General features: G+C 38.5%; 3 protein-coding genes across 7 annotated transcripts; 1 reads left to right on the plus strand and 2 right to left on the minus strand.

Annotated features, from left to right (window-relative positions):
• Nucleotides 1-59,104: 59,104 nt before the first annotated feature.
• On the minus strand, nt 59,105-219,110 carry snx29 (sorting nexin 29). 3 transcript variants are annotated; one of them, XM_066664497.1, is made up of 21 exons: nt 218,696-219,110; nt 217,643-217,722; nt 217,475-217,527; nt 216,909-217,033; nt 208,003-208,183; nt 202,196-202,266; nt 195,809-196,063; nt 194,598-194,955; nt 192,915-193,039; nt 192,632-192,728; nt 192,471-192,553; nt 178,414-178,477; nt 177,619-177,747; nt 168,362-168,447; nt 129,432-129,538; nt 121,501-121,617; nt 118,605-118,660; nt 117,221-117,302; nt 102,103-102,243; nt 71,307-71,446; nt 59,105-61,704 (listed from the first exon to the last, which is right to left on the minus strand). In XM_066664497.1, the coding sequence occupies exons 1-21, from the start codon at nt 218,700-218,702 to the stop codon at nt 61,578-61,580; spliced, it is 2,484 nt and encodes an 827-aa protein (XP_066520594.1). In that variant the 5' UTR covers nt 218,703-219,110; the 3' UTR covers nt 59,105-61,577. The 3 variants fall into 3 exon arrangements, with proteins under 3 accessions (XP_066520594.1, XP_066520595.1, XP_066520596.1); XM_066664498.1 differs by lacking the exons at nt 59,105-61,704; nt 71,307-71,446; nt 102,103-102,243 and adding exons at nt 114,403-114,543; nt 116,443-116,482; XM_066664499.1 differs by lacking the exons at nt 59,105-61,704; nt 71,307-71,446; nt 102,103-102,243 and adding an exon at nt 114,403-114,543.
• Nucleotides 219,111-219,789: 679 nt separating this feature from the next.
• Nucleotides 219,790-229,239, minus strand: LOC136691747 (tumor necrosis factor receptor superfamily member 17). 2 transcript variants are annotated; one of them, XM_066664506.1, is made up of 8 exons: nt 229,225-229,239; nt 228,510-228,583; nt 227,420-227,525; nt 224,719-224,878; nt 222,925-222,998; nt 220,974-221,093; nt 220,573-220,716; nt 219,790-220,121 (listed from the first exon to the last, which is right to left on the minus strand). In XM_066664506.1, the coding sequence occupies exons 5-8, from the start codon at nt 222,932-222,934 to the stop codon at nt 219,862-219,864; spliced, it is 534 nt and encodes a 177-aa protein (XP_066520603.1). In that variant the 5' UTR covers nt 222,935-222,998; nt 224,719-224,878; nt 227,420-227,525; nt 228,510-228,583; nt 229,225-229,239; the 3' UTR covers nt 219,790-219,861. The 2 variants fall into 2 exon arrangements, with proteins under 2 accessions (XP_066520603.1, XP_066520604.1); XM_066664507.1 differs by lacking the exons at nt 227,420-227,525; nt 228,510-228,583; nt 229,225-229,239 and adding an exon at nt 225,749-225,854.
• A 24,724-nt stretch (nt 229,240-253,963) lies between these two features.
• On the plus strand, nt 253,964-262,250 carry maff (v-maf avian musculoaponeurotic fibrosarcoma oncogene homolog F). Of its 2 annotated transcripts, none has more exons than XR_010801972.1 (3): nt 253,964-254,118; nt 255,612-255,666; nt 256,707-256,921. XR_010801972.1 is itself a non-coding variant. In XM_066666331.1 (3 exons), exons 2-3 carry the CDS (start codon nt 255,631-255,633, stop codon nt 259,254-259,256), a joined length of 480 nt encoding a protein of 159 aa, XP_066522428.1. In that variant the 5' UTR covers nt 253,964-254,118; nt 255,612-255,630; the 3' UTR covers nt 259,257-262,250. The 2 variants fall into 2 exon arrangements, 1 of the variants encoding a protein (XP_066522428.1); XM_066666331.1 differs by lacking the exon at nt 256,707-256,921 and adding an exon at nt 258,813-262,250.
• Nucleotides 262,251-270,806: the final 8,556 nt, after the last annotated feature.

The following is a 270,806-nucleotide window of genomic DNA, read 5'->3' on the forward strand; positions in this document are numbered from 1 at the left end:
CCAGATACACAACATTGGCTGCAAGAGTGCTTTCAAAACAAATGAGAGGTCCTATGATAGGATCAATGGTTATTTATTAAATGGGTGGCAAATCAGTGGTGATTGCCCATTGTGGACTTGCTTGTGACAGACTCAAATGATCGCTAAGGACACTTTGATAATAGGAAAAGGCACTGCCTCCACCCAAAAGGCTTTATAAATGAAAAGTATGTCTGAACTTGAGAACATAAGGTCCAGATATTGGTAATAGAGATGCCTGTGGCCTTGGAAGGGCAAGTCCCCATTTATCAGAAAGGGCCACAGCTCTCCTGATAGGAGTTATCTTTCCAGCCAGAGAACTATATCCTACAGGATAGATATCCTACAGGATGGCCATTAGCCACTGATCACCTTGTTCTCAAAGACCACACCATTCACTGTTTACTCAAACTCACAACTCAAATGACACAAACTACAGAAAATGTTATATAGAAATTGTTTTGTTTTTGTCAACACTTGTAGTCCTTATTTAGACATTATAATTAAACAAATATAAGTATGGATCCCTGACCCATTAATCTGCATCATATTTGTAAACAGATTTTGTAAACATACTCCCTAACTTAGTGCACACCACAGGTAACAAAATTAATACAGACAGAATACATGTATTTCCTTCACCCTACCTCTAGGATGAGAAGTTGGGGCAGCATGTAGGCCTGATTTACAGGTCTTTTCTGAAGTAGGGAATGGGTAGAAGGGACTGAATGGAGAAAGAATCACTTAGGGTCTATAAAAGTGAAAAAGTTACTCATTATACAACCAGTACATTAAAACAAATTTAAAGCAATATTGTAGTGGAGTATGGATCAAATCAAATGAAGAAATAAAGACATGGAAAGTTCTGAATAAGAACTCTCCACTTTAACAAGGATTTTTGTGTTTGGAACAGAACCCACATTCCACTGAACTGCGTGTGTGCAAAGACGCTGCACTTCCCCCCCAGACACACACACACACACACCAACTTACATGAAAGAACTCACCAGAATGCCTGTCCATGACCCCCTCATCTCCGCCATGAATGAAAGATAACAAGCCAGTTATTATGCTTTTAGGCAGAGGGGAGATCAAACAAAGTGGGGAACAACTGTGGGTGATAATTCAGCTTTATGGCTGTTGGGCCTAAACGGCGAAGCGTTATCTCGTGTGGGAATCGGCAGATGGTAACACTGACTGAACTCGGGTTGACCTCCCGGTAACCATCCGCACAGGACGAACAGCATGGACCAACAGCGACCCCAAGTGGACATCTGCACGTCTCGCCTGAGGTCGCCTAGATACATAACGGAAATAATCAAATTCTAATAAATATGTGTATGCGATATGTATGAATGTCACTCTTTGTTGTCCTCAGATGAACGTCTACCAACCAATGAAGTGATGTGTATTACTGTTTCAATCATGAAAGATAGTTTCTGTCTCTAATTAAGGAAACAAATTAATATCTCCTAACATAATATTGTAGTGGGATGTAATCATATAGTACCCAATATATATATACGTAGATGTTTGATATTAATAATCCAAGACACGCATTATGCTATACCACAAGTATGTATAGGTAATTTTTATGTTATTCAATTTTGTGTATACGTGTATCTTTTCTCTCTCTCTCTGAAACGTGAAACAAGTCACGTGAGCCTCAGACCCAGGATCCAATCAAAGGAAGGATACCTCCCTGTTGGGCGTGACCGCTGCACCTCTGAAAAGAGTGTGCCCGGACCACGCCACTCACTTCTGCTTCGACTCCTTTTTTCTTTCTCTTTGTTTTTACGCTCTCTCCCTTACGCTCTCTCTCTAATTTTCAACCTCTCCAAGCGAGACGTTTTTCTCTGCCTTACGCCGAAACAAAGACTCTAAAAGGACCTCACTCAGCTTCCCAGGAGACGTCTTGCGCTAGCTAGAGTGTGAAAGAAAATTTACCAGTAACGTCGAGTAATTCCGAATAATCCTTTGTTCTTTTTATTGTGTTTATGTTTTATCGCCCAACCTAAGTTTAATCTCACGATTGATCAAAGCAGGTGAAACTTATTCACCTTAGCCAGAATAAGATATCACCCCTTTAGATTAGTTGATAGCGGATACATTAGCGTTATAAGCCGACTTCTGAGGGCACCGCTTCTGGAGACTCGAGTGATGAGCTAACGACTCTGAGACGCCACCCCACTCAGGGGAAAGACCAGCCAGGCCTGCAGTCCTCCGCGAAGGGGAACCCCCGACTGACGTCACCACGTCTAAGACCAAGAGTGTCTGACTCAACCTGGAAGGAATCCCCTTTCCAGTGAGCCTACCTTCAACGACGCAGGGAGGACAAGAAGCAAAAACCCGGAGCACGGAGGTTAAAACAGCGGGACCCGATGGCTCGGTGAAAACGGCAAAAAGAGTAAGCAAGCAAACTTCACTCACTTTCCAGGAGCTGGTGCCTAATTAAGTCTCTTGATAAATTTAAACATTAATTAAAACCTCAGTTAGCAACACATTAGTCACAAGTCCTAGCGCCTAGCTTATCTTTAAATTCGAATCGGCTTCACCTGCGTTGATGCCATGTGATCTTGAGATTATGCTATGTTAAGTAAATATTCTTTTTGTTAATAAATATTTCCATAATTTGAAATCACAGTGTGTGGAGTCTGTTCATTAAAAGTCTGAAGATCCTGAAGAACTACGTAGCTAGGCCATTATTCATTCTCAAACTACTTGTTAACGTTTTACTTACTTAAGCCAATTATAAAATTGTAATTATTATCATTAGTCAAATATCAGTAATCATAAGAGTTTGAATAAGGTCAACGCTACAAACACAATATATAAATATATATAATATATATATTTCTATATTTCACGGTGTATACACAACATATACTACATATACCTGTATTATTTTTGGCGCCCAACGTGGGGCCAGGAAAAAGTCTTTTAATGAACAAACTGTAAACACTGATAAATAATCTCAGCTTGGGTTTATGAAATGCTTTCCGCTGTTTATGCTGCTGAATAACGATTGAGATTCAAAGCTTGATGTGGGCAAATACCGTTGAAAAAAATAAGCGCGCTAGGCGATTGGGAGGTTATTAAAAGAAACAGCTGAAAATACGGCTTGTGTAAAGAGCGGTCTGCTCTCATCAGCTCTTCCTGTTAGACTGAACGCGAATTCAGGAAAGGAACGACCCCTTTGAAGGGGCGGAGCTGAAACTAAGGAGGGAAAATCAAAACGCCCCCAAAACAGAGGAAGACTAATTCCCTCTTGTGGTTAAAGTGCGTAATTGCAGGGAAATCACTTCATAACTAGCGTCTATTGATGCGTGTCCTCTCGTGCTCCTCCTTGTGGTCAATTGTGGTGCTACCCTTGACGTTTGATTCCTGTACACCCTCTAGTGGTTGGGAGGTTGTCCGCCGAGGCAACCTTAAGTGTTTAGCAGCCCTCTGGTGCTTAAAAGCTGTCATTACGGATGAAATTCTTTTAAAGTACCTTAGTGTAAAATCTCTGTTCCCTTTTAAATTTTAATTTTGATAAAGTACCTGAGCGTTTAAAATCTTTATCCCATTTTAGATTTTAATTTGATAACGCCCTCTAGTGTTAAAACTTCCGGCTACAGTGGAAATTCCCATTTGTATTACATTGTGTCTGCTCGTACCGTGCTTATTAGAATTTTCACCAGCGCCGACTGGTGTTCATTGCTGCTATTGCATTATAAACTTGCAAACCAAGTCTGGTATTACAATTTAAGTTCAACTTTAATACTGAAGCTTGCTGCTGCCATTCAGATTTACCTTCAGTACCATCTAGTGGAGAAACTTGCTATCGCAATTGAAATTGTTGACTAGTTCGCACTAACAAGACCTGGTATTACAGCTCTGGTGGCTGTCTCTAAACTCTGCACATCTGAATAATTACGATTAAAGACTTGGAAGCATAGTAAGCTGATACAGCTATAGCAGACAGTGTACAGTAATTAGAGATTGACACTTTAACTTGATACCAGATCACAAACGCAGTTAACCCTCTGAGGTCGGCTATAAAATTGAAATTCCACATAAACACGTATATAACTCTGCGAGATTTTATCCTAAAAAAAAAATACAACATACCTCGGAAACCTTGAAGGGTCTACTTTCCAACTATATATAGGATGAAACGATATATATATTTATATTCTTGTGAGAGAAGCGTAAACAACAACCGGCACATTTTTGAGGCACAAGCTTTTTTGTTCCGCCCATAGACGCGTTCTGCCATTCATATGTTGACACTATGGTAATTCGGCAGCTGCTAGTGGAGGATCATTGGCTGATAATTTGCATGAAAACGCCCATTCGCTTGTTCCAAACACAGAGCACATGTCGCGGAATTATTTTCGTGGAGCTTCGTCATGTCACACTCACGGAAGCTGCGGAGGAGAGCTTTGTTCTGGAAAATGAAGAGAATTTCAGCTAATCTGACGAAAGTGGGAAGGACAGTGACGAAGAAAGATTTATTTTGAGATGCGGATTGATCCGAAGGAGGATTTTTGTGATAGGTAAGTGAAATATTTCCTTTCAAATGAAACAAACCCACGCTTCGTGCTTACTGTGTACACTCCGCGAATTCCGGGTAAATTAAAATAAAGAATAAATTAAATAAGTATTACTTTGTATATGAAAGCATAAATGAATGTAAAAAAAACCTGCTGTTGTGTAAACGGGATATTCAAGTGTAGCCTGTTGCTAATCTGAGTGTGCATGCTGAGAGTGCTAAATGGCTGTATATGTTTAGCCTAGTGTGGTAATGTAATGTGTAAATGGCCTGTGTGAATGTGAAAGTGTCATCCTATGTAGCTTGTTATGCTATGTACTGCTATACATAGGTCATATGTAAGTACTGTATTTGAAATACAAGTAATTATTAGTTGTAGTGACTGTTGGCATGTATAGATAATCTTTGTAACTGCTCAGAAGCTCACATTTCTTATTATTTTTCTTTCAGAAATGTGGAAAATACTCCACTTCCAAGCAAAGACAACGACGTCAACCAAGTCTGCAACCACCAACGTGTAAACACATGGTCCTTCCACATCTGCTCTGTAAGTTTAGCATTTTGCATTACACAACTCAGCACAAAACTTTGAAGTGGTACAGAAAACTGTTTCTTCACTTCTTGGACATTGCTGCTACCAACATAAGTCAACAACTTATGCAACAGGACAGCCTGACCCACAAGGCCTTGTTGAATAGCTGTGTGGTATGCAAAATCCCCATGGAAGTGTGAACAGTGTGATGTCTACCTTTGCATGCATCCAGACAGAAGCTGTTTTAGAGACTGGCATCTTTTGTTGAACTGACTCAAATATATATACACACACAAGGATATACAGTATGACTATCTTTAGTATATTATCACTATCTTTACATGTGAACACATTTTCCATTTATTTTAATTCATGCCAGTTATTTATTTTTTTTTATTATTGCTTGTTTAGTTCTCTTTTTTTGCAATAAACTGTGATAAACTCTGCCTCTGGTCTCTTCTCTTTTGACAGCTGTGGCAGTGACAGCTAATGGGCCATTCATTAGGCAGTGGGGTGGGGACCTCGAACCTTGGTTTTCGCACCTATCTTCATACATATGCAATGTAGGAGCCAGTGACTGAGAAAAACAGAGTGTCACCTCACATTTGTTATGTCCTAAGTATAAAATTACATACAATTTATGAAAAGTAGAATCAGCAGTGTGTTGCCAAGACCTGTGTTCACAAAGTTTTGACCTCAAAGGTCCCGGTGAGAAATGTTTAGAATGTGTTTTTTCACAGTATATCAGCACTTCTGAAAATAGGTTTTTGGAAAGTCTAAGTTTAGAGTAAATTTAATCAAAAGAAAAAATAATTTCAGATGCGTACAATTTGTAAAACAATCAAGGCATGTCAGACTACACCAGAGTGTCAGAAAACCCCTCAGACTCCAGGGGGTTAAAAGAGAAAGTATTTTAATTTCGTTATTCTTAATAATTCTTCAATTTGGAAAATTCTTTCACTTTCATAATTCTTTAATCGGAAATTTTATTTAGTTTAATAAATTTTACTTTAAAATTTTTTTTTAATTCTTTAATCCGAATTTTTTTGGACAATTCTTTAATTCAAAAATTTTTTTTCATTAGTTTTAATAATTTTAATTATTGAAAAATAATTTTTTTTTTTGCTCACTTGCGTATAGCAACTTTCACTCCACACTCTACTACTAACAGACTTCCTTTAGAGATTCACAAGTGAACTCCAACATCATACAGACTAGCACGGACTCTTAGAGCACTCGGTACAGGTGAATTTAACTCGGTTTAGTTTAAAAAGGATTAACGGAATTAATCCTAACTAAATAGAAGTAAGTTACACCTCGCAGTTAGACACAGCTGACATGGCAGAAGGGACTTCTCCCTCGGAAGTATATGTAGAAGGCTTGTGGGATGAGGCATTCTCTGTTCTGACCAGTATCACCAGTGATGTGATGCCTGGATTCGCAGAAACTGTGGAGAAGACCTCCCTGGTCGGTTGTGACCACATGGTGGCCAAGTGGATAGAGAACCATTTAACCCACATGGTCAAAGGCAAGTCCCTAACTGAGGCATTAGGTCAAATAGCCATCCTCGCTTTAGTACAGCTCAGGGCCAGCGAACGTGAACTTGATGTATCACGGCGACAGCGGGCAAAGGTGGAGACAGAGTTAAGTCAACTTCAAAGTGAAATGGCTGAAGAGAACACACTGCCCCAGGTCACTCCTGACGTGCCACCTAGTGCCGCTACAGAAAGACAAGGCCAGCAGGAAGATAGTGAGGATCAGGAACCAGACTCAGGGACCGTAACCTTTGAGGCTTTTGCAGCACCTCCTCTGGTATCAACAGGTATTTCACCTCCCCCTGTGTCTCCTGTCAGCTGTCCCTTACAACGCCCTGCTAGGCCCAGAGCACTGCAACCCAGTGCCTGGCCCCCTCAACCTTTACCCTCTCCCGGTCCCTCATACAAGGACCTAGATAAAATCGTGCGCAATATAACCCGCTTTGATCCCAAACCTGATGGCTCTAATGATATCTTTTCTTACCTGAAAGATATTGATTTATACCTCCAAAGGTTCCCCCGGGATCACAATAGATGACAGAATATATGTGATTAAACTGACCTCCAACCGAGACGTCAGTAACTTCATTGAACATCAGCGAGACTATGTGAAAGTGCGATATGATGTGCTGTGCCAAGCATTGGAGGAAGAATTCTCCAATTACCTGTTACAGACAGGACTGGCCGCTGCTTTGAACGTAAAACAGCAACGCCAGGAATCCCCTCAGCAATATTATAACCGACTCAGACAGGTGTATTTCGGACCTAGAAATGACTCCGGAATGGAGGAAGAGTTAAATTTTAAATCACTATTTATCCAAAACCTCCATCCCCACACCAGTCATCAGCTGGGAGTCTCAGCTTGCCCTCGCACTCTGTCTAGCAGACAGCTGCGTGATTTAGCACTCAGAGGTTTCCTAAAATCCCAACAAATTCCCAACAGATGGTCCGAAACACCCCAAGTCTTTAATGTCGACTCCAGCTCCCCACATTTAGAGTTGGAGGGTGCCACCCAGGCCGATCCACCAAGATCCGCCCTGGACCCTTCCCCCACTCCGTGGGCCAGTGAGGGCCCGAAACCTCCTCCGCCCTCACATCAATACAAGTGCTACCCTCCTCCCAGGCAAGACAGAAATTGCGACGATTTCTGGAACCCTCGGGACAGGGCAGGGTATGGTCGTGACTATTACCCTGCAGAAAACCGCGGTGCGGGCCGCGGAAAACCAGCACATCCCCATAAGGATGTGACCAGTTCAGAACCAGCTTTCTGATTCTAATAGAGAAAAGAAAGAGAAATACTGGTATCAAAATAAAGAAAATCACACCAAAGACAAGCTTAAAGGCAAGGAATTCAGCTCTAAGGAGTTAGAGGACATCCGCCGAATGCTTGCAATGATTTGTAAAGAGAAAAAGAAAAAACCTGACGTTCTTTCTATCACCTCTGTGCGGTCTAACCCAGAGTCATCCTCTAACACCCCAGAAATGTTAGAGAGTTATGTAGGAGAAGTGACAAGCGAAGCTCCGTCTTCTAGCGCATCGTGCAATCTCCTCGTGACCCAAGCAAACGCTGAAGACCAAATGAAACAGGGGGGTGACTCACAAACACCCGCCAGTGCTGTCTTGGTTGTTCAGTTAGACGGTAAAGGTTTAACACCAAACGACCCTTCAGTCATTGAAGGCGACACACCCGTCCAACAATTCATGGGACACTTAACTGAGAAAGGGGTTGCACGCAAATTCTATTTGTCCACCATTGTGGAGAGAAGGCTAGTACATGAGGCCCTGCTGGACACTGCATCAGATGTCACCCTCATGTCTTCCACCTTGTTCCACCAGTTTCAAGCCATTGCGCGGTGTGAAAATCGCGAGATACAGCTCCAAAACTGTTCTCTTAAAATTCAGCCATATTCACATGCAGGCCTCACGATCCAATCTATGGCACTAATACACTTAGCCATTGGACCAATGACTTTAGTGCATCCAGTTCATGTGTCTCCTCTTGAAACAATTTCCTTCCTCATCGGCAAAGATCTCCTTAATCGCTTCGAACCACTGATCGACTTCAAAAGGTCAAAGATCTGGGCACAAGTGCGTGAGCCTTTGTCCATCTGCACCCCACACCACCGGGAAGTTCAGTGTTGCCGTCTTGAAATCCGGCCTGAATCAATAGGAGATCCACCAAGTCAGATCCCTCACTTTGAGGAAGAGGAAACTGAGCCCATGGCGGCAACACCAGAGACTGCAGTCTCATCCTGGCCCCCTAATGCCATGTTAGAACAGCAGAACACATTCCTGTGCACTTTCACTAAGCCGTCCACAACAGACACTCCAGGCCTTCCCATCGTGAATGGTCTCACAATGCAGGACCATCAGGTGGACAATGTAGTTCTGGCTCTGTGGACTGACAAGTCTGCCATAAGCCAAACCCTCTTTGACACCCTACGCCTCACTCAACCAAATATTCCTTTGGTGAGCAGTCCTTGTCGCTTTCCTCTCGACCCGACATCAAAAGTAATGTCACCCACTGATGGAATCTGTGCTCTAACCATTCAGTGGAACAAAAGGGTACTCACCCATTATTTCTTGGTCGTCCCTAACTTACCGCATGACGCTTACATTGGAAGTGACTTTTTGGTGCGCCTTGATGTCCACGTAGACACCCGCAATAGTGTGCTGTGGTCCTTGACTGATGTTTCAACGGAAACCTGGTCCTCAGATCCCAGCAACCTAGGCTCAAGACAAACTATTCCCGAGGTATGTCAGGTCACTAACCAAGGTTCACTTGTGGTACCTGCGAACACCGCAAATGTACCCATCCGCTTGGTCATGCGACTTGGCCAACACTTAAGCCACGCGCATGCACTTTTCCAACCGTCACCTCAGTTCTTTGAACTAGGCCTCACCCTCGAAGCCACACCTTTGGTGGAAACACGAGCAAGATCCACTTATCTGTTCGTACGAAACGAAACCACTCAACCCTTGACAATTCCTCATTCATCCCCTTTGGGTTGGTTGGTCAGTACGAAATTCCATGACTTCGAGTTGCGAATCCCGATTATAGGACCAATGCCTGAATCCCTGCTTCTTGAACATCCAGAATCAAAGGTGTTCTATACTCATCCGACACGAGCTGTTGCTCTCTTCTCAGCTCTGGACATGGGTAAAGACGCCATTTGCAGAATAGATCTTGCTGACGATGATCAAATGACGATCATGGTTCTTTCCTTATATTCATCCCCGGAATCCTCCTGGGAACCATCTCTTCTTCCCGAAGCGGGAGAAGACACTTCGAATTCACGCAATTCGAAACAACCATCTGACTCTGAATTTCGTATCCAAGTCGAACAAGTTCTAAAGGAGGCTGATGCCCTCCAAAGTGAAGAAGAACGTGAGAAACTCTGTGAAGTGCTTCTTAAATACCAAAAATCTTTTGCCAAAGATTCAACGGACTGTGGTCTCACTGACATTCATTCAGTGCGCATTCCCACTCGTCCAGGAGCACCACCCACATTTGTCTGCCAATACAAAATTCCATTGGCATCCTATGAACCGGTACAAGAAATCATTGATGACTTGCTGGAAAAGGGCTTAATTTGACCCTGCAACAGCACGTACTCGGCACCATTATGGCCCGTCATAAAACCCAATGGTAAATGGCGCTTGACCATCGACTATCGGAAACTAAATCAACAGGTTCCCTTTTCTCGGTGGCCGATGACACAATTAGAGCAAGAACTCCCCTCGGTCCGAAACGCTAAATACTTTTCCACCATTGATATAGCCTCTGGCTTCTGGACCATCCCGGTGCAAGCAGAAGACCAACACCAGCTAGCTTTCACCTTTGCAAACCGACAGTACACATTCACTCCCCTTTGGATATGCCAACTCGCCAGCGGCAGGAATTCTCATCACAATTCAGTCTGCGGTCCAGAAAAGCGTAAAAACGTTGGTGATCTGCACAGACTCCAACTACGCGCGCGTAAGCTTCACATGCCACTTAAAACTGTGGAAAACCAACAACTACACCACGTCAAACAAAAAGCCAGTCAAACACAAAGAGCTTTTTGCGGCGTGTGAACACTTGGCAGACACACATGACCTGCAGATCTACTGGAAGAAAGCGAAGGGTCACTCCAGAGTCCCGGGAGATGACAAAGAATTCAATGACCAAGCAGATAACTTAGCCAAACAAGGGGCCCGCGAAGGCACATCATGGACATTCGATCTCTCCCTTTATCCAAACCTGCCCGACATCGAAGTCCTAGCTATTACACGGTCTCGAACTGTAACGAAGGCATCGCCTGACAATGCTAAAACTACCATTGTCTCTATTAACCCTGCTTTTTCTGACGCTGACTTAGTTACTCTCCAAGCTCGAGACCCATCTATTTCTAAAATGCTTAGCCATGTCGCTGACCCATCTACATGTCCCATCTCAGCCCAAGATCTTGACACCATACCAGGCCTTAAAGACCTATACGGCGCCAGAGCGTCCCTCCAAGTCGTCAAAGGCTTGCTTGTTCATGCCACTGACTCGCACACTTCACCTACGTTCGTGGTTAGGAGAAAGGAGAGCAAGGTGTAAAGCTGAGTAATTAATAGGGTACATTGGGGAAACTGTAAGGTTTAATCATGGGAACTAAAGGGAAAATTGTTATTGAAGAAAAAGGAGAAACATTTTGAAATCTCCATATGATGGCTTTTATTGGAAAAAGAGGTGTCTAAGTGACAAGTGTGTAAGGCCTAAAATTCACTTTTGAAAAAGAGAGAAATGGCAGGACTTTGATTTGTGACGTACTGATAAAAGCCACGTTGATTTGATTTAAATAGAAACTAATAGTTATTGGGCAAATTAGAAAATATGATGTATAGTGCTGTGCAGGGGTTTGGAGCTCCTGAGAATGGGTGAATTTTTTTTTATGGGTGTGGTGCTTGTTATGATCTAAAATAAAAGGGAATAGAGGATTAATTTAACATAGTGGGTGAGAGTGAATCGGTGGAGCAGTAATTTGGTTGTGTTCTCTTTGAATGCAATAGTTTGATGAAAATGAGATACATTGAATGGGGTAATTGTTTTAGGCCAGTGGAACTGAGGAATGGCCTTATATGGAGAGAGCTGCTACAAGATGGAAATTAGAATGGAATTAATAAAGTGTGTTGGAATGGTGTTGTTTCATTTGGATGTTGAGCTTTAATGTTGCTCATTTGGGTTTAAGGAATTAACAATTGTTGCTCAGAAAAAGGGGTTCAATTTTATAGTCTATGATGTTGAGATCTCTGTGAAGTACTGTTACTTTATATGAGAAAAATAATAATTTTTAGCTGCCAACTGATAAATGAAAAATACTGCCAATGTGTGAATATTGGATAACTCTGAGTGTTTGACATTGGTGCTTTCTGGGGTTTAAACTTACCACTGCGATGTTTATATGTGAAGATTACAACATAGTACATTAATCTTATCTTAATATATACATCTTAGGAACCAAGATGCAGGGTTGGAAATTTACTATCATGTGATCATAGAATAGTATGTGAAATGTTTATGCTAAACTGGTTAAGCCGGACCAGATGTTAAAGGAAGCTGCATTGAGGATGAACTTATTGCCATCAATCACTTTAGACCCTTTTTAGGGGGGGTTGAGATTAAGGTCATTTAGGCTTCAAGTCAATGAAAAGATTTGTTGGAGGTGTTTACAATATTGAATGAAGGGTAAAAATGTTATGAATGAACTAAATATTGGTAAATAAAATACAAATAAGCTTATTGAATGTTTAATTACTAAGAAGTAAGCTGAATGTATTAAATTTCTATTTGTCATTTTAATCCTGTGGGGGGTGTGTGTGTGTGTGTGTGTGTGTGTGTGAGAGAGAGTTCTCTCATCTGTGAGGAGACGTGAGACGGGTCGAAGTTGCCCAGAGCAGAGCAGACTGCACAAAGGCCAGTCATTTTATCCACAAACTTCTTTCACAAACACCTGCATTGATACATTTAGATTAAATCATAAATAGGTCTCATTATTAAAAAGTAAAAATTGGAAATGCATTGATTTGTTTATCTATTTGCATTTAATTCATTATTGGTGCTATATTACATGACATAGACTTCTTCAAAGAAAGCTTGGCAACAGGTTGTTCATTTTTAAGATAATAATTTGATTATAAAGAATTAACAACAAGGTTTATGAAGAAAAATTATTATTTGTAAAGGGGTTTTTGATTTAAGCTTTGTTATAAGTGTAATGGGGTTTCAAATATTTAGTGGTAATCATATTTAGAAGTGCTTGTTGAGCCTTATATAAGTTTGTATATTCTTTAATTACAAGATAGTTATTGAATGTTTAATAAATCTAGTTTTATGGTGCACTTAGTAGTTATATCACTCAGTAAAGGGGATTTAGTGGTGTGAATTGTATTGCATATTACGGTTTGATTTCTCTGAAGTTGGCAAATTCAATTGGGGATTAATTTTTATTGATTTTGGTAATATAGTGGCATATAAACAGAGGAAAAAAAGGGAGAGAAATAATTAAGTGTAAGTTGGGAACATATTTAGTCATTATTATGCCAAAAATGGGCACTAGTGTTTCAAAAGGGGTTACTCCTGTTGATATAGTTAAGAAAAATAATCCTTTAATAAAAGGCATTGCAAGAATATCAGAAAAATTTTATAAGCGATGGCCTGACATAGACCAACCATGGCCGGTAGAGGGGACACTTAACCCAGATGTAATTAAAACAATAGAGGTACTTGTATCAACATATAAAGCAGGACAGAAGAAAGGGCATCATGGAGAAAAGCGAAAGGAAAAAAGAGAAATAGAGCTTGGCATTCTCCAGTTATTTGAACAAGAGTGTCAGAAACTGATGAAGGCGGTGAAGGACAATCGGGTTTGAGGGAGTAAAACAGCTGATTCCTCTCACAGAACCAATTGAGCTCTGCTATAAACATCTGAAGACTACAATACCCATACTGGTATCAGAACATACACCTATTGCACTTTTGGGAAGAGATGCTTTGTGCAGACTGAACTGTACAATAATGTAGTGGATGTTGCATATACACCGTGATATAAATATATTTTTATATATATTTATATATTGTGTTTGTAGCGTTGACCTTATTCAAACTCTTATGATTACTGATATTTGACTAATGATAGTAATTAAAGTTTATAATTGGCTTAAGCAATTAAAACGTTAATAATTAGTTTGAGAATGAATGATAGCCAAGCTAAGTGAGATCTTCAGGATCTTCAGACCTTTAATGAACAGACTCCACACACTGTGATTTCAAATAATGAAGGTATTTATTAACAAAAGGAAGAAGGATATTTACTTAACATAGCATAATCTTGAAATCTCACGGCATCAACGCAGGGGAAGCCGATTCGACTTTAAAGATAAGCTAAGCACTAGGACTTATGACTAATTTATTGCTAACTGAGGTTTTACTTAGTGTTATACATTTATCAAGGGACTTAATTAGGCACCAGCTTCTGGAGAGTGATTGAATTTTTGGCTTGCTTAGTCTTTTGCCATTTTCACCGAGCCGTCGGGTCCCACGGTTTTGACCTCTGTGCTCCGGGTTTTGCCTCTCGTCCTCTCAGCGTCGTTAAAGGTAGGCTCGTTGAAAGGGGATCCCTTCCAGGGTGAGTCAGACACTCTTGGCCTTAGGCGGGGCGACGTTGGCCGGGAGTTCCCTTTCACGGAGGACCGCGGGCCTGGCTGGTCTTTCCCCTGAGAAAGGGGAGGCGTCTTCAGAGTAGTTACCTCGTCGCTCGATTCTCCAGAAGTAGTGCCCTCAGAAGTCGGCTTATAACGCTAATATATCCGCTATCAACTAATCTAAAGGGGTGATATCTTATTCTGGCCACGAATAAGTTTCACCTGCTTTGATCACTCGTGAGATTAAACTTAGATTGAGTGATAAAACATAAACACAATAAAAAGGAAAGAAGGTATTCAAATCACTCGACGTATTCATAAATTTCTTTCACACTAGCTAACTCAAGACGTCTCCTGGGAGCTTAGTGAGGTCCTTCAAAAGTCTTTGTTCGTCGGCGTGGAGAAGAGCAAACGTCTCGCTTGGAGAGGTTGGAACTTAAAGAAATAGCTTAAAATAGAGCGTGTGGTAGCACGTGAAGTAAGCAGAAGTAAGCGAGAGTAAGGCGGAAGTTAAGAGAGAGTTCAGAGAGAGAGAAATGAGTCAGGCATTCTCTTTTCAAAGGTAGCGCGGTCACGCCTTATTGGGAGGTGTCCTTCCTTTGATTGGATCCGGGGTCCGAGGCTCACGTGACTGGCTTCCCGAGAGAGGAAAGGGGGAAGGCAGGAATCAGAGAGATCCAAAAAGAATAAGAGAAAATTTGTGTATACCGAAATTTCCTATACATGTTAGTGACATATCACAATGAGTGTCCTGGATTATTAATATCAAACATCTACATAAAATTTTATTTTGGGTACGTCGTGTTTACGTCCCATTTATAATATTATGTTAGAAGATATTAATTCGTTTTCTTAGTTAGAGACAGAAATTCTTTCATGATTGAAAACAGTAGTACACATCACTTCATTGGTTGATAGATGTTCATCTGGAGACACAAAGAGTGACATTCATACATATCGCGTACACATATTTATCAGAATTTGATTAATTTTCGTTATTGTTTAGGTGACCTCGGGCAAGGCGTGGTTTCGCCAATGTCCACTTGATCCATGCTGTTCGTCCTTTGTGGATGAGTTTCCAGGAGTTCAGTGCAAGGTCAATTCTGGGGCCATCTGTTTAGTTGGTCAGGAGATAACATTCCGCCTTTTAGGCGCCACTCGTCATAAAAACGGGATTGTAACTCATAGTTATCCCACTTTGTTTGTTCTTCTTTTTCTTAAAAGCATCATAAAAAGGGTTTGTTATCTGGGCCGTAACCAGGCGTCCTTTGATGCAGGCTTTAAGTGAGTTCGTGTGTGTGTGTTAAAACGGGTCTGCGCACACACATACAATCCTGTGGAATGTTGGATTCTGTTGCAAAACGAAAATCCTTGTTAGGGTGGAGAGTTTTTATGAAGAACTCTTATTCAGTCCATACTCCACTACAATAAAATGCACACCAGACGGCTGCCTGATGGAAGTGCCGAGTGAAATGATTGATCAACTGATGATGAAAACAGAGACTGAAGCTTCTTCAGTATTTTGGATTGGAAATCTTAGTGAAGAATTCTTGGAACCAGCCAAGATGTGGGAGAAGTTTATTGTAGCAAACATGCCTGATGCAAAGACTCCAGAGTATCCATTTCATTGTACACTGAAATACTTTAAGGATGCTGAACAATCAAATGCAGAACAATGGCTGAGTCATCAACCAAAGCAAGTTGAATTACGTTCATGTTGCATAATTTTGGGACCACAAGAAGCTGCTATGAAGATAGACAAAAATGATTACTTGCATAAAGAGTTTGAGATGGGAAAAAGTGTACCACATGTGACTTTACTGGTGTCTGAAGATTGTGAGCAGAAACAAATAGGTGAAATGATGGCAGAAGCAGAAGAAGTTGTCTTTAAACCGCTTAAAGAGAATCTTTCCATCTGGAGGAGTGAAGATCAGCGATTTATTAAGATTATGATTACTGCTCAAGGACAAGGACAGCCACAAGTCGTCAGGATGACACATGAATCGCTTTACAAATGAGAAGATGGATTCAAACTCTTTGAAAGAGGAAATGCTGCGATATGTTCCAAAATGTTTATGGTCACAACACAGCACTGACATTGGAATTGTGAAGTCAGCTCAACCAGTGAAAGTTGAACTCCGACCAGGAACAAAACCTCCGTGGAAGCCTCAGTATCCTTTGAATGAAGAAGCAATAAAAGTGATCGAACCACAAATTGAAGGTCTTGTGAAGGCAGATGTTCTGAAGATAACACAGAATCCGCAGAATAATACACCTTTGTTGCCTGTGAAGAAGCCAGATAACTCGTTTAGTACATGATTTGAGAGCAGTAAATGAAGTAGTAGCAGACTTCCCAGTGGAAGTGCCAGATCCACATGTTTTTTTAGCCCAAATTCCTACGGATGCAAAGTATTTTACAGTATTAGATTTATGTGGTGCATTTTTTAGTGTTCCACTAAGTGTAGAAAGTCAGGGTTTATTTGGGTTTACGTACAAGGGACAATTCTATGAGTATAAGAGATTACCACAGGGATATAAACATAGTCCTCACATTTTCAATAAAGTATTGAAAGATGCTTTAGTTGGGGTAGATCAGAAGTTAAAAAGTACTGTCATTCAATACATGGATGATATTCTTCTTAGTGCACCAGGTGAGGAAATAGGTTATAACCTAAGTGTAAAGATGCACAAACGGTTGCCAAGTTTTTGTGTAGAGAAGTCATAAGCAGGTGGGGACTTCCAGATCAAATATCCTCAGATAATGGGAAAGAGTTTGTGGATAAAACGGTGAAATTAATTTAGCAAAAATTGGGAATTAAACAGCGTCTGGGAGCTGTGTACCATCCGCAAAGTCAAGGGATTTGTGAAAAAATGACAGGCAGACGAATGCCAACGCCATGTTTGCGGACAAGTGGGAAAGGTCCAAGTTTAGCTCTTTTAGAAGATGACATGAGAGCATATGTTTCATACTTAGCTAATTTACATAAAAGAATATCCACATACGTTTCAGAAAAGCAAAGAAAAGAGGAGGAGCAGGAGAGGCTGGATGAGCAAAGGAAGAATACAGTGCAGCCTGGAGACAAGGTGTTTGTAAAGGAATTTAGAAGAAAATGGTATAACGAACGCAGAGAAGGACCTTTTGAAGTTGTTCGCAGTACTGAAACGGCAGTTCAAGTTAAGGGGTCTCCAACGTGGTATCATTTATCTCACTGTGTTAAAGCACCAAGTGAAGAGGAGCCTTTCTCAAAGGGAGGAGAGGTTGCAGGTTCAGGAGAACCAAAAGAACATGGAGGAGAACAGGTTGAAAATAACATGCAAGAAACAAACCAGAGTAGATCTCCTGAAGAGGAGATTGTCCTTGGCTTGGATGATGCTGATGACTCTGTGTATATTTCTGACGATGCCAGACATGACACAGCAGATTGTAAACTAGACAAAACGTTTGGAGAAATTGAATTTCAATATGTCCCAGAAACACCAGGTCCCATTCCAGAAAGCAGTAATTCCATTTCAAAACAGTTCAGAGACTTGGATCAAGAAAAGAGTCCAAGACCAGTTCGGAAAAAGGTTAGACCTAAACGGTATGAGAACTAAAGAGAATGAAACTTTAAAGAATTTTACTTTTTCAGTGTCAAAAGTTAGTGAGGGGGTAAATGGAACACATCTAAATACACTAGTGCCTTTGATAATTTCAACAACGTCATCACCTTTCAAGACTGTGGTTAAAGCTAAATTAGGTAAAGCAGTTCATCTTCCCTGTAAATGTGGAAGATTTAATACAGGGAGTAATAGTCCTCCTGAGTGGAAAAATAGTTGTGGTGAAAAAGTGGTGTTAACAGGACCTGAAGTTGATCATTTGCCTCATGACCAGAGAAAGTATCTTTTGTTTAATGCCTTTAGGTGGTTCAAAGTTAGAGATGATTGTTCAATTCTTTTACATAATGTTACATGGGAAGATCAAGGGGAATACACTTGTACTTATTTGGAGCCAGAGCTTAAGTTGTGCCATTTCAAAATGTGTGGAGAGAAGGGTACATAACTCGTAAAGTGATAGTGATGATAAAGGACCAGAGACCTATTGAAGTTTTTACATCTACTAAAAGAATTCAGGACCAAACCACTATGGCAATGACTTTGAAGGTTACTAAAGAACAAATTAAGCCAATTACTTTAGCTCCAGAAATAAGTAAAGGAAATAATTTAACTAATCAAATTACTACTTTAGATATGCCATTAAAGGAGATGAATAGCACTACGCTGCCAATGATAACTTCTGTTTTGGGTACATCTGAATCTATCACAACTGTTGAAAAGGGAAAAATAACAAGATCACATAATGTTGTAAAAGTAACCCAGACTCCAGAAGTAATGTCCTTTCCATTGCAAAAGGAAATAAACATAACACAGGGTCCAGAGTTAAATATGGAGCATGAAGTGAATATTAGTCAAGTGACTTTTGAAGCTAGAAACCCAATGGAAGACATGGATTCAAATGGTTTAGTAACCACTCAGAAAATCACTTCAGAGAATCAGAATCAGAAATACTTTATTGATCCCAGGGGGAAATTGCAATTATTACAGTAGCAGCCAGTTGTAAAAGAATAAACACTCTAATAAAAAATTTAACACAAAAGGAAATTTACAATATGTACACATCTATAATAATAAATATGGATATACTGTATACTGTAAGAGTATTGCACATTTGAGCTGTTACACTCATAATTAAAAAATTTGTTCTATTGTTATTACTGTACATGTGAAAGGTGTCGTGCTTTAAGTGTGGAGTTATAAAGTCTGGTAGCCACTGGTAGGAATGACCTCCTGTGGCGCTCTGTAGTGCATTTTGGCGGAATGAATCTTGCACTGAACGTGCTCCTGTGTCTCATTACCATGTGATAAAGAGGGTGGGAGCCATTATCCATAATAGTCTGCAGTTTAGACAGCATCCTCCTCTCAGACACTGCCGTCAGCGAGTCCAGCTCTACACCCACAACCTCACTGGCTCTACGGATCAATTTATTAAGTCTGTTGGCATCTGCCACCCTCAACCCGCTGCCCCAACATGCAACAGCATATAGGATGGCACTGGCCACAACTGACTCATAAAAATTCCTCAGCATAGTTCTGCAGATGTTGAAGGACCTCAGACGCCTCAGAAAATAGAGACGACTTTGGCCCTTCTTGTAAAGGGCGTCAGTGTTTTTAGCCCAGTCCAGTTTATTGTCAATGTGTACGCCCAGATATTTATAGTCCTCCACAATGTCCACACTGACCCCCCTGATGGACACAGGGGTCACCAGCGTTTTGTCCCTCCTCAGGTCCACCACCAGCTCCTTTGTCTTTGTCATGTTGAGCTGCAGATGGTTCAGCTCACACTACGCAACAAAGTCTTTCACCGTCTCCCTGTACTCATCCTCATCACCCCTGCTGATACATCCAACAAGTGCAGAGTCATCAGAAAACTTCTGGAGGTGGCAAGTCTCTGTGCAGTAGTTGAAATCAGTGGTGTAGAGGGTGAAGAGGAAGGGAGAGAGGACAGTTCCCTGCGGGGCTCCAGAATTGCTGACCACTCTGTCTGACACACAGTGCTGCAGACGTACATACTGTGGTCTGCCAGTCAGGTAGTCAACAATCCAGGACACGAAGGGGGCGTCTACCTGCATCGCGTTCATCTTGTCACCCAGAAGAGCAGGCTGAATGGTGTTAAACGCACTGGAGAAGTCAAAAAACATGACCCTCACAGTGCCGCCTGGCTTATCCAGGTGAGCATACGCTCGGTTCAGCAGGTAGATGATGGCATCCTCAACCCCCAGACGAGGCTGGTAGGCGAACTGGAGGGGGTCTAGAAGTGGCTGGACCATGGGCCGGAGGTGATCCAGGACAAGTCTCTCCATGGTTTTCATGATGTGGGACGTCAGTGCCACCGGCCTGGAACAATGCAGGACGTCTTCCACATCACCGGGACCCTCTGGAGACTCAGGCTCATGTTGAAGACATGTTGCAGGACTCCACAAAGTTGGATGGCACAGGCTTTAAGCACCCTGGGGGGAACACCATCAGGGCCTGCAGCCTTGTTCGTGTGGAGTCTCTGTAGCTGTCTTCTCACCTGGTCAGTTGTGAGATTCACTATAGAGGTCCCTGGTGGGGGAGGAGAGGAGGTGTGACGTGGACTATCACAGGAGGGGGGAGGCCATCAGGAAGGGGAGGGAGGGGGAGTGGAGTGGGCTATTGAGGCCCTACAGCAGAGGATTCAGGGCTCACAGTGTCAAATCTGTTAAAAAACAAATTTAACTCATTGGCCCTGTCCACACTGCCCTCTACTCCCCTGTTGTTGCTGGACCTTAAGCCAGAGATGGTCCTCATACCACTCCAGACCTCCCTCATGTTGTTCTGCTGGAGTTTCCACTCCAGCTTCCTCCTGTATCTTTCCTTAGCCTCCCTGATGGTTCTCTTCAGTTCCCTCTGAATCGTTCAGAGGGCAGAGAGAGTTTTTTGATTTTGACTGGACATCTGAAGAAATGACTGACCATTACCATGCATTACAGAAAAGAGAAGCAAAATGGAAAGCATATGGATTTGATTCTTCAGTGTTACAAATCACAGACCCATGGGCATCTAGAAATTTATGGTTTCAGCAAATAACCCATTCCGTAAGAATGAGTATGATGTCGACTGGTCCATGTGTGGTGAAAGTTCCATCACCAAGCACATGGCCATCAATTTTAGAGACAGTACCAGAACCACTGCATGCTATGTGTCAATCTTATGCTTTATCGTAATCGTAATATCGTAATATATCAGCAAAACTCTGAAGAAGATAGAATAATGGCTTTATCAGTGCATTTGTTTAGACCTAGATTAAATTGTACTTGGTTGATGAAGTTGCCGTATGTGAATTTCTTTAATCAGCATGAAAATATACTAACAGCACTGCCTGATGCTATGGAAGTAAAATCTGTGGAGACTAAAGACTGTTTTTGTTCCAATGATACTCACAATGGACAGGGGATGTTTATGGGAATATCTGATTGTGCTCATTATAAGATGAATTTTAAAGAGCCTAAACCTAAGGATGTTTTGTTTAAAGTGAATTTCATACACCAGATAGCAAACAGAGTAGAACATTAATGGTGCAGTATGACATTTTGCCTGTAAATGTGACTATAGGAAATTTTAAAGATATTTGGTGGGTTTGTGGAGATAAAGCATACATATTTCTACCATATGGGTGGACAGGCTGTTGTTATATGGCAACATTAAAGCTTCCTTATGAGGTTTATACTCTCCAAAAAGTTGAAGCAACTGATGAAGGGAATTCTGAAGGTAATTCTGTGAGAAGAAAGAAAAGGGAAATGGCTCAGTTTCATAACTTGGAAGCATATCATTGGAGAATCAGTATAGGAGAAAAATGGGGTATAGGATTATTCCCATGGTATGGTGTGACATTTTTAGCAGATCATATAGATAATATTACGTACACTTTACAAGGGTTTGCTAATGAAACAATAAGACGGTTTCAATTTTTGTCAAATACACAAAAAAGTCACAGATTAACATTGTTGAAACATGACATGGCTCTGGATTACATTTTAGCTAAGCAAGGAGGTTTATGTGTAGCTTTGAATCTAACAGGGGATGCCTGTTATACTTTGATTCCGGATAATTCGGATAATATGACTAGTGTTATAGAAGCATTGAAGCATATAAGGGAGGCGTTTGGTCCATCAAAAGGAGCTGGATGGTCTGTGAATGCTTGGTTATTGGAGAAATTAGGACCATTAGGAGCAATGTTGGCTCAAGTTTTTGGAGCAGCTCTTTTAGCAGTGTGTATAATGTTTTGTTTTTGTACACTGTTGTTAACTTGTGCAAAAGCTATGATTTTGAAATGGGTTGGAGTTGTAATGCCTGGAGATCAAGTACAGATGCCATTATTAAGTAGAACCGACTCAGACAAACATGAGGAGGAAATGTTGGAAAACAACCTGGTAGAAAGATATCCATTTTGAATATCCACTATTATATATTTTTCCATTCACTTATGACATTATCTTTTATTTTGTTAGGTTTATTATTTAGTAATCAATTATAAAGATTGTAGGATGAAGTATACACTGTAGCTTATAAAACGTATTAATCCATTAGTATTACTATTATTAAAGTTTTATTTGATGTTTATTTGCATCTGTCATTTTTGCAAAAGATACTGGCTGTTGTTTCTTTCTTCCAGAAAGAAAAAGGGGGAAGATCACTGTAAGGGAGGATGGTTGTTCAAGATTCCTGAAATGCTACAGGGATCCAAAACCTCAAAAAGGGACAATAAAACAGAAGGACTTTGAAAAGAATGGTGAAGACTTGCTGAAGCTCAATATGTCATCAACATCACATCAGAAGACAAAATTGCTGAAAATACAATATTATGTCATATGTTCCTAATGAATTGTTTATTATTAGTAATCCTTGATATTGATAATCCATTATATGAGTGATATTAAAAATTGTAACAACTGTGTATTATGAAGATTTATAGATTGATGAAATGTAATCTGTGTAAGTGTATTGAAATCTGATTTGAGTTTTTTTTTTTTTGTTTTATCGATGTTAGGGCCAAGGGGTGTGTCAGGTAGGGACAGGTCCACCGGAAGGTCCAATGAGTCGACCAGCCTGAATTTGGACATTGGTTTGATTTTATTTTCTGAGATTTTATATACATTTACTTATGTCAACTCCCTACACATATAGAATAAATTTAATTGGACTGGAGTACAGTTTTGTGATCGCCTGGGCAGAGGGATCGTTGAGGGAATTTTTCCTGTCTAAAATGTTTGAAGGATTTTCAAGAAAGATGGCTGCCAGGCAGGTTTTTTCGCCCTCACACTCCATGAAATTTTGTTAGATCATAATGCAGGTGATGTTAAAATTGTGTGTAGGAAGGTATCACTTATTTGTTATGACATTAACATGTATGGGCTGCTTAAAATTTTACGAGACTTTAACAGTCTCGAAGGGAGGAAATTATGAGGTATATTTAATCATAAGACAGTATTAAGGAATGTTCAGTGTGTTTTTTATGTTCAGCCATATGCTCTATGTCTGTGCTAAACAGAGAGAAATGTTTAGGATGAGCTGTCAGTGAGAGCAGGAAACTATCAATTTTACACCCTCCCTTAAGAACATGCAAATGTAAACTATCCTCTATGTTTGCCTTATTTGGAAAGGTGGGAGAAGCATATAGACGAGGGGTCCGAGCCAGGAAAGGGGAGAGATGATCTGAGCTCGGAATGGAACACTATCTCTCACGGGATCCTTAAGAACCCGTAAGACACTGTTTTGGTAAATAAAGTGTATTTTAAAGTGTAAAAAAAATGTATTTACACTTTTAACCGTGTCTGCGGAGATTTTTTCCATCACCTGTCTTCACAACACAGCAAAGGTTAACAACAGGGAAAAGACCAGCCAGGCCTGCAGTCCTCCGCGAAGGGGAACCCCCGACTGACGTCACCACGTCTAAGACCAAGAGTGTCTGACTCAACCTGGAAGGAATCCCCTTTCCAGTGAGCCTACCTTCAACGACGCGGGGAGGACAAGAAGCAAAAACCCGGAGCACGGAGGTTAAAACAGCGGGACCCGATGGCTCGGTGAAAACGGCAAAAAGAGTAAGCAAGCAAACTTCACTCACTTTCCAGGAGCTGGTGCCTAATTAAGTCTCTTGATAAATTTATACATTAATTAAAACCTCAGTTAGCAACACATTAGTCACAAGTCCTAGCGCCTAGCTTATCTTTAAATTCGAATCGGCTTCACCTGCGCTGATGCCGTGAGATCTTGAGATTATGCTATGTTAAGTAAATATTCTTTTTGTTAATAAATATTTCCATAATTTGAAATCACAGTGTGTGGAGTCTGTTCATTAAAAGTCTGAAGATCCTGAAGAACTCACGTAGCTAGGCCATTATTCATTCTCAAACTACTTGTTAACGTTTTAATTACTTAAGCCAATTATAAAATTTTTATTATTATCATTAGTCAAATATCAGTAATCATAAGTGTTTGAATAAGGTCAACGCTACAAACACAATATATATTATATATATTTATATATTTCACGGTGTATACACAACATACACTACAATATGAATTATTCTTTAGTTGGTGGATGACATTGGGGATCTGAGGAGCTATTCACTGCACTGGCAGCAGATGCTCTAAAGCCAGTGGGTGTGGGTGTGAGGGCCTCTGTGTTGAGGCAACGGGACAGACAGATGAGTTCCCAGACTTCCAGAGGACAGCACAGCCCTGGGGAGAAATGGTTCTTTATATAACACTAAACACTTGAAGAACCTTTTGCATGATTAAAAATTGATCAGATTGATGGAGAATGTGCTATAGATTATTCTATATAGCAACTTTTAGAAAAGGGTTCTATACGGCACAAAAATATTCTTCTATTATTATTACGATTTCAACCTTGTAACAAAAATTGGCAGAAAAATGAAAATAACTAGAAACTTGATTGTTCTCCCACCCTAGACATACAAGTCCTAATTTGAACACTTGGTGTCCCAATACCAATCTGTTTCTTTGTCTCTAACACACACACAAATAAGGCAGGACACTGTCTTTCTCCCCCTCCACCTCCCCTCCCTTCTCTCTCTCTGACATGCACATACACACAAACAGGGTAGGACACAAGGACACAGTCTCTCTCCCCCTCCTTCTCTCTCTCTCTCTCTCTCTCTCTCTCACACACACACACACACACACCCACACACAGCTTTGACTCTGAGAGAATCTCAATTCAATGCATTCCTATGGGAGTGTACACACTCTGAACAAATGCTTGTAGCCTGGATAATATTTCCAAAAATGCTTAACCAAACACTCCATTACAACAAGAACTCTCTGACAATCAATTTGGTGCAAATATTATGCAGACTGAGCAAGAATTGGCTATGTTGTCACAAGTTAAACAAAGTAGAAAATTTTCAACAGCCCACTCAGAAAATATACTGAAATCTATGGCAGCCAAGACAATGCAGTTGGTTCTCAAACTTTTTCTATCATTCTCCACCACAGACAAAAGGGAATTTCTGCTCCCCCCACCTGTCCCATATCGCTCCCAAAATATGGTAATAAAATACACATGCAAGTTTACAATTTTCTAATTTATTTAAGTAACATCAACTTCTATCTCTAAATAAGTAGCTTAATATTATAACACCAGATACATTAACATCATTGTTCAAAAATACAGAAAATTGGCCTAATTAAACGGTGCTTCATTTTCTCACTTTTCAATCTGTGCAAAAAATAAGGCAAAGGCAGGTGCAAGGATGTAGGAATGAGTTTGATAGTGGAACATCATTTGATTTACATTAACGTTAGGTATTAACATTAAATTATTCTGGAGTCCTAACTAATGCTCATTTTTATGTTTAAGGGCAATTAGTGAATCCATTTTGAGTGGGTGCTTTTTACTGAATAAGCTTTATAGGCAAAACAGAAAGGCATTAATAAAGAAATGCTCATTTCTTTAGATTCCTTGTGCCCCACCTGCAATTCCTACAGGCCCCACTAATGGGGTGTGCCGCACACTTTGAGAAAAGCTCTCCTAGTGGCAAACAAATGCTCATTACATACATTGGCCTATGCATTCATACTTTTGCAGTGGCACAAACCTACCTCACTGGTTTCATTCTTTGTCTGTAACTGCTTATCCAGTTCAGGGTCCGGAGCCTACCCAGAATAACTGGGCACAAGTCAGGATCACACCCTGGAGGGGGCGCCAGTCCTTCACAGGGCAACACATTCACTCACACCTATGGACATAGTTGAGTCGCCAATCCACCTACCAGCGTGTGTTTTTGGACTGTGGGAGGAAACTGGAGCACCCAGAAGAAACCCACACAGACACAGGGAGAACACACTAAACTCCTCACAGATAGTCACCTGGGGCAGGACTTGAACGTACAGTCTCCAGGTCCCTGAAGTTGTGTGACTGCGACACAACCAGCTGCACCACTGTGGTTTCAGTAACACTTGATATGTTAGCCAAGCAATTCATGCATTTTAAATAATTAATCTATGCATTAAATCACAAACCCCCATGTTTGATTCACCTGTCTAAAATTATAGATGAAATATTCTAAGCTATTTCTTTATTTCATTAAAGGGGATGTCCACAACTGTGGGGAAATGCTGCTCTCTCTGGTTTATTTATGCTCAGAAGCTCTGCATCTTTTTAGCATTGCATATTAGAGGGGAAAATAACAAATGTTGTTTGTACATGCCAGAAGTTTAAGTTGTGTGTAAGCTTTATTCACTGTTTCAATTATGACAGAAACTCGTTTGTAACTCCTTGTTTAGTTTTGTAGCACTTCCAGTAATGCAGTTAGCTGTCTCTTGAATTTGGAGACATTCTACCTTAAGTAATGAGAAACAGCAAAAATAAGTAAATATTTCCCACCTATGGAGGAGGAATACAACAATATTCTTATCTCAGTTTGTGCTTTTAAAAGTCTGGAATTATTTATGTTGTCTAAAAACTCCAGAAACCTTTGCTTTGCCATGAGCAGAAAGAGAGAAAGCCTAGAAAATCAGACTGAGACATCTGTATATCCTCTAGTGATGTTTTAAACACAGAAATGCACAAATGGTACAATGTAAAAATGTATTCCATATTAATAAAATGATTTAGGATCAACAAAATACTAAAAGGCATTGCAGTGTTACAGAACTCTGTGGAAATATTTGGAATCACATTCACATCTCAGCAGCTTTGTCACCCAGTCAGCCATCTGTTAAAATTGGCCAGTAGCCGAAACAAGAGCACAGCCGTTATGGTCAGGTTGGTTTAGTCACTCTCACAACAAGAAACATCTACCTGACACTGTACACCTTCCTCCAAATTGTCATTTGCACCTCGCTTTCCTTATACCTGCTTTTGTATGTTACTAAAGCTTGTATTTTGTAACTTAACAAAAGATATTAGCCTCTTAAACATAAGGTGAGCATTTTTTTTCACAATTGCACAAACACAGCCTTCCCCATTAGCATGTATGCTAAGACCCTCTTGTTCCCTGATGCTAATTCGATGTTAGTGGTTACTGTAATTACAGGTACTTAGACACTCAGCTGTACACGAAATGATTACATGTGGAAGTGGCTGAGTGCTGATTGATGATTGCTTGTTGTGCTTGTGAGTGATGTGCAAAATATAAGGCATCTTCCTGAAAGAGCAGAGAGAGCAGGCTCACTGGAATAATTTTGAACAACAGAGAATCTGCAGTAAAACAAACAAACAAACAGCTAGAATCACAGAAAAAAAACTGTTAGAATTAAACGTATGCAACAACCAACACGAATGCTCTTCGCCAGGACAGTTCTCCAGTCCCATAGTGCTCGAGATTGTTTCCCCCATTCAAACCACTTAGTAATAAACCTCAAATCCATAGATATTAGAATATCCTCTCCAGCTTCTCTCATAGCTCTAGAAGGTTTTCTTTCACTGAAACTATTAGAGGTTCTTCCCAATTCATAACATTCTAAATTGTTTTCCACACTGCACTTTAATATTCTTTAATCTCCCATGAACATAATTTCCTATTGATCTGCACAAGGGCCCCATCACCCAGTATTGCAATAAATTTTAGGGTCCCTATAAGTCACAAGTCTTTTAGAATTGTTCTAACCTCACACTTCCCATGCAGGTTTGCCCCCATTTAAACTAATCTAGATTGGACTCTGCATTTTACCCTTTGCAATATGTTATTGAAACTATATATAATTATGTAATATTCCCATACATATAATAATAATAATAATAATAATAATAATACTTTTTTATTTGAAAGCGCCTTTCAAGAGACCCAAGGACACTGTACAATAGATAATAAAAAGAAAAAATAAAATGTAAATAAAAGGTAAATGCACATACATACATACATAACCATAAAGACATACACATAATATCATCAATATGCTAGTTTAAAAAGATGAGTTTTGAGTCTGGTTTTAAAAACATCTACAGATGAACAAGCTCGCAGTTCATCAGGAAGACTATTCCACAGCTTTGGACCCGCAACACAAAATGTTCTATTTCCAATGGTGCTTAGTTTAAAATGTGGGACCTCAAGCAAATTGAGGCTTGAGGACCGAAGAGTATGCACTGGAGAGTATGCTTGAAGTAAACTACTTAGGTAAGAAGGGGCAAAGTCATGCAAGGATTTAAACACCAACACAAGCAATTTGTACTGTATACGGAACTTCACTGGAAGCCAATAAAGACGACTTAGGACTGGAGTAATATGTTCCCATGATCTTGTATGGGTCAGCACCCTAGCAGCAGAATTCTGCACATACTGCAACCTGCTCAAAGCCCGAGCAGGGAGGCCACACAACAGAGCACTGCAGTAGTCGAGTCTGGAAGTTACAAATGCATGGACTATGGTCTCAGCAGCAGTGAAAGAGAGAAAAGGGTGAATCCTAGAAATATTTTTAAGATGGTAGAAGGCTGTCCTACATGTGTTGTTAACATGTGATTCAAATGATAATGTAGAATCAAAAATTACTCCGAGATTTCTCACTGGTTTTGAGGTAGAGACAACAAAACCAGGGATACAATCAGTAGTGTCACCAAGCCTCCTGACTGTTGCAGAAGAAGCAGTAATGATGGCTTCAGATTTTTTATTATTTAGGCTCAGGAAGTTCTCCATCATCCAAGCCCTCACACATCAGTTAAGCAATTCACCAAGGCACTAGGTGGCAAGCTGTGAGAAGGTATATCTGGACATCATCAGCAAAACAGTGAAACTGCAGCCCATTGTGTCTAATGATGTCACCAAGAGGAAGGATGTACAAAATAAAAAGCAGGGGCCCAAGAACAGAGCCCTGGGGGACACCATGTTACAAGGAGCATGTGTCTGATCAAAAACTTCACAATACAATTGATACAATTGAAACCAAGCTAATGCAGTACCAGTTATGCCAAACGTTTTTGAGCCGAGTTAGTAAAAGGCTATGGCACACTGTATCAAATGCTGCAGTAAGGTCCAATAGGACAAGAAGACTCAGCAGTCCTTGGTCAGCTGACATCAGCAAATCATTGACAACCCTAACAAGAGCAGTTTCTGTGCTGTGATTCCTCCTAAATCATGACTGGAAGACCTCAAACAGATCACATGATTGAATGTGCTCTGTTAACTGAGCAGCTACTGTTCGCTCCAACAGTTTAGCAAGGAAAGGGAGATTAGAGATGGGCCTATAATTTGTGAGGTTCTCAGGATCTAAGCCAGGCTTCTTGAGAACTGGAGTAATAGCTGCAAGTTTCAAAGAAGCTGGGACCATTCCTGAACTAAGTGAAGCATTGATAACCTTGGTAATACTGTTACCTTGGTAATACTGTTAACCTTGGTAACACTGTTATGTATATATTACACTGTTCTAAAATGCTTTCTCCATTCTCATTGTTCTCAGTATGTATTCCAGAATGTTCTCCACCATTAGCAACATATGAAGTCTTCTAGTAATAATGTGACATATGAAGCAAGGTGCCTGTGTTGAGCTAAAATGGTAATGCCAGATAAAGCTTCGGTTTGAGGCTTGTATCGTCATCGAAATCATGTGACTGATGACAAACAAGGCCTCTGATTGTCGCTACCACATAAAGAGGGTTCAATATGGAGGTATATTTGGTGAAAAACCCCTGAGCACCTGTGACAGTGAAATTTGTAGCTGTAGGAAATAGTCGCACGTGTATCAATAAATTTGAAGTCACAGAGAAAATCTTTTCAGGAGTTGCAAAACTGTAGATTTTTTCTTCTCCCACAATTACAACTTAACAGTTACACCTTTAGAATTTCTTCATTGCAGGTGCACAATTCCAATTCTACACACAAGTAAAAAAAAATATCACACGCTCACAGTTTTGCTACCGTTGCAACAGTGAATATGGTGCAAAACACATTCACACTCTTGTATATAACATGCACAAATGTTGCACATTCGCAAACCAATTTGTCATTTTGTGCAATGTGCATGGACATCATCAGATCTGTTTTAGGGGGGCTGCAGCTGTCCTATATTTTGACACTAAAATATACAGACTCCAGACCCCAGACTCTTCCAATGCTGATGAAGTCATTCAGATACCCAATGAATACAAGCACCTGAAAGAGGTCTTTAACAAAAACAATGCTATACAATTACAAAATTACAGACTCTGACTGTCTTATTGATTTAACTGAAGGAGGTTTGCTTTAATTGCCTGAAGCCAGGCTTTATTTTCTTACTCAAACTGAGGAACACACAGACTATATTACAAAGGCCCTTGAAAAAGGCTTCTCCTTCACCAATGCTTCTCCTTCACCATTAGCCTGTGGATTTTTTTTATTTCAATTTATTTGTGTGGTAAAAAAAAAAACAAACAAACAAAGATAGCTGTTTTCAGTACAGTTTACTGGGTTTGTATATGCTATCTATACAAAAAATGATCTTTCTCTTGCTTTTTGTTTCAGTAGCTTTATAACAGCTAAAGAGTTAAATCAAATCAAAATCAAATGTTTATTTTTATCTACTTCCAAAGAACTAGGTAAAACTAGCATTTAACCTTTTGATTAATCATGATTAATCACAGAATGTCACTGTGATTCATGCTATTTTTTATTACACATAATACATTATTATTATTGACATCACTAATTATAATACATCAAAACAATTTAATGGTATATCATACCTCCTAAATATTCCTATCTGCCTGCTCATAAATGTGGAGGCATGACAAATCATAAAATGATTAATAGTGACATCTACATGTCAGCATTAACAATGCAGTAGTGAAGCCTGCGAAACCACATAAAACCTGATTTATAAGAAAAGAAACTACAAAACAAACGGTTGTCCGCCCATGACGCGGTACTGAGGGTCCATGTTCTACAATGCCTCAGCATGCCAAACAACTGGCAAAAATGTTTTCACTGGCCAAAAGAATGCCATTAGTAATGATAAAGCCTGCTTGACACTTCTGGAGGGGTTAATGCTGGTGAATTGCCTGCATTAATTTGAAGGGGTGACAAAGTGGCACAGCAGGTAGCACAGCAGGTAGTGTCGCAGTCACACAGCTCCAGGGAGGGGGTCTGGAGGGGTCTGTTAGGCGTTGGTGTGTTCTCCCCGTGTCCACGTGGAATTCCTCTGGGTGCTCCAGTTCCCTCTCACAGTCCAAAACTACATTGGTGTGGATTGGCGACTAAAACAGTGTCCCTAGGTGTGAGTGAATGTTTGAGAGTGTATCGCACTGTGAAGGACTGGTGCATCCTCCAGGGTATGTTCCCACCTTGTGTCCAGTGATTCTGGGTAGGCTAAGGACCCATCTGGGTCTATACCCTGAACAGGATAAGCAGTTACAGACAATGAATGAATTAATGTTTCTGCTTTGGTTCTGTCACATCAGTTTATATTTCTAGCCCTGTACTCCTCATGTAATCTTTGGCCATGCCATATGTGACTTTAGCTCAGTTACTCATTTATTTATTTATTGTCTTATTCACCCCCTGTTCCTCTCTATGTTTGTTCTATATTTCTTGTTGTTTTCATAGCAATGTGTGCGATTGTAGGGAACTGCAGATCTCTCTGATTTGTTTACGCTCAGTTTTGCAGTTTAAGGTGAATGGTATGTCTGAGGAGAAAAAGAACTGTTGTATGTATGTATGTGCTTAAAGTTTAAATTGTCTGTACATTTTTATTCACTATTTGTATTACCTGTTTGCATATTCTTTACTGTGATGGTCTGTGTTTACTTTGCTGCAGTTAGTGTCTCCTGAATTTCCAAAATAAATAATCTGAAACAGCAAAAATAAGAATAAAACAATATCTTCATTCCTTTGGAGGGCTCTGTCAGCCATTTCTCTGCCTTGAGCCATTTTGTCATAGTCCTGTGTTAATTCCTAGACTTTTCTCTGCCTCTGTGTTTAGCTCTTTTTTCTTCTTCTTTTTTTTCTGTCCATGGTTAGTTTCTTCATTTTCTTCATGTCTTATTCCCTTAGTGAGTTTCTTGGTCTGTTTCCATGTTAGTTCACTTATGGTTTAGATGACCCATTCTTTATTTTCCTCCTCATTCCCAATCCAGTAGGGGCTGGGGATATTCCTGTCTTAGTGGGGTCTGTTTGTATGCATCTTTTGTTTAGTTATTTCCTTGTTCATTTCTGTTGTTTCTATTATATAAATACATATTCGTAGCCACCTCCACCTTTCCCTGCACCACTCATTACAATTTATAATAATGGCCATCCTTAAAGGCATCTTTCTTAGCTGCTGCTGCCAGGTTGGACCAAATTTAAAATACACTGGTAAAATTCTCATTCAGTCAGATAAGAAAACTGATATGTTATGTAAGTTATTCATATGAAATGGCCTACATAATTTGTTTAATGTTGTGGCACTGTTGAGTTTCTGCTGAGCTGCACTAGTGAAATGTATTTAATTTAAACCAAGGTATACATTTAAGTTGCTGAACGCACTAACTATAATTGGTGTAATTAAAATTTTGAGTATGAGTTTGAGTTTTGATCAATTGTGCACGACTCTTTCTCGCTTAGCTTGAAAAAAATTGAAAATTGAAAATAAAGCTTGTTGCATAAGGACATATACAAAAAAGCATGTTTGCAGGTGGAACATGGACTGATCAACTGACACGTGTTTGTTTTCATCTGCAATGAATAAATGATTGAATTTGGCAAGACTGACCCTATCTGTCTGTCTGCAAGCCACTGAGGACTTGCCTATTATGAGGAAGACAGAGGGGAGCAGTGCTGGGTTATTGTTCAGTTGGAGAATTCCTGGGTAAATTGCATGGTGCAAACAGTTTCTGGACAGAGTTTCATACATAAGACCCCCTATGCCTCCCTGCTAGCACATTATTACTGTTAGAGAACAATGGAGAACCAAAGAGAATAGAATAACTCCAGACCAGAGAATGAGGAAAAAATCAGTGCAGTTACTACACTACACTAGTGGTTGCTATATGTAGACTGGGTATATCTCTTCCTGCATATTTTATTCTGTCCCTTTCCATATGTGTAGGTTCATGGGTGATTCAGTATAATACAAATTGCTATATTTTAACTGAATTTTTTTATTTCTTAAGAATCTAGCCCTTAAAACAACAGCTCATTAAACATCTAATTTAGTTGTATATTAAATACAACTAGTGCATTTTTGACTATAAATTATGTTTTGACATAGGCAATTCAATGTAACCAAATCTGGTATAAAGAGTTTTTTAAAGAGAAAGAAACTCACTAGCCACCATTACACTCTAAACCCACCACTTAATCCCTGCTTTTATAGCAGTATGCAGGAAATCTTTTATGTGAAACTAGACTACTTTTCCTTGCCTCATGCATCCAATATATACTGATTAAAGGTGTAGTTCTTGATTGTAATGAAAAAACACTTTTTTATGAAATTCAGAATATGCTGCCGCACCATTCACTAGCTCTGAATTGTGTTTGTGTGCTCAAAACCAGTGTAATGTGTTTACGAACCCCAGTTTCTGTAAATAAATGAAAAAACCAAATTGTCTGTGTCCGGAATGCTAGATTTTCTCTCTCCCTCTCAGCTCATGACAGAGGCATCTGGAGTTGTTTTATACAACAGATAGAAAATCAAATTTTAAAAGGCATAAACCCAAATGAGGATTGCTAACCTAAAGTGCTACAAAACTAAACAGGTCGAGTTACAAATGAGTTTCTGTGGTAAATCAAACAGTGAATTAAAACTTGCAGATAAGTTACACTTAGGCCATGTACAAACAACAGTTTTTCCCTCAAAAATAAAATTCCACCTTAAAACATGTGGAGCTAATAGCATTTCCCCACATTCATAAACGCTCCCTTTAAGGCTATGCTGTATTTTAGAAATATGCAAGCTGCACAATTTGGTAAAATGTGTAAACCTTACATGAATTACTGTGATTTAGCATTCCTCTTATGAACTCCCCTTGCCTATTTTGTGATTTTTATCACAAAAATGAATTAATTCTGATTTCAAATTTTTAGCTGCTTAAACCTTTGCAGTTTCCACAATGATCAAGTATTTAGCTGTTTATTGTAGTCAAGTGAGATCAAAAATGTGTGAAAGGGCCATATATATGCAGTTGCAAATAAGTGTTTTGTACTTTAGATTTAGTAATGAAGGTAAAAATAAAAATCACAGCTGGGAATTAAGGTTAGGAGGGTTTTTTTTCCGAGGTGGGGAATGAACATTATAAATCAGCTTACAATGTATTATTTGCCAATGATAATAATGCATTTATTTTTATCAATCTTATATTTGAATTTGAGACTTCAGTCTTGATGTTAATGAAGTCTTGTCAGGCAGAGCTGCACATTAAGTGTCATAATTCCCATGGGAAACAGCAGTGAAAGACCATCTCATAAAGAAGAGTGTGAGAGCTGTGCTGCTTGTGGTATTAGGCCCAGCCTCATGGCTGAGTGACTCCACTTTCAGTGGCTGAGCTCTACCAGGTCACTGGTTCTGCTCCATTTGGCAGATTTGAGAGGGTTGACATTCCTCAGTGGCAGCTGCCCCACACATACGCACTACAATTAACAAAGACCACATGTGGAACTTTTCAGCAGTTACAGACAAATGCATTATAATGAGTGGATGGCCATGGTTTCATTAAAAGACATACACACCAGAGGCGATTGCTCTAAGACTGCAAGGGAAACTCAGCTTCCCCTAAAATGTCAAAAAATAAGTGATCAAATATATAATGTTGTGTGTACATGTCATTGAATAAATATGCACTACATCGCGCTCAACTTTTGTTCAGAATCAGCTTCTTATCACTGGTAAAGACGCGGCTTTCCTCTCAATCCGCAGCCTCACAGTGCTTTAAACAGTGTAGACGCTGAGCGTCCACAGAGTTCAATAGCGAAGCAGCGAAGTGCAGCGAAATGAGACGAGTCATTGAATAAATGCTGGGCTTTGTCCCGCCCATCGGACGCTCAGCGTCTCTGGGGGTCTTTGGGGCAGTGGGCTGACCTCGGCTGGCCCGGACGCTCAGCTTCTGCATGATGATTGTATGATCTGTCTGAGGCTGAACCCCTTTTTGATTGACAGCGAAATGAGCGAATCAGCGATCCTTTGGTGTAAAGATCCGTGGTAGCATTACATTACATGCATTCTGAGTTGAACCTGACACTTTCTTAAACCTCTTAGCGGCATTTTCTTTGTTAAAAACGACTAGCGACAAATCGAGCTTCTATTTCTGGGGTTATTTTTTGTAGCTGCTTGTGTTTGGAGACTGACTTCTATCACTCTTTCTGACTTCTATCGCAGTTTCTGTGCAGCGGGTGCTGCTGAGCCCCTCCAACGTCACAAAGCACTCACAGGCGGACACACTTCACATGGGCCAAGGCCGTTTAAGCAGCCTAGCTCTGCAGGCCATTGAGAGGACACTAGTCAAGTCCCTGGAAAAGACGCCTTGTTGGTACGACAGGGTCATAGATCATTTTCTTGAAAAGGAACGGAGGGTAGAATTTACGTATAAATAAATCGACACATTTTATGATGTAGGCCGAAATTGAGCTTCCCCTCCTTGAAAGACCATCATCCGCCACTGATACACACACATACTAACACACACATAAAACAAACAAACTGCTATTGTAGTCAGAAACCAATCAGGCAAAAAAGGAAGTAATTTGTTCTTAGTTACTTGATCTGAGATTCAGAACTAAAAATGCATTTCAGTGTAGAAGATGCATCACCCTGCTCATAAAATCAGAAGGTGAAGAAGCTGAAAAGGCTGATAGTGGCCCATTCCATAATGGATATGGAAGCGAAAACAGTTTAGAAGCTGGTCGGGATGCAGATAACATCATGCTGAGTGACTGATAGTAGATCTCCATATTGCCACACTACAGCTGAAAACAAAAGATCTGTGTAAACATTTAATGGGAAAACCACAGATAGACCATGTATGTACAATACCAAAAGTTGGGACACTGAGCAAAATGTAAATGAAAACAACGCAATGATTTGCAAATCATTTAAACCCTATATTTGTTTGAAAATAGTACAAAGACAACATTGTAAATGTTGAAACTGATGAAGGTTTTTTGAAAAATATTCACTAATTTTAAATTTGATGCCAGTAACATATTCCAAAAAAGTCAGGACCGAGGCATATTTACCACTGTGTTACATCATCATTTCTTTTAACAACACTCTGTGTTGTTTGGGAATTGAAGAGACCAGTCACTAGTTTCGAAAGCGAAAGATTTTCCTATTCTTGTCTGTTATAGGATTTCAGCTGCTCAGCTCATGGTCTCCATTATGGTGTTTTTTCATTTCAAAATACACCTGTTTTCAGTGTGTGACAGATTTGGACTAGTTTAGATCCTGGATCTTTTACAAATTAATCATGCTGTTGTGATCCATGCAGTAAGTGGACTGGCCTTGTCTTACTATAAAAAGAAAGGCTTTTCCTGAAAAAGGCATGGAGTAAATGCAATAAAAAATGGTCTTCCCTGAAAAAGACATAGATTAAATGCACTAACACAAGAATCTCAAACAAAAATCTCCCAATGTGTGATAAGTTTAAAAAATTAAATGTGATTAAAATGTGATTGATCTGTGATTAAAAATAAATATTAATAAATGTTTTATTTGAGAGAAAAAGGAAATATTTATGATTATTCATTTTTTAAAAAATGTTGCTGCAACCTATGAATTTATCCATGTAATCAGAGTGCTTACAACTCTTCCAGATATAATTCAATGATAAACTGCGTTATTTGACACCAGAAGTGGCATAAAAAATATGATCAAGATCCAGTAGGTTGAAAATTTGCTTTGCAAGTACTTTGAGTGAAGTACTGAGAAAACAAGAGTAAATCAGTGATCAATTCTGGTGCCTATGTGTCATAAAGGGGATATATGATCCGAGAAATTATATTTATGCAAATGATCTACCATGTAACAATACAAATTACTTATTCATTCATTGCCTGTACTCATTCATTGCCTGAACTTATTCAGTTCCGGGTCACAGTGGAACCGAAGCCTACACGGAATCACTGAGTGCAAGACAGGCAGACACACCCTGGAGCGGGTGCCAGTCCTTCACAGGGCAACACATACACTCACAAATTCACTTACACTTATGGACACTTTTAAGTCGCCAGTCCACCTACCAGTGTGTGCTTTTGGACCGTGGGAGGAAACCCACATTGACATGGGGAGAACACACCAAACTCCTCAGAGACAGTCACCCATTAAATACCTATAGCATGTTGATATCATACAAATATGTCTAATATCAGTCCACCAGCTTTTGTCAGGCATAAGAATGAGTTAAAATATACAAAAAGGCCTATAACTTTACAGAAATGTGTCATTATGTATTATATTTACAATATATAAGGAATCGCTATATAACTATACAATAAAAAAATATAAAACTATACAATAAGATGGTACCCTTTCATGAAAAAAACCCATAATTTTCCCAGGAATAACTTCGCATCTGTCTTTGTTTATTGCATATTTAATAAAAATCACACTTTGCTTTTTATTTGTGATTTAGTAGAATATATTCAATATTAAAACCATAAAATTTTACATGGACAAAATGATGTGACTTTTTTTATTCTGGTGCACAACCTTTAAAAGCAATTGCTAATAATAATCAATCTCTGTAGCTCTGAATGAGACTTCTACACCTGTCAACAGGTAGTCTGACCCACATTTCCAATATGAACTAGGACCCATAATTCTTTAAAGCTGCTTTGTGACAACACCCTTTGTGAAAAACGTTCTATAAATACAACGTAACTGAATTTTAGAAAGCAACAGTGACCCTGAAATGCATTAAGAAGAAAAGGAAATTTATGAATGTAGAAAGCACAGTGGAAAGGTGGGTCTGTGCTGTATATATACACCACTGACATCCTTGTATAGGGATAAAAATACCTTAACAAAGTTTACTGTTTCAGATTTTCTGTGTTTGAATGTTTGCATCTTTTACTTAGAAGAACTCCATAGAGGCTGGTACAGTAGATTAAAATATTTAATGGCATATATGGTCAAGGGCATACATTTGTTCTTGACATTGGTGGGGTCCTATTAATCTAATTAAACATGAACACTTTGGTGAGAAATGTGTTCAAATGTATCCAGTTTGTATAACCTCTATATAAAAATAATTGACTTATAGAATGAGATGCTCTGGGGCAACTGCATGTATCAGCACTGGCCAGAAAAACAGTGGGAATGTGTTTCTAAACACCATCTAATGCTTTTGGGGTGAGCTGGAGTAGTACTTGGGATCCAGAACTAGTCATCGAAAATCAGTATCTTAACTCACTTAGGTTTATGTGGGAGAATGCTGGTATATGACTGCATCAATATTCCGACATCTTGTTTAAACTTTCTCAGAAGAATAAAAGCTGTTACTGTAGCAAAAGACGATAAAACCCCCCATTCATATTTTTGATTTCAGAAATTTTGCATTAGCAGATTTTCGGCATACAGTGTAGCTGACGTAAATGGTTGCAATCCATGAAGTCAGAAATAAATCTCATGTTTATGTGCATTTAATATTGAATTATTATTTATGCATTGGTAATGTGTAAAAGTGCATCACTGCACTCATGGCCCCTTCTGCAGTAGAAATTAGAACACGTGAGGAGTAGTCAGCACAGCATATTACACTGAGCTAACTTAATATAATCCATCAGCCTTTCTCATAGTGCATGTCCCCTGTTGTGCTAAGTTGTTTATTCATGGTGAAATATAGACACTGCTCTTGTCCTGAATTAACCCCTGCAGATACACTGTTGCTGTCTTATCACTAAAATAATAAAATTAACCCTCATGAAAGTGAAGATGTAACATGTCTATGGCATATTCACTGGTCCATATGGAGCAGATGCATTGGTGAAAGTGAGTTAAACACACACACACAAACACACAGACACACAAACACAGAGAGAGAGAGAGAGAGAGAGAGACACACAGACAAACACAAACGAACCCTAAAGACATATGGGAATCATATGCACATTTAAACACTGCACGCTTCAAAACACAAATCAAACACAAATTTGCACCCTCTTTACTTACATACACTTGAGTTTTTAATCACTTTTCACTTATTTGCATTATAAGTGTCTGTTTAAGCATACTATAAGTGTCTGTTTCAGCATATTATTTTTCATTTCCTTGGTGAATCTTTTGTTATTCCTGAATCAAACATAATAAGAAAAAAATATACTCTGAGAGATGCATTGACCAAAAATCAATTATTAAACTCTACAGATCAACTTTGCCATTGTTCACAAGCTATTCAGCAAGTGAGAAATGTACAAATCATTGCTCTGGCCCTTCTGGTCAAAAATAAAGCAATAGCTCTCTTATTTCATATGAGCAGACCTTTGTGAACATTATTAACTAACGATCTAATAATGTTTTCACATATGAAAAGCAGTGAAGACTGCTACTTAACCAAAAGCACTGCTTATCAAATGTGCCAGTTTTATGCCATAATGAACACACTGTACTCAGAAATTGAAATAAAGTGGGGAAAGATTGTCATTTACAGTAAAAAAAAAAAGCATTGTTCTAAGCAAAAAGCCTATTACTATAAGTAATAAATAATAACAAACATTAATTAGCCTACAATTACCATATTGATCTCACTGTTTTTTCAGGACAAACAATTATTTATTAACAGTTATACAGATAATAAAGGTAAGGGTATTTATTTTACAGATCACTTTTCTTCAAAAAAAAAAAAAAAAAACTATTTCTGAACCAGCATAAGATAGAGCAGGAATAAAAGAATTGACTGATAAGCAGCACAAAATGCAGGGCTAAAAGAAAATGCCTTTTAAAACCAGAAGCCCTTAGAAACATTTACATTCTAGCTGGATTTAAATCTTATGTGGAAAAAAAATGAGTGAAAAAAATTGTTACCATGGTGATGTGCAGCAGAACTGAATTACACGGTGGACAGGGATGGGCCTAAATGTATGCACAGAATGGCTTCCCAAGCTCATGGTGCATTATCGGAAAAGTCTGTTTTATAAGGCAAGAGTTCAGAAATTGATTGAAGGTTTCCAAGAAAGTGCACCAGCTGAAGTCAACTTATCAGATGATCATGAAACAGAGAATTTACTGAACTTCACTGACACAGAACTTCCTGCCAAATCTGTTAATTACACCAACACTCATCACAAAGCCACTGTAAGGGGTCAAGCAGCTGCCTGTGCTATATTCCATGAGGACATGGCCCTGTAGAGAGGATTACATGAGGATAAAGGTACTGCTCGAATCCCTCTCATGGAGCTTCTTGCTTCATATAGCAGGGGCTTATGCAACTACATAGGCTTGAGTCTGTGATCTGACTGCTATATTAATGGATACAGCCATGCTCAATCTGATTACACTGCAACAACACTAACAGTACTAGCAGCAGTACTATCATATAAAAGCTGTAGAGGTCTTGTAATCTCTCAGAATCTCGTCAGAACCTGACAGGTGATGCAAAACTATAAAAACACTGCCCACACCCACCAATAGTCACATCTGCAAATTCTGAAAGGACATATGACAGTCATGTCATCCAATGAAAGATTAACCCATGGTGGCTAGCTACTTCAAAACTGGCAATTCTAATTATTATATATTTCAAATGTTTTCAGTTATTTTTCAGAAGAAAAACAAAAGGCAGCTTCCCTACCTTACTTAAAGTTTAAATCTCTCAATTGTTTGGCCCTGCAATATCTTAGTGAACTTCTTAAATCTTCAATTCATCTCATTTTTCTGGTTTACAGTGAGTTACAATCTCACAGATTGCTGGTTTACAGTCTGACACTCACATTAGAAAAAACAATGGAAGATTTAGAGCCCTTTCTTGTAGAGATCCCCTACTGTGGAATAACCTTGCTGTTACTGTTTAGGACTCATAAACACACAGGTAAGCATTAGGTTAACCATCCATACAGTGTACTGTTTCTTTTTTTATTGGTGTTGTAGCTGGTATAGACAGAACATTTGTGAATTAACCCTGTCTTATACAAACTTCATTATAAGATTTTATTATTCTTATGTAGACTGCTTTAATTACTTGCTGGTAACCACCCACCAGACGCTCTTATAGTATAAATTATTTAGACATTTTTCCTCTTCTTTCTCATTTTATCTTATCCTATACTAATCAGTGCTGAGTGCTGATGCATTTACTGTTCCTGCTGTTCTTTCCCAGTGCTGCCCTGACCTAGCCACTTGCACTGATTACTTGCATGGGACTCTGCACAAATGGACCTTACTCCATTTAACACACACCCCACCAACCATGTGGAATTATTTGCCTTATAAGTCCAGAAATAAAAAATAATGAAGTGAAGGCATCACTGAAGACATCACTGGGTTCTGCAGTATTGTAGTGATGTCTCTTAAAACATTCTGCATATAATTTATGTACAGTGGCAAATAGAATGTGTTTGCTATACTTATTTCTAGCGATTCCTTGAGCATAATTCAGTTTACTTCAAGGTCAAGGTTTCTAGTGGGTAGTGAAGAGTGGATGTTTGACATCCCGCTTTAGTACCATTAGGATGTAAAATTAAATAAATGTGTCACATGCACATTTTATTCCGGGTGGGCTCCGAACACACCGTGATCATGAATTGGATAAGCAGTTACAGACAATGAATGAATTAACATGTATAATTTTGACCTTCTTGATTTTTTGGTAGCAAATACACCCTCTATGGCCCTTTGTGGACACCTGAACATTCAAAATTACTTCCTAATAAGCTCAGGTCATAGCTTATACATAGCTTATGTATGGATTGCAACAGTTCTCCTTTGTTGCAGTAACCCTTCTATTTCTCTGAAAAGGCTTTTCCCTAAATTTTCCCTAGAAATCATGTTTAATTTGATGGCATTCAGCCACAAGAGCATAAGTGACGTTAAGAACCATTGACGGATAATTCGTTTTGAAGAGGGATGATCTGATCTCAAAGATATGTATCGAGGCTGATCATAGCATTATTTTAATTTAATTTTATTTACTGATCTGTATCTGCTTTATTGAGCTTGCTCTCAACTACGTACCTCCGTTTCCTCTTGGTGGCAAACTCCCTCCTCCTGTATCATGCTTTGTAAATGTTGTTGTGATCTGACTCTGCTGCCGTAGCAAGCACACTTCTTTCTGGTTTTCCCTCACAAAAGCACATTTGAGTCAGATTCAGAGCTGGAGCATGAAGGGACGTGTCGCCAACCGTCCTATATTTGGAAATTAAATGCCATGTTGTGTTTTGGACCCATACAGGATGTGCTTTATTTCGTGAGGTGAGACTGTTAAGATAATGATTTGTTTGAGACACACTACAGGGCAGATATTCCACGACTCCTAAACATGCGCCCATTTTTAAATCCAGTCAGCAGCCCTCATTTAGTGCTGCTGCCAATGGAGTAACAGTCCCACCTACAGGGGGTTGTTTTGCAGCTGTGCTGAGAAAATCAGGTCAAACCAAATCAAATTTCAAATCAAATTTATTTGTATAGTGCTTTCTACAATTGATGCTTTCACAAAACAGCTTCACAGAATTCCAGTAAGACAAAGTTTTGACATGAAATGTAAAAATGTAAAGAATGTAAATATGTAAAAAAAATCCAGGTGAGGTGACAGTGGCAAGGAAAAACTTTCTCAGCTGAGGAAGAAACATTGGGAGAAACCAAGGTTCACAAGGGGTGACCTATCTTCCTCTGGTCAATCTACTGGTAATAATATTTAGGAGTCCATGAAAACTTCACTGTAGGGTCGGGCAGCTCCAAGGCACTTGGTGGTGGCTGCAGCATGGAGGAGGAGCTCGACAGTTACCCATCAATGTCAAGCTGGACAGGTGGGTGTTCGTTTACTTGGAAAAAGGTAAAGGGATGGAATTGGAATGGAGTTTTAATCTGTTTGGCGTTTGTAAAGCCGAAGCATTTCTAATTTTGGCGATGTTGCGACGATGTAAAAAAGCTGTCCTGTTGCCACCTTTCAACCCAAAAGCAGGAACTTTTTACTGTTTAAAAGGAAGAAGTTACGCAACATCCAGGCTTTCAAGTGTTTCACACAGCCCTCTATTTTCTTTAATCTGTGTTTGTCATCAGGCTTGGCTGAAATATACAATTGCATGTCTTCTGTGTAACAGTGAAAGTAAGTGTCATGGTTTCTTATAACTGTAGTGGTAACATGTATAATGTAACGGTCCTAAAATAGAGCCTTGCGGAATTCCAAATCTTACTTTTAGAATAATTTGAAGAAAAATTTATTTTTACGAATTGATAACATTCAGTTAAATAAGATTCAAACCGTAATAGGACTGTCGCTGGATTTTCCAACCATGTTTTCTGATATTTCTAGGAGAATATTGTGGTCTAATCGTATCAAAAGCTGAGCTATCGTATCAAAAGCTGAGCTGAAGCACCAATAGATCCCTGTGGCCTTGATCAGAGGAAGATCATTTGTTATCTTGACTAGGGCTGTCACAGTGCTATGATGTGGCCTGAATCCAGATTGGAATTTTTAATATATTTGATGTAGATATGAACTAAGTTGTTAGGCCGCAGCTTTTCATAAGATCTTGGAAATAAATGGCAGATTAGAAATAGGTCTGTAATTAGACAATGTGCAAGCATCAAGATTTGGTTTCTTGATTATAGTTTTAATAACTGCTAGTTTAAAATCTTTGGGTACATGGCCCAGGCTTGAGGATGAGTTTACTATGGTTAAAAGAGGATTGATAAATTGCTCTTAGTACTTCTTTGAGTAATTTTGTGGAAACTGCATCAAGTGTGCAAGTTGTACAGATTGCGGAGGTGATAATCTTCTCTAGTTCTAACTGTGGGAGTGGGTAAAAGGTTTCAAGTCTTTCTTTTACAATTACGTTATGTTATATATCATTCACATCGGGTGGCATCCAGGTCAGACTTAATACTGTGGGTTGAGCCTAATATTCTCTGGTTTACTATTAAAGAAGTCCATAAAGACTTTACTGGTGAGAGTTGCCAGAATTAGTTGTTCAGGACTAATTTGTTGTTCAGTCTGATTTGTTGTAGTTCTGGAAAACACACTAGACTGTAGGATTATTTTTATTATTGGAGATCAGTGAGGCCAGATATGCTGAGCAAGCTTTAGTGAGGGCATTTCTCTATAAGGCTGTCCTTCCAGGCAGAGCTGAACACTTCAGCTTGGTAGATTGCCATTTCCACTCTAGTTTCCGTGCTGTTTGTTTTAAGGTATGGGTTTTGAGGTATTCTCTAAGTAGTCAGTTAGTACATCTAGCTCCATTGGGTGTGATGGAGTGGGAACTGGAGTTGATAGTTCTGGGAGGTTTTCTATAAATTGTAGGGTGGTAGTTGGTTTATTCTGCTTTGTAGAATAATCAGTGCTGAAAAAATATAACTTATTTTGGCATAGTGTCTTGAAGAAAATACATTTCATTTCTCCTTCAATGCAACTGTGATAACAATAAAGCTGACTGACTTTTAGAATCAAAGTAATTATTTATACATAAAAATAACATTAAATGATTATATATAATGGTGCTTTTCCACTGCATGGAACTTACATGAGTTTATATGCTCCTTGGGCCAATGGCGGACGGAAATTTCCAGTGAAAGCCGAATGCGCAACAAGTAAAACTGATCTGTGAGAACTGTGAGAATATTACCACCATTGTTGTTGTGGTTATCAAAGCTAGCAATTCCCTGTTAGAGACAGGGTTTTGCGACGCCACCTGCTCCATTTCGCGGGGGAGCCCTGCCAGTGGAAAAGCAACAAGCTTTAGGCGTGTCGAGCCAAGCTGTGACAAGTTGAGTCATGTAGAGCTTTACCCATGCAGTGGAAAAGCATCATAAGATTAAAAATAATATGAAATTATGTATGAAAAAAAAGTAAAAAAAAAAAAAAATAAGCAGTAGATGTTTTTGTTAATGTGAGATATTCAGCGTCAAGCAGATACACTGGGCTGATTTTAATAACTGTAATGTACTTTAAGGATGCACTTGTGTAGCAGTACTATGTAGGAAAATCTAAGTTTCAGATCGGGACTCGGTATCAGCAGATACTCAGTATTAAAAGACTTGGATTGGGATTGGAGGCAAAAAAAAAAACTCATCAGGACATCTCTAGTTCTGGATTAAAAAGCCATTTGAGCACATACCTAAAGTAATTACTCTAATCCACATACTGCTCTACAGCCTTGTTCTGGGGATTTTATACCACTCTAACCAACCCGTGGCATAGATCCTGGTGGTTTAGGTTCAAGCAGCTGTACAGCACCTCATTTCACTGTGCCATGTACCATGAAATATCTTAAACTAGTTGAACAATGTGGGTATGTGACAAAACTAACACTTTGAACGATATTTCAGGTACTTTAGATGTCCTCAGGACACTTCAGACTGCAGCAGGTACATGAAATATATTTTGACACTATCAGACTTGAATTTTGTAATCAGTGCTTCTCCATGTGGGCTTTGGGACTCAATAGATCAGTCCTGCACCCTCATGAGAGTCTAGTGGAAGTCAAATGATCGTGGGCAACTGTGGTAATTCAAACAGGGAAAAAACAGGACAAGTTCAAATTCAGCCACATAAAAAACAGCAGTTATTTTTCTCTTCAGACATACAATTCCACCTTAAAAGATGCTGCAGTCCTGGGCGTAAACAAACCAGAGATAATTGCAGTTTCCCCACAATTAGAGATGTTCCCTTAACTGACAATTGATTCAGTTCAAAGTATGAAGCAAGGCCAGACAAAAAAATGTTTCATTTCAGGCCTAACTATCAAGTGTGTTTTCAATTACCTCTGTCCCACATCCCACTGAAATGTTGTATTGTATTCACTCAAGGGCTGGACAGATGTGCTGTCAGACTGGACTTCTTTAAGACACTTGAGTGACAGATGTCATGCCCATTTGTCCAGCTCACTGCAGCGCTTGATCTTAGGATGATTGGAAAGGACAGATCAGCTATCACAGAAGTTCCCTCACCTATAGCCTCTTCTCTGCCACCTGTGATGAATGTTTTCCATAATGAATATACATTGTATAAACATGAAAATGCCACATCAATGCAGGCTTGAGGTAAGTTGCCAGAAAGTTCTTTTGAAAGAACTTTAGAAAGTTCAGTAAGATCCTTTCAATTTCTTCTACAGAATTCTTCTGTGCTCTCCTCATAAATTGTCACACAAACCTGTTACATTTCACACCCATTTACCATGGTATTTTCCCTGCTCACACACACACCCCAAGTGATTCCTCTCACCTTCCTGCACTCCAATTACTTTCTGTCTTATGCTGTATATGTGCTTTTCTTTCTTAACCTCTTCAGTGTTACTGCATATTTGTCCCCGCTTCCACTTTGCAGAGAAACAAAATGTTCTGCTGGTATTATGAAGAAATGTCTGAAAATGCAAAATTTTAATATAACTAACTAAGGGGTTGTTTGGCACAAAAGAGCAAGATCTGAGCAACAGAATTTCTCCCTCCCTCCCTTGTTATTACTTGTGTGTCTGCGGAATCTTAAAATTTGATTTCATAGAATGCAAGCAACACTACCTACCCCTACTACTATAATGTTATTCTCAAATATTTTTGGAAAATTTAATTTTAGCATGAACAACCCAATGCTGAATAGTTTTCTCCACACCATGACCTTCAGTAACCACTGACAATGTGTTACATAAATTATTTTAGACAGTATATATCTACAAATCTGTAGACACCCCTTATAACTAGGTGCTGTGAAGACATTCATATTGCCCAAATATGAGACGAAAGCATTATGTTCTTAAACAGCTGTATGTGAAAATGTGTAATCATTAAGAGTCCGTAGTTATAAAATTTGTCTAGGAACATTTGGACATGTATGTGTACATTAGAGTATTGGACTTACACTATGTAATTACAAAATCCTTAAAAACATTGGGTAGTTCACATGGTCAGTGCAATAATTCATCATTGTGTTCTTGCCACTACATTTGGGATTCTCACAAACCACAGGGACAATGCCCACTCTTGGTAGCACTGACACCACCTCCAGCCATCCCTGAAGCTTTTCAAGTGTTGGACCTGGCCCAAACCTGCTTAGCTTCAGAACATAGCCTATGCATGTTCTGCTGTTACTGGCGGCAGAACATCTATGGTGTAAATATACCTCACTATGCCTGCTCTGTGAGTTAACTTTGAGTTGGATACCCTCCTAATGCATGTGCGTTTCAACAAAGAAATTCTCTTTTACTCACTCACTTAATAAATCAATCAATATTTTAGTAAAAGTTATGCCTGTGTTTGAAACTCTGGGTTAATGCTGATTTCTCTATGGGACAAATAAATAGGGTTTATGAAAGACTGCCTATATTTTACCCTGTGGTGTATTCCCAGAAAAGATGGCAAAATATTAGTTAGTACAAAACTGAGAAATGTTTTGTGTTTTGAAAAATATATGCCCATTTACAAAAATTTGACCACTTCCCAGAAGGGTTGAGATAGGGTAATAAAAGACTAATGAATTTGTGCAATGCTAAAAAAGAAAAAAGGTTAACTGGCAACAGGTTCATAACATAATTGAGTTTTAAAAGAACATGACAGAGAAGCTGAGAGAATTAAAGATGGGGAGGGGCAAATGCTGTGAAACAATGAAGAGGCAAAAAATGCAACAATTCTAGAATAAGAATTTTTAAAATTTAAAATAGTAAAGAACCTTGGGATTTCTTCATCTACACTACATAATATCAATAATAAATTCAGAGAATCCAGAGAAATCCCTATATGATATGGACAAGGCCCAAAACCCAAATTGGCTGGCTGTAATCTTCAGGCTGTAACTGTGGTGTTATCTTTGAGATTACAATCGTCTTTACGTTTAGTTAGACTTTAAATAATAATGGTTTCAATTCCAGGGTGGGTATTTTGTTTTCCTCTTTACAACATTTATATTGTGAAAGCTAATTAACCTTTTCTTCTGGAGAAGAGAATGTAACATACCTTTAGGGAACACTGGTTGACTCAGAAACCACTTCTGTAGCTTTAAAAGTACAATTGCACTTTCTGTATCTTTAGTGAACAACAATGTACTGTACAGTACCTTCTGACAATATAATTAAAAACTGACATATTTCTGTAGTGGAAATCATTGCAAGGCTTCAGAATCTCTTCTGAAAACCCATATCTTTGAACACAGTTCATTGCTGCAAGTTAAAATCTATCATGCAACATAGCTATGTATGTCAACAAGGATCCATGGGCCATATTGGACTCTAATGATCTTTCAGAGAATGCTACAAGTACACACTGACATATCAGCCTCTGTAAAGTGATCTGACTTTTTGTTAGATCACTACTGTGTGTCTGCACTAGACATCAAGGGCAAGTGGGTTTGTTTCAAGGGAAGATTTATGAATGGCAACACATTATGACAGCTACACTTTTCATGGGTAAAATGTGCATTACACCATGAGGAGCGTCTGACACTGTTGATGATATGCCGAATAGTTTTAACTCAGAAATCATCAGTGTAATGCTTGAGATTGCAGCAATTAAAATGGAAAGGTATGTCCTGCTATGTCAAAAGAAGGCACCATGGAGAAATGCTCCTACTGCTCAAATCCAAAAGAGAGAATGTTGCAAGTCTGAATGCAGATGGCATAAACCAATTCTCAGATTCACAAGGAAATCTTTATAGAAAGGCTGTGATTATAATTTAATAATATGCAAAATTTCTCTAACATCATCTACAACAGCATTAATAACCACAAATAACTCTTTGCTATGGTTGACAAATTTACAAACTCACCTACACAACTGGCCTCTAAACTGGTACCAACTGAGAGATGAGTCAACATCTTTTTATAACACTAAATTCCACTCAAGCACTTAGCACATCCACATCCACCAAAGAGCTTGTATCCATCTACATCACCTTGTAAAGACATCTTGGTTAAAATGTCCCAATTTAGTATTGTTAACAATGCAATTTTAATTGAACGCAAATCATCCATCTGTAATCAGGACACATTTCCACAACAACTTTTTAAAGAATGTTTTTCCTTCAATAGCACCAGACATACATCAGATTGTAAACACCTCATTCATGCTGAGTGTTTTTCCAAACACATTAAAAACTTAAGTCAGTAAGGTAAGTAAGTAAGGTAAGTAATTACACCCCAATTTAAATTTTACTCTTGGTAAAAATCATTGAGAATACTCTAAGCAAATTACAAGCTTTTTTTTTTTTTAACAAGTGTTTAGACATATATCAGAGATGGCTCTAATTAGCACTAGATGGATAGCAATGTGTGTTTTCAACTGTAATTCAGTTAGAAGCAAGAATATTTACTTCATACCCCCTTTACAGGAACAGGAGTGGGTGTGTTTGCCGCCATCACAGGAACAGGAGTGCCAGATGCTGCCTTTACAGGGACAGGAGCAGCTGAGTTAACCGCCATCACAGGAATGGCGGATGCCACATTCACAGAAACAGGAGTGGCTGGGTTCACGCCATCACAGGAATAGGAGCAGTGGATGCCGCCTTAACAGAAACAGGAGCGGCTGGGTTCGCCCCATGACAGGAGCAGGAGCGGCGGATGCTGCCTTCAAAGAGAAAGTAGCGGCTGGGTCCGCACTATCACAGAAACAGAAGCGGCGGATGCTGCCTTCACAGGGACAGGAGCAGCAGGATTTGCCGCCATCAGAGGAATGGCGGATGCCGCCTTCACAGAGATAGGAGCGGCTGGGTTCACAGCCATCACAGGAATGGTGGATGCCGCCTTTACAGAAACAGGAGCGGCTGGGTTCGCACCATCACAGGAACAAGAGCGGCAGATGCCGCCTTCACAGGGACAAGAGCGGCTGGGTTCGCCGCCATTACAGGAACAGGAGTGGCGGATGCTGCCTTCACAGGGACAGGAGCGGCTGGGTTCGCCGCCATCACAGGAATGGCAGATGTCGCCTTCACAGAATCAGGAGCTGCTGGGTTTGCCGCCATCACGGGAATGGCGGATGCCGCCTTCACTGAAACAGGAGCGGCTAGGCTCGCCGCCATCTCAGGAATGGTGGATGTGCCTGTGAAGGCAGCATCCGCCACTCCTGTTCCTGTAATGGCGGCGAACCCAGCCGCTCTTGTCCCTGTGAAGGCGGCATCCGCCGCCCCTGTTCCTGTGAATGGCGGCGAACCCAGCCGCTCCTTTTTCTGTGAAGGCGGCATCCGCCATTCCTGTGATGGAGGCAAACCCGGCAGCTCCTGTCCCTGTGAAGGCAGCGTCCGCCGCTCCTGTTTCTGTGAAGGCTGCGTTCGCCGCCATTACAGGAATGATGGATGCCGCCTTCACAGAAACAGGAGCTGCTGGGTTCGCACCATCAGGAGCGGTGGATGCTGCCTTCACAGGGACAAGAGTGGCTGGGTTCGCCGCCTTTACAGGAACAGGAGTGGCGGATGCCGCCTTCACAGGGACAGGAGCGGCTGGGTTCGCCGCCATCACAGGAATGGCGGATGCCACCTTCACAGAAACAGGAGTGGCTGGGTTCGCCGCCATCATAGAAACAGGAGCGGCGGATTCCGCCTTCACAGGCTGGGTTCGTCTGGGTTCGTCACCATCACAGGAATGGCGGATGCTGCCTTCACAGAAACAGGAGCGGCTGGGTTCGCCGCCATCACAGGAATGGCGGATGCTGCCTTCACAAGAAAGAGGAGCGACTAGGCTCGCCGCCATCACAGGAATGGTGGATGCCGCCTTCACAGAAACAGGAGCGACTGGGTTCTCACCATCACAGAAACAGGAGCGGCGGATTCTGCTTTCACAGGGACAGGAGCGACTGGGTACGCACCATCACAGGAATGGCAGATGCCGTCTTCACAGAAACAGGAGCGGCTGGGTTCGCACCATCACAGGAACAGGAGCGGCGGATGCTGCCTTCACAGGGACAGGAGTGGCTGGGTTCACTGCCATCACAGGAATGGCGGATGCCGCCTTCACAGAAACAGGAGCGGCGGGGTTCGCACCACCACAGGAACAGGAGTGGCAGATGCCGCCTTCAAAGGGACAGGAGCGGCTGGGTTCGTCACCATCACAGGAATGGTGCATGCCACCTTCACAGAAACAGGAGCTGCTGGGTTTGCCGCCATCACAGGAATGGCGGATACCGCCTTCACAGGAACAGGAGCAGCGGATTCCACCTCCACAGGGACAAGAGCGGCTGGGTTCGCCGCCATCACAGGAATGGCGGATGCCGCCTTCACAGAAACAGGAGCGGCGGGGTTCGCACCACCACAGGAACAGGAGTGGCGGATGCCGCCTTCAAAGGGACAGGAGCGGCTGGGTTCGTCACCATCACAGGAATGGTGCATGCCACCTTCACAGAAACAGGAGCTGCTGGGTTTGCCGCCATCACAGGAATGGCGGATACCGCCTTCACAGGAACAGGAGCAGCGGATTCCACCTCCACAGGGACAAGAGCGGCTGGGTTCGCCGCCATCACAGGAATGGCGGATGCCGCCTTCACAGAAACAGGAGCGGCTGGGTTTGCACCACCACAGGAACAGGAGCAGCGGATGCCGCCTTCACAGGGACAGGAGCGGCTGGGTTCGTCACTATCACAGGAATGGTGGATGCCACCTTCACAGAAACAGGAGCTGCTGGGTTTGCCGCTATCACAGGAATGGCAGATGCCGCCTTCACGGAAACAGGAGCAGCTGGGTTCGCACCATCACAAGAACAGGAGCAGCGAATGCTGCCTTCACAGGGACAGGAGCTGCTGGGTTTGCTGCCATCACAGGAATGGCGGATGCCGCCTTCACAGAAACAGGAGCGGCTGGGTTCTCACCATCACAGGAACAGGAGCGGCGGATTCTGCCTTCACAGGCACAAGAGCAGCTGGGTTCGCCGCCATCACAGGAATGGTGGATGCCGCCTTCACAGAAACAGGAGCGGCTAGGCTCCCCTCCATCACAGGAATGGTGGATGCCGCCTTCACAGAAACAGGAGCGGCTGGGTCCACACCATCACAGGAACAGGAGCGGCGGAAGCTGTCTTCACAGGGACAAGAGCGGCTGGGTTTGTACCACCACAGGAACAGGAGCGGCGAATGCTGCCTTCACAGGGACAGGAGTGGCTGGGTTCGCTGCCATCACAGGAATGGCGGATGCAGCCTTCACAGGAACAGGAGCGGCTAGGCTCGCTGCCATCACAGGAATGGTGGATGCCGCCTTCACAGAAACAGGAGCGGCTGGGTTCTCACCATCACAGGAACAGGAGCGGCGGATGCTGCCTTCACAGGGACAGGAGCGACTGGGTTCGCCACCATCACAGGAATGGCGGATGCCTCCTTCACAGAAACAGGAGCGGCTGTATTCGCCGCCTTCACAGAAATAGGAGCGGCTACGCTCCCCACCATCACAGGAATGGTGGATGCCGCCTTCACAGAAACAGGAGCGGCTGGGTCTGCACCATCACAGGAACAGGAGCGGCGGAAGCTGTCTTCACAGGGACAGGAGCTGCTGGGTTTGCCGCCATCACAGGAATGGCGGATGCCGCCTTCACGGGGACAAGAGCGGCTGGGTTCGCCGCCATCACAGGAATGGCGGATGCCGCCTTCACAGGTACAAGAGCGGCTGGGTTTGCCGCCATCACAGGAATGGCGGATGCCGCCTTCACAGAAACAGGAGCGGCTGGGTTCGCACCACCACAGGAACAGGAGCAGTGGATGCCGCCTTCACAGGGACAGGAACGGCTGGGTTCGTCACATCACAGGAATGGTGGATGCCACCTTCACAGAAACAGGAGCTGCTTGGTTTGCCGCTATCACAGGAATGGCGGATGCTGCCTTCAAAGAAACAGGAGCGGCTGGGTTTGCACCACCACAGGAACAGGAGCGGCGAATGCTGCCTTCACAGGGACAGGAGTGGCTGGGTTCGCTGCCATCACAGGAATGGCGGATGCCGCCTTCACAGGAACAGGAGCGGCTGTATTCGCCGCCTTCACAGAAACAGGAGCGGCTAGGCTCCCCACCATCACAGGAATGGTGGATGCCGCCTTCACAGAAACAGGAGCGGCTGGGTCCGCACCATCACAGGAACAGGAGCGGCGGAAGCTGTCTTCACAGGGACAGGAGCTGCTGAGTTTGCCGCCATCACAGGAATGGCGGATGCCGCCTTCACAGGGACGAGAGCGGCTGGGTTCGCCGCCATCACAGGAATGGCGGATGCCGCCTTCACAGGAACAGGAGCGGCTGTATTCGCCGCCTTCACAGAAACAGGAGCGGCTAGGCTCCCCACCATCACAGGAATGCTGGATGCCGCCTTCACAGAAACAGGAGCGGCTGGGTCCGCACCATCACAGGAACAGGAGCGGCGGAAGCTGTCTTCACAGGGACAGGAGCTGCTGAGTTTGCCGCCATCACAGGAATGGCGGATGGCGCCTTCACAGGGACGAGAGCGGCTGGGTTCGCCGCCATCACAGGAATGGCGGATGCCGCCTTCACAGAAACAGGAGCGGTTGGGTTCGCACCACCACAGGAACAGGAGCAGCGGATGCCGCCTTCACAGAAACAGGAGCGGCTGGGTTCTCACCATCACAGGAACAGGAGCGGCGGATGCTGCCTTCACAGGGACAGGAGCGACTGGGTTCGCCGCCATCACAGGAATGGCGGATGCCTCCTTCACAGAAACAGGAGCGGCTGTATTCACCGCCTTCACAGAAACAGGAGCGGCTAGGCTCCCCACCATCACAGGAATGGTGGATGCCGCCTTCACAGAAACAGGAGCGGCTGGGTCTGCACCATCACAGGAACAGGAGCGGCGGAAGCTGTCTTCACAGGGACAGGAGCTGCTGGGTTTGCCGCCTTCACGGGGACAAGAGCGGCTGGGTTCGCCGCCATCACAGGAATGGCGGATGCCGCCTTCACAGGGACAAGAGCGGCTGGGTTCGCCACCATCACAGGAATGGCGGATGCCGCCTTCACAGAAACAGGAGCGGCTGGGTTCGCACCACCACAGGAACAGGAGCAGTGGATGCCGCCTTCACAGGGACAGGAGCGGCTGGGTTCGTCACTATCACAGGAATGGTGGATGCCACCTTCACAGAAACAGGAGCTGCTTGGTTTGCCGCTATCACAGGGATGGCGGATGCTGCCTTCACAGAAACAGGAGCGGCTGGGTTTGCACCACCACAGGAACAGGAGCGGCGAATGCTGCCTTCACAGGGACAGGAGTGGCTGGGTTCGCTGCCATCACAGGAATGGCGGATGCCGCCTTCACAGGAACAGGAGCGGCTAGGCTCGCTGCCATCACAGGAATGGTGGATGTCGCCTTCACAGAAACAGGAGCGGCTGGGTTCTCACCATCACAGGAACAGGAGCGGCGGATGCTGCCTTCACAGGGACAGGAGCGGCTGGGTTCGCCGCCATCACAGGAATGGCAGATGCCGCCTTCACGGAAACAGGAGCGGCTGGGTTCGCACCATCACAAGAACAGGAGCAGCGAATGCTGCCTTCACAGGGACAGGAGCTGCTGGGTTTGCTGCCATCACAGGAATGGCGGATGCCGCCTTCACAGAAACAGGAGCGGCTGGGTTCTCACCATCACAGGAACAGGAGCGGCAGAAGCTGTCTTCACAGGGACAGGAGCTGCTGGGTTTGCCGCTATCACAGGAATGGTGGATGCTGCCTTCACAGAAACAGGAGCGGCTGGGTTTGCACCACCACAGGAACAGGAGCGGCGAATGCGGCCTTCACAGGGACAGGAGTGGCTGGGTTCGCTGCCATCACAGGAATGGCGGATGCCGCCTTCACAGGAACAGGAGCGGCTAGGCTCGCTGCCATCACAGCAATGGTGGATGCCGCCTTCACAGAAACAGGAGCGGCTGGATTCTCACCATCACAGGAACAGGAGCGGCGGATGCTGCTTTCACAGGGACAGGAGCGACTGGGTTCGCCGCCATCACAGGAATGGCGGATGCCTCCTTCACAGAAACAGGAGCGGCTGTATTCGCCGCCTTCACAGAAACAGGAGCGGCTAGGCTCCCCACCATCACAGGAATGGTGGATGCCGCCTTCACAGAAACAGGAGCGGCTGGGTTCGTCACTATCACAGGAATGGTGGATGCCACCTTCACAGAAACAGGAGCTGCTGGGTTTGCCGCTATCACAGGAATGGCGGATGCTGCCTTCACAGAAACAGGAGCGGCTGGGTTCGCACCACCACAGGAACAGGAGCAGCTGATGCCGCCTTCACAGGGACAGGAGCGGCTGGGTTTGTCACTATCACAGGAATGGTGGATGCCGCCTTCACAGGGACAGGAGTGGCTGGGTTTGTCACTATCACAGGAATGGTGGATGCCACCTTCACAGAAACAGGACCGGCTGAGTTCGCCGCCATCACAGAAACAGGAGCGGCTAGGCTCCCCACCATCACAGGAATGGTGGATGCCGCCTTCACAGAAACAGGAGCGGCTGGGTTCGTCACTATCACAGGAATGGTGGATGCCACCTTCACAGAAACAGGAGCTGCTGGGTTTGCCGCTATCACAGGAATGGCGGATGCTGCCTTCACAGAAACAGGAGCGGCTGGGTTCGCACCACCACAGGAACAGGAGCAGCTGATGCCGCCTTCACAGGGACAGGAGCGGCTGGGTTTGTCACTATCACAGGAATGGTGGAAGCCGCCTTCACAGGGACAGGAGTGGCTGGGTTTGTCACTATCACAGGAATGGTGGATGCCACCTTCACAGAAACAGGACCGGCTGAGTTCGCCGCCATCACAGAAACAGGAGCGGCTAGGCTCCCCACCATCACAGGAATGGTGGATGCCGCCTTCATAGAAACAGGAGCGGCTGGGTTCGTCACTATCACAGGAATGGTGGATGCCACCTTCACAGAAACAGGAGCTGCTGGGTTTGCCGCTATCACAGGAATGGCGGATGCTGCCTTCACAGAAACAGGAGCGGCTGGGTTCGCACCACCACAGGAACAGGAGCAGCTGATGCCGCCTTCACAGGGACAGGAGCGGCTAGGCTCCCCAACATCACAGGAATGGTGGATGCTGCCTTCACAGAAACAGGAGCGGCTGGATCCGCCGCCATCACAGAAATGGTGGATGCCACCTTCACAGAAACAGGAGCGGCTGGGTCCGCACCATCACAGGAACAGGAGCGGCGGAAGCTGTCTTCACAGGGACAGGAGCTGCTGGGTTTGCCGCCATCACAGGAATGGCGGATTCCGCCTTCACAGGGACAAGAGCGGCTGGGTTCGCCGCCATTACAGGAACAGGAGCATCCGATGCTGTCTACACAGGGACAGGAGCGGCTGGGTTCGCCGCCATCACAGGAATGGCGGATGCCGCCTTCACAGAAACAGGAGCGGCTGGGTTCGCACCACCACAGGAACAGGAGCGGCGGATACCATCTTCACAGGGATAGGAGTGGCTGGGTTCGCCGCCATCACAGGAATGGTGGATGCCACCTTCACAGAAACAGGAGCTGCTGGGTTCGCGCCACCACAGGAACAGGAGAGGCTGATGCCCCCTTCACAGGGACAGGAGCGGCTGGGTTCGTCACCATCACAGGAATGGCGGAAGTGAGATGATCAGATAACAGATAGCACCTCAAAGTCACCCAAAAGGGTTGTAAAACTAACACTACAGGTCACTCCAGGCCCTGTTTATGGCACAAAGTCTCCTGGGGACAAGAAACTAATTCAGTTTTAAGCCCCCAAAATCAGACACTCTATAAATGTTTAACTTCTTCACTCTGTGAAATGGCTTTTAAAACTAAAGAATCAAACATTCCTTAATTAACTTAAAAGTTTCTCACATGGTGTAAAATTTTGTTCTAATTGGACAATCAAAAATTGAATTTAATCATAAATCACTAGCATCTTCACATAGCAGCTATCTAGATATTATGTAATTTGGTTAAGAATTATGTAAAGCATGTTTGTCTGAAGAATATTACTTTGTGATAGCATATAAATTTGCAGCTTAATTAATCTCTCTCAAATGTAATCAACTTGCTGTAGGCTATCCTGAAACAACTATGCTCATGTGAGGGACTCGTATAATAAGATTGTGTAATCAATACTGTTTGATTATAATTGCAAAAGCATGATTCAGAAATCTTGGATTTAACAGGAAGATTACAGGGGTCATTCTATTAAAGCCTTTGTCTTGTCAAATGCTGTAAAATTATATGCAATGTCACTATTTAAAGGAAGTTCTAGTCTGTAAGAACATCCAATCAGCATCATAAAGCAAGAAACTTAACTTCTTCAATTCCTGAGGATGAATCAGGCCTTCAAGGCCAAGTTTTAAACCATTGGTGCTGAAACAGTTCAGTGAGAATCATTTTCGGTGAGTTTTTTTCAGTCAGTAAAGGAGTCTGTCTTAGGAGTCAAAGGAGTTAGTCATGAAGAAAAAAGTCCATTCAAGTCAGTTATAGCTCTTGGAATATAGAGAAAGAGAGATGAAATATGGGGGTGGTAAAGGAGTGAAAGGGAGAAATGAACATTCACTCAAGAGGAACTACTTACTGTTGGGAAGCTCAGCTAAGAGAGCTACAAAAGTGTTTTTTTTTTTCTATTAGCAAAATTAGAAAGCTACAGTTTAATCCAGACCTCTGAACCCTGAAAGCCCCGTGGCTCACCCAAGGAAGCAGATCCTCTGATGGAGAAGGCCACATGCAACCTCAGAATTGTCCCCTGCTAAGGCTGTGTCTTTGAGCAAAACCCAGGGAACCAAGAGGACTGGTGGACAGCCGCTGCTGCAATGCAACAAGCCCACATCTATGAGAAGCTCCCAAAAGCCTGGCATTTTTGAAGTCCCCCGCTCACATCGTCTCCACTCATCTCCAGGTCATGGTTCATTTTGTTTCATGTCTGAGAGGTTAATGCCAAATGTTTTGCTGGGATAAACTATAGCCCTTTTAGAATTTAGAGTAGTTATCATAGATAAATTCCTTCATATCTTCATGTATCGCTGTAGTCCATTTTATTATATGAACATGTAATCAATATTCCTTATATTACATATTACATTAAATAAACAAGTTGTGTAATAAGAAGACGTTGACTAAATTATTTTGGAATTGTAATCTGATACTAGTTATAAATTGCACATCTCAAGATATAACCTTTTAGAACATTTATAAGTGGTGGGTACCCTTTAAGTAATCTGATTACATCTGGAGTGTTTCTGATCAAACTTCTTTTTTCCGGTTTCAAACTCACTATCATAAATTAAACCCTCTGAAAATTCTCTCACCTCCTACTTAATTACAAGTATTTATCAGTAACCATGATTTTATGTTTAGATGCAAAACATTACATGAAGTTACTCATATAATTTCTTATTTGTTCACTTTTTCTCATATACATTTAGGGACTGCTCAAATAAGTGGTGCCTATTACGACACACATTAATGGCATTTGATGTCCTTATTAAAATTGCTGTGTGGACAATACCTGGCATTTTAATTTATGTGCAATTTTGGAAACAAAACCTGCTGCTCTTTACATTTAATCACAATTCATGATGAATGGACACCTAGACTATTCAAATTCCATTCCAAGTTAAGAATGTTTTTTCCTTCTCCTCTAAAGAAACCATTTTACACATGATTTACTTAAAAATGCTGGTTAAAAGAGAACATGCAAATAGTTGCCTCAAGTACATTTAAACTATTCTAATAAACAAAGTTGGCATTTTAATTAGACAGAAATGACATCATATACTTCCAGTTCAAGGTTTTCAGATTTGACACAGTATAGCAAGGCTTTATTTATTCATGTATTCATTTTGCTTTTCACTGCTTTAAGGCTAGCGGTCATGCCACTGCAACAGCTGTAGTCTGATAAAAACTGAGTACAGAATCTTTAGGTCTCTTTACTTCTGGTGAAAAGGCTGTAAAGCTGTATACATACAGTATAAATATGGACACAAAGCTTGTATAGTGGTAATGCCATTATAGACAACGCATTTCAATATTGTATTTGTTTAAATATGATTTCTTTCATCTTGAAGTACATAGAATTAACAGTCGATAAGCATGGTTGCCATTTGTTAAGATAAGAAAAAACTGCATTCATTCACAGGTTCAACATTGGGCTCCACGTTAAAAACAGTGAAACATGATTTGTCCATTCATTCAATGGAAATTCGTCCACTAATACTATTCTAGCCAATCTCCACTCTGCAGTGTATGAAGGGTTTTTTGTGACAATATTACATAATTAAATGAACAAAGAAATAATTCATTAAAAGGAGAATTAATTAATTAAATATTTCATTACATAACTACTTTTTGAAATAGAAGCTTAAATAATTTTATGTGATTAATTTAATCATGCTTTAATTAGCATTTTAAATTGTTTTTAATTGTATTATTATGAATACTTAAATATGTATATGTTTATTTAATGTACTTTGCAGACTTGCACCATGAAATAATTAAATCTATCAACATGATCTATCATCCGTGGGCAGACCTAACTTCAGATCAATTGGTTAGATTACGCAGTAAAGGCAAGACAGAGTGATCACATTCTGTTGTCCGACAGATAGCTAGCTGTTGGCTAATGCTAGGAATTTTTCTACCTAGCAAGCGCTAACTACAGGCTGTCTGTTGGGTGCTGGAGTGGAACCTGATGGAGTGGAAGATAACAGAGCAGTATGGGTGTTCCTTAATGACTCTTCAATTAAATGTGCAGCCTCCCTTAAGAGTTCGGGGCAGCTTCAACTTGAACTCTTACTTTCGACATTTTGCCCTCTTAAAACTATCATTAGTAGGCGGAAATACGAACGTACGTGATCAATCTGTCTTGCCTTATTGCGCAATCTAGCCAATCAATCACACTGGATCAGAGTTAGGCCCGCCCAATGACGGATGATGGATGAGGTTGACAGATTTAATTATTTCATGGTGCAAGGCACATTAAATAAACATATCAATTTAAATAATTGCATTATTTAAGTAATAACATTTTAAGTAATAAAAAAATTTATTTATCATGGACTACTAACTATCATCACCAGTAGATTGACCAGAGGAGGATGGGTCACCCCTTGTGAGCCTTGGTTCCTCCCAAGGTTTCTTCCTCAGCTGGGGGAGTTTTTCCTTGCCACTGTCGCCCCTGGCTTGCTCACTTGAGGGTTTTACATTTGTTTTTACATTTCATGTCAAATCTTTGTCTTACTGGAATTCTGTGAAGCTGCTTTGTGACAACATCAGTTGTGAAAAGCGCTATATAAATAAATTTGATTTGATTTGATTTGATTTAAAACGCACATTTAAATCACAAATAAAATACATTAAAATATTTAAGCTTTTATTTAAATTTGTAATTGTTTAATGAAATGTTTAATTAATAAATTATCTTTTTAATTAATTATTTATTTATTTAATTATATACATTTGTCACAAAAAACCCTACATAGCAGTGTGCACTTGGTTTTGTTTAGTCATCAAAAACAGTGGTGGATCCTGGAAATTATCACATGGAGCTTCCAGACAAATCGCGTCATGTAGGCAAGAGCTTACAAACTCCAAAATACTTTATGTGGAGATCCTTGAGCAGCATTTCAATTATTATTTTTAAACCTCTGCCAAATATTCAGCTACAATTTATGTACTATTTTTCTAATACATCATAAATATTGAGCAACAATTAAGCAGTGTAAAAAAATGATTGTTTTGCTCAGTTATTAATCATTCACTGAAAAGTAACTGTAATCCATCATTATTCCTGTGTACAGTAACCTTTAAAAAAACAAAACAATTAACAAAAAAAGTGGTCCCCTTTAACTTGGTCAAGCTGAAAACAGGACCTTGTGCAATTTATTTCGAGAGGATGCCATAAGTATGAATGAAGCATCATCAAAGTTTTATGTTTTTATATTACAACCTGCTGTCTCTTGAAAACATCATGTTATAAAATATGAGGCACCATAGTAACAGAAACTCCACCACAAAATAATGAGAAAAAGTATGCAAAACTACCCCATCTCTTCTGGAACCCTGCTTCTGGATCCATCGAATTTCCGTTAGTGGCTCTGTGTACATCCATAAAAGAAAAGTTGGCTGACTTCGCTTAATTCAGGCTTGATGATCAGTTCTGAGGGTCGAAACCATGGTACTGCTCCTTCTTTGACCTTAAAAATTCCCTCTGACATGGAATCGACAGAATCTATAGATATCACTGAAAATAATTTGACATTAGAAGTACTGGAAATGGAAGGTTATAGGTCACCGCTCTGCGGCTCAGGATTGCGGGGCTCTCGGCCAGAGCTGTGACCCAGTCGGGAGAATCGAGAGGCTTTGGATTGGGCTGATTTGCTCCCATCCTCACAGGCAGCAGGACTGTCCCTGTCAAGACATAAAAGGAGATTATACTATAAAAGTTTTTTAAGGTTGACACTCTGGTCAATCACAAGAACAAGCAGTGATGTTAATACTAGACAGGTTAAAACTCTATTCACAAGAGGGCTCAAAACATGCTCAGAGACCACAATCCAGTTTGACATTTAAGAGGTTTTATCAGGACAGTTTCATTTGACAATGACTTTTGAAGATACTTTTTTATTCATACTGAATTCACCTTCTTTAAAATTCCATTGTGCCCAGTCATTATTGCACATAAACATATTGTACAATCTTCAGAGAAAAGCACTTTCAAATAGAATAGGAAATTTCAGGAGCTGCACATAAAGTAAGGGCTCAGTGGAACTGTAGTCTCTAGAGTGATGAAGCACCTAGACTACAACGGTAAAGGCTGGTCCTTCAGCAGATGTGAACAAACAAACAAACAAAATATCCCTAAATTCAGATTTTCACAATAAAGTGTTTTGCATCATTGAAATGAAAATGTTTAAGTAGCAGAAATGAGCAGAATAAAATATTAAAACAATAGAGAGAGAATGTGCCACTGCCTTGCTCTCTGGCTACCATAACAACCACAATAATCAGAACCAGGGCTATCGACCACCTGAGATAAGCATGGTTCCGTGGCTTCTTGTTTTTTTCCTTCCTTTTGTGTGTGTGTGTGTGTGTGTGTGTGTGTGTTGGAGGAGAAATGCCAAGGGCAAAGCAAAGACATCAGAAACTTAAATTTTTTTCTAGTCTGAATCAAAATGAGCTCATGCTGTACTAAAACAGCATCTCTACTGAATTGGGAGGCAACAGAAGTAGGCTTTTCTGAATGTATGGATCCACAGATGAGAAAATTTGTCTATATATACTGTTTCCATTAATGTCTACACAGCATTTCAGTAAAGGGCTACCAGCATTTATTTTCTTTCTATAGCCTTCTTTTCTACCTTCTAGCCTGCTTGTTCTAGGCACACCCTGCTGCCTCCTTCATTAGATCCGCTCAATGGACGACGGCATATTCACCACCCTTCACCCAGCACTCACCCACCTGGACAATAAAGACACATGTTTGTTTGCTGTTCATAGACTTTAGTTCAGCATCCAAACACAATCATTCCTCAGCACCTGATCGGAAAGCTGAAACTACTGGGCCTGAATCACATCATTAAGTTTGCAGATTACACAACTGTGGTGGTGTCCTCAGCGAGAACAGGTCAGCATACAAAGAGGAAGTTCAATGATTAACGTTTTTTTAAGAACCAACAACCTGTCTCTGAACATAGACAAGACCAAAGAGATGGTTGTTGACTTCAAAAGGACAAGGCGTTATGACTCCCCAATACACATCAATGGCTCCGCTGTGGAGATTGTCAAGAGCACCAAGTACCTTGGACTTCACCTGGAAGAGGATCTCACCTGGTCTCTCAACACCAACACCATAGCCAAGAAAGCCCAACAGCGTCTCTAATTTCCGCAAAGTCTGAGGAAGGCACATCTCCCACCTCCCATCCATATTCTACAGAGGAACCATTGAGAGCATCCTGAGCTTCTGCATTACTGCCTGGTTTGGGAATTGCACTATATTTGACCGCAAGTCCCTGCAGCAGGTAGTGAGGACAGCTGAGATATCATCGGTGTCTCTCTCCCCACCATTTCAGACATTTACACTACATGCTGCATCTGCAAAGCAACCTGTTTTGTGGATGACCATACACACCCCTCACACACATTCTTCACCTTCCTACCATCTGGAAAAGGGTACCAAATAATCCGGTTTATTTATACAAAATGGACAAAAAAACTCTGCTAAATACAATGTTTACACTTATACCAGACATAACTGCACGTTACTACTCCTACCAGTGGGCTAACTGCACTGTTCCCTCCCTTTATTTATTATTGTTTATTGTTCATTTTATTGTAAATTGTCTTGCATATATATTGTATTGTCTAACGTGTTTATTGTAAATCGTCTTGCGTCATCAGACATGCTACTGCACATGTGCACTTGTATTGTGCTTTTTTTTTTCTATGTAGCACCTTGGTCCTGGAGGAACATGGATTCATTTCACTGTGTACTGTACACCACTGTATCTTGGTTGAAATAACAATACAAACACTTTCTCACAGCAGTGAAAAGAAGTGGCTCACACAGATAATAGCTGTACTGACATAGACCAAGCTGTGATGGCAGAGGCAATAAAAACATCAATAAAAAAATTCTCATTGCAACGTTGTGAAACAAAGACACAAAATCTGACATAGAGAGATGTATGAATGTTCTCTCCTCACTAACATGCTCCCCTACAGTCAGATCAACAATTTTGTCAGTTTGACAAAAAGAGGAAGGTAATTGAGATCCATAAAAAGTCTAATTTGAAACGTTTTGCAAATCAAAGATTTTAGGAGAGTGTTAGGAAGAATGAGATATTGAGAGCAAGAGAGAGAGAGAGGAGATAAAGCACAGAATACAGAAAGTGTGGGCAAGACAAAGAAAGGAAGAGAGAAGTGAATGAGACTGTTAGAGAAAGAGTGAAAAAGAATGGATTAATATTTAGAGAAAACATAAAAACAGGTGTCACTCTCGCACAGCTCCAGGGTTCTGGGGTTGTGGGTTTCAGTCCTGCTCTGAGTGACTGTAAGGAGTTTAGTGTGTTCTCCCGGTGTCTGCGGGGCTTTCCTCTAGGTGCTCCAGTTTCCTCCCACAGTCCAAAAACAGGTGAGTAGGCTACTCAAAAGTATCCCTAGGGGTGAGTGTGAGAGTAAATGTGTGAGTGTCTCCCTGCAAAGGGCTGGGGACCCCCCAGGGTGTGTTCTTGCCTTGTGCCCAATGATAACGTGTAGCCTCCGGACCCACCGCGGCCCTGAACTGGATAAGTGTTTATTGAGTGAATAAAAAAAAAACAGGTAGTTAAGACTAACAGAAAGGAAGAGAGAATAACTTTTCAAATAATATGAGATTTTAAGAGTAATTGAAGGCATTATGCAAGAAACAAACTAATAGAAGACACATGGGAATGGTGAGAAAAAACATGGAGAAAGAAAATAGAAAAATAGATATAGACAATAGACAAAAAATAGGAAGAAATAATGAGCTGTATAGGGAGAGACTGAGTACAATAGCAAAGATTTATAGAGACAGAGAAATTGAGAAACTTTCAATCAAGACCGAACTGCAGGAAGAATTTAGCTGCAGGTTAATGTGGGTCTGCCACAATTACGCTATTCAATCAATGTTTACATGCCTTCTCTCTCACACAAACACAGTGTCCACAGAGAAAGTCAGCCTGAGCTGCAGTCTAAACAGTAACACCTAACTGAGCCATGCCATATCCATCAGAAACAGCAGTATTTTCTGCCTTTAACACGCATGGGCTTATGAAGCCTGTTCACACAGGCTTGCAGGCAGGTACGCACATGGATACAGGCACAGATAGGCAGACTGGTTACACCCTCAACATGTCAACAACCACAAAATACAGAATGTTGGCTTTGACAAGCCAGCTTAAAAATCTTCAGGCAGATAATCTAATTTCAACACAGACATCTGTGTTAACACTAGGTGACATGCAGTACTACCAGACTGTCTGACAGATAAGAAGATATTAACACAGCCATGAGATGATGTTTGGACTTCATGTGGAAACCCTGGAGATGGGCTCCAAAAAAACGGCGCCGAGGATGGCAGCCACGGTGACGAGCTCCTCCGTGTTATGTTTGTTTTTGTTAATTAATGTTGTCTATTGTACCTCAAACTTGGTCAGCTGGAACAGAGAACAGTTACTAACCGCCAGGGACAACATTTCTCCTGATTTTATGCCGGAATTTATTCAAGAACCTTCAGAGTGTGTGGAAATCTTTACAACGGCCGCGCTGACGCTGCTCGGCCTCGCAAGGAGACGCTGGAGGGCCAGACGAAGGGGCAGATGCGCGGGTGTGCTCGTGCGTCTCAGGCGGCGCGGGCCTCGCACACCTCTACCATCATTATTCCTCTCCAACCTCCGATCTCTCAGCAACAAAACTGAGGAACTACTCCTGCTCCAACGGACCAACAAGGACTTCTCCTCTGCTTCTGCCCTCTGCTTCACGGAGACCTGGCTGAACGAGCTGATCCCGGACAGTGCGCTGGACGTACCAGGCTTCCAGCTACTGAGAGCGGACAGAGACGTGGAACGTAGCGGGAAGAGTAGGGGAGGAGGAATCTGCTTCTACATCAACGAGCGCTGGTGTAGAGACACTACAGTATTGTTAACATCATGCTCTCCTCATCTGGAGTCTCTCGTCATTAACTGTCGGCCGTTTTACTCTCACAGAGAATTCAGTTCCTTCATTCTGGCCGGCGTGTACATTAGGCCGAGCGCGTGCACCAGCGACGCGCAGAGACAACTGGCCGAACAGATAATGGAACTAGAGAGAGATCATCCAGACTCGCTGCTGATCATTCTGGGGGACTTTAACAGCGCTAACCTCACGAAGGAGATGCCCAAATACAGGCAACATATCGCGTGCGCTACACGTGAAGGCAACACACTAGACAAATTCTACACAAGCATCAAGAATGCCTATCGCGCTGTTGCGCACGCCGCTCTCGGGCTCTCCGATCACAGCCTCGTTCACCTCATTCCCACGTACCGGCAGAAACTCAAAACCAACAAGCCGGCCATTACAACAGTGAAGTGGTGGACCAGTGGAGACATAGAGAAACTGCAGGGCTGCTTCGAATCCACAAACTGGGCTGTGTTTGAGGAGTCGACAGACGGACTGGACGAATACACAGACGCTGTGACGTCATGTATAAGCTTCTGTGAAGACAGCTGTATTTCAACTGGAACACGTGTTAAACACAGTAACAGCAAATCCTGGTTTTCTATAGAACTGAAACAGCTTAGGCGAGAGAAGGAGGCCGCATTCAGGAGTGGAGACAGAGCTGTCTACAAAAAAGCCAAGTACAGATTGGAGAAAGGGGTTAAAGCAGCGAAAAGAAAGTTCTCAGAGCAGCTGAATAACCACATCACAGCTAACGACCCATCGTCAGCCTGGAACAGTCTTCAGCTTCTCACTGGCTACAAGGTGAGAAATACCCCCCTCCAAATGAACGACCGTCAGCTCACCAACGACCTGAATGAGTTCTTCTGCAGATTTCAAACAATAGACAATCAGCAGACTCTCTCACCCCATCATCAACCCCCCTCCTCCCCCACACTGGCTCTCACACCTCCACCCCCAGCTTGTCTCACCATCAGCCTGCAGGACGTCCACAGACTCTTCAGCAGACAGAAGGTGAAGAAAGCCCCGGGACCTGATTCAGTCTCTCCATCCATCCTAAAACACTGCTGTGACCAACTAGCACCAGTCTTCACCAGCATCTTCAACAGATCACTGGAGCTCCGCTGTGTTCCAGTCTGCTTCAAGACCTCCACCATCATTCCAGTCCCCAAGAAATCCACCATCACTGGATTTAATGTCGCCCTGACATCTGTGGTCATGAAGGTCTTTGAACGCCTGGTCTTAGCCCACCTAAAGACCATTACAGACCCCCTGCTGGACCCCCTGCAGTTTGCATACAGAGCAAACAGATCTGTTGATGATGTGGTCAACCTAACTCTCCACTTCATCCTTCAGCATCTGGACAGCCCTGGAACCTACGCTCGGGTTCTGTTTGTTGACTTTAGCTCGGCTTTCAACACCGTTGTGCCGCAGCTACTTCAAAGCAAACTGTCCCAGCTGTCAGTGCCGGACTCCATGTGTCAGTGGATTGCAAACTTCCTCACAGACAGAAGACAGTATGTGCGACTTGGGAAACACACCTCAGACCTTCGAACATTCAGCACTGGAGTTCCACAAGGGTGTGTTCTTTCACCCCTTCTCTTCAGCCTTTACACCAACGACTGTGTCTCCAAGGAACCAGCTGTAAAGCTCCAGAAGTTTGCAGATGATTCCACTCTGGTGGGCCTCATAGCCAATAGTGATGAGTCTGCTTACAGAAAGGAGGTTGGTCAGCTGGTGTCCTGGTGCAGTGACAACCACTTGCTGCTGAACACAGACAAGACTGTAGAGATGGTGGTGGATTTCCGACGCAACCCACCCCCTGTATCCCCCCTCTACATCAATGGCACCGCAGGTTCCACTGTAGAGTCACTCAAGTTCCTGGGCACCACCATATCCAGGGACCTGAAGTGGGAGAGGAACACCGTCTCCATCACCAAGAAAGCTCAGCAGAGAATGTTCTTCTTGAGACAGCTCAAGAAATTTGACCTGCCACAGACCCTGATGATCCAGTTCTACACAGCGATCATCGAGTCCATCATCACTTCATCCATAAGCACCTGGTTTGGTTCCTCTACCTCACAAGAAAGAGCCAGGCTCCAGCGCATCATCAGATCAGCAGAGAAGATCATTGGATGTAACCTGCCAACGCTTCAGGAGATCCACACCAGCAGGGTGAGGAAACGCGCTCGCAAAATTACGCTTGACCCCTCACATCTTGGACATCACCTCTTCCAGACTCTCCCTTCTGGTAGAAGACTAAGGACCATCAAAACCAGCACAACACGACATGCTTCTTTCCCAGAGCTGTAGCTCTCCTCAACCACAGTGAACACCTCTGAGTCTTCAAACCACTGAACTAAACCGACTGGACTTAACTGCACTGAACAGGACACTTTACTCACTTGCACTATGCTATTTTGCACAGCTGTACAGAAGTTCTATTTCTGTAACTTCTACAATATATAATATAACCTACTTTAGGAATAATTGGAAACATTTATATTCATACTCATATCTGTACAGTATAGATTTTATATTTTATGTTGTCTAATTTATGTCTTAACGCTCTTTTTTTTCTAGTACTTAACTGTATTCTTTAGTCTATTTATTGTTTATTGTACCTCTTTTAGAGTTCTGTTTGTTAACAGTCTGTGTACGTGTTACATGTCATACATGTGTTGCTGTCACCAAGACAAAGTCCTAGTATGTTTAACATACCTGGCGAAATAAAGAGATTCTGATTCTGATTCTGAGACAGCATAAATACACTTAATTTCACACTTCAAACTAAGCTCTTTTAGAGTACCTTACAATCCAGTCAGCAGGGCACAACCAGTATACTATTTCACCAGCAACATGTAGGGGTATGTTTTACGGTTATTTTGGAGTGTCCCCCCACCCCCCATTATTAAAATAATTTTAATAATTTAAAATTATTAAAAAATAATTTGTAATTATTATTCTACTGTTTATTTCAGAAATTTGCCCATTTATAAGTGACAGTTTTGGCAGTACTTACTAACAACAAGCAACAGCTTGTCATATACCAAAAAGCAAATTTCCCACACTGCAAAACATGTTGGTGGGTGGATTGGCCATTCAAGATGTCCTTAGATGTATAAGTGAATGTATGAGTGCGTGCTGACTTTGATGGACTGTTGCCCCATCCAGATTCTGTTCCTGCCTTGTGCTCAGTAATTCTAAGTATGCTGTGGAACCATCTCAACCTTGAACAGGATGAAGTAGTTTCAGAAAATGAATGAATGAATGTTTTAAGATATATCATATATAAAGTGATTTCAAATCACTTTACCTGTTTTATTACATTCAGGCCCTACTACACATGCTATTAAATCAGCTCACCACAGCTGGGCCATGATCTAAATCCCCCTCTCCACCTGCTCCAGCAGTTTCTGTAGAGCCATGCTAGTGACAGTCAGGGGGAGATGTCAGGATTCCACACACTCTCTCACACACATTTTCAAATGAAGCAATTTTCTCAGTGGTGCTTATACACTTGATCTAGAACCTGTGCATGCCAGGCTGTTGTCCACTCTTCCTCTGCCAAGAACACAGTTTGTTTATAACAAGTTATCAAAGCAGGATTATTTAGCACTAGTGTGAGAGCAGCAGCATATGAAAGCCCTTTAGCCCCAGTCAAAATAAATCACAGTGAAAACACAACAGGTGACAGAATCCTGCAATTTCAAAGCTTCTGTCTAGCTTTTACACTAGATAGAGCCAAGGAGATGGGACAATAGTGCTGCAGTGTGCTTAACATTTTACAGGTCAAATGCAATATGCACAAAGGTACTTACAATGTACTTCAAAAATTGAATTAAATTTAATATGTTGAGGATATGATTAATTGCACTTTTAGTATGAAAGCAGTTTTGTAACTATGAAATGGCTTCAATAAAAAGTAAACAAAGCCATTTCCAAGGAATTTACAATCAAAAACCATATTGTATGAAACCATAAAGTGTGTCTTAGAAACTATTCCAATATACATTTCCAATACCACCATTAAACAATAATATGCACTCACTGAGCTGCTTAATTGGAACACTATACTAATAATAAATGTAGCTTAAGGTGTTATGATGTTTGGAAATCTGAAATGCTTTTCTGCTCACCAGTTTTACAGAGTGTTTATCTACGTGGGTGGACGTTGTCTGTTGACTGTATCATCAACTAGGCAGTTCTGTCTGCTGACAACTGTTCAACTAGTGTTGACATAAAATATCTAATCGTGGAACTAGAAAGTGCATGGACAATTGCGCAAATATAAATGTACAATCAGTGTAGAAACCAGTAAATAATTTTAATATTATGGCTAGTACCAAAGTGTCTATGTACACATATAAGTTGTTTTAATTATAATTACAGTTTTGTAAGGCAGGCCTGATAAGTGGCTTTGACAGACCTTGATGTTTATTCAGTTTAATCATTTCAGGATGCATTATGTTGACCAAACTGATTCAGCAATGTTCACCAAGCAACTACAAAAGGTGACAATTAAAGGGGATGTCAATACATTCTGAATAAAGTAGGAACACCAGAGAACACCAAACCCATGTCTATTCCATGCTACGCCTAACCAAAAGCCCATGATTTTTGATCAATTTTGATGATTGGCTACTCAAAAGTGTCTGAGAGTGTGTGACTGAATGTGTTAGTGTGTGTCGCCATGCGAAGGACTGGCGACCCCTCCAGGGTGTGTTGCTGTTAGAAAAGCAGTTAGTAACAATGAATGAATGAGTGAATTAATTATAATTTTGATACTGCATATATTACAATCTTAATACTGCTCCTCTCATTCAAAAACTCCCATATTTTCAGTGTCTTCACCACAACCATCTTCACCTACGCCACACCCCATCTGGATCCAGCTAAGTCACATCTGCTTTTACACAAATTATATAAACCCAAAAAGCCATTAAATTAGATTTTACTGTGCAAAACCATGCCAAGAATTCCCTTTGAATTAATTCAGATAGTTCAGACATAGCGAAGGAGTTTTTTTTTCATTAATCTGCTGTTTGTAATTGGAGCACACTTACAGGCAGTGAACTGGCAGTAATTCAGTTATATACTTTATGTGAATGGAGGACAAATCGGATTTATAGAAAAGCTAAGTTTAGCTCTAAAAACAGCATGGAGAATTAACCAGAGCAATTAAGTGAAAATGACATATCCTGCTTGTAAGATATATACACAGAAAAACTACAAGCACAAAAAATCTTTATTAGAAAAAAAAAAAAAAAAAGAAACAAATCTATCCAACACTGAAGAAATATGTGTATATGAATGTATATGTGTGAACTTACTGGCAGAATGGCAGCAGCTGCAGTAGCCTCTCCTTGGTGGGTCGAGCAGTGAACTCGGGCAGTGTCTGGATGAGCTTGTTCATCACCATGCGCAGGTAACTCTGCAGCTGCTTCCTTCTCTCTTCTACAAACTTGGCATCCTGTGAATCCACATAAGAACATTTCTGTGAATTAATATATTATATATATATATATATATATATATATATATATAATTTTTTTTTTAGAATAATGTCTTTTTGACATTTCACAATTCAAATATCAACACAGAAATAATGTAATCTACTGACGGATTTAAATGGCTAAAACATTGACTTAATTATTGAATATAGAATTACACAAATTAAAAGAATAATGATGTTTATTGTGAAAATACTTTAATAATGATGAAATTGTGAAGCTGTTCTTTCTGAGACAGTTGGCCTGTGTGCTCTATTAGGCTTGAGAAAGCTTATCAGTGACACAAAAGAAGCCCACTCTAATTCAGCAGAATTTTGGTAAACATCACACATACACTTTTTATGTGAACAAAGGCTTTTAAAAAACTGAGACTTATTATGAAGGCACCTGCCAGATCCAAGGCAGAGGCCTGAGACAATGATAGCTTTTAAACATTTATTATCAGTTTGCCTAATTAGCAGTCAGGGCAAATGTGAGAAAGGACCAGCTTAATGTCTGAGACCTGAAGCCTGAGATTGGTATTTGGTAAAACTTGGCTGGAAAATAACAGAACCATCCTTAATGATATAACAAATAATGACTATTTAGCAACCTAAAAAAACATTGTTTCGAAATAATAATTAAGGGGTATGATGTATTTGGGAGGACAATGAAAAGCCAGGTGTTATTTAAGAGATTGTCAAAGGCTATGAGGATGTGAAGAATAGAAACCTAATGGGAAGAAAATGGAGTATGGGAAAGAGTAAAATGGCCTTGAGCATAGATAAGAAACTTTTCTAAAAACACACACAAACCTTCTTTTGAACCTAATAGTGTCCAGTAAACAATGTCTGAAAAGCTAACCGGAAGTGGAAGCCCTTATATTTACATGGGGAATAAGGTGCCTTTTGGTTGTAATAGAATCCAGCTTGGCCTATGGATGAAAAGGTGGGGTGACATTCTTTTTGATATTATTAATTTGTTTAAAACCAATTGAATGCAAAATTTCCATTTTATTTTTGACATGTTAACATTGACAGTGCTAATATATATATATATATGTGTGTGTGTGTGTGTGTGTGTGTAAGAGGAAGCATGGCAGGCAACAGCAATGTTGCAAGGAAAAGAAGGCCAGTGGCTTCGTAATTGCCTTGTATTGGTAGTAATAAAGCTGTTAGGGTTGTGTGTGATGGGTAAAAAATTGAAGAGTGAACACAGGCTAAAAATATTGGTACATAGGATAAAGTTCATGTTTGGAAAATGCTAGTGGACATAGTTTAATAAAAAATTACATGTCCCACAGTTTATCGCTTTAAGTACGCTGAGGCAGATAACAATTCCATTTGCGTGCACAGTAGATAAAGTTTTTGAAAGGAAGAAGTTTAAGCATGCAGACTTGGTGGCTGAAGCGATAGAATGTAGGTGGCAGCTGCATATAAAACAGACATACAAGTTATAGATAGGCTGAAAAGTAAGGGTAGTTGTAAAGCAGTTATCAAAAGCAACTGAAAGAGCTACTCATAGTGGTTTTCCACCAACAGGGAACAGGTTCCTGAACCTAATTTTGAACTCTGCGGTGAGTTTCTACCAACATAAATTGATTCACAAACCAAAAAATGTATTCCAAGCTGGAAGCAAAAGATTTTTCATTTTAGCATGAACCATGATGGGGTTAACAAAATACAAAAAGGGCCCAGAGCCTCAAATAAAGGTTTATTGCTTAGTGCAGAAAGACAGGGTAATTTTCAAATAGAAAAAAAAAAAATTAATATAACAATGTGTATATAAATAATACGAAATAAAACAGGTCCATGCTCTGCTTGTGTGTGTTTCTGGGGATTTGTTTAGTAACATTGGCTACTTTTCTCTGCTGTTTACAAGCTGCAAAGGACCGCTAATGACTCAGCATAATTTACACATGTAACATATCTCCCTCTGATCTGACTCCTCTGACTAAACAAACACTCTGTCTATTTATCTACGGCTCTGGAGCTGTACGCTAGAGCAACACTGGAACCAAGCGACCCCTGCAACGCCACCCAACTAATGAGTTATTATTGGTTCCCATCTAAACTGGCAGAAACGTTGGCCAGTTTGCTGAATTAGCACTAAGGTTCCAAGAATCAGGAATGGAACCTTCCTGAGTTCTTTTGGTGGAAAATTGCTATAATTGCTATCTTTGGTTGTGGATTAAGGGAGCACATACTAGTGTTGAGAAACGCACACATGCACACAAACACACACACACACAGAGATAACATGGAAGTATCTACAGTAATGTGCAACAGTCAGATATGATCAAAACCATCTTAATTTTAAAAAAAGTATGAATTTTTCAGTATCAGGATAAAATACATAATTTACACACATGATACAAATTATTTAGTATTCAGTGTGTCAATCCTTCCCAAACCTCCAATGTTCTGTTCTGGAAGATGGTTGCATAAAATGTGTAATAAGCAGGCCTTTACAAATTCCTGGCCAAATAAAACCTCTGGCAAGCTAGCCTTGGCCTTGAGTCAGAACACATTAAATTATAAATGCCCCTGACAGCTAATGTTCCACTGTGAGTTTGACAGCAGTCAAACCTACCCCGGTTCTTTTATTTATTTATTTATTTGACAACCATGTTTAAAACTTGTGCTTTGTAAGGCTCTGTAAATTATCGTCCTATTCCTCACCAAGACATGACTAACACATCGCACCAGTGATGTTTCAGCAATAGTGTGTGGCTAACCCATAAATTTCTCCTAGCGATCTAGCTTTAACAGTCATGATAAAGCATAAAAGTTTATTATGACATGGGATATGACGGGGTGGTCAGGGCTGTCAGATCAGTTTCCTCATGGCAGTTGTGCTTGCCACCACTCATTTAGCACTCATTCACAGCCACCACACAGTAAATACATCAGCTTAATACACACAAAAAAAAAATCCAGACAGACTCTCATTAAAAGCAATACTACTACAGTTTTAAAGGTATGTCTTTCTCAGTCATAAGAAACATGGGGACCACTGCAAAGGTTTTTTTGTTATTTTATTTATTTATTATTATTTTATTTGTTTGCATTTCAGCATAATTACATTATATATTAGATATGCAGTTACAGACAATGACTAAAGGGATATATATATATATATATATATATATATATATATATATATATATATATATATGTCAGAATACACCTCTGCAAGTTCGCTAGCGCAGTCCTTCAGCACACGACCAGGTATGTTGTCAGGTCCAGGAGCTTTCCGAGCGTTGATCCTGCTGAATACACTCCTAACCTTGTCTGAGGACAGTGTGAGCACCTGGTCTCCAGGAGGGGGGTGGACTTATGTGCCGGGGGTGTGGTTTAGTGCCTCAAACCGAGCAAAGAACACATTCAGGTCGTTCAGCAGAGAGGAGGTGCTGTCACAAATCTGTGGCGGGGGTTTGTAATCTGTAATGGACTGAATTCCCTGCCACAGGCTCCGAGTGTCTCTGCTGTCGCTAAAGCGTTGGGCTATCCTCTTGGAGTGCTGCCTTTTTGCCTTTCTGATGCCACGGGACATGTTGGGCCTAGCTGTCTTCAGGCCTGCCTGGTCTCCAGCTTTGAAGGCAGCATTTCTAACCTTAAGCAGCATTTGGACCTCACCTGTCAGCCATGGCTTCTGATTGGCACAAATGGTGATGGTCTTGAGGACAGTTACATCATCAACGCACTGTAAGCAGAGACAGTTTCTGTGTACTCCTGAATATCTATGGAGTTGTTGTAAGTAGCAGCCACTTTAAACACATTCCAGTCTGTGGTGCTAAAACAGTCCTGAAGTGCCTCTGATGAGCCATCCGGCCACACCCATACCTGCTTTAGAACTGGTTTGATGACTTTAACCAGTGGTCTGAAAGCTGGCATTAACATAATAGTGAGGTGATCAGAGGCACCAAGGTGGGGGAGGGGCAGGGCTTTGTAAGCTCCTCTCCGTGTGGTGAAGACCTGGTCCAGAGAGTTGTTGCCCCGTTTTGGAAAGTCTATGTGTTTATAAAGTCCAGAAAACACAGCCCTAGGATGTGTGATTGACAGCACAGCTGAGAAATCCCTCGGTAGAACGGTCGGCACTTAATAACCATCAGTTCCACTACCGGTGAGCAGTATTTGCAGACCACAACAGTGTTACGACACCAAGCATCGCTAATGTAAACACAGAGCCCACCGGCACGTGTTTTACCTTCAGTGAGAACACGGTCCACCCGGTAGCAAGTTAGCCGCTCGAGCTGAACGGCGTGGTCCTCAAATATCTCAAAAACTTTTCCAGGTCCAAAAATGATTGAATCATACCGTAGTGACAAGGAGAGTCTGGCACTCATTGAAATGATTTTTTTTTTCTTTTTCAATTTTCTTCCGAACATTTCACCATAACTTCCTTATACTTTCACCTACAGACTTCATTTAAATTTTAAATGGTAGAGAAATGTCCCCTTTCTCAAACCTGTAAGTTTCAGACCGTTTGATAATACCGTTCTTGAGTTATGAATTTTTGTTCCACACTTGGGAGGGTTTTCCTCCCATAGAGCTCAATGTATTTTAAGAGCGGCTCGGCACGCAGATTTTCAAAACTTTGCCTGTTTATAACTCGTAATTACACCATCAATTCTCGCTCAAAGTGCAAAAATTTTTACACCATCTCGAGCACCAGACTCTCCTTGTCGCTACGGTATGTTTCGTTCATTTTTGGACCTGGAAAAGTTTTGGAGATATTTGAGGTTTTTTTTTGAGGGTGCCCCACCGGTTGAAATTCATTGAATCGTGAGTCTGTCAGTTGTATTCTGTGAGCGTGCGTGTGAGAGAGGGGGGGGGGGGGAGGGGGAGTGGCAGAGGCGAGGCAGACACTGAGGGGCAGAGGTGTGAGGGCCACAGAAATACACAGGCAGTCTCTAACACTTTAAAGGTCATTTTTAAGGGGGATGTCTTAATTATCCAGGGTTTCTTAAGGTGGAATTTTTAAAGAATACCTCATTCACAATATACTGGCTGTCTATTCAACATTTTAAGACGCGGATCGGGGGACGGGGGTTTAGGCGGCGCAACATCTCGCATTTCCTCCTGGAAATGCAGACCTCTAGTTATATTTTAACACAAAGTAATATTGAGACCAAACAATGTTTTACATCATTTTTAACTGAATGGCACACACTGGAATAGTTTGAATAATATCTGGAATAGTTGCTGGTGATTCATTATTAAAATGTCATTATGTTGCGCCTGTTGTTTTAATATTGCGGATATTGTTATCGGATTTAGTTTTTTTTTTTTTTTTTATTCCACGTTTCCTTGTCCGCTTAACTAGTCCCGCAGTTTTTGAGCTATCGACTCCGTTCCACCTGGAAATCGTGCGTTCTATAGCGAGGATGTGGGCTTGTATACAGCTTTCCGATACCCACACTCGTTCGTCTGCTACACTCGTTTTTCGCTCCGTTTTTTCCGAGTCATTTCTATGGAATTAATTTTCAAAGTGCTCTAACGCGGTCATTTTTCAAGCTACGGACACGGGATTTCAGACGGTCAGACCCAGGCGTACCGGGTCCCATCATGTCCGTTTTCGGACCTCTTGCACTCATCCTTCTTTTTCTATCCCTCTTTCAAAATCCCTCCATTCTTTTCAGTGGGAGGCTCTTAGAGTGGGGTGATGTACGTTCTCTGCCCGAAAACCATTTTTTCACTTTTCAGCCGAACAATTTGCCATAACTACCTCATACTTTCACCTAGAAATGTCATTTAAATTTTATATTGGTAGAAAAACTTGTCCTTTTCTAGCATCTGTAAATTTGAACATTATTGAAAATACCGTTTTTGAGTGATGAATTTTTGTTCGGCACTAGGGACGGTTTCAGCTCCCATAGAGTTCAATGTATTTTTAGAGCGGCTCAGAGTGCGGTTTCTAGATTTTTCTCCTGTTTTTAACTCGTCATAACATGCTCAATTCTCACTTAATCTGCAGATTTATACCATATCGATCCCCATACTCCAGATGTGGGGAAATCTTTCCGAGTTATAAGCATTTGTTCGGAGGGTGGGTACGCTTCTTTTTCAATTTTCTGCCGAACATTTCACCATAACTTCCTTATACTTTCACCTACAGACTTCACTTAAGTTTTAAATGGTACAGATATTACCCCTTTCTCAAACTTGTAAGTTTCAGACCGTTTGAGAATACTGTTCTTGAGTTATGAATTTTTGTTCGACACTTGGGAGGGTTTTACTCCCATAGAGCTCAATGTATTTTAAGAGTGGCTCGGCACGCAGATTTTCAAAACTTTGCCCGTTTTTAACTCGTCATTCCACCATCAAATCTCGCTCAAAGTGCAAAAATTTTTACACCATCTCGAGCACCAGACTCTCCTTGTCGCTACGGTATGTTTCGTTCATTTTTGGACCTGGAAAAGTTTTTGAGATATTTGAGGATTTTTGGAGGGTCCCACCCCCGTCGAAATTCATTGAATCATGAGTCTGTCAGTTGTGTTCTGTGAGCGTGCATGTGAGAGAGAGGGGGGGAGGGGGAGGGGCAGAGGCAGAGACTGAGGGGAGAGGTGTGAAGGACAGACATACATAAGCACTCTCACTTTAAAGGTCATTTTTAAGGGGGACGTCTTAATTATCCGGGGTTTTTTAAGGTGGAATTTTTTAGAATACCTCATTCACAATATACTGGCTGTCTTTTCAATATTTTAAGCTTTATTTCAAGTGGTCATTTTTAAAGGTGGACGTCTCAATACAACTGTGGGTTTCTTAAGGTGGTATTTAAAATGTATTGGCCACCTTTTTTGGCTTTTAAGACTCTTTTGGCCTGCGATGTTGACATCTCACTACAATTCTGGGTTTCTTAAGGTGGAATTGTTTTTAAAGGTGGAATTCAAAATGTTTCGTTTTCCATTCACGGCCTACAGAGCTCCATAGAGTCCAATGCAAACTGCTGTGGAAGAGTGCTCTCTTAACATCCCACTACCAACAGCTAAGCAGTCAACACCTTCACCATAGCGTCACCTAGTGACCCACGTGGGTTTTCCGTACAGACGACCTCACTTTAAGTGGGTAATACGCGGATCGGGGGACAGGGGTTTCAGCGGCGCAACATCTTGCGTTTCCTCCTGGAAATGCAGACCTCTAGTCTTTATATTGCATCTTAATTCATCTCTCTCTAATGTAATCAACTTGTTTTAGGTGTGAAATAACTACACTTATGTGAGAAACTCGTGTTGGAAGATTGTATAAGCAACATTGTTTGGTAATATTTGCAAAAGCGTGATTCAGATATGTGAAGATTTTGGATTCATTATGCTGTTCCTTTGTCTTGTCAAATGTCATACATTATATGTGATGTCACTACTTCAGGGAGGTTCTACTCTGAAAAGACCTCTGAAAACCTCCAATTACATTCCAAACCAAGGAGATTCTCCAACCCTCAGTCCCTTAGCACCAATCAAGCCTCCAAGGAGTTGGTCACCACTCCCAGTTTAAACCGCTGGAACTCAAGCATTTTTAGAATACTCGGGTTAACAGAACAAAAAAAGAGTTGAATAAGAATTGCAGACCCGTTCGGTTCAGTTACTCAGAGAATCTAGAACAGAGAAGAATATGTAGTTCAATAGAGAGTGTAGTGTTTACTGGTTCAGTCTAGAAGAGAAGAGAACAGAATTAATAGAAACACAAAAAGAGAAGTTTTCTACTGGGAAAATTGGATTTCCATTTTGGAAGGTCAGCACAGCAGAAATGAATTGAGAGAGGAGAATTAGGGAATTGCACCAGGGTGAATCTGCTTTAAATATGTTTAGAGCCATTGCCTCAAGGCAATAGAAATTCCAGGTGAAGCTTTATTTCTATGTTTATATTAGAACACTCTATGTTTCCCAAAAGCATAGTTGTTAACTAAGATAGCAGCTTACATAGTTTGAACGAGGCAGTTGCGATGCAAGTGTTTCTCATAACATTGGTAACTTGCATAGTCTGAACCATCATTAAACGACAAAGGTGTTTCTCAAACCCGTAGTTCCACCGAACGTTCACAAACACTGTCGTTGATCTGTGTAGTTGGAACTACAGCTTCAGACCTGTGGTTAGAAGCTTAGTACCTGGTGACTTGGTCCACTCTACTCCCAGCTCATGTCATCCAGGGATTACACGTACTCTTCATCTATTCAAGAACAAATTCTGGTGGCCAACCCTAGATAAAGATGTCTATGAATTTGTTCATTCTTGTACTGTATGTGCTCAAAGTAAATCAAGTAGGAAACTTCCTGCGGGTTTATTAGAACCTTTGCCAATCCCACACAGACCATGGTCCCATATAAGTTTAGATTTTATTACTGATCTCCCATTATCTCAAGGTTTCACAACCATTCTAGTAATCATTGATATATTTTCTAAATCTTGCAGGTTAATACCCATGAAAAAAATTACCTACTGCGATGGAAACAGCTGAGGTCATTTTTCAACAGGTTTTTCGACTGTATGATATTCCGGAAGATATTGTTTCTGATCGAGGTCCTCAGTTTACCTCTCATGTTTGGAAAGCGTTTTGCAGTCAATTAAATGTTAATGTAAGTCTTACATCAGGGTATCATCCACAGGCTAATGGACAAGTAGAAAGGCTTAATCAAGAAATAGGGAGATTTTTAAGGTCTTATTGTTGGAGATCGCAGAATGACTGTTCACGTTTTTTACCTTGGGCAGAATATGCCCAGAATTCTCTCACCAGCACCTCGACTGGGATCACTCCTTTTCAGTGTGTATTGGGGTACCAACCACAAATGTTCCCTTGGTCGAGAGAACCCTCATCTGTGCCTGCAGTGGATGAATGGATGAGAAGGAGCGAGCAAACATGGGAAGAGGCACATGTACGTTTGCAAAGAGCCATTCGTAGACAGGTAATTCAGGCTAATAAAAGACGTAGAGAGATTACTCCCTTTCACCCGGGACAAAAGGTATGGTTGTCTACCAGAAATATACGTTTGAAGTTGCCCAGAAAAAACTCAATCCTAGATTTATTGGTCCATTTAGAGTGTTGAAGCAGGTTACTCCTGTTTCTTATAAGCTAGAGCTACCAGCTTCTTATCGTATATCTCCAACATTTCATGTCTCTTTGCTCAAGCCTATGGGTCTCTCTTCCCAGGTGGAAAACAATGCTGGGATCCCTCCCCCTCCTTTAGATGTGGATGGCTCCCCAGCATATATGGTCAACGAGCTTCTGGACTCCAGGCGTCGCAGTGGCCGCTTGTTTTATCTGGTAGACTGGGAGGGGTACGGCCCAGAGGAACGCTCTTGGGTTCCTGCTGGAGATATCTTGGACCCTTCTCTTATTGAGGACTTTCACAGAGATCATCCAGATCGTCCCGCTCCCAGACTCAGGGGTAGACCCAGACTCAGGGGTAGGCCCAGGCTCAGGGATACTAGGGCTTCGGGAGCTGCCCGTCAGAGGGGGAGTTATGTCACATCAGCAATTTTTTGCAGTTTCTCCGCCAAACCACCAGAGGTCACAAGCAGTTTCTCCGCCAAACCACCAGAGGTCACACTCACCTGAGTTCTAACCTAGATTGCTCACCTGTCTCTAATTAGCCAAATCTTTTGTAGAGCATTTAAGCTCACAGTTTTGTTCCACAGGTTGCGAAGTATTGTTAGAAATATATTGGCAATTCTGAGCATTAGTGTTTGTATTAGCTTTTCATGGTTTCTTGACTCTTGGTTTTGGACTTGGTTTATCCCTTTGATCTGTTTACCCTTTGGATTATGGTTGTGTTTTCTCGGACGGTCTTCATGGTTTTTTGACTCCTCTTCTACTTGGATTTTGTCTCTTGAATAAACCTGCAACTGACTCCTCAACATTTTGTAAGACTGAACTTTATGACAATATTACAATATTAAACACTTTGCCCTGTGTTTATTATACACAGTAGTCTGCTTCTTTAGGACTCCTATATCTGTCTTGCACTCTAAGAATAGTTTTTAATGTTTCTGTTAAACTTGAAATTATCTAATGTGATTTTTATTTATAAAGAATTATATTGATTCTAAAATTCAGTCAGATTTATTGCCATCACAGATGTGTTGAGGGAGACTGAAATCTAAAAGCAGAGCTGTAAGTTCCAAGTGTTTCATCACAGACCATTGCTTTCAGCGCCGCTGAAAAACCGACTCCTGTAGGAGGGACTGTGACTTCATGTTTTGCAGCACTAAATGATGGAAAGCAAACTCTGGCTTCTGATTGGCTTAATAAAGTCATGTAAAACAGTAAGGAACCCTCATTTCCCATCACATTTTTAAATATATGGACATATTAGCTTCATTTGAACAGTATTGAGAGATGGAGCTTATGTAACTAAACAAATAAAACTGAAGAAATTACTTAAAAACGCAAGTTGTAAAATTTAATGAACAAAATTGTACATTACTTGTCAGGAGTTAGAACATCCGTACATTTATTACTCTTTAAAATGTCCATATTTAGAATCAGATGCACCACATCAGCTGCAAATGATTAGACCATTATTAAAGAGGACATCAGAGGAGGCTGTCTTATTTAAACCTCAAACATTTGTTTGATTTGCCCTTGTTTGCTGAACTGAGATTTATCATCATGCCGAGATCTAAAGAGATCTCTGAGTCCTTCAGAAAGAAGGTTATAGATGTATATGAGTCTGGGAATGGATGTAAAAAGCACTCAAAACATTTGAAAATCATTTTCTGGAGAGTAAAATGGCTGATGTGTAAGTGGAGAACATTTAAACCACCTGCCAGCATGGCCAGCTTAGGCCATCCTAACAAGTTCAGTCCAAGAGCAGACCGCAAGATGCATAAAGAAGTCTCCAACAATCCTAAAATGTCATCACGGGACCTACAAGTGGTTCTTGCCACAGTTGATGTCAAGGTTCATGCATCTACCATTAGGAAACGACTGCACAAGGAGGAAACCCTTGCTGTCAAAAAGACATCAGGGCAAGACTAAGGTTTGCCAGAACCGCCAACCGTGAAGCAGGGAGGTGGAAATGTCATGGTTTGGGGCTGCTTTGCTTCAGCAGGGCCTGGCAAGCTCTCCATCATAGAATATACTATGAATTCTTCGCTGTATGAGAGGGTGCTTGAGGAAAATGTGAGACTATCTTTCCAAAAACTGAAGCTGAAGTGGACCTGGACCATGCAACATGACCATGACCCAAAACATTCCAGTAAATTCACAAGTAATGGCTCAAAAGAAAAAAATGGAGAGTTCTGGAATGGCCAAATCAGAGCCTGGATCTTAATCCTACGTGGATGCTGTGGGGTGATCTGTGCATTCAGTAAACCCCTGAAATATCACACAGCTCATATAAATCTTTATGGAGGAATGGGAAAAACCACCTCCCTGTTGATATCAGAGACTGGTACATGTTTACAGAAAACATCTAATTAAGGTTATTTCAGCCAAAGGGGGAAATAACAGCTATTAGGGCATAGGATGTCCTAACTTTTTCCTCACAGGAAATGTAAATTTTTGTTTGTTATATAACTTATGTTTATAAATAATTACTTCCGTTTTATTTGTTTAGTTATATAAGCTTCATCTCTCAGTACTGTTTAAGTGAAGCTCAAATGTTTATATATTTAAAAAAAGCATGGGGTGTCCAAACTTTTTCACATGACTATATATATATATATATATATATATATATATATATATATATACATACACACACACACACAGTGAAACCTTGATTTACGAATGAATCAACTTATGAGTTTTCCGAGGTAGGAGCCTTCGCTCTCTCAATTTTTTGCTTTAAGATGTGAGCCTAGGTCTGAGTTACAAGCGAGCAAGCTTATGTCTCCCTCCACTAGGCAGCCAAGTGAGCATTCACTTCAATTGGTTGTCTTGCTGTGCAAGCATCTCTGTCGTATCACTGTTTTTGTAGCATTGTAGCATTAAGTGTGCAGCGAGTAAGTTAAGCAATAGAGCGTAAAAAAACTCCCTCAACCTCCTCCACCTCCGCCAGCATCTTTGTCTGATGTTCAAGGTAAATACACTTAATAGAACCAGTTTCATTTTTCATATTTTTTTATTATGTATTATTCGTTTTTATACATTATTTGTTATTTATAAATTACATTTTTCTTATTTAAAAACATGTAGCAAAATAAAGACTTGTGGTTTTTTTTTTTGGGGGGTGGGGGGGGGGGCAGAGCTGGAACAGATTAATAAAATTTCAACATTTCATTATATTTTTTACTATTTCACTATGTTTTCAAAATTTGCAGATGTTGTCTGAAGAGGATTCTATTTTTGCCTAGAAAATCAGCAAAACATGCCATTCCATCGCCTTTTGCATAAAACTGTAACAGTAATAGTTTATGCCAATGACTCTGGTACAGGAGTATCATTCATTCATTATCTGTAACTGCTTATCCAGTTCAGGGTTGCGGGGGGTCCAGAGCCTACCTGGAATCATTGGGCGCAAGGCAGAAATACACCCTGGAGGGGGCGCCAGTCCTTCACAGGGCAACACAGACACACACACACATTCACTCACACACTCACACCTACGGACACTTTTGAGTTGACAATCCACATACCAACGTGTGTTTTTGGACTTTGGGAGGAAACCGGAGCACCCGGAGGAAACCCACGTGGACACGGGGAGAACACACCAAACTCCTCACAGACAGTCACCTGGAGTGGGAATCGAACCCACAACCTCCAGGTCCCTGGAGCTGTGTGACTGCGACACTACCTGCTGCCATTCCTATCTTGGTTGGGAAATTTACTTGTGGTCTCCAGCAAGTGATGCTGTGGTGTAATCAATAATGGTAAAACCAATAACGGTATATTTTTACTGTTTAGTTGTTAGGAATAAAATAGTGTTTGAACTGTACATGTGTGAGATCAATAACTGGCCTTAAATAAATGACTTGTTGAGGTTCTGATCATACATTTCACACATCATCTTTGCTCACTTTGTGCGTGAGGTAGGTTGATGCTGTCCTCTTTAACTTTATTGTAGAAGCTCATATGGCAACTAGGATAAAAATATGATGCATGTGAAACATAAACAAAATTTTGCCCAGTGCTATTTAATACATATACAAAAGCTATCTGTTGTCAATTCTCTACTTTAAATTGAATGCAATCCATAAATAAGAGAAGGTGTTAGTCATGTAATAACTGAGCCTAGTATAACTGAGTTCAGTATGCCTGAAATAATGAAATAAAGAAGCCAAAGGAATCTGGATCAAGCTACTGGTTGCTGAATAAGGAAGCACTGAGTGGCTAATCAGGGCTTTTATCGGTTGCATTCATGTTCATACGTAAAACGTAATATCCAAAACCTCAGGTCATTCTAAGGCTTCAGGCAGAACAGTTTGTTTCACTGAACAGGCCAGCTAAAAATTCAGTAAAGAGCTTAGTTCAGTAATTAAAGCGTCAGTTAAGGTTAGCTCAGAGAGTTAAAGCTTTTATTTGCATATTGATGTAGGACATCTAATAAGGCTTATTAATTAATAATAACGAACACAAAGCAATTTCAATGGTCAAGGAGAAGGTAAGCCAAAAATGCTCAATATATTTAACAGTTTGCCGTTTTCTTTTATCCATATTTTTCCATATATCCATATATTTATGTGATTCAAAAACCATTCCAGTATCTTATTAATGAATCAATCACTGACTAATTGACAAATCTAACAAAAGCAGCCATACATATTTGTATCATAGAGCCCTTAGTCTAAAGCACCACTAAACCCAGTCAAGTCTGAAAAGCTTGCGTAACTCTGGCAAAGCACCTTAAAGCCAACCATTAAAATATCACATGTAGCATGCGCATGTTTTCCAGCACTGTTTTCATGTTGGAAGGCAGAGGAAAAAACACTTTACACATTACGCATGTGGCATATGAATAGAATATACAACAGTCATAATTTATTCACTTTGACTCAGGAAGCAAGTCTGGGAAACAGAGGAATAATGAGCAAAAGCTACGTCCACCTGGGGGCATCATCTTTTATGCAACAACAATACTGTCCTCAATTAAATCTGCATAAAAAGCCCAGAGAGATATGACACCCCATTCTGCTATTTCCTTTCATATCCTTATACCTTTTATTTTTAGGGTCATACTGTTAATTTTGCATGAAGAAGCCAGTGAGCCACATAATGGAACCACAATGACCATTGCAATGTGGACCATAAAGGAAGTCTTAAAGTTCCTGGACATAAACAAGGAGAGGAAAAGACGTGACAGGGAGAAATAAATAGGCCACCTAATGCACTTGGTTTTGTGTAAGACCTTTAAATAATTCACAGAATAAAAAAGTCACAGGACAGGAGAGGTACTGCTGTTCTATTGTGTTATCTGCAGTTCCTGCAAAGGGGAATGGTGATGTATTGAACTGGTAAAACCAGTGTTTTTTTGGTGACAAAAACTAGGAGGAAACATATACATTGATGACCTATTTATCACAATAAAACCTAGAAACGAACTAAATAAAAATAATCATTAGAAAATGAAAATTATAACTAAATGATTTGCACTTTCCGTTAATCAATAAAAACAATGATTTAAAAACTGAAAACAAGTAATAAATGATAAATGGGTTCTCCTTTCATACATGGCAAAAAGAAGACACTGCAGCATCAGCAAGTAAGTTCCATGAATGTGGAGAAGAAAGATGATTTTCTTTGTATTTTAATTCGATTTTTTATTCTTAAAAATTAAGATTCTGTCCCACTTTATATTCAGTGGCTCTAATAACTGTGTAGTTACTCATGAACAACATATGCAACAACATTGAAACCTCTGATGAATTAGTACCTGTTACAGATGGATTACAGTAGTACAGCTTAGGTGTATCAATTTCAGCCTTTTGTAATTACACAACTGGATTTTCATAGTTGTAACAGCATATTCTTGTGTAATTACACACATGTAATAACTAATAACTAAAAATAATGGTAGGTATGTATTAACTTACATTAAGACATTAAACTGGATTTGCCATAGTTTCTAATATTTAGCTAATATTTAGGTTATTGTTCAGACATTGTAACAAGTTTCGGCTTTAAACCATTCTCTAATGTGATAGTACAGTGGATGTCCATTATTTCACAATGTATGGAGACATCACAAGAGCAAACTCAGTCTTCATTTGCTCATTCACAGAGAACTTGTTAAAAACAGGATTAATCTTGGCTTGGATTTAGAAAGTTGGTGAGAGTTGTTTCATTCTTCCTGAATATGTAAGATATTTTATTTTTTTCATCTACTAAAACAGGCTGTCATTTCTGTGGATTTGTAACCTGAAACATAATGTACATACTTTAGGAGAGTACAGTTGAATTAAATGTGTAGCAAATTAGCTGTTTAGCCAGATAACCCTGTTTTTGCCATAGGTACTCATGATCCTCAGACAATTTCAAGTGTTACACACAATGTAACTTTGTAAACACAACCACTTAAATATGATAATTTATCTTGAAAGTATGGTTTTAATTCATGTTTTAATGTTCTTTACAATCCAAATTCTCTACAATGATACTTGTTGATGAAAGCAAACAAGCTCAACAACTACAGTCTAACTGACCATCTGTCTACTTATATAGCTAGCATTTTATTTTTTAATCTGTGAACACAACCCTTTTTCCATTTAGCTGCACCTTAACGAAAGCCTTGATTTAAAATGTTTGTTGGACCTAATTGCTCTCCGTATTGTGACAGTATTTCAACATAATTTAAGAAAAAATACGCTCAGAAACACAATACAATTTTACAAAGCAATGTATTAAAAGTTAAAAATCCTTTAAACTTCAACAAGAAAAAAAAAAACTATTTTCTGTAGCCACTGACAATATGTAATTGCAAATGGTTTTAATGTTTTAAAATCTAAATACAAATAATTATTACAAATATCTTCCAAAATATTGGCTGAATTTATTTATTTAATTTCATATTTACACATATATAGCACCTTTCTACACACCCAAGGAAGCTTTACAATGAACACTGCACATAACATACCACACTTATTCAACACACACACACATGGAGTGTGTATAGTAAAAGCAGTAGCAAAATGCACACAGCGTACTCTCAATTAGGAACCATACTCATATGAGCACATCAGGCACTAGAAGGTTCACCCATGACAGCATTCCAATCCATATATAGACATACAGACATGCACTCACACCAGTGTTTAAGAGTAGTCAATTCACCTAACTTCCATGATAAACCCCAAGACACCATGCCGCCCAATCGGAAACATCTCCCTCCACACTATGTAGTTCACAATGCACTCTTTGTCAGATAATAATGCACATAGTGCACTCTATGTCAGATAATAAAAAATTATTGTAATCTGCTATAAATTTCATGCCTCCCTAACATTAAGTACACTGTCTGATTATAGTATTATTAGGTTTATAATCTGTGAACTGCACCAAGGAGCTGGGGCCCTATTTGGGACATGTATTCACAAAGCTCTCTATGAATATTTCTTCCTCTCTGACTACTGACTATCAGATTAATTTGCCCTGAAAAGAGACATCATAACATCATAAAAAGTAATTTAAAAGTAATCTTCCACAGGCTGGAAATTCCACAGAGATATTTCTAATGCCCAATTTAAAATTTTGACAAAAAAAAAAAAGACTTAGTTATCCCTCTTTGATGTCATCATTCTCTGCATGGCTGGCCGGGCTTGACTGTAGTTGGGGCAGATTTGAAAGAGCACACCCAGGAACGTTTAGCATGTTTAGCTGGGCCCAGGTCTTGACAAATCAGCTGCTGAGGAGCTGTCAGGACAGCTGTGTGCAGAGAGTCCTGACATGCCCCATGCAGACTTGGGCAGATATGGGTGGGTTGGTGAAAGCATGGATTGAGGTGAGAGGATTTACAAGAAGACCATAAGGAGCATGTCACAAATTTCATCACAGAAACCCAATTTGTCTGCATCCGAAACATTATCTTATTCCTTATATGGTACACTATTTTGAAGATCTGCCATCTAAGGGTATTGGAAGAGTATTCAGATTTCAGAGCACCCAAACAATCCAACAATGCACCACACTAAGAAGTGTATTGAACTAGTAAGTGTAAGAACTTCTATATAACCTAGTGGATAGTGAATACCTATTACACAGTGCTGTTTGTGTTAAAATCCAGCATGAGCTACTGTCCAAAGCTCTTGAACTTAGTTCCATATAATATTGCACTAAATAGTATGTAATAGTGAGGAAAAGTTAACAGGAAGCCATTTCACCATCCTTTCCTCAGGAATTGACTACAGCAGGATGTTTCTTTTTTTTCTCTCTTTTTTTTTGCCAGGGAACACCTTCACCATGATAACTCTAAAATGGGTCATGTGTACACTGAAAAACCTAATTTAATTAGATTTTTGCAACCTACTAGTACAATTACTGCTCTGTAATTCATACATTCATCCAAAACATATCAAAACAATAATTAAAAAATCACAACTGTCAATGTGAGGGTGCAACACACTTCTTTTTAAAGGTGAAACAAGTACACCCCATACTTCCTGGAATATACAGAATGTATAAAATGACACATAACGTATAGAATGGCAATGAGTATATGAAAAAGAGTCATAGAGCACTTTCATATTAATAAAACAACTACCAAATTTAATTTATCAATAATAGACTAGCAATAGACAAAGCAGCATAAGTTCTTGATATGCTCTAGAACTCAAGTTTGGGTTTGCAGCATCTTTTGTAGAGTTACCAAAAAAAAAAAAACATACACACACACACATATATATATATATATATATATATATATATATATATATATATATATATATATATATATATATATATATATATATATGTGTGTGTGTGTATGTTTTTTTTTTTGGTTTTTTATATATATATATATATATACACAGTCAAGCCCGAAATTACTCATAACCCTGGCAAATTTGGACTTAAATTTACTTTTTTTCAACCAGCAATTTTATTTTTGACCAGAAATGACACGGGCATCTCCCAGGAGACAATATGATGATGTACAAGAGACATCATTGTGGAAAAAATATTTTTGAACAAAATCACATTTGAACAAAAATGGCATGTCAAAATTATTCATACCCCTTTCAAACTGTCACAGTCTATGGGAAAATCCAAAGTTCTATACCATTCCAAATAGTCCAAGCTGTTTTAAAGCATCCTAATTACCCTGATTCATTGGGAACAGCTATTTTAATCAACTCAATAGGTGAAAAACAGCAGCTCTCTGCAGTTGGTTTGTGGACAGTCATGGCTAAGACAAAGGAGCTCACTAAGGACCAGCGGCTGTGCATTATGGCCACTCACAAGTCAGAAAAGGGCTGTAAGGCCATATCAAAATGTTTTCAAGTTCAAGTGGCTACAGTGCAAAGTATTATTAAAAAATACAAGAAGTTCAGCACTGTGGAAAATCTCAGAAGATGTGGTTGGAAACCAAAAGTGACACCTGTGCTGGCCAGGAGGATAGTGAGAGAGGTGAAGAAAAATCCAAGGATCACCACCAAGGCCATCCTGGTGAATCTGGGCTCTGCTGGTGGCAAACAGTGGCAACGGACTGAAGGCAAACAGTCCAACGGACACTGCACACTGCTGGGTTCCACGGACCAAGCTCCCAAGGAGGACAGCACTTCTCCAGAAAAGGCACACAAAAGCCCGCTTGACCTTTGCAAATGCTCATCTGGACAAAGAAGAAGACTTCTGGTCTTCTGTTTTATGGTCAAATGAAACAAAAATTGAATTGTTTGGCCACAATGATGTGTCCTTCATTTGGCGTAAAAAAGGAGAAGCCTTCAACCCTAAGAACACCATCCCCACTGTCAAACATGGTGGTGGGAACCTAATGTTTTGGGGGTGTTTTTCAGCCAATGGACCAGGGAACTTGATCGCATTAAATGGCACCATGAAAAAAGAGCAATACATCAAGATTCTCAACAACAGCATCAGGCAGTCTGCAGAGAAACTTGGCCTTGGGAACCAGTGGACATTTCAGCATGACAACGACCCAAAACACACAGCAAAAGTGGAAGGGAAGCGTTTGGAAGCGTTTGATTGCTGTAATAGCCAATAAAGGCTTTTCTATTAATTATTGAGAAGGGTATGAATAATTTTGGACATGCCATTATTGTTCAAATGTAAATAAAAGGTGAGAAATATTTTTTTCCACAATTGTACATCATCGTATTATCTCCTGGGAGATCTGTTTCTTCCATTTTTCCCATTGACACAGCTCCCTCACCTCTGCAAGCACATGCGTTAATGCTAAACACTGATCTCTGAATCTCTGAACACATTAGCTCCCCTGAAAACAAAAAGAGTGACCTTCCTTACTCCCTCTCCTTGGTACATTGCTGATCTCCGTACAATGAAGCAGGCTGGCTGTCAGCTAGAACAGCTTTATAAAAAGTCTACTTTTTAACTTTCTGTTCATGCAGATGCTTAGAAGCAGGACTTGTTTGCCTATAGGGATGCCCTTCATGATGCTAAGACAACCTACCTCTCCAGTCTCAACAATAATCAGCATAGGTTAAACCAGCGGTACCTCTTTTCAACAGTTACAAAGCTTCTTAAATCCCCTGACAACACCCTTGTCACTTCTCCAGCACTCTGCAACACTTTCTTACATTCCTTTAAAACAAAGATAGCAAATATTCACAGATCTCTGCTCCTTCTGAACCACAATCCTCCTAAATTGTCCATTCCTCCCTTTCCAGCCTACCTTCCCCCTCCTTAGCTGCTTTTAAAAGTGTCGACTCTTCTTTCATTGTTAACATTAATATGTCTTCCAAGGCCATGACCTGTGCTCTTAATCCCCTCCCTACAATATTAAATAAAGCCCGTCTACCTACACTGCTCCCCCACCTCACACTTCTTATCAATTAATCACTCTTCCTTGGACAGGTACCATCAGTTTATAAAATTGCTAATCTCACACCCATACTTAAGAACCAGGTCTTGAACCCTCAGACCTCACTAATATTCTCCCCTTTATGTCATCCGAACAGAACATTCTTGAAAGAATTGTGGCCAGCCTAGGGAGCCTCATCACATGGGCAAGGATCATGGATGTCGTTAGGCCACCCCACCCCCTCCATTTTCAACAGCAGTTTTCTCTTTAATTTTCAACAACAGTTTTCTCTCTCACCATATTAACAATGTTTTGAAACTTGGGGTCACTACGACCCGGGGGAGATGCTGCTGTTACTCCTTTGACACTGTTCACTAATATTCTGTATTGCTTTCTTGACAGAATATGCACATGGTGTATGCAAGAAGAAAGTGTAGTGAGTTTCCTGATGGTGTGTTATTTAAAGACAAAATCAAGAAAAAAAACATTAATTGAATGTCCAATACAATATTTAACCAAATTGAAAACCACTGATGCAGTAATGAAAATAACATGCTACCAGAGGAAATCTAATTACTGATAAATGTATTGTTGAATGACTGAATTGATGTATATGTTCTTTCCTTAAGTTATGACTATATTTTACAGATACCTATGTATAATGAATTAATAGTTGTTCAAAACCATAGTTCGTTTGTTTTTCTACCTGTAGATGGATATTCAAAATAATTTTGTAAATGCAGCAGCTCCTCCAAAACCAGTCAGGTGAATTTATTTTTTACAGTTTAAAGAAAACATTCTAATTAGTTTTAATTGGCTCTTGATTTTAAAAATGTATTATGTGATCTGTAATATATCCATTTATGAAAAAAAAAAATTAATTGAGAAGCTATTTCTGCTGTCACATTCAGACATTCAGGTTATTAAACAGAACTACAAACATGGAACAAATAACATTGATTGTACCAGTTTATATTTTTAGTTTCTGAGCCTATTTGGGACCTGCAACTGTAAGTAACATTGTGGTTTTGCTTAATCTGTACCTCATCAAGGAAATCTGCTGCTATGAGGCAATTACTCTTAGACCCCATGGTTAAAGCTTAGCCCCACTAATCATTAGTCTCTAGTGACAAACCGGGCAAGGATGACGTTCATACCTAGTGGAAAAGTTTCACTTTCACTCACCATCCTATCCATCTTAGATCAGCCGGTGAAGCATGCATTTTGAAAATATGCATAATCCAAAACAGGCTCATAGCAGTCACTGATGCTGTAATAAAGCATAGTTATTTGTTCACCTGCCCACTGGCATAGGAACTAAGGGGAATGAGGGGATGTGTCTCCCACAAATTGGGAAACAGCTGCATTTGCTTGGTCATGTCCCAAACTGCATACTGCTGCACTGAATAGTATGAAATATATATACCACGCTTAGCACTTCTTTCTTTTTATAAATGCAGTATTTTACATTATCTACATAGGAATCAGCTCATAGCCATCTAATATTTTGGGTATGGGGTGGGCTTTCAACAAACATGTCCCCCTCAATATCAAACTCACTCCTACGCCCTGCCTTTGCTCATTTTTGCACAGATTGAAAATTGAGAAACTGAAGCACAATAAGCACAGTAATTAGAAGACCAATTTTTGAACATTGATGTTAATGTTGTATTTGGTGTTATAATGTTAAGCTATTGATTTAGAGATAGGAGATGATGTTACTTCAATAAATTAGAAAATAGTAAACTTGCATGTGTATTTTATTTTACCATTTTTTGGGATGATATGGGACAGGTCGGGTGCAGAAATTCCAATTCTTCTGAGATGGGGAATGACAGAAGACGTTTGAGAACCACTGCTATAGAGTTCATGGTGGCACGCAAGTGTCATCAACTGGTACTGAAATCAGAACAGGCAAAAAAGTGTAGAGCAGACAAGGCAGATGCAGAGTCCTGACTGAGGCAAAAGGCTATAGTGGGGAATTTGGCTGTTGGTTGGGTGGGCCTAGGCTACCACCCCAGGATCCCTGTGGAAAAATCTCAGGGGTAGGAGAGATGCCATCTTATGCAGGAGAAGGTATGGTCAGGCATTGAAGAGATAAGACTGAGCAGAATGGTGGGTCTGAGACAGCAGGGAGCTTGAACAAACTGGAGCTCTGCAGTGCATCTTATAGGCTGAATACTTCTACATACCCTCTGCACTGGAAAGAGATCACTAGAACACATCCTCAGCAGTTGCCCAAGAGCACTCAGCGAAGGTCACTGACAAGTAGCCTCAGTGATAGGTACTGCCAAGAAATACTACAGGCCAAGCAAGCCTATGTCATTTGTGCCTGTATTCCTATATATGCACCTGCATACATCCAGTACCAACAATTCGGTCTTCCCTGCACTAATCCGGAGGTGTTGTTTCTCCAAAATACCAATATAATGTCAATGATATTATTACATATATGCAGATCATCCATGCACTGATGCATGCCCATCTTTTTGCATCCTTAGCATCCGAAAAATGCATTTTTTTAAGGTGTCCCTGCTTTCACTGCCAACTGGCTGGCACTTAATTGAGAAGGAGGTATATACAGCCTGCTGTATAAAATTAAATGACTAGTAATTCCAGCTAACTTCAAATATGGCAGAACAAAAAGGCAGTCATTGGTGAAGACTGCTGCTGTAATTACTTTAGCTTGGCAGATGTGAAGGGCAATGGAGCTTTCAGAAGCAGATCATATGTGACAGCTGTGCATTGCACACATTCCAGAGTCCAATTGCAGCTCCGTTTGCATTTACTCACCATTATATGACATCATAACTGACACTGAGTAGTCAGGCCTAACAATCATCCTGACAGACAGATCACTGACTACTGGTTAAGACACAATTACAATACAGTCTGATTGGAGCTGTTTATAATCCTGAAGAAACACAAACCAATTTATATTAACCATCTCTCATTTGACTAAGTACTGTTTCTTCAGCACCATTCATGCAAAAAATTAAAAGTAAATACATAATTAAAGGTTAATAACAATCCCATTTCCTAAAATGTTCCTAGAACATTTAAATCACAGTTAAAATCACTGACTGACTGCAATTTTGAAATTGATGCTTTGAATCTATTCAAAAAATGTGAAGAGTGAATATTTTACTGAATATTGAAATCTAAAAAATTTCCAAACATTTCGGTCCCACTTAATATTGTGTCTCTAATAACTGTGTAGTTACACATGAACAACATATGCAACAACAATGTAACTACTGATGAATTAGTACCTGTTAGAGATGGATTACAGTAGTAATACATATGTGTATCAACTTCAGCTTTGCCTTTTGTAACACACAAGGTTTGTTCATAGTTGTAACACCATATTTTCTCTCGTGAAATTACACTCATGTAACAACATATGTGTAATTATGTTGCGCCTGCTGCTTTAAGCAGCAGCGCGCATTATGTTGCGCCTGCTGCTTTAAGCAGCAGCGCACAATATATTGTTATCCGATTTTGTTTTTTTTTTATTATTCCATGTTTCCTTGTCCGCTTAACTAGTCCCGCAGTTTTCGAGCTATTGACTCCGTTCCACCTGGAAATCGTGTGTCCTATAGCGACGATGTGGGCTTGTATACAGCTTTCCGATACCCACACTCGTTCGTCTGCTACATTCGTTTTTCGCTCCGTTTTTCCCCAGTCATTTCTATGGAATTAATTTTCAAAGTGCTCTAACTCAGTCATTTTTCAAGCTACAGACACGGGATTTCAGACGGTCAGACCCGGGCGTACCGGGTCCCATCACGTTCGTTTTTGGACCTCTTGCACTCATCCTTCTCTTTCTATCCCTCTTTCAAAATCCCTCCATTCATTTCAATGGGAGGCTCTTAGAGTGGGGTGATGTCATACACTATGTTCTCGGACCGAAAACCATTTTTTCACTTTTCAGCCGAACAATTCGTCATAACTTCCTCATACTTTCACCTAGAAACGTCATTTAAATTTTATATTGGTAGAAAAACTTGGCCTTTCTAGCATCTGTAAATTTGAACATTATTGAAAATACCGTTTTTGAGTTATGAATTTTTGTTCGGCACTAGGGACGGCTCCCATAGAGTTCAATGTATTTTTAGAGCGGCTCAGAGTGCGGTTTCTAAATTTTTCTCCTGTTTTTAACTCGTCATAACATGCTCAATTGTTACTTAATCTGCAGATTTTTTATACCATATCGATCCCCAGACTCTACTTGTCACAATGGTATATACGGTTAAGTGATGTGGGGAAATCTTTCCGAGCTATAAGCATTTGTTCGGAGGGTGGGTACGCTTCTTTTTCAATTTTCTGCCGAACATTTCACCATAACTTCCTTATACTTTCACCTACAGACTTCACTTAAATTTTAAATGGTACAGATATTACCCCTTTCTCAAACTTGTAAGTGTCAGACCGTTTGAGAATACCGTTCTTGAGTTATGAATTTTTGTTCGACACTTGGGAGGGTTTTACTCCCATAGAGCTCAATGTATTTTAAGAGTGGCTCGGCACACAGATTTTCAAAACTTTGCCTGTTTTTAACTCGTCATTACACCATCAATTCTCGCTCAAAGTGCAAAAATTTTTACACCATCTCGAGCACCAGACTCTCCTTGTCGTTACGGTATGTTTCGTTCATTTTTGGACCTGGAAAAGTTTTTGAGATATTTTAGGTTTTTTGGAGCCCCCCTCGGTTGAAATTCATTGAATCATGAGTCTGTCAGTTGGGGCAGAGGCGGAAGGGAGAGGTGTGAAGGACAGACATACATAAGCACTCTCACTTTAAAGGTCATTTTAAGGGGGACGTCTTAATTATCCAGGGTTTTTTAAGGTGGAATTTTTTTTAGAATACCTCATTCACAATATACAACATTTTAAGCTTGATTTCAAGTGGTCATTTTTAAAGGTGGACGTCTCAATACAACTGTGGGTTTCTTAAGGTGGAATTTTTCTTAAGGTGGTATTTAAAATGTATTGGTTATCTTTTTTTGCTTTTAAGACTCTTTTGGCCTGCGATGTGGACATCTCACTACAATTCTGGGTTTCTTAAGGTGGAATTGTTTTTAAAGGTGGAATTCAAAATGTTTTGTTTTCCATTCACGGCCTACGGAGCTCCATAGAGTCCAATGCAAACTGCTGTGGAAGAGTGCTCTCTTAACATCCCACTACCAACAGCTAAGCAGTCAACACCTTCACCATAGCGTCGCCTAGTGACCCACGCGGGTTTTCCGTACAGACGACCTCACTTTAAGCGGGAAATACGCGGATCGGGGGACGGGGGTTTCATCCTGGAAATGCAAACTTCTAGTTATATTAGTAATCAGACTGGAACAAGATTTTTTTTGTTCCAGAAGCCTTTTCTGGCACATATGTATTAACTTACATTAAGACAATAAACTGGATTTGTCATAGATTCTAAACTTTAGCTAATATTTGTAATTGTTGAGACATTGTGACCAATTTCAGCTTTAAACCAACCATGTGAGAGTACAGCGGATGTCCATAATTTCACAATGTAACAGTTATGAAAATATTTAAATGTATTGCATTATTATTTCCCCTAAGCAATGTCTATAATTACCACTCAATTAATACACAGTACCTACATAACTACACAGGAAATGTCCATTTATTTTAAAGTGTAACTTTTACATAACTACTCTGGGATAATTCATTATTAAAGACAAATTAAAATGAAACAACTATTTATCTCATTGTAACATATATGCTATTACTACAGAACTGCATATACTAAGAGCTATTTAGTAAATGTATTCTAATAACGACAGTAAAATTTTAAACAAATTCATAATTTTATCAGCTGAAGCTAGTTACAATGTCTCAACAATAACAAAAATAATTGCTAAATGGCAAATGCTCATTCCAGTCTGATTACTAATGTAATTACACCTGTTATTAACGCCCTCCTGACAGGTCTTCCGGCCTGTGCTGTGAGACCGCTACAGATGATCCAGAATGCTGCAGCACGCCTGGTTTCAGCCAGCCTAAAAGAGCACATGTCACACCCCTATTAGTTGACCTGCATTGGCTACCCTTAGCTGCTCGCATCAAATTTAAATCACTAATGATAGCCTTCAGAGTATTCACTGGATCTGCTCCCATCTACCTCAATAGACTCCTAAAACCATGTGTTAGCGCCCGCCCTCTCCGTTCCTCAAAGGAGCGCCAACTAACACGGCCAACCTCCCATACAGGTCAGTCGAGGCTATTCTCATCTCTGGTACCACGCCGGTGGAACGAGTTTCCAAGCACTATCAGACCAACAGAAACCCTCTCCACATTCAAGAAATCCTTGAAAACCCAGCTCTTCAGAGAGTATCTCTTGCACTGAAAGTCTTTCTTTAATGCACTTATTACTTCCTGGCATATTGCACTCAGTGTAAGGTATTTTGTATAAATTGTGCTGTAGTTTGAATGTTAGATCCTCTTTTGTAAGTCGCTTTGGATAAAAGTGTCTGCCAAATGCATAAATGTAAATATAAATGTAAATGTTATTACATGAGTGCAATTGCATGAGAGATAATATGCTATTACAACTATGAAGATCCACTTGTATAATCACAAAAGGCAAAACTGATACACACATGTAATTACATAAGCTTTATTAATGTAATCTGTTACAAGTACTTATTAATCAGTAGTTACATTGTTGTTGCATATGTTGTTCATGTGTAACTACACTGTTATTAGAGACACAAATTGGGACCCATTTGTTTCAAATTTGTTCAAGTTCAAAAAAAAAATTTTAGGGGTCATGTCAGACAACGAGTGAAAGTTGCTGAATAGTGAGCTCATCCCCGTTTAATATTTTATACAACAAGGAATATTGATGTTCAGTTTGATTGGTCAGCTCTAAGGAGTATAAAAATGTAAAAATATCTTGAGCCAGTGGTTTGTGGATACATAAAACCACTTCTAACTTCCCACAGACCTAAAGCTATAGGAGAAAAAAATGTTGGTGACATGTCCTGTGTGACAGGCGGGCCACAGCTACACAGCCTATGGCAGGATACTGGGAATATGCATACAGGGCTAACAAAAATTTCTAACAACCTGGAGGGTGTATCAGACATGCATTACACTACTGTGTGAGTGGCTGTAAAATTTTTTACTATATTTATAAGGATTGATGAGGTTGAGATGAGTTTAATTTCTCAACTCTTTTGATAAAAAGCACATGCATCTGAGTTCCTGAAGGCAAAGAAGATGTGGTGAAGGAGGAACTGATGCCATTACTTGATGTGCACATGGGCACACAGGACTGTGGAGAAGTGTGGTATGGGGAAATCCATGGCTTCAACCATTTATCAATCACAGCATCCTTTAAAAGGTTGCAAAATTTCACCCCAGTTTTAAATGAATAAGTATTCCATGTATATGTCTAACAGTCAAAACCCATCCACACAGGTTCTAACAGACCTTTTATTTTTTGTTTTGTTTTGTTTTGCTTTGGGATTTATAAATAAAATTGTAACAAGAGCAGATCCACTGGATTCTTTTACTGAATAATTACTCAGAAAATAAAATGAGTTTTTAAATCCATCCATCAATAGTGTGCAACAGATGAAATATACAGACTATATCTCTCAACAATATTTAGATGCTGTGAGATAAGCTCAGAATACTTCATTCTTTAAATATTCTTTATTCTTGTAAGTTCTCAATTTAATCTCACAGCTATTGTAACTACATCTTCATTATACATTTAATAAATACTTCTTATTTTTAGGTCCACAACATCACACAAGCAGGGCTGTAGACTCTATACCTTTTTCTTAATGATTCGATGTACAGTTTATGACATTTGTAAATGCTTTCCCATATATAATGGCTGGCTGAATATCTGACATATTCAATATTAAGTGCTAAATGAAGTGTTACATCCCTCACACTGTTACACACACAGACTCACAAATACAGAACCTTGGATTCACCTTTCCTACACTGTAAAATCTGACACTGAATGTATTTTTAAAAAATCAAGTTGAATTTACTTACTTTCATACATCTAGTTAACATTAATTAATATAAATATGTAGATTGTTCTATCTCTGATTATAGCATTAGTACTACACTGTTAACCCTAATTGTCACGCACTTGTCCTGTCATACCTGTTTTCCCCACCATGTACTCTCTCTGCACATGGCTCTGTCTGTTGTTGTTTATGTCTCCGCCCATGTCCCGCCTCCTTGTCCATATTCCTCATTATATGTTTCAGGTGTGTCTCATTTGTAAATAGTATTCAAGTTCCCTTGTGTCATTTCCTGGTATCGTCATTCATTTTGTTTCCAAGCTATGTCGTGTTGTTTCTTTCCTACTCCGAGTCAAGTTGTTGTCTTTCCCAGTCAAGTCGTTTCGTTTTGTTTCCAAAGTCATGTCGTGTTGTTTCTTTCCTACTCCGAGTCAAGTCATTGTGTTTCCAAAGTCATGTCGATTTGTGTCATTCTCATTTCTAGTCATGTCATTTCGTTTCTCTCCCCAAGCCATGTCATTTCTTTCCTCTAAATATCGTTGTTTAGGCTCCAGTGTTTCCATGTCTTGTTCCTTAGTTCGGTCTGTCTAGTTGTTGCTGTAGTTGCCTGTCTTTGTTTTTTGTTATATCTTTTGTTTAATTAAAATCACCGTGTTTTAGCAAGTGCATCCGCCTCCGTCAGTCCACCCCGCGATCCTGACACTAATAATTTAAGTTTACTCTAATTATTTGAGGTAATTCGTTTCCTCAAATGGATTAAGTTTTGAAGGGTTTTTTTTTTTTGAGTAATCTGAAATAATAACTGCTTCATAACTGTTTCAGCTTAACTACACTTGTTGAAAGTACACATGAATCATTCCAACATAGGTATTTAAGTTTAAAAAAAAAGTATTGGTAGTACATTTTTAAATTTAATTATTTGTGACGACTGGTGTCAAGAAGAACATCCAGCGTCATTGCTGCCTTTAACACTCTTTATTAAAACTCTCTGAAAAAACATCAGAGAATAAGAACACCAAGTACACATGATTATTCAAAGAGTAAGGACATTTTTAGGGTCACAATTGCTTCAACACTGTTTTAATCCCTGTGTTTAATCTGCGTAGTCAGAGTGAGTGGAATCTACCAGTGCTAAGCTGCAAATCATACTCGCAGGTTTTGCAGAAACACTTATTTTGAATCAGGGGATAAGGGAGGAAGGCTCCTTTCCAAATATATAAAACAAAATAATGACTTATCCCAGCAGTTAGATATTTTCTGGGTGATACAGTCCTTGCAAATGTAGGGATCAACAACATTTTAAAAAGATTTTATAAAGATCTTTATAGTTCAGCATTTAATAAAAAGATAGGTGCAACTCATTTAGAGCCATTAGGTCCATGCAAATTGTTGAAGAAGCAAAGAGAATTCTTTATTCAGAATTCTTTATTCTATTGAGGAACTTACTAAATTGATTAGGGCCCTGATGGTGGGCCTGATGTTTACACTGAAAAGACTTTGTTTTAAATCGGTACATCAGAACTAGTTCCTTAATTGTGAGATATGTATACAGAGGAATTACAGACAGTTGTGCAACTTCCAACTATAAGGTAGGCATAGATAAGCCTTGTCCATAAAAAAGGTAAAGACTCTAGTGACTGTAAATGTTAACAATTTCTTCAATTAAGACAGATGTTAAAACATTTTTGCAGGAAGTGACAATAAAACCTTACATGCCACATAATTCTGTGCTAAGTGGCACTGCAATAATCCATCCTGAGTCATAAATTTTCAAGTGCAAAAATACAAGAGCTTCGTGGCAATACTCATGTCCCTGAGAACTCTAGCACTCAGCACACCAGCCAACAAGTTGATGTCCTCTTTTGATTGGCCATCCTTAAGGAAGGAGGCAAGTTGGTGCTGTGTATCCTGGTCCTGGTGAATCAGCTTTACCTTTCATGCTCTAAGAAGCCTGTCTTTAAAGGGCTGAGCTGGGGCAACCAGGCCTGCTTGGCACCAACTCAAAATCAAAGGCAGGGGAGAGGAAACAGAGCCATGGGCCAATTACCATCCTCCAGCTCAAGTGAGCCACAAAATGAGAATGGAAATGAAAAGTAAGGAGGGGGACAAGAGGGACCAGTCTCATTAGCCTGTGCAGACCTGCTCTTCTGATGACTCCAACAGGCAATGAAATAGAGGGATGCGCTACACCTGCCAAATCAATCTAGCCCCCTTTTTACACTATGCACAGCAGTTGACAGTGCAGAGACATCATTCAGTGCTGAAGAGGCTAGGTTATGAATAAAAAGAATGCTCTAGAAAAACTACACCAAACAGGATTACAGTATTACTGATGCGAAGCACATTTCAGGGTATTTTTGGAAGTGTCTATTAGAATATTCAGAGTGTGCTATAGGTCATCTTTGTTCTATACATGCAACTTGTCAGTAAAAAAATCTTATCAAATTACACACTTTTGAGGAGAGAACATATACAAGATATTTCTGTATTGCTCCCACATTTTAGCTATGTCTCATTTTGTAACACAGCTGAGGTGTGTTTAGGGCTGTATCAGAATAAAAACATGGATTGGCCCAAAATCCCCAAGGACTGAAATCCCTCCACTAGTGAAGCGAATAACCACCAATTGAATTCAGTCCTATGAATATTCAGTGAAATTCCACCCAAGTCCAGAAATCCTATGAGATTACAGGAGTGCAAACCCAGCAGGTGTCTGGAGAGTGATGTTTTAGTAATGGGAAGCAGGTGCTCTTACCTTGTTTCCAATGGCTTTTTTGGGAGGGAAGTTGAAGTTGTCAACCTGGGAGTACTGGGCACGTAGGTGATTATGCAGTGCTCTAAACTCAGCATAGCGCCGATATACATTCCACTCATTGTCTAAGATCCTGATGTATACCTGAAATATAAAACAATCAATGAATATTTAATAGATCATCTCCTATTTGGGTGAACAATCCCTGTTTGCTAGAATCTCAGTTCATGCTTTTCAGTCTTTGGAGGTCTCTATTTGCCCCTCCCCCCCTAAACATATTAGAACGTGTTCAAGCACAGATTTGAGAGTGAAGGCTGGCAAATGGTGAGGAAACATCCTCAGAATTGTATACAAACAATTTTTATTTACAATCTTGAACAATGACTTTAAACCAACTACCTAATATTGTGTAGTCCTCCTGTGCTGACAAAACAGCTTAGACCGGGGGTAATTAATTAAAATTCATTACAGTCCAGGTAAAGAACATTTTCTCAAACCAAGGTCTGGAACATAATGTATAACTTGCATTATGATCGGTGCCATATGCTGTACACTGAAATAGGCTTATAGTTAAAGCAAAATGTATGTATAGCTAACATCTGAATGTCAGATGAAATTACACTTTCAATTTCATTTCAAAAAGTTCTTTATACTTATAAATACTTACAGAAAATACTCTAAATAAAATGTTCTTTTAACATGTCAAGTAAAATGTACAAATAAAACAATAATAAAAAAAATGCATATGTCAATAAAGTCCCTATAGATTTGTCTTGTATTTGCAGTTGACTTTACTGCTTTTCCATTACCAGCAAGCTGTTTGGTTCTTTATGCTGAAGGACCGGACTTTATCCGTAAACAGAATCCATATTCAGCGTTATGTGAATTTCAACCAGCAAACGTTCCCTTCTCATTAAAGTTTCTGGATGTACCTCACACAACACAGTCATCCAGAAATTGCCTCAAAAGAGCTTTTATCATGTCCCTTGGGCTATTTTACTGGCCCCAGAACTGTTGTGTTTGGAGCCCTGCCCTTTGTGTATCACTCATTTGAGTCACAGCGCTCTTCATAATGCAGCCCCATATAATGAAAAGCATCATATGTGATATGCAGAATCTAGAAGCGTTACACTACTTAAAACAAACACACTGTTCAAAATTAAACAGCTCTTAATAGTTTATCAGTTACAGGTCCAGGTCCAGATAGGACAGCGTCTGGGTCAGGACCCAGACCATGGCCCACCTAAGCATGATCCCTATTCATGACTCTAAAAGATTTCTGAATGTGTCTTCTGGTACCAAGATGTTAACACCAGGTGGTTTAAGTCTTGTAAGTTGCAGTAAGGCCTATTTTTCCTGCGATATTATGCAATCTTATTTTTACAGTCCAAGATAAAACTGTATACACAAAGTTAAAGTGCTTTGATCATTCTTATGGTTTGTTCTTCACTGTCCATGATCACGTGACCTACTAGACCCTAAAGTCCATCCATTAGAGTGTGCGAACATGTCAAAAACAGCTTATTATTTGTCAGGGCCAGACTGAATGTATGGGCGAAACTGTGAGGAAACCCATGCAAAGCCTTGGGAGATTCAGGATGGGTTTCTTTATTATTATTATCCCCCCCCCCACCCCACCCCCGCCCCCAAGCTAGACAAAGCTGCTTTTCTAGATTGAAATGAAATGTAATCAACCCAGATCAGACAAGGCATTCATTAATCAAGAGCTTTCAGATGTTGTTACTATATAACACTATAAATTAAACAGTGTGACAAACACATTGACAAACAGTCTCAATTGGAGGAAAACATAAGACAAAATCATGGTGTATTAAAGCTAGCATAGCCACAGCAAAACTATCCTCATTATCATATATATTTATGGAGACATGATCTAAAGAGCAATCATTGCCTCTCAGCAATTGCAGATTATTTATTTTGATTTTTAGGGTCAGTGCCAGTGGAAATGGAATCTTTAACAAGGATAAAAATCAGTAAAATATATGATAATTTCTAAAGCTACCCACCATAAATCACTGGAACATGTCCAATTAATTATGTCCCCCCCCCCATAAATATTATTTCACAGAGGAGTTATTACTTCCATGGCAATTTTAAAAATTGGCAAGCATAACAAGCAAATCACATATTTAATTAAAAAGTGGCATGCTGTAACCCTTTTCCACAAGTTATCAAATCAAATCAAATTTATTTGTATAGCGCATTTTACAACTGACGTTGTCACAAAGCAGCTTCACAGTTTCAGAACAGAACATTTAAATCAAAGCCCAATGCGAGCAAGCCGAAGGCGACAGTGGCAAGGAAAAACTCCCTCAAGGCTGGAGGAAGAAACCTTGGGAGGAACCAAGACTCACAAAGGGGACCCATCCTCCTCTGATCAAACTATAGATTTAATTTTAAATGATCACCAATGAAGTGTCATTATGCTACATATTAATAATAAGGTGAGCAGCTGGTCTGGTCTGGTCTGGGCCGCAGGAGAATCCAGCAAACAATCTTCCATCAATGGGCCACCATTTTCTCAGAAAACAGTAAAGGGAAGCAGTTAGTTTAGTTGAGTGCAGCAGAGAAAAAGAGCATGTAAATATTTTCATTAGTGTAGTGACAGATCTGACTTTAACAGACTGGGAGGAGGGAAACAAACAAGAGAAATTGTGAGCACATCATCCGGGTTTACCCTGATTCCCCATGTGCATGAGTTCCTGAAACGACAACCTTAAACTAAACAGAGGTTAGTTGCCAAAGGCTAAACTGAACAAGTGTGTTTTGAGCCTAGACTTAAACATAGTGACTGTGTCTGCGTCCCGAACATTAGCTGGAAGATTGTTCCAGAGCTGAGGGGCTTTGTAGGAGAAAGCTTTCCCCCCTGCTGAAGTCTTATGAATTCTGGGTACTAGTAAGAGGCCAGCACCCTGAGATCTGAGTAATCTTGGTGGTTCATAGTGCGTGATGAGGTCTCGCAAGAATTCAGGGGCGAGACCGTGTAGGGATTTATACGTGAGTAAAAGAATTTTGTAATCAATATGGAATTTAACTGGAAGCCAGTGAAGGGCCGATAAGACTGGTCTGATATGATCAAATTTTCTAGTTTTAGTGAGGACCCTGGCTGCAGCATTTTGAATTAACTGGAGTTTACTCAAGTTTCTGCTGGAGCATCCTGATAAAAGTGCATTGCAATAATCTAATCTTGATGTAATAAAAGCTTGAACTAATTTTTCCACATCTGGGAGGGATAAGGAATTTCTTAACTTAATTTCTTAACACAGTTCTGTTGGGTCTTAATTAAAAATCTGTAACATGCTTTGGACAAACAGCACAGCACGATTCTTACCCTGTCTGAACAATACTTTCCAGAAGGGTGGGTTTCAACACCTGTTCCTTTACATGAGAATGAACCAAAGGTTAACACTGCATTTACTTAATTCTCTATTCTCATTTTCACCATTTTTACCCAGTAGTCTCCTATTTTGTTGTGTTGGTTTTACTCTCTATATTGTCTTTGTGCTCATATGAATGCAGGTCCATTTCAGTGAGTGGAGATACTCAGAAGAGGAGGTGGGATCATTTTAAAGTCTCTGCACTTGACCTAAGAAGTGCATAATCAGAAAGGCTTGTTTTATCACATGTTTTCTGACTTTTGCAGACCACTACAGTATAGAGTGAACTGTATACCCAAATTATCATTCACATGTAATACTTTTTTCATTAATATGCCTATATTTCTAATTCTTAAGTTAACGTATAATGTATAATTGTATATAAAGTCTATACTATGCTAAATCCTTTTTAAAGTTTGTAATAACAGAGATGCTGAATTACACTGCTGGTAAATGTAAACACAAGTCATAGATAAAACAGCATAAAAAGACCCATAAATGAGCCATTTATACAGTGCAGCCTAGCTCTGGTGAGAAAGTTCATTTCAGATACTCCCCTAGAGATGTACTCCTTCTTATCTATTGCTACATGGATGCATCCCACCTCTCTGACATACGCGTTTTCAAAACATGGTGAATGCTTCCAAATTTGGCTTGGATCAGATGTGCTCTTTGGATTCCTGTGTGCAGTTATTTGTTGTTTCACCAGACAAAGCAGTATGGCCAGACGTATCCTGCAAAGCTAAGCTTGCAGGTGCACAGATGACAAAGTTGTCAGAATTAGTTACAATGATAACACTATTCCTCATCTCCTCTTAGCTATGGATTCATCCCTGCAGCAGACAGCGACAGAGCCCATGGTGAAGGATGCCTGGTGAGCCACAGGCTAAGTTTCATTACATAGGAGCTGGACTCCTCATGGTAGCCCTGATATGGACATGGTGACAGATATGGCTTTCACAAACTCCCTTGTCTGATGCATGCAACATAACTGTGCCCGAAATTGCTTTTGCACCAGGTCAACTGTTAGGATCAGTGGCCAACAGGTCAGTGTGCCTCTACAACCACACATTTATGTTTCCCAGTGAGCACAACTGCACAGAGATAAGCTGCTTCCCAGAGCAACAGCATGCCTATTCAGAGAATGATCAAGCTCCCCCAGGAGTCAGTAAATCAAAACTAGTAGTTCACATCCCTCAACTTTTGGGACACTTATTTCTATAAGCTTATTGCACAGGCTCATTGCTATTTTCTGAGGTTTGGTTTTCGAAAACAGTGTGTTTTGGTTCAAGGTTCTCCCATTCGGCAAGCCCCTGGCTCTTTTCCAGCTGCATGAAGGCAGCCCAATCTCCATATTTTGGGCATGAAAATCTTTCCTTAGCTGGATGATTGGCTGATAAGTTCCTCTTACACAGGAGCATGCCTTTTCAGATATCAATGCTCTCCAGTGCCATTTTCCAAACGAGTGGTTTTGAAATTTCTCCTACACCTCTTGGACTAGAGCATTTACAATAAGAGTGTATGGGCTGGTATTTGAGCTAAACATATTGAAGTGGATGGCTTGTGCTTGGGGGAACATGGGCGGGTCTTTAGCTTTCTCAAATGACGCCACCTTACAGGGCTCCTTGTAGCCCACAATGCAATTTGCTCTAGGTGTTGGACCCTTAAGTAAGCCTTCCTTTAAGACAATTTCCCTGGTAGCCACTAGCCTCCCTTTAAGACACTTTCCCTGAAGTTGGTTTCACCTAAAATTGCAATCTTGCTGGTTATAGTCTCTGCTAAATGGGTCAGCAAAATCACTAAAGGTACCAACAGTATAAATATATCTTTGGAAGTAGAATGGTAGTTTTAAAGTGCAGTTTTATTCCAATGTCTTTGTCTGCTATTGTTGCTGTGCTGCTGGTGGGCCACTATCTAAGAAAAGGTGACTCAAGCCATTATTTTGGCTTAAAAAGTGGCTGGTTCTGCGCCTACTTATGAGATGGTAGGTCACTCAACAAGGGGTGTCTTAGCCTCATGGGCTGTGCTTTGAGGAATACAGCCCTCTGGCATTTGCTTGGCAGCAACTTGTTCATTCTGTACACTTATATCAGATATTTACAGAATGAATGTGGTCACAACTGTAAAGGGACATCTATTTTGTTAGCCCTGGTCCAGCCTGAACAGGACATTTTAGTCAGATCCACCGACAGAGATCCACCAACAGCAACAGGGCCACTTGTCTCTTGGGTTTAGATTTCCAAGGGTGAAGGACATAGGTAATACCATTTTATATAGGTGCACATGTCACACACATGATGTTGCTGGTATAAAGTCTGCGCTCTGTGCTAGGAAACAATCCAAGGCTAAGCCTCCCACAGGCAATCATCCAGCATTTGTAGAACCATTGGTAAGGAACCATTTTGTTATCTCAACAAAATAAAATAATATAAATAAATTAACCAATTTCTGGTTGCCTTTCTGTCTATTCATATATTAGTTCAGTCCATCCTTGCTTAAGGGAATTCTCCTTTGTATATACTCTATTACAATAAGGTTTGTTGATTGTAAATTATTATTGATTCATTTGAATGTATTTTCTGTTTTTTTTTTATCTTTTTAAAAAATAAACACATTCACCTTTGCCGATAAATAGAATACTTATAAAAAAAACTGATCAGTTCACTTGTTTAAAAAAAAAAAAAAAAAAGGCTAGGCATACACCTTACAATCTTACGATATTTATGCTTAGACAATCACTCAAACATACACACCTATGAACACTTTTGTATGATAAATCCACCTACCAACATGTGTTTTGGTATTGTGAGAGGAAAACCAAGCACTTGGAAGAAACACAAGGAATAAACACCAAGCTCCTTCACAGACAGTGACCTAAGGCAGGGCTTGAAACCATATCCCCAGGAAATTGTAGCAACAAATACCCGTTCAAAGCAAGAATACACATGGGGCAATTTGTACACACAACCCATTAAATTTCAAAAGAACCTTTATTCCCTGCTCAAAACCAAACTGATGAATTGCTTATTAAGATTGCAAACTGATTATAATTATTCACTCTTTTAATCAATCATTCATTCATTGTCTGTAACCATTTATCCAGTTCAGGGTCGTGGTGGGTCAGAAGCCTACCTGGAATCACTGGGTGCAAGGCGAGAACACATCATGGAGGGGGCGCCAGTCCTTCCCAGGGCCCGTATAATCATTTAAAATAACTTTCATGCAAACAACTGCAACTAAATTTTGAATCTATATTTCTCAGACTGAACTTGCACAAGCCTTCTGCATATTGTCTGAGTTGAGCTCTTTATCAGTTAATGGCAAGTCTAATTCATGTAATGAGTCAATCAACATGTAACTCAAGTTACAACTGATCATGAGGAAAAAATCCAAATGCCAGACAAAAGTCCCAGATAAAAAGCCAGAACTGGCCAGCACTTTGCCATTCAGAAACTGTGCATATATTATATAATTTGGTCAGGAGAAAAAAAGGGGGAAGAAAGGCATCTATTTTCCAGCGGTATCCTTCCTATTTAACAATACCACAAACACCTGAAAAAATTATTTGGGGCATTACCATCGCTTTCGTAACAAGCATTTAATTTGGCAAATGTCTTGGAGTAAATAACCCTCTTGTTTGCCTTTTTGTTTTCTATGCCCAATAGGCTTCTTGTCTAATCTGAGCAGAGGATAGGCAGCAGTAATGGATTTAACAAAGGGATACTACACAATTTAATTACACAGAAACTACAGAGCAAAATGAAGGACAGAGACTTGAGGCTGTGGAAATTTATAATTTGACTACCCACCCCCAACCAGCTAATTATAATAAGGATATACACAGGATAAGATGTAAAATCTCCTATACCAATTCATTAGAGCTTCACATAGGGCCCACCCTCTCTCTTCTTACCTGCAACCACAACTTTCTCCTCTAAAAATCTATGGAGATGTAAAATTTGCCATATAAAACAGAAACATCTTTCATAATTTTATAATATATTTCATAATAATGCACTGTGAATATTGTCATGAGAGAGAGAGAGCTGGGAGAAAAAACTTGGAGCAATAAGAAATGTATCTGTCACACCTGCATGCACTGAGTGGAACAAAGTAACTCAGGTTAAAAAGGTAACTCAGGTAATTAACAACTCAGGTTAAAAAAGTGTGTGACAATTTGCCTCTATACAATTTTAAAGAACACAGAGAAATTTTCTTTTTTATTTTTAGTAATGCTACATGTATTTTTTTTTTTTTTTTTACTAATTTGAGAGTTTTGTAAACATATATCAGTTCAAAAAGGATGACTTTCGGGGTGGGCTGGAACGCATTAAATGCTTTTCCATTATTTTAAAAGGGGAAAATTGACTCGAGAAACAAACATTTCCACTTACGAACCGGGTCACGGAATGGATTAAGTTCGTAGGTAGAGGTTCCACTTTATTTACATCAGAATTTATTAAATCAGTAATAAATATATTCATCACCCTAAAATTGTTATCAAAATCAGTTGCTGTGAAGGGGTAGGCAGGGGTGTGGTGAAAGACTTGATTATTAACTTGGACTAACTTTATTTATTTATTTATTTTTCCAGATTAAGGATAACATTCACCAGAGTAGCTATTTGGAAGTGTCAGATGAACCACATTACCAGACAACAAAGGCAGAGCAGCTATTCCTGTGAACACAATTTGTTCTTTTTTTTTTCTCAAGCTATTTATACCGTTTCCTGCTCAGAAACTGGCCTCTCAGTGAGAGGCCCAAACAAGACATCCAGTCAAACACTTTGGTGTGTGTCCACAAAACAAAGTTTACATGTTTCCTGCACTTGAACAAGCCTACCACAGTGACTTTATAGTGTAAAAGGTTGGAAAGCAGTGTTTTCAAATTGCAATAGGCATGAGGTAGAAGATTATTTTAGATGACATTATGTCTGCAATTATGTACACCAAAATACAAAGCAAAAGGTGATTCCCACTTGGCAAGAAATCAACAATAAAGAGCCTAAACACACAATGAATCCTTCACAAGTAATGCTAATAAACAAAAACACCTTTGGGGTATTTTAAGTGGGAAAAAAAGAGCTGAAAAGCATGATCTTTAAAAAAAGGTTGAACATCTATAAATGTTCTCTATATTTCATTAATTTTTTTAAAATCTTACTTAGCTACTTTATTACTCTTTGTCTTTATATCACACTTATTTGCTTTTTCATATTGCCAGTCTTTGTTTTCTGTATTTATTTATTTAATGGTGGATTTTGCTGATGAAATCTATTGCTTCTGAAAACTCTTGCTTCAGCTTCGCATTTTCTTTTAGTTGCTTTTGAGGCATAGGTGAGAAGGTCTTAGTATAAGGCTTTCTCTTTGGCCAGCTGAGTTTGGTTGAGGTTATTTAAACAGTGTAGGAGAAGCTTTACTCTCCTGAGACAGAAACTTTAAACAGTGGAGGAGATGCTTTACTCTCCTGAGACAGAAACTTTAAACAGAGACACCCATCAGTTAATGTTTGAGAATATAAGGTTTAAATGTTCATAAATAGCTGTAGGTTTTTAAGGAGTATTACTTTTCGTGAGCTTTAGCTCTTCACTTTTTTCTGGGTAAAAGAGAAACTGAACTTGAATGTGAAGTAAAAACCCATTCATTTATTGTTAACATACCAATTTGAGATAACTACATTGCAATACTATCTGAGGTTATCAGTGTTGACAAGCTGTGTAATTTAAGAATAAGTTACATCCACAAATAATCTTACTAAGGCATATGTGGCTGAGTGCAAACATACCTTCACAATAATATTTCAACATCTAAAACCAAAAAGAGGAAATACTGTTATTGAAGCAATGTGTAATAAGGTCCCTACTGATACCACTTCTTTTTCAAAACAAATGTAGTCTAAAACCATTTTAGGCCATATCATACACTAAAATATGCAGCAAAAAATACACTGGATTGGAATTGGTTATCAGGTTGTGTAAGAGCCAAAACATAAAGACCATATTTTTTCACTGTATGTAAACAAATAGCTCATAAACGTTTTCATAAGAACTGTATATATCTATCTATTGCTGCTTAACATAGTATTATGTTTTTTATTATTAGTAGTAGTCTGTTTATGTACATGTCTTCAAGCATCATTTGTTTATGTTCAGAAAATAGGTGCACTGTCACTTTAAGAATGCTGGGGCTGGAAAGGCTTGAAGCAGTTCAGTGTGAGTGGTAGGAGGATACTTTTTTTACAGTTTTCTTGCCAGGTTTTGCGTTACGGATTGTGTTGCGTATTATATTTGACACAAACTAACCTTGGTTAAAAGTTTTATTTTTGTTTGTTTTCATCACATATACAGTCTGGAATAAACACCTGTTCTTTGTTCATCCTTACACAGAGTTCTGTGGAAGTTTTTTTCTGAATAACACAGAAACGAGTAAAGAAGTTGCTTCAGGCGCTATAACATTGTTTAGCTCACATAGGTTGCATACCCCAAAAGTGAGCAGAAGGAGAATAAATATGCTTATATTATAAATTATTCATCATCCACCAATTCTCTACATGAAATACAACCATGAAAATGATTAAATTATTGTAAAAACTGTCTGCACAAGACGTAAATCAAAATCACTGAGCAAAATGCAGCAAAAAGTGCAATTTTTCAACATTAATAGTTATTATCGTTCTAAGCATCATGACTCTAATTATCTTCATAATCACCACCACTGTATTGCTCAGCATTTTCCAATAATCTCAAAAAAATAAAAAATAAAAATACGTCTATCTATCAAAATACGTACTTCAGCTTAGCATATAACAAACTACTCATAACTGTCTGTTTTGTCTGTTTTCTTGCATTAAACTGAACAAAACAGTCATGATGTGCTTTTACTGGTCAGTAAATAGAGCAATGATATTGATATAAAAGACATTACTACATTCTCAGTGGTCATCTATGGAGATGACATTAATTATGAAGTTACCCATATTCACACACATTTATAAAAATGCCATAGATGTGACTTAATATATGTGCATATCTAATGACAACTGTACAGAAATCATTAATCGTAAACGTATATAATTATGAAGAGGGTTCATGGGAGAGTCTCATAATTCTCTATTTGCCTCTCTTATGCTCTCTCTTGGCCCAGGCAAAGAAAGACACATTAATAAACACACACTTTCCTGGCTTAACCAAACTAAATAATCAGAAATGGGATATATATACTAAATTCAAATAAAATGACAGAGGCAGAAGAGTCATTAAATGTCATTATTTTAAACAATGCCAGACTTTGCTGAGTTAGAAATATAGGGTTCAGATGGTTTGCTGATGAAAGGGAATAACTTATTTATAAAGACTCAGTGAATTTTGAATGCTAGAGCCACTGTATCTACTGGCCCTTCACAGAGACAAGGCTGTACAAAAACACACATGTCATATCCAGCACAAGAGAACCATATAAAACTCATCAGCAAAGTCTTTCACAAGCTGAACCACAGGTGTTAAATCAAGGTAAACACCCCATGGATTCATTTAAAATGTACAGTTTAATATTTAGCAGCTTATGAACTGAATGTGTCATTCTAAACTGACTTTTTAATGTATTTAAAGATCTCATAGTTGTCCTTGGGCTAGTCAAGGTCTTTATGGGCTTTATCATCTGACCAACTCTGAAATAACACAGTACATATGTAAAAACACACATATAGAATATATTTTAAAAAGGCAGACTGTTATTTTGAATATCAAGAGTTTAAACAATCAGATTACTTTCACACAGCACCACAGCCATAAAGGCCACTGAAAATAGATTCAGTGACAAAGCCTGAACAATTATTTGAAAGATCTTTAAACCATATTTTTAAATAACTCTTTCACCAGTAAATTATTTAAGCATGAGCAAGTAATTTTGTAAGAGCTTTTATATTTTTCCATTATATAAGAAGTAGTGAAATGTTTCATAGTAAAACAAAGCAGCAGTAATAATACTGAAGATCAGTTACACTTTATATATAGTCATGACAAAGCCAGCCAAATCGTGTTTCATTGGGCATAATTATAGAAGGGAAAATGTGTCCTCTGGAAAATGTTTCTGTTTCCACATGAATTTGCTGATAATATTTTTCGGTCAGCCCTCATGTCCCAGTCATGGGGAATTCCAGTAAGTTGTCCCCAAGGACAACACAATGCAGCCTTCTGCCTGGGTCCTTAAAAGAAAATTGACTGAATAAGCACGCTTCTCATGAGCTCTTTGTATTTCTCAAGAAAACTAAAGTCTTAATCCAAATCTGCATTCGTGTTCAGTTTTATTAAATATAAAAATATAGTGGTAAGGCTTAAATCTACTGTTAAAAGTAAGTATCCCTATCTATTTCTATGATTGTTTATTTGTGCCTGGTGTGCAACCTTTACAGTGACATACCTCACTCCAAAATAATAATAGTATTTTTGTTTGAGTGCATGACTGTGCTTACACTTGTCAAAAATGTAACCACCATGATTTTCACCCAGCTGTTTTACTTAGTAGCTTTTTTTTTTTTACTTTGGACCTCTTAACCAGAAAAAAAAGTTATGTATGTCAGGTGCAAGTTTCTCTTCTGGCAGACTTCAGGATGCTCAAAAAACAAAAGATAAAAACATCAATGCAGATAAAAGAAAAAACTTATGCCTTGCAAAAAATTAAATTGGAAGAATGCGGCAAGGAGAAAGAGATAACCCAGCTGTTTCAGACTTTGTATCAGTGGGCAAAAAGTGACATTTGAAAATAAAGATAGAAAGGGTGTAAAGAGCTTTGTACTTGACACAATCAGAGACAGACAGGTTCTACTGCCTAAAGGCATCACTGAATCTTTCCCGGAAACAGGAGTCAAAAAGCGTTTTTTCCAAAAAAATTTAATAGCTATGCTGGACAAAATGATCAAAGGATAAAACAGAGCAACTTAGGTACAGAGATGCAGATATGGAGAGGCTCTAATTTTCAGCAGTAGTGGTAAAATAATGGTAATAGTAGAAAATGTCTTTCTGTCAGTCTGTCATTCTTGCTTTCTTTAACTGTAATAGAGATAGAATAATTCAGTTACAGAGTAAACAAGTTAATTTGGAGTGATTTAACAAGAAGTGGTATATTGTATAGAAACCAAATTATACATGCAAATCAAACCAATGCAGTGGTGGTGATTGGAACACATGTCTACAAGTCAAATGACTAGCAAACTTACAAAGTAATGGAATCATGTCAGTTGTGAAATTGCCAACGTGATATATAGAACTGCACTCCTTAATGAAACAATTAAGTTAGCCTAACTTAAAATGATACAGAAATGTGGGATCATTCAAGCTGACTGAGCCAAAAAAAAACCCTCAAAAATGGATTATCCTACACACTCAGTTAATTTGGGTAAGATCAACTTTTTGGTATATTTTGAGGAAAGATGAATTTATTCAATTAAGTTATACTGACTGAGTGAACATTTTTCATTTTTTTACTCTGCAAGGGGACTCTGTTGAAAAAATGGGTGGGTATAAAACTTTGAAACAGAAAAGTGAACACATACTGATTAAACCTCACATAAATACACTAATACACTTCCTGTTCCACCTTAAATGCTGCCACAATTATACCTACACCAGCCTATTTTACATTTCCGTTCCACTTTAAATAATAAAGCAGTTACAGAGGTCTGGAGGTAAACTGCTGCACCATTTATGGTGAAATGAAGCTGGAAGCTGGAGAATAAAAAAGCCAAGTTGTCTTCTTCTCCCTTTCCATCTTAAAAGCTGTAGTTGTTGTGCTGGTTCATCCACTTTGGTTTGTGTTTCTGTTTGGTTAAATTAAATTCAAGTGCTGCAACATTTTTTCTTATCAGTCAGTTATTTATGTTTCGTTGGCAGCTGTAATGTGTGATGTAAGTCCTATTATTAATATGTAAATATGCCTGGACGCCAATTGGTGGAGACCTTAAAAAGTGTATACTACTTGTAACTTTAAGTAATGCAAACATAGAGTAACTCCCATTCACTTAATTCACTTAACTTAGTTAACTTCTTACAAGTGAGGTGTTTGTCCTCGGTTCAGGGTGTTATGCAAACTTAAATGGTTTAAGGCAATCAGTTTCCACAAAATTTCTACCATTTTAGCAGGTTTAAATGGTTTTACACAAAATGTTTCCAGACAAAATAAGCCACTGACCAAAAATACAAAGCATTATCATCATAAATTTCCAACTAATTGCAGACCCCTATGCATCAAAAAGATCAATTTTAAGTAATTCTGACAGCTCTAGTTCTGAGCAGAGTGGCCCAATGCCAATTTCTTTGGCTCAATACCAATTTCTTAAAGAGGCAAATGTTTTAATTATTACAGATTTTAAAACTGAATCTGCAACACTGCTAAGTTATACATCTGACAAAGCTTTGAAAGAGCCTTGTGGGGTGCAAAATTTTAGCATATTCTCTGAATGTTGTTAATACAAACTAACATGTTTGTCACAGATAGATAGATAGATAGATAGATAGATAGATAGATAGATCTATAAAGCACCTAGATATATCTATACAGCACCTTTTAAAAGGAAGGAACTATTTTTACGTTTTTTTTTAATAATCAAGAAACTATTTTTACGTTTCATTTCACTCCTAGCTGTTGAGAAATGTTGTTAGTCACCTTCTCTGCAGGTATTTCTCTCTTTTCTAACAGCAGTTGACACAAAATTTCACATGTTCTAATCCATTTTTATTTCATATTCATTCCTTATTCATCTATTGCATCAAAATATGTATATTTTTATATAAATATAAATTAATTCCAAACAAAAACAAAAGGTGAAAGGTAAAAAAGGAGCTGTATAACTGTTGCCTGTTCCATAGCCCTAAATCAAGACTTAAATATTCTTTTCTTTCATGTCTTAAAAAGAAAAAAAACATTTAGATAATATTTAAAAAGCATTTTACCTGTTATATTTATTTCTGAGGGCCATTTTATGTTTAATTCCTTAAAAAAGGAAAAATATTTTATAAACAGATTAATATAAGTGAAAAGTGAAAAGAAATTAACAATAAACAATTAACAGCTAAATTGAAATGTGGGATTTTAGTCTCTTTCAAAAGTGCCTACATTATTTAGTGCTCTTAGATTTTAGAATGTTCTGTTTTAATCTGTGCACATGTAAAAAAAAAAAAAAACAACAACAACCATAAAACAACTACTCCTCTCCACATTTCAGCCATGGCCTAAGCAGAGCTTACACAGATCTGCAAATTGCTGAACACACTGACTGAACGTGTGGCATCTAGTAAGCATTATGTGTCAGTAAAAGTTACCTATTGCAAATAATAAGACTGTCAAATGACCAGCTCATGGTGCTAAAATCTAATTAAGCACATTTTGCTTTCTCTTCAGATGGATGCTTCTAATAATATATACTGGACAAAAAAAACTATTTATTTAGGTTCGACAGAATGAATTTATAGATTAGATACACAACATAATGGTGTGTGTGTGTGTGTGTGTGTGTGTGTGCGTATGAGAGAGAGAGAGTAAAGACTTGTGTAACTGGAGCCACTATGTTCTGGAGCATGTTCAGAGGTGTAGATACAATACACCTGACAAAGCAGGTTGATAAAATTGTGATTGTGTGTAGCTGCAGAAGTTTCCTACTGTATAGTGGTTAGGTATGCATGTTGAGAGGAAGGAGTTACAGCATCAAATGCAGTGTAGATGAGATATTACCTGATAGACATGGTAGGCTTTGGCAGCACGTCCTTGCAGGAACACACATGGGATCCATACATTGACCAGAGCACGATGAGCCCTAAAGAAGAAAGCAGAGATCTTTTCATACAAATGTGACCAGAATGAAATAATTTTTTTTACTATGATTTGTACTCAAACTATGAAGCTAATGTGACTAACAGGTTCAGTAAGTCATTCTCATCAATTAGCATTGCATTAGATTAGTATGTCCATATAACAACATACACACTCAGTTAATTTGGGTAAGATCAACTTTTTGGGAAAATGAATTTATACTGACTGAGTGAACATTTTTCTTTTTTTTTTTTCCTCTGCAAGGGGATTCTGTGTTGAAAAAATGGGTGGGTATAAAACTTTGAAACAGAAAAGTGAACACATACTGATTAAACCTCACATAAATACACTAATACACTTCCTGTTCCTTAAATGCTGTCACAATTACACTAACACCAGCCTATTTTACAATTCCGTTCCACTTTAAATAATAAAGCAGTTACAGAGGTCTGGAGGTAAACTGCTGCACCATTTATGGTGAAATGAAGCTGGAAGCTGGAGAATTAAAAAGCCAAGTTGTCTTCTTCTCCCTTTCCATCTTAAAAGCTGTAGTTGTTGTGTTGGTTCATCCACTTTGGTTTATGTTTCTGTTAGTTGTAATTAAATTCAAGTGCTGCAACATGTTTTTTTATCAGTCAGTTATTTATGTTTCATTGCCAGCTGTAATGTGTACTTCATACTTCAGACTTCAGAGGTGATCTCAAATAAAATTATCCTTTGGAAATCCAGTCCTAACAGTCACTTTAATAACTAAAATTCTGTTGATATTTTTTATTAGTTTTATTGATGACAATATATCAGTACTGTGACGCTGTGCAGGAGTTAGTTACTTCCATTGGTTATAGATACATTAATGAGTGTAAAATTATTTGTCAATTTGTAAAGTCAATAAATCAATTATGGCTTGACTTACTGGCTAATATGAAAACATTGTACACTTAATTTTCTTTGCACCATCATTCTAAAGGACATGGGTATTTCTAAATGATTCTGAATGCTGACTGCACCTACATATTTTTCTATCTTAACCATATTCAATGAATAATCGGCTTAACAAAATAATCTCGCTTATGTTGGAAATGTTTAATATTGATGGAAATAGTACTTGTGTTTACAGTGCTTTTACAACAAAAGCCAAAGCTTTGAACTAATCTATTCTTAGACAAAGCATGATGGAATCGCCCTATTGGCTCTGGAGATGATCCAAAAGGAATAAAAAGCACATATATCGCATACCACCCACCTGACATTTAGAAAGAAATGCACTATCAAGAATGTACCCCAGAAGAACATTCAGGGTACTTACGTCTCAAAGTCAGATAGGCTCGGATCATCAGAGGTCTGGCTCAGGTCCCCTGGAACCTTTACAAAACAGTAGAACCTTACAATGTTGCCATTCACAAAGAATATGTCTTGAATTTTTTTTTTTTTTCATTATTTTCATTTCATTATTTTTTTTCACACTGTGTTCTGTATAATCTGTGGGTCTGATTGATATTTTAAAATATTTCTCACAGTAATTACATTGCTAAATTTATAAAGTCTTATAAAAAATGTATAATGTTTGTTTGTTTTAAATAACACTAAAACCTATTAATATCAGCAGAAGGCTTCAGTGCACACAGAAAAATACATTAGTCACATATGTTTTGTCAGGATCACACATTTGTAATAACTTCATATTCTATGTTTCTACATATATTGTATGATGTTTGTATGATGATGTTGTACAATGACAAATACAGGTTTATGTTCACGTTTAAATTTGCCATACATCTGATTACTGTTTTAACATGTCTATTCTAATTAAACTCACCACTTGAACAAGTAAAAGCTTTCAAATTTCACATACTGCTTATCCAAACTATATATATATATATATATATATATATATATATATATATATATATATATATATATATATATGGTTTTTTGCTAGTAAGTGCTAGTATTTCATTGTGTTTTTGAAGGGAGATAAAACACAAATGCATGTTATGCATAACAAAATGGTTAGTGAAAACTAACATTTTTAACATTTCAGATTCAGTTTTTTTATGATATTTGAATTATAACTACTTAATTTGTTGAGTAAATATATTAGGGAAAGAGCGAGCTAACATCAAAAAAAAAAAAAACAAAGCTTGGGCACAAGCTTTAAGAAAATTGCAGCATGCAGCTCACAACTCAGACAATTAAACATCTCTTCAATAAAACAGCTTTTCAGAAAATTACATGCATTAACGATGACAGCACAAAATATATTACATATAATATATTACCTAGGGATTATTCAGAAACCAGGGTACTGGGTGATTTCTCTTATTTCTGTTCTATGCTTTTGTCACATCAATAATCTCTACACTTCAAATCTCTGCTCCTATTCAAGAAACCAAACAACTTATCAACAGAAGACAACAAACTCTCCACTTTTTAAAGTCTTTTTCTTAACATAAACAATCAAGATACAATTTAGAGTTATTTCTCAGTAATTATTATTTTTTTGACCACCAGGTCCGTACTCTGAGTTCCTAAAGGAATTCGCTGATTCTCTTTCAGCATTATTAACACAAATTAAAAAAGTAATATAATATTAATCTTTAAAAACCACAGATCCACTGAGAAAATCATCTGCATCATAACTGAAATGGTTTTACTTTTGTAATTGGTACAGTCACTACTGTAAACACACTCTTGACATAAATCTTACCTCTCCTATCAACAATGATAATAAAGTTATTTTCCCCCACAGAGTATGGTAGAATCAGATCATTACCTACTTCTGTATAACTTCATTCAGTCAGAAAACATATCTATCGCCACAATGTTGTGTCAAGCATCTTGTAACAACATCTTTAAGCTTTCCATTGAAGAATTGTGATTTGTATACTATAGCTAAATAGCTTTGGCTCTATGTCAGATAATTTGGCACTACTAAGCAGTAAAATAATTAGGCTGAATAAAGCCTGCCACGTGATCACACTAATGCCCTGAAAACACTATTGAAAAGTAAGTGTAACTGGAAGCTAACTAAACTAAAAGTTTTCCAGTCCACCGGAAAGTATAGAACTACAACTACAGAAGGGCACATTTAGCTTACTGTATCTTTAAACTTCACATGTGTAAGCTTCACGTGATATTCTCTGAAATGCCTTGCTTTACAATCTCAAAATGCTGAAAGAAGTGTAAAAATGTTCTAACATCTAACATATTTTCAGAAAAGACGACAGCAATTTTCATTCGCTAGAAAATGCCAAAGAAAACAGACCAATGAATCAGAAGATAAAATGCCTTCAGGAAGTGCACTGATGCCTTATCTGTCATTCAGAAAACAGGACTGTTTATACAGTGGAGGAACAATATGCTGCACAATAATAGCTGAAAGTTCATGTATGAATGAAATTACCAGTAGTGGTGATAATTGCACAGGGATGGTGCTTAAAATTAAGTTTTGACTGCAGAATTATGGGTTCCTGTAGCATTGTGCTTCTAGAGTAGTTTGTCTGAAATAAATTGGTACCATAAAAGTGTATCTGATATGAACATTTTAGCTTAAAATTATTACATTTTTTTATTACAGATGTTCTATGTAGTTGTTGCTCAGGATATGATTATATGCAATGTCTGTAAATAGTGGTTTCCAATACAAATGTATGAAATCTTATAATGCATACTGTTAAAGGCCATTTTTTCTAAAACACTCTGAGCCAGAACTTTCCACTTCAGCAGCACTTACTAACAACAAATTTTCAGGGTTTACAGAGGAGACTGATCATAAACAAACAAATTAATGGATGAATAATAAACAAACAAACAAAAAACAAATTGTTATACAACTGAAAATATTTATAAAAAATACCGTCCAGCCCTAAAGCATTCACTATAATCACACAGTATAGCGAAAGCCATATTGTTGCTGTCCAGTGAAACAAATCTCCAAAATGGCAACTTTATAGGAGAAGGAAAACCTTATTAACCTTCAATGTAAGTTGATGTAAAAAGATTTCATTCCAAGTAATTTTAGAGCATTTCTATTGCTCTCTTCATCATTAAATAAGGACAGCTACTGTGTCTTACAATATCAGATTAACAACCGAATACTCAATTTATTAAACAAAAATTTAAGATTTAAACATATATCCATATATTTCAATGACAATACTTATTCCTGGTTTGTGTGAAGGTGGGTGTATACACTAACTCACCGGGCCTCGCAGGTCAATGAGCTCTTGTCTCATCTGGCTTATCAGGTTGTCTTTAGACATGAGTGAGCGATACAGCTTCTCATTAAACTCAATCAGCTCACCATGCATCTCAGCCACCTATAACACAGACAACATGTCAAAACTCACACCTCATGTCCCTTTGATAGAATCTATCAAAAAATGACATTCATTCATTCATTATCTGTAACCGCTTATCCAATTCAGGGTCGCGGTGGGTACAGAGCCTACCTGGAATCATTGGGCGCAAGGCGGGAATACACCCTGGAGGGGGCGCCAGTCCTTCACAGGGCAACACACACACATTCACACCTACGGACACTTTGAGTCGCAAATCCACCTACCAACGCGTGTTTTTGGACTGTGGGAGGAAACCGGAGCACCCGGAGGAAACCAACGCGGACACGGGGAGAACACACCAACTCCTCACAGACAGTCACCCAGAGCGGGAATCGAACCCACAACCTCCAGGTCCCTGGAGCTGTGTGACTGCGACACTACCTGCTGCGCCACCGTTCTATATTTTTATTTAGTTTTATTTATTAAATTGACTTGTTACTGTGAATTTAATATACAGTAATATACAAAAGCCTTGCACCTAAGATTTTTATTATTTAAAATGATTTATCTTATGTGTAGTGCTTGTATAAAATTATGTATATATTTACAATAAATACAAATATATACAGAAGCAAACAAATACAGAAAAAAGCAGCTTTTTTGCGGTAAGTAATAAATTAGTTTACATATATTCTCCTTGATTTTAAAAATCACCATTCAATCATTCATTGTCTGTAACCACTTATCCAGTTCAGGGTTGTGGTAGGTCCAGAGCCTACCCTGAATCACTAGGCACAAGGTTGGAACACACCCTAGAGGGGGTGCCAGTCCTTCACAGGGCGACACATTCACTCACACATATGAGTGAATTTCGCAAATACTGGGGGATTGCATTCCCTCCGTGAAAAAAGTGGGGGAACGCTGTTACTACCTTTTTCCCTTACAGACAACTCTAGCCCATGTTGTATTTTTAATTTTTTTTTTTTAAACACAAACAAACTTTATTAAAGCATAGGTATAAAAACTGTGAAACACTGTACAAATGAAAACTGTAGATTTCAGTTAATAATAAATTCCTTTATTGAGTAGTAATTTTTTTGAGGCCATCTCGCATGCCGCAGTTTAAGAGCCACTGGACTAGAGGATGACCAATACAACCTGTGCAGCAACACATGAGTTAGTGTGTCTGACTTTACATCTACAAGGTGGACCAGTATGGTACGTGTGTTTAATAGTGAGGACTAGCAAGTAATCTGACCATTGCAAACAAACTGTAATTTATTTACAGGGTATGCTTAATCCATCCTTTACTTCCATTATGATACATATATTATTTTATCTGTATGTCTATGTAACTTTCTCTCTTCCGGCTCCAGCTTATGCAGCAGCTGTCTGTCAGTAATTAGGAGAGGGGCACCCAGCACCAACTGGCAGGCAAACCAGCAATTCCACCTTTTCCTGCAACAGTACCCAACCATTATTGTTTTAAAATAACATTATTCTAAAAAGATATTTCCAAAATGGAACAGTCAGACAGACATGTTTTATACTTCTTATAGGGTTTACCGTGGAAGATATTCTTTAGACAGGTTAATTGACCATCTCTCACCTCTGTGTCCTGCAGCGAATACAATATTTGCATGTCATGCTATCACCCTTAAAATAGCCCCCTCTTTTTCAGCCAGTCAAATGCTACCCTGCCTAAACGTCATCTCAAAATGGAACTTTGGGGAGGCACTACTGAAATAATCGGCTCTTCAGATTTTGCTCAAAATTTGCTAGGGACAATGCTTTCAATCCAAAATATTGGTAGGGGCATGGTAGTGAATTTAGAGAGCGAGAGAGAGAGACATTAGACAAGGGAAGGAGGGACGGGGAGACAGAGATGTAGTCAAGAATGGCATGGAGGGAGTGAGAGGAAGATACTTGGAGAGAGAACTCATTTTGCTATCTGACATGCTACTTCCTTCTTGTGAATTTGCCTGGCACAAGTACCTCCAATTTACTATAATGACCGACAGGCTCATGATGTTCATACACATCAAAGCCCCTTACTGGCCTATAGCAGGGACCTAAGAGCACTACTGATCACACAATACTGTTACAATTTCAGACTGCCAAAGTGTTTCAGGGCAGCTCCAATGCTACATAGATTGAACAATTAAGGCAGTTTATTCATGGCAAAAAAAAAAAACTCTATCCATGGTTCACACCTAAAACTAGTGTTAATTTCTAAGACAACTAAGTTTTCAGCATTGAGTAGTCTAGCAATACCAGACTCTGTAGGGAACGTCTGGTGTCTTTTGCCACTTAACCTGGCTAAGAACTGCATACTATGGAGAATAAATTTGATTGACACGCAAAAAGAACCAATCACAAGTCTAATCTTTTAGCATGACATGTAGACGGAGGCAATATAAGAGCCAGTACAATATGATACACAAGTGCACATATATGGATGTAAAGACAATCAGAATGCAACTAGCAGAATTCAGCCAATCAGAATGCAACTGGCAGAATCCTGACAGTGAGGCCAGGTTTGTGCACTATATGTATCAGACTCTCCATCAATGTGTGGGCGGAACATCTGTGGCTTAGACTAAGCCTTAAGTGACATACAATGTATATCTATGCTGGCATATGGCTGGATTACAAACTTACTTTTAAACCTAATAAATTAACTAGATAGTAAGTGTAGCCAGAGGCATGAATTTATTTTGAAATATAGCCAGTCTGCCTATGTATGTCAGGAAAATTGTCATGGAGACAAGTTTACTATCACAATTCTCAAAACCACTAAACCAATCCGTCTCTCCACTCAGCAATTCATTAATGGTGACCTTTACAACACTCTCCATAGTATATCATCACTGTCAAATGAAAAACATTTCCAAATTAGCATATTTACATGAGACAGAAAAACTGGTTCTCATTAACTGTACGACAGGAAACAAACCGGCTTGTTTTAATTTATAAAACACTCTCTGGCATCTTATATCCCACCTATAATCTCTATAAATAACCTTAATTATAAAACTCATTCTAGTGACTGGAAAACCTATCATAGAGTTACAGTACGCCAATGAGCTTTAAGGAATTACAGGTATAGCTTGTTGGCGTCACTCATTATTTTAAACTTCAGACAGCCTGTAAGTTTTATATTAGTTTGTTCGGATCCAACAAATACAGCGTGCTGGACCCTTGTGCTTTTGTTAGGGCTTTTATTTTCCTGATCCGCCTGAATAGGCACTACAGCAGAGGTCAACTGTTTGACTGCCCATCTTGTAAACTGCAAAAGCAAAAGGCACATACCTCTTCCTAAGTTCTCATTTAAGAAACAAAAACTGTTATAAATCACTCAATATCTACTGAAATTTTGTGTTTGACTAAATTATAACGGAAACCAAACCAAAATCATTTATATGCTTCAGGAAAGCAGAGAAATGGCAAAACACATTTTCCAGTTAATACCAACAAGTACATATTTCTGCTTAATTAAAAAAACTGCAAGTTTCCTGGATCTATGCTCACATAGCAAACCTCATTATTTTTTTTTTCATATATTGTCCATCTTGATGGTTCACATTAATAAATGTAAGTCCATGCAAATGCACTGTACCCATGTAGATTTGGGCATGGCCAGTACTTGGTTGGAAGACCAAAGAAAACCTTGGGTGGCAGCTAGAAGATGTGTTTGGGCCTACAGGGAACTGTCCCTGTGGACTATTTGAATCCCAACGCCCTGCAAATAGGGTGTTTGAGGTGATTTCAAAATGTTCTGATAAACTTAAAGGGCTTTGATTGTCTACAAAACTGCCTTATAAGTGAAACTACTCAGTCACTGGATGTGTGAATGTATCCTTGATATATAAACAGATGAAGGCTTCTTTAAACCTCAATGATCACAAAACAGATCATAAAACATGAACCAGTATTTTCAAAAACCATAAAGCAATACTATGAACTGGATGATATATATTACTATAAAAGGGTTATATGATTTACTGTGATAAAACTACATAGGCTCAATTACATTAAAACCTTTTTGGGGGAAAAATACCATATGGCGACACATAACTAATGATGCATTATACAATTATTACATATGTACATATGTACATATTACATATGGGAAAAAAAAAAAACGTTTGAAAAGCACCCAAAAAAAATCAAGACTGAAAGAAAACGTGTGAGAGCAAGAAATAGTATGTATTACATATATGAGACACACAGAAAGAGAGAGAGTGAAAGAAAGAGAAAGAAAAAAAGCAAGTGCATGCGAGAGATACAGAGAGAGAGAGAGTGTTCCCACACAAGGCAGTAAGGCTACAAATGGCTACGCGACCCAATGAAGCAGGTAAAACATGCAAGTGAGCACTCTGGCCTGGACGTAATGCCTGAGAGCATGTGTAGAGATACTGGTGAAGATTTATTCTATTCTGTAAACATGCCAGACTGCCAAGGGACAACACGTCTAGACTTCACCAAATAGATTTAAACCGAGTGCAGTGTACCAGACTGCAATAAATTCTAAGCTTATACACTAAAGCTGCCTGTGACAGAACCTGACAGAACAATGCACAGGAAAAGACAAGACCAGAGCTAGAGCTGAGAAAATAATCTCAGATATGTCATATATAAAATTGCCACTATTTTGAAAACGATCCTAGATCCTATTATATCACTCATATCAGGAAAATATAGATGTTTTATTCTATAACACCATTTCTAAAAAAGTTGGGATGTGGTGCAAAATGTAAATAAAATATAATGCATTGATATGCAAATATCTAAAACCTACAGCTGAAAATAGTTTTAAAAAATTATTTATCTATTTTTTATTTTTTAATATATGACCATTTTAAATAAAGGAAGATTTAAACCAGCTTCAGATTTTTAGATCTGTTTGAGCAAATTTACACCTGTCTGAGTGAGCATAGATATTTAAGTGGTGGCAATCCAGTAGTCAGTTTGTTTGCTTGTTTGTTTGGAATGGGGATGTACACATCTTATTTAGTGTACCTTTTAGTATTTCACTGATTTTGTGATAAGGGACAATATATGATTTATGTCTTAGAATTATTATTATTATTATTATTTTAAATACTATATTATTATGAAGTGGATATTTTTTATAGATGAAGGTCTCAGTTAACAAACCATGTAAGGGAACAGGGTTTTTTTTAAATTAATTTTTTATAAAAAATTGACATTTATATACTTCATAACTTGACTTGTGTCAACTCCGTCAGATACACCAAAAAGCATGCTATTTTAATTAGAACAATGTTATAAGACTGTAAAATCATCAGGCATCTAATAATGGGCTTATATAGCAGGATTACATAATAAAATTAATTATATATTTATTTTGTTCTGATTTCAGACTATTTTGAAAAACTACTGTGAAATGATTCAATTTTGTATATTAATTTTAATGTTAAGCATATGTAAGCAATATACACATCAAATACATCAAACCATGTAGTTCACATGTAGTTTGTGTTTTAAATATATAGACAATAAATTCAACAAATATTAACATTTTTCTTTGAAAAAACAGACAAAAACCTTCGCCTGATGGTGTTGACAACTTCTGACGGTGTTGACAGACAACTGACACTGTTGACAAACAACTAATAGAGATGAAAACAGATTATGTATTTACAAATATTTTACTAACAACTGAGATGAATCAGGTTTTAACATGAAACCCTACAGCGTAACTGTGGGAACTAGGGGTGCTTTAGCACCCATTGTTGGCAATTTCTGTTTTTCTCATAATAAAACAGGGGTTGCTAAATGCTATACATTTAATAAGTTATATACATTTAATAATTAATTTGATACATTGTATCAAAAGGTGGCATAGTACATGGTGATTAGGACTACTACTGGTTACCAAAAGATCTGATCCCTCCTTCGAATACTAATGCATGCTCAATAAGGTGCCTGAACATATTCTCAGTGAAAGTTACCTTGAATACAAGTGTCTGATATATGTATCTACTGCAGGTAAAGGCATATTTGATTCAAAGTCAATGAGGTTCAGGACTAGAACAACCAATAAAAGTTTTTACCATTATTGGGAGATGGATGAGGGATGTTAGCTTATTTACAAATATGGTTGTTATCCACGACATATAACAAGGCTTTGGAAGCAAGTGTCATCTTAAATGTAAACTCTGACATAAAACCTGACGGTGTTGATATCTGATGGAGTTGACAAAATGAATATATTTTTCCATTTTAACCATATCTTATAAACTGAAGCATGTTGTTTTTTCCTAAATTGCTCCCTGCCTCTATAACCTAAACAAAAATCATTTGCCCTAAAATCCTTAAACTTAACCTTAACCGTCTGGAGTTGGTGCTCCTGCCGGAGGAATAAATCTCAACTTGCGCCAAAACACTTACACAACTCAGTGAGTTTTTGTCCTAGAAACATAATAAACATACCACAAGAATTCTTAAATGGTATTCTTTTCAAATATATGGGGTTGAAAGGGGATCTGCCTGGATGTTATAAAAAGATAAGTAACAAGAGGCACTTCTCTCTCTGAGACTCAGACCTTTGATGGCCCACCCATTCATATTCATATCATAATAGCATGCTAATCCAGCCGCATTTATTGGAGGATTATGACGTGTGAAAGAAATGCACATGGCTGTGTTTTCAAAATGAGCTCCAAGATGGCACAGTTATGCTTTTCAGCTGCCAGAGGAGGAACAGCTTCATTTTGTGATGAGTAAGTGAAATATATTTGACTTCTTTTTCTTGGCGCTCGTTAGCTTTGACCCTACACTAGTTCAGTACTATAATTTTAGCAATAGAAAAGGTGAAGCTGATGGTAAATGTTTTGTAAATGTGCAGAGGCACAGAGCTCAGCTTATAGATGAAAAACAGCTTGTAGTGAAGTTTGGGTGCTCTCTGTTGCTTTCAAACAATCATCTGAAGCTCATATAATCATCTGAAACTCATGTATGACTATGTTGCTCCAAAGCACCCTGTGTCTTTGTACACAGTCCTATTTTAGTTATTTAGCAAACAAATCGGGTGGAGGCTAATGGGCCATTACCTTTGACAGTAGGGAGGGGATTTCTTCCCTGTGTTTCACACCTATCTCATGAATAGTCATTGTGTGAGCTACAGGTATAGAGAAGAAAAGTGTCACATCACATTTACTGCAATATAGAAGAAATCTAAATAAAATATCAGATAGCTGAAAACACCAATGTGTAGCCAGCACACATGTCTAAAAAATTCAGAGCTCAAAAGAAAACTTCACAAATGTTCACAATGTTGAATAACATACATCTCTCACATTATTGTTGCTGGGTTTGTGCTGAATATTAGCATGTGTAGCTTTTTGGGAACAAACGTTTTAGGCAGGTAATATTTGTTAAGATGTCAAGGCATGTCAGATTACTTCAGACATGGCTGAAAGGCCTTAGACTACAAGGGGTTAAAGGCTTGCTGTGTTCTCTCAAGAAACATTATTTCCAGGCACGTTTCATATCATCCCCAAATATCTGCATTTAGAATGGTGAAATAGACAAAAGGAGGAGCTCTAACATTGCTTCACAGCATTCCAACTGACCAGGCTTCCTGCAGCTGTGCCAGTAGGCACTTTTAGATAAGCGGTCTTGAAACCAAAGACAATCGATTATTTCAAAATGTCATTAATCTGCCCGTCAACCATTAATCTTTAGTACAAACTTTAATTACATATTTAGTGTCAATAACTAAAAGTCACAGAATGTTCTGACTCAAGATTTTCTTTGGATTTGGTGAGCTTACATGATATTCTAAAACAAAAAAGTTATGAAAGTCCGTGTGAAACAACACTCACCTCAATAAGTTTCCTCTCATAGGTGGCCGCCAGTTCTTCCACATCAGCTATAGACCTGTGCTGTGATGTTGCAGCAGAGCTGTCACAGTTGCTCATCGTAGGTAGGGCTGCAAGACAACAAGCATTGCACACTGTTAGCTAACAATGCTGTACACTTTAGAAAGAACTGATAATGACAGTGACTAATGTGTTTTGGAGAACAGTAAAAAAATGATTATCATCAAAACTGCACTATGAAATGATTTACTGAACAATATTCAACCATTTTTAAAACAGGCAGCACACAGCTTGCTTTAAACATCAGCATGTCTAATGGGAAACAACATGATTATTTTTGTCTTCTGGACATTTTGTATCAACAGACCCCTTTTAAACATTAAAAAAAAATTCATAACTGCAAACACAGTGTAATCAAGTTTTATGGTTTTATACAGAGCTTCTGTGGGAGGTTGAGCTCCCCAGATTACATAAAAACACAATGGATCTTTTCCTCCTGCTGCAAACTTAACCTATGGCAATGCAAATACTTACAGTGAAGAGCCACCTGAAGTCAAAATTGATAGAAACATTTCTGGTGTCTATATCATATTAAAATTAGGCTCTGTAAACTGTCACAATAGGGTAAGATTTCCTTACTTATAATATGGCAGTTTGACATTATAATAGATAAAATTAAATATATAAAACACATCATAACAAATTAAACAACCCATTGGTTTTTCATGTCTTAGAACATGTTACCTTTACTTTACCAGTTTTAAACCTTGCTTCAAGGATTCCCAATAATATTAAAATTCAATACCTGCTTCAGCCATTAAATGTTTCATTATAGGCCTGGGAAACATGTTGATATATTGAAGCACTTAACGTTTAAATAGAAAACACAAAGAAGAAATATGCCATCAAATTACACTCGTCAGACCTCTCTGAAAATGGTCTGAGCTTGGTCTTAATATTGGAATGATGGTGATTTATCATTGGTGAACAAAACCGTGTTTATGTTACCATGGCAAGACACAGTCTTGCGGAGCCGTATTTGTTCGCTATTTACTTTGAAAGGTTGTGATTTTACAGACCTTTTGGGTTTACTTAAGATTTGAAAACTGTAATGAAGTTACAAGCCCATTTATTGATACACAACGTAACGTGAGGCTCAGAAGAGAGGGAGGAGCTATGTTAACCTTGTGAAAAGGTTAGGGTAAAGCTTATGTAGCTTATTCATTTACATAGCTTATTTAGACTTTATAAGACTTTGGGAAGATGTTCTTAATGATATAACCTGCACATTTACACTGTGGACCATTAAGACAAACTTAATAAGAAAGAAAACTCAGGTGCTGCTTATGGCCAGACTGCATCAAGACATCAGGAATCAAACACGTTCTGCTGTGTTAATATTATATTGTATCATTGTACCTTCATATCACTATTAATATCATCATCCTGACTGCTTCTTTTGAGAATATAGCAATGCTTGATAATAGTAAAGTTGCAACAAAAGTACATATAAGATATCTAGTTAGTCAATTAAAAATAGAATTCAGCAACATGAATATTTAAATGTGTCTTTGAGTCACCGTTTTTTTTTGAAGGGCACATTTTTAAAGAGTACTCTCTTTAAACCCTGTAACAAAGTGGATCATTCTGAGTTACAGAGAGAACATCTACTCAAGAAGGTGCTATGTCAATATTAGGCTATGCAGGATGGATGTTAAGATTCAGTGTAATAGAGACATCCTTAAAAGAAAGGTAAGGGATGAGGGCAATGGAGCCGAAAATGTACTCCATTTGATTTCAATAAATGTGTTTTTTGGGGGTACACTGCCAAGTCTTATACAGTTTGTCTGCTATAACTGAAACCAATTTATCCATAATCTACAATGTCTCAAATGGTCGTGTGTGTGTGTGTATGTGAGAGAGAGAGAGAAAGTTGTCTTACTGTATACAAAATTAAGGTGATATCCTCGATATCATTATATAGAAAAAACAACAGACAAAACATACTCTGAGGTTGCCTTTATTTTCGCACAACATGAAAATTCAGCACAACGTTGCTTCACTTTATACGCAAGCTTCCCGACTAACCTCTTCTCTTACTGTTCATTGTCATTGACTCTTTTGCTGTTGTGCCTCCTAGTGACGCTTAGATATATCGCTGCGGTATATCTCAACCATGTACATTCACCTTACTACAATTAAATATGTCGTCAGTTTACAGTAAAGAGACATTCCTCTTCCCTTTTTATTGATTGGGGCATGTAGCAAAACTTGATTTGTTTCTGGGTTTCAGACAACTTTAAAGGAGCACTCAGATAACAAAGGAAGCTATCCTGTTTTAAGAAACATTATTTTTCTCTACATTGCCCAAAGATGTTTGTTAGTGTTTTTGCACCTCATCATTATGTTCAATAATTTGTTTCATTGTCACAGTCAGACCATTTGCGATATACACAGTCAATTATGAGCAGAAACGGTCAACAGGCAATGAAGCATCAAGACTCTGTTTTTCCGAAGTGGTCACCCTTACTACTGTCCAGAAAAGATTTTGAACTGAGAGAAAAATTTGAATTGACGGGGCGAAAAGTGTTTTATTTTCTGATGCATAATGTCTGTCATTCTTTCAAATACAACTCTAGCCATTCAATGCATTTCTGCTTGTGTAACTGAATATGGATACATTAGATGCATTCCATTTACCACTGGTGTATTTCTGACCCCCTGACATCAAATCCTTACAGCAATGTTCCTGTATGTAATGTATTTTGTTCCAAGACGAGTAGGAGCTGTTTTATAGACGTTCAGAAGAAATTATTGATCAGCATGTATCCACAAATTTATGGCCATATAATGTATACAGAACTTTTTCCTAAATATACTGTATGTAAAACTAATCCATACATTATTAATAAATTTATATTTGTATTACATAAAAAGGATTTGGACAGTAATACATTTATTTTAATAATGATAATAAGGGTGAATAGTTATTATTAGGGGTGAATGTAACACTGGATGTAAATACACTTAAATCTTCAGAAAAAAATCAGTATTTAAATGGAAGCCTTACAAAAAGAAAAATGACCATTTTTCAGCTATCCAAATTTTTAACTCATTTTCACTTTTTCCAATAAAAAATAATGTGGATACGGTATATTCAGGACCTGGGGGGTGGTGCAGCACAGTGGCGCAACAGGTAGTATCTTGGGGTTGTGGATTCGAGTCCTGCTCTGTGTGACTGTGAGGAGTTTGGTGTGTTCTTGATAAACCATGTAGATAAACATATTGGATACTCAAGGAAAAAATGTCCATAGGTGTGTACATGTGAATGTGTGTGTGTTTCTCTGCAATGAACTGGCGCCCTGTGATTTCAGGTAGGCTCCTGACCTATGGGAGGTAAATCCTGACAAATTTAAAATTGCAATGAAAACAATAAAATCAAATGCAAATACTGCTTTTCAATTTCTTTGTTCCAAAGGTGTGTGCAAATATCATGAAAAAAAATCACAAAAAAAACAAAACAACTTTGTTTGCAATTTAATTTTTCACTCAAGCATGGGTCAGCACTAACAAAATAAAAATAACAAAAAATTCATTTTCAAAACTATGCTGGTATTCATGGTCAAATCTAAAACAAAAAAGCTAATGAGGAAAAGAAAATTCAAACACCACTTTGGCTTTGCTTTTTTCGTGAACTACATAAGAGTCAAAAAGAAATATGTATTTAGCTTTTCATTTTTAACTTTTCACTGACGAATAGATAATGAAAACGAAAAGTGCCAGCTACTGTCAATTTCTTTTCGGCGAGCCACAAGGGTATGCCTCACCCAACGAGCTGCGAGTGTCTGCCTCACTCAGTAAGCCTAGAAGCACCTCAACCCTGAACTGGATAATCGATTACAGACAATCAATGAATGAATTGTTGTTATCGCAATTGTAAAAAAATAATAATAATAATAATTTGTCCTATTATTGCTATATTTATATAGTACTTTTCATAGGGAGCAGCAGGTAGTGTCGCAGTCACACAGCTCCAGTGGCCTGGAGGCTGTGGGTTCGATTCCCGCTCCGGGTGACTGTCTGTGAGAAGTTGGTGTGTTTTCCCCGTGTCTGCATGGGTTTGCTCCGGGTTCCTCCCACAGTTGCTCTGTGAGGGACTGGCGCCCCCTCCAGTGTGTGTTCCCGCCTTGCGCCCAGTGATTCCAGGTAGGCTCTGGACCCACCACGACCCTGAACTGGATAAGCGGTTACAGATAATGAATGTAATACCAAGTTTCTATTTAAATATTCCAAATATATATGAAAATTCAATAATTCCATTATAATTGCAAATTAGAAGATTTATTGTTGATAATGTAGACAGAGATTTAAATGCTTTATGAGTAACTATTTAAATGAAAATGCATTTCCCAATTTGAATATATCTCCTCAAGTCAAATAATAGTCTTTAACAGTTGACAGGGTAATAAAACCTGCACTACAATGCCCAAAAAAGTCTCATCCAAGAAAAATATCGACAAACTTATAGTGCTGTTTTGTATAAAATTTCTCCAAACCACTGTAATTAAGCAACTGTTATCTTTAATCAATTTAATATATTGCTTCCTTTTGCATTATGCTTCTTTAGTTCCTTTTTTTTGCTATGTTTTTCTTTTATGACAACTGCAGATCATGAAACACTGAATGTCTTGATTCAATTTATACCATTAAAGAACACGTTTATCAACAAACACACACCCAGATAACAATCTGCACTGATAGTGTGCATGTAGAACTTTGTTGAAAATAATTTTTCTTACACTCTCTTCCTCGCATGAACTCTAAGATAATTCAGGATGCAACCACCTTTGTGACTTTGTATAATGTAATTACCATGGGGTGCCTTTTGTTCCAACCATTTGGGCCAAGCTGCAGACAGACTGGATGTCCCCAACACAGCAGGGGTTCTCCATTTCTGTTAACCTGTTAGCTATGGTAATTGATTAGGTGTGGTTAAGGGTGGGAGGATCACTGTGTTATTCTTAAAAGGGTATTGTACAGAGAGAGTTTCAGACTTGTTTAGGAAGAGACCCATGCGCACCCAATAAACTTCATTTTCATCTCTACTTTATGAGTCTCCTCTCCTATTTTCAAGAAACAACTTGCCAGCAGAAAAACAACAACTTCCAGTGACGAAAGTAGGAACAAAAGAACAAATTTTAAAAGACAACAATTTTGGCGTAGTCGGCAGGATCCTGCTGTCCAACGCTGTGAACTCTTGTTGCTGTCAGATTTGGACCAAAAATCCTGCTCTTCTGACGATCTGCTTACGGCTGACCCTGGTGCTGTAAAGAAGCTGAACTGTCACCTCATACAACAAGGGTGAGCGAAAGAAATCTCAGAACACAGCACACACTGCCAGGGTAGGAGAGTTGTCTTGTCTTAAATGTGGTCCTATATATTTGGGGGAAGGACACAGGTATAGTTTTATTCCTGGTCAAATGCCTTAAAATCCGGTAGGACGGCTTTTCCTACTGAGAATCAGGTGTTCCTGGTTTTGGGGAACAGACGGCGTTTCTGTTCTCGGATTAGATTTGTTTCTAACCTTTATCTTAGGAAGGCGCAGAGAGGTTTAGAGATGCCCTCTGGTCTTTACAAAAGCAACGGCGTTTGCTTTGGATTTAGGTGTTTCCTACTTCCACCGTTTCCTAGATCAGAGTTCATGGTGGCGTCCTGGCTCGGGGTTAGATTAGATCTACTCACAACTGTTTGTTTTGTTTTGTTATTGATTGTTTTTTGTTTGTAATTGTGTAGTTTGAAATATTAGCATTTACAATGCAGAAAGTAAGTGGAACTCGGTTTTCCAGATCCGTGACTAGTTCCACAACTAACACAACAGCACAATATACAGACAGGGGTGCATTTGAAGGAGATTTAAAACAGATGCTAGATAGATTTTGTTTAAAAAGAAAAGCTAAACTGTGTAAAAGGTTTAACATCTCAGAAGATTCAGAATGGAGTCAGGAACAGTGTTTCACAGTTCTAGCTAAATGTGTAAAGAAGAAAGATATTGAAGGATGTGTACAGGTTTTCAGGCAGTGGCATTCTTTGTTAATGACAGAACAGTATTCTAAAATTGAACAGTTAAAAGAGGAATGCTCCCATCATAAACGTGCTGCCACCAATGCTCAGAAAACTTGTGAACACAGCCAGCGATCACTTGTTCTTCTTGAAGCAAAAGTTGAATTGCTAGAGAAGGAGAAAGACAGACTGATAAGCAACAACACGAAAGCTACCAACCACCAGCTATATCCATCTTTGGATGCTTTTAAGAGAGAAACAGAACAGTCCAAGGGAGGTGAGGAGAAGATAACAGTTAAACACAAGCCACTTTCTCCGAAATTGATCGTCTCTCTAAAGAATTTAGCCATCCTAAAGTTATGGGGTTGGGTCTTTTTATGACACAAATGTCACGTAAGATCAAACTATACTCTCTACATCCATTAGATGTTTTAGCTTTGTGTTCACAGATATTGATGCCTGATGAGATAGACAAATTAGAGTCATACTATGAGAAACATGTAGATAAGCTTCGATCTATGAAGGCTGTCAAAGAGTGCAATATGGGCATGTTAGTGGTTTTAAAAGAAGCCATGGGTTCTGCTGTTTGTTGGCAAAAGGTAGTGGAGTGTCATCAAAAACAGAGTGAATCTGTGAACCAGTATACGTCACGTTTTGCTGAAGTTTATATGTTGCATGGTGGACATGAGGACTGTACTTCTGTTGAAGAAGTACTTAACTCAAAGTTTCCAGTTGCACAATGGGCTGATGGCTTATCTCAAGACATGAGGAAGATTTTGCCTCTTTTGAAACCAAACTGGCGTACAACAGCAGTAGGGGAGCTGTCTGACAGTTTAGTAGCATATGAAAGGGATTCCAGCGTGAGATTACATATATCTGCTGTTTTGCATAATGCCTCCCAACAATCCAGGAGGACACATAATAAAATGGATGGCATATGTCGCTACTGTGGTAAAGAGGGACACTGGGAAAGAAAATGTAAACTGAAGCATTTAGATTCCCGGAAAACTGCTAACTCAAACAGGGATCAGGACAGTTCAGGGGATGAAACTTTATCACCTGAGCTGGCAGGGCGGCTCCTCAAGCTTATTCAACAAGCCAGCCAAAAGCCCACTTCTCATACTCACAATCAGGTGTCTTTAAACTGATTGTGTCCGCTGTGAGAGCTTATTTGCAACCGGTCACACATGAGAAAGACAATAGATCCTATGTGAAAACTACTGTAAATGATCAAGAATGTGATTCCCCTATAATGATGTCACAAACTCTTACAGTGCGTTGTCCACATGCGATTACTTCTTTTTCATCTCCTGCTCATGAAATCATAGTTTCTGCCCAGAGAAGGGGTAACCGGCTTGCTGCTCCCACAGCTCCAAATATTAGCCTCCAAAAGGCACAAATCACAAATCAATCATCCTTAATGATGACTGCATTGTCTGATAATTGTGATGAGAATGATAGTGATAATCATGAGTGTGTATTGTCATCACACACACCGACTTCAGGCATTTATGAGTGTCCCTTAGAAAATCCTGACATGATTAAGTTTTGTGATGGTTCTCCCCAGGTCCTGAATGGAAGCAAACAGGCTGGGTGGACTATATGTTCACCTGATGCAGTGGTAGAAAAGGGCCATCTTCCCGACCATTTCTCAGCTCAAGCTGCTGAATTAGAAGCCCTTGCTAAGGCTTGCATCTTGGCACCTGGTGTTACTGCAGGTTCTCCCATTGAGAATGCTCCTTTGGTATCTGAACTCATGACAGCTCCTGAGCTCCCAGCTAAGCCTACAATGGCTAAAGTTAAAGCTCACAGTTCCCCCAACCTTATAGAAACTACAGGTAATATTATGGCTGATGCTACAGCTAAAGCACTGGCAAAATTTGACACAATTTCCACTGCTGCTACAACTTGCAATGAAAATGTCCCGCAAAATTTGGGTTTATCCCTATTGCAAGCAGATGCTCATCCAACTCCTGATACACTGCTGAAATACTGCATGGAGCTCACTGACTCTCTTAGCTCCGTACAACAGCGTGAAAAAAAGGATGTGGGCTAAGTCACCAGAGGGGGGACACTATTGTACCAGGACAGTTGGTAATGATTTTAAATAATACAGCTGCTCCTTTAGAGGAAAGATGCAAAGGTCTGTTTCAGGTTTTGCTAATCACAGAACTTATTTCAACGTCAGAAAACATGGACACGTGCTTCACATGCCACCTCCTAATTAGGGAAAATGGGTGAATTAGTTGGAAGAGCTTTGGGAAGATCTGCTGGTATGTAGATCACAGGGGCCAAACCCAAAGTGAAGACTCCCTTTTCCCAAACATAACGAGCGTTTACTAGCGTTTACATAACTAGCGTTTCCACACTTCCAGCTAATATCTTACGACCCAGTGGTTAGGTAGGGACAGAATGGTGGTATCATATACAATGTTAAAGCAAAATACACAAACACATTTTTTTTCTCTCTATCTCTCACTGTGTTTCAAACATACATACAATGGTCAAAAAGGTACTGCCGATGGTGTTTTTGTGTTTTACAGCTGGCAGAAGAGGGCGATGGAAGGAGAAATATCTTTGAGACATTTCATCACTGGAACCAAACTGGAGTACTCCCAGTTCTGACAACCATCTAAGTGCTTGACAGAAACACTGTCAATAAATATCACCAATTTTTTAATGTAGTGTTGGCTCTAATATAGACAACTACATTTGACCACACTATGGTCAAGAGGGGGGAATGTTGAAAATAATTTTTCTTACACTCTCTTCCTCACATGAACTCTAAGATAATTCAGGATGCAACCACCTTTGTGACTATGTATAATGTAATTACCATGGGGTGCCTTTTGTTCCAACCATTTGGGCCAAGCTGCAGACAGACTGGATGTCCCCAACACAGCAGGGGTTCTCCATTTCTGTTAACCTGACAGCTATGGTAATTGATTAGGTGTGGTTAAGGGTGGGAGGATCACTGTGTTATTCTTAAAAGGGTATTGTACAGAGAGAGTTTCAGACTTGTTTAGGAAGAGACCCATGCGCACCCAATAAACTTCATTTTCATCTTTACTTTATGAGTCTCCTCTCCTATTTTCAGGAAACAACTTGCCAGCAGAAAAACAACAACTTCCAGCGACGAAAGCAGGAACAAAAGAACAAATTTTAAAAGACAACAACTTGGACACTAGGGCAGTTTACAGAGATGAAGACAAATTTTATCATGACAGACAGATGCACAACTGCAATCTTGCAATGTGCTACTGAAGAAGCAAGAGAAAATAAACATGCAGCATAGTTAATGAATGTGTTGATGAAAGCAATCTCCTTCCATTTTCTCAATCAAGCACAGGCACTTCCTGTGAGGCTGCTAGAGATAAAGACAGCATATCATTCTGTCAGGGAATGCTCACTCCAAATTACAGGATGCCAACAATTTGACAGTCAGATGTAAAATTGCATTGCAAACAGATTGCACTCCTTGTAAAAGCACAAACAAACAGGTTGCACCCTGCTTTTAAAAGCACTGCATATATCCAGTTCTTTTGAGAAGACTTGAGGAAAATCATAATTAGATGTGACAAGTAATTTATGAAAAGATCCACTCTTAGGCTTCAAAAATATAATCTACTAATATTTAAGATATTGTGTCATAATTTACTTCATAAAACTTGCTAATTATATTATCGTTATAATCTAGCATTAACAATTTAGACTGAAATAAGCAAATGTACCCTCTAACCAATTACTATAGATTGTTTTCTGAACTTGTTTTCAGAAGCAAGGTATCCAGGCAATTTATATAAAAATAAATAAATAAATAAAATTAACAACATTACCATAACATAAAATAAACATATTTTCACACTGAATGCTCTATGCAGTATGCTAAGAATCTAATTCTGATCTTTTATGTTGTTTATATCCATGTAAAATCACAGAGGATAGAAGAGATACACACTGCCTATCTAATACTAAAATGCTGTTTATTTATGTTGTCAGGTATGGAGAATTTAATATGAAATCTGATAGATTCTTATGTATTCACTTCAGTAAATATATACACTCATTCTATTATAGTGAAGTTCAGTAGAGTGACGTCATGGCTGTACCCACCCTATCCAGAAATCTTAGCAATTGTTAAGTTAATCAATTTTTTTTAAATCATTATTGTTAATCTGTAATTGATTCATTAATGTGGCGTGCATTCTGAGGTGCCTTCCTCTCGCCCTTTTTTACTCATGTCTAATATGGAGAGAGAAGGGTAGAGATACACACTGCCTATCTAATACTAAAAGGCTGTTTATTTCTTTTGTCAGAATAAAATCTCAACGGAGGAAAAAAAATACACAATTCAGAGTCTCTATTAATTTGTAACAACCGGTTACATGAGCACAAAAGACTCAAGATAAATTTTCAATAATTTTATTATATAACAGACGCAGAGTGAGAAGAATCACTCATCGCTGAAGATGCTTCATTGCTTGTGTACTCTACAGGCTGAAATTATATATTTGAACTTAGAATATGATTATGGTAATAATGACAACAAATCATTTTAAATTTTGCACAGAGTGAACCACACCAATGATGTAGTTGTTAGCTGCTCTCTCAGCATTAATAGCTAAAAATCAATTTTAAATAGTTAAAATATCAATTTTATAGTGAAAAACATTTGGCTGAAATAGGTTTTTTGTGTTTAGAATACATAATTTGTGTTAAAGTTAAAAGAGCAATCTGTAGGATATTTACTGTATTATATATACTGTAAGCTAAAACACTATTTACTGTAGGATATATACTGTAAGCTAAAACACTACTGCCTCTCACAGCATTGCTAAAGCAGTACAGTGTGGTCCATTTATATGGATACACCTTAATAAAATGGGAATGGTTGGTGATATTAACTTCCTGTTTGTGGCACATTAGTATATGGGAGGGGGGAACTTTTCAAAATGGGTAGTGACCATTTTGAAGTCGGCCATTTTGATCCAACTTTTGTTTTTTCAATGGGAAGAGGGTCATGTGACACATCAAACTTATTGGGAATTTCACAAGAAAACAATGGTGTCATGAGTTAGAAAGAATAAAGTTGAACAGGTAACAGCAAATCATTTCTGAAAATAATATAAAAGTACACACAAAATTACAAACAGCAAATATAAGCATTTCTCTAGTAGGTAGATCTTTCAGTGACATGATGTACACTTGGTCATGTGTTTCAAATGGATAAAATGGGAAATTGTTTCAAAACAAGTTTTGCTAGCTTAAGCTTTGCATAGCTGTTTAAGGTGGAATTCAATAAGTACCTAGAGACTCTTAAAAGCACCCATTAAATGCTTGAATACAAAAATTGTGAATAGGAAGCCTTGTCTAATCTAAATTTTAATGTGGTTTGAACATTATATTCTTGTAAGTGCAGGGAAATTGTGGTGGCTCTTTATATTTTTGCCCTCCATTTAAGTAGGTAAAATTTTAGTGACATTACATACAATTGGTTTGTGTGTTTTAAACGGATAAATTGGAATAACAGTTGCTTCAAAAAAGTTTATAGCGCTAGCTTCAGCTCTTAAGGTGGAACAGAGAATTCAAGAACTGGGCAAATAACACCATTAAGACTCATAAACCGACAAGTAAGTTGGAACGAAATGTTTGACTACGAAAATTGTGGATAAGATCATCTGCCTCCTAAACGTGGAAGCCCTATGGTGGAAAGGAAAATCGAATTGATTGAATAGTAACACCAGCCATACCTAGTCTAAATATTTCAGGTGGATTTAGACAGAAATGACTTGTAAATGCAGGGAAATGATGACCACATGTTCAATTTTGCATAGGTACATGTTTTAGTGAAATGATGGACACTTTTCTGTGTAAATATGTTGATTATGGCACATTCAGGTATTATGGTCCAAGTTCTTAAACTTCTCTTGCTTGTTCATTTAGTTTTCCTCAAACTGGCAACCTGGTCACGCTTCATGCCTGGGGAGGAGGCAAACGACTCTCTAATGTTTTGAAACTGTATTATAGTTCAGATTTTAAACGCTTGGTGTTAGTATTACATATTGCTCCTTTATTTAATAATTTTACCCATAGTTCACTCATTTTAGAGAGCCTAGTGACGTATTAGTGGTTTTATTTAGCAATGTTTAGCATCACTGATGTTGAGTTCAAAAGGTAGATTAAAATGTATATGATTTTATACATTAATATCTCTGTTAAAGACACATTAACATGATACAATTTTACGTGTTAATTCAATTATACATCTATACATATATATTATATCTTACACCCTTTTACCTAATTATTTACTTTGAAATAAGGGAGAATGCCTTAAAAAAGTGGGTGGGGTGGTTATTTAGAGGAACAGCACACACACAAATTACAGAATTTTCCACTGAATATTGATGCGTAGCTCTAAAAACAACTGAAAATCAAAAAGTTGTACCAACAGCTTGTTTTCCCCTCAGAACAGCTAAATGGCAACTTCAGATTCCAGGTATCAGCATCATTCATTATTTTTGGCATTACTTGGATTGGGAAAAAGGGGGTGGGGTAGCTTTAAAACAACTAAAAAACAAAGTAAGTTCCATAAAATAATTCTAATTTATAGAAAATATTTTGAAGGGACATCTTTTATTGTTCTAACACTGCCAAAATAGGCGATTAGATTCCAGTTAAACATGAACTATGAATTGGTGATCTCTACTAAACACTATTCAGTTTTTACCTTAGCCTTTCCCTGCTCAACAATTAGAATGCACATTAGAATTTACAACTTCTGTTATGCTGTATGGCAAATGATGCTGCTTAAAAATACTTCCTTGTTCCATTCTGTACTGGCTTATTGAAACATCAGTACAATTTCAGTGAGAATGGACATCTAAAATGTTAAGATATCTCTATGGAAGTGGATTACCATTTCACTTCCCTATAGCTTTTTGTTATGGGTTTATTTCAGTCTAAAATGTGTGTGTGTTTACAGTATGAAGTATGAAAAGAAAAACAACTCTTCATTATTTTCATCATGATCAAAGCAATTATTTAAGAAATAGTGACCTAAAAATGTATCCACTGGAAACACTGAGGCAATATTGCTCTAGCCTATTAATTTGAAAGAAAAAAATGAAAGAATTACCATCCCCATGAGACAAGAAGACAAAGCCACAAATAATGATCATTTGAAATATCGAAATCTTCTGCCATCATTTCCTGTTCTGAAAAAAATAGCATATCCTGAGACCAATGGCTGGGAAACATGATGCAGATTGGGCAATATGTAACACAAGCATTTCAGTCAAAAATAAGAGGGGGCTTGTTGCCACAATAGAATGCAAACACTACCAGCATCTGTAGGGTGTTTGTGTTCAAAATCTGTAGAAACTGCAGATGCACACAAACACTCACAGAAACTCACTGATTCATGAAAAACGAGCAGAACTAATTTGCAAGTAAATCATTCGAAAGTCACTTTTTTTGTAAATATATGGATTCATCAAAATGACTGTACACACTAAAAAGTCATTCTGGGGGCCTTTAGCCAATACTTAAATATATGCACTGCTTTAAGATTCATTAATTCATTCATCCATTCATTATCTGTAAACGCTTTTCCAATTCAGGGTCGCGGTGGGTCCGGAGCCTACCCGGAATCACTGGGCGCAAGGCAGGAACACACCCTGGAGGAAGCGCCAGTCCTTCACAAGGCAACACACATTTACACCTATGGACACTTGAGTTGCCAATCCACCTACCAATGTGTGTTTTTTGGACCATGGGAGGAAACCGGAGCACTTGGAGGAAACCCACGGGGAGAACGCACCAAACTCCTCAGTCGAACCCACAACCTCCACGTCTCTGTAGTTTTTATTTTCATTTGGTGTTTTATTGAGTTTTGATAACATACATAATATAAGTGTTGTTTCAAAACTATTTTTTGACTAACCCAAACTCAATATATTCCATTAAATAGCAAAAATCATTTTCTGGCAACTCAATTATTTGTATTGGACAACATCATTTTCTCATTCATTTACTTTCTCCCGTCCACTTGACAAGATGAATTTTAATAGAGAAGGCTGCTTCAGTTTGCTCCAGGCACACCTTATTGTAGATAAGGCACAAAAAAGCTAACAGGGTGAGGGTTATAACCATTTTCATGACCCTAATAGGTGGTTTATTTTATTGGTGTGTTTAGGTTTGCCCTTTATCTGTTGTGTTGATAGTCTGTGTTTGGAGGATATAGGCAGAATTTGCCAGCTAGCTTTCCTTAAATCTGTAAGAGACATTTTTACAACCGCTAAGAACACTTATGACCCTCAGCTGCTTTTGTAATTTAATTATTTACTTGCTTTGAGAATTAAGACGCAACAAGTTAAACAGAGGGAGAGGTAAACGGAGGAGTGAGAAGTTAAGTTTCTATAACTGTTTTCATGAGTGTTCTCATGTTCTTGCATCATTGTTTAAATTGTCTCACACTTAATTTACTGAAATGGAGCCTTATAACTGTGACATTTATACAGTATACATAATATTTTTTTTTACTGTTTCAAGTATGTAAAAAACGTGAGATGTGATAACAATACAGAATTAAAGTAAACATACTGTTGAATATCTCTTCATGGTGATTTATAAAGTTCATGCTATATAAAAATGCGTTTTACTATGTCTGTCAAAGTAACTCACTGTACTCAAAACACTTTGTGGGATCAATGTAATTTTACCAAAGTTGACACAACTCAAAAAGACTGTCGCAAAACGTTGCATTGAATTTTTTTTTTTTTTGACCCAATGCTTTATTATTATTATCATTATTATTATTATTTTTTAGAATGATCAAAATATTCATAGGAACAAACAAAATGTACACCTTGAAAACACATAAAAAGGGTGTGTATGGTCTGAAAGATGCTGAAAGTATCACCTGACATGACTTCAAATAAAAGTTATTAAAAATAAAGAAAATGCACAAACCAAATAACTAAATAAGAGATTAATTAATAATCAAACACAATTTCACAAAACAATCCTCTTTCTAATACAGCATGTAATTCAGAGCAACTACCAGTTGCTAAAAGACTATTGTTTGCTAAATTATTTTATTACTCATGTGGTCAGACAGTTACTTAATGTGTATCATTACAATATAAAAGAGTTTACAGTCTGTAACCCTCACCTGTGTAAATGGCTAATGTCGCGCTGCTGCTGGATTTAACAGACAGAGCTTTACAGGTTTATGGTTTATTAGCCGAGTGATTACACGCACGTATTAGTGAGACATTTCAGAACCAGCTTTGAGAAGGGAGTCCAGCAGATTCCATGCTGTTCCCCAACCAGTGCAAGAGCTTTCTGTGCTTAGCTCCTTGGACAATGGAGCATTTAAAACATTAATTTTTAAGCCCTCACTCATTCAAGCATCATCCCAGGAATTAATCTATGTTACACTTGATGTACTGTAGCTAGTATGAGGGTGTGCACAGCCAAATGATACAATCACAATGTCAGAGTCTCGTGCATTTGCTCATCGCCCTGTTGTAGTGCGCGGCCATGCACCTCAGATGTTTATTAACTTGCTTCATAAAAATGAATGCATTTTAAGGAGCTCTTGCAAAGCAGGAACAAATCCACAGGCATTTATCTCTCTACAGAGAGTGTCAAATGGCCCAAAACTCATTGAAGGAGCTCGTATCAAGAATAAACACCTTTTAGCTTCTGTGCAGCTTCCCTCGCCTTTAGCAGAATTGTGCAGGACAAACTGCAGTGAATGTACAGTGCAAATGTCTAAGGCAACTAAAATGATCATTTTTTAAAAATAATGTATCTTCTAAACAAGAGTGGTGCTTTTATAAAATTATATATTATAATAAAAATAAAATAGCATTTTTTTTCTAAACGTGTGTGTTGTGAGCAAATGTGAAGAAAAAAGTTTGTTTCCAGATGTTTGTGAAATCAACAGCTCACTTTCATTAGAATAATGAAGTATTTATATGGATTTGATGAAAGCTTCAAATAAAACTGCACTGCCACAAGATGTTAAACCAATAGATTCCCACACAGAATATAATAATGGTACTTGTTTTTAGGGGTTTTGAGCAAATAAACTCTTACTGATCAGATAAATAGCTTCTAAAATCAAATTTTCTCAGGCCCCTAAAACTTTTGCATAGTACAGGGTACTGTAGTGTACTCAGGGTAGTGTACTCCATCTAATGCCTCACATTATGTTCCCATTAGTGAGCAAAAAATATACATAGAATGAAACTAAAAGGTGCAGATTTGAATGCACTTCAAGTCAATTTCCACTCAGAACCTTTTGCTTTTCTGTAGAGATTTTTAAGGCTTTTCGCTGCAGCGTTTCCTTATACGGTGGCAGGGGCATGCCTAGACTGTGAGGAGACCTGGGGCAATTTTGCTCTATGAAATCTTAACCAAATGTTCGTAAGATCAAACCCAACAAGAGATGAGATCTTATTATGAGGGGCTTTTCTTTAACAGTACAATTCTACTAAAACTGTATAAATTAATATGTTGGTTGCACATGTAAATTTACTATGAGATTACTTTAATATGTGAGTACTTAACTAATACAATCAAAATAGCAAGCTAATATCCATTATTTAAAAAAATATGTACAAGAACAAACAGCATTTTTGCAGCATTTAGTTAAATACATGGTTAAATTACAATTATTTAACTGAAAGTTCCCCTAAAAATCCCGGGTTGTTTTCTACCTGTAGATATTTTTTAAAAAAATGTGTAAAGGCAGCAGCTCCTCCAAAGGCCAGTCGGGGAAGAGTATTTTTACAGTAAAAAAATTATTCTAATTAGTTTTAATTGGCTCTTGATAAAAATACTGATTACTCAAGCAGGAAAGCAGTGAGAGAAAATAAACAGAGGAGACCAACCTTGACTTGAATGAAGAAGCAGGTTTGATTGAGGTTAGTATTTAAAAAAAAAATGTGAAATTGATTATATATGGCCTATTACTCATGCTAGACAAACTGATACATTAAATGTCATTTTTCATTATTCTTTTTCCTTATCTTAGAAACACATTAAGTAGTTGATTTAGCAAGAATGAAAAAGACTTCAGATTTAATCTTTAAAATCATCTTAGTGTCATGCAGAACAAGAGCCAGACAGAGAAAAGGGGCCACATGCAAGCTGTATGACAGAGACAGCAAGGGAAAACAGAGTTGGAAAATCCAGAGGAAGAGAGGGAACAAACACACCCAGTAATAGAGAGGGATCAATTAGCTACTCCTTCCATAAGTTACATAGAAATACAACTATAAACAAATGCACATTGATTGCATTAGTCTGTATTCTCAGTATTTGAGCATATTTGTGACCCACCACTTTGAGTAATATTATGGGATTGCTTATTCTGTGCCTTCTCAAAGAAATTTGCTGCTATGAGGCAATTACACCTAGACCCGACTGGTGAAAGCTTAGCCCCCACTAATAATTAATCTCTAGTGACGGCCCTGCTGTATACATAAAAATATAAATGCTGGTTAGCTACACTCTGCTTTCTAATTATGTTATCAACAGTTAAGTGATAAGAATGTCTACACCTTAAATAAATATACAAATGTGTAGAACAATGATGGGGCTCCCACTATTATCATCAGTGAGAAGCTACTTTGAGTCACTGAGCATCCATGTTGTAGGCACCATAATTTACCGCCATTTTTCAAAAGTCAGTCTAATTGCTATTTTGTTATTGTGTTAACAGCTTTGACAGAAAGACTAGGAATGACTGATTAGGCTCAGCCATGTTGTAGCAAAAGTAAAAGCCGCCCAAATCCATTCATTATTAAAACAAACATTAAAGGTTTTGTTACAGCCCATAGTTTACATATACATGCAATGATTTGATTAAGAATACATCAGTTATTAAAAAGACATGAAGCAAGAAAACATCTGTTCTGGGAAAACCTATTAAACAATAGAAATTCCTTTGGAATGTTCCTATGCGGCATGGCGTAATTTAACATATAACTCAAATTTACAAATAGTGGTGTAGTTTCCTTCTCATATTCAAGAAGCCAAATTGGAAACACCAAACATCATATTCGATTTGCAATTCATGCCCATGTTTTCTTTTACTCAAGCAAAATTTTAAATACATTTCCAATAATTACATGTTTATTTACATTGCTCAAATGACATTAAAAACATTTTTAAAAATTTGATATGATAGCCACTAGGGGTACAAATCAATAAAAAAAAACATATCAGCGAATGTGTAGTGTAGTGAATTGTATCGAAAAGCAGTTAGATTAATTGTATATTCTGCACAGTGTTTAACAAAGTGGGAGGAGCTTTATACATTTTCAGGCGTAATGTAAACAAATAAAGCCCAATTGAAACCAAACATGACAAACATATGTAGGACCTTACCGTGAAAAAGCAAACCCTCCCATAGGTGGACTTCATATCACATGTCCATGTGATGTAAACATCCAGAGACTAGTTTGCATTAAAATCTATGTGTGCTTGCATTTCTAAGAAGAATGTCTATAACATGGCATGCTTATCAAACAGTTAAACTTTGAAAAATAAATTGTTACCAATTATTTTGCTTCACATTCTCTGCCATAAAGAGAGAAAGAGAGAGAGAGTAATTATAATCATACACAAGATGTAAAATATCCTATACCAATCATTAGAGTTTCACATAGGGCCCACCCCACACTCTACCTACTTGCAGCCACATAATTTCTGTTGTTCCGATCCTACAGCTCTACCCTAAGGTTGGCCATTTATGATCTGTTCAGCAACCAGCTACCCTTAACATCTACGGTTAAGCATTGAGCCCACCACATGAGGACCTCCAAGCTAGCTTTACAGTCCTAACTTATCCTTAACCATCAACAATCGTAAATCCACCCTGGCCTCCCTGGTGACTAAGACTGTACCCCACTTGCACAGTTAACGCATGCTCAGTGCCACCAGTTCCATGTGATCTTTACGTGCTACATTACCAACCACAACAAAAGCACCTGTACAGTACATTTCCCCAACTAGTCTACATTCTCCTTATCCACAACCACTGACTAGACATTTCAGCTCTCTCATAACTCCTTCACAACTGCCTTATTTTGCCTGTGATGCTGATGTTGTGCACCGTGCCTCATCTTCCTTATCACGAATAAATCTAAATGCTTTCCAGGAATCACCTGACAGAAGGCCCACTATTCTGCATTGCACCTGGCCAATCACAACCCTTAGCTCTAATGAGCTCTTGGCTACCTGCACTGCCATTAGTGGGTTCCATTTACTTCTTGCTTTTGTGACTGGCGTTGCTGCATTAACCACTGCGTCTTTCGATCCTGACAAATTCCTCAACTAAACTTGAGTGGTAGTTCCAGTTCCTCCCATACCATGCCACACTACTTAAACACTGTGGCACCCCTAGTCACTTCCTTAGAGCCTCGTTTGTAACCCTTTCCATCCTCTCTACTTCTGTGATCAAAATGTCATAAACTGTCAACGGCCATCTAATAAAAGGCATTAAGCCAAACTGCAGACACCACAATTTCAACTTACCTGGCAAACATGATCTATCAATGCTATTAATAGCCTTCAACAATTCAGCCTTTATTCCCACAACTTGGTGGGTATCATTTAGCACTGCACTATCATTTAGCGCTGCCAGATCATGCTGCTATGTTCCAAACATCCTGCAAAGCCAGAAACCCCTGCCTTTTGTACTGATGGATCAATTAATTTGTTTGCTTTCAAATAAGCTGTAAGTCTCTATGCTATCACACTAAAGAAAACCTTTCCCTCCACATTAAGACTTATAGGCTAAAATTGTTCTATACCCACAGCACCTTTCTCCTTAGGGATAAGGATACCGCCTGCTCTTCTCCACTCTTTTGGAGAGAGTGAGAGTGAGAGAGAGAGAGAGCGAGAGAGAGAGAGACCATACAAGTGTAAATACTAAATTTAGTAGAGTGAGCTGAAACAGACATGCGGACACAGGTTGGAGTAGTAACTTTCTTCATATGTTACATGGAGGACCAAACCTGCCAAAATTAAGAATAAATAAATTAACTAATAAATGACTAACTAAAAAATTATTTCCTCCATAATAATAATAACAAATATAAAAATAAACTTTAAAAACCCAGAGAAAATAATACAACTTTACATAAATTAAAATGTCTGTTTTCCTGCATGTGTATTTAATTTACATTCTCTCACTCCTGACAAATACAATTTTTATATATTTATTTTTATTATTTAATTATTTTTTTGTTTTTTGTTATTTATTAATTTTAATATTTACTAATTTACTTCTATAACTATTTATTTTTTGCATCAATTTATTTCCAATTTTTTTTCTTGCTCTTATATGATAATAAGGGGGCTATCCATAAATAATGTCACAGAGTCAAACATTCTTGTTGTTTGATCGATGCCCGATGCTGTAAAACAACTGTACATGTCTTGCTCCATCAGCAGTATTCAGCAGTATAAAAATGACGGCCTTGATATATCAATAACACAACTCGCTGGATAACTGGGCCTGACCATGTGCAGGAGAGACAGCTCTCTCCCCTTGGTTATTCTGCTCCCAGAAATAGAGCTGCGGGAGAAACGTCTTTTTCTATGTAGCTCCTCTTCTCCAGGGATGGAGCTGCAAGAGACACTGCTCTCCCTATGCGAGATGGAGTAGCAGTCAGTTTGCCTGGCAGCTCACACACACAAGAATGAGCTGCAAAAGTGCTGCCAAAGACACATTGGCTTCCTTTAATGTTAAATTAAAACTGTATTCAAACAGTAAACACATGTTTATAAATGTATGACGCGGGACAGAAGGTGCGACTGAACCCATGAAACTGGGCACGACCAGTATAAATATCACTCGTGAATGTGTGATTGAGAGTGAGAGAGACAGAGATGGGTGTTTGTGTTTTCCTGCTGAATTATTTTGTTACTCATGTGGTCAGAGAGTTACTTAATGTGGATTATTGCAGTATATAATTTTTAGGGTCTATAATTTGTGTAAATTGATGTTGCGCTGCTGCTGGATTTAACAGACAGCTGTGCACAGAGAAATTTAACATCTTTGGAGACGATACAGGTTTATGGTTTATTAGCTGGGAGTGGTGACTCTCAGGTTAGTTAACGATCAATCTGGTTTAGAACATAAAAATAATAATAATTAAATATAAATACATTAACAATGGATCAAAGTTATCAGGTTCATTTTTTAAGAAGTATAGTCTTGATTTTTTTTTCCTGGCAGGACCCTCCATAATTAAAACTTTAATGTAGTTAAATGCATATAACTTCAGAAATTGACCATATAGAGGGAAGAAAACCAGTTAAACTTTGATTAGTGGAAGGTTTTACTGTTCTAAACATCAGTATCGGCATTTGTATGATTTTCTTTTATTTAAAAAAATTCAGATTTGTGAAAACTTTCACAAGCAGAAACTTTTCTAAACAGAAAAATACAAACCAATTCTATCAGTCAAACTTTGATTGTAAAAACAGAACATATGGAGTGTGTATTCTTTGAAGTATATATTAACTAAGAACAAAGATGTTTTAAGAGAACAACTTAAATTTATTCTGTAAGTAAAATTCAATTTGTTCAGAGAAATCATTGGAATTTTTTTCCTTGGATTTCTGTCTGTTAGATAAAGGTTCAAGAAAATTTACAGATCACAGAGTATTGTTTATATTTTCTAAAATGTCCCAATTTTTCTGAACATTAACTGGTTTGCTCTGTTGAAATTTGACGAATTTATTTGTACACAGCGGTTGGGAATGAAAAACAAACATCCACCTCTTAAAGCTCCCTCACAAAGAATGTTATTACATAAAATGGGTATGAATACTAGGAGCTGGACCCAAATACTCAGCAATATTCCCCATTTGGGGTATTCAGTTATTATTTTTGAGATTTGAATATTTGTGGGTTTTTTTTTGGTTATTATTAATTTAGGTTCTCGATAAACATAATGATCCACTCCACCCCTATTTAGCTTTGTCAAGTTTAAAGTCTTTGTACAAAGTCCAAAACATTGTAAACTGTTCATTTTGTCAGCTTCATACCTATAATTAGACCAACTCCACAAAGATCTGGTCACTGCTTTAGTTAATGTTATCTTTCATCTCAGCAAGTTCTCACTGTATATGCACTTTTCCCTGATACCCTCAGATACCCTCTTCGCATATGTGCATTTCAACAAGTTTATTAGGGCAGTCACTGAGTTCAGTCAGGCTAAAAGCCTCTTCTAGGACAAGTCACTAGGTGCTCTGGCAATAAAACAGGCACGTGTTCTGAAAAAAAAAAAAAAAGAGAACACCATTGTAATTATGACACAAAATTAGCAAAATGGACCCACAAAATAAAGGCAACATTCACATGATTTAAAGAATATTATACTCAAACACAAAAAAGGTATGCACAAATTGTATATTGTTCCCTCAAAATAAATGTTACTTTTATCCACTGCTCCTTCTGGGTTCTGTACATCCCGTTTGAGCACATTTAATCTATGGTTGGAATTTTTCTCAGAAGAGACAATGCTCACATTAATTATTGATGCCACCAATCTTCTGCGGTAAAAAAAAAATAAAATAAAAAAATGTAATCATGTGTTTGTAGAGCACTCTGCAGCAAACCAAACTGGCCCAGCCTTCCTTCTGAAGTCTTCCACTACTTCATTCATCTTTTCGAAAAACTTATAAGAAAAAGCTTTTCACTTTATATCAAGTGAAATGTGCTCTGTCACTGATAGAGAATTAAAGAAAGACGTGAACAGAGAGAAGAAAGTATCACTGTTTCTGCATTCCATTAACCACTTTAAATTAGACACTTCCTATTTCGGCATTTTGGAAGGGGTCCATATCTTGGCTGGCAGCAGGATTCAGTATCATGACTCTATTATAAGAGGAGCAGCCTGACACTGACTCAAATAGGAGCATTTTCCCCACCATGGACATCTATCAATAGGGTAATTTAGCACATTTCTCTAGAGAAGGCTGACAATAAGTCTACAGAGGCCATCAGCACATCACCTATGACACCCATTAACATTTTCCCTGCTTTACAGACCAGCTAAGCACAGGCTACTGAAGCTCAGAGAATCAAGCTAGCCCTAGGTAATAACATGCAAATAGGCCCAGCCCACATGCCTCAAAATCACATGCCACTATTGGACAGTAAACTTTCTACAGAAAAGTTAAGTTGTGTGAACAGTGACAAAGGAAAAGAAACTTAGTTTCTAAAGGACATAGGTTGGGGTGATCAGGTAGACAAATTCTCTGGTCAAGCTTTAATATATTTCATAGGTAAAAATATATAAGTATGCAGAATTGACACAACACAAAGTGTTCACAAAGTACATTTTACAAATTTCTGACACAAATTAATCAGACATCAGTGCTGCTTTCTGATTATCATTATCATATAGTCTCGGCCAGTCTCTGTGAAATGATGACATATATCATGTGACGATAGAAAAATATCCATTGTTTAACATTATGCTCTATCTACTATTTCAAAACACACAATTTATGCCAGTCTTTTTGTTCTTTGGATAACGCATTAAGGCAGCACACACAAACATGTAGAAGAGTGAACGGAGCGTAGACCGGACTAATCCTGAACAAGCAAGGAATCCAAACCAGCAAACACAAAGCGAAGAGCTCGTACATAAAGAAGGATCTACTTCTCATGGACATGGTTTGGGTATAAAAAAATCCTGACATGGATCAGAAATGAGTACTTTGCAAGCTATGCTGCCAATCAATTCCCATAAAGGACTCAAACACCACTAACCTCTTTACCACATTCACAAAATGTTAAAACGTATGAAGAGAGCCTACGGAAGAAAGCAACAAAGCTACAGTCGAGTGTACAAAACAAACCCCAGACTCAGATATTGAAAGAGACTTATTCCCATAGCACATCATACAACAGAGAATCACGAAGCTGGATTGAAGCAATGCAAGTTTATTTATAGAGCACCTTTGCACACAGTGGCAATTCAAAGTGCTTTACAGAGCAGTACAGAAAAATTACAGTAGAAGAATTAAAAATGTAAAAGATAAAAAAAAAAATTTAAAAAATAAAAAGCTATTTAAATAGAATACATATATAAACAATTTTAAATTATTAAAAAGCTATTTAAATACAAATAAAACAAATTAAAATATAAAAGACAAATATAACAATGCATTAAAATAAAGGGCATTCATTAAAATAGTAATAATAAAAATAAAATAAATAGATCTACATCTATATATATCTCTGATTTATTCTAAGTGCAGCGCTACTCAAAGGCACTAGAGAACAGGAAGGTCTCAGGAAGGTTTAGATTTGAAAAATGTTTATATTCAGGGCAAATCTTCCTACTAGAAAACAGCATTAATTACTGTATTTAAATCTGAGGATTCAACTCTCATTTCAATCTATAGACCAATGTGTATTCTTCCTGTAATATCTAAATTATTAGATTTTTTTTTAGAATCAGTTATATTATTATCTTAAATAAAATCTTAATGATTGTCAAAGTGGATTCCATTGTAATCTATCAAATATGTCTGTATGTTATATTTTTACTGAACAAATATGTACCTCACTTAAGGGAAATATTACTGGAGCTGTTTTCATAAATTTTCATAAGGTCTTTAATAAAGGGAATCGTCAGATTTTGTTGAATAAACTTTGGTCATTTAATCTTTTTTTTTCTATTGCATATCATTTGGGAGTTTCTCAGGGAAGCATTTTAGGCCAATTGCTTTTGTTTTGTATATTAAGGATCTGTATTTGTAAAAACTCAAATTGTCTTCTGTATGTTGATGACACTGATTTTTTTCCTTCTTATCCAAATCTGGATGTTATAAACTCTAAACTCTGTGCTGACTTTCAGTGTTTACATGAGTGGCTAGAAATGAATCACTTAACTATAAATATTTTAGGAGATTTATCTGCATCACAGCCCATTTGTTTTGCACATCAGATATTAACTGTCACAAAGTCTTAAGTATTTAGGAGTTTCTCTTTATTCACATTTTTTGAATCCTATTGGACTCGTCACTGTGTTGTTCTTACACAAACTAATACGATGACTTTCCAGGATTATGTAAACACTCAATCTATTAGATTTTACTTTCAGATTTACAATGATAATTCTTGTTCATCACTGACTAATTTACAACCAAGATCTAATAGTAGTTCTGAACATCTTACAAGATCAGTTTCCAATGTAAATTATCCCAGTTCCAGCCAATAAAAATACTTATGGATTTAGATCTTTTTTTTTTTTACATATACTAATGTTTGAAATAAGATCCCATACCATATTAGAATGCACACTTCTAGTGTACTTTTTAAAAGAGGATATAAAAAATAAATCCCTATAGAAAATTAGTCTTGTAACCACTGATTTTAAACTCACAGTGTAGTTTGTTTGAAATGTTGCCCCTTCTATTGGGAAATTGGAAAAGTGGTGTGATTTATTTATTTTTTTTATTTTTTAAACCGCCATTTTGCAAATTATCCTGTAGTGGCACTGTCCCAATTCTTGCGATAAAACCATAAGTTCTTGTTTGAGGAGTACACGTTTATGAGGTTGCCAAATAATGAGAAAAGGGATGGATACGTGTTCACAGCTCAACACAGTGCTGCTTTAACACAAGAATAACTAAAACTACGATTTATTTATTTTTAGTAAGGTATCTCCACAAGATTCAATCCCCTGCAATCAGCACCTAATCTCTTGTACAGCATGAATGCTACACTGGGGGTCAGGGTAGCAGATGCTATAGTGGGTGCTGCGGATGGTGTGTTCAGGTTTCTGCGAAGGGAGTCATGGTAGAAATGTTTTGTTATATTAGTTTTGTACTGAAAATACAAGGTTTGGTTGTAGCTAGAGTACCATAAATAATTTGTATACCTAATTAATCACACCCTTGCATGAAACTGCATTCTGTTCAATCTACAGCATAAATAAATAAATATTACCCACCTATGGAGCAGCTATAGAGTAATTTTATAATCTAAGTTCATGCTTTTAAGCATTTGAAAAAACTTCCAGATGGTCGTTTCATCTTGCCCTTGGCTTGCTCACTTGGGAGATTTTGACATTCTTTACATTGTTACATTTCATGTCAAAACTTTGTCTTACTGGAAATCTGTGAATCTGCTTTGTGACAACATCAGTTGGAAAAAGCTTTATACGAATAAATTTGATTTGATTTACACACACCGAGGCTAAGATCAGTTTCAAACAAGTAAACCAACTGGACAGCTACCTAATTTTAAGGAAATATCTTAATTTTATAAAAAATTATTTTATCTAAAATTGTGAATGTTGCCTTTAAGCATTAACATTTTATGAGGCAAAGTTATGATGATTTAGGCAAGCTATTTACCCTGTGCTATCCTCTTGGCTTCAAGTTTCAATTAAGTGTTAGAAAAAGCCAGTATATTAACAAAAATGATCATAAATACTAATCCATTTACCCTACTCCTCACATACAGTAGTGTAACTGTTTCTGCACTCACGTATGGTGTTTTTCCAATGCATGAAAGCTAACTTGGCTCTGTACAGCTCTGATTTTATATTTACTTAACAGTTCTGATTATATTCAATAAAAAAGAAGCACGATGAATGATTTCCTTGCGTTTTAGCCCTAATGAAAAACAAACTGAAAAGCCTAAATATGATCTGTGTCTAATCTGTGTCTAATCAGACTAATGACACATGGAGTAGCAAATCCACCTACTAATCGTCAATATTATTCTGATAGTTATAAAATGTCCTTAAGTACAAGATTTATTAAAATGTTTTAACATTAGTACTTGAATAATCAGCTTAAATATTTTGAGTTGTCTTTGTGGATTTCTGTTTTTCTATAAAACTGTATCATACTTGTTATTTTGCTCAGTAAAGAAAGCATAAAATTATTTTAGAAACAGCTTGTTTTAATCCTTTTAAAGTATGTTCTGGGCTGCTATGGTCTAGCTGCTACAAAAAGCTTGTTAAAGCTGAAGGGCAGACTGGTTAGTATTACTGATCATCATGAATCTCAAATTGCAGAGGTTTAATGATTCCCAAAGCGTGTCCAGCAGCTTACCTTGCCTGAAAATAAAGCTTGCTGATGTTTGAAGTAGTAGGTATTAGTATTTTGCATCTCAAAGTAGGTGTGTGCTGTTAATTGTAGTGGACTCAGGAGAAGTCTCAAAATTAAATCTCTCTCTAGTTAATCAGACATCCCAAGTTTCTTATATATCTTGTTTATTCAAAGGCCACAAAACAGACTTTTTTTCTGTCAGGCCACTCATCTGCTTTCCCTAAAGATCAAGAGTGATTAAAGGCTAGGAGAGGCATTCCCCCATCCCTTGAATAAAACTTTAATCTATATTTATGAACACAGAGCTTCCCAGTTCACACCCTGACATAATTTCACCATCTGGGGGGAGCCAAGAAGTCTGCAGGCCACCATATCCACCTAAAGACTTATCAAGGCACCTTCTGTCTTTCTGATCGAGTCGAACCATGGAATTTCAACATCAAAAAGCAAAGAAATCTCTTTTACCATGTTCAATATGGAATGGATATAACAACTAAACACTGAGACTTCATAGGACAATTAAATTAACACCAAATACGATTCATAAGTCAAGACCCTGAATAAAGTTTTAAGGAGCTACTGCACCCTCACAACACCACGCAACTTCATTTGTTCCTGCGCCTGCGACAATTCCTGTACATTTTTCTTTTGTATAATTATTAATCATTTTTAATCAAGGTTGTATAATCTTACAAACCTTCTTACATTCTTGAGTCCCTGATGTAACCCAACCTAGATTTGTAAAGATTAATGTGCAATTTTTGTTTTTGGGTCTACAGGCAACACTCTGTCTATCTATCTATTGATACACTATTGTTATATTATAGCTTATATATCTGGGCACACACACATTCACTCACACACCAGGACAGTTATTACAGAAACCATTTCACCTACCCTCCATGTTTTTTTTTTTTTTTTTGGACTGTCAGAGGAAACCGAAGAGCGCTGAGAGGCAAACATGCTAACCACTAAGCCACCGTGCCGCCCAGTCATACAATTCCCCACAGAAAAAATGAATAAAAACACTAAATGTATATAACTTACAAATGTTAGCTTTTTATAAGATGATAACACAGCCAGTAACCTAAAGCATGAGAATCTCATTCTGAAACCACATGAGTTGAAAAGTCCTCTCTGTTACACATGGTACTAAACAAATAAACCTTTCTTTATTTCATATATTTCTCTGTATTAGCATATAAACAAAACAGTTTAAAGCCTATGTGCAATGGACTGTGGAATAGTTTTATCCCAATATCTTCCTTTATAAGCAAATTCATTTATCTGGACGCTATCTGACTGAATATTTGTCCTGATTCCTGGGCGGGTTCTTAGGTCTAAGCTCCACCCTGAACCCCTTGGGGGCAATCACCAGCTGCTCTGCCAAACCCTCAGGATCCAATCAAAGTGCAGGCTTCTCCATTGGGAGGGACCCTAGGGGACCCTTGAAAGACTTGCGCACAGAATGAATGTTCAGTAACAGTTCTTTTCTGAGTTCAGTTCAATCAGTTCAGAGTCAACAGCAACTGCAACAGCCTCAGCACTGAGAATCAACTTCAGAGAACTAATGGCACTTTTCCACTGCATAGAACCTACATGACTCGGCACAGTTCTTTTGCTTTTCCACTGGCCAAATCTGGTACCTGTATGTCTGGTACCTATATGTTCCTTTGGTCAGTGGCCGACGAAAATTTCTAGTGAAAGCAGAACGCACAACAATTAAAAATTATCTGTGAGAACTGAGCGCAGGGCCGTGTTCAGTCCAAAAACAAAAACAACACGCGATTACATGATGAATAAACAGTGCCTAACCTTTCCGCTGGCATTGTTGTGGTTTTGAAAATCCAGCGATTCTTGTTAGAGATGGGGTTTTGCAATGTCACCAGGTCCATTTTGCAGGGGAACCCTGGCAGTGGAAAAGCGATGTGGCGTAAAGTGTGCCGAGCCGTGTAGCGTCGAGTCAATTAGAGCCAGACCCATGCAGTGGAAAAGCGACATAAGGCAACTCACTCCTCTCAGAGAAGCTTGAATCCACATAAGGAAAATCTTCGAAAGAACTGACTCCATTTTAAATACTGAATCTTCTATCCAAAGAAATAGTACTTTTGAGTTAATTGTTCTTTGTTTTATTTATTTTTCTTTGCTGCTCAACAAAAGCTTCCATGCTAGAACTAATCAAAGGCTGGTAAATTTGGTTTGGCCAAACAATTTGACACGTCTGAAATTTAGTTTTTATAGACCAGAAGCTATAGAACCACAGACAGTTTGCATTCATCCACGAACAAAAGCTTCACAGAGCCATTGAATCTGCTGCTCAGAGTGAAAACCACAGCCAGCCCAAAACGAGAACATCCGGTGTCCCCAAAAGCCTGAGAAATAATCTTTTCACCACTAGAATCCCGCTACGTTTGGAGAGCCCAGCGGATCATTCGCTTGGAGACAACGGCTGTGAGAAGTCGCCATTGTGTACAGTAAGGCTCTCTCTCAATTTGTGCTTTCAGTGTGAATGCCAAATTCAGTTCATTGATAAATTTTTACAACCCTCTTATTCCTTCATTTTCTTAACACACCCCACATATTAATCCCTTATTATCACACATTATTTATAGGTCTTTGAGGGTTTTGGTTTGCTAATTAGCCCAGCCTATGAAACTTTAATAGTCAACCCATGTTATTGTTTATATAAATAATATATTATACGGGTGTGCTGTTTATGTGTGTTGAATTTGCTCATAGATGTTAAGCAAAGACCCCACTATTAAATCAGGGTAACTGCAAACTCATTCTTAAATGAGGCTGCATCTGTTACCCACTCAGTGGATCAATCATATTAAAATGAATTCAATAAATAACTATTAATTAATAAGTAATTAATAACAATTTATTGGTAAATCCGCTGCATAATAACAGATTAGCCTGTGGATTGGTTTTTTGTGAGATTACATCAAATTAATACACAAATCTATTTAGGAGATTTTTTACCGGCGAAAATCTCCTAAAATTTTAGTTAAACATGATACTCACTCACATGCCACGCAACAGTAAACACCATTTAATTTCCAGATTAATTACCTGAGCTCCTAACACCCATGGAGAGTTTTAACATAAAGTCTTCGGAAATTCAGAGCATGCTTTGTTCTTTTTACATTCTCCAGGGTTCCTATTACATGGGGGGAGTAGGAATAAGCAAAGAGGTCTCAGCTGGATGGTCAGAAGTGATTGACACCTCTGTAAACCAAAAGTACGTACACACACCTAATCAAAGCCAGGCATTTTACCATGATTGGTCACTTGAGTATGGGAGAAAGTGCCAGGAAACACTATATGCACATCAGAGTAAAGGTTGCTTGTTGAAGGAGCACTATGGAAATTCACTTCCTCCAAGAAATGTAGCCAGTGATGTCATAAAACGCTAACATGAAACATGTACTTTGGAAACCACAAAAACGCAGGTGGTAACATTAGGCACTATTTACTTTATTATTTTATTGTTTTTTATTGTTATTTTTGTTTTTTGGGAATGAACACAGCTCTTCATCCCAGTTCTCATAGATCAGCAGAGTGTTTTTTTTATTGTTACACATCCAGCTCTTGCTGGAGTTTTTTGTTGGCAACAAATTCAAGAAGAATTTATAAAGCAATGTATGTCGATTTATTAAAACTTTTATATTTCATCAATCTCTGGCAAACTAGTGCCTTGTTTAGGGGTAGTATTATAGCTTAGGTTTATATAATAATCCTAAAGTGCATTACATATTGTGGAATGTGGTGCTACTTGAGAATTTGTACTGCAGCTTGAGAATATATACTGACAGTACTGAAACAGGAGGCTTTTTACAAACGTGAGTTGGATAAATAGGTCAGGTTTTCTTGCTTATATTTCTATAATTTTAATATGTACATATGAACTAAATGTTTTGACAAAAACAGTAAACTAATGTAATCATCCCAGTTTTGTTTAAGTTGTGAGTTTAGGAGTGATGAGCAAGTGCACAACATGGTGGCTCCTATGCACAGAGAGTAAAGATCAGGTAGAGATTAAAGAAGAAATACAATAAAGTATGCTAAAACATTTTGTATGTTAAGCAGGAGATACCCAGTGCCTAACATGATGACAAAATCAGATAGTATGAACAAATTGTATTATGTTGAGACCAAAGCCATACTTGGGAGGGAAAAAGGGTTGAATAATAATAACAGTTCGTAAGCCTTGATAGCTGGTATTATACTCCTTTACCCACCCTAAACCATTATAAATAAAAGCACTTAAAAAAGGTAAACACTTTTATTGAACATATAATTCTTCAACAGGAATCCAGTTTAATTTCTAATGACACACACCTCTATATTATCACCAACCCCACTACTCTGTTTCCCTCCCACCCTCTTTAACTACTTCTATTTTTGATTAAAGAAGCAGAGAGTGTAAGGGTGAAGAGAGGCTGGAGATAATATAGAGCAGTGTGTCATCGGTTCCCAATATCAATACTCAATTCCTGCCACATTCAACTATGATACAAAGATTTCCAATATCCTTAAGCAACACATGGCTATGAGTGTCACCAAGGTGACATCAATCAATTACAAGGCAGAACATGCAAGCTGATGCTCTTTGATTACAGCAGCAACAATAGCTCTCTACATGCATTGCACTTGCCTGCTCACCTGCCAAGAGCCATCAGAGGACCTCAGTATGAAACTAGTATTTTCTACATATATAAATACTTATAACAAAAGTATTTAATTGTCTTTTAATGACATCCCTTCAAAGAATGTATTCTGTTACAATTAGCACAATTAGCACTCATCATCAGGGACATAGCACCAAATTCTGGGCCCTATGCACAAGCAGTGGCCATGGGCCTCCCTCAACCACAACCCCATGACGTTAGGCTGTGTCATGCATTGCACAAGTTAGCTTTGCCAATACCTTGACAGCCTATCCTTATGAACCTATAAAATTGAACCTACTAAGAAAGGATATTAGCCAAATTATGTTATAGCTCAATTATAAATGTTAATTCTTTAAATTAGTATACATTTGCAATGGTGTGGTAGGCTATTCAAACAAAAATGTATTTAGAGTTTACCTCAGATTACAGATAAGGCTTTGTGTCATGCAGTTTTTGGCACTGACAATTGTGATATTGAAGCATTTAACCACAGGAGTTCATTTAATGTAGGTTATTTGCTTTCATATTTGGTTGAGAACAAAGTTTGTTAACAGTTTTCTTCCCATCATTTCTTTCATGTCTCTTTCTTGCCTCTCTCTTTTTTTTCTGAAAACCAGATTTAGCTTACTTGGGCACCATCTTCCATAGCAGGGACACAATGTGCAGTGCCGCTTCAGCAGAATGAATGCTACGTTAAATGTGCCTATTTAAAAAGCCCGGAGAAGGTGGACTGAACCATTTCGTGCAAGGGGTGAGGTTGCCTGTCCTCAGACACTATATATAGACTAGGACACAAAATTCAATCCATCAATCAGCCAATTTATTTACCCAAAACATTTAATTTACATTTGTGTAAATTTGTGCTATATTTAAATATTAATATTAATATTTAAAGAAAAATTTAAATATTTAAAATTTATTTTTATTCTATTCCCACCTCCACCACCCAACTACGCTTAACTACGATGCCCCTGCTTATCATATATGAGAGAGGACAATATGATGATACAATGTTACTGTTATCGTGATAAACATAATAATATTCTGAGTATATGGGAATTATCATTTTTTTTCTACAAACCAATTTGCAGAAAATTTACATTTTTTTAATACAAAACCAGATTTCAAGTCTAGGCTGACTAATCTCTCTTTCTCTCTCTCATTGGCACAAGCGGGCCGATCCGTTATTTTACTCCGCAGCCAGAGTGTTCACGCAGGTGGCATATGCCACATATGTATCTTACTCGCCAGCCAGAGCGTTCGGACAGGTGGCGTGGTCCAGTTCTGTATCTTTCTCAGCAACCAGAGCGTTATCAATTACTTCAGTCATGCACAAAGTCAGTGCTTATGCTGATAATTTGGGGGATACGTTGACAAGGTTTGTTGGGTAATACAATGGAAAAATGTAATTCCTTTTATGCACTTGCTCCTGCTCATTGTCTTTCCCTCAATCCAAAAATTAAGAGAACAGTACCAGCGTCACAAGTGTGCTGCTGCCTTCATACTGTGACCGATGTAAAGTGAGTGGAGGTCCTGAGTTGTGTGGACCTGACAGAATGGAGACTTGGCCATAGCTGCACCTGTGGAGGTGTTGAAAGATTGACAGTGAAGGAGATGAAAAATAACCACAGGCGACGGAAGCCAGATCATTGTGGAGAGCCCATCCAGGTGCTCATCCTAAGGGCTCTCAACCATCAGCCTGATCACCCAGTCCATCTGCAGGAAGGCATTGCCAGAGAAATAATGGATAAAAACCAGAGGCAAGAGTGGTGCCAGGTTCGCTGTTTAACCTGCAGGCGATGATTAAAATGTTCATTAACACCATATTTTAACAGGTGAGAACGCAGTCTCCTAGACAGTAGGCCAATTGGCCCTCTCACTGCCTCTTCACCATACCCACATACACACTTTCAGTTAAATAAAGAGCAGTCTCTCACACACTCTCCAGGGGTCCACATTAGTCAAAGCAAACACAATAATCCACATGCCTGCTAGATCTCATCTACTACAGCTTAAGCAGCCAGAAAGGAGAACACTAAAACATAAACCATCTAACCCTACAAAGACAATGAGGGAAATAGAACTTAGGAGGCAATGAATCTGAAACATTCAGATACATAATTGATGCTTTTCAAGCCAGGCTAGTGCACAGTGATTTTGTGAATTCATAAAGCATGAATGTCAGAGGTGAAATGAAGGCATAGCACATTTTCATTTAGATTTTGACTGTGCTTTTCAGATGCAAAAGTAAAATATATATATACACATTTCATATGGTTAAGTAGTGTCTTAATTATTAATTGACACTAGTGAAGATTTTAAGCCTAATTCAGTTTTTAAATAATGTCTCAGTTAAACATTAACATTACTTACAACAATAATAAGTGTTATTAAACTCATCTCAGTACCTCAGTTAATCATTAAATTATGATAGAAATAAAAACCTGTTTTACATAAGTATATTAACCAACAGCACTTATGACTAGTAATTAAACATTAACAATACTTACAACAATCAAAAAACAATTCACTGTTGTTAAAATGTTAAGCAATGTCTTAGTTAAGACTTAACTAATTGAAACATCTCCCACTATTTAGTGTTTCCATAATTAATGTACTCAGCTCATTAACAAGTCATTCTTGAATTATTAGTGAATGTATTAAAGCAGGAAACACTAATGCCGGGATCAGACTACATGATATTTTTGTCTTTCACAACATTCACTATGTCAGATTAGTGCCATAAACTTGTGCCGTGTCTTGGTCAGGAGGCAACACTACACATTTGACACAGACCATTCTTTGTTTGGGTCATTGCCATATTGAGGTATATTTATATAATATTAAACATAATGTATATTAAACAAAGACAAAAAAGCAAGCATTTATATGAAGGCCATGGAGTCTGAGCACACATCAACAGCACATCCTCAGGAGAACAGAGAAGTGGACACCTGCCCTACAGATCTTAGTGTTTCCTGCTCATTTCCTGTTGCCTGTTTTTATTTCTCTCATTAGATAAATATTAACTGAGAGATTACTTAACCATTTAATAACACTAACTATTTTTAATAACCCATTAATAACATTAACTTTCACTGTTACGCAGACGACACACAATTGTATATTTCAGCCAAGCCCGATGACAAACACAGATTAAAGAAAATAGAGGACTGTGAGGACTGTGTAAAAGACGTGAAAGGCTGGATGTTGCGTAACTTCCTCCTTCTAAACAGCAACAAAACAGAGGTCCTGCTTTTGGGTCCAAAAGTGGCAAGAAGTAAATTATCATATTTAATTTTAAATCTAGCTGACTTTCCAGTTAAACCTGGTTCAGCAGCAAAAAATCTTGGTGTCATAATTGACCCGGATTTATCATTTGATCAACACATAGGTAGTATCACTAGGACAGCTTTTTTACATCTTCGCAATATTGCTAAGATTAGAAATGCCTTATCCCTTCAGGACGCAGAAACTTTAGTACATGCCTTTATTACTTCAAGGCTTGACTACTGTAACGCACTACTGTCAGGATGCACCAGTAGCAATTTAAGAAAACTTCAACTAGGTCAAAATGCTGCAGCTAGGGTCCTCACTAAAACTAGAAAATTTGAACATATCAGCCCAGTTTTATCATCACTTCATTGGCTGCCTGTTAAATTCCGCATTGACTACAAAATTTTGTTATTAACATATAAAGCTCTACATGGGCTTGCTCCTGAATATCTTCAAGATACAATTTCCTATTATGAGCCTCCACGTTTACTCAGATCACAGAATACTGGATTTTTAATTGTTCCCAGAATTCAGAAGGCCTCAGCTGGGGGAAGAGCCTTTTCTTATAAAGCCCCCAGACTCTGGAATGATGAATAGATAAAGGCGGCAGATCCGGGGGGTCCATGGACACAGGGAATTATAGTAAACTGAGACGCTGGTGCTGTCGTCCCGCCGCTTCTCGCGATCACTCAGGTTTGTTGACGGTGGAGCGGAGGGATGCCAGTGTTTCAGGATGCTCCCGTGTCTGTGTGTCCTCCTGGTTCTCTCCTTTTAGTTAAAGCTGTCATAGTCAGATCTGCCAGAGTCATTAGCCACACTCTGGAAATTTTCATATTTTCTACTTTACAAACACAAAACAGTTCAAAACTAATTCCATCCCTTTACATCTTTCCGAGTAAACAACTGCCCACCTGTCTGTCTGGACACTGATGGATGACTGTCGAGACCCTCCTCCACGCTTCAGACCAGCTGCCCACGCTCCAACAACCACCAAGTGCCTTGAAGCTGTCCCTACACTGAAGTTCTCATGGACTACTAACTATCATCACCAGTAGATTGACCAGAGGAGGATGGGTCACCCCTTGTGAGCCTTGGTTCCTCCCAAGGTTTCTTCCTCAGCTGGGGGAGTTTTTCCTTGCCACTGTCGCCCCTGGCTTGCTCACTTGAGGGTTTTACATTTGTTTTTACATTTCATGTCAAATCTTTGTCTTACTGGAATTCTGTGAAGCTGCTTTGTGACAACATCAGTTGTGAAAAGCGCTATATAAATAAATTTGATTTGATAACACTAAAGATTGTTGTAAGTAATACTGATGTTTGAGACATTTAAAAAAAAATAATGCTTAACTTCTAAACTAGTATCAATTAATAATTAGTTAAGACATTAACAGTATTTATGACAGTAATGATACTAAATGGTAATTACATTACCCTGTATCTCTGTAAAAGTATATGTTCTATTTCTTCTTAATCTCAGTTCTGTATTTGACACCACTGGCCATAAAATTCTTATAGACAAACTCATAAAACAGGTTGGACCCTCAGGAATAAAATGTTTCAGTTTATACTTGCAAGAAATTATTCTATTTGGGAACAGCAGTGAGAGGGAGAGACTGGCTGCATATGTGAAATCGAGAGCTCTCAAATTGAAAGAACTAGCTCAAAACTTTGGTGTATATGGACTCAGATCTCAGTTTTAGTAGTCATGTTAAAGAAGCTACTAGATCAGCATTTAAGCTTTTCTGACTAGACCTGGAGAAACGTATCCATGCTTTAATTTCTTGCAGGATTGACTCTTAACTGGACATTCAAAAAAGACCATTAAACAGCTTCAGCCAATTTAAAATGCAGATGACAGAAGAGAACACATCATCCCTGTTCTTAAATCTTTACACTGGATACTAGTTTGTTACAAAATAGACTTTAAGTTGCCGTAACTGGTCTATAAAAAATGTCTGCTACAACAATATGAGCAAAGCAGAGCTCTCAGATCTTTAGGAACTAATCAGTTCATTCTCCCTCAGGTGAAAACACTGAGAAGCAGCTTTTACAGACTATGCCACTCTAAAATGGTGTGATCATGAGTAAATGAACACTGAAATATGCCTGAACGAGAGAGCTAAAGTTTGAAAAATAATAGATTGTTTTGCATGGCAGGGTTTTTAAAAAAAATATGTAAAAAAAAAAAAAAAAAAAAAAAAAGCTTCACCTGATGTGAGCTTTCTGAGAGGATGTTCAAAGGCGGCTTGCTTGTATATCAATTTTGTGTTTCCTATTATTTTTTTATTTTTTTTTTTCAGCTGCTACTCCACATCAAAGCAGGAGTTACCATAATGCATCGTTGGTGCTTGAGGGGAGAAACAAAGAGACAGAATTTAGGGCTTTGCAAGAACACAGCAAAGAAAACACATGGGGTACATCTGGGCAAAACTGGGAAATTTCCACTACGAGTGGAGTCTGTTGTCTACAGTCTGCCGGGGGGCCTCTGTGGCAAGCGCACGTGGCTGGATAAAGGCTCATTATAAGGCTTTTAACTAGGGCTCTTCTATGGCTCATACCCTCTGGGAGCAAATACACACAGCAAGTTTGTATTTCTATATCTGTGAGATATTTCCATTTCCTTCTGTGTTATTAGAAGCATAAATCAATTTGGAGATACGACTATACTGAGTTTGGAACTTGTGTTTTAATGAAATAAACTTGACTAACATTGTAGGATGTATGCAGTCATCCTTGGCTAAATTAAAAGTATATTTTGAAGTAGATAAATATCTGTAATAAACTGTATAGTGTTTTATGATGCACTTTAGGAAAGAGTCCAAGGTCCTGAAAATATTAATATTAAACTTAATCACAGGGAGATTATGTCAAAATGAGCTCATTCTTATGAGACACTGAGCCCAATAATCATATAAAAATATTTTCAAGAGTTTTCTGTTTTTGTTGATATCAATTTCTTCATGTTTGTGATCCAGGGAAAATTTACAGCGCACTTTTGAATAATTTATTAACAAATGAGGTCAGATTTAAAACTATTTTAAATTTATAACTGTATTGCTTCTTTAAAACTTCTTAAATATTCAGTGTACACAGTAAATGAAGAAAATACTTTGTTCCATCAGTCCGGGGGCATAGCACCAAATTCTGGGCCCTATGCACAAGCAGTGCCCATGGGCACCCCTCAACCAGAATGATTAAACAGTATAACAGTAAATGCTACAAAAGGTATCCTAACATCATAGGCCTGCATGAAAATTGAGCATGTTTGCGTCTATGCAAACAAAAATTTATATAGAATTTATATAGAGTTAGAATTTATATGCAGTTTAAGTACGGACAATCACGGTGGTATTGATGAGTTTTATATCCACAGGATTTTAATGTAGGCTATTTGCTTTCACATTTGGGTTTACATTTGTTGAGAATGAAGTTTGTTAGCAGTTGTCTTTCCCTAATTTCTTTTGCATCTCTTTCCTGCCTCTCTTTTCTTTTCTGAAAACTGGATTTAGCTTTCTTGGGCATCATCTTTCATAGCATGGATACAATGCACATTGCTGCTTCTGCAGAATGAACTCCAAGTTAAATGTGCCTAGTTAAAAAGCCAGGTGAAGGCAGACTAAACCATTTTGTGAGGGTGCCTGTCCTCAGAAACTATATGTAAAAACATGCAAGAAAAAGTTAGAAAGTAGGCTAATGAAAAATTAATTTGATTTCTTAACTTATCTGACTGGCTGCGAATGACATTTGCAGGAGCTACACTTGTTTCAAATCACATTTTATAGCTTCTATTTGCTATGAAACAGTGTGACTTACAGTCGATGTTTGAGTTGCCTTCTCTTTTCAGCATTTGGACAGCACCCACATACTTCTTCAGCTGGACTTTTAACACCTCATTTTCTCTGTAAAAAAAAAAATCAACCATGGACACTAGTACAATCAAAATGGGTAATCAGTGTTAAATATTAATTTTAAAAATGCTAAATTCAAAAAGGCTAAATCCATATACCCCAATTACTTTATGTTAAGAATATGAGCACATAAAATCTGTTTTTATATATATATCACACTTGCTTAAAACAACACTATCTAACCTTTTTATACTGAAATTTCAGTTTTAACATCACTGTCATATTCCACTGAAATTTAGTAGGGAAAATAAATCTCTTGCTTTGCTACTCCAAGCTTAACACTGTAGAATGTGCACTAAGTAACTTTTGGAGATGGGCAAGACTCTCTCGCGAGAACTGTGTAACAATTTATGTCAACTCAACGTTATTTATAGAGCACTTTATATATATATATATATATATATATATATATATATATATATATATATATATATATATATATATATATATATATATATATATATATATACACATATATATATATATATATATATATATACACAAACAATCTTACACGATCCCGTTAAAAGTTGGGCAGCAGCATTTACCAATTGGAGACATTTGAGGGAGGACTGGCTGACTCCAAAATAGAGTGTATTGCAGTAATCCAGCTGGGATGTGATGAAGGCATCGATTACTGTTTGAAAGTGCTCATGTGCAAGAATTGACTTCACTTTTGCCAGCTGCCTCAGGTGGAAAAAACTGTGCCAATTTGGCGGTCCTATTTAAAATTACTGTCCATCTTAAAACCCAAGTTTAAGATTTTTGGCTTCATATACAAAATCAAGGGGCCCAAACCAACCGGAGGGGCTTCCCAGGGACCACTTGGACCAAACACCATCACTTCTGTTTTCTTTTCAATTAATGTAAAAAATGTAAGGCCATCCAGTATTTAATGTCATTAAGACATAACAAAATTGGTGTAATTGAGAAAGTATCTTTCTTCTTCAAAGGGAAATATATCTGGCTGTCATCAGCGTAACAATGGAATGCAATGCCATGTTTTCTCAAGATAGAGCCCAGTGGGAGCAGATAAAGTGAGAAAAGGATGAGTCCTAAAATTGAGCCCTGTGGAACCCCATATGATAGGGGAGCTGAGTAGGATTCGGAGCCAGCAAAACTCACACAAAGTTTTGCCCGTCAGATACTATGGAAGCAAATCTGTCTCATCAGACTTTTAAATATTACCACCTTTGAAATTGTAGCACTGAATTTTTTTGCACTGAAATTATGCATCTGAATTTTGCTGCTTTTGAATTTAAGTCTTCAGATTTACACCTCTGAATATTTTGCTTCGAAATTATGCATCTGAATATAATTGCTCTTTAATAGAACACGTGAATTTTCAAGAATCTTTTTTCACTGTTATTATTCAAGGTTAAGAAATTCAGATAAAAAATTAGCAGTTCCAGCAGTGTCCAGATCCAGCAGGACAAGAATTGCATAGTCCCCAGAATCATTGGCCAGGAGGATGTCATTGAAAACCCTGAGCAACGCTGACTCTGTACTATGCAGGGTTTTAAAACCAGTCTGAAAAACCTCCAGTATATTATGCTAATCCAAAAATAACTTCAGTCGAGCATAAACAACTTTCTCCAAGATTTTTGAAATAAAAGGCAGCTTGGAAATAGGCCTATAATTAGCCAATACCAAATAGTTGAGGCCAGATTTCTTGAGTAAGGGTTGTATTACAGCATGTTTAAATCTTACAGCAACAACACCAGAAGACAGACTGCTGTTAATAATGACCAGAACCTGCTGCCCTATACTATGAAAAATCTCTGAGAAAGTGAGGAGGCAAAACATCACAAGGAAGACCTGAGGGATTTAAATGGCTCACCACATCCTCCAAGTGCAACAGAGTCACCGGCTCAGACCTAACAAACACAGCCAGGCAAAGGGGCAGAGTCAGAGGGGTCAAAAGCAGAAGCTGTGATAAGAGCTCTTGCAGTAACATCTTATCAATAAAAAAGTGCAGAAAGTTATTACACAAGTCAGATGCTTCCAATCAGACGGGCTGGGGGCCTTAAGAACAGTGTCAATGATTTTAAATAACAGACGTGGATTATGACAATTTGCCATAATATTTGACAAGAGCTCTCGCTTGCCTTCTTTGATACTGATCTTGTAAGAACGCCAGCAGTCTTAACATCTGAAATAAAACCTGCAGCTTATCCTTTTTCCATGGGCGTTCAGCGGACACTTCCGCCGTATTAACAGAGGCTGAGTCAGGGGGAGAACAAAGCTGATCGACAGTGTAGGTGAACTGACCGGCAGTGAAAGTGTTGAAATGCCGACCAAGCTGAGCAGGATCTCAAGATTTAACTGCAGCACAAGATAAAGCAACGGCAAATAAAACAGGCATGTGATCAGAAAACCCCCTATCATAGATCTCTAAATTCAACATGGACAACCCATAAGAAAGGTATGTCTATGTTCATGTATGGGCCCAGACACATACTGCACTAAATTAAGAGTGTCAATGATGTTTACAAAGTCCTTCACCAGTGGTTTATAGGGACAACACATGTGAATGATCTGGCATTCACAAGGCTGATCCTGGCAGGAGCTGAGGCCTGTGCTTTAGCGAATTTAAGAGAACGGAGCGGCATCCTCACGTTACAGATATTCACCCCACGCTAATACCAATCAAGGATTCCATAGCCAGCTAACAACCCATAACACTACCACTAGCAGCAACTAATACCAATCAAGGGACTCCATATCCAGCAAGCAGACCATAATGCTGTTGAATATGATTCTGCAAACACAGTGGTGCTCAGAAGCAAAAATATTAATTGATAGTTGTGCGTTAATATAATACATACCACCTATGAATCAAAATTAGAATTCATTTGTCAGACGGGTCAAAGGGGAGTTTAAGTGACCAAACTCTCAATTCTCTTTGAAAGAAAACCATTGGAAGCTCAATATTAAAAATATTCTTTCCTACTGATAACCTCAAGACAACACCTACATCAGTCGACAGGACTTTATGTGACAATCAAATTGATACCACACTTGATGGTGGGAATCCTTGGTTTGAATGTGTAATTTAAATTGGATATTCATAATAAAAACCAGAGGAAAACAGCATGAACCAACAGTGCCTCCAAGTGGACCTTTGGGAAACAATACTTCACAGATCTTCCCTTGATTTCATCTCTCTCTGCCTCTCTATCCTTCTCTCTCATCCCTAAATATACAGGTGCTTGTCATAAAATTTAAATATCTTGAAAAAGTTGATTAATGTCAGTAATTCCATTCAAAAATTTAAATTTTTATATTATACTCATTCATTTCACACAGAGATATTTTAAGTGTTTATTTCTTTTAATTTGATGATTATAACAGTCAATTAATGAAAACCCCAAATTCAGTATCCCAGAAAACTTGAATACTGTGAAAAGGTTCAATATTGAAGACACCTGGTGCCACACTCCAATCAGCTAATTAACTCAAAACACTTGCAATGGCCATTAAATGGTCTCAGTCTAGTTCTCTAGGCTACACAGTCAGGGGGAAGACTGCTGAGTTGACAGTTGTCCAAAAGACAACCACTGACACCTTACACAAGCAGGGCAAGACATAAAAGGTCAGTGTTAAAGAGGCTGGGTGTTCACAGAGTTCTGCGTCCAAGCACATTAATAGAGAGGTGAAGGGAAAGAAAAGATTTGGTAGAAAAAAGTGTACAAGCAATAAGGATAACCGATTGTGAAACAAAACCCATTCAAAAAAGTGGAGGAGATTCACAAAGACTGGACTGCTGCTGGAGTCAGTGCTTCAAGAACCACCACACAGACGGATGCAAGATGTGTGTTTCAGCTGTCGCATTCCTTGTGTCAAGCCACTCTTGAACAAGAGACAGTGTTAGAAGCGTCTTGCCTGGGCTTAAGACTGGACTGCTATCGAGTGGTCCAAAATTATGTTCTCTGATGAAGTAAATTTTGTTTTTCCTTTGGAAATCCAGGTCCCTGAGTCTGGGGGAAGACAGGAGAGGCACAGAATCCATGTTGCTTGAGGTCCAGTGTAAAGTTTCCACAGTCAGTGATATTCATATTCACCTTCATATTATCATTGATAAGAACCATAAGAGGGGTTTCATCTGCATTGATCCCAGTCTATGAGGTTTTAATAACTGTCAAATAAGTGATTATTGTCTTTCCTTTGAATAAAGTATCTTTATGATTTGAAGTGATATTGCATGTATAAGACTGTTCATTAAAAGATTCTGAAGATCCTGAAAACCCCATATTCTAGTGGGGAATTGTAACCAAATTTATGTAAAGATTATTGGTATTATTATTCCTTCAGCATTTCACCCGGTCCAAATACAAATGCAGCCTCATCCACAAACGTGGCCAGCAGGCAAACAGCCACCTCTTGGTGGCAATGCCTTAAGTCGTACGAAGGTGACATGTTAACAGTCATTTTAAGATGTTCAAACGCCTTAAGACGCATAAAAGTTGTGTGTTAATACAACACATTTTGCCCTCTTAAGACATACAAAAGTTACGTGTTAACACCGATGTCAATGTATGTGTAGACATAGGTTGATTTTCTGGATATTGTTGTATTAAAGTAGACTGGGTTGACATTGAAGCTGAAGCACGGAATACTGAGCAGCAGAATTGAATGACAGAGTTACAGATGAATGATGAATAGCAATTGAGTCTGACCAGCTACAGCAATTTTTTTTTTACTGTTCAGTCTGAGGAGCCAAAAAACACATCCACAAAGTCCCTTTTTTACTAAGGTTCCTGCAGCATACTGCTGCAAGATGGCGCTGCTGCTTACAGTCGAGGTTCCTAATAGGCTGAAGTTGGCATAATATGCTGACCAATGCGGATGTGGCTTTGTGATTGTTAAAGGAGCTTTGCTTTACTAATTTTAAAAGCCTTTTATACAGAAGGAATAAAGACCCAAAGGGCATTTCATACTCCCAGCTCTGGATTTGGTGCGCACTGTCTGCGCGGACTACATAAACTACTGGGAGTGTTTTCAGGAGCATCCTGCCCTCTACTACTGGGATGGGCTTCACCAGAGTCGCCTAGGTTCCGCAGTCCTCTCTGGAAACATGAAGGGTGTTCTATGCCAGGCCTAACTGATCTCACTCAACCACACAAATTGCACAAATCAGCAAGCAGGTAAGTGGTTTACTACAATGCTTGCTCTTATAAATATAAACATTTCGTATAGTATCAAGAAAATCTGTGCCCTGAATCAAACTTAAGCATAGAAATCTCAAACTGTATGTCCTAATAACCTAATCACTATTAACCCATAAAAAATAGAATGCATAAAGCTCAGCCTTCTAAACATAACAATTAATAATACATTATCAGAAATTGGATGCTTTATGTCACAGTGAAACTTGGGTGAGAAATTATGAATATTTAGCACTACATCAAGCTATAAATATGTATACAGACCCAGATTAACAGGCAAATGGAGTGGATTGTGTGTAATTTACAAAAATACTTTAGATCTTATCTAGCAACATGGTTAGACCTTCACTTCCTCTGAAATAATATCCATTTGATCCATTTCCTATTGAAATAATGTCTTTAATCCCTATTTACAGACCACCAAGGCCGTATTCAGAATTTCTTAAAAGACTTTGATGAAGTATCTACTAATTTAGCAGTGTCCTGTGACAAATCACTTATTGTAGGAGACTTTAACATTCATTTAGAGAAAAGTGATAGAAAATAGAAAATTACTTAAAGGTAGTGTTGCAGTCACTCCAGGGACCTGGAGGTTTTGGGTTCAAGTCCTGCTCCAGGTGACTGTCTGTGAGGAGTTTGGTGTGTTCTCCCCGTGTCTGCGTGGGTTTCCTCCCACTGTCCAAAAACTCACGTTGGTAGTTGGATTGGCAACACAAAAGTGCCCGTAGGTGTGAGAGAATGTGTGTGTGTGTCGGCCTGTGAAGTACTGGCTCCCCCTCCAGGGTGTGTTCCTGCCTTGTGCCCAATGATTCCTGGTAGGCTCCAGACCAGTGGCGGATGCTGGTCTTTCAAGGAGGGGAAGCTCAATTTCGGCCTACATCATAAAATGTGTCTGTTTATTTATACGTAAATTCTACCCTCCGTTCCTTTTCAAGAAAATGATCTGTGACCCTGTCGTACCAACAAGGCGTCTTTTCCAGGGACTTGACTTAGTGTCCTCTCTATGGCCAGCAGAGCTAGGCTGCTTAAACAGCCTTGGCCCATGTGAAGTGTGTCCGTTTGTGAGTGCTTTATGACAGTGGAGGGGCTCAGCAGCACCTGCTGGACAGAAACTGCGATAGAAGTCAGAAAGAGTGCTAGAAGTCAGTCTCCAAACACAAGCAGCTACAAAAAAACCCCACCAGAAATAGAAGCTTGATTTTTCACTAGTCTTTTTTAACAAAGAAAATGCCGCTAAGAGGATTAAGAAAGTCTCCGGTTCAACTCAGAACAGAATGAAAATTTAATGCTCCCTCGGATCTTTACACCAAAGGATCGCTGATTTTCTCATTTCGCTGTCAATCAAAAAGGGATTCAGCCTCAGACAGATCATTCAATCATCATGCAGAAGCTGAGCGTCCAGGCCATTTATAAATAAGTGATCAAATATATACTGTTGTGTGTACATGTCATTGAATAAATGTCATTTATTCAATGACATGTACACACAACAGTATATATTTGATCACTTATTTTTTGACATTTTAGGGGAAGTTGAGCTTCTCTTGCAGTCTTAGAGCAATCGCCTCTGCTCCAGACCCACCGCGACCCTCAACTGGCTAAGCGGTTACAGATGAATGAATAAATCCAACATCTCCATCATCTGGTATGGCTGATATACAAAAAAAAAAAAAAAAAAAAAAAAAAAAAAAAAAAAAAAAAAACATGGCTACAGAAGAATGATTAGAGGCTACTGACCCACTTCCAAAGCTAGAACAGAAGAAAATCATCTACTCAAACTGTACAAGCTGCACACATGACCCAATAGCAACTAAACTATTTAAGTTTATTACATACTATGTACTATTATAGTTTTTCTAATATAAAACCCTTTATAATCAATACCCTTTTAACAATTAAAAATCCGTCCCTTAGCATGGGTGATGTACCTGAAGCATTTAAACGAGCAGTTATTAAACCCCTGATTAAGCAACTAAATTTTGATCCTAGTGTATTATCCAATTACAAACCTGCCATTTTTATATCTAAGATCTTAGAAAAAGCTGTGGCCCAACAACTTCGCTCATACCTGCATAAGAATAACATTTATGAAAAATGTCAGTCTGTTTTTAGGCCACACCATAGCACAGAGTTGGCTTTGTTAAGATAACAAAGACCTTCTCACCTGTGATCAAGGCTGCGTATTCATGCTGGTTCTACTTGACCTTTTGATAAAATTGACCATATTATCCTGCTAGAAAGACTAAAGAACATGGTTGGAAACATAGGAATGGTCCTGTCATAATTTAAGTCTTACCTTACAGATCTTTACCAGTTTGTTAAAGTAAATAGTGTCTCCTGTAACCACACAAAAATGAGATTTGGAATCCCCCAAGGCTCCATTTTAGGACCTTTATTATTTATATTATACATGCTGCCACTGGGCACAGTTTTTAACGGACATTCCACAGTTATGTTGATGATACACATTAGTCTAACCAGATAAGAAACCAACACTAAAAAAAATGGAGGACCACGTAAAAGATGTGAAGCACTGGATGTCACACAACATTCATCTACTAAACAATGACAAAACAGAGGTGTGCCCTTCTAGGTACAAAACATGCTATAAATAAAAACACTACATTTTGTTGACTGTCCTGTTCTTCCTAGTTCATCAGCTAAAAAAAAAAATCAGGGTGTCGCAACTGACTCATCTATAATTTAATCAGCATATAGGTCACATTACAAATACAGCTTTCCTACATCTTTGTAACAATGCTAAGTTAAGAAACGCTGTATCACTGCCAGATGCAGACATATCAGTACATGCTTATATCACATCGAGATCACATTAGATTACTGCAATACAGTACTGTTTGGAGTAGCCAGAGTAAAATCAGAAAATATGATCATATCAGCCTAGTTCTTAAAAACCTAAACAGGGAAAAACTTCCAGCTAGTGTTTGGGACACAGATATAAAAGTGTGTAAAAATATCAAAATAGTAAACAATTGTAAATGCAGGAAAAATTGCAACGAAACTGATGAATATGGGTTGAGTTTTAAATATATTCACATACTTGGCTATTTAAGGTGGAACAGAGAATTCTAACTGTCGAATTAAATAAATATTAACCTTGTAAACTGACCCATTTAAGGTGGAAATCAATAACTGTATACTAAAATTATGAATAAGAAGCACATATCAATAAAAAAGGATAACACGGTTTAATACCGTTAAAAAATAATTGATTATGTTAAATCAATTGTGCCGCAAAAAATAAATAAATAAACTTCCCACTTGCTCAAATCACTTACTGAAAGGATAAATTACACTTCACTAAAGTTTGTCTCTATAGTCTCTTATGGAGTGATAAATACCTGTGCATTTGTTCCTGCATTGCAAAATCTCCATCAAGCGTATTCATTATGTATGAAGCAAATTATAAAACATGGAGATTAAATATTCCTGTCTTAAATGCTTCTGTGTCCAAAGAGCCAGCACCTTCACAGGTTCGGCAACAAACCCATCACTGCCATTAGTGATTTGAGAATGGTCCACCAACCAAAAAAGGTATATCCTGTGACCACTGAAGTAAGAACAGAGGATGACCAACTCAACCCGTGCAGCATTAGCTACTGTCTTTAACTTTACATCTACAAGGTGGCCTAACGAGAAAGGTGTGTCAGTAGAGTGGACTCATGAAGCACTGATGTGTCTCATCTAGTGATTAAGAACTTAACACCACCACCACACCAGTATAAGTGCAACACGAAAAAAAATACTTGCTTTGTTGTTGTCCTGACCACTGATGAGGAGGGTGAATGTGGGCAAACAAAATATACTGAGAAACAAGTGGACTACAGGACTACAGTCTAATTGTAGAACTGCAATGTGTTCTGGCATGGTGAAAAAACCTGCATCCTATTTATTGCAACTGACTTTGGATTTTTGTTCCTGGTCCACCAAAATATTCTCAAATAACCAAAAATAGAACGTGAAGCATTAGTACCTGCCCAGGGCCTGGACTTTGGCAGCATGTCGTTCCTCTAGGTCACTTAGTTTCTTCTTTAGGCTGTCCACCTCAAGGCGCAACCCAGCCGAGTGTTCCATCTCCCCATCTAACAAACTGCGCAGGGACCTACAGGCAGCAACACACCACATAAACTCAGATATTGTAGAAGAATGGCAAAATAATAGCAAAATAAAATCTAGAAGCAACTGTACAAATAATCACACAAGTTAAATTTTAACTGACTTTTGATCTTTTTCTGGATTTTGTTCACTGAAGTAGGATTAGGGTAGTATGACAATAACACCATATACTGTAGTATTCTAAAAAGTTGCCAGAATTTGAACAGGAACTTTGTATATGAAAATGATAACATGATAAATTTCTGTTCCACATCTATCTGGTAACATTCAGAGAGGAGCATCATCTTAAAACACGAACATCCCAATGTTCCTATTTTATATAGGCTCACAGTACGACAGAAACCAGCCCTCTCAAATTTATTTGGCTCACAGTTATAAAGGCTCACCAAAAAAATGTATTTCTAATTTTGAATGAGCTTCTAAATTTCCAAATCAGGTCCATTCAAATGTATTTTCATAGCACTTTTTACAGCCTGATGGTGTCACAAAAATCTAATAACCCCAAGAGAGCAAGTCTGACAATGGCAATGAAAGATGGAATCAATGAGGCCTAATTGCCACAGTAATACCACAAATTTATATCCCTGAAACCTCTCAAGGCACAAAAGAATTGCATGTTTAAATAGATGGGCACAATTGGGGGAACACTCACATGTTCTGCTCAGTCAGTTCGTCTTTTCTGTTCATCATGGCCACAATGGCTTGGCGTAGTTCAACTGTAGGAACAGAAGGCATCAAAACTAATAAGACAACTCAAGTTTGAATTAAATATCCCCTTCTCTGTTAGGGGATGCTGTTTTTTGAAGAACAATAAAACGACTCATTACTGAAGAGATTTATTGTCCCATACATTTTGCAAATATTTCATACTGCTGGCATTTTCATTTGAGTAGCAAAATTAAACTAATAAAATGAACTTTGTGGGCCTTAAAATACCAACCAGACATTAATATCTTTAAGGTTAAGGTGACTTGAAAGTGTAACACATGAATCATAACACATTATTTTCTTATTCACTGGAACACAATGATTTTTCACTTTTATGTGTTTATTCAAATGTTTATTCTGCTAACAACACAATCTCCTAAAACAATTTTTCACTGTGCTTCTTTTCCTTTTGTATTTATTTTGTATATTTTTATACATATATATATATAAAAGCATCCAGGTGAAAGTCTGATGTTGGCTATGTCTGAAACAGAAGGCAGCATCCTCTTTGCCTTGCTGTCTTACAAGTCAGTGCCATACAAGACAGTATTTTGAAATGAAGGTGTTTGTAACCAAATTCCCTTAAAGACAGGCTTTAAAAACAGCAATATTTCAAAATGTTATCAGGATACTGGTACACCTACAGTGCTCGCCAAAGTAATCACAGCTTTGTAGATATTGGAGCAGAGTGCAGGCAGTGATCAAACAAGCATTTATTTCACATTTAAATACGACTCCCTCAAAATACTGTGCCTTCCACCCTCAAAATACTGCCTTATTAGACAGCATTACGCTTGTTTCCGACACAGCCAAAACTGTCGCTCTTTCCTGTCTCCTGAGATAACTTTGTGGAAGCTTTTTGCTTTCCCCTGTTCATGTGCTCACTGTGCTGAGTTTGTCTGTAACCCCTCCCACCACACATAACCCATGCAGCTGTAACAGAAAACAGAATATCGGCTCACAATCAGGAGTATCCTTGAAAAACAGCAAAACACAAATTTGCCATGTTATTTCCCAGGCAGCCACATGTCATATTAGTGAATGCCAGATTAAATTTCAATTATTGGTTTCAATGTTAAAACCCTAAGACAGACAAAAAAGGCAACCCTTCTTTCATGGCCTAGACCAGGTGTAATTAATTAAATTCTTTAAAGTCCATTAGGGAAAAAGTTCTGAAACCAAGGTCCGGAACATAATGTATAAGGAAAGATAAGAGAGTCTTTATTGTCATTATACACAAGTATAACAAAATTTCGTTGACAGTCATCCAGGCAGCAGGATATACAGTCATGTGAAAAAGTTAGGACACCCCATGAAAGCCTTTGTCTTTTTAAACATTTTTAAACATGTGGACATATGAGCTTCATTTGAAAAGTACTGAGAGATTGAGCTTATGTAACTAAACAAATAAAACCGAAGAAATTACTTAAACAAATGTTGTAAAATGTAATGAAGAAAAATGTACATTTCTTGTGAGAAAAAAGTTAGGAGACCCCTATGTTTATTATATATATATCTATGTATATATGTATCTTGGCTGATCTGGCAACCCGTTTGGCTGTTCCTGTACCCGTTTAGAAGAAGCTGTTTTGATCGCTCTGGTTTTCCTGTTACTTGTTTCTACTGTTATTTCTGTACTTATTTCTGTTTTTACAACTTACTAACCATCCATAGATCTATCTTATATATTGTCTCCGCAGGAATATTTATTACAGAGGCACTAAAACTGCCACTGGACCCTGGAGTAATGTTTCTGGTGTAAGTTACTAAAATCAACTAAAAGCGGTAAGTACATGCAATTCCATGGCTACTACTGGCTGTTTTGCCTGCTCAGAGTGTGGCATGTTTAGTTTAACCTGCTTTTCCACCTCTAGCGATAATGATAGTGGTTGTGTTTGTGCTAAGTGTCAGCTAGTTAGGTCTCTGGTGGATAAAGTGGACCAGCTAGAAGTGCGCATTCGGAGCTTATTATTATCAAGGGATAAACAGCGAGATTCAGTGCTAGCAACTCCGGGTGCCTTAGGGAGAGTTAGCACCCCCTCGACTCCGGCGTTAGAGCCCTCAAAGCGGGGTGAATGGGTGACGTCTCGGCGACATAAGGAGGCCAAAGCTAGCACATAGGGACACCACGCTCCTCCGATACGCGTGTCAAACAGGTTTTCCCCGCTCAGCAAAGCACCCGCTGAGGAGCCTGTTAAGAGTGCTCTGGTTATAGGAGACTATTGTTCGACACGTGAAATTAGCTACTCCTTTAGGGGCACCGGCAGTAACTGTTAGCTGTTTATCGGGAGCCAGAGCGCCGGATATTAGTGTCAACCTTAGACTGTTAGCTAATAGGAGATATTCGAGGATAGTCATTCATGTAGGGGCCAATGATATTCGTCTGCGGCAGTCTGAGGTAACTTAAGGTAATATTAGAGAGGTGATTAAACTGGCCCAGATGATGTCCGATGCAGTAATCTGCTCTGGTCCCATCCCAATGCGGCGCGGCGCTGAAGCCGACCGTCTGCGAACTGCCTTGAGGCGTCACCTAGGTTTAACTGTATTGAGACTGTGTCTTTCCCCCGAACTAAATGTAAAAGTAGAAAAACTTTCCTACATTTTCTAACAGCCTGTTTCAGCAACCTAATCAATATTAAATCATACACATATGATAGCAGCAACACCTCAGAACTAAAATTTGGGTTACTCAACATAAGATCACTAAACTCAAAAGCAGTCATCGTAAATATCTTAAGTGATCATAAATTCAACGTTTTCTGTCTCATGGAAACGTGGGTTAGACCAAATGAATATTCAGCACTAAATGAAGCCACCCCCCTAAGCTATAATTATGTACATAGCCCAAGATGATCAGGCAAAGGAGGTGGAGTATGTGTAATTTACCAAAATACCCTAGAAATTAGTCTTAAACTATGTGACACCTTCATTTCTTTTGAGGTTCTCTCCACCATTATTACAAATCCGGTCACAAAAAAGGACGCATTTTTAATATGCAACATTTACAGACCACCAGGGCCTTACTTAGAATTTCTGAAAGAATTCAGCGATTTTGCTGAAAACCTAGCGGATTGCAATCATAAAGTTATAATTGTAGGAGATTTCAATATCCATTTTGAGAAGGAAAGTGACCCACTAAAAAAGGCATTTACCTCAATCTTAGACTCTATTGGTGTTACTCAAAATGTAACAGGGCCTACACACTACTGCGGTCACACTTTAGACTTAGTTCTGACACTAGGTCTTAACATCGACAAAATTAATATCTTATCGCAATCCTCAGCAATCTCCGACCATTACCTAATTTCATATGAGCTACGTCTTAGCCATAATATATGTAAGACCCCTCGCTATTCTACAAAGCGTATAATAAAACCATCTAACACCCTACAATTTATAGAAAACCTCCCAGAAATATCAACACCAATTCCCACTCCATCAGACCCAATGGAGCTAGATGTACTAACTGACTATTAGTTAGTAGAAAATACCTGTCGATCTACTTTAGAAAGGTAGCACCACTTAAACATAAAAGTATAAGGCAGAAAAAGCTTGCACCATGGTATAATGATAAAACCCGTACTTTAAAACAAACATCACGGAAACTAGAGCAGAAATGGTGATCAACCAAGCTGGAAGTTTTCCATTCTGCCTGAAAAGACAGCCTTATAGAGTATAGAAATGCCCTCACTAAAGCTCGCTCAGCATATCTGGCCTCGCTGATCTCCAATAATAAAAATAATCCGAGAGTACTGTTTAGTGTGTTTTCCAGAACTACTAAAAATCAAGATTCAATCAATTAGTTGGTTCCGAACAACTAATTCCAGCAACTCTCACCAGTAAAGATTTTATGGACTTTTTTAATAATAAAATTGAGAATATTAGACAGCAAACTCAAGCCACAGGATTAAATCAGACCTGGCTGCCACCCAATGTGACTGATATAAAACATAATGTAATTGTAAAAGAAAGACTTGAAACCTTTTACCCACTCCCACAGTTAGAACTAGAGAAGATTATCACCTCCGCAAACTGTACAACTTGCACACTTGATGCAATTCCCACAAAATTACTAAAAGAAGTACTACCAGCTATTATCAATCCTCTTTTAACTATAGTAAACTCATCCCTTAGCATGGGCCATGTACCCAAAGCTTTTAGACTAGCAGTTATTAAACCTATGATCAAGAAACCAAATCTTGATGCTAGTACACTGTCTAATTACAGGCCTATTTCTAATCTGCCATTTCTAGATCTTAGAAAAAGCCGTGGCCCAACAACTTAGTTCATATCTACATAAGATATAAGTTATAAGCAACCATGACATTAACTTTCACTGTTACGCAGACGACACGCAATTGTATATTTCAGCCAAGCCCGATGACAAACACAGATTAAAGAAAATAGAGGACTGTGTAAAAGACGTGAAAGGCTGGATGTTGCGTAACTTCCTCCTTCTAAACAGCAACAAAACAGAAGTCCTGCTTTTTGGTCCAAAGGTGGCAAGAAATAAATTCAAATTTAATTTTAAATCTCGCTGACTTTCCAGTTAAACCTGGTTCAGCAGCAAAAAATCTTGGTGTCATAATTGCCCCGGATTTATCATTTGATCAACACATAGGTAGTATCACTAGGACAGCTTTTTTACATCTTCGCAATATTGCTAAGATTAGAAATGCCTTATCCCTGCAGGATGCAGAAACATTAGTACATGCCTTTATTACTTCAAGGCTTGACTACTGAAACGCACTACTGTCAGGATGCACCAGTAGCAATTTAAGGAAACTTCACCTAGTTCAAAATGCTGCAGCCAGGGTCCTCACTCAGTTCTATCATCACTTCATTGGCTGCCTGTAAAATTCCGCATCGACTACAAAATTCTGTTATTAACATATAAAGCTCTACATTGGCTCACTCCTGAATACCTTCAAGATACAATTTCCTATTATGAGCCTCTACGTTTAATCAGATCACAGAATACTGGTTTTTTAATTGTTCCCAGAAATCAGAAGGCCTCAGCTGGAGGAAGAGCCTTGTCTTATAAAGCCCCCAATTCTGGAATGATCTTCCAGAAAATGTTCGGGACTCAGACACAGTCGCAATCTTCAATGCTAGGCTAAAACTCATTTGTTTAGTTTATATTTTGGTAGTTAATGCTCCCCCATAGATAAAGGTTCCCTTTACATTTTTCTGAGTAAACGACTGCCCACCTGTCCGTCTGGACACTGATGGATGACTGTCGAGATCCTCCTCCATGCTTCAGACCAGCTGCCCACGCTCCAGCAACCACCAAGTGCCTTGAAGCTGTTCTCACGGACTACTAACTATTATTACCAGTAGATTGACCAGAGGAGGATGGGTCACCCCTTGTGAGCCTTGGTTCCTCCCAAGGTTACTTCCTCAGCTGAGGGAGTTTTTCCTTGCCACTGTCGCCCCTGGCTTGCTTACTTAGGGTTTTTTACATTTTTTTTTACATTTAATGTCAAATCTTTGTCTTACTGGAATTCTGTGAAGCTGCTTTGTGACAACATCAGTTGTAAAAAGCGCTATACAAATAAATTTGATTTGATTACTGTTTACAATATCCATATTTAGAATCAGGTGCACCACATCAGCTGTCTTATTTAAACCTAGTTTGATTTGCACTTGATTGCTGATGAGATCTGCATGGCGAGATCTAAAGAGCTCTATGAGGCCTTCAGAAAGAAGGTTATAGATGTAAATGAGCCTGGGAAGTGATGTAAAAAGATCTCAAAACAATTAGAAATCAGCAATTCCACTGTCCAAAATGTCATAACAGGACCTACAATTAGCTCTTACCACAGTTGATGTCAAGGTACATCTGCCATCAGGAAATTGCTCAAGTTTGATTGTCATAGGAGGTGTGCAAGGAGGAAACCCATGCTGTCAAAAAGACATCAGGGCAAGACTAAATTTTGCCAGAAAGCACCTAGACAAAGACCAGGACTTCTGAAACAATGTGCTTTGGACAGTTGAATCCAAAGCTGAATTCTTTGGGTACAGTAACAGAAATCAGGTCTTGCACAAACCAACACAGCATTTGAGCACAAGAACCCCATATCAGCTGTGAAGCACAGAGGTGGATATGTCATGGTTTGGGGCTGCTTTGCTGCAGCAGGGCCTGGCAAGCTCTCCATAATAAAATCTACTATGAATTATTCACTGTATCAGAGGGTGCTTGAAGAAGTAAGAAATGCAGAGTTCTGGAATGGCCAGATCAGAGCCTGGATCTTAATCCTACTGAGATGATTTGGGGTGATCTGTGCATTCAAGAAACCCCTCAGATATCACACAGCTAAAAGAATTCAGCATGGAGGAATGGGAAAATCTCTCTCCCAGTCGATGTTGGAGACTGGTAGATGTTTACTGAAAAAATCTAATTGAGGTCATTTCAGCCAGAGGAGGAAATACCAGAAATTAGGGCATATGGTGACCTAACATTTTCATCACAGGCAATGTACATTTTTGTTTATTACAACTTATATTTATAAGTAATTTCTTTAGTTACATAAGCTCCATCTCTCAGTACTGTTCAAATGAGGCTCAAATGTCCATATGATTAAATATGTTCAGAGGAAGTTCACAAGGAACTTTCTTCAAGGTTGAGCATTTTTTAAGATGTGCAGCCTTCGTTGTGCCCCTCTCTCTTTTTTTTTTTAAGGTATGAAGTGTTAGAAGACCATGCTATCTGTTTGTTTATGTGGACACCACAGAATTTCACACTCTCCACACATTTGTCTGCTTCTCCAAATTGGTGGAGGAGGAGGTGGCCTGGTTGATTTGTTCTCCATAAGTCCACAATAGTCACCTTTTTCTTGGAGGTGTTAAGTGCCAGGTCATTAGCTTTGCACCATTCTCCTAGACATTCCACCACATTCCTGTAGGCCCATTCATCGCCATCTGAAATAAGGCCCACTATTGTTGTATTGTCTGCAAATTTTATGTCATTTGATGGGTGAGTGGGGGTCATGAGTAAACAGAGTGAAGAGAAGGGGGGCTTAGTACGCAGCCCTGTGGAGTAACCATGTTCAGGATAAGTGTGGATAAGGTGTAGTTTCCCATCCTGACTCTTTACGGTCTGTCAGACAGGAAGTCCTTGAGCCAGGTACATATGGGTGCGCCTTGCCTTACAATCAGTAATTTTAGAACTACAAAGTGCTGTATGGTTAGTGGAGCTGATAAAATTAACAATAACTATAGATAGAAGGCAGTTGTTCCTGATCCTGTGATCACTCAGTGTATATTTATATCAATATTCATTTTATGTGTATTTATATTTTTATGTATTTATTATATTTTTATATTAATCAGAGTGAAAATTTGTGGAGAGGTTTATGACCCAGTGCTCTGGCTGCGCAGTGATCACCTGCTTACTCCAAGAGAAGACAATAAAGAGTTAAATATGTCTTATGTCCAGCCATACCTTCACATTCTCTTTCATCTTGATAAATCTCAGGATGTGGCCATGACTCAACGGTCTCTATTATATTTTATGGACTTATTCCACTGCTTTTTAACTAACTATCAAATAGGAACCCTTCAATGTTTTAAAATATGTTTGATAAGGTCTCTGAGGAAGAGCCTTTTGTTAAAGCAAGGAACATGTAATGATTTCAATTTACTGGAAATTTTAAAATTAACATTTAGGAACTGTTGTTGGACTAATCATATGTCAGTGTTAAGAGATGGTAAGCTGGGAAGCTACTATACATATGTAAACTATATTGCCAAAAGTATTCAGTCACCCATACAAATAATTTAATTCCGGTGTTTCACTCACTTCCACTTCCCACAGGAGTATAAATCCCAAGCACCTAGACATGCAGATTGCTACAGATCTCCAAACTTCATGTGGCCTTCAGATTAGTGCATATAGAGTTTCATGGAATGGGTTTCCATGGCCAAGCACCTGTACCCCAGCTTTACATCGCCAAGTGTATTGCAAAGCATCAGATTCAGTGGTGTAAAACACACAGTCACTTGACTCTAGAGCGGTGGAGCTCTCTAGAGTGATGAATCATACTTTTCCATCTGGCAAACCAATGGATGAGTCTGGGTTTGGCAGTTGCCAGGAGAAAAGACTTGTTTGACTGCATTGTGCCAAGTGTAAAATTTGGTGGAGGGAGGATTATGGTGCAGTGTTTTTCAGGATATGGTTCAGCTTAGTTCCAGTGAAAGGAACGCTTAACGCTTCAGCATACCAAGAGATTTTGGACAATTTCTTGTCCCTAACTTTGCGAGAACAATTAGGGGTTGGCCCCTTCCTGTTCCAATATGACTGCCCTCCAGTGCACACAGCAAGGTCTGTAAAGACATGGATGGATGAGTTTGGTGTGGAAGAACTTGAGTGGTCTGCACCGAGCCCTAACCTCCACCCAATAGAACACCTTTGAGATGAATTAGAGCAGAGACTGCAATCCAGGCCTTCTCATCCAACATCAGTGTCTCACTCAGGCTCATATGCATGTGAAGGCAGCTGAGCTAATACCTTTGGCAATATAGTGTATGTATGTAAAAGTATTTGCTCGTCTGACTTGGCACGCATATGAAATTGAGTGATATCTCATTATTAATGCATAGGGTTTAATATGATGTCGGCCCACCATTTGGAGCTATTACAGCTTCAAATCTTCTGGGAAAGTTGTCCACAAGGTTTAGGTGTGTGATTGGAACACACACACACACACACACACACACACACACACACACACACAAACCAGATTCCAAAAAAGTTGGGACACTAAACAAATTGTGAATAAAAATTGAATGCAATGATGTGGAGATGGCAAATGTCAATATTTTATTCGTAATAGAACATAGATGACAGATCAAAAATTTAATCTGCATAAATGTAACATTTTAAAGGACAAATATGTTGATTCAAAATTTCACAGTGTCAACAAATCCCAAAAAAGTTGGGACAAGTAGCAGTAAGTAGCTAGAAAAAGGAAATTGAGCATATAACGAACAGCTGGAAGACCAATTAACACTAATTAGGTCAATTGACATCATCATTGGGCATAAAAAGAGCTTCTCAGAGTTTCAGTGTCTCTCTGAAGCCAAGATGGTAAGAGGATCACCAATTCCACCATTGTTGCGCAGAAAGATAGTGCAGCAATACCAGAATGGTGTTACACAGCGTAAAATAGCAAGTACTTTTAAGTTATCATCATCAACCGTGCATAACATCATCAAATGATTCAGAGAATCTGGAACAATTGCTGTGCGTAAGGGTCAAAGCTGTAAAACTCTACTTGGATGCTTGTGATCTCCGGGCCCTTAAACGTCACTGCACCTCAAACAGGAATGCCACTGTCAAGGAAATAACAGAATGGGCTCAGGAATACTTCCAGAAAGCATTGTCAGTGAACACAATCCACCATGCCATCCGCCGTTGCCAGCTGAAACTCTACAGTGCAAAGAGGAAGTCATTTCTAAGCAAGCTCCACAAGCTCAAATGTTTGCACTGGGACAGGGGTCTTTTTAAATGGAGTTTTGCAAAACGGAAGACTTTTCTGTGGTCAGATGAGTCACGATTTGAAGTTCTTTATGGAACACTGGGATGCCATGTCATCCGGACCAGAGAGGACAAGGATAACCCAAGTTGTTATCAACGCTCCGTTCAGAAGCCTGCATCACTGATGGTATGGGGTTACATGAGTGCTTGTGGCATGGCAGCTTGCATGTCTGGAAAGGCACCATTAACGCAGAGAACTATGTTCAGGTTCTAGAACTACATATGCTCCCATCTAGACGTCATCTTTCATGGAAGACCCTGCATTTTTCAACAAGATAATGCCAGACCAAATTCTGCAGCAATCAAATCATCATGGCTACGTAGGAGAAGGATCCGGGTACTGAAATGGCCAACCTGCAGTCCAGATTTTTCAACTATAGAGAACATTTGGCGCATCATAAAGAGGAAGGTGTGACAAAGAAGGCCCAAGACGATTGAACAGTTAGAGGCCTGTATTAGATATGAATGGGAGAGCATTCCTATTTCTAAACTTGAGAAACTGGTCTCCTCTGTCCCCAGACGTCTGTTGAGTGTTGTAAGAAGGGGGATGCCAAAAAAATGGCCTTGTCTCAAATTATTTGGGATTTGTTGACGCCATGAAAATTTGAATCAACATATTTTTCCTTTAAAATGTTACATTTACTCAGATTACTCAGACTTTTTTGGAATCCGGTTTATATACATACAGTATATAAATAAAGAGAGAGAGAGAGAAAGAAAGAGAGAGAGAGAGAGAGAGAATGAGAGCAAGCCTCCTCTCTGGAGCCTATTGTTTTAGACAGATCCTAAACAAAAACACAAAATTATATGCATGCAAATTTACAGTGACATCCAAATGATTGTTTTTCATTGACTCAGAGGTTCATTATTTTTCTTAATTTCATTCATCCATGCAGACCTGTTTGTATCTAGTTCTTATATGCAATGTGATACATGCACCAAAATGTGGTTTCCAAACACATCACATGTGCTACTTTTAGCAGAGTTAGCTTTTGAGCCCTGTTACTATATGTGACATATGCTCTATTTTCATCTTGCTGTTTTCTAGTTTTGAAGCTCAAGTTAGCCACAAGCCAGCTTTGACTTTTCAGCACAATGTTTTAAGCACAGAGGGAGTCTCCATGATCGTTGAACATGAACCAACAATGCCCTCCACTGGAGGATAGTAGACTCCTTTTCTTTTTAGAGAAAAATGAAAGAACTACATTATGAAAATGTAAGCTTCTCTTTGGCCTTCACCTCTTAGTAGCTCCTACCACACAATCAGTGCTGAATATTTGTTGCCAAAGTTATTTACACTCAATAGTACTACACCCAGCAGCATTAATGTGGCCACAGATGAGTGGTTTTGAAAACAAATGGAACCTTAGTGCCAATGTCACAAAATCTAACTTTACTGAAGCAAAGCTTTGTCTGAGCAGAGTGCAAAAATGCTGACATTTAATAACCATTTCATTACATGCTATTTAGGATTTAACATGAAAACTAAAATTTCACTTCTATTCAAATTCCACTGTCATGTTTTTATTTACCCTGTCATGATTTATGAAGCCTAGAATTAGCTTTTCTTTGAAGCTGGTTAAACTTGTAATATTATGGGTAATACTTCCAAAAAATTTCCAAAACTGATGCAATTGAAGAAACCCTATAACCTGGCAGAGCCATTCACAAGCCCACCAAGGTCTTTCTAACCACCAGGGGTGCATTTCCCCAAAGCATATTTGCTAACTACGTTAGCAGCTTACATAGTTTGAACAATGCAGTTGTGATGCAAGTGTTTCTCAAAACCATCATTGGAACTATCAAGGAAACTGAGTTGGTAACTTGCATAGACCGAACCATGGTTAAATGACACGGGTGTTTCCCAAAACCATAGTTCCATCGAACATTCGCAGACACAGTGGTTAAGTTGTGTGGTTGGAACTACAGCTCTAAAACTGTGGTTAAACAGGTTAAGCTTTAGTTACTGGTGACTCACTGAATATATCATGCATTACATTTTCCACAGAGCACTGCTGGACAGAATACATTCTATTTCCTACTCCCACCTCTAAGATGAGGAGTTGGGGCAGCATGCAGGCCTGATTTACAGGTCTTTTTTGAAGTAAGGAATGGGTAGAAGTTATTGGATGCAGAAAGGATCAATCAGGGTGAAATATGTTACTCATTATACAACCAGTACATTTATACAAATAAAGAGCAATAGTAATTACTCTCGTGGGTTGGGGACACTGGGGATCTGAGGAGTTATTCACTGCAATGGGAGAAGATGCTTCAATGGGTCTGGGTGTGAGGGCCTCTGTGTTGAGGCAGTGGGATAGACAGATGAATTCCCAGAATGAGGGGATTCTGGGTTCCAGGGGACAGCACAGCCCTGGGGAGAAATGGTTCTATATAGAACCCTAAACACTTGAAGAACCTTTTGCATGATTAAAGGTTTCTTTTCATCATGAACGTTCTTCAGATTGGGGGTTCAAAAGGGTTCTATATGGCACAAAAAAGGGTTCTTCTATTATTATGGTTTCAAGCTTGTAACTGGTTATGGTGCCATACAGAAGCCTTTTCTACAAGGTGCTATATAGAACCCTCTTTAGTACATTCTCCATCAATCTGAAAAACACTTTCATGATGCAAAGAACTACTGGTCCTCCCAGCCAAGCAAGCTATTCTCTACAACATCAGCATCAAGCTAGAGTCCCTATCAGTGTCTCCCACCAAGGTTGTAAGAAACCTAGATGTCATGGTTGATGACCAGCTGACCTTCGCAGATCACGTTACCGCTGTAGCTCGATCGTGCCACTTCTCCCTATTCAACATAAGGAAGATTAGGCCATACCGAACTCAACATACAACACAGCTCCTTGTTCAGACGTTAGTAATCTCCCGTCTAGACTATTGCAACGCCCTCCTGACAGGTCTTCCGGCCTGTGCTGTGAGACCGCTACAGATGATCCAGAATGCTGCAGCACGCCTGGTCTTCAACCAGCCTAAAAGAGCACATGTCACGCCCCTATTAGTTGAGCTGCATTGGCTACCCTTAGCTGCTCGCATCAAATTTAAATCACTAATGATGGCCTTCAGAGTATTCACTGGTTCTGCTCCCATCTACCTCAATAGACTCTTAAAACCATACGTTAGCGCCCGCCCTCTCCATTCCTCAAAGGAGCGCCAACTAACACGACCAACCCCCCGTACAGGTCAGTTGAGGCTATTCTCATCTCTGGTACCACGCTGGTGGAACGAGCTTCCAAGCACTATCAGAGCAACAGGAACCCTCCCCGCATTCAAGAAATCCTTGAAAACCCAGCTCTTCCGAGAGTATCTTTTGCACTGAATGTCTTTCTTTAATGCACTTATTACTTCCTGGCATATTGCACTTAATGTAAGGTATTTTGTATAATTTGTGCTGTATGTGTTTGTAGTTCGAATGTTAGATCCTCGTTTGTAAGTCGCTTTGGATAAAAGCGTCTGCCAAATGCATAAATGTAATGTAATGCAAAGGATCTATATAGAACCATTTCCTTTACTAAAGAACCCTTGTAGAACCATACATTTTAAGGGTGAGATTTTGGCATAAACATATAGCATTTATTTTCTCACATATTCCCCACCAGCTCTAAACAATCAAAACAATCTTTCTACTTTCCCTGTTATTTCTTTTATTTTACTTTAAAATATGCATTTATTTTTTATTCAAGTAACGATATTCTTTTTGCTGCTAATTATTTATCATTACAATGAGAATAATTTTAGTCACAGTTCTCATATTTTCGCATCATTTTACAAAATGTGTGAGTTTTTGCAAGTTTCCCACAGTGAAAGTCAGACCAAACACATCTGGAACCATTGTAGTTCAGACTACTGTGGTTTAAACCGGCATGGTTCAAACCAACATGGTTCAAACTACTGTAGTACTATCAAAGTACAACAGTTTTGGGAAATGGTCAGACTTCAGATGTTGGTTAGTTTAACAATGCATCGTACCATGTTAGTTCAATGCTAGGTTCCATTGTTGTACGGGAAACCCACCCCAGAATATCAGTGCTATGGCTGACACCATAGCCTAGCTGGAGTAAAGAACACTGCAGATCCCTCTGCCACAGCCACATATAACTGACAGCTACAGCAGTCTCATTGACATTCGCTGAGACACAGATGCCAAATGGAAATGGCTGAAATAGAACTTCAATATTTAAACAAAACATGAAAATGAATATAAGAGAAAAAATGTATTTAAGATGTTTATTAACATATTAGTAAAACATCCCATTATTTTACAACCTCATTTGTCAGCATTCTCTGCACCTTCTGCATCTTCTATTATTTCTAATGGTGCCACACAGACAATTACAAATAATAACTGGGATGCAGTTTCAAGTTCTTAGCATAAAACTTGTTGACTCATAACACAATCTCTCATTTTGATATATTAAAAAGGCAGGATTACTAAATGGAAAACTTACCCACAGTCATGGAATCAGGGAGACCAGGAGTGACAAGTGAACAAGTCAAAGAAGCATTTGAGGGTGGTGGGCTGGATTCCATGCTGAAAGAATGAAAGAAAAACTCAGTTAATGATTAGCAGCTCAGCATTAGACATTTCATATTGTCAAACAGAGTTTACCTGAACTGTGTCTGAGATTTAGTTTTTTCGGTGTCAGTGGCTGAGCTTGAGCTTTTGGTCTGTTCTTGAAATCCCATTATCTCAGTGGAGCTAGCATCTGAAGTAGAAAATAAAGCTACGTGTCACAATTATTATACAATTACACCAAAGAAATTGTGTACAAAACAAAAGAACACTATTTGGATAATATAAACAGTTTGATTCTAAGAATGACAATCATTCCTTCTCTACTAAGGAAGCAATTTGTGAATACAATCAAATAGACATGGTGTGCTGTTTTCACCTTGTTGTGTGTAAAGTTCTGCCGACGTAAAAGGAATGTGGACATCTGAGCTTTCATTGTCAGCCTCTGTATTGATCTGCCTGGGGCTCCATGTGGACACACTGGACAAGCTCCCAATTACAGACCTAGGTGAAAAGATGCAATCCACCAGATTCTAAATTTGCTAAATTAATTGCAAAATGAACAATACAAATCATAATGCATTTTCATCAAATCTATAAAGCAACATTTAAAATAATCATCAAGTAAGGGAAATTAGTAACATTAGGAATTCTGCTCAAGAACATAGCATAGAAAACTGAATATTTGAATGAATCCAGACATTCACATGATGCAAGAAATATAAAGAATTTTTAAAGAAATATAAAGAATATAAAGACAAGCTGTGATCTATGCTGGAGGCTCAAAACGCACAAGCAAATATTCACTAATTGGTAAGTGGGCCTGCTTGCCTACTGCACCCATACTACAACCTTTATTGTGAATACTGCCAGGCATATAGGAGACATGATTTATCTTAAAATTCAACTATGTTTTAAAAGCCCAGTCAGTGGGCCTGAAATTGGGATGGTATGAGAAATGAAAAATAAAACCGAAAGGATCCAAGGATTTGTAAATTCACTGAGACCTGCAATTACATTTTAACTAAAATCAATCAATAAATGCCTTATTCTACTCATTTTGTGTACATGCTCATTCTGAAATCAATGCCTCTCTCTCATATATATATATATATATATATATATATATATATATATATATATATATATATGCGCACACAATACCCATGCATCAATCAGGGTTAAATATGAAAATAGCATTCATAAAAGACCTTGTCCTTTGTTTGAGATAATTATAATTTTCATATGCTGACTGAAATAATGGATGTTGCATTCATTATCCAGCGCAAAAAAAAAATACTGACTGTTACCCTTGTAAAATTGAAAAGCCAGCATTTGTCATTACATGGAAGCATATTAGTACCCATGTAATTTGTAAATTTCGCAACCATACAGACGTAATAAGCCCTGAAATATAAATTCACATTTTGACAAAACACATGCTGCCTTCTCTGCAATTTCTTTTTCATGGACATCCTTTTTTATTTCAGCATGGCAGTACCAAGCCCCATTTAGCACAGCTCAAATCCTATATTGACTAAATATATGAAAACATTTTTCTTTCAGAACTACAGCAATTTTCTCCTCAGTTCCCAAACATATACAGAGTGTTGTTAAAAGTAGAGGGGACGCAAAACGGTGATAAATATGCCCTGTCCCAACTATTTTGGAAGGTGTTGGTATCAATCTGAAAATTATATTATGTATTTTATATAAAATATTTTTTTCAAATACAAAATTTCTCACCTTCAGCATTTGAAATATTGTCTTTGCATAATTTTCAATACAAACATGGTTTAAATAATTTGCACATCATTGCATATTATTTTTATTTACGTTTGCACATTGAACCAACTATATTTTGGAAATGGGGTTTGTATATTGCATGAATTTATTCATTTTACGAATATTATTAACATTCTGTTATAAAGTTCAGAACAGATTTTTCACATTCATAGAAATGTCTCTTAAAATTACTAGATTGACATCCAGGGGCTTTTCCCTTAAAAACAAACAAACAAACAAACAAACAAAAAAAAAAAACACAAATATATGAACTCACTTCTTCACACTCAAATGTTCCACCTCAGTCTCTGGCTGGCTCTTTCCATAAGATTCCTCATCATCATCATCATTGTCAATGCTTTTGGCATCACAAAGAACTTCATTATTTGGAGGAGATTCAGCCCAGCAGACAATGCCATGCTCTGGTTCAGGGAGACTGTTTGGAGTGAGCATGGACTCAGGGGGATCCAGAGCCTCCTCTGAACACACAGGATCCAATGTAGTCTTCCTCACACTCCTAAATACAACCTCTGTGCCCTCTTCTTCATCCTCTACTCCCATATCCAAGTCATCATCAAATGAAATGATGTTTGTGATTTTCTTCTTTCGCCTATGCTCCTTCCTCAAACCAGAATCTAAAAAATAAATGTATAAAAAAAATAAATATATAAAGACATTTCTAAAACTAACAGACTCAGGGACAGCTTCTTTCCCAAAGCCATCACGTTGCTAAATGGGAATCTACACTAACTGAAATTTACAGTGTCTCATCTGTTTTGTCTGTCCTATTTGTCTATTGTGTACTTATTTGTTGAGTTCTTGTCTGTGCACAGTAGCGTTTTTTTTTTATACAGTTTTTAATAGTTAGTTCTAACTTTTCTATTTAAATATTGAATTGTGGGCACTTAAGGAGTAGCTTCCAATTTCGTTGTACTATATATACTGTGTATGCTGTGTATAATGACAATGAAGGCTATTCTATTTTAAATGATATTTATTTTCCATAAGCAATATGTGAATGATTAATATTTTATGTAAAAATAATGTAGGCTTATCACACACACCTTGTCAATGTTTTATTACACATATTCCAGGTCATCACAATAATAATTGCAATAATTAAGTATTTCAGCCATATGCTGCACATATTTGCAAAATCTGATGTATTCCCAGCAGAAAAACACACAAGATCCACCATGCCAAATGACACATGCAAAAATTAAGTTCTAGTTCATAATGAACATTTTCTTAAAGGTCAAACTGGCTAAATAGATGGAATCTATGCATTAAAAAATGAAAAATTCTAATTTAAAAATCAACAAAACATACCAATAAAATTTACATATAACACTGTTTCAAATACGTTACCAAATAATTTAAATTACCTATTTAATTAAAAGATGTCAAGATTTTAAAGAGCCCAGTTCAAAGGGGTAGCATCTAAAATATTATAATAACCTTTTAGGCTTTTTTGTTTCTTCCTCATACCTGCAGAAGTGCTGCGAGGCAGGACAGGCAAGGGGTCCGAGGGCCAGTCTGAGCGCGGGCTGAATCCAGGCACCACAGCTGCAGCCGTGCCAAACTCCCTCAACAGCATGCTAACTCCCTGGGTCGATTCCTTCCAGAGGCTGCTCATTCCCTGTGTACTCTCCTTCAGCAGATGAGAAACAGAGGACCCTGTGCGCAGCTGCCCATTCAGGTCCGTGTTGTCAATGTTGATAGCAAACAGGATTGAGTTCAGTCCTGCTTTCACAAAGTAAAGATATATAGGACAAACAACGAATAAATAGCACTAGTGTTTGTGTGTGTTTATATTATTACCCCCCCCCCCCCACATGCATTTTCTGAGAATTATTTTCTTAACACAGTTTTTGTTTTTGCAATGAAATATGTGCATATGTCATATGGGCCATAAGCCATTATCCAGCAAATGCTTCCAATAAAAGTTGGGACAGAGTAACAAAAGACTGCAGCATTGTGTAATGCTACAAAAAGAAAATTTGGTCAATTGTAAACAAGTCAGTGGCATGATAAGTTTTAAACAGAGTATGTAATGTATGTAGTATGTAAATATGGGGAGGGGTTCACCGCTCTGTGAAACCATTCAAGAATATCATGTCACAACTGTCAAAATGTCACAAAATGACATTACAGTGTATGAAAAGATTCAGTGAATCCAGAGAAATCTCTTTATACAAGGGAGAATGCAAAAAAAAAAACAAATATTGGCCAGTTCTGGCCTCTGGGCCCTCAGGTGGCACTGCATTAAAAACGGACACGTGAAAATCATTGCTCAGAATATGGCTGGGCAGTATGGCTAAAAATGTTGTATTTCCCTTAAATTGTTGTTGTATGTACAGATGTATTTTTTTTTGTGCACTGTGTAGTGCAAAAAGAACAAGGGTATATACATTTCCAATCAGTTGGTTTTAAATAAAATAACAATTTTACTAATTAAATAAATAGCTCATGGCGATACCTGAAGATATTAACATGACTATTAGAATAGCTGAGAGTATGTCTATGCTACATTCAATATCATATTCCTATTAAAGGGATATTTATGTTTTGAAGTGGGTATGTATGAGGTACTAATACTTAGTCAGTGTGTTACCCATAGTAGACGTTCAGCTTTCTTCCAGATCACAGTCTTCTTCCAGTCTGCTCCTGCGAACTGGAAGACTGATGAGAGCTGTCTACAAATACACTATGTGTACCTCATACATACATACATACATACTTACTTCCAGAGCAACTTACAATTCGATGGGGTTTTGCACACAATTGGGTCTGCACTGGTGACAGACTTGTCAAAAAGATTTTGAGTTTGTAAAACAATATTCACAAATGTAACGGACTTTGTAACTGCGTTTGAGCAACTACATACACGAAAGTTTGGTTGAGAAAGATGTTAATTGTTGGTCTACCCTTCCAGATTCATTATATTCTCGCATATCTCGCATAATTAAGATGGACATGCTCTCTCATGTTCATTTTTATTCAGACAAGATTCTTCTTGCACCAAATGGGTATTGGGGAAAAATTTAATTAATTTCTAAATTCATATGGAAGGGGAAAAGGCCTCGCTTAAAGTTCACTACACTTCAGCAAGATAAGACACAAGTAGGGCTGGCCCTTATCATGTACTTCTGGTCCTTTGTGTTACACCCTCTTTCTGTGTTTAACCCTAATGCATCAGTCTCCTGGAGACAGATTGAGGAAAATGTTTCATCACCTCATAGAATACAAGAGCTAATATATTCCAATATACCTTTGAGGAAAGTAAAATCGTTATTAGGCCTAGCAATATCATATCACCTCACAACCTACCATAATGTTATGAAATTTGTGTTGGTAGATCTTAAATGGCACAAACATTTACCATTTTTTAACTATCTTTTTCTTCTTACTAGCAATGAACAATATTAACAATTGGCGTTAATATTTTGATCTCTACAATGATAGTGGTCTATGAGCCTTCAATGATGCATAAGCTAACTATGGTTTGCCTGGATCATCTTTTTTTTTAATCCCTCCAGTTAAGGTGAGCTATGCGAGGATATGGTGTTCAATGGGTTACAGGCCTGCCTACTCACCCTTTTCATAGACTGTTGGCCACAGTGGGACCTACTAGGGGAATAGGATCTAAAATTTAGTTTTATTTCTGAACCTCAGAAATCACTTCCACTAGAAGCAGTGTGGAAGAGGGACCTGTCAGCTGAAATTGATGAAGAGATTTGTTGGATTAAAGTTTAGTAAAATTATGCAATACATCTAAATATACTGACCATCAAATAATACATCATAAAATTGTTCATAAGGTGTACTTAACACCTAGAAGACGATATTTGATGAAAATTATTAAATCTCCTAAGTGCAACTTATGCCCACTCAAAGTTTTGAGAATATTCACACATATTCACATATTGGGACTGCCCTGAGCAGTTTTGAGAAATGTATATCTTCAACCTTCATTAACATCTTTAGACTTGTCTTTAAAACTGCAACGCATTCTATGGGCTGGAAAATGTTGGCCCTGAGATAGCAACACCCACACACTCTTTGGAGTGGCGGAAATTAGATAACTTCTTCCTTGATATTGTTTTAATGGAAAGATTTGGTGCTTATATGCAAAAAGCCAGCTTTTAAACACTCCAGGCATGGGATGTGGCATACAATGTAGTTAAAGAAGTAGTGTAGGGTGTTTGACGTTATTATTTTTATTTATTTATTAATTTATTTATTATTTGTAACTGCACTATGTATGTATGTATATGTAGATATATGTACATGTATACACACATGTAGATGTACGTGTGTGTTAAAAAGTATATACAGAGAAATCCGGGCAGTTATAGAGAGAGTAATATATACTTAATGAGCAGTTATAGCGACATTAAAATATACTTTATGATATTTGTATGGGTTTTGTTTTAAAATAAAGAATTGATCACAACATAATATTATATATATTGTGGCCTAGGGCCCTCTCATCAATCCAGCTGCCCCAAGCCACGGGCCTCTCAGTCGGCGGTGGAAGCCACCAATCTGTTTTCAATATCCGCTGCTTTGGACAGCCAATGGCTGCGTGGTCCTCAGGGCAGGGCAGAAACCACCTGCACCTGGCCCAGATGCTCCTATTTCCTGGGGCGGAAGCGACGGCATAAAAGACCGCCAAGGAACCTCAGTAGGGTGAGGGAGAGTGTACTGACCCACACTCCACATTCAGTTGTGCTGATCTGTGTAAATGTTTCCTCTCGTCTCCCCCCCTCGCTCCTCATCTTGTTTTCTATTTCTCTTCTCTGGAACACACTGACCTAGCGCTGGTGTGCAACCAGCCATCGCCCGGAACAAGCCAACGGGGACCCTCTTGCCACCCTGGAACCCCACCCCGCTGTCCTCGAGAAGGGGAAGCCCAGCCATTTTCAGTTCTGTTGGTGCTCATTGCACTTAGTTTTGAGCACCTGAGTCTTTTGTTGTTAACCCCTTTATTTTGAACATTAAAATGTAAAGACTTACACAATACTCTGCAAAAGATTTAGGTACCTGAAATAATTAGATTTAAGAAGCTATTTATCTGATCACTAAGAATGTATTTGCTCAAAAAAAACCTATTTGTAGAATAATAACATTATTACAGAACATGTGATATTTTGCTTGCTAATGTGTTGGTTTAACCCTTTCCAAATTTCTCCTCGTGGCAGTCAAGTTTAATCTAGGTTATTATCCAATCATGAGGTTAATAAAAGATAAACATTAAGTTAAATCAAGTGTGCGGAAAATCTTTGGTGTTCACATTTGTTATCATTTCTAAAATTTTAATTTCACTGTTTTTATGCTATTTTAATTTATATAATTAATGACATAATAATGACACTTGACAAGACAAATAGTTTATAAAAGCATTATTCTTACTGAGAATATAAATTATTTTAAAAAATTAAATAAATAATTTGTGTGCCTAAGACATTTGCATAATACTGTGTAATTCAGCTTTTATCAGCTTTCCATCTAGTGCCTCGCTAGAATTTCCTGCAGTGCAACAACAAAATATGCACTTTGTAACTTTTGTTCATACCTACAAACTTTGACTTTCACCAATTTAACTTCAGAAAAAGTAAGTCAGTCACAGTGCTCAAAAACATGGCTCTTAGCATTTTTGGTGTTAAATATGTCACTAGTCGAGGCAGATATGTTCCTTCTTCATTTTTGCCCTTTGACCTTAAATGGGTCTGTTTACAAGGCTAATATTGGCATTAGTCACCAGCTTCTTATTTAAATAAGGTGCATACAAATCCAAGTTATGCTGTGGAATAAGATATACAGGGGTTGGACAATGAAACTGAAACACCTGTCATTTTAGTGTGTGAGGTTTCATGGCTAAATTGGACCAGCCTGGTGGCCAATCTTCATTGATTGCACATTACACCAGTAAGAGCAGGGTGTGAAGGTTCAATTATCAGGGTAAGAGCACAGTTTTGCTCAAAATATTGCAATGCACACAACATTATTGGTGACATACCAGAGTTCAAAAGAGGACAAATTGTTGGTGCACGTCTTGCTGGTGCATCTGTGACCAAGACAGCAAGTCTTTGTGGTGTATCAAGAGCCACAGTATCCAGGGTAATGTCAGCATACCACCAAGAAGGACGAAACACATCCAACAGGATTAACTGTGGACGCAAGAGGAAGCTGTCTGAAAGGAATGTTCGGGTGCTAACCCGGATTCTATCCAAAAAACATAAAACCACGGCTGCCCAAATCACGGCAGAATTAAATGGTGCACCTCAACTCTCCTGTTTCCACCAGAACTGTCCATCGGGAGCTCCACAGGGTCAATATACACAGCCAGGCTGCTATAGCAAAACCTTTGGTTACTCATGCCAATGCCAAACGTCGGTTTCAATGGTGCATGGAGCGCAAATCTTGGGCTGTGGACAATGTTAAACATGTATTGTTCTCTGATGAGTCCACCTTTAATGTTTTCCCCACATCCGAGAGAGTTACGGTGTGGAGAAGCCCCAAAGAAGCGTACCACCCAGACTGTTGCATGCCCAGAGTGAAGCATGGGGGTGGATCAGTGATGGTTTGGGCTGCCATATCATGGCATTCCCTTGGCCCAATACTTGTGCTAGATGGGCGCGTCACTGCCAAGGACTACCAAACCATTCTGGAGGACCATGTGCATCCAATAGTTCAAACATTGCATCCTGAAGGCGATGACAATGCACCAATACACACAGCAAGACTGGTGAAAGATTGGTTTGATGAACATGAAAGTGAAGTTGAACATCTCCCATGGCCTGCACACTCACCAGATATAAATATTAATGAGCCACTTTGGGGTGTTTCCACCAGCATCATGTAGTGACCTGGCCACTATCCTGCAAGAAGAATGGCTTAAAATCCCTCTGACCACTGTGCAGGACTTGTATATGTCAATCCCAAGACGAATTGACGCTGTGTTGGCCTCAAAAGGAAGCCCTACACCATGCTAATAAATTATTGTGGTCTAAAACCAGGTGTTTCAGTGTCATTGTCCAACCCCTGTATGTATGTATGTATATATATATATATATATATATATATATATATATATATATATACACACAATTAGAATATCATGAAAAAGTTGATTTATTTAGGTAATTCCATTTAAAACGTGAAACTTTTATTATACTCATTCATTACACACAGACATATATTTCGTTCACAGAGCTCTGCGTCCACGCACATTAATATAGAGGTGAATGGAAGGAAAAGATGTGGTACAAAAAAGTTTAAGCATGAAGGATAACCACACCCTGGAGAGGATTGTGAAACAAAACCCATTCAAAAATATAGGGGAGATTTATAAAGACTGGAGTGCAGCTGGAGTCAGTGCCTCAAGAACCACCACGCACAGACATATGCAAGACATGGGTTTCAGCTGTCTCATTTCTTGTGTTTCTTGAACAAGAGACAGCGTCAGATGCGTCTCGTCTGGGCTAAAGCCCAAAAAAGGGGAGAGGCACAGAATCCATGTTGCTTGACATCCAGTGAAAATGTTAGTATCTTATTTCCTATTATTCAGCCACAATTTTGGTTACAGTTGGGAACAAATTTTTGTGGTTTGCGCACCAATTTATATCAGTGAAAACGTGCCAAACAATTCCAAATTTAGTTTACGAACTAAAAACAGACGGTGTAGTAGCGCCACCTTAAGTCCTCTCTGAAATATGGCTGAACTAACAGTTCCTACTCACGCATGCGCGTTTCAACTTTAGGAGTCAGTCAGTAAGCGAAAAAGCCTCTTCTAGGTGGGACTAGCAAAGTAACAATTACATTCACTTTGTTACTGTCCACCACTCAAAAATAGTAAATAAAGCTACTGACCTGCAGCCATAGTGGGGAGCATACTTGCTCTCTCCTCATCGAGGATAAAGGCCCAATCATCATAGAAGGCACTGTAAAAGAAAATAAATAAATAAAAATAGAACTAAATAATAAATAAACCATATTAAAGCACAGTTAATGACTACTAATTCACAGAGTAAATGCATACTGCAGTCTATTGTTTTAATTAACAGCTGAAATCTAGAATGTTTTGCTCTGTAATAATAAAATATACCAGCCATGTTTAAATTTGAACATGCTTCCTAATTGCTAAACTAAATTGTATTGTTGTCAGGTCTGCCCCTGCAGTGTCTCGGTCGGTCGGTCGTTCATACATGCATGCATACACACACACACACACACACATACATACATTATATATATATATATATATATATATATATATATATATATATATATATATATATATATATATATATATATATATACACACACATACACACCGCTAGTCTGCTGAATAAACTGCTCCAGATTAACTTGTCATCATCTAGCTTGGTGCTCAGTTGAGCTGCAGCCATCTCAATTTTCCATATGTTCCCTTTGTAGTGCACCATAAGTAATGAGGGAACTTGGATTTAACCAGTCAAACAATGCATTATACTTCTAATAAAACATATCCATATTGAACCATGGCTGCATGACTTAAATTTTAAACATTTTGTGCTCGGTTTTAAGTTATGACATGCATGTAAGGTTGGTGCACAGTGTAGGGAATGGGGAATTCATTGAGACACACCCTGAATATGCAGCTAAAACCTTCTCATGAACGCTAAGGACCTTTAGAGCAACTGCATCTGGGTATCTGTTTTCTCTCTTCGTTGTTTTTATTGTTTGTTATTGTTCGTCTGAATAACAAATCATTTAACCTTTAGTTTGTTAGTTCATAGTTTCCTATTTCATGCTCTTTTTTTGGATTGGCGCTCTGTCCTGGGTGAAACCCTAGTGCCCGATGCAGTCCTCCAGGTGGACGGTCGTTTCTGGTTGAGAGTACGCTGTGCGCGTTTGGCTGCCGCTTCTCACCAGTGTGTGTGTGTGTGAATTGAGCGTTCTGAGCGGTGTAGATTGTAAAGTGTCCTTGGGTATCTAGAAAGGCGCTATATAAGTGTAACGATAATCCCTGGAGATGGACTGGAGATAGCTGGTGTAGTACCACTTAAGCATAAAAAGCTACGACAGAAAAAACTCGCTCCCTGGTATAACGAAGAAACACTCAACTTAAAACAAACTGTAAGAAAATTAGAGCGGAAATGGCGGTCGACTAAACTGGAAGTATTTCACTGTGCCTGGAAAGACAGCCTTATCGAATATAGAAGGGCGTTCGTCAATGCACGTTCAGCACATCTGTCCTTACTGATTGAAAATAATAAAGACAATCCTAGAGCACTCTTTAATGTAATCTCTAAACTTACAAACAATCGGGCAGCCACTGATCCACAGATCCCAGCCATTCACACCAGCAATGCTTTTATGGACTTTAAGAACAAGATTGAAAATATTAGACAAACAATAAATACCATATTACTAAATACAGCCTGTCTGTCATCTGGTGTGGATGATACAGAACAAAACATAGAAGAAAGACTAGAGGACTTTGACCCACTACCACAGCTAGAATTGGAGAAAATCATCTACTCGTCAAATTGTACGACCTGCACACTTGATGCAATACCAACAAAACTATTTAAAGTATTACCAATCATAATCAATCCCCTTTTAACAATCATAAATTTGTCCCTTAGACTGGGTCACATACCCAAAGCATTTAAACTAGCAGTTATTAAACCCCTGATCAAGAAACCGAATCTTGATCCTTGTGTACTATCCAATTACAGACCTATCTCTAACCTTCCCTTCATATCTAAGATCTTAGAAAAAGTTGTGGCCCATCACCTAGGTCATACTTGCATAAAAATAACATTTATGAAAAATTTCAATCTGGTTTTAGGCCACACCATAGCACTGAAACGGCTTTAGTTAAGATAACAAACGACCTTCTCGCCTCTGATCGAGGCTGCGTATCCATGCTAGTTCTACTCAACCTCAGTGCAGCTTTTGATACTATTGATAATACTATTCTGCTAGAAAGATTAAAAAAACATGGTTGGAATTAGTGCTGCAACAACTAATAGATTAAATCGATTAAAATCGAGTGTTAAAATAGTTGGCAACTAATTTAATAATCGATTAGTTGGGTCCAAGTTATTATACACACACATACCGTTGCTACACCCTAATATGTGGCAGTAAGCCAACCAAAGTCATGGCAGTAAAGCACCATAAAGCTGGATTCCGACCGCCGTAAAAGTAGGGAACCAATGCCATGCTATGCACGGTTCAAGTGACGAACTCTGGAAGAAGGGTTTGAAAAATGGCGGAGGCGGTCACAGCAGAGGATAATGTTAGCACAAACAGAGAGAAAAATGTACGACCCAAGTCATCAAAAGTATGGGAGCACTTTACATTAACGCCTTCAAAGAACAGCGTTAGGTGCAAAATGTGCACAGCTGATCTCGCATGGCACAGCAGCACAACATCACTGCATGAGCATCTGAAAAGGAAGCCTTTTATTCTCAGCACATGGCAGCATCACCCAATATCCATTTATGTAATTTCAATTTGCCTGCATTGTTGTCTGCATTTTAGATAAGTAATTATTAACTTTAAAAAGACATTTAAACTGTTCACTATCTGTAAATTCAATACTTAAATAGTATTTTGTTTAATAAAACAGTATAAAGAAATGATGGTTGCACATTATAAAAAAATATAAGTTTCTTTATATTGATTCTGCTGCTATAAAATTATTTTTTGTACTCAATGTAGCATACGTTTAATTTTTTATGTGAGTTGTTGTAAACAAGTTTTGTACAAAGACAGTTTGGTTTATTAAATAAAATGCTGGAAATCAAATTTGGCTTTTTCCTTTTTATCCGATTAATAATCGATTAATCGAAAAAATACTCAACAGATTAATCGATTATCAAAATAATCATTAGTTGCAGCCCTAGTTGGAATAACAGGAAAGCCCCTATCATGGTTTAAGTCTTACCTCACTGATCGCTACCAGTTTGTAAAAGTAAATAATGTTTCTTCTATTCATACAAAAATGAGATTTGGAATTCCCCAAGGCTCCATTCTAGGACCTTTACTATTCATATTATACATGCTGCCATTGGGCAGAGTTATTAGCAGGCATGGCATTACCTTCCACAGTTACGCAGATGACACACAGTTATACATATCAGCCAAACCAGATGACAAACCAACACTAAAGAAAATGGAGGACTGTGTTAAAGAAGTGAAGCATTGGATGTCATACAATTTTCGTCTGCTAAACAGCGACAAAACCGAGGTTCTCCTTCTAGGTCCAAAACCTGCTATAAATAAGGTATCAGACTTAATACATAATTTTGACTTCCCTGTTCTCCCTACCTCATCAGCTAAAAACCTGGGTCTTAAAATTGATTCAGATCTATCATTTGATCAGCATATAGGTAACATTACAAAAACAGCTTTCCTACATCTTCGGAACCTCGCTAAGTTAAGAAATTCCTTATCCCTCCCAGATGCGGAAAAATTAGTTCACGCTTTTATCACATCAAGATTACATTATTGCAATGCACTTTTATCAGGATGCTCCAGCAGAAACTTGAGTAAACTCCAGTTAATTCAAAATGCTGCAGCCAGGGTTCTCACTAAAACTAGAAAATTTGATCATATCAGCCCAGTCTTATCGGCCCTTCACTGGCTTCCAGTTAAATTCCATATTGATTACAAAATTCTTTTACTCATGTATAAATCACTTCACGGTCTCGCCCCTGAATACCTGCGAGACCTCATCACACACTATAAACCACCAAGACTACTCAGATCTCAGGGCGCCGGCCTCTTACTAGTACCCAGAATTCATAAGACTTCAGCGGGGGGAGGAAAGCTTTCTCCTACAAAGCCCCTCAGCTCTGGAACAAGCTTCCAGATAGTGTTCGGGACGCAGACACAGTCACTATGTTTAAGTCTAGGCTCAAAACACACTTGTTCAGTTTAGCCTTTGGCAACTAACCTCTGTCTAGTTTAAGGTTGTCGTTTCAGGAACTCATGGACATGGGGAATCAGGGTAAAAGCTGATGATGTGCTCACAATTTCTCTTGCTTGGAGCGGAAGGATGCTTTTGAAATGAAAATATTCACATGCTTTTTTTCTCTGCTGTACTCAACTAAACTAACTGCTTCCCTTTTCTGTTTTCTGAGAAAATGGTGGCCCACTGATGGAAGATTGTTTGCTGAATTCTCCTGCGGCCCAGACCAGACCAGCTGCTCACCTCCATCTACTGCTGCCAGCCTCTGACCACTCACCATGATCAACTACACTGAAGTAGAAATGGACTCAGATTAGCAACACTGACTGATTCTTCCAATCTGATGCACTATTATTATGCCCCAAGATTGATGTCACTATTATGAACATTATCATTATTATTATTATTATTATTTTTATGTAGCATAATGACACTTCATTGGTGATCATTTAAAATTCAATCTATAGTTTGATCAGAGGAGGATGGGTCCCCGTTATGAGTCTTGGTTCCTTCCAAGGTTTCTTCCTCCAGCCTCGAGGGAGTTTTTCCTTACCACTGTCGCCTTCGGCTTGCTTGCATCGGGCTTTGATTTAAATGTTCTGTTCTGAAACTGTGAAGCCGTAGGTGTGAGAGAATGTGTGAGTGTCACCCTGTGAAGGTCTGGCGCACCCTCCAGGGTGTGTTCCCGAGTAGGCACCCATCGCGACCCTGAAAGCTTGCTGCATATTCTAGGCTAAAGAGGAAATGACCATCTGGCTTGGCCATAGCTTACACATACTTTGAAAGCCAACATCTTGTTACAACTTGGCACCATTAACAAGGAACTTCATATACAGAGTTGGATATGCTTCTATCCAGATGTCTTTTTTTCAGAAAATGCCTTGCTTATATCATTAAAACAATACCAAACCACATTCTATATGTCTTATAATATTACAAGTGTTTGGTTGCTGCACTGGCCTGTTGCAAATATAACAAAGGAGACCGCAAACTGCTCAGCAGCTGAAATCTCATATCAGTGGGTTAACACTTCCCATTCAAAACTACAGTAATTGGTCTCCTTAGTCCTCACACACAATGTTATAATAAAAAGTAGAGGTTTTGTTATACATTTGTAAACATTCCCAGGTCCCAGTTTCTCAAACATGTTGCTGGCAACAAATTCAAAGAGGGCAAATTTTTATGTGCATTTACATGTTTTCTTTGAACTGTTTTCAATTAAATATAAGAATCAAATTATTTCTATATCACAGCATTCAGATTTTAATTACATTTTTCCAAGCATCCGAAATTATTGAAAACTGTTTTAGAAAAATAATAAATAAATAAATTCAACAAAATCACATATCTGTATATCCCAGTTAACAATTCGATTAATTGTTTGTACTGTTTTTTTTTGTTTTTTTTTATTAGCGAGCTATATTAGACTAAAAGCTGCAGCAAACCTAAAGTAGCTCAAATGCCCACCAGACATTTCTTGGATGATTAGCTACATGTGGGGCCAATTATTAGGCGATATATTTTATTATCAGGGGATATGGTTATAATGCCTATATTATTGCATTTTTTGGCCAAACCATTTCCCCAGCACAAAGCTTTTAATTTGGTGACATTTTAATCCAAACACACAACAAACTGGGCAATAAATAAAAACCAGAAGAATTCTAAACTTCTAGAATTCTAAGAGCTGGTAAAGCATGTTGAGAGTTACCTGAGGCGGGGATAGTCAGCCAGCAGCATGTGAAGATAGCGCTCCAGTGAGTGTTCATTGAGCGCACAACGAAGCCAAGCCCGGCCACGACCCAGCTCAGTCCAAATGTTTCGAAGAGAGTAAAAACGCTGTAGCTCATGCCGATTCAGGTGTTCCTTCACAAAGAACCAGAAAGTCAACTCTGCAAAACAGACACAGAACACTGTTCACTCCTCCAATCTGCCACACATATTAGAGCTATAACATAATTAATATCCTGGTTTAATATGGCAAAATATCCTGCCATAAGCCCGATCATTAGATTCATCTGGATTATAAGTGAACCTTACTATAAAGATAGCAGTCACTTCAGCATTTCTTTAATTTATTAGGAGAGGGGTTCTCAAATTTTTAGACCAAGTATTACCTATTCTCAAACCAAAACCTCCAAGTACCACCTATGTTTTTTTAATATTTTAAATAGAAATATGTGCGCCACTGGTTCTTCCTCTGTGCTGAGGGTATAAGGACAATGTGAAATGCAATCCACATGTTAGGGGCTGTCGCGGTGAATTGTTCCTTTTGGAGGTGTCTCCATAACTCTGTGCTGGAGGAGGCAGTTGGGCTTTAATAGCTGGATTATAGGTAGCTAGATGAGATCTCAAATTTCAGATTTCCCTGTTTCACAGCGACCTTTCTGTTACAGATTTTGCGTATTGCCTCGTCTGAATTGCCTGGCTCTCACTTTTCATTTGGTTGAAAGCTGAAATGCTCCCAACCTGCAATTGGTTTTATGACTAGGTTTGCTGCCATTGTGTCCATTTTGTAAAAAGAAGACTGGCACTCAGATGCCAAAAATTTGGGAAAACGTTCATTACATACACACCAAAGACCATGCAATGAAAGGAAAAACATGTATACACTGGTGACGGTGCTTAACATTCCTTGCGGTTGGCTGGTTAATAGCGCAATTTAAATGTATTGCGGTTATTGCGATAGCCCTACCACACATCACTGCTTTTCCACACTAACATGCAGAATATGTGCCAAAATGAAGAGCAAAACCACTATTTGTTTTCATGTTGCTTGACCTCTTTACTGAGAAATAATATACAAGGAGCTGATACTGGAGTGATGTGAGAATTATTCATTTATATAAAATTATCTAATGTAATTTTTACGTATATAGAATTCTTTTTATTCTAAAAGTCAGTCAGCTTTATCGTCACAACAGATGTTTTTTTTTTTAAACATAAAAGGTCTCATAAAATACAGAATCATTCTCTCTGGTTAGAGAATTTAAATAAGCTGTGTACAGTTTAATGGTTGTGGTTACACATCAAACTATGCCACAGTTTTCATTTTGGCGCTCTACTCCACCTTAAATGATGCAGCAGTTTAGATTTTTGAGCTAAGTTCCACTTAAAAGTAATTCAAAAATTAGTTGTATTCGAATGCCCTCTCGTAATGTGTGTAAGTTACATTCTTAGTCTTGTTCCACATTAAATGGTTTAACAGTTTACCTTTTATTATTATTTTATTCCTTAAATCATGCAGTAAACATATTCGAGAGGCCCCTCACACATTACAAAGTAAGGAAGTTAGATTCTGCTTCTGATTAGTTAGAAACACGTTCCACATTAAATGGCACAGTAGTTTACATTTTAGCGCTCATTTCCACCTTGAATGGTGTCACAATTATATTAAAGTGCTCAAAGTTATTTTCTGAGCCTTGATCCACTTTAACAAATTGGGTACATTCTGCTGGTTCTATGGTCCACCTTAAACGGTGCACCGTTTACATTCAGATGCATTTTCCACATTTACGCGTTGGTCTTTATGCTCATGTTCTCTCTGAGCTATTTTACATAAACATGTAATAAACAGTCATGTAGCAAATGTATTTCCACTATATAGTGGTTTAAGATGTTATATTATGTCATTTATGTTAAATTACAGATTTAACTGAACTGAAAGGCGCTTTTACAAATAAAAATGTATTACTATTATTATTAACAGAAATGATTACTGTCTAAATCTCATTAAAACTTACACAGTTTTAAATAAGGCAGACATAAAGAGACTGTGTAGGGGGTGTTAATTTAGGTCCATTTTAGATTGCTACACTATTTTTGAAAAACTTTTATTTAAATGATTATTGACCATCAAAATAATCTAGTATTTCATTATATAAACAGTGACAGCTCTTAGTGAGTGAGATATTAGAGGATGCTAATATCCTGTCATTACATTTGCCACACTGGAAGTGCAATGTTAAATGCTTACAAACCTTTATCAGTTATTGTAAAAGTTAGGTTACTAAAGACCCAGCTACACATTTATCAGACACATTCTTTTAAAAGTAGATAGTTTAAAATATTTGAATGAAGTGGGATTCTAAAGAAAAAGCATTCAACTGAATCCAAAATTAAAAAGTGAATACATTACTGGTGCCTTAATTGAAGGCAGGCATGCTTAAAATATAGATCTCCTTCCAGGTCCAAAAACACACACTGGCAGTTGGATTGGCTAAAAAATAAAATGGTTACAATAAATGATGGTACTTTTGTGTTCTTGGTTTTGTTTATGACATTACATCACATGTAATTCAAGTTGTACAGTATAACATTAATATTTAAGAATTACACTTTAGAGAGGAAAAATTACACTAAATGCAACTGCTGTAATGTTAAATGTAATTACACAAGTGACAAATTATTACACTATCAATTTAAATTAACTCTGAACTGTGTAATTATTTTACTCTGTGCAGTGTGCTTAAACAACAACGTGTATTTACACATTTTGGTGTTAAAATTAGCTTCATTTTTAGTGGAATTTACTCTTAAAATTTGACACAGTCCATACAATAAATTTAACACTATTTTTGAGTGGGACCAAATGTTATCTGAAACGGAGTTAAATTCAACTCTATAGGTGTTAAATGAACACTTTAATTTTTACTGTGGGTAAAGCTATTGCCACTCACATTTGTAATGGTACAGTGGGAGGCACAGTTTTCTCATTGGGACTCATGACTTTATTCATCAGGTCACAATGTTTCACAAAGATTCTTTGAGACCTTCTGAAGTTCTCTCGTCATTCTGTGTCTGAAAATTCCTTATGCACCACTCGCTCTCATCAGTCCTTACTACAAACATGCATCCAGCAGGCACAGCTCTTTGAGCATGCATCACATTTGTCCCTCCATTACTGACAAAAAGTGCTCGTCTCTGTCTTTGCAAAAATACAGAGAAAACTGCAAGGGCAGCGTTGTTTACAAAACTGCATGGCAGGAGGTTTATGTCATATTTTTCTGTGATTTTATTGGCTGGAGTGTGCATTCTCAAAATACCTAAAGCATAACAAATACATATATCAAATGAGTGAAACATCAGTCAGCTTTAAGTACGTTTTATGCACAATAGCAGCCTACCAACATATGTAATACGTAAATGTATATCCCATTAACTGCATAACTACAATAAAATGGCTTATAACAGTAGTTAAAAAAATGTTTGCCCACTTCTCGCAACTTCTATAATAAAGGACAAGAAATAATGTTATTGAGGGCTGGATGTTTTTGGCGGTGAGCTGTTATCCGAACAGTATTGACAGTCTAAAAAGTCCAGTAGCTCTGCTGTGTATGATCCACTGTGTAATGGCAATGCATAAATTGGGCAGCCATTCCCATCTCTGTTATTTTCACTAAGGTTTCTAATCCAGTGTGAATATATCAAACATTACAGACATGTGGCAAAACGACACTACACCAGCTCCCCACGTAAAACTAATGCTGAAGGAACAGAGCTAAAGGCACCCTAATGTTAGAGAACCATAAAGTAAAAAAGAAAATCATATATATATATTTTTTTTTTTTTCATAATTATCCTAGGGCCGTTATCCCAACCAAACTCAAATGAGAATTTCAAAAATGTTTCCCTGAAACTGAATTCTTAATCACTCTGAACTATTGTGCATTGATAAGTGGTATCAGTCTTAGTCCTGCTATTGCATTTTAAAACCTCAAAACCACAGCAGGTGCTGAGAGTAAACCTTAGAGACAGACTGTTTCTCTTTTCTGCCCCCCCCCCCCCCCCCTTTTTTTTTTTTTCTTAAACAGTGCCTGTTGCATAACCATATGGTTTCAGAAGCTGTCTCAGCACCTGCTTTCCCTGTAAGGGCCATGTGAAGCATCTGTTTCCTCTATGGACAGTGCACAGCATTACAGCTACTCTGTGTTACAAAGAGCACCTCTGAGACACTGCCTCCCAGGAGTGAAAAGTAAGACAAACTGATTATTCTAGCAGTTAATTAAAAGAACTTTCACAAAAATTCTCTCTCATCTCTTCTTTCTGAGAGGAGAAAAATTCTACTATTCAAGAGAGTACGATCAGTCAAAGTTTAAGGAAATGTTTTAGTCAACCAAAAAATTATCAAAATTTTACGCCATGTTCACCTACCGAAATAAGCAATCAGCCAAAACATGTTGCTTTTCATGCATGCTTCTTTATTTTTGCAGTTGGATTAGAGGCTAAAGTAACTAGCAAGACATCTTTTAGCCAGCTAAAATCATTAAATGCTAAGGTATAGAATGTAGAGTAAAATGACTGCCACACCTGTCTACTAGCACTACTGGAACTAAGTGGGCTTATCAGCTGACAAAACCTTCAGTCCACATCTAGACTCTCTATCCAAGCCTAACCCATGCGGTGATCAGTTTTCAGAGATATCCATCTTAACAAAAAAAAAATAATAATTTGAAGGAAATAACATAAAATAAAGAAACTAATTCTATAATAGGAGAACAAAATAGATTGTTTTGCCAACAAACTGCAGAGCTGGGTGTAGACACAGAAATAACCATGTAGGAAAGTACCTCATTTCAACATGAAGTATGGTGGTAATGAATCTGTAAGGTTGTGGGTTGTTTTTGTCTTCTAAAAGGCCTGGGACAACATGTTCAGATAAACGATATCATGGATTCAATCAAGTATCTGCACATATTTATTTAAAACATTGCTTCCACAGTAAGGAAGCATTATTTTCATTCATTCATTGTCTGTAACCGCTTATCAGTGGGTCACTGGAGAGACTGGACACACCCTGGAGAGGGAGCCAGTCATTCACAGGCCGACACTTACTCACACACTCACACCTACGGACACTTGAGTAGCCAATCCACCAACCAACATGTGTTTTTGGACCATGGGAGGAAATCGGAGTACCCGGAGAAAACCCACAGAGACATGGGGAGAACTCCTCACAAAACTCCTCACATAGCGCTTTTCCACAAATGAGGAACCAGAACAGTTCCAGTTTCAAACTAAATTTGGAACCATTTGGCACATTTCCAACAACACAAATTGGTTCACGAACCAGAAAAGTTTGTGCCCAACTGGAACCAAAGAACAGTAGGTTTTTCAGCACGAACCGTGACGCCATCCGTGGTCGTGTCAAGGTTAAGTAAATTAAGAAAGAGCTCAGACCCGTTATCGCGTTGTGGGGCCAAACTGGGTAATTTACAATGTTTCATATAAATATATAATAGGAAATAAAACAGGAACACACGCCGTTTGTGTGTCTCTGGTTTCTTAGGCGCGATATCATGTTCGTTGGTCAGAGCCACGGCTCTTGGTTTCTCGGCTGTTCATATGCAGGATGGCTCTGAACTCTGCAACATATACACAGTGTTACTCTGGGCTCACTCTGGTCTGACTCCATGGTATACAAAGAATAAACAACGACCCTGTCATGACTAACAGTTTATCTTTGGCTCTGGCGCTGTATTCAGCCACAGTAATGACCCCGCTGATGACGTATTCCTGGTTCCCCTCTAAACGTGTAGAAACGCAGGCAGGTTCACTGAAAAGAACCAAGGTTCCAAGAATCAGGAATGGAACCAGAGATCCAGAGTTCTTTTGGTGGAAAAGCGCTAACAGACAGTCACACGGAGTGGGGCTCGAACCCACAAACCCAAGAACCTGGAGCTGTGTGCACTGCCTGTTTCTCCAGCATGCTGTCCCCTAGATTACATCTGTTCACTGAAAACAGAATCAGACTTTATCATTGACCATCCTAGTCATCTGAGCAAAACCCAAATACCTGCTGGACTGACAGAAGCTAAAAACATAGTCATTGGAATCAGAAGTGTATGGAGGGGTCATGGACAAATGGACTCTCAATCTGCCTTACTGTGTGTTCTTCAATCTTAAACTTATGCGAGAAGACTCAGCTGTTATATTTGCAAAGGCAGGCTGCACAAAATATTAAATCAAGGGGTGTCAAACAATGTTGCACAAACTGGTTTGAGTAAAATATGTATTCCTTGATTAGGATTTTTTTTCCCCTGAGATTTCTACTTCAAATAAAGATTAGATTTTTTGCTTTTACATTTTGAATGGAATGCACGAATTTCGATGTCTGCTATTTACACTAATGCTAAATTGCTAAAACTACAATTTGCTAATTTTAAAGGCTCACTCAAGTCTGGGCGCGCTGGGAGACTCGCCTATTGGGGTCAGTGGCCATTTCTAGATGCCGGCTCGGCGGAGCCTTGGGTTCGTTTCTAGAGTTGTGGTTCGTTGGTGGAGGCAAAAAAATATTCAAATGCCTGATTCGTATTTTGGAAAGTTCGTTAGTATAAGCGTTCGTTAGTAGAGGTTCCACTGTACTTATTACTCATTCCCATATTGACAGGTTTGTAAAGGCACAATTTTCATGAGCACAGCACAAGCACAGAAATAAGACATATCTAAAAATTTGACAACCATCACAAACACAAAATTATGGCACAAAGCAGCACAATTCCAAGAAGAGGCTTGTCTTAATTATATAATGTCTTTTATATTGGTTATATTAGTTCCAAAACCCGCACACACAAAACAGGTACACGTGCATGACACAAATACACAGAACAGTGCACCCAATTGTTTAAAGTAACTTTGCGATAAAAAGCAAGCCAGCAAGGGAACCTCTCTGCTCTGCAATGCAGGCTGCAGTCGTACAGATGCGAGTGGTGCAACCCGACAACTTCTCCATGCGGATATACAATCACTCAACACATACGTACAACATACTGGTTTAGTTCTCAGTCCATCTTAAATGAGCTTGATCCCATAGAAGGTGATGGCATTTTTGGATATGGTTCAAATCTTTTGTTTCCTATTTGAATTTGAGAGCTTATACTTGCATCTGTGAATAGAGCAACAAACTGCATACAAAGACCATGGTTTTGGGAACTGTTTCTGGGCCCATGCAGTGAATTCCACCACAGAAATGTATCTGTTTATAATAAAGGGCCATCAGAGGGCTCACAGCCTGGCAATATTGATTCTGGGCCTTGTCCTAGAGATTTATGTAGATTTTCTGAAATGTTTAATGTATGTGCTGCACATGATGAAATCCACAAGTCCTTTACTATTTTTACCTGAGAAAGTTATCCTTGAATTATTTTACCCATGCAGTCTTGCAGAGCACGGCCTCTGACACACTCTTTTTAAACCCAATCCTGTTAATGATCTATTTCCAATTAACCTCTCTAACATATTTCAATATCTAAAATTGCTTATGATTTAATTACAATTAAAAAAAAGGGTTTATTAACATGGGCGGCACGGTGGCGCAGCAGGTAGTGTCGCAGTTACACAGCTCCAGGAGCCTGGAGGTTGTGGGTTCGATTCCCGCTCCGGGTGACTGTGAGGAGTTGGTGTGTTCTCCCCGTGTCCGCGTGGGTTTCCTCCGGGTGCTCCGGTTTCCTCCCACAGTCCAAAAACACACGTTGCAGGTGGATTGGCGACTCGAAAGTGTCCGTAGGTGTGAGTGTGTGAGTGAATGTGTGTGTGTCTGTGTTGCCCTGTGAAGGACTGGCGTCCCCTCCAGGGTGTATTCCCGCCTTGCGCCCGATGATTCCAGGTAGGCTCTGGACCCCCCGCGACCCTAAATTGGATAAGCGGTTACAGATAATGGATGGATGGTTTATTAACATTTTAGTTAGGTATTTTTTAGCAGCCTAATTGGGAGTTATATTTTAGAACACTGAGAAACTGCACTGGCAGTTAGACCACCAGGATAAGAGGCACTAGCGCATTTTTAAGCCAAAATGGATACCAAAATAACCCTGCACCAGCAGACTTTAGCTGTCAAACCCCCTGGTAGCACCACCTGCCTTATAACTATCAGTTTTTTGTCCACCAAAATCACCATATATCAAAAACTGAATCTTAGTCACACAATTTGCAGAAAGTTTTCTGTTGGAATACAGACACAAAAATAGGGACCTAATAAATGTTTTTCATTGTTTAAAGGCCAATTATGATTCTGTGTTGAAGCTATCAATGCTAAAAACTAACCTCTCAAATGCAGACTGCAAAAACTGTGATTGGTCAGTATCCAGACAGACATTGTTTAAATTGATCCAAAGAAGTAGAGGACAAGCTGCCACCGAGAATTGAATAAGAACAAATCTTTCTACAAAGTTTACATGTCACATTTAGTCACTTTTCTGATTGCTAGGAACCATGAGCAAACAGGTTCCAGGTACCAAATTAACATAATGGAAAAGCAAGAAAAAAGTCAAAGAGATCCAGGTAAACCAAGCCAGACTTTTGCTGACTCTTCTCACCATAGACATCAGCTCCTTCAACCAGTGTCATATAGTAGAGGTTTCAGAGCTACCAAATAATACTCAAAACAAACTACCCCAAACCTGCTGTGCTCATGAACCACATTTGACACACCCTATTTTAGCCTAGCCTTTAACCTTAACTGTTAGCTACATTTGCCTCAGAGTTCCCATTCAAAATATACAAATTTACAACACCAAATATGTCTTGCTTGAAAAGCTACTTTTGGGATTAAAAAAAAAATTGTGTAAATCGGATATTAACAGAGACGAGTGTCAGAATTTTCAGATTAGGATTCCCTACCTGTTTCTGTCTTGCTGGTGAAGCCTGCCACCTGTTTTATTGCTGCAGCGGTAAGGGCCAGGCCCCTGCTCTTCTTGAGGCCATGCTGAAGCACTGCTTCAAACTGGGCACAAAGGCATATCACTCTGGGAAAGACACACAGACACAATGGTGTCAAGATAACACAAACCACAACAGAAGCCTAAGCCAACAGGCAGTGAAAAGCATCACTAAGGAAAAACAGCAACCACAATTCATAATGCTCTCCTCAATCATATAATAGATCATTTCACTCATATGATAGCAGCTAAGGAATAACATTATTCATTTTAAATATATTTAAATTCCAGGTTTAACACTTAAAATGCTTATTATTCTGTAAATACATAGAAAACCATAAGCATGCCCCATTACTATTAAGTTATATTTGGGAAATTAAAGCCTGAATCTTTGTGCCCAAGCCTTTAAACGGACACTATTCATATTTCAACTGACAAAAATGATGTACAAACACTTCTGCCTAAAGAATATCTGTAAGTGATAATAAAAATTAACATACAAAACATGAAGCAAGATTTGCATCTGACCTGCTGTCAGAGTCCGAGGCAATCTCCTTTCGTCCACCAAAACGAATTTGGCACTTTAGAAAGAGTCAAATTATACAAGATTTGGACAAGGTCATGTAACAGTTGCTACACAGGAAAAATGTCTTTGAGTACTGGTATATTTTAAATAAATAATTTAAGACATTTTACCTGTTTAACAGCATCCAGAAGCCTCTCTAATAGGTGTTGTCTTTTCAGGTCATTTTGTTGTGTGCCTGAAACAGACAAAGCTATGGAACATAGTAAGTTTATATAATAATTCTTTCTCATGCAGACATACACTGTATGGCCAAAAGTACTTCTTGATTATTGAATTTAGGTGTTTCAACCACAAACACTGCTACGAGATTCATAAAATCCAATACAGTAACCGGCCATTTAATGACTATTGCAAAAAATATATAGAAATGTCAGAATTTATTTTTTTAAGACCTTACGAAATAATTATTTTATATCAGTAATATACAAACTTTGAGTAAACCATTCAGCATATTTTTTGGTTCTGGCCATAAGCTTTTAAAAAATTCTTACTCAAGAATGCATTTAGGCCTACATCCTAGCCCCTGTGCTTGGCAGGAAAGCAGAAATTAAGGGTACAACAATACTCTAAGTAAAAGTTGGATTATATTCTCTTCAATTAAGTAATTATTTTTAAAAACCCTTTTTACCTATTGGAGATATTCAAAGTTGCAAATAATGGTGTTTTGCAAGCTTTTCTACAACTGTACACAATGTGCATGCACTGCTAATCTACTGTGTAAGCAGTGATTCTTTCCAAAGTAATGGAAAATTAGTATCTAGAGACTTTAATATATATTGCACCATCCTCAACCCATTCTCCAGAAATGTACATTAAAGCAATTGTGTTAAGTGATGAAATACCCACTGGTATTAAAGACTAGAGTAAAGCACAGTGTGTCTATGGTTGACGTTATCAACCCAAAATAATTTAAATATTCTAGGGTCAATCATTATAAAAAATTGTATTACCCTTCTATTTGTTTGTTGTCTGAAACAGATGTACTATATACCAATACTGATTTACACTGCGCCAAACACTTGTGGTCAGAAATAAAATTAATATATTTAAAGTACCACATAAGTGGCATAGATGCGATGTCAGCATTCATTTAATTAGGAAAGATAACTGGGTAATTCTCTTTTCTTAAAAACTGCTTCATTCTCATTCACTTTCAAACTCACCGTTCATTCTGTGAAGTCAAAAAGTTTGTGTTCCCTTTATCAAACGGCATGGATTCATATATCTTTCCTAGGCTTCGACAGCTTTTCTAGACGGCGTTCACAGGATCACGAACATTTTAAAGTCAGTGTAAATTTGTTATCAATAAGTTGATAGATTATGTTTTGCTGCAGCTCAAGAAAATAGTGGTGGATGATTTGGCTAAGCTAATTCAGCTCGCTAGCTGAAAATATAATCCTGCTCAGATACAGAAATTCCAGTTTGAAACATTTTAACAAGATATGTTGCAGACAAAATATACAGCAAATAAAAACGTAAACACCATTATCTGGAGAAGGTTAAGCGGTCTGGTGCAATCGAGAGAAAGCTTGTAGGCCTGTTAGCTTTCATTTTTTAAAAGCGTTTCATTTTGTTTTAGTCACATGACCCAGTGCGTTTGTCATATGACACTCCCTGCAACGTCATAACATTTATATAAGTCAAATATGTTCTCTTATTAGTGGCTCCAAAGGAATAAAAACTAGACCCCGATCTCAATATTTTTTGCTGTTTTGTGTTTTACTTTATATATATATATATATATATATATATATATATATATATATATATATATATATACATACATACACACACACACACATGACATTATTTTATTTTGAGAGCTGATCAGCATATAAACTGACTGTAAAAATTTGTTTAATCTTTATTGTTTCTAAAATGTAAAAATAATAATAACAACATCAAACCAGTGTGACACTTAAGCAGTTGCCATTACAAAATAAAAAAAAAGTAAAGTAAATTGGTACTAAAAATAATGTGGACATATAAAACATAGAAAGTGGAAAATCAAAGGCAGTACAAGCATGATCATTTCCTCACAAGAGTTCTTGGAAAAAAAGTCCTTCAAATTGGTGATTGCATGCATGTGACTGACATTATAGGGCTAACGACTTATATGGCTTGTATATGACCATATGTATTTATATTTATTGCATACCAAAACTAATTAGAAATATTGATTACTAAGAGATGCAGTTCTCTTGTGATGTTAAATATATATATATATATATATATATATATATATATATATATATATATATATATATATATATATATATATATATATATATATAAACAACTCTCCTTAGTGCAGAAGGTTTACTACTGCTCAGCCACTTCTCCAGAGACCTAATGTTACACCCTGTGTGCAATGTGTACTGCAGTTATATGTTTGCACAGTCTTTGTTGTGACCAGCATCGTAGCACCCTCTTCAGTGGAGGGCAAAGGGAGGTGGGAGTTGTAGTGAGTTAAGGTCATGCCCTCTTCTACATCCGCTGTTTCACTAGCAGCTGCAGATTTATCCACATCCTCATACTGCTCACTTGTATCAGAATCTCTCTCACTTTCAGATGGCACTTGTTCTTGAGCTGTTATACACAGATTCTATTAGTATTTTGAGTAAAATTTAAGAGAGACTGTAATTATTACGATGTTTAAAGTAATACACAAAAAAATTTTTTAAATGTGGTAAATTATTTATAACTGATAACATATGGCAAATATGTAAATTAATATTATTGAAATATATATATATATATATACACAGTATATATATATATATATATATATATATATATATATATATATATATATATATATATATATATATATATATATATATATATACACAAACATTGTAACATTTGATATCAAGAATATAATCACTAATACAAAGTGAATTATTTTTGGAAAGAAAATTGATGCTGTGCCCTTTATTGACAATATATCAAGAGGATTGTTTTAAATTATGCTTTGCTGCTTAGAGATTAAATGATTTATAGCAACACTTTACTGAAACTGGAACAAAGCACTATATACCTTTCACTAAGATGTGATGTTTACAGGTCTTTCTGCGAATCACCCTCAGGATTGCAGTCAGAGTAGTGCAAGCACCAAGGAACACAAAGAGCACTATGAGAATTGTTTGCACATTTTGGTCCTCTCCAGCGTCTATATGCAGTGCTGTGAAAGGCAATCAAGTGAAGAATTTTATTAGCCGATAATTTTCTATGAATTTATATTATGATTATTATAAATGCAGTGATGGTTATTGTTTAGAAATTATTTAAAACTCTGCTGCTTGGTAATATAATTGTAAAGTTTCATTCACACTATTTAACCAAAAATCTAATTCTGAGTCAGTAACCTATCCATATTTTGACACAGCATTTTCTTAGGTGTAACTTCAAAAGAATTATTGCATAATTTGAAATACTTACTTGACGTTATCTTACAATATTTGTTGCAAATTGTTGGTGGAGAGTTGCATCTGATGGAGCAGTGCTGACAATTCTCCAGAAGTCCATCATAATAATAATTCTTGGCACATTTGCTCTCAACTGCCGCAATGCAAAAAAGCCATAAGCAGAGTATCATTTTTCACTATGGGCTCTGAATACACTCTATTACACAGCATGCAGCATTTATATATACAATATGTAAATAATCACTGAAGAGGGGGAAGTCCCTTTTATAGTTGAACAAATTCATCCAGAATTTCTGTTTTTCTAACCTTGAGTGAAGTCTAATCTCATGATCTCTTTTCTTTTCTTAAACGCAGTCACATGATTGTGATTCACAATGTGAGAATAACATAGCTTATTGTAATGTTGCATTTTGCAGGCTTATAAAGTCATTGCCGCCTCACTTTGGTCATTTTTGTGATCATTAATAGTGTACACACTTCTCCAGAACTTGGAACTTTAAAGAGAAAAGCATTTGTTGTTTTCTAATCAAATATGAAATCTAGTTTCAGACTATATTAATGGATTAAAAACATATCATGAAACTGGTTAGTAATTCACCCTTTCCATCTCATACTCACTCACTCTCTCATACATACTCAATTATATTTAGAAGTCAGTTCTTCACATCAATGACACTATGAGTCCTTATTCTATTAATTTATGAGAGGCATTCAATATGTTCTCAGTACAGGTATGCAGTAAAACACATGAAATTCAAATTTTAATTTTCTATGTCCGTGGTTCTCAAACTTTTTAAATCAAGTACCACCCATTATCAAATCAAAACCTCCGGAACGTTATCAAAGCAAAACCTTTTCATAGAAACACATAGCCCCTGGTTCTTCTCTGTTCTGGGGGCAGGTGGGGAGCAAAATGGAAAATCTTGCTTGAATTTCTGCATGTTTTTGTTGCCATTTTACTTGAAATTTGAAAATTTCAAAAATTTGAAAAAGATTATTATAAATTAACTACTAAAAATGGATGGCACAGTAAATGCTGTAAATTAACAGCCAATTTTCAACAGTGTATCCTATCATACACAAAATAAAAACATTCTTTACTCTAAAATAAATTCTATGTTAATTCTATATTGTATATTAAGAACCAGTTGTGACTGCCTTATCCAGTTATTTAAAAAATAATAATAAAAAATAAAAAATTATGTGTTTCAGAAGAAGTGTGGACCTGGTGTGGTTGTAGCCAGTGGCTATTCTTCGTGTTCAAGATTTAGATTTTCATCCAACCCCCTTTCTTACATTAGGCATTATATTACGTTTCTCAGTGTATATTAAGTCCATCCCTAAATCTATCTCTCTCTCCTTTTTTATCAAGGAGGCTGAGTTTATTTTGTTTCCCTCAAGTTGGCTTTCTCTCCACTGCATCGTTGGACAAGGTCTATTTATTAGTGAATTAATTGCTAACTACTTGCTATTGCTGTATTTTATTTTCAAATTCAAAAGCTTGTTAAACTTGCTTTACATAGAGGGAGTGTTTGAAAAATAGCAAGCTAAACTTAATTAGCTAGCTGAACTAAACAGAATTCAGTGGTCAAATCTGCAGTTTGTGGAATACATGTACAACATTTTAGACATAATGTTTTACATTTACAGTATTTGACCTGATTAATTTTATGTCCTGGCTCACAAAATACCACTGATTTTTTTATTTATTTTTGTAGATGTGTTTGAAAACATTGTCAGGATACTAACCCACAGGTAGTAGTTGAAACTTGTGTGTGAAACATATAAAAACAGATTACAATGATTTGCAAATCTTTTTCAACCTATATTCAATTGAATACATTACAAACACGAGTTAATGTTCAAATTGATATGCAAACATTCACTGATTTTGTATTAGATTCATTCATTCATTATCTGTAACTGCTTATCCAGTTCAGGGTCGCCGTGGGTCCAGAGCCTACCTGGAATCATTGGGCACAAGGGGGGAATATACACAGGTAGGGGCCCCAGTCCTTCACAGGGCTTATTTTGAGGCCTGCAAAACATTACAAAAAAAGTTTTACCACTGTTACCTTTATCACCTTTCCTTTTAACAACACTCAATAAGCGTTTGGGAACTGAGGACACTAACTGTTGAAGTTTTGTAGGTGGAATTCTTTCCCATTATTGCTTGATGCTTGATTTACAACTTCAGTTGCTCAACAGTCCGGGGTCTCCCTTGTCGTATTTTGCGCTTCATAATGCGCCACACATTTTCAATGGGAGACAAGTCTGGACTGCAGGCAGGCCAGTCTAGTGCCCGCACTCTTTTACTATGCAGCCACACTGTTGTAACGTGCAGAATATGGCTTGGCATTGTCTTGCTGAAATAAGCAGGAAAGTCTATGAAAAAGATGTTGCTTGAAAGGCAGCATATGTTGCTCCAAACCCTGTTTGTATATTTCAGAATTAATGGTGCCTTCACAGATGTGCAAGTTACCCATGCCATGGGCATTAACACACTCCCATACCAATAGAGATGCTGGCTTTTGAACTTCAGACTTTTTTCCTCTTTGGCCTGGAGGACACACATTCATGATTTCCAAGAACGATTTGAAATGTGGACTCATCAGACCACAGGACACTTTTCCACTTTACGTCAGTCCATCTCAGATGAGCTCGGGACCAGAGAAGCCGGCGGTGTTTGTGTGTGTTCTTGATATAAGGCTTTCGCTTTGCTTGGTAGAGTTTTAACTTGCATTTGTAGATGGAGCAACGCAGCTAGCAAAATTGAATTGGCCCACATTCGTGTCGAATCACGCATGCCGGAACAAAAACACTTGGCCCGATGTCAGCACACAGAGTGGGCCGATAGTTCTGGACAGAGTCTCAGCTGAGTGTTGTGGCTTAGGCGCGGTTCAAATTCATGATTTCCTAAATCCAATTAAGATTCAAATACTGTTTTTCAACGAAACAATTGGTTTTACACCCTAAGAGCTGCCATTTACATTCAGACTTTTCTTTAAAAATTTGTAATTTATGTAGTACGCTAAGACCATATAACAAAATGCTTAAAATACAAAAATATTTCACTGCCCCACTGGTTTTCTTACTGCAGTGCACCCTTACATAAGAAAATGAATTAGTTCATGGTGATAGTTAATTTTGAAAAATGTAACTAACTTCTCAGCTCCAAAAATAAATTACTTTACATGGTTTTGTTTATTTTTTTCTCTCAGTAGGCTCAGGCTTCTATCACTTTCAATATAACTCCTTCAACCCATAAATCACTAGCCCAAAATCACTGCTACCCCCTAACAAAAAATTAGTGTGTGGAATTATATATTTAAAACATAACACCAAAAAAACAGCACTGGGATTGAGAATGTATTTTAACCTACTTAGCTAGTATCTTATGTCTTCTTAATGTGTTTAAGCAGTTTTATTTCTTATATTAAGGTATGCAGTTCTGTGTGACATAAAAACCCACAAAATGCTTACATAAAACCACATAATTACTCAAATAAAAATACACATGCATGAACGATTGTCATGTCATTTAAATTTTTTCTGTCAGAGTGAAAAAAAGCGCTACCTACAGTTAAACAGGTTAGCTAGTTTGTCATTTGAAAAAAGGAAAAAAAGGGTCAATATTACGTATGTAACGTATAGCAGTTGATAGAATAACGTATATAACATTAACGATGTTAACTACATTTGGGCGATACCAAAATACCAATGCATCCAAAAATATAAGGTTAAATTGAAATATTTACGGGATTAAGCTGTTCCCTGAGGCCGGTGAGAGCTGCTCGCACGCCGTAGTCACAGAAAAGAGCGCCAATCTTCATCGATTTCTTCTTCTGTGTTTTTACAGCGATTCGCTTCTGCCACCTTCCGTTTTCTCATTCAGAGTTCATTCATAAAGCTGTCGTTCTGTGGGCCACATACAATTAACACGCAGTATTTAATAAAATGCTCTAATCGGTGTAATGTCCCAACTTCACTGGAATTGGGGTTGTAACCAATTTATCATGTTTTAAAGTTGTGTTGCTTGTAGCTGAAAGACAGGACAGAACAAGTGTGAATGAGGCTGCATCTACCTGAAGCATTCACATTCACTCTTTCTCTCAGGCACTCCAGTGTAGACAATTTTGGGGGAACTGCTAATATCTCGTTAATTGAAGCTCTGTGTTCCATGTGTCACAAGTGAAATCAAAATTTTATTTACAATAAACCAAGTGATTTGCAAGATTAAGAAGCAGTAAAAAATATTTACAGGAAGACAAAAGTTAGCAATACAGGTTTTTCCTGTAAACGGCCTGTCAAGAACTACATTTTTACAACAGTATAATACCATTGATTTAAGGGCTTCACAATGTACTAAATTAGTTATATTCCGTAGTAATAAAACAGTATTTATACTTTTTTTACAGTTACATTTATGAGAACATGTAAAATGTATGGGGAAATTAGCATTTTAAAAGACATAAAACGGAGAAGAGAGGTCAATTTAATACAATTTATGTGGCTATGGCTGGAAACAGCAGCATTTGGGGCATTTGCTCACAGCTGTTTGCCTTGAAACAGGTGAAAGAGTTGCGGCGCTGTGTTAATAACCCTTTCATGCACACATTTTTTTAATGGCAGATTTATTGGTATGAACAACTTACAAACGCCTATTGGGCTGGCATAGAAGAGGGATTTTCGCTAAGTGACTGACTCCTAGTGCTGAAAGGCTAATGTACGAGTAAGAACTGTCAGTTCAGCCATATTTCACATTGAGAACTTAAGGTTCTACTACACCATTTGTTGCTAGTTTAGCCCTAGCCGCGTCGCACTTCAGGGGCTGCATCCTTCGAAGGACGCACGACTAGACTGTCCCATTTTGGAGGCTCCTTCATATGCGGCCGAAAAATGGAGAAGGGTTTGGGCGCAGATCTCACTCCTGAGGCTACCTCTCCTGTGGTACCTATCTGAGGCGCCAGAGAAGAGGTGGCACCGTTTCCATTATCGCCATCTAGTGTCATGGGGTGGTTTTGCCAGTAGACCCAGAATTGAAACGCCGTTTGTGTGGGAGCGTGTTTGTATGTGTCAAAATTTTAGACGGACAGATTTGGAGTTTTTGACGGTACGTTACGAGATGTCTTTGTTTAATTAACGAAGATATTAGGTCGCTGGGATAACTTTTTGTTTTTCCGAATTAATGAACTCACGTTAGCTCTGCATCTACCTTGCTAATTTAGCTAGGTACGACAATCATTAGACGCTGTTTGTCACGTCAGGCTATATATATATATATGGTCACAATATCATGGTCACAATATCATGGTTGTTCAGTGTATAACTGTCTACAAAACTTTCATTGATGCAATTATTAATGTATGTTTTTTTTTTCATTTTTACTTAGATGCACTCTTCAGTCTGGCTTTGTGGTTCAGACCCATCTTTAAACAGATGCACAACATGCTGCAAAATGTTTCATTGTCCTTTGTGCCCTGTGAACTTGTTTAAGCCTACCAACTTGCCAAGAGTTAAGAAGCACATTGAAATTCACTGGAAAAATGCAATACAGTTTAAAGGTAATGTAACCCTGCTATTTTTATTTTTTTGGCAGCACAAAGTTCATGTTGATTCATGTGTTTTATTTTTTATTTTTTTTCACAGAATATCGAATTCACAGATGTCATCAGAATTGCAGATCAGAAGGACACTATCACTGCCCTCTGTGCTCAAAAACCATTTTGAGGAGAGATAATATGGAAACCCATCTTCAGGCTTGTCAAGTTACTTCATCTGTGGCGCACACACCTTCACCTGCAGAAGTACCTTTCATATCTGCTATATTCACTTCAAATTCCTTAAAGGAAGCACCACCTCATTTAAAGTCAACCACACCCCAAGCACATACTTTAACAGTTGGTGCTTCTGAGATTTTATCATCTACTCCTGCACTTTCCTCTACATCATCCACTCCTCTGTCACTTCCTTCTCCGAAAAAGGCTCAAACGACATCACCCCAAAGAGTAAAGTGTCCTCACTGCACTACAATTGTACATGAGAAGAATTTGCCTGGTCACATTTCCAGAAAACATTCAGAAGCAAAACCAGATATAACCAGCACATCACATTTGAAAAGCGTTTGTGTGGATGCGACCAATGGTGTGTGTGCTGTTCAAAGAAGCAGGCATGGTTTTTCTATACCTGTTCATGTACAGAGAAAGACATGGGGCAAAAAACACTTTACTGGATGTGAATTAGAAGAATGTTTTCAGTACCAGCTTCTAGCACTACGGAGTGGATGTGCCTTCAGCCACTGTGAACATATTCGTTCACTTGACTATTGTTCTCACACCATAAGTGAAGAGTTCCTTCAAGAGGGTGTTCTAGATGAAATGGTGCATCATAAGCTATTTGGTGTATCAAAGAAGAGTCTGTGCATAAAAAGACAGAAAGCAGCCATGTCAGCCCATGTACCTCTGTCTGTAGAAGTAACACTCAGTGGTTCATCCCAAGCAATATGTCTATCTATTTATGAGCCAGTGAAGAAGCACTTCAGTCGTCTTGGCAGAATTATGGTGACCTACAAGACAAAGAAGAACTCATGGCATTGTCCTTGTGCTAAGGCAAGAAGAATGTCTTGTGTGCACAAAAGTATAGCAAAATGGCACTTATTCCAAACTCAGAAACACTTATTTGAGACAGATTCACATGCTGCTGTGACAGACCAGCCAACTACCCAGCCTATCTACCCTGTAACAGAACACTTGGAACGTGTAGTACAGTATATTTGTACTCAGAAAAAAATTCCCTCCAGACTCCCAGAAGACGTGACAGCTCCCAGAGCACCATTTAATTACCCAACAAAACTTCTTCCAACAGAGTCCAATTGCACTTTCTGTTTGAGTTATCCTGCTTTGGATAATCCAGTGATGATAACAAACAAAGCCCGGATTGTGAGTATAGGTGGCATTATTGACAGTAAGTTTAAGCCTTTGATTAATACCTCAGGTAATTTTAAATTTTCATTCAGTAACACTGTAACATTGTAATCTGATATTTCTTCCTTAGATGTGTCAACTTACTTCAAACAATGCACTCTGTGTCAGATGGTGTACCATTATCAAGAGTGGAAAGCAGGACTCCATAATTTTGATGATCATGTTGTGCTTACCTTGGAACTCTGCATTTTTCTGAGGCAGAACCTTCAGGTAAAATTACACATTGAATGGTACACTTAAGTGGTTGAGTATTAAATGTTGTCATAGCTTTTTTTTTTTTTTTTGGTCATCTACAGAACCATACTGCAGTCTCAAGAACCATAAATTCACTGGAGGGACTTCGGGGTGTTAAATTTCCATCAAGAGACACCATTCTACATGCATATTGCCATTTTGAGGCGCTCACAAGTCATGATTATACATACTCCTGTATTAATTGTGGCTACTACCCTGCTGTTGTTATTATGGATCTACACAAAAAAGGAGTCTTCAGCATGGCGGGTAAGTTCTTCCTTTTAGAGCATCTCAGCCCATACTTAATCCCAGAGAGCAAGTTGTTAGCCCACCTCATCCCAGAGACCTAGTTGCTAAATGACCTCATCCCAGAGAGCAAGTTGTTAGCCCACCTCATCCCAGAGACCTAGAAAAGAGCCGGAGAAAAGAGAAAGACGAGGAGCAGAGAGAAAATTTTTATTTAATTAATTAAGTTCAATAAACTACTCCAATATGTACTGTCATCAGTGGGTTTGTGTGAACACAAAAAATGAAAGTGGGCACTGATTATTATCACTATATATTTTCAGCAAAATCCACTATAATAAAATTCTTTCACCTGCAACTGTTATAAATTAAGAAAAACAATTAAAGTTTCTGGCTCTGCCTTTAAGGCGCAGGAGCCATAAAGAGCTAGCATTTAGTGATGGTAATAGCAGTCAAACAGGAAATCCACCGTAGACTGCCCCATTTCAGGTTTGCCTTCGTTCATAAGCTCAGCGGGACAGATTGGCAAGGTTTACCAATAAATCTCACAGAGGGAAAAGGACTGCTGAATTTGTCTTATGTCACTTGAGTATATTTGTGGTTACTGTGAGTAACCACCAAATTGTAACGTGTTACATGTTAAATATATTCACATGGGTTACAAGGCAAAACTACTACATGTTAGCCTTATAAAATGTAAATGTTACTTTGTTTTATTATTATACTTGTAAATTCCCATTCTATACCATGCTATCTACAATTAAAAACTAAAACCAAACGTACAAAACCAACTAGGATCACCTGACAAGCAGTTTTGGATAGGCTCCTCCAACAACCATGCAGACCCAACTTTGCAGAGAAGCTACAGTTCTTATATCACTTCCTGTGTGCTGCCTTTATACATGTCCCTAGAACAACAAACATTTTCAAAAAATGTAGCGGTTCCCTCTTTAAACACCAATGCAAACTGAGGAATGAGATAAAACACGGGTTTCAGAGAGTGGCCACCATGCCTTAAAGGACTCTAACAATGTCAAGAAAAGTAACAATGTTTTCCTTCAGCTGAGCATTTTCTTCTATTTTATCTTCATGTGTACAAAATTCTTGCTCTGTTTCTCTCTATTTTTGTCTCTGGATATAGTCCATGTGGATTTAGCAGTATTCTGGTCTCGGCACATTTTTTTTTTCGTTTACGTTTTGCTGTATAAATTCCAAACGGGTCACATCTGTCTCTAGCCTTGCATATGCGTAGCACATGTATTTATTTTTTTGAAAATTGTGTAATACTTACCCATTAATTTACACCAGAAAAAGAAATTGTACCACCTCTTGCTGCTTCACACACCATCGATGGTACGCATACCACAGTTTGAGAACCACTGTTCTATGTAAAACTTAAGTTAGATTTAGTGATTAGCTTTTCAATTCCCTGGAAAAAAAATTTATGTAAAAGTTACTTTATCCCAAAAATACCCATAAAACTTTTAATTAATAAATATAATGGTTATACATATTTCAAACAACGGCGGGAAACACATGGAGCTGGCATGACAGCCAGGAGAGGAATGCATTCATTATCCTGGAAGTCCAAAGAGTATTTCATGTTTAAGTTAATTTCCACCTTAAATGGTTTATGTTCAAATACATTTGCAATTACATTGCTCTAGGAGCTATTTAAAATAAACAGGTCTCTTAAAATGTAAAGAGTACATGGAAATGCTGGTCTATATTGTATACAAGAACTAAATATTTTCACAAGTGTGGTACGGTGGTTATCACACATCACACAGGTCTAGGGTTGTGGGTTCTAGGTCTGAGAACACACACTGGTAGGTTGATTGACCATGCTAAATTGTCCTTAGGTGTGAATGTGTGAGTGTGTTGCTTTGAGATGGATTGGTTCCCAGGGTATAGTCCTGCCTTGCACCCAGTGATTCTGGGTAGGCTCCAGACCAACCATGACCATGTAGTGGGTAAGAGGTTACAGACATATATACACGTATTACTTTGAAACAATAACATTTTCATACATTTTAAAGCAATGTGAATGCAGCAATTACAACCTGCTTAAATGTGCATCTAGGATTTTACACATAGCATCAAATGACTCATTATTATGTTAAAATGTAGTGATGGTGTGCTGAACAGAGAAAGAAGCCACACTCTGCTGTTTTGTTGTTCTCAAGGCCTTGTTTTCACCCTCAGGATGGCAGATAGTCTTGCCCTCTGAAAACTTGGGCCTTCCTCATGTTTGTTTTGTCCTCCCCAATGACATTGCCATCGTCCCCAGAGCTTTCTCTAAGCAAAATGGCAGATTCCATGTCCAAATATTCAGGATTACACAAAAATGTTCATGTTCTTGCACTGAGAAAAACATATTGTTCCATAGAAACAGCCTCTAATAAAGCGTTATCATCAAAATCATAATTTATTATTACTATAATGTTCGGCGGCTCTGAGACAACCTCTGCTGGCAAAATCTTGCATAGTGCACCTTTAAGAAGATCAGTCTGTAGTGTTCTTCTAGCTAAATGTAATAGAGGTTTCTTGCATATAAAGAACATTAGTTGTAAAACATTAAAGATTATAAGTGTATGTAAACACAAAAGATGTTCAATGAATGGCCTGGTAAAAAAAGAAGGAAAAAGACATATTCCCTTAAATATTTTAGACAAATATAAAATTTTGTTTTGTATTGAATTTACTGTTACAATAAGATTTTTACAAGTATTAAAATAATTTTAAATTACTGCAATGAAACGTATTTGAAAACCAAGCACACTCTCCAGTTCATTCATTCACGGTCTGTAACCACTTATCCAATTCAGTGTTGCGGTGGGTTTGGAGCCTACCCAGAATCACTTGGTGCAAGGCAGGAAACTCTCCAGTTCAGATGTTATATATTTTTTTTACATCTGACATTCTTCAGTCTTTGAGATATAACTGATAAATATTTTCCCTACTAAAATTTTATATTACTAACATTATACATAATCTTATTAGTTATGTAGATCTGGGAGCACACATCTAAGGTTTCTAAACCTAAGTGAATTTAGATCCATATATCATACGGATGTCTCACAGTAGCAAGTTGTAACTTTAAAAAATGAATGAAAATTTAATGAAGACATATTTATAAAAACTAAAGGTTATATTATGTTGGTCAGATGTGTCACTGTAGACTACAACCAGTTTTAGATCCATATAAAATACAGATGTCTCACAGTAGTGTTTAGTAACTTTAAAAAATGTAATCAAAATTTAACAGACATATTTAAAAAACTAAAGGTTGTATTATGTTGACTAGACATGTCCCTGTAGACTACAACTGATTTTAGAACCCTATATCATAAGGATTGTAACTGCCTACCTGGACAGTTTATAATTTATTTTATTTTTTGGTTAATTCCCCTTAAAGACATTAAGAACTGAGGCGGATCTATATGTCGGCAAGGGTCTCCGGGGGGACACATTATATGCACGGATAACACCAGTAGCAGAATGTTTGTCTTATGTAATTTTCAAGGTTAAAATAAGTGTTAAATAAGGTTAAAATAAGTGTTTTCACGTGTCAAGGAACATTCTAGATCAAGCCATATACTCCCTTTGTTATTTAATGCAGCCAATGAGGTTTGTGTTGTGTTTGAATGTTATTTTGTGTTTAAGTGAAGTTGAAATATTGCATTGCTGCTAATGTTGCTAGTATGCATTTAGCTATAAGTTTATGTGTAAAGCTAAGGATTAAATTCATGTGGTTTTAATGAAGTTAAAAGTCAACATTGACACTAAGAACTAATTCATAATGAATAAATAGCAGTGATATTTTTCAAGGCAAGAAACATTTCATTGTACAAGTTTAAAATTATGTCATATTCTAAAATTAAGGACTACTTTATATTGGAGTTACTTGTGTATAATTGTATATTTGATTGTGCAATTTTATATTACAGTTCTTACGTTTAGGATTAAACCTAATCAGTACAATAAGGAAAGCTGTGCTGTCATCATTATATCAGAGGGAGTAACAGTAAGAACTCAGTGCTACAGAAAACAGCACCAAAGAGCAGTGATTTACAGTATCCAAAGGAGATGTCTGAGAGGGATAGAGAATGTGCAGATGTGAATACGCAGGCAAGCTGCATGGTCAAAAAGCCACAACCAAGCGAACCAGATGAGTCACAGCCTTACGCAAACATGCATTCACTAGTGACTGAGAGTACAAGAGGTTATGACTTCATTCCTCTACAAGAGCCACAAAGAGATCAAAGAGTCCGCAAGATGACAGAGAAAGGTCAAGAACTGCACAACGCGCAAGTAAGAAGTATTGAACGTTGTTTCAGTGTGTGCTATAAGAAGTGGAAGGAAGTCACAAAGAAAGCCAATCAAACGCTAAGTGGACAGTGCTCAGTCGACTTGCTAAATGAACATGTCACTAAAGTGAACGATGCTTTAAGAAGCTTGAATGCTGTTTATGAAGAGTTGAGACGCATTAGTGTTCCTGACCATGACACACGTCGTAGAGCTGACACCTGTGAAACAGTGACAAAGCAGGTCGTTCATCAAGCAATGAATATTCTAGACACAATAAATGCTCAAATTCGAGCTCATGAAGAGACGAGGTCAGCCAAAACGAGTGCCAGCTCTCACAGCACTAAGACCTCTACCTATTCTCGTTTAACTTCTGCTAGCAGAATGAGTGTAGCTGCAGAAGTTGCTGCCAATGAAGCCACCTTGCAAGTACTGCTAGAGCAAGAACATCATATTGAAGAACTGCAAAGGCTGGAAGCTGAAGCTGCTCAGCTAAAGGCTAAACAGGAGGCTGAAAATGCAGAGAGACAAAGAGTGCTTGAAGCCAAGCGCAGAGAATTAGAACGTCTGGAGATGATTAAAAAACTGAAGGCTGCCAAGGCAAGGCAGCAAGTATATGAACAAAGCAAATGCTCATGTCAAACATCTAAACAGAGTCGATGTTCAGATGATGAAATAAATGAGCTGCTCCATCAACCTGTTCCTGTGAAGGTTAAAAGGGAAATCAAGCAGGAAGGAAGCCCACCACAGTATTACTCACCACCACAACCTGTAACAAATCCAGCTGAAGACAACACAGTAGCTCTTGTCAGAGCACTCACAGAATCCATTAGTGCCAGCCGTATTCCTGTACCTGAACCGCCGATATTCAGCGGTGACCCACTCAGATACAATGACTGGAAGGTTTCCTTTCAGACCCTCATTGATAGGAAGAACATACCAGCTGAAGAAAAGATATATTATTTACGCAAGTATGTGGGGGGATCTGCAAGGAAGGCCATAGAAGGCTACTTCCTACTAGGTACAGAGTCAGCCTATCTTGCAGCATGGCGCATTCTAGAGGAGCAATATGGCAATTCGTTCCTCATCACTAAAGCCTTCAGAAACAAGATTGAAGCATGGCCGAAAATAAATGCCAAGGGCAGTCTGGAACTTCAAGAATTTGTCGACTTCCTTTGCAGTTGTGAGGCCGCAATGTCTCAAATCAAGGGTCTTGAAGTGCTTAATGACTGCAACGAGAACCTGAAATTACTTGCTAAACTTCCAGACTGGTTGACTTCAAGATGGAGCAGGAAAGTGGTAGAAATAGAAGAAGAAACCCAAACGTTTCCCAGCTTCAGCCAGTTTGTCAGGTTCCTAAAACGTGAAGCCAAAATTGCTTGCAATCCAATAACATCTCTCCACGCAATGAAACCAAGTGAAGAAGAAAAGGGCAAGGTTATAAGAAACAGAAGTCCTAGAGCAAAGGCTTTAATAACAAGCTCAGACGAGAACGTCAAGGTCACAAGCTGTGTCTTCTGTGAGAAGGTAGGCCACAGTCTACCAGAGTGTCGTAAGTTCATAAGGAAGACGGTCACAGAACGAGTCAAGTTTGTTCAAGAGAAAAGGTTGTGTTTCGGCTGTTTGAAATGGGGCCATCGTTCCAAGAATTGCGGAGACAGGAATATCTGCAAGACATGTGGAAAAATACATCCAACTTGCCTCCGTGATGATTGCACCAAGGAAGAAAGGATGCAAGCAAAGACTGATGGAGGTAGATACCATGACAAGTCAAATGATGGGAAGCTAGATCAGCCACAAGATCAAGCAACAAGCACATCACGTGATGCAACATCTCATAGAGTCACCCAGAATAGCAGAGGCACCCATACATCCACTATAGTTCCAGTGTGGGTCTCTGCCACAGCTGAACCAAATCGTGAAGTTCTTGTGTATGCACTCCTTGATACACAGAGTGACACAACCTTTATAATTGAAGAGACTGCAAGGGTGCTCAATACAAGGAGTGAACCAGTTCAGCTAAGACTCTCCACACTGGCTTCAAGAAACACAGTCGTGTCCTGCCAGAAACTGACTGGTTTACAGGTAAGAGGGTTCTACTCAGACAAGATAATCCCTCTTCCAGTGACCTACTCCAGAGAGTTTATACCTGCAAACAGGAACCATATTCCCACACCAGAGACGGCGAAGGTATGGTCTCATCTTGAACACATTGCAGATGAGATCGCTCCTCAGCAAAGCTGTGATGTTGGCCTGCTAATCGGCTACAATTGTCCTCAAGCCCTTGTACCAAGACAAGTGGTGCCTGGTGAAGAAAGTCAACCCTTTGCTCAGAGAACAGACTTGGGGTGGAGTGTGGTCGGCTATGGTAATCCATGCCTTGATTATGGAGATGCAATTGGAGTAAGCCACCAAGTCATAGTGAAGAAAGTGATGCCAGGTCTTCAGTCCTCTTCAGATCTCACAAGTGAAGTGTATTATGTCTGTAGAACACAGATCAAGGAAGTAATTTTACCTGCAGATGTCATCAAGGTGCTGGAATCTGACTTTGCTGAAAGAGCTTCTGAAACTAGCCACATCTCTCAAGAAGATCTCAGATTTTTATCAAAATTGAAAGAGGGCATCATACGTAAGAGTGATGGACATTATGAAATGCCACTGCCATTCAGGAAAGACAGACCCAACTTACCTGATAACAAGATGTGCGCCATCTACCGTCTCAAGTGTCTAGAAAAAAGGCTGAGAAGAGATGAGCAGTATAATAAAGACTACAAGAATTTCATGAATGAGATCATAACTCGTGGAGATGCAGAAAATGTCCCAGAAGAAGACATCCACAAAACTCCAGTGTGGTACATCCCGCATCATGAGGTGTATCATCCACAAAAGCCGGGGAAAATACGCGTTGTCTTTGATTGCTCTGCCAAGTTCCAAGGGACGTCCTTGAACGACCATCTCCTGACTGGTCCAGAACTGCCAAACAACCATGGTGGGAGTTCTGTTTCGCTTCAGAAGAGGCCAGATTGCAATCATGTGTGACATAGAGCGCATGTTTCACCAGTTCCACATGAAGGCAGAAGATCAAGATTACCTTCAATTCCTTTGGTGGGAGAACGGAAATCTTGAAGTCCAACCTTCCACCTATCGAATGAGGGTCCATCTCTTCGGTGCAGCTTCATCACCTGGCTGTGCCAACTATGGACTCAAGCACATTGCAGCTGAAGGACAGGGACGCTTCAGTAATGACACCATCAAGTTCATACAGCGGAACTTTTATGTTGACGATGGCTTGTTAAGTGTAACATCTACAAGTCAAGCAATTCAATTGGTGAAAGAAGCAAGAGAGCTTTGCAGCACAGGCAGACTACGACTGCATAAGTTTGTCTCTAATAGCAAGGAAGTCCTCGCAACCATTCCCAAGGAAGAATGTGCTGAAGCTGCTATGGACAAAGACATGGCATTGGGTGAACCGCAGATGGAAAGAGCTCTCGGAGTGCAGTGGTGTGTGGCTTCTGATGAGTTCCAGTTCAGAGTTGTTATCAAAGAGAAACCACTTACCCGTAGAGGTGTGTTGGCAACAATTGCTTCAGTCTATGATCCTCTTGGATTCGTAGCGCCTTTCATTTTACTTGGAAAGTTGATTCTACAGCAAATGTTTTGGGGCAAGCTCAGTTGGGATGAAACTTTACCTGATGATCTGCGACCTCAGTGGGAGCATTGGCTCCAAGATCTACCAAACTTGGCTAATGTTAAGATTCCAAGATGCTATGTTCCATCAAGCTTCAAGGCACAGCACTATGAGCTTCATCATTTCTCTGATGCCAGTGTGTCAGGCTATGGTGTATATTCATACCTCAGAGCAGTCAGTGAATCAGGTGAAGTTCACTGTTCCTTAGTGATGGGAAAGGCAAGAGTCGCCCCTACCAAAGTCACCACCATACCTAGGCTTGAGCTGTCAGCAGCCGTGGTAGCCGTCCGTACCAGTGATATGCTCAAGAAAGAACTGGAAGTAAAGTGTTTACAAGAATTCTTCTGGACTGATTCCATGGTTGTCCTGGGGTACATCAATAATGAAGCCAGAAGATTTCATGTGTTTGTAGCAAATCGTGTGGAACACATCAAGCAAAGCACAGAATCCACACAATGGAAGTATGTGGCTTCCAATGAAAATCCAGCAGATTATGCCTCAAGAGGTCTCACAGTAAGGCAGCTTGTATCCTCTGACTGGTTTACCGGCTCAAGGCTTCTGTGGCAGAAGGAGCTACCAAGTGGAGAAGTAAAATTGGGAGATATCTCAATTAGTGATCTAGAACTCAAGAAGGTGCAGGTCCATGATGTTCAGGCAAAGGAGACAAAGTCCTTGTTGGATCACCTACACAAATTCTCTGACTGGTCCAGAATGGTAAAGGCTATCGCCAGACTCAGGCGCCATGTGAAGGAAATCAAGGGTCTCCAGCCAATATCCTATGAAGTCAGCAGTCTAGAGGAAAGGAGGGAAGCAGAGTTGACTATTATAAAGATGGTTCAAGAAGCAACATTTTCAAAGGAGATAGAGTGCCTTCGGCACCACAAGGAGACACAAGTCAAGAGCAAGGCCAACAAGCTATACAAATTAAGTCCATTTCTTGATGACCAAGGTGTTCTGAGAATAGGAGGCCGCTTAACTCATGCTGCCCTACATCCGCACGTTAAACATCCAGCAGTCCTTCCAAAGGACAGTCATGTGTCAGCATTACTCGTCAAGCACTTTCATGAAAGAGTGGACCATCAGGGACGTGGAATGACCATGAATGCGCTCCGATCCAATGGCATATGGATGTTAGGCTGCAGCAAAGCAGTATCGTCTCAAATCTACAAGTGCACCACATGCAGGAAGTTCCAAAGAAGCCTAGAACAGCAAAGGATGGCAGATCTCCCAGAGGACAGGATGGAAACCACACCTCCATTCACCTACTGCGGGATGGATTGTTTTGGACCATTTTATATTAAAGAAAGAAGAATGGAGTTAAAACGCTATGGGCTGTTACTTACCTGTATGTGTTCCAGAGCAGTGCACATTGAGATGTTCGACGACTTGACCACGGATGCCTTCATCAATGCTCTGCGTTCATTCATCGCCATACATGGAATGGTACGCCAGATAAGATGTGATCAAGGGACAAACTTTGTTGGAGCTAGACATGAGTTTGCTGAAGCACTGAAAGAGATGGATCAGAAGGAGCTCAAGGACCTTGGATGCGAGTTCATCATGAACACCCCAGCCTCAAGTCATATGGGTGGAGTCTGGGAAAGACAAATTCGCACCATCAGAAGTGTTTTGACATCCATCCTGGAACAGTCAACCAGAAAACTTGACTGCTCATCCCTGCGAACATTCTTGTATGAAGTCATGGCAATTGTCAACAGCAGACCTCTGACCACTGATTGTCTTAATGACTCATCCAGCCCAGAGCCCCTTACCCCAAATCATATTTTAACAATGAAATCAACAATCCTCGCTCCACCTCCTGGAAGGTTTGTCAAGGAAGATCTCTACCTTCGCAAGAGATGGCGTCGTGTCCAACTCTTGGCCAACCTCTTCTGGAGTCGATGGAAGAAGGAGTATCTCCTGAATCTCCAACAAAGACAGAAGTGGATCAAAGAGTTTATGTGTAAAGCTAAGGATTAAATTCATGTGGTTTTAATGAAGTTAAAAGTCAACATTGACACTAAGAACTAATTCACAATGAATAAATAGCAGTGATATTTTACAAGGCAAGAAACATTTCATTGTACAAGTTTAAAATTATGTCATATTCTAAAATTAAGGACTACTTTATATTGGAGTTACTTGTGTATAATTGTATATTTGTTTGTGCAATTTTATATTACAGTTCTTACGTTTAGGAATAAACCTAATCAGTACAATAAGGAAAGCTGTGCTGTCATCATTATATCAGAGGGAGTAACAAGGATACTTCACAGTAGAAGTCTGTAACTTTAAAAATGTTAAAAAAAACTTAACAATGTCATATTTTAAGAAACTAAAATATTGATTTTAGACCCATATATCATACTGATGTCTCACAGTAGTAATTTGCAACTTGAAAAAATTAATCAAAATTTAACAAAGACACATTTTTAAAAACTAAAGGTTGCAGTATGTTTCTCAGACATTTCTCTGTAGACTACAACCAAATTCAGATCCATATATCATAAGATATATACCAAATTTGGTTTCCTGTCTGTTACTAGCATATTCAGGATACCATCAGTGAGAACAGCTGCTTGCTGTGGTGTGCAGATCTTCTTCAAAACATAGTCAGCTATGCTGGGCTGTTTTTATCTGAGGTGAGAGAGAAAGTGTAGATATGAACATACACCTTTTTTAAGTTAATAACTACTGATCTAAAATGCAGACAACAATGCAGGCAAAACTATGAAATGAAATTACATAAATGGATATTGGGTGATGCTGCCATGTGCTGAGAATAAAAGGGAAATTCAGCTAACACATATGATCAGATATTGTTAAGATATTTACGATTTTAGAGAACTAATGTTGTAATTGTATAAGGAACACACAACCTACCATTATTAAAAATTAGCGTTTACATGAAGAATTAACCCAACCGTTACGTTCATTTTATATTTATCAATATTTAACAGTGTATGTAATGTAATATACACTTATAAAGTAATATACACTTGGCTGTGATACTCAAACACTAACACACATTGCCAGTCAGAAAAGACCTTGAAAAAGGCTTTAAATATTTTTTTATTTTTAAAAAATGTTTGGATTTTTTTTTTACTCTGAATGTAACTGCCGCCACATTTAAGGTGGAACGGAAAGCTCGCTAAATACAAGAGTGATATCAATTTACTAAAAATGAGACATCTCGTTTAACTACTCTAGCAGGCTCTAGTGACATCGAGTGAGAGAAAAACTAACGTCGCTAACATTAGCTTGACTAAATCTACGGCTTGTTTTGGAACTGCTGGTCGAGCTGACACATTTGAGGTTGAAGAGAAAACTCGGGGAGGTGCTAAGGCTTGTTCGCTAAACGCGAGTGTAATATCAATGTACTAAGAAAACAAATGTTGTTTAACTACTCTAGCAGGCTCTAGTAGCATTGAGTGAGAGAAAAAAGTAGAATTAACTTACTATACTTAATCTCTTTCACACATAGCTCCAACAGGCTTCCTTTTCAGGTGCTCATGCAGTGATGTTGTGCTACTGTGCCATGCGAGATCAGCTGTGCACATTTTGCACCTAACGCTGTTCCTTGAAGGCGTTAAAGTAAAGTGTTCCCATACGTAAGGCATTAGTACATGCCTTTATTACTTCAAGGCTTGACTACTGTAACGCACTACTGTCAGGATGCACCAGCAGCAATTTAAGAAAACTTCAACTAGTTCAAAATGCTGCAGCTAGGGTCCTCACTAAAACTAGGAAATTTGAACATATCAGCCCAGTTTTATCATCACTTCATTGGCTGCCTGTTAAATTCCGCATTGACTACAAAATTTTGTTATTAACATATAAAGCTCTACATGGGCTTGCTCCTGAATATCTTCAAGATACAATTTCCTATTATGAGCCCCCACGTTCACTCAGATCACAGAATACTGGATTTTTAAATGTTCCCAGAATTCAGAAGGCCTCAGCTGGGGGAAGAGCCTTTTCTTATAAAGCCCCCCAACTCTGGAATGATCTTCCAGAAAATGTTCGAGACTCAGACACAGTCGCAATCTTCAAATGTAGGCTAAAAACTCATTTGTTTAGTTTATCATTTGGTAGCTAATGCTCCCCCATAGATAAAGGCGGCAGATCCGGGGGGTCCATGGACACAGGGAATTATAGTATACTGAGACGCTGGTGCTGTCGTCCCGCCGCTTCTCGCGATCACTCAGGTTTGTTGACGGTGGAGCGGAGGGATGCCAGTGTTTCAGGATGCTCCCGTGTCTGTGTGTCCTCCTGGTTCTCTCCTTTTAGTTAATGCTGTCATAGTCAGATCTGCCGGAGTCATTAGCCACACTCTGGAAATTTTCATATTTTCTACTTTACAAACACAAAACAGTTCAAAACTAATTCCATCCCTTTACATCTTTCCGAGTAAACGACTGCCCACCTGTCTGTCTGGACACTGATGGATGACTGTCGAGATCCTCCTCCACGCTTCAGACCAGCTGCCCACGCTCCAGCAACCACCAAGTGCCTTGAAGCTGTCCCTACACTGAAGTTCTCATGGACTACTAACTATCATCACCAGTAGATTGACCAGAGGAGGATGGGTCACCCCTTGTGAGCCTTGGTTCCTCCCAAGGTTTCTTCCTCAGCTGGGGGAGTTTTTCCTTGCCACTGTCGCCCCTGGCTTGCTCACTTGAGGGTTTTACATTTGTCTTTACATTTCATGTCAAATCTTGTCTTACTGGAATTCTGTGAAGCTGCTTTGTGACAACATCAGTTGTGAAAAGCGCTATATAAATAAATTTTGATTTGATTTTGATTTGACGTTTGATGACTTGGGTCGTACATTTTTCTCTCTGCTTGTGCTAACATTTTCCTCTGCTTTGACAGCCTCCGCCATTTTTCAAACCCTTCTTCCAGAGATCGTCACGTGTAGCAACTGTACCTATGTGTATAATAACTTAATAATAACTAATAATAACCCAACTAATCGATTAATAAATTAGTTGCAAACTATTTAAACACTCGATTTTAATCGATTTAATCGATCAGTTGTTGCAGCCCTACATAAGTGATAACACAAATACACGTACAAAAATGTGTAGATGTTTACTTAATGTTTCAACAATGTATTATTGAGCTTATATATATATATATATATATATATGTGTGTGTGTGTGTGTGTGTGTGTGTACTTTTGTTATGGATTTTCTAATCTTTTGATAGAACTTTTACATTACACAAATTATCAGATACCAAATTTACAGCTTATTTTTACACAGTATTCTTTAGAATAAACCCACATAAGTGCATAATTTCGCTTTATAAACCAATAACGAATTCAAGTTTTACATAATCACACCGTTACCCACAACCCTTTGTTTATGTGTACGTTACACGCTATGATATAGTACACATCTTAACTCTTGTGGGCCCACTCAAAACCTAAAATTATGTAAACATAAAAAACGTTGCAGGCCTGAGACGATGCTCGGGAAAGTAGAAACCCAAAACTTCGCTTCACTCAAAAGAGCAAAAAGAAACGTCAGAACGGTGTACCTTGGTTTTACTATGTAGAAAGAGAGAAAAAGAGCACAATATCCTGGTGGCAATGGCGAGGCCGAGCGTGCTGCAGGGGTTGACAAGTGTAGACCACCCCCTTCAGGCAGTAATGGAGAGGTTGAGCGTGTTCCCTAGAAGCCAGAAGAACTCTGAGCGCTATCTGGGGCAGAATTGCTGAATTTCTGTGTCCAGTGTAAATTCTCGTTTGGAACTCTCGTTTGGAACAAACGTGGCACGAGCACTCTTCAGTATTAACTATAATTACTGAGTGGGCAATTCGTGTAATAACTGTCAAAATATAGCTGTGTTAAATTTTTTGCTTAACTTTGCTTCTACCGTTTTTTACTGCCGCCCCATCTCCGTCCTCTCGTCTCTCTCTCTCTCTGTCTTAGCCCCTCCCTTTCCACTTTTAAATAAATAAATAAAATTGAGAAGTTTGTTAAGGTTGGCTATTGGTGTGTACCTCACGTTTGTTGTACGTTATGTTTTTATATTTGTACGTTTTTGTATTTATAAGTATCACTAGCTCGCTGCTCATCCATGTGCATGGTTTACGTATTTAATAGGTTCCGCACTTTGCTGACGGTCCCTTTGCGTCTTGGTCGCCCATTGCAGCCATTCCCAGCAAACACACAACGTTGTCTACTTTCTTACAACGTTGCTACAATGTTGTCAAAATGTGAAACTGATTACGTTGTCTGCACAACGTTGTCACGAGGTTATTATTAAATAACGTTGCTGTATGGTAAAATGACGACCTATTGGCCACTTTGAAAAAATCCATAGCTTCAAAAATCCAAAGTTCCATACCGACATCATTTTATATTTTTTTTAATTATTACTATTATTTCAGAAGTTGACTTGGGTTGAAAAGTGGTATTTTGTAGGTTTTACAGATTGGATTAAATTTTTAGTGAATTAACACTGCTTTTGTGTGTGGGGTGGCGTATTTTTGTTTATGACCAGATGTCATCGCAAGGATAAGTTTCTCACATTTTGTTGTACTGTCAGGACAATTTATTGGTCCTCAACGTTTTTACAAAGGGGTACTTTTGTGTGAAAAAATAAGAGTAAACAGGTCTATTTTTGGTTACTGAAGTTAAGCTTGGGTAGCGTTATTTAGCTACAGTATTTATTATTTCTACGGACGTCCTTAAAAGTATAGCTATACCAACATGCGTGTGTGTGTGTATAGATTTAGACACGGCGTATAGAATTGCTGGGTGCACTTGCGCATGTGGTTGGGTAAACCCGTGCTCGTCGGGGAGCTGGCAGCGCGAGCCGCTGATTGTTGTGGTTTGAACTCTGTATAAGTACGAAAATAATTTCTTTCAAAAACATTCGACCTTGAATACAATTAGTTCAATGTATTTTATTAATCCTTAAATGTGTGTTATAATGATGGTTAAGCCTAAGTTGCTCTTTCATTAACATGCTAGATTAGTGTTAGCTAGCCAATAAAGTTACCGCAGGATTTAAATGTCGTCCATATCCCCTTGCAAATAATAATAATAATAAAAAATAAATAAATTATACAGAAAATAAATACATAACTATAAATAGGCCACAATAAGATTGTAAATGTATTCATCATATATAGTCCATAACTGGGACATTTATTTCCTGTCCTAGAGGGCTGGTGTCCAGCACAGTTTGATGATTTTCATGTTCAGCCTCTCTGTTAATCGCTGCGTTTAAGTGGCTCTTCAGAATCTGAGATGAGTAAATTTTGAGTAAATGACATTCAAAATCACAATAATTGTCCAATATTTTTGAACATGAGTCAAGTTCACTGCTTTATAATATGGTCATTTCTAATAAGTAGTCCACACAACCAACAGATATCAGTTCAGAGTGTACCACACTATGTACCTATGAAATATGAAGTGAATTGAGTTTAACCGTGAAATATGAAGTGATTTGAGTTTAACCGTGTTGTCTCCAGGCTACGTACATTTGGCTTAATTCATTGGACATTATCTCTAAATTGTTAAAGTGTCTCAATCACCTGAAAGGCTCACTAAAGTCCCAGTATAAAAGACTATCAAAATCGTAAAGATGAAGAAATGTCACTGTCGTGTTGTTTTGTTATGGTCCTGTGAATATAGCACATGACATGATAGAATGTGTGGAAACATGAACTTTGGTTATATGTCCTATGGCATTTTTATTTTTTAATTCTCAGATTATCAAGAAATTGCAATTGATATTACGGAAGATATAGTACAAATATAATCTCCCAAAGTGTAGAGTTTAATGCATACATTTGTGTTTGTTTAAACACTGAATGTCAGTGTGTATATTCATGATGTCTGGTTATTTCCAATATTATTATATTCTTATTGTTATGCCATTTTATAGCATAATATTATGCCATTTAATTAGTCAGGCTGCCATGCAACATTTTAACATAAAAGAGAGCCTTAAAAATGAAAAAAAAAAATTGTGTAAAAACAAAAAAAAATTTTTTTTAAAAAAGCCTTACTGGGCAGCTTGGCCCACTGAGGCTAAACAAGACATGTGTTTGCAAGTACAAGGTCTAGGTTGATGGGGTATGAGTGGTTTTACACAAGTGTAAGTCTTAGGTAGTTTGGGCCAATGAGGCTTCACAAGAACTAACTGACTTTGTGTCTATTTACAGAGTAAGAAAAATGAAAGGAAGTTTATTTAAAGACCATTTTTGACCATAACTATTGAGAGCTGGTCTTAATCATGAAAAATAATTATGTTCATACATTCTCATGTCTTGAGCTATGAAGGTTATGATAAGGATTTTGAACATAGTATGTAAGAAACTTCAAAAGTTGGTTCATAAAATTTAACAATTTGATACCCATGACAATTATGCCCAGTGCATCAGTAAAAGCCTTGTTGACATAAAGAACATAACTGAGAGCACATCTTGGGTGTAGGACCTGCCTAAGGTCAATCAAGACCAACATTTGAACAGAGTATCCCATCCATCCATCCATTATCTGTAACTGCTTATCCAGTTCAGGGTCACTGTGGGTCCAGAGCCTACCTGGAATTATTAGGCACAAGGCGGGAATACACCCTGGAGGGGGCGCCAGTCCTTCACAGGGCCACACACACACTCACACCTACAGACAATTTTGAGTCGCCAGTCCACCTACCAACATGTATTTTTGGACTGTGGGAGGAAACCAGAGCACCCGGAGGAAACCCACTCGGACACGGGGAGAACACACCAAACTCCTCACAGACAGTCACCTGGAGCAGGAATCAAACCCACAACCTCCAGGTCCCTGGAGCTGTGTGACTGCAACACTACCTGCTGCGCCCCCGTGCCGCCCTGAACAGAGTATTATTTTATAGAAATGCTTAAAATTGTGAAATGATCTAATCAAATGATCTTTTCACAATTTTAAACATTTTTAAATGGTGTTGGTCAAAAATGGCCTTTAAATAAACTTCCTTACATTTTAAGCTTTAGGGCTTAGGCAAATGTAATCTTATCAATGCTTTGTTTAGCATCACTAGGCCAAGCTGCCTAAAGCCTCATTGTGCATATTGTTGCTTCAGAGCAAACTTCATTAATATATGTAAAAATAAATTTTTTTTTGAGGTACTTTAAATATTTGGGATGTATTTTGGGGTGAAAACCACAAATCCCTGTTGTCTTTTTTAAACAAATTTTTTTCATGTTTAAGGCCCTCTTTTATCTTAAAATGTTGCCAGGCAACCTGACTAATCGCTATAAAATGGCATAATAATAAAAATATAATAATATTGGAAATAACCAGACATCGTGAATATACACACTGACATTCACACTGACAGTTTAAAAAAACAGCTGGTATTTCCCCTTTTGGCTGAACCTCAGTTAGATGTTACCTGTAACCATCTACCAGTCTCTGACATCGACATCCCATTCCTCCATGCAGAATTATTTCAGCTGTGTGATATTTCAGGGCTTTCTTGAATGCACAGATCACCCCACAGCATCCAGTAGGATTAAGACCTGGGCTCTGATTTAGCCATTCCAGAACTCTCCCTTTCTTATTTTACTTGTTAATTTACTGGAATGTTTTTGGGTCATGGTCATGTTGCATGGTCCATATCAACTTTAGCTTCAGCTTCAATTTTTGGACATTTTCTTCAAGCACCCTATGATATAGTGAAGAATTCATGGTAGATTCTATGATGGAGAGCTTGCCAGGCCCTGCTGCAGCAAAGCAGCCCCAAAACATGACATTTTCACCTCCATGCTTCACAGTTGAAATGGGATTCTTGTGCTGAAATGCTGTGTCTTCTGTTACTGTGCCCAAATAGGATTATAATAGCTTTTGATTCATCAGTCCAAAGCGCATTGCTCCAGACGTCCTGGTCTTTGTCTATGTGCTCTCTTGAAAAATTTTGTCTTGCCCTAATGTCTTTGTGCAGTCTTTTCCTGATGGTAGATATAAGTACCTTGACGTCAACTGTGGCAAGAGCCACTTGTAGGTCCCGTGTTGAAATTTTAGGATTGTTGGAGATTTCTTTATGCATCTTGTGGTCTGCTCTTGGACTGAACTTGATAACCTGGCCTTATTGGCAGTTGGTTTAAATGTTCTCCACATGTTAATTATTTTCCGGACAGTGGAATGGCTGATTTGTAATTGTTTTGAGATATTTTTACATCCCTTCCCAGGCTCATATACATCTATAACCTTCTTTCTGATAGCCTCAGAGAGCTCGTTAGATCTCAGCATGGTGATACCACTCACTTCAACAATCAAGGGCAATTCAAACTAATGTCTGAGGTTTAAATAAGACAGCCTCCTCCAATGTCCTCTTTAATGATGGCCTACTCATTTTCAGCTGATGTGGGGCATCATTTTAAATAGTAATAAATGTGGGGGTGTCCTAACTTTTTCCTCACAAGAAATGTAAATTTGTCTTCATTACATTTTACATCTTATGTTATAAGTAATATTTTTTTGTTTTGTTTAGTTACATAAGCTCCATCTCTCAGTACTGTTCAAATGAAGCTCATGTGTCCATATGTTTAAATGCAATGGACAATGGCTTTCATGGGGTGTCCTAACTTTTTCACATGAATGTATACCCAAAGATGTTTCCACAAGCTATGTTCATATCACATGCCATGTTCACAGGGACATGACGAAAAATTCCATGGTAGGGATTACACCCTGGAGGGGGCGCCAGTCCTTCACAGGGCAACACACACACACAGACACTTTTGAGTCGCCAATCCACCTACTAACGTGTGATTTTGGACTGTGGGAGGAAACCGAAGCACCCGGAGGAAACCCACCAACTCCTCACAGACAGTCACCCGGAACGGGACTCAAACCCACAACCTCCAGGTCCCTGGAGCTGTGTGACCACGACACTACCTGCTGCGCCACCTTGCTGCCCCACATTTTATCATGTCCAATGCTATATTTATAGGGTAATTATATAAAAAATCCACTGTAAAAAATTCTTCATTTTCAGGATATTAATAGTTCTGTTATATTGTTTCTTCAGTGAGACTTTCAGATTTTTGAGAAACTTTGAAAATAAAGAGATAATATCCGCGGCATGAAGCTAAACGTGTAGTTTTTCCACGGTATGGAAGTTGCTCTTATTTTGCCATCTAGCGGCGACAGAATGCAACTACTACACCATTTAAGGTGAAACAGAAAATCCGAATAAGAAACTGGCGAATAAGTAGGCAGCTTCAGTGTCGTTCCCAACGAAACCCTTTTACTGATCAAGTATAGATTACTTGGTTGATAATATGTTAAAGTGTTCAAAAAGATAAATGTTAAATAGGGCCATCACTAGAGATGTAGAGGTAAATGCCTCATAGCAGCAAATTTCTTTGATGAGGTACAGATTAGGCAAAGCCACAAGTAGCTGCTGCCTTTAAAAAAATATCTATCTATATGTAGAAAACCCAACAAACACGTTTACGTTGTGACAGCTTTGTGACAGAAATAAAAATTGTATAATTCTAAGATAAACTCTGCTAAAAAAAAGCACTGTAAGAAAGTAGACAACGTTGTGTGTTTGCTGGGAAACAAAGCTTTTTTTTTTTTTGACGATTACAACTGACAATTAATGAAACCCCCAAATTCAGTATCTCATAAAATTAGATTACTTAAGACCAATACAAAAAAGGATTTTTATAAATGCTGGCTAACTGAAAAGTATGAACATGAAAAATATGGGGCAGCATGGTGGTGCAGCAGGTAGTGTTGCAGTAACACAGCTCCAGGGACCTGGAGGTTGTGGGTTCAAGTTCCGCTCTGGGTGACTGTCTGTGAGGAGTTTGGTGTGTTCTCCCCATGTCCTCGTGGGTTTCCTCCGGGTGCTCCTGTTGCCTCCCACAGTCCAAAAACACACGTTGGTAGGTGGATTGGCAACTCAAAGGTGAAATTTTGAATGGAATTACTGAAATAAATAAACATACACTACATGTGCATATTCCGCCAAGAAAGCAATATAGGCTTATTTCCTACAGGTATATCGAGAGAAATGTAGAAATAATTGGGAGGCTAAAGAACATTTAATGATGTCCATGATGTTAAAATATTATCTTGTTGCTTTCTGGGAAATGAGTAGCTTTAAAGATTTTGTGGTCTGGTTTAGTGTATTTAGCACAAATGTACAGTACTGCAGTTTTTTCTGAATGCGGCAAAAATCTTTTTTTTGTTTGTTTTTTTTGTTTTGTTTTTTTAAATCATGCTATATTATATGCGTTATGAAGTTTTAGTAGAATTGTACTATTAAACCAAAGCCCCTCATAGTAAGATCTGAATTCTTGCTGGGTTTGATCTTGCTACCATTTGGTAAAGATTTCATAGAGCAACAATTCATCTTGGGGCTAAGCCCACTGGGTGTGTTGCCAATGCAGCATTTAATGGTAAAATTGAACAATCTAACAATTTCATGTGAGTGATTTACTAAAGGCAATAAAGTGTTTTTAAAAAGTTAGATAGCTATTTACACATAACGTCATCTCTGACTTGTGCAGGTGCTACCTTCAAGAGGACGCAATCCACATGACCAATAATGAGGTAGGCAGAGAATAGGTAAAACTTAATAATGGTATAGTCCAGTGTAGGGGTGTTTGAAAATCGTATTTCAAGATTCTTCTAGGCATGGATACTGTAAATGAATTATAACATTTAACTTTATAGGTAAGGAGGATATATAAATGTTTCGACCCTGCAATTTAGTGACCAGTTAGAGCTGGATGATATGGCCAAAATATATATCATAATATATTTCTTAATTTCAATCAATACCATAATATTCTGATATCGATATGAACAATGAAAAGCCACAGAAAAACTGTCAAGGCAGTGCCTTGTATTGACTGTCAGAGACAGATGCTGTAAATAAAAAATAATGAAATATTAAAATGTGTATAAAAATCATATCATTATTGCCGAGCCCTAGTGTCATGCCTTGTTTCAGGACACTTTATCTGTGGATGAATTTTTCCTGCTGATGCAGGTCCTTTAAAAGTATGCAAATATTCAAGTAATCACAATCAAAAATGTTTTCAAAGCACTCTCTGCATTCACCTGAGAGTCTGAACACACACACAACTCACAACTAGATCTCTCATTAATAATCTTTAAATGCTAAGTGATTATGTCAGGTTCAAGTTCCGCTCTGGGTGAATATCTGTGAGGAGTGCGGTGTGTTCTCCCCATGTCCGCGTGGGTTTCCTCAGGGTGCTCTAGTTTCCTCCCACGGTCCAAAAACACACGTTGATATGTGTATTGGAGACTCAAAAGTACCCAATGATTCCGGGTTGGCTCCGGACCCATCGCAACCCTGAACTGGAGTAGCGGACTCCGGTAAAGTTGGTTTCATATTCGCATATTCAGATTTCTTTCTTCAATAGCTCTCAAACGGTGCATGCAAATGACTTAATACTTGCAAAGTATTGTTTTTGGGATCCAAGACAAGCAACTACAACTCAGTTTATGTCAGAAATGTTTGCCATTTAAAAAACGCGAAATATATTGTTTTCTATGGGCTGCCGCCATCTCCGCGAGAGCTAAGGGACCGTTTACAAACTACACTACACAGTAAAAACGAAGGTGACGAACCTCACACATGATGTATACTACATCTCTTACCTTGATAAATTTAACCATTACTGGCCCGTGGTGATACATCTTTCATTACAAATTTCAATAGCTTTTGAACCTTTGATGATATTGCTTCTAAACAAGTTGTATTTGAACAAATGCCACCCACATGACATACTACACCTCTAATTTTGGTCAATTTAACCATTGCTGGCCTGTGGTGATACATTTTTCATTATAAATTTCAATAGCATTTGAAGGTTTTATGATATTGTTTCAAAACAAGTTGTATTTGATCAAGTGCCACCCACATGACATACTACACCTCTTATTTTGGCAAATTTAACCATTACTGGCCCGTGGTGATATATTTTTAAATACAAATTTCAATAGCTTTTGAACCTTTGATGATATTGTTTCAAAACAAATTGTATTTGATAAAGTGCAACCCACATGACATACTACACCTGTTATTTTGTCAAATTTAACCATTATTGGCCCGTGGTGATATGTTTTTCATTACAAATTTCAATAGCTTTCGAAGGTTTTATGATATTGTTTCAAAACAAGTTGTATTTGATCAAGTGCCACCCACATGACACACTACACCTGTTATTTTGGTCAATTTAACCATTACTGGCCCATGGTGATATATTTTTTCATTATAAATTTCAATAGCTTTTGAACCTTTGATGATATTGTTTCAAAACAAATTGTATTTGATCAAGTGCCACCCACATGACATACTACACCTGTTATTTTGGCAAATTTAACCATTACTGGCCCGTGGTGATATATTTTTAATTACAAATTTCAATAGCTTTTGAACCTTTGATGATATTGTTTCAAAACAAATTGTATTTGATAAAGTGCAACCCACAGGACATACTACAGCTGTTATTTTGTCAAATTTAACCATTACTGGCCCGTGGTGATATGTTTTTCATTACAAATTGCAATAGCTTTTGAAGGTTTTATGATATTGTTTTAAAACAAGTTGTATTTGATCAAGTGCCACCCACATGACACACTACACCTGTTATTTTGGTCAATTTAACCATTACTGGCCCATTGTGATATATTTTTTCATTATAAATTTCAATAGCTTTTGAACCTTTGATGATATTGTTTCAAAACAAATTGTATTTGATAAAGTGCAACCCACATGACATACTACACCTGTTATTTTGTCAAATTTAACCATTATTGGCCCGTGGTGATATGTTTTTCATTACAAATTTCAATAGCTTTTGAAGGTTTTATGATATTGTTTCAAAACAAGTTGTATTTGATCAAGTGCCACCCACATGACATACTACACCTGTTATTTTGGCAAATTTAACCATTACTGGCCCGTGGTGATATATTTTTAATTACAAATTTCAATAGCTTTTGAACCTTTGATGATATTGTTTCAAAACAAATTGTATTTGATAAAGTGCAACCCACAGGACATACTACAGCTGTTATTTTGTCAAATTTAACCATTACTGGCCCGTGGTGATATGTTTTTCATTACAAATTTCAATAGCTTTTGAAGGTTTTATGATATTGTTTTAAAACAAGTTGTATTTGATCAAGTGCCACCCACATGACACACTACACCTGTTATTTTGGTCAATTTAACCATTACTGGCCCATTGTGATATATTTTTTCATTATAAATTTCAATAGCTTTTGAACCTTTGATGATATTGTTTCAAAACAAATTGTATTTGATCAAGTGCCACCCACATGACATACTACACCTGTTATTTTGGCAAATTTAACCATTACTGGCCCGTGGTGATACATTTTTCATTATAAATTTCAATAGCTTTTGAACCTTTGATGATATTGTTTCAAAACAAGTTGTATTTGATAAAGTGCAACCCACATGATATACTATGTCATGCAATGGTTAAATTGACCAAAATCACAGGTGTAGTATGTCATGTGGGTGGCACTTTATCAAATACAACTTGTTTAGAAACAATATCATAAAACCTTCAAAAGCTATTGAAATTTGTAATGAAAAACGTATCACCATGGGCCAGTAATGGTTAAATTTGACAAAATAAGAGGTGTAGTATGTCATGTGGGTTGCGCTTTATCAAATACAACTTGTTTTGAAACAATATCATAAAACCTTCAAAAGCTATTGAAATTTGTAATGAAAAACGTATCACCACGGGCCAGTACTGGTAAAATTTGCCAAAATAAGAGATGTAGTATGTCATGTGGGTAGCACTTGATCAAATACAACTTGTTTTGAAACAATATCATAAAACCTTCAAAAGCTATTGAAATTTGTAATGAAAAACGTATCACCACGGGCCAGTAATTGTTAAATTTGACAAATTAACAGGTGTAGTATGGCATGTGGGTTGCACTTTATCAAATACAATTTGTTTTGAAACAATATCATCAAAGGTTCAAAAGTTATTGAAATTTGCAATGAAAAATATATCACCACGGGCCAGTAATGGTTAAATTTGCCAAAATAACAGGTGTAGTATGTCATGTGGGTGGCATTTTATCAAATACAGTTTTTTTTTAAACAATATCATCAAAGGTTCAAAAGCTATTGAAATTTGTAATGAAAAATGTATCACCACGGGCCAGCAATGGTTAAATTTGCCAAAATAAGAGGTGTAGTATGTCATGTGGGTTGCACTTGATCAAATACAATTTGTTTTGAAACAATATCATAAAACCTTCAAAAGCTATTGAAATTTATAATGAAAAATTTATCACCACAGGCCAGCAATGGTTAAATTTGCCAAAATAAGAGGTGTAGTATGTCATGTGGGTGGCACTTGATCAAATACAACTTGTTTTGAAACAATATCATAAAACCTTCAAAAGCTATTGAAATTTGTAATGAAAAACATATCACCACGGGCCAGTAATGGTTAAATTTGACAAAATGACAGGTGTAGTATGTCATGTTGGTTGCACTTTATCAAATACAATTTGTTTTGAAACAATATCATCAAAGGTTCAAAAGCTATTGAAATTTGTCATCACCATGGTTAAATTTATCAAGGTAAGAGATGTAGTATACATCATGTGTGAGGTTCGTCACCTTCGTTTTTACTGTGTAGTGTAGTTTGTAAACGGTCCCTTAGCTCTCGCGGAGATGGCGGCAGCCCATAGAAAACAATATATTTCGTGTTTTTTAAATGGCAAACATTTCTGACATAAACTGGGTTGTAGTTGCATGTCTTGGATCCCAAAAACAATACTTTCAAGTATTAAGTCATTTGCATGGACCGTTTGAGAGCTATTGAAGAAAGAAATCTGAATATGTGAATATGAAACCAACTTTACCGGAGTGATAAGCGGTTACTGACAATGAATGAATGATTATATCAGAATATTTTGACATATTTCCTCGCATTTTTTTCTCGGACATTTCCGACTTTAATATTGAAGCCGAAGTAGTTACATTTTCATGATAAGTTTGGTAACTCGTTTTATGTCAGAACGCCGGTTGAGAAAGATTATAAGGGTACTGTTAGACCGCTTTTGTGGAGTTGTTTGTAACTCTGGTTTAGTTCCTGAGTTGCTGCGTCACTTGGCCAAGTGGGAGAGAGAGAGAAAACAAAGCGTATTTCTCAGTAGCCAGTTAACTTAAGCCCAACGTTGAGGACTGTCCAATAGGAATCTTCCTCGGCTCTATTCTTATTGGATTGGCTTGACGTTAAGTTTAAATAATCTTGCTAAACTGAGAGATCCTTTTTTGTGGAATACCCCACCCCCCTCCCTTTGTGGGGTCCAAAGGCTGTTTACAAACCTACACTGTGGGAAAATACCCTTCTTGTGGGGAACACAAGATTGTCCCCACAACGTAGATAAATACATTTCAAGATGAAAACATATGCTTATAGGATAGAGCAGCATTATGGTAAGGGTAAACTAAGATAAACACAAACGTGCGCACGCGCGCGCATGTGTGGGTGTTTATGAATGAGAGTCCCGCGGTGATTCCGGGAAAAGGCGGGTCGCATTACTCGCCTTTTAACTGGCTCGGTTGTGGCCATTAAAGTTCCCTAGCTCTGACTTTGTGGATATATCTGTTGCTCGTCTGCGTCTCAAGAAAAAAAGATAAAGGTAACACCTTGCAAGCCGTTCTTTTCTGCCTCTGTTTACTACATCTTTGTTACCCACCATATTATGCTAATTAACTGTTAGCATAGCCACCCTGATACAGTCAGGGAAAAACCTTAATCCGTTGTTTTTATTCATATCTCTATTTACGTGGTATCTTACGGGTTGAAATAATGTTAGAATGTTTTTTTTCGACTGAGTTATTGTGCTAACTGCACTTATTATTTTTCTGAGCTGGTTACGTCTGGCCCGTCGTTTACCATGAAAACAGGATGACGTGACAGATTACAAGCTAGCAAGGCTGCTAAATATCACAAACGTATTGTTAATACGATTAACTACCTTGGCTAATTCTTATTTTAGTAATTGGTAAACGGTTCAATTTGGAGCTAAATGACGTGTGATCACGTTTGCCATTTGTTTATACATAACTTGCGTACAGAGGACTTGCCCGTAAATTCATCGTATTTTAGTGGGTCAAAGCTTGTACAAAACTCGTTTTAAGTTAGGTGACGTGAACTTTTTTATTCGGAAATTATATACTTTTAAGCAGTCTAAGGTTAAGCAGTTTTTTCCTTAGTCGATAATTGCTGAGGTAGCGAGATTTGCTTAAACTGTCTGAGTATGACAAAGCCTTCAGGACTACTTAGTGTGTGCTGTTTTCTAAGCCATTTGCCAAGAGCAGTATCAGTATTTGGCAGTAACTAATAAAAACGTTTGGCCTCATTAGCAGAATAAATATATTCACCAAGAATATTTTTGACAGCAGGCCTTTGGGAGGAGACTCGTGCTGAATCACCATGACTCGATGAAAAACGACTGTATGAGCTGTACACAACCCACACATATTTAGAAATTGTAGGTCAACAACAGCTGTAGTTCTTTTTTCGGATGTTGACCACGTTTAATCCACAATACGAATACATGTCCTGTTACATTTTATTGAATGGTGCAACTGTTAAAACGTAAACCCTTTTCACATGCAAGATGGAATAGAGAATCAGGTTTAGTGAGACAGACCTCAGTGATAAAATCTGGGAAATGTTTAATGAACTAATTACTGGTACTTTGTTTCAGTTCTAGTGGCAAATACCTAATGACAGACCAACCACACGAATACACATCAATTACATGGGATACCTTGGCAGCTTCCTAGCAAAACCTTAGCAATCACCTGGGACACCATAACAGCCTAGTGACACCATTGCCACAATCTATGAACACCTGCTTTCAACCACTAGCAATTTATTTATTTATTTCTTTATTTATTTTTCTTCATCTATTTTGTTGCAATCCCTGATGTGTCCTTCAGGAAATGGAAATGTAGCATAATTGTGCAGTTATCATAGAAAATTACATCAGTTTTAGAGGCATTTAAAAAGTGTTATATCATAAAGTGTCATCTATGGTGGGTTACCAAAATACAAATTAATATTAGTCCTGGAATAAACACAGGATCAGGAAGACTAACCTATTTGTATAATTGGTGTTTGCAGGTATTAGAAAATCAAAACCATGACGTCAGATAGTAGAGCCAGCAAAGCCCTAAAGGTAAAGGCAACATATATTGTCAATATTTATTGAGTTTATCTTTTTGAATTAAGGTTATTTAGTATTTGTAAGTGAAACATTCCATGTCAATGTGCATTATGCATGTCTTTGTTTTACTGTGGGATATATAGTATAGATAAAATGTCATATTGAGATTGTTAAATACTGCAATATGTTTCTTAATCTATATTATATATCTAAATTAAACACTTTTGTTCAGTAAAAATACAGAGATTTTAATGTACTTTGAAAGGCACAGAAATGGTCTTGAACCTACTCTCCACTCATTTTTAAGTATATAATTATGTATGTTAATCTTAAAGATATGCCACAGAATAGCCATTTACCCATGTTATGTTCAGTGTATATTTATAAGGTTGGGGCAGGCCACAGGGTGTTTTGAGAAGCTCACTTGTTATGTAGTAATTTTGATGGAGTCTGGATTAATGAATTTATTCACTGAGAAGATAGCATTAAAGTCTGAAGTCAGTGATGTGTACACACTGCTAACTTTTGGGCTGATCTGACCTTACATAAGCCTTGACATTGATTCTTGCCCAAATAAAAACATGCCTATTTTTACTTGTAGGTATAAGTACTGGCTCTGTTCTGGCAGTGTCTGAGCCCAAGGGTTTTTTAAACCCTAACCTATTTGTACTAGCTAGGTTACCAACTCTGACTGAACACAAATCTATTTTGTAAGTCACTCTGGATAAGAGCTTCTGCTAAATGCCTTACATGTAAATGTAAAATATAGACAATGTTTATAAGTATCAAAATGAGTGCACAGGGCTTTAAAGTCTTACAGGGTACTCTTCAGGTCCAATTAGGCATGGACAGTAAAATTATAGCAAGGTGTATTTTGATAGATATGTCATCAACAATAACTTTAAAATAAAATCTTCAATATTAACCATAACATTCACTAGTTTCACATTAATGTATTAAAGAGGAATTTTCAGGAAAGCACAAGAAATACAGAAACTCCATGGGAGCTCCCGGCTTGGATTGTAAACAGCCTATCTTTCCCTTCATAATAGACCATGCTACAAGTGAGAGATGCAGCCAATCAGCTGTACCATTCTGCTGCCTCTTGAAGAGTGTGGAGTGAGAAAGAGAATACTTTATGTGAATTAAAAAGAAGTCTTTTAAAAGCACTTGTCAGCTTGCCATTGTGACTGTTTTCATTAGAACGTGCACTGTCCTGATTAAGAGTAGGAATATAGTGCTGCATAATGATTTGTGGTGAATAAAATGTGGATAACTGATGTTTGACCTGTCTCGAGCTTTTGCCTAATATAGTGGTTAACAAACTATTTAAAATACACCCTATGTTATGCAGAGGCCATCTTAATTGATGGCCTCTGCATGATACATGCTAGATAATGCTATGCAATGATACATGCTAGATAATGTCATTTACATGGTTGTAACTGGAAATTAGCACACTGGTTAAGTTCAGTTAGAGTAGCCAAAGAGCTAACTAGATGGTTAACAAAAGTTAAAAAAAAACACACATTACATAAGTTGTACAGTCTCCTGACAGACAGTTTTATCATTTATCAGTTTTTCATAAACAGACTCTGCTTGTGTTTAGAAACTGTTAAATGTAGCCTTTTTAGTCTCCAGAGCCTGTACTGAGCTGTGGAGATGTTTGATTTAAAAACTAGGTTATTCATGACACAGAACACAGATCACATTATTTTTTTAATAGTAAGGTTTTATTTTTTTAGTGTGTGTGTGTAAGTTTTTCATTTTATTCATCTGGGGAGGGTAATCAAAACTTAAATGGATTACCTTGTGGATTTGAGTAATTTGAATAAATACTTCAGTATCTTTAAATAAAAAACTAAGGGCAGCACAGTGGCACAGCATGTAGTTGTGAGTTTGAGCCCTGCTCTGGGTGACTGACTGGGAGGAGCTGGTGTGTTCTCCCTGTGTCTGTGTGGGTTTCCTCCGGATGCCCCAAAAACACACTTTGGTCGGTGGATATTTTGTGATAATAGCAGTTTTTTCCACAACCACTATATCACTCCATGGAACTGTTGCTAAAACCTGCGCTGCAGCTCTCTTTTATTACCCAAGTCTCAGCTCATGTTTTACACCAATAAAACTGTATTCAGTTTATTTTGAGTAAACACTGATACTAATACAAATAAAAATCCTGTACCTTTTTAAAAAAAGTTTTATTCAACACAATATAATGAACCAGGAATGATCTTTTAAAGAACATGGAACAAGAAACTATGAACCAACCAACTAAAATAAAATGAAATGACTAAAGAAAGAAGACAGGTTAGAAATACACAACAAACAACATGAACAACAGACAGAAAAAACAGGAGCTATGTCATTTACCATGAGGAAAGATGCTGTTCTGCCCAATGCCTGTGTACTGACTGAGGTCTGAGGATGTCCTAAAATGTATACCACATCCCTGATGACGCTCCCCTGTGCCATGCTCATACAGCGCCCTCCATAATTATTGGAACCCCTAGTTAAAATGTGTTAAAAGCCTTAACATTTTTTAAATTGCAGAAGCATAATCTCACAATGAAAAAAAAAAAAAATTAGAAAAAAGCAACCTTCAACTGGAAAAAACAGAATTTATTAGAAGCCAAAAAACAAGCAGGGAGTGCCAACAATTATGGAGGGCGCTGTAAATATGAGAAGCATAAGAGCGCAGAGGAAGGGAAAAAATTGGCAGCATTTTGGACTACTTCCAGAGCTGTATTCGGACGGGATTAGTTTTAAATGGGGAGCTGGGATTATATGGAAAAACCAGGCAAATAATAGTGCTCTTGCAAACGGGAATACATTTCCCAAATGAAAATAAACTTTGATTGAAGAATAAACCAAGAACAGTCAAGGTTCTCCCTGTGAACGAGGGAAAGTTTCTGCGCTTGTGACCTGTGCACTATGTCACCATACCAGACAAAATACACTCCAAAACAAAGTAAACAGGAGACTATAACATATACACACAAACACAAACACACAGAAGCACTTGAACTAAACCTATAGTCTTTTTTACGTTCTCAATTTAATGCGGTCTCCTACATTCATGAGGGTGCCAGGTACTTCTCCCATTCACTGCTGATTATTTCTGGCATTAGAGGCCTAATCAGATTCTCTGTCTATCCTAGGTAAAGAGGGAATGTGGAGAAAATGTTCCTGTGCTGACAGACAGTGAGCTCATGTCTCTGTCAGTTCGTGAACTGAACCTACACTTGCGTGGTTTGTCAAGAGAGGAGATCCAGAAATTGAAACAGCGGCGACGCACATTGAAGAACCGTGGCTATGCAGCAAGCTGCAGGGTAAAGCGTGTGTCTCAGCGCGAAGCTCTGGAACAGCAGAAGAAGGAACTGCAGCGTGAGGTAGAGCGCCTTGGTGCAGAGAATGCTGGCATGCGTCGCGAGTTGGAGGGGCTTGGTGCTCGGCTAGCTGCCCTGCAACGTTTTGCTCGTGGCCTGGAGGCTGGAGGGGGGAGCCTTCTCGCAACAGCTCCTCGCCTCAACACTGCCTCCGTGATCACCATAGTAAAGAGCCCACAACAGGGCAACAGCCACAGAGAGCAAGAAGCATCGTAGGGCTGCTTGTTAATGGCAACTTGTGCACACAAACAAACATTCTTGCAAAATAAAGGTACCAAAAATGGTTCTTTTGGAAAAATGCCATTTGAGGAACTACACTGAAGGATCTAAAAAACCTTTTCATAATTTGTTTCTTTTAAGAATTATTTTTGTAAAAGCAAACAGAAAGAAACGAAAGGATGCGCCAATGAAAGGATTTTTCCTTTCCCCCTAGACCCAAAACAATAGGTGTTCAGAAACCTTTTAAGAGCGTACCTAGGTACACAGTATACTACAGACAACAACATACAGTGGTGATTTTCCACTACATGGAACCTACAAAAATCTGCTCTGCTCTTTTGCTTTTCCACTTTTTTAGTTCCTGCTTGCTTCCAGTTTCAACCAAGCCAAGTATGTACTATATTGTGACGTGTAAACCCTGCAGAGCACTGATTGGCCACAGAGACCTTTCAATCACCATGTAATGCATAGCTCCAGCACAAATGCTTGTAAAATCCCTTAAGTTACAGCAACTTACACATTGTTTTTATCTGACTCACAATGACAGCTCGTAACATTAGCCTAAGTTGCTTTTAAGAGCTTCAAACACTCCTTGGGTCGGTGGCCAACTAAAATCTCCAGCCAAAACCGAACATGCAACAAGGAAAACTGTGATCTGTGACAACTGGGATGAGGAGCCATGACTACACAATGAATGAGGGCTTTCAAATGACAAGCGTTCTGTGCGGGGTAGCTGTGCTGAGCAACCAGTGTGTCAAGCCAAGCTGAGTTACGAGTTGCAGTTGTGAGGCAGATAAAATCAAATGTGAAAGCTGATGTAACTTCAAAGATTTTATAATATAGTTTGTGCTGGATCTTTGCATTTTGTGGTGATTGATATGTCTCTCTGCCCAATCAGCTCTCTGCAGGGTTTACACATCAAAATTTAGTATCAACTTGGCTTGGTTGAAACTGTAAGTGAGCAGAGACTAAGAAAAGTACCTGGATCCATTGACTATGTACCAGAATTGGTTAGTAGAAAAGCAAGAGTCGTGTAGGTTCCATGTAGTGGAAAATGTCACTAGACTGGTATTTGTTGCTTTCTGTCTTGTTTAATTTTTTAGGTACTAGATTATATTTATGTTTATATAAGGCTATTATCTCTCATTGAGTTTGATGTTTCTATTGTTGGCCTATTACATTGAATATAACCAGTATAAGCACAAAGTAAATAATGAATTGGTCACGTTACATGCTATTTAGCTTAATGTCCTATATAATATGCATTTTGGCCTGAAATGTAAGATATGGTCATAACTGTACAGGTCTATACTGGAGTAACTGAGCTTGACTTAATTTTTCTGACTACCAACATTTCATTAGTTGGCAAATATTGCTGAAATATATTATTTTTTTTTTTATAATTATTTATGGTACATAATAACAAGACCAGTAGAAGCCATGTCAGTATAATCTGGTACATTCCTATAAAGTTATTTTTAATACTTCAAGAAAAGAAAATCTGGAAAATTATTGGAGCGTAAACTTGTCTTTATTGAAAATGAAGGCATTTTAAGCTGTAGAGATCTGAGATTTTAATTCCAAATAATACTTGTGTAATGACTTGGTGTCCAAATACTGCATATATAATGACTTGTAATTGATATGATTTTATATAGGCCTTATCTGAGAGTTGGGATCCTTTTACTGTAACTTGATTCAGTGTGTCTGTCTGTGAAGGTCATATTTATGTTAAAATATAGTGGTTGTCCGTTGTTACAGTTTGTATAGTAGAAAGATAATTATGTATTAATCAGAGCAAACGCTTGAAAGAATGGAACATATGCAAACAGTTGGATAAAATGTAAAAGTCTGGAAAAGAAGCAGGTGTAAAAGAGGTGAAAATTAGGTGGGTTCTAGAAGTGGCAGAAGGAGAAACAGCTAAGTGTTGACTGTAAATAATCACATTAACCCATGGTTGAAAATTAATTGGCCAACAATTTGCCAGCAGAGCGCAGTTATATGTTTAATGGGGATTTGTATATCTAGATTGAAAGAATTTTATTGCTAACTTTCAGTAGACCTGTTTCACTGTTTAGATTGAGGAGCACTTGACTTAAAGCCCCTAGGAACCTATTTAGAAATTTAGATTTATTATTATTATTATTTTTTAATAATTCTAAACTTTTCTGAACTTTTCACATAACACATAACAAGTTTAAATTAAATGCACAAAGCATATGATAAATCTCTCATCAAAATGAACAAAATCTGCTCCTCTGAGCTCTCTGAGAACAGTGTGGACGTGGTCCAATATACTAATGATATATTAATACTATCTTATCACTCGAGCACAGAATGCTGTTTACGTTACCATGGCAACATACAGCTTAATATTTTTTTTCTGGGTTTTTACTCTGAACTGCAGTTGCCGGTCCTGTGCGGCTGCTATTTTTGCTGCTACTCTGTTATACATGCCAACCAAGTGTTGCTGCTATCTCTGCTGTACTCAAGACTTTATCCATTCATGTTTGTTCTGTTGTTTTGTGTTCTGTGTTTGCTGTTTGTCTTTCAACATCTTGATGATTGTGAGAATCCTGGAGTTCTTCAAAAGCGCTACATAAATATATCATTATTATTGTTATTATTATTAGTATTATTATTATCATTAATTAAGAAAATGATTCAGAATTTTCACTAAAATAGCACCTATGGGGGCATGGCTATGGTAGCCTTGTGATTGGTCAGGGTAATACCCACTTTTAGGACTACATGGAGAAGAGAGCAGTACTGATCATTTTTGATGAGAGATTTATCATATTTCTGTTTTGTGTTTTTTATTTAAACTTTGCTGTATATTTCACATAACACCCAAGTTTAGTATTATTAAAAAAAAATCAAAATGAGTTCCCAGGAACTTTAATTAATATACCTATGTGATGCTTTCTGTTTTTTCTAAAAATGCTGGATGTTTTGTAAAGTCCAAAACCACTATTTATTACATGTATTTTTATGGCAAAATAAATATTTTATTTTATATCCTTAATTAAAATTTATGTATATAGTGTACCTACAGTTGTGTGCTCTTTGAAATTTCATTTTTATATGTAATTTTGTATATAAATTATTTGTTTTATAATTTTGTTGGAAACTTTCCAGAAAAATACATGAATAATCACTAGAGGGACAATACAGAAATACTTAAAATGTAACAAGGAAGCATTTACTTGATATAGAAACCATTTTTATCTTAAAGTTTTTATAGATTTAAAAACCTCTTTAAACCATTCATGTTATTATTGGTTGAGCCATGTTCATTTTTTAAGTGAGAAACAACAAAAATTTAGCAGCAATGGTCTCAAAATATTAAATATGTTAGTGTCATTGCAATACAGACATGAAGTGGTATACCCGCAAAAGCAGCACAACTTTACATCAATGGCTGTTTTTTAACCTTTGGCATTTTTTCTTCATGTGCAATTATTTGTTATTGTATAAGGAAAGGTGCCTTCTGCATTAAACCCATCTTTGTCTGTGAAAGCACACCCAGAGCGGTGTGCAGCCATCCCCGGTGCTCTCAGGGAGCAGTTGTGGGTTTGGTACCTTGCTCAAGGGCAGCTCATCCATGGACTGAGGTAGGTGGAAAGTGCTGTTTCTTCACTTCAACTGCCCCTAATCTTCCTGCTTGAGTCCAAGCACCCCTAAAAATAAGAAGAAAATCTCTCATAAGCTGCAAAAAATGTTTTAAGGATGTTTTTTTTTTTTTAAATCCATAAAGTACATATGGCTTAAGCAAAATATTGAAACAAGGAAAATGCAGAAATCCTCCCTAACCTCCAGTTAGTTTCTTGAGGTCATAATGGGAAACCAGTACAGCACAGGCACGTGTTTCAGTAAACGGAAGTCTTCCAATCCTTATAGAGTCTTTACTGTAATGTCTGGAGTGCATTAATGATAAATAAATAACCCCAGCTAATGTGTCACATACCACACAACAACATTTGTAGTCAAGGATCACCAACAATATATTATAGAGCAAAATCACAATGCTATTGATTACCACCATGCCTTCTCTGGCTTGTGCAGGTGCTGCATTGGCTTCCTGTAGAGTCTAGGAATAAATATAAAATTCTTCTTTTAACCTTTAAGGTTCTACACGGTCTGGATCCTACATATCTCTCTGATCTTATTTCTTCATATTGTCCCTCTCGCTGTCTTAAATCTTCTAACTCTGGACTTCTTACTGTGCCTTCTTTTAGACTTTCTATTCTGGGTGGTAGGCCTTTCAGTGTCCCTGCTCCCAAGATCTGGAACTACCTTCCTCCAATTATCTTCGTAATTGTTCAATCCTGTCTCACTCCTCTTTGTCTTTAATTAATTAATTATTTTATTTATTATTATTATGATTGTAAAGCGTCTGTGGATTTGTGAAAGGTGCTATATATCCATCCATCCATCCATTATCCACCGCTTATCCGGGTCCGGGTCGCGGGGGAAGCAGTCAGAGCAAAGAAACCCAGACCTCCCTCTCCCCAGCCACTGACTCCAGCTCCTCCTGGGGTATACCGAGGCGTTCCCAGGCCAGTCGAGACATGTAGTCTCTCCACCGTGTTCTTGGTCTGTCCCGGGGCCTCCTCCCCATTGGACATGCCCGGAACACCTCTCCAGGAAGGCGTCCAGGAAGCATTCGAACCAGATGCTCAAACCACCTCAACTGGCTCCTCTCGACGTGGAGGAGCAGCGGCTCCACTCCGAGTCTCTCCCGGATGTCCGAGCTCCTAACCCTGTCTCTAAGGGAGAGTCCAGACATCCTGCGGAGAAAACTCATTTCAGCCGCTTGTACCCGCGATCTTGTTCATTCGGTCTCTACCCAAAGCTCGTGGCCATAGGTGAGGGTTGGGACGTAGATTGAATGGTAAATCGAGAACTTTGCTTTTCTGCTCAGCTCTCTCTTCACCACAACGGACTGGTACAGAGCCCGCATTACTGCTGACGCTGCACCGATCCGCCTGTCAATCTCACGCTCCATCTTTCCCTCACTCGTGAACAAGACCCCAATGTATTTAAACTCCTCCACTTGAGGCAGGATCTCACTTCCAACCTGGAGAGAGCACTCCACCCTTTTCCGACTGAATACCATGGACTCGGACTTGGAGGTGCTGATCCTCATCCCTACCGCTTCACACTCGGCTGCAAACTGGTCCAGCAAGAGGTCCCGGCTTGATGAAGCCAACAAGACCACATCATCTGCAAAAAGCAGACATGGAATCCTGAGACCACCAAACCGGACACCCTCCGCCACTTGGCTATGCCGAGAAATTCTGTCCATAAAAATTGTGAACAGAACCGGTAACAACGGGCAGCCCTGGCGGAGTCCAACTCCGACTGGAAACCAGTCGGACTTACTGCCAGCCATACGAACCAGACTCCTGCTCTGTTTGTACAGGGACTGGATAGCTCATAACAAAGAGCCCAGTACCCCATACTCCCTGAGCACCCCCCACAGAATACCCCAAGGGACACGGTCGAATGCCTTCTCCAAATCCACAAAACACTTGTAGACTGGTTGAGCAAACTCCCATGCACCCTCCAGGATCCTAGTGAGGGTAAAGAGCTGGTCCTGTGTTCCACGAACGGGGCGGAATCCGCATTGTTCCTCCTGGATCCGAGGTTCAACTATCAGTCGGACTCTCTTCTCCAGTACCCCCGCATAGACCTTACCGGGGAGGCTGAGGAGTGTGATCCCCCTATAGTTGGAACACACCCTCCGATCCCCCTTTTTAAAAAGGGGAACCACCACCCCAGTCTGCCAGTCCAGAGGCACTGCCCCCGATGTCCACGCGATGTTGCAAAGACGTGTCAACCAGGACAGCCCCACAACATCCAGAGCCTTGAGGAACCCGGGGTGAACCTCATCCACCCACGGGGCCCTACCGCCAAGGAGTTTCCCTACCACCTTGGCCACTTCAGCCCCAGTGATAGACGAGCCAGAACGCCAGGCCCCCAACCTCGACCGCCACCCGATCCACAATGCACCAGACATGGATTACTACCTCTCCCACAGGTGGTGGGCCCATGGGAGAGTGGACCCATGTATCTCCTTCGGGCTAAGCCCGGCCGGACCCCATAGGTGAAAGTCCGGCCACCAGGCGCTCACCAAGGAGCCCCTTCCCCAGGCCTGGCTCCAGGGTGAGGCCCCGGTAACCCTGCTCCGGGCAAGGGAGGCTGTGTCCACGATCTTATCTTTTTCATCCGTGTCTTTATGGATCACTCTTTGTCTGGCCCATCACCTAGGACCAATTTGCCTTGGGAGACCCTACCAGGGGCCATTGCCCCCGACAACATAGCTCCTAGGCTCACGCAGGCACGCAAACCCCTCCACCACGTTAAGGTGGTGATCCAAGGAGGAGAGGTGCTATATAAATTGAACTAATTATTATTATTATTATTATTATTACATTAATGAGAATGCAATCCACGTGACTAAAAATATGCATGGAGCGGGCAAAGATGATGTAAAACTTATAAAGGAATTGTATAATCCAGTGTGGGGGGTGTTTGAAATCATATTTCAAGATTCTTCCAGGCATGGATATTGTCAATTTACTGTAATAAATAAATACGTGTTTGCTTTTACCCACTTTTGGGGGTTCAAGTCATAATTAGTATGGGTCAAATATTACATATGTGTTATATGTGAAGATAATGATGTTATTAATCCCTCAGAATGAGTTTATGTTGAATCTTATTCCTGTATTTCTGAACCTGTGCCACTTAAGCAAAGTAAAATAATTCAGAGATAATGATACACTAATTATTTATCTATGAGAAAATCTAGATCATTTTAGAAAATAATATTTGTATTAATTATCATTAAATGACTATTTAATCTTTGTACTAAGTATCATAAATGACTATTTCGTGGGTAGTTGCTTGAACTTTTTTAATTGGTGTTTTATTAGAAAGTTCTTTTAAAACCTGCAGACAGGAGCACCATATTCCTACATATACATAAACACCCACTCTGCCACTTAGGCTAACAGCACACTGTGTCTACACATACTGAGATGTATTAATTATTAATTAATTAATTATTTATTTCTGGAAAAAGCACCTGATGTAAACACTTTGAAATGCATTGATTCAGACCTTAAGGGCTGATAAATGCTTGTTTTTGGAAACTGCATGGTTCTTCACTATCTTATCTTCCCTTGTGGTATACATACATCTTTCAACGATTGCATTGTAGTCAGTGGTAGGTTTGCATATTGATTCACCCAATATTAATAGCATTCATTTACTGGCGAATGGATGCCAAGCTATGTTATGACTGCCTATAAATTTGAGGCATTAAAATTTGCTGCAAATATGTCAAAGATTCAGAAGAACTAATGTTTTTTTTTTCAATGTGACTATATATACATAGCATATTTTTTGAGATAAAATGTACAGGTAAAATATAAATCTTGCTTTTATCTTAATTTAGATTGTAATGTGAATCTTTCATATTTTCCAGGCTATTCTTAAATAAGTGATTGAAGTAAAGATATTTCATTATATACTCTATTTACTCCTTTTGTGTCCTCATCAATAAAGACCACGGTATTTATTGTGTAAAAAGTTCAAAGTATCAAAATATGCATTCCAGTTTAATGTGAGATATGCAAGATGATATACAGTGATCCCACAAAAGTGAAAATCCGCGAAGTAGGGACGCTATATTTATTTTAATACTTATACATTATTTTAGTAGTTGTACACTATTAAGTGCACTGTTTTAAGAGCGGAGAGGGGTAGCTGAGCGTGAATGACTGATACAGAGCAGTATTCTCTGGTTGGTCGCTTTCCATCAGTCAACCAATCATGTGTTGTTTACAAAAATGTCCAGGGTGTGTGATTATAGATTATGGAAACTATCAAAGCTTAAACACTGCTGCCTCTCACAGCATTGATAAAGCAGTATATTCTCCATTGGCCAGCCCGGAGCAGAGCTCATATGATCCTCTGCCCAATTAGGGCTACATATATTATAATATATATCGAGATAGAACAGAGCGGGATATGGAGTGAGGCTATATCGCTTATTTAGATATTTTAAGTTTTTAAAAGTCTAAATCTTTTACAGGGCCATACAGTGCTCTGCTCAGTTCGTCTGCTTACAGCACACACCTACCCCGCATTCTCTCTCTCTCTCTCTTTCCCTCTCTCTCTCTCTCACACACAAACACACACAATGGAGCCGAGTAACACAGTGTGAAAAAGAAGAACAGCGGTTCGGTTATATGTAAATGCTTCGGATTTTACCAGTTAGATAAATAGCAGAAACGGCTATCTGCAGGGAATTGCTTTGACGACAAATATATGGTCAAGTCACACCTATGAGCCATATTTGAGCGTGACTATCCGAAGACTGGGAGATTAAAATGCATGTCTGCAAACGAGTCCACACTGAGAGCACAGAGCCAAAGCCTTTACACTGTTCTTAAAAGCACTTTATTACAGACAACGTAGGTCTGTAAATTAATAAGTCATTAAAAGTCATTTAACATGTACTTCAGTCTTTATTTTGATAAAATGGGGAAAAGTTAATGAAAACCTTTCTCTTAAACATACATGGACATTTGATTTTCATTTGAATATTGAGAAATGAGGTTGAGCTAACACATAAAACTGAATGTTCTGTTTATAAATCTGCTGGTGTTGGTCCACTGTTTTTTCAGAGGTCCAAGGTCAGCGCAGATGTCTACCAGGAAGTTTTAGAGCACTTCATGCTTCCTGCTGCTGAACAAGTTTATGGAGATGCAGATTTCATTTTCCAACAGGACTTGGCACCTGCACATGGTATCCCTGTTCTTAATTGGCCAGCAAACTCACCTGACCTTAACCCCATAGAAAATCTATGGGGTACTATAAAGAGGAAAATGCCAGACCCAACAATGCAGAAGAGCTGAAGGCCACTATCAGAGCAAACTGGGCTCTCGTGACACCTGAGCAGTGCCACAGACTGATCGACTCCATGCCACTCCGCATTGCTGCAGTAAAAGGAGCCCCAACTAAGTATTGAGTGCTGTACATGCACATACTTTACATGTTCATACTTTTCAGTTGGCCAGCATTTCTAAAAAAAATTATTTTGTATTGGTCTTAAGTGATATTCTAATCTTCTGAGATATTGAATTTGGGGATTTCATTAGTTGTCTATTATAATCATCAAATTAAATGAAATAAACACTTGAAATATATCAGTCTGTGTGTAATGAATGAGTATAATGTACAAGTTTCACTTTTTGAATGGAATTACTGAAAAAAAATAAACGTTTTCATTATATTCTAATTTTATGACCAGCACCTGTATATGTAGAGGTGGAACTGGACTGTGGCCCTGTTGTCCGAGTTGTCCGAAGCTTGGAGACAAGAAGATCTGTGTCTAGGTATTTTCTGCCTTCTAAGAAAACATTGCTGGCTGCAGTGGGGGTACTGTAGCATGATGTTCTCATGGCTGGGTGCTTGTGCCTGGGTGGAATAGGGCCATTTTGCTGGTTGGGCTGGTGATGGCCGTGATGGAGGCATTTCTCCTGACGAGGACTCGGGTGTGGTCACAGGCAGAGAAGGATGTGGTGGCTGGGAACAGTAAAGGTCTGTAACACTCTGTGAAGTAGATGGTACATGGAATGCTGGTGATTGTGTGAAAGTTAGTTGTGTCCAGGGAAACCTTTTCTCGCTGTGAGGATGGTTGTTATGAGGTTATGATGGGAGGCCTCAAATCCAGGCGTACTTACATATTCATAATAGGACTTACATCACACACTGTAGCTGACGTTCGAAACACGTTAACATGTAAATACCTTAGAATCCAACACATTTAGAGACCAATGGCGTTCCATATTTAGTGTCCAAATACATTCATTCATTCATCCATTTCAGGGTCGCGGTTGGTCCAGGGCCTACCTGGGCGCAAGGCGGGAATACACAGGGCAACACACACATACACACACACTTTTGAGTGTGTGTCCACCTACCAACGTGTGTTTTTGGACTGTGGGAGGAAACCGGAGCACCGGGAAGAAACGGGGAGAACACACCAACTCCTCACAGACAGTCACCCGGAGCGGGAATCGAACCCACAACCTCCAGGCCCCTAGAGCTGTGTGACTGCGACACTGCCTGCTGCGCCACCGTACCGCCCTGTCCAAATACAGTATGGTTTTAACATATTTTATTTGAAAACCCTACAGTGTACAACTTGACAACACTGCAGCGAAATTAGGGACGTTCCGCTGGACTTTAACGTCGTTAGATTTAGGTTTTTCAGCTGCTTGAGTGGCAATTTGTTCGAACTTCCACATTAAATGTTGCGCAAATGCGTCTCCGTTTAAGTTGGCCCTCACGTCCTAAAACAACAGTGCCACCTAGCGGTAGGTTGTTCGCCTGCTGGCCACATTTGTGGATCAGGCTGCATTTGTTTTTGGATCGGGTGAAACGCGAAAGGAAAGTCTCAATATCCAAAAACCTGGGAGAGGAAATGAACAAATGCACGTCACAGAAAACACGTGACTTGTTCCACAAATGCAGATACTATAATTTACAAATAAATTTTAAATTCAAAACTTCGACTTTACACATATTTGCAATGTAAATGTAAACAAATTTTTTTTCGCATAAAATTGTGATATATCTATAAAAAACAAAAACATATTTATGAAAGTGACTGTATTTGTACTAACTGCATACCATGACACACATATTGGGATGTATTCATTTGTGAATAGTGAAACATATTTGTGGATTAACATCTACGCATTTGTAAAGTATTTTGAGACTAATCTCTCTCCATACAAATTCACAAATTATAAAAGAAATATAGATGACCGACAAATGAATCCACCAGTTAGACACTGCGAGAGGCAGAGGAGGCATGCCTCAAGCTTTTTCACAGGCTTGCAACGGCTTGCCATACACTGCTACTGGAGCCTGCTTTCGTGCTGCTTAACACGCCTACCAGCGACTCGTCGCCTTCTGCACGACCGACTCTGAGCGATTTTATCGCTCTTGGTGTGCATGCATAGCAGGAGAAGCCTCTCGCTGCAGCCTGTAGGAAGGCGGAGTTGGACATCAAACTCCGCCCACATCAAACCCCGCCCTCTCATCACGTCAGAAGCCACGCCCGTGCCTAGTGACTTTCTGTGTCCCAAATGGTGCTCTAGTCACTATATAGTACACTTTCTTAAGGTAGTGTCCGAAATCATTCCCTACCCTCGTGAATTCGAACACAGCTCACGCTCGCGCCCAAACAACTCTCAAACAGAATTTTTTAATGGAAAAAGTAACACGTACGTTACACATACGCACGTTATGTCGGTGAGTAAAAAACATTTAGTTTGTAAGTATAATTACAAAGCTCGTTGTTGTCAGTGTTTTTGCTAGATACACGAACACGTTATAAATACGTTATTTCAGTATATACTAGTAGGGTCGTAGATAAATACATGAATATTCAACTGCGGCACGCGTGTCGTATGTGGTAGATTTTGCCAAATAAGTAACAGAGTTACTTAATTACACACAGAA

Source organism: Hoplias malabaricus, chromosome 3, assembly GCF_029633855.1.
Source record: "Hoplias malabaricus isolate fHopMal1 chromosome 3, fHopMal1.hap1, whole genome shotgun sequence".
Classification (NCBI taxonomy): Eukaryota; Metazoa; Chordata; class Actinopteri; order Characiformes; family Erythrinidae; genus Hoplias; species Hoplias malabaricus.

Excerpts from the sequence above, each read along its gene's own strand:
- maff (XM_066666331.1), top strand. The coding sequence starts at position 255,631 with ATGACGTCAGATAGTAGAGCCAGCAAAGCCCTAAAG. Across the intron at positions 255,667-258,812 it reads GAGCCAGCAAAGCCCTAAAG|GTAAAGAGGGAATGTGGAGA; the intron begins GTAAAGGCAACA and ends TGTCTATCCTAG.
- snx29 (XM_066664497.1), bottom strand. Across the intron at positions 178,478-192,470 it reads CCCTGATTCCATGACTGTGG|TTGAACTACGCCAAGCCATT; the intron begins GTAAGTTTTCCA and ends CTGTTCCTACAG. Across the intron at positions 129,539-168,361 it reads AGGCAACTCAAACATCGACT|CCCTACCTACGATGAGCAAC; the intron begins GTAAGTCACACT and ends GTTGTCTTGCAG.
- LOC136691747 (XM_066664506.1), bottom strand. Across the intron at positions 220,717-220,973 it reads ATATTGTAAGATAACGTCAA|CACTGCATATAGACGCTGGA; the intron begins GTAAGTATTTCA and ends TGCCTTTCACAG. Across the intron at positions 220,122-220,572 it reads ACATCACATCTTAGTGAAAG|CTCAAGAACAAGTGCCATCT; the intron begins GTATATAGTGCT and ends TGTGTATAACAG.